Below are 288,358 nucleotides of genomic sequence, written 5' to 3' on the forward strand. Positions count from 1 at the left end.
TATCTTTTTGGGGTACACTAACATTTAGAGAGTTTATGAATGGTTCAAAACATTGATACAAATAGGCATTTTGAAATGGCAACTCAAAGTCAAATGGTAGCCATTCTATGCTAGGGAAAGAGCAATGTGGGGTGGAAGAAGTGGATCCCAGCCTCCTATCTGCAAGAATTTCCCTTCATTAGAAGAAGCTGCTGTTGGCTGGGAGCAGTAGCTCATGCCTGTAATTCCAGCACTTTGGGAGGCCAAGGCAGGTGGATCGCTGGAGCTCAGGAGTTCGAGACCAGCCTGGGCAACATGGCAAAACCTCATCTCTACAAAAAATACAAATTAGCTGAAAATAGTGGTGCATGTCTCTGGTCCCAGCTACTTGGGAGGCTGAGGTTGGAGGATTGCTTGGGAGCAGCAGCCGAGGTTACAGTGAGCTGTGATGGCAGCACTGAACTCCAGTCTGGGTGACAGAATGAGACCCAATCTCAAAGAAAGAAAGAAAAAGAAAGAAAGAAAAGAAAAGAAAAGGAAAGAAAAGAAAAGAAAAGAAAAGAAAAGAAAAGAAAAAGAAAAAAGCTGCTGCTGCTTTTTTCTAGTACCTTAGCTCTGGCTTCTAGTCTTCTCTAATAATTTACCTCTTTCATTGAATGGAATCAATGTAATAGGTGAGATAATTATAGGCTCAATGTAAGCATAAGAAAAATCAGAATTTAGAGAGTCATCTGCAAAAGATGGATTAGAAAGGATAATTAATACTCCTGATGTTTTCAAGAGGCATTAAAATGCGCATGAATCACTAGATTAAATCCAGGAGTGGGGCAGGAATTGCATCCTCTTCCTCCTGGTCTCTGTGCGCCCAGTTGCTTATTCGGTTGTAAACTACTCCATCTTGTGGCTAAACTAGGGTACTAATAGAGATCGAGGTGCTCTTATTTTCACATCAAAAATCACTGTATTTTCCCCTCTTAAAACTTATGCATAGGCTTTAAGAAATCCAAGCCATTTAAGAATTATGAACAAGCTTTAAAAAATTCCAAGCATACATAAATGAAGAAAGTAAACATTATCCATAATCTCGTTATCTAGACATCTACACAGACATATATTTTTAGGCAAATACAGGCACATAACATGCATACTGCTTTATATGAGAACTAGTTACAATTTGTCTTTTTTCACTTCAAATGGATCACTATGTTAACACAATTCAGGAATGAGGGCTGGTCAGTATTTGATAAAATTAACAGGTTGAACTTTCTAGTTGCTATTGTAAACGGAACAATCAGGAAATCTGTAACTTTGGACAGGAGAGCTTTATTTCTTATAAAGGGTTACAGACTATAAGGTGGGCATTCCGATATGCTGGGAGGTGTAGCCTCCAGCCAAAGCCATAAAGGCAGGCACTTGGAGGGAGGGAAGGAGAAGACAGGAACTTCAGCTGAATTGGTATACATATTCAACAGGATGTGGGAGGAGCCATGAATATTCATGAAGGGGGTCTTGCCCATGTGTGATAAGCAAACATGCACGTTGTATACATCCCAGGTTCTCCTTGGGGTGGAGACGTAACATTTAAATGCATGATAATTAGGCCCTATATGTCAAAAGGTGAAGCAGGGCGTCAACACACCCAAGTGGGCAGCCTCTGTAAACCAGTCATGTAAAACAGTCCATGGCCTGTGATCTCTTATCAGGAGAAAGTTACAGAAGTCAGTCTCTTGTCCAATCAAAGCTGTAGTTATGGCTGGTGGAAAGGGGGTGAGTTAGTCAGTGTCTGGTGGTGGATGAGCTGCAACTATCAACACTGCTTATGTCAAGGCCAATACTGGTTTAGCTGCTAGAGAGAACAACCTCTGGCAGTTAGAACCTAGTTTATTCTTTAAATGTTGGGTGCATGACTTAACCCTTCCCTGCCATGGCCTTAGGTCTTGTTTATAATTTGGTACCTTATTGCCATAATGAGTTTGTTCTGTCAGTCTTATGGTCTCTATTATAACACTAATGCCGGTCAGTTTTGTCTAAACTGCAAAAGGGAGAAGGTATTATATAATGAGACTGACCTCCCGTCCTGTTATGGCCCAGAATTTTCTTTAAGGTTTCTCTGGGGTCCCCTTGGCCAAGAGGAAGTCCACTGAGCTTGCTGGGGGCTTAGGGTTTTATTTTTAGTCCTCATTCTACATATTTTCACAGCAGTTAGGGCAACCACAGTCTCCTTGGACCTGGGCCTCCTGATCTGTTAAAGTGGATGAGGGGCGGGTGTCAGAGATTGCACACAAGTGGACCCCAAATCCCCCCCGCAGACCTTCTGACCTCCAAGGTGCCCAGGGTCTTACAATGCTCCCTGCATTTGTTGCCTGCCTGGGGAAGCATGTGGCTTCCCCGCCACTTGAGACATTGAGTTGATGCTGTTCCTGTACTGAGAACATTTAATAAACTAGAGAAGTGGTTCTCAAAGTGGGGTCCCTGGACCAGCAGGATCAGCATCAACTGTGAAGTAGTGAGAAATGCAGATTCTCAGGTCTTCTCTCAGGTGTCCTGAATGACTTGGGGGTGGGACCAGCCACACGTCTTGGGCCCTCCAGGTGATTGTGGTGCACACATAACTTCCAGAACCACTGATGCAGAACATCAATGAGATCAGCCCTTTCTTATTCATATATCTTTCACTCTCTCACTACTAATTTTCTCAATCTTATCTCTACACAGATTAGGCTACTGCAATTCAACTAATCACAATACAATAAATCCAGAGTCAGGCTCCTTTCCTCCATCTCCACTGCTAGCACCGTGGGCCAAGCCACTGCCATCTGTCACCTAACTTGCAGCAGCCACCACCCTGGGCTCCCCGTTTCCATTCCCACCCCCTGCAGTCAGCTCTGCTCAGAAGGCTCCCATGGCTTCCCTCTCACCCCAGGAAACACCGCTGCCTTAAATAACATCAGAGCTTTATAGGCTGCCCTTTGGCCTCTCTGACCTCATCTCGTACTATTCCCCTGTTCTCTCTGCTTGAGAGGCATTTGCCTCTTCCTCATCCCACCACAGGGCCTTTGCATTAGCCAAGCTCCCGGCCGAGAGCCCTCGGGTCTCATATGTGCGTGTTGCTTGCCCTCTCGCTGCCTTCACACCTCTGCTCAAACACCACTGCGGTGTCGAGGCCACCCTGATCACTCTAAGTTGCAACCTCTTCTATCTTGAGAACTCTTAATAAACTAGAGAAGTGGTTCTCAAAGTGGGGTCCCTGGACTAGCACCCCTCCACATTCCTCCTTTCCCTCCTTCCTGTTGCTTCCTACAAGGGGGAACATCAGGTACTTGGCTCAGTTTAAGGTTTATTTCTCCAGCTAGAATGTGAGCCCCATGAGGGCTGGGCTTTTGATCTGCTCCAGGGACATCCTCAGCACCTAGCACAGGGCTGCGTGGGGCAGTGATCAATAAGCATTTGCTAGATGAATGAAAGAAACAGATGCTTATTAGGGGCATGTGCACCCTGACGTGGGGGGCCCGTGACTGAGGGCAACCCCACTCCCACGCTTTGGCCAGCTTGCATCATGCTTCACCACCTGTGGGTGCTTGGACTGCCCAGGAGGGCATGGGAGACGCTCTCACAGCCCCTGCCCCGCCGAGGTTACCTCGAGTCCCGCAGGGCTCTTTCCCGTCCAGTGAAACTCAGATTCTGAGTCCTCCCAGCACAGGGCTCCAGGCTGTCACACCCGGTTAACCCATCCATGGGCAAGGCCCAAGACTTGGCCAGCAAGAGGCTTCGTCATACGTAGAGGAAGAGAAACTTAAATTATTTGGTTTGTATCTGGAACATCTCCCAGGCACCTCGACTTGTCGCACCAGCCTGATATCATCATTCTTTTCATCTGTTCTGAAACATAAAACCACCAGTCTCCATTCTCTCTGGTATAAAAGTAACAACTCGTACTCTATAAACACCTGTAGCAGCTTGTATGGCTGCTGTGATGGATTACCACAGGCTTAGTGGCTGAAACCAGCAGGATGTCTGATCTGATGACACCTTAGGTGCAGCCTCACTGGGCTAACAGCAGGTGTGGGCAGGCTATGCTCCCTTCTGGAGGCTCCCAACACCTTCACAGGGAGGCTAGGAATCTATTTGGAGGTTAGATTAAAAATATAGAATATGAAGGAGACTCAGATCTAACAGTTACTGTGTGCTTATTGAGCTCAGAAGTTAATCAAGTAGCTTAAGATTATTCTAAAAGACTTTAGAGCTACTAATACAATGAAATTGGTCACAGCCACATACTAGGTGTGTTAGAAATGAGAAATACCAGGCTGGGCACAATGGGTCATGCCTGTAATACCAGCACTTTGGGAGGCCGAGGTGGGCAGATCACTCGAGGTCAGGAGTTTGAGACCAGCCTGGCCAACATGGTGAAACCCAGTCTCAACTAAAAATACAAAAATTAGCCAGGCGTGGTGGCAGGCACCTGTAATCCCAGCTACTCAGGAGGGTGAGGCAGGAGGATTGCTTGAATCCAAGAGGCGGTGGTTTCAGTGAGCCAAGATCGTGCCACTGTACTCCAGTCTGGGCAACAGAGTGAGTGAGACACCGTCTCAAAAAAAAAAAAAAAAAAAGAAAGAAAGAAAGAAAAGAAATGAGAAATACCCAACACTTCCTTCAGAGCCACTTTTGTCTTGTTATCCTTCCAGCCTCACAAGCATCGAGGCACACTCCCTGGACAACAGGACATTGTGGCCCTCCTTCTAAGTGACCCAGGAGTGGTTCCATTCTGTCAGGGGAGCTGAGTTTGCAAGTTCAAGATCTGATTGGAGTTCGGGTGGCTTATTAGAGGTCACCAAATTCTCCTGCTGCTTTCTCAACCCAAGAAACCCACAAAGGTTTCTACCGATAAGCAGGGCAGCCTCAGCAGTGGCGAGTGGTGATTGGCTGCACCCTGCCCAGCACAGCCCCCTTCTTCCCTGCAGATCCCACATGCGAAGCAGGAGGGCTGGGAGCAGAGGGGAGGGAGGGAACGAGAGTCAGTCTGGGCAGGGGGAGTCCCCACATGGGGAGGCCCCACAGGCAGTTAGAAACACCCATCGCACACTGTAAGATACCTGGGGCTATGTTTAGGGAAATTATGTACAAAATTAATCAAAATTAATCCACGATGCTTTTCAAACAAGTATTTTAAAGGCAGGAGCAAGAAAATCAGAAACTAAATAAATGGTGATAAAATTTGACTACAAAATTTTGAAGGCTGGGCACAGCGGCTCATGTCTGTCATCCCAATTACAATTGAGAGGCCAAGGTAGGAGGATCACTTGAGGCCAGGAATCTGAGACCAGCCTGGGCAACATAGAGAGACCCCATCGTTATAAAACATTTAAAAAATTAGCTGGGCATGGTGGCACACACGTATAGTCCCAGCTACTCAGGAGGCTGAGGTGGGGGCATCACTTGAGCCCAGGAGTTTGATGCTGCAGTGAGCTAGGATTGCATCATTGCACTCCAGCCTGGGCAACAGAGTGAGACCACATCTCAAAATAAATAAAAATTTTGAATGCGTCCCATCATAGTAATGAACTGAACAGGAATTCTGAAGCTGGTGGTATGTGGACCCCAGCCCACGGTGTGTGTCAGGGGCACTGTGAGTCCCTCGCTGCCGTACAGCATTGCTTGTCCATGCTGCTGGCCGGGGTGAGAGTCCTTTGCTTTCATCTGACTCCATTACCCCAACATGGCTTAATGGAATTCTGGGGTCATTTAAATTCACCTTATTCTGAAAGAAGGCCAAAGTGCTGACTGTGTGCACAATGGCCTCTAGCTTTGATGTTCTTTGTTTGCAAAGATGTCTATCGAGAAAGGCCTCCTAACCTTTGAGTCAGGCTGCAGCCGCTCACCCTGTGACTACTGTGCTGGAGCAGGCAAGGTGCAGGGAGACAGGTGAGGACCAAGCAGGGACCCCAGAAGAAAGAACATCACCACGAACTCCAAACCAGCCAATGCAAGCCAAACCAACTCACAGATGGAGAAATAACCATGGCCTGGGACTCGCAGACCCAGTACAATGGCAAGTGAGTATCGTTTTCCGATTAATTCATTTCTCAGGGAGAAAAGGCCTGCCTCTCTAAACGCTACCTGTGAGTCAGGCTTCACTTTCCCCTTGGGACAGGCTTGCTTTTGCTGTTGATGCGATAACGCCTGTTTACTAGGGTCTATCCTGTGTCAGAAACTCTGCTGGTGTTGCATCTAAGTCCTCGAGTGGCCCAGAGCCCTGGAGGGTATGGTTTTGTCAACATTTTTCAGGCAGGAAAAATGGAGGCTCACAGAGACACAAAGAGAGGCTAGGCACCTGAGCACCTAAGATGTACCGGGCACCATGCCAGGCCTCTCCCAGCGAGAGCCCAAGACCCCACAAGGCTGTTACCTGCTCCCAGCCTGACCCAACAGGCGAGGTCACGCCCCCATCATGTGGGGACAAGCCCTCAGCATTGAGTCATTACCCTGACACTCACAGTCAGCACCTCACAGCCAGGACTTAATTGCCTTCTAATTGTTTTCTCTGTTTGTTGTTTTTCTGTAATTAGACTCGAAGCTCTCAGGACAAAATCTCTGACTTGACTGTATTTTGTAACCCTGACTGCTGGACCTAAAGGCGTTATTAGTAAATATGGATTGACTGACAGAAGAATCCAGACTGCACAAGGCAGATGGGTGGGCAGATGGCCACCTTCCAAATTACCTGAACACCGTTATGAGGCATTGGTCATGAGGTCCTCCAGCTACTAGGCAAATACTGATTTCTGTGCTTTCTGTGTGCCAGGCCCTGGGGACCAAGGATGGGTGGAACAGGATCCCTGTGTGTCTGGGGGGAGGAGAACACACGCACGACTGGCCCCCGCAAGCACCCTCATCAGTGCCCCAGGCAGGTGCTGCAGGGCATGAAGAGACGCAGGGTGGAGGTGGGAAGGGGCCAGGCCTCCCTCATGGGCAGAGGCGCAGGGAGGTGCTGGGGCCCGTGTGGGCTCAGCCATCTGGGATGGCGGGTGGGAGGGTACTGTAGGGAGGAGGAAACAAGCCTGAATGAAAAGATGGGGCAGGAAGACATTTTGTGAGGGGACCCCAATAACCTGTGGCAGAGAGAGGCTTCAGACTGCATTCTACAAACTGAAATGACAACTTCTACTTTAAGATGGCTCTTTTGTCTATGCGACTCACTGCCTTCTGGGAAGAGGACCTGCTGTCTTCTAGGAATTACTCCTGCTCCAACAACAAACTTCAACTGGAGCTGCCATCATTCCAACATGATCCCAGCTCCCTAGAGCCAGCTCAAGATAAGCCAGTGGGTGATTTCCTGACATCTTTTGAAAGAAGCAGTTCTGCCTAGAAGGGAAGAATGCAGACACGGTGGCGATGGGCACTTTGGGGGCATTTCAGTTGTGAGACCCAGATGCTACTGCCCTGCCTGCAGGTCGGCTGTTCAACTCTTCTCTCAAGAACACTGGACATCCCAAGAGCATCTCAATAAACTGAAAGAGCTTCCTCCTTTCAATTAAAAGATAGAACAAGTTGGACTTGTGCAGCCTGCAACCAAGAGCGTCCTAATGTCACTGAATACAACCCCTGACTGAAATACAGTCCTCAGCGTCCTTTATTTTATCTATTAAACACCACTATGAAAAAACACCTTCCCTCCACCACTTCCTCCCATCACTTCAAAGAAGCAATATTCTGAAATTACAAAAAAGAGATTCAACTTAATAGAGGGGGACACTGTGAGGGAACAGTTTACTCCGCAAAAGTAATGATGGCATCCTCGGTGGAGAAGGTTTGCCGTGAGGTTAGACACAATTATGGAGAGTTCGGGATGAATCTTTCATTCCTGACATGAAGAGAAAGACCTCTTACTGCGAGGCTGGCTCCCCCGGAGAGGTTTCAATCTGTCTTAGAAAGTACAATCAAGTCCTGGGAAAATGAAAAAGGAATAAATTTGAAGTTCTCCCGAACAGTTTTCATAGAAGATCCAACAGTGGCTGTAACTTTTGTTAACGCTTCCATAGCGGTGATTTAATGAAAAGTGGTATGAACGCACCACTCTAATAAAGGGGTCTTCCTTCTTCCTTTTCAAAAAATTTTCTAGAAGGAACTTTGGCTGGGTGATGTTTATCATCTTAGTAGATAAATATTTGATGAGTGAATGAAAATCAAACACAAAAAGACACACGCACAGGAAAGTTACACTCTGATCTCTCTGTTTTACTCCTGTAGTAACAGTGCCCGACACAGAGGCCTTGTTTAAAAAGATGGGTTTTATTATCATTCGTATGGGGAGGTCAACAGATCAGGAGACGACTGCCACTGCAAAGACAGTTTATTATTCATAGACTCCAGGAGGGGGCCGCCACGCTGTGCAGGACCACGTGGGGAGGCAGAAGGAGCGAGGGCACGCATGGGCAAGAGCCTTGACTGTGGCTTTTCCTGGAAGAAGAGGCAGGGTAGGCAGCTGAGTGGACTTAGGATTGGCTACTTTGAATCATTTCATTTGGTTTATGATTAGCTACTTTGAGTAATTCCAATGGAATTACTGGATTAGCTACTTTGAATAATTTCAGTAGGTTTCGGATTGGCTACTTTGAATCATTTCAGTGGTTTTAGGATTAGCTACTTTGCATAATTTCAGTGGGTTTAGGATTGGCTACTTTGAGTAACTCCAGTGGGTTTAGGATTGGCTACTTTGAATCATTTCAGTGGGTTTAGGATTAGCTACTTTGCATAATTTCAGTGGGTTTAGGATTGGCTACTTTGAATAATTTCTGTGCCTTTAGGATTGGCTACTATGCATCATTTCAGCAGGTTTAGGATTAACTATTTTGCATAATTTCAGTGGGTTTAGAATTGGCTACTTTGCATTAAATTCAGTGGGTTTAGGATTGGCTACTTTGAATAATTTCAGTGGTTTTAGGATTGACTGCTTGCATTAATTTCAGCAGGCTCTGGCATGTGGGGGTTGTCCTTAATTCTCCGATGCCCTGGGGTGATCAGGGCTGGGGAATTTCTGCCTGGGGTGTGACAGCCCATAAAGGAGGTAGCTGGGTGTGGCCCTGGATTGGCTGGTTTGTATAGGAAAGGTGCACTTGCAGGCTAGTCCTTCACTATCTCTAGAAAATTTACTATTTTTAGACATTGGCCAGCCCTGGGAGGGGCAGTTCCTCCAGGGTCAGGAAGGCCCCAAAATTTTGTCAAAGTATCAGAAAAACATGGTTAAATACAGGCCGTCGCTCCATAAAAATCATGATCTTTAATTCTCTTCTAATTCTAATATAATTCTTTATTATTATTATTATTATTATACTTTTAGGGTACATGTGCACAACGTGCAGGTTTGTTACATATTCTAATATAATTCTTAATTCTATTGTTTTCTTGGCTATGACATTAATTTTATTATTTACTTTAAAAGGCTAATGGCCTGTATTGAAGGAAAAGTAATGCAGTAACATGACTTGAATTATTTTTAAAATATATTTTAATATTTCATACCTCAGTATTAATCTGTATTTTCTGTGAAATGACAGAAAAATTCGTTGTTTAAGATTTTGCTTTTGTATTCATCTTTATTTTGAGTTGAATTTCAGTAGTTTTTATACCTTAGTGTTCAAAGATTACTTTCAATTTTTAGTAACGGGTTTATTGCATTTAAAGTGTTTTAACCGAAGACTTAGAGTAAGAAGAAAGGCTTAAGCTACACTTCTGTAGCCTACAAAGTTATTGAGCAAAGGTGGCAATAATTGTTTGCCTGATTATTATTACTCCTTGCCTCTTAATTTTGGAGAATGCATTATAGCCTTTCTATTAAACTTCAATATTTATAAAAACAATGTACTGATCCTTTCTTATAAATATTTATAAGTTCTTAGCAGGAGCTACCTAATATGGTTCTGATGGTTCTGTGAGAGGCTGAACACACTCAATGCCTGTGGGGTTTCCTGAATGGAAACTAGCTGAGGTATTTTAACTGGCATAAAAACATCTGGTCTACAACATCAAATCACTCCAACATTGATATCATCACGTTTTAATTTTTTCTGAGTAGTCAGGTCAATGAACTTAGTGCTAAAAAAAGGAGGGAAAATGTACCAAATGACTTTGTCATTCATTTTCAAGGAAACCACTTATTTATTCCATCACTCTATGGCTTCCTCTTCCACACTCTTGGGTCTCTGTGCACCCTTGTTGAACCCTATGACAGAGTTAACCTCTTTAAGAAGGGATTTTCTGAGGGGGGAAGAGAATCATAACCAATGTTTATAGACCTCTTCCTATAGACTAAGCGGCTCACGTGGATTGTTGTGAATCCTCGAAATCCTTGGACAGGTGTTGCTATTCTCTCTTCTTCACAAATGAAGCAGTAGAGGTTTAAGGTGATCAACTCATCCAAAGTCACACAGGAACTCCAGAGCCCGTGTTCTGAGCCATGTACATACTTCTTCAGGTGGTTTTTCATCTACTTTTATGATACAGTAGTGCATAATAAGCATGTGAGTCATATTTGGAAGGTATAATAAAGCAGACACTAAGGTAACCACCTCCCAGCTTCAGATAAACATCACCACCAATACCTCTGCAGTCTTAGGGGCCTGCCTTCCACTCCCACCCGGTACAGGCCTTATCTCCGGAGCCTCCTACCAACACCTGCTGCACTTCCCCCACTGGATTCTGTGCTGCACACAAAGGCTAGGCTCATTTTCCTTGAAAAAACAAAAAACAAAAACCAAATTCCTCACGCCATGGGGATGGCCCCCTTAGGGCATGATCTGAACAAGGGACCTATGCCCAGAAACAACGCACATGTCTGTGACACTCTGGAAATGATTTCAACGTTTGGCAGACTTCCTCAAACTCATGATTTATCATTCAAACCTTGGGAATACAAGGGGGAACTATCTAGTAATCACACTGGGATAGCGGGATGTTGGGGCCATCCAGGGCAAACAAGTGGCACAGTCACCTTGACTTCATCCCTGGACTCTCATAGCTCTTCCCATCACATTGCCCAGAATGCTCTCCTCCAATCATATGGCCCACTGACTGTCCTCATAATGATCCCAGCTTGATGGAGTGGTTATGACATCGCCTCCCTGAATAAGATGAGGGTTCTAGCTTGGTTGGAGAGCATAGTATAATGCTAACTAATCAACACTCATCCATTAGGATCTGGCTGACATCCACCTCTCCCATCAAATCTTCTGACTGTACCAATGCAGTCTTCTCTCCTTTCGCAGATGGTTTTAGCACAGGCTGTGTGCCTGGCTGGTGTGCCATCATAGCTGGCCTGGTATTCTTCCATAGTGGTTCAGAGCACTGGCTCTGGAGCTGGGGTTCTAGGTTCCAACCTGGCTTGGGCACTCACTAGCTCTAGGACTTTGGGCAAGTTATTGAACCTCTTTGAGCACTAATTTTCTCAATATCTACCTCATAGGGTTGGCTGAGAGGATCGAATGTGTTACTTGTATTTAGAACAGTATCTGGAACAGAATAGGAGCTATAGAAGCATTAGCTCTCACTGTCACCTTAAGCAATAATCTTGTCAAATGCCTATGAAAAAAAAAACCCCTAGAGAGCCCTTCCCAATGTATGCACACAGTGTGTGTCAAAAATACTTCCCAACAGGTGTTTCCCACAAAGGTATGGGATGTCTGAGAAGCTAAGTGCTTCTGTGGTAACAAACCTGGTGACAAAGGAGGCTGTGTCAAGCCTGAACAAAGGAACAAGAGCTCCGATATACTTTAATCCTCTTCCCCGGCGGCCTCACATCAACATTGTCCACAGTCTAGTTCCTGTTACAGCAGGAATGGAGCAGATGGCCGGTGGTTTTACACTTGTCTTACTTGATCGTCACACAAGGGCAGATGGGGCTGGTGGGGCAGAAAATGACCCCAATTTGACTCAAAGAAATTGAGGCTCAAGGGGTACAGTGGCCTGCGAGGTTACAAGCCAGTATTTCCTCCAGACGTCATGGGGAAAGGCACCTGTAACATCCGCCTCTCCTGGAGGCCGCTTCTTGGTCATCACTGATGTCCCTGACTACTGTGCCTGGCTTGCTGTCTTCCTATCACTGCCCACCACCCCCTGTGCTGGCTCTTTCCTCCTTCCTACTTTAAACTTGATGGCTGTTTCTCCAGTTGAGCCTTGGCTTTCTGCCTGCCCAATCCTCCCTGCTGATCCAGCCCACGTTTCAAATTCCCCTTCCATGCAGCAGCCTCCCAAATCTGTCAGCAGGCTGACCCATCGCCTAAGTCACAGCCCTCGTTTCCAACTGTTTGAAGCATCTCATATGAGGTGGCCCCAAATACCTGAAACTCAAGGAAACCCAAGTCGACCCCTCTGGTGTCTCCTCCTCCCACTAACTTTTCTTCCTGTCTTCCTGGCTCTTTGCATTCCCAGCAGCCTGTGGATCTCATACCGAATACCCGCCCCCACCTCTCCTGCAGCCAATCAGCTATCGCACTTGGTCCAGGCGAGAGTGGCAACGTTTCTCACACCTACTTCCTTTCTGTTCCCTGCACTGGGTCCCATCCCCTCCATGTAGAATAGCCACCTGGCAGGTCTCCTCCTTCTAGCAACTCCCTGCTCCTGCAGTCCCTCCGTTACCTTCCTGATGGGGAGATCTTCAAGACTTTTCCCAGGAGCTCGGGGTTCCTGAGGCCCAGAAGAAGGTGAGACTTAAGGCTCCGATTTTGTTGTTATAGTACGCACTATGACTCTACTTAATATATATATTTTTTAAAGGTTGCTAAAATATAGTTTAAAAACATAGTTCTAATTTCAACCCTCATCTGTTCTCTCAAAGGAGAAAAAAAGGCTGATTCCCCTTTGGCAGTGCAGGAACATCACCGTGAACTTCAGGCCCTCCACAAACCCACCTCAGCCTCCTTCCCAGCTGGTTTCCACAGGGACCTCCTCCCTCCCCAGCAATACCCTGGCCCGCCTGGCTTCACTCCCTGCACACTTCCTGAACTTTCCCTCCTCCTTTCTCACCATTTCCTCCATGTGTACTCCCACCCTCTCCTTCCATGGCCTCTTTTTTTCCCCACCACCTCCTCCTCGGAGTGCTACTGTCCTCAGGGGCCCCTTCCTCAGCTCTCCTCCTGGCACTGTAGGAGCAGCACTCCAGGTCTCCCATTAGACTTGAGGACTTTGTCTCCTCCATGATACCAAAAGTAGCTGATGCAGGGCCAGATGGCATATACTTCAGGCAGCTCTGCACTGCCCCAGGACACCAGGTATGGCAAGAGCTCAGCAAGCGGGCGATTGGTGCTGACAGGGCCACCCGCCATCCCATCTCAGCACACCTATGCCACATGGGGGAACCACTTGTCACTTCTCTCGTCAAAGTGGTAAAAAGTATACTCCAACAGATACAGGCTAAATCAACACCACCGACCAAAACCTGCCATAGACAATTTCACTAGAGAATGACCGCCACACAGAAAGAAACCCAGAAAGTATTTTCTACAGTTTCATCTGGAATGAAAAGGGCACTGGGTACCGCAGGGTACTGGGTACTCACTCTCACTTGTTCATCACCATGTTATTTTATTTTACCACATAAAGGATTTGATGTGTATACACGTCTCAGAACTTATTCAAGATTATTTAAAAATAGACACTTAATGAAGAAATCAGTGGCATACAACTCTTTATATAAAGGATAATTGAGCATTGAGGGTCTAATTCTTGAAGCAATATTTTTACTTAAAATAACTGCATTGAAATGGATTTTTTTTTTTTTTTTTTTTTTTTTTTTTTTTTTTTTGAGACAGGATCTGACTGTTTCCCAGGCTGGAGTGCAGTAGCACAATCTCGACTTACTGCAGCCTCTGCCTCCCGGGTTCCAGCGATTCTCCTACCTCAGCCTCCCGAGTAGCTGGGACTATTGGCGCATGCCACCACACCCAGCTAACTTTTGCATTTTTTGGTAGAGATGGGGTTTCACCATGTCGGCCAGGCTGGTCTCAAACTCCTGGCCTCAAGTGATCCACCTGCCTCAGCCTCCCCAAGTGCTGGGATTACAGGCGTGAGCCACACCTGGCCTAAAATGGATTTTAAAGTACCCCTGTCACCAACTGCCCCTTTCCTCCCTCAAAAACCTACTGCACAATTGCATTAGAGTTAAAATGCCAAAGCTTCTTCATTTTAAGGTACTTTAGAAATCCTAGAGCAAAACTCAATTGAACGCTTAGCTATGACTGAGGAGTCTAGCTCCTGGCCAAATACCTATGTGTGATCTTTCATGCCAAACCATGGTCAATCATAAAGACTGACTGGTGGGCCTCACAGGGGCAAGCTATACTCCCCACACCTGACTTGTGCACAGCCAGTGGGTGACAGGTTCTGGGGGCTGCAGTCAAGGACTCAGCCCACCTCCCCGCAGCCCATGCTCTTCCAGAGCTATGTGCACTCCTGGCTGGGTGCCTTCATTCAGAGGGATCTGTTCCCTTCATGCAAGTCCTCTCTCAGGCACCTCAGCTGAGACTTCCTGGGGAAGGCAAGCTTGAAGCCACTTTTCTCCGTATCTGTGCTGATCCAAAATGGAATCCACAATTGTTTCAATAAAGAAACTGTGGCATAGATAAACACAATGGAATACTATTCAACCCTGAAAAAGGAGATCCTGCCATTTGCCACAACACGGATGAACCTAGAGGATACTATGAAGCAAGCCAGGAACAGAAAGATAATGAGTGCAAGATCTCACTTAGCTGTGGGGTCTCAAAAGTCAAATGTATAGAAGCACAGAGTAGAATGTAATCACCGGGAGCAGGGGATAGAGGAAGGTGAGATGCAGGTCAAAAGGTACGAAGCTGCAGTTACATAGGATGAGTAAGTCTAGAGACCTAATGTGCAACATGAGGACGACAGTGAATCATACTGTATTGTATGCTGGAAATGAGAAGAGACCTTAGATGCTCTTTCCACACACCCACACATGGGAAACTATATGAGAGCTACGCTAATTTGCTTGACTGCAGTAATCACTTCACTCTGCAAATGTATATCAAAACATCCTGATGCATACCTTAAATATACACAATAAAAAGATTTTTAAATACCCTCAAAACAAAACTCATCCAAAACAGGGGTGCCTTCTTTGCTGCAGCCTTGCTTGTATTCCTGCAGCGAGTGAGCACAGACAGGCTCGACTGTGCCTTTCACTTGGCTGTTGTGTATACCAGCACCTCCCACACCTGGCAGCTCAGCTCCCTGGCTCTGCTGAGCTCCTGACCGACTCAAGTTACTTCATTCTTCTGAGCAAGCACTCTCACTTCTCATTTTGAAAAATACGTGGTGACAATTGCCAAGTGCGGAAGCAACAGAATCAGGGGAAATGAGTCTAGCTCTAGCATTAAAAGTACCAACAGTATGGCTCTGGTTGGTTGCTTAATTTGGGGGGCTAAGCCTTCTTGTCTGCAAAATGAGGTAACTTGACTATACTTTGCTGAATATTCCTTTCAGGTCTAATATGCCAGATTCTATGAATTATGCTTCTTAAAACTATATTCTGAAAAAGTTAAAAAAATAAAGTGGCAGAATGAGACTAACCTTCTTTATTTTCCTTTTATTTTTTAAAGGTCACCTTTACAAAGTAGCATTTAAAAATAAATTCATCTCACAGCTCAAAGAAATTTCTGACAGTACTGCCCTCATGCTGGTCAGCCATTATTTACTGTGTGTCTGCCACGTGCCGGCACATATATATAGCTCTTCCTCTTCTTTCCTGGGAGCAAACCCTTAGCGCTTCTTCCACGTAAACTTTCTGCGGGCTCCCTCTTGGCCTGGCTTCTTCCGTTCCCTCAAACGTGGATCAGTAGTAAGTAGTCCAGCTGCAGCATAAAAAGGGAAGCCTTTAAGAACCATTAATCTGCATGCTGCCAAGAAGAAAAGCAGGTTCATGAATTTATAGGTACTGTTGTCTGAGAAAAAAAACTAGAGGAAAGCAACCAGACCAGTAATAATTTACCAGTCCAGTTATCAACCTCATGATGGCAGTTTGCTTCCACTCTTTCAGGATATTTTTCCAACCTCTGAGACAAACACAAGTTACATTATTTAAACCTGCTTTCCTTATATTATAAGAATCATGGCTCCCTTTTGGTTTTTAAGCTTGCTCAACCTAAGTGATATAAAGCTGCTCTTGTGTAGGCGGTCACTATCCACTGTAAGGGAACTTAACCTGCACACTTACTATTGCAGAGGCCAGAGTTTTAATGGAGACAAGAGGCAGAGAAGAAAAACTTACTGTAAAGGTGAAGTATGAGAAAGTACTTAGATACCATCTATTAACAGTTTACATGAATATGCATATACATACAAATATGGCTTATCATTTAAAAAAGGAAACTTTCATTATTTTAATTTATGCCATAATAATATTCCCTGTTTTTTTGTTTTAGAATCTAAAAAATAAGTTTTAGAGTTGTATTCTCAGCACAGGCAGTTTCTTCTAGAAGAATAAGTCAGTTTAAATGGGAAACTTTCATTCTCCCAGTCATCAGGAGTGATTATGTTTCTAGGCAACTGCTGGGGTTACTCTTAGCTATGGCCCATAAGGAAGAGCCCCAGCAGTGGCTGGAGCTATAGTAAGTTAGTAAAGACCATAGATTCCAAGAATACCATTGATGGGAAAGCTCTTACATTGCTTTTATCAATATGTAAATGGACCATACTTTTTCCTTGTCTTTTTCACTCTTCCAACGTTAGCACTCCTCTTACTGTATACAAGGCTTGGGTATTTTATTAAGGACCAATTAATGTACATATAGCAAAGAAAAACTTTGTTTATTATGTACCCATAACATTTACACTTGCTTGTACTTAAAGGACATGCATGGAATAAAACAGCAGTATTTGACAAAATACAGAAAAGACCTAAGTTCTAGCTTTAACTGTAAGTAAGAATGCTTTATTACTTTCAGATATGCATAGTAGCTCAAACTAATCAAATTGTTAAGGTTCTAGCAAATTACTTCAGTGACCAAATATGAATCCCATATGATGACAAATTGCTTATAAGCAAATGGATTTTTAAGAGCCTTAAGCAATTAAGTAGCCTAAGCCATAGGTAGTGTTTTTTTATTTTTATTTTTATTTTTATTTTATTTATTTATTTATTTATTTATTTATTTTTATTATACTTTAGGTTTTTGGGTACATGTGCACAATGTGCAGGTTTGTTACATATGTATCCATGTGCCATGTTGATTTCCTGCACCCATTAACTCGTCATTTAGCATTAGGTATATCTCCTAATGCTGTCCCTCCCCCCTCCCCCAACCCCACAACAGTCCCTGGAGTGTGATGTTCCCCTTCCTGTGTCCATGAGTTCTCATTGTTCAATTCCCACCTATGAGTGAGAACATGCAGTGTTTGGTTTTTTGTCCTTGCAATAGTTTACTGAGAATGATGTTTTCCAGCTTCATCCATGTCCCTACAAAGGACATGAACTCATCATTTTTTATGGCTGCATAGTATTCCATGGTGTATATATGCCACATTTTCTTAATCCAGTCTATCGTTGTTGGACATTTGGGTTGGTTCCAACTCTTTGCTATTGTGAACAGTGCTGCAATAAACATACGTGTGCATGTGTCTTTATAGCAGCATGATTTATAGTCCTTTGGGTATATACCCAGTAATGGGATGGCTGGGTCAAATGGTACAGAGCCCTCAGAAATGATGCCGCATATCTACAACTATCTGATCTTTGACAAACCTGACAAAAACAAGAAATGGGGAAAGGATTCCCTATTTAATAAATGGTGCTGGGAAAACTGGCTAGCCATATGTAGAAAGCTGAAACTGGATCCCCTCCTTACACCTTATACAAAAATTAATTCAAGATGGATTAAAGACTTAAATGTTAGACCTAAAACCGTTAAAATCCTACAAGAAAACCTAGGCAATACCATTAAGGACATAGGCGTGGGCAAGGACTTCATGTCTAAAACACCAAAAGCAATGACAACAAAAGCCAAAATTGACAAATGGGATCTCATTAAACTAAAGAGCTTCAGCACAGCAAAAGAAACTACCATCAGAGTGAACAGGCAACCTACAGAATGGGAGAAAATTTTTGTAACATACTCATCTGACAAAGGACTAATATCCAGAATCTACAATGAACTCAAACAAATTTACAAGAAAAAAACAAACAACCCCATCACAAAGTGAGCAAAGGACATGAACAGACACTTCTCAAAAGAAAACATTTATGCAGCCAAAAAACACATGAAGAAATGCTCATCATCACTGGCCATCAGAGAAATGCAAATCAAAACCACAGTGAGATACCATCTCACACCAGTTAGAATGGCCATCATTAAAAAATCAGGAAACAACAGGTGCTGGAGAGGATGTGGAGAAATAGGAACACTTTTACACTGTTGGTGGGACTGTAAACTAGTTCAACCATTGTGGAAGTCAGTGTGGCGATTCCTCAGGGATCTAGAACTAGCCATAGGTAGTGTTTTTATTGACCCCCAGTGGCTTGTACTAGAAGGTCTGGTGCACAGAGACCAACCTACTTGCCCAGAGGAGGAGCTTATAGACTTAGGTGCTAAGTGACTTGCCCAGGACCATGCAACTGGCCGATAGCACACACGGTGCTTTCCTCTTCTCATAAACAGTGCGAAGATAGTCTTCAGCTCAAACTTCTCCAATTTATTCTAACTGCTAAAGCAGTACCCTAAGGAAAGAATCAACTGCCCGTCCTTTTTCACATTACACAGGGACTCTTGTATTCATGCCCAGGTAATAGGGTTACACAAAGTAGGGTAAAAGAAAATTCAAACACCACAATGGGAAAAAATGGAAACCTCCAATAACTTACAAAAACAAAATACCCAAAGAACTTTATCATTAACCAAACAATTATTACAAATTTCTATGACAGGCCAGGTGTGGTAGCTCATGCTACATAATGTCAGTGCTTTGGGAGGCCAAGGCAGGATTGTTTGAGGCCAGGAGTTCGAGAACAGCCTGGGCAATAGAGCGAAATGCAGTCTTTACAAAATATACAAAAATTATCCGGGTTTGGGAGTGTACGTCATAGTCCTAACTACCTGGGAGGCCGAGGCAGGAGGATTGCTCGAGCCCAGAAGTTTAAGGCTGCAGCTAGCTATGATAATACCACTGCACTCCAGCCTGGCTGACAGAGAGAGACTATTTAAAAAACAAAAACAAAAAACCCACACATTTCTATGATAAGACAAAAACAAGCAATTTGTCTCTTAAATATAACTAAGCTAAGCACTTTGTTAAGCTGGACAAAAGGTTATGCACTAAGGCCAAAATTAACTTTTCCCTGACCTTGGAACTGAACATTTTAGCAGGGTTCAAATAATCAGTGTGGGGAGTTCTCCCCTTTTTCTAATTCAAGCTCACCTTGTAGAAATCAAACCTGAGAAATATTGTTATGGTTCTGTAGCAAGAAAGAAGATACCGAAGTGAAATATTACATACATAACTATGTATTTTCTCACAAACTTCAGGCACTAGGACAAGAAGCAGATGAACATGTATAGCCAGTATACGGCCACCATGCCTGTCCCACCTAGACTCATACCTTGTCTCATCCACTCGATCTCATCCTCGGTGATAAAGCTGCACAAGGCTTTTGCCATTGCCAATCGTATTGCTCCAGCCTGCGCCGACCTCCCGCCCCCTGAGACTGTGCAGGTCACATCGTGCTTTCCCAGCCGGTCAACAAAGTGGAAAGGGAACATCAGCTGTTCTCTAAAGCACAGCACAAGTAAATGTGGTTACGTTTACTATAAAGATACATAATTATGTAAACAACTGAAATTCTGAATATTCATAAAAATAATATTCTGCATGCCACTGTTATACTTTTCATACTTCTCAATCAATCCATTTTACCAAGATATAGAAACATTTCTGACAAACATTTCTGACATTTCGAATGATTTGCTGAGAGATGTAAGGTTTATTTCTTTTTCTTGGGTATAGCAATACACTCTTATTGTTTGATGATCCCCTTTATCTCAGAAGATCTTTGCAAAGCTTGAAAATAACCTCATAAAGACGTCTTACAGTTGGGAAACTCCATTAATCAACTGAATTTAATGTCTCTGGATTGAATGATCAGATATAAAATCAATAGGCCTTCTCAAACAATTATCACCTGTCATTTGGATTCACTAAATAAAGTCTACTATAAATGTATCTGTATAATGTATAAAGCTCATCTTGATATGGTTAGTTTTTAAAGTTTCTAAAACTATTTTCGACCTTGCACTTCCCTGACACCAAACACATATTCCCAATATTCTTATAGTTCTCTAAATCGTACGGTCCTGCTACCTTCCTGGGGCCAGGTGACGTTCTACACAACCCCTGTCAGGCCTGCTCTTTCAGGGTCAGTCAGGGCCCACAAGATCCTGGGGCAGGCACCACAGACAAAACATGGCCCTGGACTTTCTCCTGCTCAAATGAACAAGTACTTGTTGAATATCATTTTCACGCCAGGTAAGATGTTCACCATTATCTTTGTCAGGCACTTTGATTTTGCTATTTTGCCTTAATATCTTGCTACACTTTTATTCAGAAAAGCTCACTTATATTGCATTTGCTTTCTTTGACACTGTAGCTTCTACAGTGTCAGGACATTGAATGTCCTGGACAGGACATTCAAGTGCTATTCTTCGTACCACAGTAGTAAAATAATCACAAGCATATGGGCAAAAGATGACTTTCAAAAGCCACAGCAAATCGGAATTTATAACAATACGATGTAGGGATGACATAGGTCCTACAACAACAAAAAATTTATAAATCTATACTGTCTTTTTGAACAAATGCTTCCAAGAAACCAAATAAAAAGTAGCCATAAGTTATAAAAACAGTATTATAAGTAGTAGCTATTAATATACTATAATAACTAAAGAAAATTTATGCTGGGCACCTGCAGTCCAAGCTACTCAGGAGGCTGAGGTGGGAGGACTGCTTGAGCCCAGGAGCTTGAGTCCAGTCTGGGTCCAGGAGTTTGAGTCCAGCCTGGGTGACATAAAGAGACCTTGTCTCTTAAAAAAAAAAAAAATTAGTAAATATAAAAGAAAATTTAGGCTGGGCACAGTGGCTCATGCCTGTAATCACAGCACTTTGGGAGGCCGAGGCAGACGGATCACCTGAGGTCAGGAGTTTGAGACCAGCCTGACCAACACGGAGAAACGCCATCTCTACTAAAAATACAAAATTAGCTGGGCATGGTGGTGCATGCCTGTAATCCCAGCTACTCAGGAGGCTGAGGCAGGAGAATCGCTTGAACCCGGAAGGCGGAGGTTGTGGTGGGCCAAGATTGCACCACTGCACTCCAGCCTGGGGAACAAGAGCAAAACTCCATCTCAAAAGAAAAAAAGAAAAAAGAAAATGTACAGACTGAAAATCTAATTCCACTATTGCATTCACCTCGACCATCTGGCTCCATGGCTCAGTTACATGTCTAGTAATTACATTATGAAATCTATTTTTCTAGATTTTAATTGAAGTCTCTTTATTTATATAAGCATTTGTTAAAGAATGATAAAATTTTAAAAATTAAGCCAGGAAAGTGTTTAAGCTCCCAAACAAATGGCTGTCCAGAAGCCTCCCTTGTAACTTCACTTGCATGGCTAACCCACTTACCTGTGTGTTAGGTGATGACAGAACTCCGATCAAGATCCCTGATTCTGGGTTGGTTAGTCTTCCTATTAGTCAATGGTCACCTCACTGCTGATTTGTAAGTTCCTGAAGTGGCTGCCCTAAATCCTTACAACTGTTTTAAAATAGTTGCAGGTGCCCATTCCCACCAAGACTAGACTTAGGCTTCCCAACCATGTAGGAAGTTTCTTGCCAATAGGAATCGTATCTTAAATATCTCTGATATCTTCACAATGCCCAGAACAAGACCAGAGACATAGATGATCCTTAGTAAATAGCTGCTGAATTCAAATCAAAGAATAAGTTCTAAGGATGTAATTTCATTATGAGATCAAGCCATAATTGAGACTTGCTGTTAAATCATCAGGAGTTCTGTCTGAATACAAATCAACAGACAGGTTATTGGTTAAAGGACATTCCTGCTATAGTTCCCAATGCTGAAGTTATCAACCCCTGGGGTATGGGTTTCTCTCCGGCTTTTCCTAAGGGAAATAAAAGCTTCTTCCATCCCCTGCCCTGTGAGGATAATAGCAGAACTAATTCATCTTAAATGGAGTTAAGAATGCACTGCTTATTGACACAGGCACACACAAATAAAACATACATACATTTCCTAAAGTAATTATTGTGTCCAGCAGCTTACACTGTATTAGGAGGGTCCTCTTTTGCCTATATCAGCATTGGTATCAAAAGAGCTTTAGCCCTTTTGACCTTAAATACCGTAACACATGCAGGAAACAGGAGAAGGATTAGGAAAGCAGGAACAAATCATACCAAACTTCTGTTACTTGTGGATAATGACAGTAACTACTGGGAAAATAATAACCATATCAAGAAGAGGCCTTTATATAGCAAGTCAGAGAGAGTTCTGAGATGAGTATATTTAGATTAGAAGAGCTGTAGTATCTATTTATGATTAATGTCTATTTCTCCATAGGATACAAAGTTTAAAAATTAAAACTGCCATATTTAGCACCTAGAACTAAGCAAAGCTTGATGAGTTCTTATTTTAACCCATAAATGCTAGGTTTCTTTGCTTGCTCAATATATATAATCACATTCCTCTGAATAGGAAAAAATCCAAAATGATAAAGCAGAATTTTTCTAATATTTATGATCAGAAAAACATACACAAGCCACAAGAAATTACTTGCACTTTTCTCTGCCTAGTGGGTTAGGTCAGTTTTAAGTGCCAAGGCTGGTTGTTGTGGTGGTGGTTTTGTTTTGTGCACGCCCATCCCCAAACTAGAAGGTGGATATCTAAATCAAAATTTCTTACATTTTGGCACAGTCTGCACTTCAGAACAAAGCTACATGTAAGACTACTCAAACTGCAGTAGGATCTGATGAAAAGGGGAAGAAGAGTCAATTAATGAGGAATTCTAGAGATGCTTTTTAAAAAATCTGGAAGCTGCTTTAAAAAATAGCTTCAATTAGCTAGTTTGATATGTTACATTGGTAAAGAGAAATAATCATTCAGATAAACAGAATTAGAAGATCACAAGCCTTCTTAAATGATCATGATGTATTATAAAGTATGTTTCCTTTAAAAACAAAAAATCAGAACCCAAAACGAACCTGTCCTGTGTGACCGGGAAGTAAAGCTGGTAATCAATTCCATTTACTTTTATTCTTCCACTTCCATGTTTATAAACAATTGCTTCTGCTTTTGCAGTCTTTCTTTTACCTTCAAAAATATAAAATTCCTATTAGTAAATATCTTGAAGACCTGCGCTTTGAGACAGGTAAAACTACATTAAAATTTGTTTCCCTAAAATAATATACAACACTGTACATAAGCAGGTCCTATAATTATTATTTCAAGTCAAACAAAAATAAAGCAGGTAAACTACACCACAACAGATGCAATAAAGCTCACTGTGCGGTAATTTTGTTCTTCAATTCCATTTTAGAAACACTACAATGATTTTAAATTAGTTTGAACAACCAACAAAGTAATTTATATTCATTTCCCTTACGAGAATCCACAACCAATTTACATAGCATTCTTCTTTTATAAACAGTAAGAATATATCTAACAACATAAGTTTTAGAAATATATAAATAGTATGATGAAATATAACTAGTAGAAATAAAAAAATACTCAGGAAAGGTCACATTCTTTGAAAACACCACAGTAGTTAGTTAAAAATGACAACGATGTGAAATCCTTTAAGAGTTGTAAATATTTTAATAGGTCAAGTCGTAAAAGTTGGACTACATCTAATGGCTCTGAACAAGAAAAATGTGAGTTAAGGACGTGAAGTTTTCACATTACATAGTTTTGGAATTTGATATGCAGATTCACTGAGCATTTTCATTTTTTGCAAAGAAAATTTTATTATAAATATTTTACTGATTCTAGCAGCTTAAAATGTGAAAATTAAAAGATTTAATAATATAAATGTGTGAAAAGAAAAAGTGTTAATATGACTGTATAGGTATGCATCCACATTTTTTTCTTAGGATAGTATACAGTTCAGTTTTGAAAACCTTCAACAGAATCTTAAAAATTAGGAAATCCAAAGTAACAGTAGCAAAAATAAACAAATAAAAAATCTAATGGATACCAGAGAGCAATAGCAAATAAAAATAATTGTAGTTTTTCAACCTTCACTGAATTTATTTTCTCTCCACAGAATGTCATTACCTTCGCTTTTGCTAAAGGCCATTCCTTGCTCATCATACTGTACAGGTTCAATCAGCTGTTTTTTTGATTCAAGAGTTACACTTCTTCGAAACCTCTGCACAAATTCTTCCTCAGCAGCACCACACTGCAATGTCAATAACTTTTCTACCAGCCGAATGAACTGCATATACTGCAGACAATAAAAATTCATTAGAAGGTGCAAGTGTAATTGCATTTGCTAAATTTTTTCTATTTTTGCATACTTGATCTTTCCAATGTTGCTTTTCCTGATGAATTTTGACAGGATGACACTTCTGCATCTTCATGCTGCTTTTAAAACAGCATTGCAGATGTATCACTTTTCCTGCGTATCTTTGGTGCCAAATCTTTTCTTTCAAGAAACAAAGAGATTTATCATTCAAAGAAAAATCAATTTCTCTGTATTATGATTATGAAATTGAGATTTAAATTCACTTTCAAAAAGTATTTAGATGATCTTCAAGTGTAATTTCCACTCTTTTATTAGAACTGTATCAAGAGGAGCTTTATAAATAATTTCAAGTAAGTTATGTATAGTAATATGGAAAGAGTTTGATTTTGAGAAAATGTACCTCTTAAATTATATTTCATAATACATTTGGCAAATATATCTTTGGCTGTTCAAGCTGTGTTACTTTAATGTTTATGATTTCCTTTAAAACCGAACAATCAAGCTATTTAAAAATTCAAGAGATACTTGACTTAAAGGGCAACCTCTTGAAATAAATTATCCTTGCTCCTCTGTGCATTTTTTTTAATAGTTCTTGAACATGTGATTAGAAAGTAAACAACTTGGAATTAACCCCTTAAAATTAGAAGCCAGAATAATCACTCTAAAGTGTTTATGGAGAAGGAAACAACTAATGCTTGAGATTCTTAGTTAATATGGATTGTGAAACTCAGTTTTTTATAACCTTATTTATGTTTTTGTCAGCCTTAAACATCATACTCATCTATGTCACTATTGCCTTTATTGTAAAAATCTGCCATTAATAATTTGAAATTTTTAAAAATCTCACCAGTAAGATTAATATTAAAAGAACTACTTCGACTACAGCTTCCTATGATGTAATGAAAGAGAAGGCACTCTTCCAGTAACGGTGAAACACTCAGCTACCTAGGATATTGGGTGGACAGAGCTCCATGTTCCTCTCCAGTCACTGGCCTGGGCGTTCTATGCTCAGCTACTCTCTCGATTCCATCTCACAGACTCTCAGTGACTACTTCTGCACCTACAAAGGGGCACTATGGGTGGAACTCAGCCTTGCTTCTGAACTAGGTTAAGAAGTCACTGACCACCTCCACGTCCCTCATCTCGATACCAGCCATAAACATTAGGATTTCTTCTGATATCCAGTACCCCAAAGTACAAAGTATCATATATAACTTGTTTCTTTTGTTTTCATAGTTGTACACCTGTATTAAAGTCCGTGGGATATTACAAAGCAGAAAAAATACCTGAGTTATTAAAAAAAAAAATCAAAGCAGCCAGAAACAGAGGAAATAATGAAACTACTTGTTCAGTGAAGAAGCAAAGAGATTTTTCAGTTAGATTCAAGTAGAGCAGTACTTGGCAGTTAGGATATTAGAAATTAACTCTGGGTCTACCACTAACCAATTGTCCGACACTTTGTTTAAGCAAACTGCAACTTTTCCAAATCATTAATTTCTATAATACATTAAATGAGAAAAAGAACAATTCAAGTACATGACTTAAAATCTATATATGGTGGCAAAGTACTAACAATGTTAGCCACCGCCATCAAAGAAAAACTCCATCTTGGAAAAATCTGTGAAATTTATCTACACCCCAATCTTCCAGAAAGTAATAAATTTGGAACATCAAAATGTTTAAGACATCAACTGTCTTGTGAAAATGTTGATATATTAGAACATTTAACAAAATAAGAATGCAATTAAGACCTAAAGCAGGGGGTCACAAACTTTATAGGGTATAACATTCACCTGGAAAGTTTGTTAAAAAGATTCCTGGGTAACTCCCTAGAGATTCCGAGCTAGATCTAGGGTGAGGCTTAGGACACTGTAGTTTGTAACCAGCATTTCAAGGGATTCCGATAGAGGTGGTTTGCAGATCCCAAGATAAAAACCACTGACCTTACAGATATGGCACACAAGGTAAGCAGTAAATTGCATGAAGGTAACCATGTGCTGCATCCCTTTTCTACTTAACCTATCCTTACACTTATCATCAGCTTGTAAAATTAGCTACTGGCCTTACGTAAGGAGATGAAACAACATCTGCCATGCTTCCCTAAAACAACTGGCACAGGACATGAGGGCACTTACAAGAGGAGGACCTGGAGACTCGACAAGTCACCTCCCTAACCACAGATAATGTCCTCCCAAGGCAGAAATCAATGATGAATGTGTTTTGTTTTTTTGTTTTGTTTTGTTTTTAAAGAAAGAAAGAAAAGTCATCGTAGGAACACCTGCCTCTGAGGAACATTACTATTAGGATCCTAAATACAGCAATTGTCTGCATTCTTATTGCACAGGTCCCCTTAAATTAAAAAGATTAATTACTCACATCTTGATCTGACAGTTCTTCCACTAACATTTCTTCTAGCTCCTCCTTAATCAGCCATCTGCTGCCAATCAGGTCTCTGTTAAAATATCACATATATTCTTTTTAATTAGCCATGCAATTAGAGTTACATCACAAAAGATCCCACATATAGTAGCAATTTTATGATTTGAGAATAAGTTTTTATATTATATAGCAGTAATTTTACCCAACTAAGCTATTTTTGACATACATTCCGTTTCCTCAATCTACTTTAGAAAAGGTATCTACTCTAGCAAATGTTTTAAGAGTTAAATATGCCACTATGGAACTCATTTGGTATTAAAAGCCCACTAGATTTCTTAAAGATTAAAATTGTGCCTGTATAACTTATTTCAAAGAAGATGTTACAGATACGACGTTAACCTGTCAATAGACTAATGTGGTAGCAAGTCCAACTAAAGGAAAAGGAGTGCATTTAACTTAACTTAAACAAGGTGTTCTTCCTTTATGGAAGAAATCTTGAATAGACAGGCCAAAATTTAACACTGGCTGATCAGTTTGATGGATCTGATCTATCGCTGTCTGCCAAATGGAAGCAGAAACCTTGAAATACCAAAATATAAAAATAAAATGTAAAAAATTAAAGCATGCAAATGCTAAATAAATGTGCAGCTATATACATAAAAATTCTGGGGACATCATATCCAGGTATAGTAATTAAATATCCTATCATATATAAATCTGGGATAAAATAACATAAAAATAACTTCAATTCATGCTTCCTCCTAAACAAAAACTACCTATTATTTTGAACCCTAACCTTAATGCTTAATGCTGAAATACTGAACAAATTTTAGCCTTTGGGTATGTCTAAAAAAATACCAATGAGTGGCATGTTTTTAGTTCAAATTTTACTTATATTTTAATGCAAGAAAAGAGCTTACCTGGTTACAATTTTTTTTGGAAGCAGACCTTTGGCTTGCAAGTGACTTTGATGTTTTTCTAAATTGAGTAACATTCCATAGACATCCTATGGCAAATAAAATATACAGTACATGCTAAAAATAAGAGCAATGGTACATTATAACTTCTGATACATTTTGTAGTTTTCTCCTGTAAGTACTTCCTAAGGTGTCCTCCTCCTCAGAGAATCAAGCTGCAGAGTAAATAAAACTGAAAATGCTTTTAATAACACTATTTCTCATTTAAACTAAAGGATGATAGAGTAATTTCAATAAGAATTTAGTGTCATACATCACAGCATACTTAACTTCAGCTGATTTTAAAATAACTCTATAAAAATTTTACAACTCTGCTTCAGTGAGGTTGGTTAAAAAAAACCAAAAACCTTAAACTATTTTCCTTTTCCTTCAGAAAAAATCGTAATTTATATGGCAATGTGCATTTTAAACTTAGAGAATTATCCAGTAAAATATATGGTATTTATAGATACTTATGTATTATTTAATACAACTTACTACTTATTTAATATTTAAATCATATTGAAGTCCTTATCATATAGTTTTTATCTTAAAAAGAGCTTTCTATTATATTTTTTGATTTCTTTCTATTAATTTACTTCCTAAGAAAATCTGTGAATGCATGTCACTTGTTAAATTACAATGGAAGTAGAAGTTTGCCATTTTGTTAAAACTTGCAAAAAGCAATAATCCAGCAATAAGGATCATCAGTGAAATATATTTTCTAGGCAATGAGCTTACAACAAGCAAAATAGTACAGCTTTTGCCTGAGCAAACTTAACTTTTTGAGACTAAGACTCAATACATTTGTATTTATTCATTTATAATTCACGCATAATCTACCATACTAATACCCAATGAGCAGATAGGCATTTTAAAAGAATGAGCTAGAGATGACATAAATTTACTTTTTTTTTTTTTTTGCTAATCATGATACCTCCTAGTATCAGCAAATCTCAGAAGATACACCTTGTTACTGATAGAGATGTGTCAATCCATATCTCAAACAGTCTTAATAATTTCAAGTTTTCAGGGGCAACTTCTTGTGGGCTCTGATTAGACTGCCATATTACCTCATAATGTTGCTGATAAAGTTTTAACTAAGTGTAGGAGAAATGTCCCTTTGCCACTGTCATCATATTTACTAGTGCTTGCATTTTAGCACGGTCTTCACTCTGCAACCTGTTTTCAGGAATCAAAGGAAGGAAAAAAGGCAGGGAGGGAGGAAGTACAGACTGAGCCTTTGAATTTTGTAACACAGATGAGAAAAGCCGATGTAATACTCAATGGGTAGGACTCCTCAGTGAATAAGGATGTAAAAGTTCATTCCTTTTGGCTGGGGAGATTCATGTAAGTGTTTTTTGCTTTGTTTTTCATTAAGGGTAGTAGAATTGATAGTTTAGAAAAGAAAAAAGAAGCAGAGAGAAAAAGAAGAAACAGCACTAGAAGCTACAAAACTGGTGGTGAGCTAGACATTACCAGTAGACATGAATATCTCAAACTGAAAGTAAATCCATCACTCTAGCTCAGCAATTCTAAAAGTGCAGTCCCTAGATCATCATCAGCAGCAGCAGCATCCAAGCCCAGACTGGCTAGAAATGTACACTCTAAGAACTACAGAGAATCTAGTTCAACACAATAGCAAAGGGACAAATGAAGTTGATTTAATCCTAGTATTCATATTAAGTGGAACTGTCCCTACAACTACATCCCAGGTACATATCCATCACCTGCAGCAGCAGAGGAATGTATCTGACAATTAAAAAACAAACAAAAGCCAACTGTCCACCCTAAAGCAAAACCACAAACCATCCACATATAGAAAAACAGGGGTATATATCCACATATATATATATCCCTGTTACTCAACTGAAAGTAAAAGTTTACAATTGATCTCCCAAGAATTGGTAAGCCTTGTTGACTATGGTTAGGGTACTTTTAACTCACTTTTAAAGGCTAAAATACTGAGTTGGGACTTCAAATAGATAGTATATCAGAAAAATTTCAATGCATCTCTGTTTCTAGAAGCAATTCTCAAATGATCTGAACAAATAAAGAACTCCCCCCACCAAAAAAAATGAATGCTCCCCACTTATATGAAATGGACAGACACAGGCAAACAACATGCCACTGTGCACCCAGCACAGCCTGTCAGCAGGCTGGACCACAGGCAGACTGTGGCTCCATTGGGGTGCTCCGGTAAGGAAACCACATGCCAAGTACATATCCATCACCTGCAGCAGCAGAGGAATGTATCTGACAATTAAAAAACAGCTCTCAGCTGCCGGGTCCAGAGTCCTGAGATTCAGAGTGCAGGTCCATCTTTCAAACTAGCAAAGAATATACGAACTTAAAAGAATGCCAGCAATAGTAGTAAATTGCTGAGTAATTTACTACCCTCCTCTGCTTACAAGGGTTTACTTAATTTTCTGAAATAATTAAGGCAACTAAAATAACAACAATCAACCTATCTTGTACGTTAAGTTTTAAGTCAAAGTATAGGCTGTCATTTCCCAATGACTTCTGAGCAATTTTTACTCTCAGTCCTTATTTTTCTTAAAGTATTCTTCTGTGATGCCATTTCCTCCTGTTGTACTGAGATCCATGATAATTTATAAATGGTACAAGTAAAACAATCAGAAAAAAATGTGGAAGAGGAGAAAACAACCCACGAAAAGGACATGTCAGATTTCAAACACGATGAATTCGATTCATTTGTGGCGAATGCTTACAATTTGATGATTGTAACCCATCAAATCACATAATGCCCATTAAGCCACTCCATACACTTCTTTAAATAGGAAAATATATGTAAAGTACGTACTTAGCACAGTGCCTGACCTATAGTAATGGTCAAGAATGATAGCGGGGGTGAGGTATGGCTTTCAAGAGTCAAATAAACAATTTTACTGGTGCATCATTTCCATTTATTCTTTCTCTTTTGCATAATAAAACCACTCTTAAGATTCTACCTTGGTTAGTTAGAGACAACAGTTCTCTGGAAAGTAGATTCTATAGCTTCAACTCCCTGAAGAGATGTGTGCTAATTTACATCAAAAAAATCCTTAAGGTATAAAATATGCCAAGAACTGTCAACATCACAGATTACCACTGGTAGCTTCTGGTATATTGTTAAGTTTCCACTTAATTTTTAAGGGACACTAGAGAATTAGTATGACCCACCTACACTAAGTTTATATACTGTATTTAACAGTGTAATTTTCAAATATGACAGGAATAACCCAGATGTGAAATGCTGAATCATTAATCACAGCTATGATTAATATTTCATAAAATCAAAGCAAGCCTATCCACCCCTCGTGTCATCAGATTTCCATAATGTATGAGTCAAATTTAGAAGGTGCCTAATTTGAAAATACCAGATGCTCAGGTTGCAGAAAAGAAATGCTTAAACTAAACCCTTCTGAGAGTATGAGCACTATGAGTTTTAGTATCCTTCTGAATCTGTTTTGGTTCTATTAATCATGTGGAAATTCCAATTTTAGGAAGTGTAAACAAGTAACATTTCACAGGGAGGTGATAATAGAAAAAGTCTATTGTATTTTGGTGCACAACATAAATAGTAACTAATAGTAATTATCTTAAATACTAGTATGGTAACAGTAAAGTAACTGACTTAAAATTTGTGTTTGTTAAAGAAATCACAGAAAATCAATTTCTTAAATTATCTCCTCAATTTTTTGGCCACTGGCATATACAAAATCAAATCAAACAAATATAAATATAATCCAGTTATCATTAACTAAGAGGTTTACGCTATATATCTCAAGTTCCAAGTGACAAACCTCTGTTATAGACCCTTGCTATTACTTTGTGAATACAATACAATATACTATATAGATTGTACATCATGTAAATGCCATTCGACACACAAAGAAAATCATCTCAAGATGGAACATATGAAAAAGGATTCTGGGGAAGTCCACACCCAGGAGTGATGACCTGAAAGTTCTTATAACTCAGACAGCATATATTTTTACTATTCAAATTAAAGCCCCATCATATATTATAGTAATTATACCATTACAAAGAGGTAATCTAATTAAAACCAACATAGAGACAATAATATGTTGAATCCTTTTCTAAAAAATTAATTTTCTTAATTGGTACACTTGAAGCATACCAGATATACAATGGTAATTATTCATATGGGAGGAAAATATACATTAAAGATACCTCTAGAACAGCAATTTTGACTGCTGAATTAATTACTGAATTAACTCCTGCTGTCAAGGAAAGTCTTAAAACAGCATGCATATATTTTAGCACCAGTTTGTAGCTTTTTAAAAATAAGCAGTTTACATAGTTGTAGTTATTTCACGATACCTCACTGCGAGAAGGGTCACTATCTTAATTTTTAAAAGACAGCACTACATCCAAGAGTTTTAAATATTCCTTCTCTGCAAGGTCACAAAGAGGATCTAGACACATCTGAACTAAGTAAGAATTCTGTGATACTCAGTCCCCAGGACCTCTGCTAAGAGTCTGGAATCTTCACATAATGAAGCAGCACACTTCTGGGGCTGCTGTTCCAGGCTTTAAGAACCGAGTAGGTTAAAACGAACTGGAGATTCTCCACATACGCCAGGAGCTTTCTTCACAAGGCAAATGAACCCTATTTACACATATGTTATAAGGATTAGAATTACCTGGTTTTCTCTCACATTTTAAACTTTACTACTTATCCCTTCATTTTACATATATATATATTTTTTGGTATATATTTCATCTGTGGCCATGTAACTCCTTCAATTTAAACAAATACTTTGAAAATACTCAATTGTTTACTGTGAAACTGGTTCTAAAACATAAATGAAGTTTCTACACAATGCTAAATTCCTAGTGCAGTGTTTAGAGTTGCATACCTTCCTTTTCTTAAAGACTGGGATGAGGGGAGCTTTTGTAAAACTTCAATAAATGTTTAAGGTATTGGGGCTGATATCAGTCTTAAAACTGGGACTTTATTAACCTCTCTTTTGAGAAAATGTATTTATCTAAGGCGAGTAATGCCTACAATGACAATGTATAGAGTTTTCAATATTCTGTACTACAGTCCTCCCCAAGCACTGGTTTCATGGGACATTAAAAGGGGTTTGGAGTAGGAAGTGTTCTACAGCCCACTTGGTTTGAGCAGCAGAGTGTTAAAGCAACATGTTTCTTAAGGACTTCACAGAGCTTTGATCCTACTAAGTGTCTCCTTATTAGAGTTCCCCAGTACACAATATGTAACATTCCTAAACTAACACCACTTCAGAGCCTCTTTCTTGAAGAATATTTCACAGTCTACATTCTGCAGAAAGCACTTTGGGAAGAGCTGTGTTACAGACATGCCTTGACTTAATGAGCCATGCTTTACAAAAGGGTTACCACTTCAGCGTCAAATAATCCCCTCCCATTATGAGTTTTAAAGGATTCTCAACTTACTTTTAGTTAGTGAATTTTAATTTCTTTTTCAGAAACATATGTATTGGTAAATGTTTTTCTCTTAAAATTAAAGGACCTTCGCAAACTGAACCATGAACACCAAGGCTGTGGCCCACCGTTCCCTTTGCCACCAGCTTGGTCGTCCTGGACAGGCCCAAGCTGCTGCGGGAAAGGGGGTAACCCTGGTGGGGTTTACAGCCTTGGACCCAAAGGGCAGCCCACTCTCTGGCCTAGTCCTTTCTCCACTTACCGCAGTCTATACCTAGGCTAGTCACAACTCGGTTATCTTGCTGTATAGCATTTTATTTTTTACACAGACATCTGTATCCTCTTTAACATTCTTCCCTCTCCTTCACACCTTTGCTCAATTGTTTCAGGAAACTTTATTCTTTCTCTCTTTCTTGAAACCTAAAGCCCTAAATCATGTCTGAAAAGCAAACAAGTTGTACTGGTTAAATGGCTATTAAGGAAATGAGAAGCCATCCATTTTTGGTGAAAAAGCCAGCCAAGCCAGTGCCACCAGGCAGCGGATCCCTTCATGGTACTCAATGATGCTTTGAGAAACTCAAGAAGTTTCTTATTTCTTCTTACTTAAATTACTTTTTATTAAGAAATTATTTGTCACTATGGTTTTATACTTTTTTCATTATATACATATATCTTATTAGTGTAAAACAAATGAGTTTTTAATCGACTTTCCCAGGAACCTGAAGACATGTGGATCATTATATCCATAGGAAAATGGGAGCCCCAAGTGCCCTGCAAGTGAACCTGTGGAGTGTGGCACATTTCCAAAACGTGAGAACATCACGGATCAGCAAATCCCCATTCACTTTATACTTTCCTATCACGCTTCATTTCTGGGCAGGAACAATAAACTGTACCTTATATTTCATCGCCATTTTTCCTCAAAAACCTCCCCATTTCTCCACAGAAAGTGGATGGACTAAATAAAGGTCAACTGGAAACAGGATTCACTAAAGCATCATACACAGATCTTAACTGCAAGGTGCATCAGGGCCATCTTTTATTAATTGCTATAATGTAATATATATGCTTCCTATGCAAACAGTCACCAAATACTAAAAAGAAGATTTGTCATCTTTACAGAGGATAAGAAGGTTAATTGGCATCAGAAGGGTCTCCTCACACAACTGCACACAGGGGTTAGATGTGTTTTCCTGTCACAACTCCTGGCCAGTGGCATCCGCGCCTCATACAATTACAGTTGGGCAACGACTGGGAAAAACAGTTTGGCTTAGTGTCTGTTACCCTGCCACATAGGGAAAAAATTATATCAACAAAAATAAATGGTAGCAACAAGGATTCATTTCCAACTCTTTAAAGCTTGCCAGTCTTCAGGGGCGACCTCCCGTGCCACGGTGGGGACAGCCATCCTGTGATCACTCACAGTGGGAAGGGGACGGCTCCCCCCACCACCAAGACCAGGCAGAACAAAGAGAGTGCAGACAGGCGAGATGGCTCCAAGTGTTATAGCTGGACTTTCTACGCAGTGCCTGGCCACTACAAAGATACTTCTGTAGGGTGAATGATGAACATTTAGTCACTATTTCAAAGTCTCAGTATCTCCTGCAGATGATCATGATATGTGTTATCTGGGAAACTAGGCTGGTGTGACTGCGGCTGTAATTAATGACACCTGCTATACATAATGCTGAAATGTATGCATAAGGCATACATTTAGCAATTACTGCATTGAACTAAAATATAAAAGCCCAAAGGACTCTTCTATCGAAACATAACAAAACTTAAATTACTCAAAAACAAAGAATGTTTATTAATCAGATATCATTTGACATTTTAGAGAGTATGGTAACATTTCATCCACTTAGAAACTGATCAGTTTGTTGAACAATACCTTTTAAAACATAAAAACAAACTTAAAAAAAAAGTTAGGTCTCTTATAGGATGTGTAATTTCCTGATTATGATGGAATGTAACAAAATATCTTGCCCTTGGGTTGCTCAGTTTCAGCCAAAACAAATGCAAATGGCATGTCAGATGACAGCTGTTTGATAAGGCTCCTCTACAAGACCTGCATGCTTTACTTTTTTCCGTGAAACTTGGGATGAAAGGCAGAAGGCAGGAAGAGAATTAATGTAGCATACAGTCTAAAGGCAATGCTACAACCGTGATTAAGTAGAAAAGTTAAAAGGCACAGATTTTCCACAGCTTCGCTGCGTGCAACCCATCCGTGTAACAAGTTGACAGGCCTAGCGCGTCAGCTCCATCATCCCCTCCGACAGCTAAAACGCAGCACTGCATCCCTTTTCAGAGAAAATTTGCGTCTGCACCATGAAGCGTTGTACATTATTTCTTAGCACTGCAGGGGGCTCAAGTCCATATGGAACCTTCACAAATATTACCACAGATCAAACCGGCGGCGTTTGGAGGCAGATTTGACATACCTATTTAAATGAACAGCAGGGGACCCCGGGCAGCCTCAGGCTGTGCGGGAGAGAACCTCTACGGAGCTCCATTACTCAGCAAAGACACACTCTACATTTATCATTCATTTCATTTCTGCCAGGGCAAGAAGCTCATTTGCCCAAGGTCAACAAAAAGCGAAAAGAAGGTTTTCTTTTTTTTCCCCAAGAAATAAATGTACCTGACAAGTGGGAATTCTGTCCTTTGGGTTTGTGGCGCACAAATAAACAGCAGATAATTCTAAAAAGCAGAGTAAATGTGTGCACTGATTCAAGCCACTGCAATCTGACTGTAGATGGGGGAAGCCCAATAAATATTTTTGAAACTTTAAAAAATCATATAATGAGTAAAACAGAACTTGATATCATGTTCTAAAAATAAAAACAGAATATTGGCATCCAGCCTTTTGTTCCATAGCAATTCTGGGGAACTCTTCCAAATTTGCACACTATCAGATACTTACAGCTCTGAAAACAAAACAAAAATTGTTCACAGCATACTAAATGCAGTTGGAAGTCAAACTGTAATAAAATCATTTCTTAGGTTGTTTTGGGGCCCAAATTCTAGGCTCATACACTGCATTAATCTATGAAAGGCAAAAATTATATATAAATAACAAAAAAAATGAGAAATAACCATTTGATTCTTTTTCAAGGCAAATGCCTCACAGCCCCTGACAGCATCATACACTTGGCCTCCTCCTTCTTTACCCTGAAAGCACATGCACACACTATAATTGAGTTGAACATTTACCTTGGAACATGATTTCAATTTCTAAGTAAAAGCATTTTAAAGACAAACCATTCTGATATAAATTCTATAAAGTTTACCTTTAGCAAAAATGAATTAATATAAATCATTTCATCAACACACTGTCTTACCTCTAGAAGTCTTATTTTTATCAATTATAAAATACTAGGTAAATTCTGAAGCTGAGAACAGTATCAGTACAATTAGTTTTGTAGCTTACAGCTCATATTATTTATCATAAATGCAATATACGTACATGCATTAATGAATAGTATGACTGTTTGCCAGTATAGAAGAGATAGTGAAATGGACGGCCATCTTCTCCCCACTGGATTGCTGATAAAAAAAGCCAGATGAAAGCAAATAAAAATATACACAGAGACAGACCAAATAGGTGCATTTAACCATAGTTATGAGACACATTTATAATTGAATAATAAAAAACACAAAAAATCACCAACATTTAGAATTTTAATATTTAGTTTAGCATATTTATATGCAAATATTTAGGATATTAAATATTTCATACCATTAACATAAAACAATGTTTACATTTAATTTAAAAATTACTAAATATTTCACTATGAGAATTTCTGTATTGTTTCAAATAAAAGCTTATAAAATAGCCCAAATCATCTTGTTAGAATAAAAAAATTTAGGTTTGGCTATAAACATGATGCCCTCCCATATTTTTAAAAGGGAAAACTGATAAAGTAAAAAAATGCAGTACATTCAGAGAATCTAAAACAGGTAAACAAAGATGAAAACTAAAGAATATATTTTTCTATGCTACATCATTTGTTTCAACCCGGTGGTCATCAACCTCTGAGAGTTTAAAACATCAACAACAGAAAAGCCTCAAAAAGGTGTTGGGGACCACCGGTTTAACCAGTATTCTCCTGATTAAGACAACTGTGGCAATTATATTATTCTTTCAACTACATGTCTGAGAGTCAGTTGAGTCTGGTGGTCATACATATGTGTGTGTGCCACAACTGCCTGGGCCTCCCTACATTCTGGCTCAACTATTTCCTGGCTGTTACGTCCTTGGTAAGTTAAACTCCATGTGCTTTTAATTCCTACATTTGTGCAGTGGGGAAAATTACAGTATCTACTTAATAAACCTGTTGTGAAGAGTGTAAGTTAACACATAGGAAGCACTTAGCACTATGCCTGGCCTACTCTGTTTCAATAAATGCTAACAATTCTTACTTGAGAGATTTTTCAAGTTAGAATAAAGTTACCCATAACAATTGCATACTTTAAACTTACCATCTGAATATTATTATTTACAATTCTTAATATTGTCCTCTTATGTTTTCTCTTTTTTCCCTGGCCAGATTTGCTAGAAGTTGATTGATTTCACTAGCTTTTTCAAAGAATGACATGGTTTTGTTTATCATACCCCTTCTTTTAAATTATTAAATCGATGGTATAATTTATAATCAACCATGATTAAGAAGTGAGGAAATACAAATGATAGAGCATATTTCTAAAAAGATTCAAAACATTTATAATAAGATTCAAACTAAAAGTTATCATTTCCAAGAGTGAACTGGAGTGAGAGAATAAATGCCTAGCTTTGAATAAAAATATGACTTAGCAGAAATACCACTGCAAAATAAATAAGTCTTCTACAGAAATATCTGCTATCTTACCAATTTCTATTTAATTCTAAACACACTGATAAAGCGGCCCGCATATTGAGCACCCGTGGCCACCAAGCTATTCTCAAGTAGATCCACACATTTTTGCTGCTGAGTTTCATGCTTACTAATAGTTGTGTTTACTCCCAAGCCTATTTTATTACAGTTGTACTTATTTCTATAAATACATGAATTAAGTATTAAATAAATAAATTAAATATGAGTGCAAACATTAAAGTTGCTACTTCTAAGAAAACTAGGTTGAATGCTCTAGAAAGGCAAGTTGCTAAAAAAAAAAAAAAGGTGTCAACTTCAGTGAGGTTGATGGGAAGAATTTATAGAAATACAAAAATATTCTGCACTCAGATTTCTTAGGAAGTGTAAGTTCACTGCTCCACTGCAAGAAAATCAAAACTGAAAGACTGCGATGTTGCATCAGCAGCATGGTTATATAAAAGCAACGGGGAGGAGCAGACACACTCAAAACCACCAAACCTCTAGGGTCACAGCAAAAGCTTGATGGGTAAGTACAGGTTACATTTTGAGTGTTTTTTAAAGAAATGATTTCTAGCTTTAATACTTTTTAAGTTAACAGAGAACTACTGGTCCTCACTGGATAAGAGGCTTCTAATGTATAGTAAATATATTATTCAACTTCTTGATAACCTTAAAGCTTGCTGTGTATTTTCTTCAATATTTTTTTACACATTTAAAAGATGAAGAGAACATCTTAACAGAAGCCAGAGAAAACAGGAGACACAATTAGAATGATGGCTAACTGCTCATTAGAAACTATGTAAGACAAGACAATGGAATTACATCATTAAAGTATTGAAAGAACAGAAAAGAAAATCTATAGTCAGTGAAAATGTGCTTCCAAAATCAAGAAAAGTTTTAAATTTTCATATAAACAGAAGTTGAATTAGTTGCCAGCAGATCTGTACCAAACTCTCCCTCAAAAGGACATATTAGAATGCAAATAATTAGTATGACATTGGTATAGTCCTAAGCTCTAAACACATCCAATTTTAGTATTTAATTTAAAAGATATGGCTTGCAAACTTCACTCATTCATTGTTACAAAATTTTTTGACCTACTTCACAACTACTGTGACACAGGAAGGCCACCCTACAATATGTGAGCAACCGCTGATACATAACCTAACACCGGAATACGGTAAAGAAAAAACTGTTTATCTCATTCTTGAACAAGCTTACCTCTTTGTCTTGGAAAAATCTGTTCAGGATGCTGTAAAATAAATTAATAATGTATTAGATAATTATCATAACATATAAAAGTGAAATTTTTAAAATAGTAATTAAGATAACTACCTTCATTATTGGCCTGGCTCGTTTCTCAAACAAACCACTTGGGAAAAGGTAAGCAATAGCTCTCTGAAAATATACACAAAGGTTAGTTAACAACTGCTATATAAACAAGGTTAGAACTAATAGTTATAGAGTGCTTTCTATATGCTGGACATTGAACTAGAGTTTCAAAGCATTATCTTATTTCATAAATGTTTCAATGGGATGATAAAATTACTACACACACATCCAAAAAGAAAAAAATTTCACTATTAAACTGGTTATTGGCAATTTTCAAGTGTCAGCTTTAAACATGTCATTCCTTAAATATGAAAGCACAAATAATCTCTCTTTTAAGGGATCACTTAGAGATGCTCCTGTCCGGCTTCTGTGGAAATGTGCTTAAGAGCAATTGTTCCAGCTCCCAGCTGGTCGTGCACATATCAAAGAGCAGGCTCTAAGTCTCACCCATCATAACACCCGATGTTTTTAGATGTTCTTTCAACTTTTTCCAGAGTTTTTAAACTACTCTCTTTCCAAACAAGTTCTTCCATGTCTGTTTTTCAATAGGGATGCTACTGGCATTGTGGGTGTGACAGCTCCATCATAGGCACCCTTCCCCCATACTGCAGGTCATTTAATATTCCTGGCTTTTTTCCAGTAGGCACCAGTAATACCCAGTGCTCGTGACAAACCTCACCCCCACACCTTTCCAAATGCCCCTACGTTCTAGGGAGCAGCACTGCCTCCCAGCTGGGAACAATAGCTTAAGCCTTTATAGTGTCTTCTCCAATGCCCCGCCTCACAACAACAAAATGTACACTTTCTTTCTTGTTGAACAGTGCCAGATGAAGAGTCTATGGCCTGGGATCCGGTAGTGAATTTAAATACACTTCTGCTCACTTAGAGAGCCTGTTCTGAGTGGGCCTTCTCTGCCCACCCACGTAGTAAATGTGTTGGATCAGACTCTGCCACCAAAAGGAGAGGTCTATAATTTGGGGGTATAAATTCAGTCATATTAGGGAGCCTAATTGTGTCTCTGGGTCAAGCTTCTTTCTATTATTCAACTTTTTTCAGAACAAAATTACATTTAAAACAAAACAAAAAACCTAGGTCAGGCACAGTGGCTCATGCTGGTAATCCCAGTACTGTGGGAGGCTGATGTGGGAGGATGAGGCCAGGTGTTATAAACCAGGCTGAGCAATATGCTTTGTCACGCAGGCTGGAATGCAAAATAAACAAACAAATAAAAACTTAGATCAAACGTCAGTGTGCCCCTTTAGCAAACTCTTTTTTGTTTTAACCAGGTCCCTCCCCACCCACCCCCTTCCTTTGCTGCAGGGAAAAAAGGTAGACCTTTTCTTTTATTAGATCAGAACCTCACTCTGTCGCTGAGGCTGGAATGCAGTGGCACAATCATGCTCACTGCAGCCTTGACCTCCCAGGCTCAAGCAATCCTCCCACCTCAGCCTCAGGAGTAGCTGGGGCTATAGGCTTGCACCACCACACCCAGCTAATTTTTTTTTTTTTTGTACAGACGAGGGTCTCACTATGTTGCTCAGGCTGGTCTTGAACTCCTGAGCTCAAATGATCTTCTTGCCTTGGACTACCTGTATTGGGATTACACACATGAGCCTTAATAAGTGATACTGCAACTGATTGCCATTTGGAAAAAGATACAACTGAAATCCAAACCTCACATCATATACAGCAGAGTAAACTCCAAATGAGTGAGAGGGCTAAACATACAAAATAAAAACAAAGAAATACTCACATACGCCATGAGTCAATTCCTTTATAACTAAGCAATGGAAAAGTCTTTCATAATTATGACTCAAAATTTATAAGTAATTTTTTAAAAAAGATTGACAGGCTGGGCCTGGTGGCTCACGCCTGTAATCCCAGCACTTTGAGAGGCTGAGGAGGGTGGATCACAAAGTCAGGAGTTTGAGACCAGACTGGCCAACGTGGTGAAACCTCGTATCTACTAAAAATACAAAAATTAGCTGGGCATGGTGGCGGGCACCTGTAATCCCAGCTACTTGGGAGGCTGAGGCAGGAGAATCATTTGAACCTCGAAGGCGGAGGTTGCAGTGAGCTGAGATCGCGCCATTGCACGCCAGCCTGGGTGACAGGATGAGACTCTGTCTCAAAAAAAAAAAAAAAAGATTGACCAGTTAAACTATATTTGTAAAAGAAGTATATGGCTCATAATAAGATAAGTGCAATTAAAACTACTGAGAGAACACATTTTATCTAATAGGACTAGCAAAAGTTCAAAAGTCTGACAGCACACTGTTGGCGAGGCTATAAAAAAACACCCTGCCACCTTGCTGGTGGGAATGCCAAGTGCTATAATCTCTTCAGCGGGAAGGTGGGAGCTTTCTAACAAAATTACATATATATTTCCCTAGCAATCTGACTCTATGAATTTACCCAGAAGATACACCCCTATGAATACAAAAGAACATAAGCACGTGCTATTCACTGATTTATGAGAACAAAATACTGAAAACAACCAAATCCCCATACATAAGAGGTTGGCTGAATAAATGAGGGCACATCTGTGCAATCAAGTACTATAGAGCTGTAAAACAGAGAGAAAAGCCAAGATACAAAAGGAATGTACCTAGAATGCTGCTTTGGTGTAAGAAACAGAAAAAGAAAAGGCGTATAAGTACAGGCAGAAAATACACATAAGCTTCTTTTTTGCAAACATAAACACAAAAAAGTTACGTAGAAACCAATAAAAATCATTTCTCAAGGGTTGGGTGAGAGTAGAGGGAGGGGCATAGGCATGAGGGCAAACTCCTCTGGGCCTCCCTTGTATAGTTAAGCCCTGAAGCATGTAAATGTTTTATGTATTAAAGAATAATATTTACAAAGAAACTCTAAAAATATAACCAGAAACAAATAACAACAACAAAATAATTGCAAAGAAATCGTCATCTTTACTTAGTAGGCTTATAGTCAGTCATAACACTGATACTATAATTCTGAAATATTTTATGTATATTGCAGCATAAAGCAAATAAGTAAATATATTAATTTTATGGAGACTGATATTTTATTATAGAAGAGATACAAATGTAAAAGGGAAAACCCTATAATGTTAAGTAATATAAACTCTTATCTTAAAAACTATTTCCTGTAATATTCAAAAAATATTATTTCCTAGTTCTGTTTCCTGAAAAAGCATAAAGCAATGGAACTTTAGGAGCAATGGGAGGGCCAACTGGTTTCTATATACATTCCAGTGTAAGGAACCAAGTACCTTGGAGAAATGGCTGATTCTAGGCATAAGACAGACAAAGCACAAAATGAGTCTGAGACATTCTCACTATCTCTTTTTAGAGATACTGAGATCCCATCTCTACAAAAAAAATTTTTAAGAAGTGTGGTGGCACATGACTGTAGTCCCAGCTACTCAGGAAGCTGAAGTGAGAGGATTCCTTGAGCCCAGGAGTTCAAGTCTGCAGTGAGCTATGACAGCGTCACTACACTATAGCCTGGTTGATGGAGCAAGACCCTGTCTCTGAAAATAAAAGAATAATGATAATGCTTCACAACACACTCAATATGTGACATGCACTTTCATGTGCACCCACGCACACGTGTACACATACACATACACACACACACTCGGGAGGAGGGGCAAGAAGAAAAAGAAAGCTACTTTACAGAACAATATGTTATAAAAGTAAAAGGAGTGACAGAAGTAGAAAATCACCATTTTACAACTTCCAAATTAACCATCAATTTCAGGCAAGGATCACCAACAAATGCTAAAGCCACTGGCTGAAAGGTTACTAAAGAATGGAAAATTCACATGAACTCAAAATATTACCCTATAGATTGGGAAAAGGCTACTTTTACAATGAAGAGGTCTAGTGGTCACCACTGTAACCAAGGGATCAGTCATATCATCATCAACAGCAGGACAAACTGACTATGTACCTCTTAGACTTCGTGGATGCAACGAGAAGTATATATCACCTTAGCAGTATCCTTTATACATTCTAAATCTGATCATGAGAAAGCAAGCAGAAAGCCAGGATGTGACACAATTGTACAAGACAAGTGGCCTGGATTCTACAAAACAACTAGTCAGCTATAAAGACATTATGGGAAAAACTGAGGAAATTTTCACCAAGATTATATATATGGCATATAGAATTATTATAATTGTATCAGATGTGATAATGATATTGTGGGAGATAATGGTATGAAGAATGTATGCATTTAGGGGTTAAGTACATACTGATGTATTTGGGGGCTAAGTTTATAATGTGCAGTTTTCAATGGATCAGTAAGAAATGTTTTACATATGCAAAGAGACAAAATGTGGCAAAATGTTAACATCTGGCAAATCTAGGTGATGGGGGTATGTGTTTATATTTATTCAATGAATATTCAACTTTTCTGGAAATTTGAAAAGTTTCAAAATAAAAAGGTGAGAAAAATGTTTAAAATTTAAAAATAAGTAAGATTTTCCCAAACGCAACCTGTCTCAGCAAAGCCAACACTAGCCTATAGCACTCGTGGGCCACCTAGACGTCAGGCCTCATTCTCAGTCATACAGGGCAGCCCAAGGCTGGTTGGCATCTTAGCAAAGGGACAACTGAAGCCAAGGCCTGGATCAGAACACTAGACGGCATGGAAGACTAAGCACAATTCTTCAACGTAGAGTGAACACACTGTAACCACAAAGGAGACAATTCAACCGAGTTTCAAGCTGTCATCGGCATCATTTCCAAATATGAAAATTACTGTTAACTTAGGTGACCAATGAATAGAAGCCTAGAGGGAAACGAAAATTGAAGAATTCCAACCTACAGTTGAATTTGTCATGAAGACTAAGACAGAAAAGTCATGAGGAAGCTCATTGGTGGAAACTGAAAAGAAAGCATTGATTGCAAAGGATGTCTAGGGCTTACAGGCAATCTCTCTTTTAAAAAGACAAAAATAAGCCAACAAAGAATTTGCTAGAAGTCTTCTGAAAGTATCAGAAAATGTGTCTTTGCCTTAAAAAATTTTTCTCAGCTAAAAGTAAATTAATACACACTTATTCATTTGTAATCCCTCACTATGTTAGGTATTGTACCAAATACTGTGGAAAAGGTCCACAGAGCAAAAGATATCATGTCAGATAAAAAGCAATATTGCAAATTCAGTGAAAACAATGAAAAACAAAAGATGAAAGAAAAACGAACAAAAGAGGGAATAGGAAATAAAATAAGCCAGTTGTTTTAAAACCAAATAACAAAACATACAAAACAGAAAAGGCACATTCCTGGCACGCTGTCTGCCATCTGTTTAGTATGCAGGGAATAGTACTAACACGACCTAACCTATTACTTCCATTTATCTCCTATGGGCATTCTATGCAGATTTTTTTCTTTTTCTTTATTTTTCTTTTCTTTTACAAATTCTGAAGCAAACAAAGGACTACTTGGCTATGAAAAACAACTGTGTTCCTTTCTGTGTCTGCTTAACTTTCAGTTACCACACAGTTGTTAAAACACAAGTAGATGAATATCCTTTTGAGATAAACAACAAATACATATAACAAGAGAATCTTGAGTGCTAGTACTGAGTTGAACAGCCTACAGATACGTTTCGGGCAGAGCATTATGTGCTATAAAACAGGAAAATCTTCACTTTCACTAAACATTGGAGAGTTCAAAAGAAAGGAAGCAGTGAACACGAAAACATGATGAAAGTGTAAATAATAACATAATCCTCACTGTGTCTTATTATAACCATAAGAAGACTTTTCAAATACTACCACTCCCAGTGATTCTGATGTGCAAGGATATCAACTTTATCTAGTTGTTGTGAGAATTTGAAAAGGTATTTATAAAAATACAACATAATAGCCATTCAATAAATATTAATTAACTATACAAAAATGTTCAGTTTATGTAAAGCACATTATTTCCCATATTATTTTATGACATAAGATAGCACGCATTCATGAGCTCTATTTTACAGACCAAGAAGCAGCAGTTAAGTAGTTTACACTGAAATAAGTGGCAAAGCCAGAACCTCAACCTTCTGAAATTTAATTTCATAATGTACTCTCCTTTGTCCATACCAGGGAACTGATCTTCTCTCAGATAACAGATTCACTTCTTCACTGACATCAAGGACATCCAGCTATTTAGTAGTAAAATTAGGAGAAAAAGCCAAATGTGCTTAAAGAGAAAGAAATAGATTATTTACCTAAATAAATTTTACTCAACAAATATTTATCCCACCTGAGTTCTAGGCACTCTGCTAGTTTAGAACGATAAAAATTAAGATATGGCTCCTGATCTCATTCTATCAGTGGAGACAGATAGTCTCAAATACAGGGGCTGCTGTAATAGTACACATAAAACGGCATGATACAATAATATACACAGGACCTATGACAGAAATACTTACAGGTTACACAGAGGGTACAAAGGAGAGTGGTCATCTACTCTTTTCAGTGATACTTTGCATCTGTCTCTTTTTACCAGTCATTTCTTCCTTTCTAAACAAATGCCTTTGCAAATTGTTTTGTCTGCCTGGAATACTGTTGTTCTACTTCTCCACTTAACACATTGCTGTTTGTCTTTCAAGATCTTTCAAGATCGTAGATCAAATGCAGCCTTGTCTGGAAGTCCTCCCTATTCCACTAGGCTCTCCATTACTTCTCTTAGTGCCACCTCAGTCAAACACAGAATGAGCCTCTTTCAATGTACACACCATTTGGCCATTCCATTCCCTCCCCATCCTTGTCACTGCCTTCAGCTTCCACATCACTCACAGCACTCACAAAGGGGTGAGGCCCACCTTTCTCCTTTCCGTACCAATGACACCACATTTGTGAGCAACCTCAAGGATCATGTGAAGCACCCATCTAAACAAGACTGTGCTCCTGGTGGCATCTGGGCCCATAAACAACTCAATTCTCACTCACATTCCTGTCCTGAGAAGCATCCACCCACTCCCTGAAGTACCCATTGCTTTTTTCCCCAGATTTCAATCTGGCCTAACCATAATTCTAGTCCTGCAATTACTTTGTCGGGGGTCACTGAGGCCTTTTTTCAAATCCTGTGACCTACTTTCAGGTCTCATCTGTATGAGGCTGCTGTCTCCCTTCCTTCTTGCAGCCACATTCCCCTCCTACCTTTCTGCAAGTTTCCTCTTGATCTCTCCTAAACACACCTCTGCTCATCCCTTAAGTGCTGTTTCCTCAGAGTTCCATCTTTGATTCTCTTCTTTTCAAGCAAATTTATGTAGGGAGAGACCAAATCTATTTCCGTAGTTCTAAACTATTTGTCAACTGCCTTAGGGATTTTTCCATTTATGTATCCAAACAGCACATCCAAAACTGTTCCTCAAATAACTTATTTTGCTTTCTACCAGTTCTTCTTTCTCCTATGTGCTGTTGCCAAATCTTTGATTTTACCTTGGTCGTGTCTGCAGGTGTGTTTTTGAAGGCAAAGGACCATGTCTTAGTCAATAATTTCTCACTCCAGAATTAGAACATAGCAGATACTCAAAGAATAAATCAACAAATGGATTGCAGGGCCCTTGAGAGAACCAACTATAAAAACTCTTTTATAGACAACTAGGGAAATGTAAATACAAACTCATAGATAAAATTTTCCACCTCCTGCTATAGACTATATTCAGATTAATTTTCTTAGATGTGATAGTGATATTGTGGTTATATAGGCAGAAGTCCTAATTTTTTGAAGATGTATTTAGGAGTGAAGCATCATGATGTTTGTAATTGTATTTTACTTTAAAATAAAACAGTGCAGCCAAAAAACACACAGTTGAAGCAAATACAGCAAAATGTTAAGAAGTTAACCCAGGTGACAGACATTCTCTTTTTCTGTATGAATGAAATTTTTCACAAGAAAAAGTACACAAATTAGTATTTACTGCTGTTGCTATTAGAGTGTTTTGATGTTTCTCAATTCTGGTTCCAACATCCATGCAATATACATATTAATACATATATACATATAAAAGTCATATAAACCTTTTGTTCTTCCATAATTTGTGATTGTTTTAATAAATTTTTGTTTGTTTTTTAGAGATTGGGTCTTACTATGTTGCCCAGGGGAGCAGCGGCTATTCACAGATGTGATCATGGCGCACTACATCCTTGACTCCTGGGCTCAAGAAATCCTCCTGCCTCAGACTCCCAAGGAGCTGAGACTACAGCATGTGCCATGGCACCTTGCTCACTGCTGTTTTATTCAGATAAAAGAAGCAACCATGTTCTATACTTCTAAATTTCTATTTTATCTTTTGTAGTATTTTTGAACTGTTTTCAAAGCCACTTCTTCAGGTGTTTTTAATTGTTTCAAAGAAAGACAAAATAGAAACGGCAAACAAATATTACTTATACTTCCAAGTATTCTCTTTCTTGTAAGTAACACAAAGCAAAAATTATAAATTCTTACTTGGGAGGAAATGAAGGAGCAATCCTAACATGTCCAGTAGAACTTCCTCTGATAATGGAAATACTCTATATAATGTGTGCTGTTCAAAATGACAGCCAGTAGCCTATGTGACTACTATGCTCACTGACATGTGCTTGGTGCAACTGAGGAAGTAAATTTTCATTTTATTTACTATCAATTTCATTTATTTACTGCCAATTAATTTTAATCATGCAACTCAGCACTGTACTAATGCTACTGAGGTGTATTTCAGCAAGGTTTTTTAAACTTCGTTAAATGGTTACAAGGTTAAAGTCTGTAATGTAATGTTATTGGTCTAAATTAACAAACACATATCTATTGTTACAAGACAGAATATTAACAACCAAGTAGTCTCCGAATAGAGGATTACTACAACAAAGCTGGTAATAACGGCCATTCCTAACTTTCTCTCCCGTGAAGTGAAAAGACTGGAAGCAGTGTTTTAGTACTTAGATCTATGACTCGATTCCTTGAGGGCTTGGATGGGTAACTCAGTATCATGACAACCATCTGTAAGGCTGCATTTCCTGACATCTCTTAACACTACAGAAGCCCTCTGGTACTAAGCATGACAGCCTAACTTTACTGTCTTAAAGAGTAAAGGTAAGAGAACTGGGTTTAAATACCCTATTTCATTCAGCCTGGACTTCAAAGTTGGGTATATGGGTGGAAATATTTACATACAGGAAGCAGTAGGAAAATGTAAGAGAGAAAGACAGAGAGAGAGAGAGAGAGAGAGAGTGTGTGTGTGTGTGTGTGTGTGTAACAGAAGTGTGTATATGGAGTAAAAATGAGAGTAATATTACAAAAGCCTTCGCTTTCCCAATCAGTCTTCTTGTAGTCTGTATTCATTCAGAGGTCCTTACTGGATCAGCTCCAGTTTTCTCCCTACCCTTTGTTGTTCATTTGAATCATAGTTAATTTTAACTTGCTACTAGAAAGAAAATATATAAATATCAAGTTGTGACAAATACTGAAAACCTTCTCTGCTTGTTTTTGCAGTTTCTTTCTCCTAGAACAAAGCATAAGCAAGAAAAACCAACAAAGCAAAATGACAAGCACAGACCTCCACCTTACGTTCTAGGAGGGACAACCTGAAGGAATAATGTCCTCTCTAAGCACCCACATGGACAGTATCTTACTTGCAACGTGCCCTCCAGGGAATACTGTCCCCAATGCTCCTCCTCCCAGGCAGTGCAACTTTCAGTCCAGTTCTAGAATAACTCTTCCCCATCACCATTCTAAAAGCAGGGATGGTGGGGAGGAACAGGGCACTATCACCTTTCTCTCTAAACCTGCTGCGGGTAGTGATGCACTATTGGAAATGCTGTGTGTCAGAAAAACATCAAAATGCATCCGCTGCAGTCTGCATTTCAGCACCAGGCACAATCTTACTATCACTGTCTTGCTGAAGTTACTGCTGTCTCTTGTCACTGGAGGCTCTACCTCAGGTATGAGGAAGCTCACCCCATACTCAGGGAGTATGGCACACTCAGCAAGGCACACTCAGGGAGCATAACAGCTTTCCAGCTTTCTTCCTCTCAGATTGCCCTCCCACCCCACAAGGCCCAATGTTAAGATTCCAACTTCTTTGACCACGATTATGCAGACCTAATTCAAAGCCAGGCTAGGCAAAACCAGCTCAGTGTCACACATCCGACTGTTTTAGTTTTGACTGCCTGTAAGCTGGTCTATTAGGGCATTGTAACTTGAGGTTTATTTCAGTAGAAAGGCATTTGCTCAAGCCCTTCCAATACAATATTTAACTTTTTTTTTTTTTTTTGAGACAGAGTCTTGCTCTCTCGCCCAGGCTGGAGTGCAGTGGTGCGATCTCGGCTCAACTGCAAGTTCCGCCTCCCGGGTTCACGCCATTCTCCTGCCTCAAGTCCTGAGTAGCTGGGACTACAGGCACCCACTACCATGCCTGGCTAATTTTTTGAATTTTTAGTAGAGACAGAGTTTCACGGTGTTAGCCAGGATGGTCTCGATCTCCTGACCTCGTGATCTGCCCGCCTCGGCCTCCCAAAGTGCTGGGATTACAGGCGTGAGCCACCGCACCCAGCACGATATTTAACTTTTCATCTCTACTCTTACCCCCAGTAATTTGCTCTTTGGCTTCCTCTATCAGTTTCTCTCAAATGCCAATGCCTCAAGAGACTTTCCCAAGTTCTCCCTGCAAATGGTAGACAACTTTGTTCTTACTCCTCAAACTCAAAAGCCTTTGCCTCATATTAAGAAAACACTTCACTGAAGATAAAGTCTTCCATGAGCTGATCTCCTGAGTCCTTGGGGCTTTCCAAAACACACAATAGCGGCCAGGTGCGGTGGCTCACGCCTATAATCCCAGCACTTCGGGAGGCCAAGGTGGGCAGATCACTTGAGGTCATGTGTTCGAGACCAGCGTGACCAACATGTTAAAACCCCGTCTCTACTAAAGACATAAAAATTAGTTGGGCGCGGTGGCGCCACCTGTAATCCCAGATACTTGGGAGGCTGAGGCAGGAGAACCACTGGAACCCAGCAGGCAGAGGCTGCAGTGAGCTGAGATTGCACCACTACGCTCCAGCCTGGGCAACAGAGCAAGACTCTGTCTCAAAAAAATAAAAACAAAAACACACAATTGTAATTTCCCAATCCAACATAAAGCATTAAGCTTAATATAAAATTAACACTAAGGAGGGTATTTCAAATAAGATAATTACAAAGAATAAGTAACAAAAATGGTTGGGGTAATAGGGCTACCTCACAAAAAATTTTAGATTAGGGCAAAGATGTGGTTGGGAAAGGCTCAGAAATATAAGAAAAGAAAATGAGAACCATGAAGGCAAATAAAATGTTAGAATACTTCAGGGTCTTTTTTTTTTTTTTTAAGTAGTTTTCCTGTTATGTGATTGAGAAACATCTATATTAGCATGAAAAATAATGCAAAATTTAAATATTATGAAAGGTAAAATTAGGTCAACCAGAAAATCACTAGGGGAAGGTGGTGAGGAAAAGACTCTCTGTTACTGTTAACCTATCTGTTCACTGTCAGTGTTCATTGGCCCCAGAACGTGTGTGACACTAGGCACTAGAAAAAAGGTGCCAGCAAGTGATTTGGGCCCCCAAGTATCTTACAATTAAAGGAAAATTGGCATTTCACATCCAAACTGTGGTCTGGCCCACTTGGACAAGTTTACTAACCATGACAGAATTAACAGAAATTTCATAATTATCTGAAATAAACACCTTTTCACTTCTAAACCAACCTTCATGAAAAATTATTATTTAAACTAAGAAATACCCAACCCTTCCACACACAAAAAACAAAAAATGAAAACATGTGTATCAATTGGGACTCAGTTAATGGTTTTTCCATAAGCTTCAAAACAATCCTGCTAGCCAGGTATTTGGGTTTGTATTTGGTTTAGCATTAGTATTTCAAGATACCTTTTTCCCAGTCTAAGAACCAGATTTTGGTGGTGCCTCTAGTAAACACACTAGTATTCAAACATCCTCACCATCCACGTCCATACAGCTCGACTACATACAAAAATCATCGCCTTACTTTTTAAGGATGCTGATGTCCTAATCTTTCAGTTTAAATTCACTCAGAAGAAAATCTGCCACAGGAATAGAAAACAAAAGGCATTTTCCCAAAATAAGTGGTAGCTTAAAATTTCCCATATTCAATTCTAAAATTGGTATGAAATTTAACTTGGCAAAGTTGTTAGGTGTTTTAAACTAATGTTACACTTTAAGAAACTGTTACACATACAGTTTAGGTTCATTGGTTGATTGGTCACCAAAAAAAAAAAAAAAAAAAACCCACAGAACAAAAGCAAAAAACCATGCTTTTTCCAAAAGAAAAAAGGGAGCATATATTTAGTAAGTACAGAACTCTTTAGAAACTCATTAAACTGTCAGGCGTGGTGGCTCACACCTGTAATCCCAGCACTTTGGGAGGCCGAGGCAGGTGGGGTGGATCACAAGGTCAGGGGTTCGAGACCAGCCTGACCAACATGGTGAAACCCCGTCTCTACTAAAAATACAAAAATCAGCTGAGCATGGTGGCGGGCACCTGTAATCCCAGCTACTCAGGAGGCTGAGGCAGGAGAATTGCTTGAACCTGGAAGGCAGAGGTTGCAGTGAGGCAAGATCACGCCACTGCACTCCAGCCTGGGCAACAGAGCGAGACTCTGTCTCAAAAAAAAAAAAAAAAAAAGAAACTCATTAAACTACAGCATGTCATCTACACTTAATGTGAATTCAAAACAAAAAGTGCTGCGAGAAAAGAAAGAAAAAGAATGTAAATTTTAAAAATTTAATCCAAATAAGAAATGGAGTAAGGTAATCCTCATTAGTAAACATGTTTCTTCCATTTTTAGGTTTTAACTAGAATACTGATAATCAACAGTTCCCTAAAATGACGGCAAAGTATTTGAGCATATTCTTAGACTTAAGTCAAAGTATGAAAGGATTGCAGACTCAACCCAGAAGCACTGGGTCAGGAATGCAATCTCTATTAATTAGGCATCCCAGCTGGGCAGTGGGTTTGCAGCTGTTAACTTGATCAATGACTTACCTAAATGTCATCTCTACTGATTCGCTTATAAATTACCAGCAAGTGAGACTAATGTATAGGTGCTAATTTATTTAAACTGTTCTCTACAGTTCTACATAGCTTTATAAACTGCATCTGGCACCTAATGTTAGCTGTCAGTTGTACTTAGACATGCCTGTCCTAACGACTCTCTTCATTAGAAGTGAGCACAAATTATGAAATATTGTGAAAAATGATACATCAAATGGAATGGGCACAGCAAATCAATTAGAGAAACTTCATACAGCACATTCACACTTAGGAGAATAAAACATTCTGGTTTCAGAATGAGGTCTATAATACCAATTAAAAAGTAATTGGTAGACTTCAGCAGTGCTATATATCAATTTGCTGGCTTTTTTCCTGAAATTCTATAGTAATGTAGAACTTAACTTTTAATTCCCAAATAAAGACATCAGTAAACGCAAGTGCAAGTCTGTATTCATAATATTTAATATAACTGAAAGGTCTCCCAACTAAACTTTATAACAACTACATGCTTCATTGGAAAAGGAAAATGCAAATATCAGTGGTCCTCAACTTTTTGGTGTTTACAGTATGATTCTGAGTAAAGAATTTTTGATGGTACACATGACAGGATTAAGAAACTTCACGAAACACGTTAGCAATCATTGTTACCCCACGTCTGCTCTAGCACAAGGAGATGTTACAAGGTCTACAAAGTTCCATTGGCACTTGGTGCACTTCTCACCTAGCTGTTCTTTAGTCTTGGGGTCAATAAGGAAAACTGTTTCTGCTGCCTCTGTTACACACTCATGGGCTTAATTCTTCAGTTTCCATACACACCAAATTTTCTTTGCACTAAAAAACAAGACTCACTCAGCTCAAGGTTCCAGCTGACAGATTCCTCCTAATAGTTATGCATACTGTTAACAGCCAAAAAAAAAAAATTTTACACACTGATCAACATTTGGCAGTAACCTGTGAGAGACTGATGAAACAGGAGTTGAGGATAACAGCATTAAGGTCTATTTGCTAAATATTTAGCCTGCATTTAAAGTACTTTCAGCAGAACACCATATACACTACTAATTTTGTTAGAGGCTACCCGTTTTTCCTCCTGTTAGATCTTCTGAAGGTTATCAGTAGCACCATCATGGTTCAGTGGGTAAGAACAATAGGTAGTTTATTTTGTTTCAATATAATTTAAGAAATTGGGCAAAAATTAAACTACTTTGAAATGAAGAAATTCTATACCTGCCAATGACTAATTCCTTTTTAGTTATAATACTTTACTTTTTCACCAATAAGATAATATTTTTCTTGTAAATTTAATAAAAAGATCGAGCACCAATTTGAGCTAATTCTGGAAAAAAAATTCCAAAATATATAGAATCCTATAGCCTTAATAATGATAATCTTCTAAGTGATAAAACTTTAAAATAAGTACCACCAGTGACAAGCAGAATTATTTTTATTCAAAAATTTTATCCGTCTTATTCCTTTTTACCAACTCACACTGTACTCTTTAATAAATCTTATTAAGGAAGCACTAGTATATTAGATTAGCTAGGTGTAATTTTCACACATAAATTATATATGCTGTATTCAGCGAGGCCAGATTTCTATTCAAACTTAACCATCTGAAGTAAAGTTGTAAAACTAGAAATCAATGAAAAAGACCTATAAAGAACTGCAATAGCTGACATAAATTCATGAATTTTACTTACTAGGAGGGGCACGTAGGTCCTCATTCAGAGTCCAGTGGCTTTTAGTTTTAATTCACACACTTAACAAGTTTAGTTATGCCAGAAGGTTGGAAGACAGGTGAGGGTGGCTACAGGCAGACACACAGACATAAGACATCTTGACAGCAAGGGAGATGACAAGAATCAGTAATACAGCATAGCTGAGCCATTCATCACAGGGACAATTGTGCTCTACGAGCCACAGTCAGGGGCTAACAATCATACTAAAAAGGAAAATCCTAAAGCACTGTAAGGTTAAATTATACTCACTATATCCTACTAAATAAGGTTGGGGAGACTGTAATTTATTTTAAAAAGTTACCTAAAAAATTAATCTGAAAGTGTAGAAAGAACAGTCTTTGGATACAGAAAGACCTCGTACAGCCTTAGCATTGTTAAAAAAAAAAAAAAAAGAAAAAAAAAGATACCTATCCCATAAGGTTTTTACAAAGATAAAATGTGGCAATGTACATCAGGCTCCAAGATGGCACTTCACACATAACATAGAAGGTTTTTAGTACGTGGTAGTAGTTTTCATTACAAATAACACTTAAAAGTAGGTTTCCCTTATCTGGAAAATTCACTTTTGTGGAATATCTAACTTCCTGATCAAACTAAATAATTAGAGAAAAGCTACTGCACCTAGTCTTAATTAATATATTAAAAGCCAAACATTTAAAAAGCATTATAACTTCTAAATATGTAACAGCAATTGCAAAGGAAGCTTAAAATATTTTCTTGATTTTGGGTAAATTATTTTTGTTTTCAGAAATAACCCATTGTTGCAGCATGGAAATGCTGACTCATCAGCCATAGTGTCTCTTTCAGTTGATATACACTGCTGAGCCACTTATAAAAACAATAGTTTAAAAAACATAAATGAAAACAGAAAACCATATGAGTATATAATTTTAATTCTTTGGTAACGGTTGTCACTGTCCTCTTTTGCTTTTACATCTACTCAGGTACCACAAAGGTGGAGGGGGTCCACTAAATTTAATAAAATGCAATACCAAAAGGGGTCCACTATATTTAATAAAATGCCACAAGAGTCAGTGAAGCCGATCAATCACTTGCAGCAAAGTCTAGCACAGCAGAATTATGTCACTGGTGTCAAGGAAAACGGTTAACACTCACTTCCATATGGGCTTTTTAGATATCAAGCTAGGTGAGACAATATTAACCTACAGGAGATAAAGCAACCTCCCCTTTAGTCAATCAGTGATAAATCAATGTACCCAACAGTGTTTCAGATGATTCTCCCCAGTGAAACATCTGAGAATGTTTCACTCATTCTCAGGTGGCATGGAAGACTTGTGTGACAAAGCAGAGAACTGGGGAATGACTCCAGTTATGGCGGATGGTATTTATTACTGTTAATAGTAACAGGAATAATAACACACTGCATTAATAATCTCATGCCTTTTAGATATATTCTGAGGTAGGCAAGTCAGTATTATTATTTTAGAGATAAGAAAATCAAGTGACAGAGAGCCCTGACTTGCTCAACGACACTAGTTAGTGACATCGCAAGGAATCTCTTAATCCCAGGTCCTGTATTTTTCTACAAGATCATTTCAACTACAATGAATTTTTAATAAAAAGACAGAAAAAATCAATCTAATAAAGCTTTCTGTATGTTCTGCATTTATATTCCACACAATAAATTCAACCTCATTTTAGAAGAGTCTATATTTTAAAGAAGCAATTGGATGTTTTTTCCTATTAATTCATGATTTGATTACTTAATTGGCTAAATCTAAAGGTAGATTTTTATAATATTCTGTTAACACAATCACACAAGATGACATCAAGTTGTTTTTACCATATATACATACACACAGTTTTAAAAGTACAGAATAGCTGCCACCACTTATCTTTACATAGTGATGTTAAATATCTCTTCTCTGGAAAATAATTCTATATTTTGAGAACCAGAACTAAATACATTGTTTAAAATTGGTTTCTACCTGATTGAATGATAATGTATTCACTAAGCTACAGGATCCTTTCAGATTTCTCTGACTATTAAAAATGTACTCTAGATGGAATCAGCAGTTTGTATCTGTTGTAAATACTTTAACAACATTTTTAAAAGATATTTTAATATATGAAAGAGTTGTTTTAAATCTTAAATGTTTTGCTCAAATGCAATTCATAAATGATCTTCACGATCATTATTTTAGTAATTGGATAACTAGTATGAAAAAACTAGTTTCTAAAATATATAAAATAACTAATAGCTTAATCTGAATACAATGGTGCCTAGTTTGTCGATGTGAAAATTATAGTGAGCCTAGACTTTTAACTATGTAATCGAATTAAATTATAGACCATAGCTACTCTATATACATTAAGTCCTCATGAAAATAATATTAACATCCCAAACTAATATTCTGGGTAAACATCCAAGTAATGAACAAACTACTCCAAACAACAAAATTCATGTTTAATACTTACACTGTGAAAATACTTATACCTTCAGATAAAATTATAAAATTGTTGAATGATTCTGCTTTTTTCAATAAGCTACATATGCCCAATGTACATCCAAGAAGGTAGTTAAGTGGGGCTGGGCATGGTGGCTCATGCCTTTAATCTCCCAGCACTTTGGGAGGCCAAGGTCAGAGGACGGCTTGATGCCAAGAGTTCCAGACCAGCCTGTCAACAAAATAGCCAGACCTTGTCTTTATCAATCAAACAAACAGACAAACCAAAAAGGTAGTAAAGAGTTGCTCAAAAACATCTTAGTAGTAAACTCAATTGGGTAATGAAATCCTCCTGCTGAGAACAGTTACTCAGGGACACACAGACCACAAGGAGAGAGGTAGGACCATTTTAAAAAGTAAGCAGTTAAAAAAACCCAACAACAACTCACAAAGAAAAGCCCAGGCCCAGGTGGCTTCGCTGGTGAATTCAACCAAATTCTTAAAGAGGAATTAATACAAATTCTTGACAAACTCTTCTGAAAACAGAAGAGAACACTTCCTAACTCATTCGATGAGGCCAGTATTACCAATATCAAAACCAGACAAACATTGTAAGAAAACTATAGACCAATATCAATTAGACATAAAAATCCTCAAGAAAATGCTAGCAAACCAAATCCAGAAACATATAAACAAAGAGTATATACACCGAAGAAGTGGGATTTATTTCATGAGCACAAGGTTGGTTTAACATACAAAAATCAATTTGTGTGATACATCATACCAACAGAACAAAAGACAAAAACCAAATCATCATCAAAATGGAAGAGCATCTGACAATATCCAATACCATTTCGTGACAAAAACACTAACCACAACAACAAAAAAGTTCAACAACTAGGTATGGCAAAAAACTTACTGAATCTGATAGAGCATCCACGAAAAACTCACAGCTAACATCATATTTAATGGTGAATGACTGAATGCTTTCCCCCAAGATCAGGAACAAAATTAGGACATCCACTCTTGCCATTTCTACTCAACATTGTTAGAGGTTCTAGCCAAGGCAATTAGGTAAGAAAAAGAAATAGAGGTATCCAAATTAGGAAAAACGAAGTAAAACTATTTCCATTTGCAGGTGAAATAGTCTACTAATTCTCGTACTTTTTAGTAGATTCTTTGGGATTCGTAAATATATGGGATATCCTGCTATACTCTTCTATATATGGGCTATCTTGCTATATCCTGTATTTAGAAAATCCCAAGGAATCCACTAAGAACTATGAGAATTAGTAAGTTCAGCAAAGATGTAGATTCAAAATAAAAAATATATAAAAATCAACTATTCACCTGCAATAAGAAACCCAAAAATATTATAAAATAAAACAACTCTATTTACAATAGAAGTTTTAAAGACATTAATACTTAGAAATAAACTTAACAAAAAAGTACCAAATTTAGACTCTGAAAACTACAAAACATCACTGAGAGAAATTAAAGAGGATCTGTATCTACAGAGGGACACCCCATGTTCAGAGATCAGAAGACTTAATTAACATTAAGATGGGAGTACTCTCAAAATCTATCTAGAGATTCAGCACAATCCCTATCAAAATCTTAGGTGGCTCCTTGCAGGAACTGACAAGCTGATCCTAAAATTTCATATGAAAATTCGAGGAGCAAAGAACAACCAAAATAGTCTTTAAAAGCAAGAAGGAAAGAAGAGTACTTACACTTCCCAATTTCAAAACTTACTATAAAGCTACAGTAATCAAGACAAAGTGGTACTGGCATAAGGATAAATGTATAGATCAATGGAATAAAATAAGGTCCAGAAATAAACCCTCATAGTTACACTGATATTCAATGTAAGTGACAAAATAATTCAATGGGAAAAAAATAGTCTTTCCAACAAATGATGCCGGAACAACGCAATGTCCACATGTAAAAGAACAAAGCTAGACCCCTGCCTCACATCACACACAAAAATTACATTAAAATGGATCAAAGACATAAATGTAAGAGCTAAAACTACAAAACTAGTAGAAGAAAATACAGGGGTGAATTTTCATGACCTTGGATTAGCAATGGTTTCTAAGGTATATACATAAGAGAAATAAAAACTTACGTCTGCACAAGAACTTTATAGCATGCACATTCATAGCAGCATTATTCATTATAACCAAAAATGGAAACCCAAATGCCCATCAACTGATGACTGAATTCTTAAAATGTGGTATATCCATACAATCGAAAACTATTCAGTAATAAAAAGGAAGTACTGACACATGCCACAGTGTAAATAAACATGAAAACATTGTGCTAAGTGAAAGAAGCCAGTCACGAAAGACAAAATACTATATAATTCTACTTATATGAAAGTCTGGGGTAGGCAAACCTAGAGTCTAGAGAGTCTATGTTCTAGGTGATTTGAAAATTAGGACCTGAATTCCATTCCTGTTGCACTCTTCAATTATTACATTCCTGACCAAAGCAATAATGGTCAATAATTTTTTTTTGCTAAATGCCCCAGGATAGCTAGCAACGGAACTTAAATTTGACAACTTTGAATCTTGTTCTAATTTTTAAAAAGTAGTATCTAACATCTCATGATATTTTATACTTAACTGAAGAATAACATCTCTTTATAGACAATATCCCCCAATACTCTCCAGATTACCATAAAATTCAAAAAGAGGACAGCAGCTACAAAGTCCCTAACTACAAATCACCTAACCAAGAAGAGCAATAAGAAATCCTTCTGGACCGGGCCCGGTGGCTAACGCCTGTAATCCCAGCAATTTGGGAGGCTGAGGTGGGTGGACCACCAGAGGTCAGGAGTTCAAGACCAGCCTGACCAACATGGTGAAACCCCATCTGTACTAAAAATACAAAAATTATCTGGGTATGGTGGTGCATGCCTGTAAGCCCAGCTACTCAGGAGGCTGAGGCAGGAGAACTGCTTGAACCCGGGAGGCAGAGGCTGCAGTGAGCCAAGATCGTGCCACTGCACTCTAGCCTGGGCAACAGAGCAAGATGCTGTCTCAAAAAATAAATAAATAAATAAATAAATCCTTCTGGTTGAATAAAAAATGTTGGCCTGGGGCCTGAAAGTGATACTACAGTACCATTTATAAATAGGAAAGGTATACAAAAAGATTGAAATTAAACTAAAGTGCATAAAATGACTAAAAATAATATTAAAATCATATAAGAATGTTATTATCTATATAAAGATGTTGTTCTTCGGTTAAATATAAAACATCATGGGATACTAGATGTTACTTTTCAAAAATAAAGACAAGATTCAAAGTTGTTAAATTCAACTTCCTTTGCTAGCTACTCTAGGATGTCTAGCAGAAATATTATTGACAATTATTGCTTTAATCAGGAATATAATAATTCAAGAGTGAATAGAATTCTGATCCTAATTTTCAAATCACTTAGACTATGCCCCCATTTTGAAAACTCAGATATATATTTAAGTTGACAAAAACACTGGGCCAAGGTTTACTTATGGGATTTGATATAAATTTGACTCTATTTTCATTACCATCTGTTTTATCATTTTGTAAGAAAGCTGAGTCTAAGACTACACAACAGGTTGAACATTTCCCAATAGTGTATGAGCATTTATAGACTCATTTCTAGGTAACACCTAAAACTCACCATACTAAGTAAATCCTGCACATTTGTCTTTGAAACCATGGCTCCAACTTACAATGTATAGCAGCATTTTTCCTTATTCTGACAGCTTGATTGAAACAAAGAGCTAAGGGGCTCATGAAGAAAAGTGCTTTTAATATCTAAAACTCTACAGCAATTACTTTTTCAACAGAGTAACTGTACTTACATCAATATCTTCTTGAGTGAAAGTTTCTGGATCTTCTCCCATCATGTTGGCTAAATGTCTCTTTCCTATGTTGAACTCTTCAATCTGCTTTTTAATAAAATCCTCTGTGTAAGTTTGACGTTTTGAGGTAGGAATATTTTTCTTTGGTACTACAAATGCAGTATGTCTCAGCCTTAATATCTAACAAAAAATATAGATGGAAAGAAAAGAAAATAAATTAAACTGTGATCTTCTAGGCCATTGTCCTTTAATAAAATAGTATATGCAAGTAGTTGTCTTTTTTTTTATTATGGTATTCAAGTGACAGGAGTCCAAAAAAAAAGTTTAAAGGGCCTGCTAAGAAAGTTGTTAGAATGTGTCCCCTCCTCAAAGCCTTGCTTACAATGTAGTTTAAGCTACTAGCATTTCAATACATTAAAACCAAAAATACCTCTAAGTGGTATGCTACCTCCTGATCTATTTTAAACATCCACTTTTGATAATGATTGGTCAATGTCAGTGAGTTCGGATATTTGGCACATGGGATAAAGAGTAAAAGGCTACTCCCTTAAGGAGGCAAATACACATGCACCAGAAACCAGCAAGCAGAAAACATGACAGCAAATGGCATGGCCTGAGGAAGAGCACCTTACACTGTGGGTATTCACCTTATTTGTGGGTAAAAATACATCCTATCTTTAACCATCTTTTGGCTTAGCTTAAGACTTTATTCCATGGTCCTTATATTAAAGTGATAAAAAGAAAAAATTGCTTAACTAAACATTGAGAAGATTTATTATTATTAATTTTGTTCAACATGCTAACTGCAGAAATAAGGGCTCGCATATCTTTTAAAGGCATCAGTAATTATATCACACTTGCTGCTGCTGGTCCTTTTATGCTGTGGCACTAGGAATTTCCCTCCAAAGCATTAAGATTTCACCTTCAATCAAAGATGCTAAAGAACGAGAAAAATGTTTTCAAATGACATTCAGCTGCATGCCGTAGCTGGAAATAACTAGAACAGATCTTTCTGGTCCTGGCTTTTCTTAAGATCTCAAACCTGTAGTTCTCAACCTTCATCCTGGCCCCAACAATTCTAAACACTCTTAAAGCAATATTCAGGCCTTAAAACCACAATCTTAGGAATCCACTCACTTCCTTTTTCATAAACATAAATCTCTCTCAGACAGACATCATTCACCGGCACCATCCCTCCTACCTCCATCCCCTTCCCTTCCGAGAGTCCTAAATTCAGATGCCTCTACAGTAATTTGTCACTAAAGTTACACCAGAAAATATAAAATACAGGAGAAATGTAACAATACCCAATTAATGAAAAAAATATATGTTTTTAAACTCTTCCGAATTAAGACAGTAAAAACAGAGTTTCTTACTTTTTAATGAGTAAGAAAAGGGCAATTTAAAATTCTCTGAAACTTCAGTTTATTTTTACTTAGGAGATCACATCCTTCTAAAATATATTACTAACCAATCATTATCATTTCTTACAATGCTTTGTGAAGATACAGTATTGCTGTCAATGAGTAAAAGCATGACCACAACTGGCTAATGCATGGTCCACTCTTTTATAGACACAGCCTGTCTGTACACCCCTGCTCCCCTTGCCACAGCCCAGCGCCACCAGCACCAACTCCCTACCATAGTGGTTCCCATCTTAACGTTTTTATTGTTTTCCAGGGGATTTTAAAATTTGTTCTTTATGAGTCTACGTCTTCTTTGGGCAATGGAGAATGTTGCTTCACATATTCAAAGCGAAGAGAAATTATCTTTCTACCCCAAGAATCATAGCAAAGGTGTGATTTGGGGGCCGAAAAGTAGCAGTCATATAGTAGATAATTCTCCCAAATGTTCCATTGCCAAAAGGATGATTACACTGCTGGTTTTTATAAATAACATGACAAAATGTTTTTGTTCACAGCTAAAACAGCCCTAATACAGGTGAACCCACAAAGACTTTCTTTTAGGTCACTACAACCACACTCCCTGCCAATCACCAACCACAGCTCTCAGGAAATATGCCTCCTGGAGCATATGGCTCCTTCCACTGAAGGGATTCCAGAGGAGGAGCAAGACCAGGGAGGAAAGTGATGCGTTCAAATTTGAGAATGTGTGTGAGATGTTGATGGACATCCCAGGAAGACAGATGTCCAAGAGGCAGGTGGCTTTGCGGGTGTGAGCATGGACAGACCTAAGCTTCAGATACAGGTCTGTTAATAATCCACTTGAGACATGAGGTTGACACTTAAAGAGAAGTAGAAAAAATGGCAAGCATTAGCGTTAGGACAAAAAACATGTCTTCTACTAGTAATGAAACAAATTGTTTGTAGGTGAGGAAAGGTAGGCAGAAAGACAAGGTTACTTATGTCTTACACCCACTATTTCTTTATGAAATAGAAGATGGTCTGCAGAGAGCAAAAGGCGGTAGGTTTAACAGACTGAATACCTCATATTCAAAGAACTGTGAAGCAGTGGTTGTAAAGTATAGACAGAAAAACTGTCAGAAAGAAATTAGAGATGGCTGGGTGCAGTGGCTCATGCCTGTAATTCTAGCACTTTGGGAGGCCAAGATGGGTGGATCACTTGAGGTCAGGAGTTTGAGAACAGCCTGGCCAACATTGTGAGACCCCATCTCTACTAAAAAATTACAAATATTAGCAGGGTGTGGTGGTGTGCGCCCGTAATACCAGTTATTCAGGAGGCTGAGGCAGGAGAATCGCTTGAACCAGGGAGCTGGAGGTTGCAGTGAGCCAAGATCGCACCACTGCACTCCAGCCTGGGCAACACAGGGAGACTCTATCTCCAAAAGAAATTGGAGAAAAAAATTTTAAGTATTCATGAGGTAATTCTCATTACTAGTGAGCCAGGAGAATAATTCCAGACAGGAATCTATATCCATACAATGTCTGTAATCTTTTGTCGATTTTATTTCCCTATGGTTGGTTTCTTTTGTATGTTTCATAAGTATATTCAACGTGCTATTTAGTTCCAGAGAGTTATATCTTAGGGTAGATTGTACCGTTCAGCATTACGAAGTTTTCTACTCCTATGTAATATTTTTTTCTTCAATTCTGTTGGGTCATAATATTGCAACCCTTTCAATCTCCTATTTACATTTCCCTGGAATATCACTGCCCATCTTTTTCATTTAAGTTTTAGACTATTTTAGGTTTTGTTTTTTTAACCCAATCTGAGATTTTAGTAGATGAGAATACCCAAGTTACATGGGGTTTAACAGCTATTCTGTCTTGTCATTCATCTTATTTAATCTTTACATTTTTTAATGCTTCCTTCCTATTTTTTCTTTTGCTATATGAAAAAAAGAATTGGGTTTTCTTTTTTTTGGCTTTTGAGCTGGCAATTTGGACCGTATACAGCTTGCTCTCATTTTACCGGTGACAATACATGTGTCTCTGAATAAAATGTTTAAATGTACTCCTATCAACTTCAAAAATAGATATCCAATGAATTCTTACTGACTTATTCAGCTCTCTTTTTCAGCCACAGCAATTATCTGTTGTCTGTTCCCCATAGTTTAGATCAGCTTCTCTTAGTCTTATTTCTTATCCCTTGTTTCTGCATTCTGTATGATTTTGAAATCTTTACTCCATGTTTTTTTCCCTCTTTCTGCAGTGTCAATTCTGCTTACTGCAGCCGCTATGAATTTTTAGCTTTTTATATCATTGGTCTATCCTCAAAATTCTTGCCTCAACAGTTTCCTTTAATCATATCTTCTTGTCTTATTCCATCTCATAGAGCTCCTCCTCACTCAACTGATTTTTAAATGTCCTTGACAGTGTTAAGTAGCTGTGGTAAAATAATTCTTCCATTTTGTTAGGTAAATATCCCTTTGTATTCTCTTCAGCTGTCTCTTCCACACTGTTCCTCTTGCTCCTACAACATTTTAGCATCTTCTCAAGCAAAAGAGTTGATTATTGAAGACTTGGTTTTTCACTTGATTTAAAATTGTGTCTGCCTATAGTCTCCAGAGTTTGTGACATAAGGTGGCGGCTTTCCTACTTTTAACACAATTGAGGTTTAAACATATTTATAAACATTTTCATTGCTGTCCATTTAGAAAGGGCTTTTAAAAAATGCCCTAATTTGCTATTTTTCATAAAAAGTCCTTAGGATCTTTTTCAAAGACATTTCTACACATTGCTTAAGAGTATGACATTCTGGAAATTTATAACATTAAATTTACAAAGTTATCACAGCATCAGTAGCAGGATATTGAATATGTTTATTAAATGTCCAGAATTATTCCAGCAATGAATTCACACAAAAATATTTACATTCAAAGGAGTCCATTATTCATTGGTACAATCCATTAAATAAGGTGAGGCTAAGAGTGTGAAAAAAAACAGATCTTTAGCTAAAAACGCCAAGAATTCTTGAAGGGAATTTGCTTTGCCACTGTTAAGAACAATTTGCAGCCAGGCGCAGTGGCTCATACCTGTAATCCTAGCACTTTGGGAGGCTGAAGTGGGTGGATCAACTGTCAGGAGTTCGACACTAGCCTGGCCAACATGGTGAAACCCCGTCTCTACTACAAATACAAAAATTAGCTGGGCATGGTGGCAGGCACCTGTAATCCCAGCTACTTGGGAGGCTGAGGCAGGAGACTCACTTGAATCCAGAAGGCGGAGGTTGCAGTGAGCCGAAATCACACCACTGCACTCCAGCCTGGGCAACAGAGCAAGACTCTGTCTTAGAAAAATAAATTAAAAAAAAAATTGCGGCGGGGCATGGTGACTTACGCCTGTAATCCCAGCACTTTCGGAGGCCAAGGCAGGCAGATCACGAGCTCAGGAGTTTGAGACCAGCCTGGCCAACAAAGTGAAACCTTGTCGCTACAAAAAATACAAAAATCAGCTGGGTGTGGTGGCGGGCACCTGTAATCCCAGCTACTTGGGAGGCTGAGGCAGGAGAATTGCATGAACCCGGGAGGTGGATGTTGCAGTGAGCTGAGATTGCACCACTGCACACTCCAGCCTGGGTGACAGAGCGAGACTCTGTCTCAAAAAATAAAAAAAAATAAAAATTTAAAAAAAAAAAAAGGAAAGAAAAAAGAAAGGAAAGCAGGCAGGGTCCAAGGGATCTCTATCAGCTAAAAGTTATCCATGCAGGTTCAATCAGAATGTGTCTATTAAGACAAAATGGTATTCCAACTGTCCTGCCTCTATGCTCAGGATCTCAGGAGGAGGAACATCTGATAGGATTACTTTGAGTCAAGTGCCCCAGATTATTCGGGACTATAGCTAGGTCTTCTCAACTATAACCAGTGAAAAAGGACTAATTCCTCCTGGGGAAACTGGGATACTACTATGAAGGGGAAACGGATACTATGTTAAACAAATAAGAAAATTTACCATTTACATTAATTCTACAACCTGTTATAAATTAAGACACTTAACGTACTTACCAATCAAATAAAACGCATAAACCCTGTTTAACTCCCAATTAAAATAAGCCAACTATAAAAAGCTACTGTTGGGACATGCAGGGAAATTTGAACATGAAATAGGTAATAGATGATAAGAAATTACTGTTCATTCTGTTAGATATGGTGGTGGCAAGGAACCTATTTTTTTAAAAAAACCTTTATGTTAGAGACGCATATTCAAGTACCTATAAGTAAAATAACAGAATGTCTGGGGTTTACATTAAATGACTCTGGGGGGTGGGAGGGGAGAAATAAAAACAAGACTGGGAAATTATTAATAATTGTTGAAGCTGGTTGACGGATCTGCGGAGTTCATTATATTATTCTATTTTTATATGCTTGGTTTTGCAGAATAAAATTCTAAAAATAAACTACTTTACAAGTTCATTTAACAAATCTGAGCAATTATTATAGACCAGGCTCTGTATTAAATGTTAACAGAAATAATTGTAAAGAAGAAATGAGTGATGTTAAAGTGAGAATGTTGCCATAATGAGATAAGAAAACAAAACATAGTAAAGATGCAGTTTTCTTTAAGCTAATAATCCTATCTGACAAAAAGAATGATACAGCAGGTGTTCAGATGTACCCACATGTGCACACACATAGGTACCCATATATGCCCACACATAAGAACCATAGAGGAAAGACCTAAATACATGAGAGAGACACTTAGATAACAAGAAAATAAGTATATGTGGGTTTTCCACTGTTGTAGGTAGCTTCCAAGATGGCTCCCAGTGAATCTGCGGCCTGCTGTTCTTCTCTGTTGCTTTCCTTTTCTTCATCAGCCTGAGGGAAGCCAGATGTGCTGAGTTGCCCTAGAGGCCCATGTAGCAGGAGCTGAGGAAGGGCTCTGGCCAACAGCCAGCAAGGACCTGGGGCCTTCAGCCCCACAGCCTGCAAGAATCTAAATCCTGCTAACTACAACACTGAGTGAGCCTAGAACCAGACTCTCCCCATCCACAGTGGAGCCTTGAGATGATTGCAGCCCCGGCCAATACCTGGACTCTTGCCTTACCAGAGACCCTGAGCAAGAGGACCCAGCAAAGTGTGCCTGGAGAACCCTGACCCACAGAAACTGTAGATAACAAATGTCTGTTGTTCAAGCTGCTAAGTTTTAGGATAATTTGTTATGTAGCAATAAATAACTGATACATTCATCATCCTAATTACAACAATGGAGCATAGTACAAGAAAGTTTACTTACCTTGTTTTACAAGCGAGAGGTGGGAATGATAGTAGCATTTATTATCAAGCTCTTATTATATAAGAAACGTATAAATTGCCAAATAAAGTGTAAATTTTAATGTAGAGGTATTTTTCGTAATTACAGCAATGAGGAACACACTCAATTCTATCCTTACAAGGACAGGATTAGATCTCAAAGGGAATAGTTTATCCTACCAAAGGGCTTTTCTTTTCTGTTGCTAATAAACTGGGATTAAAAATAAATATATTCAAAAATTATCAGGGGTAGGGGCATAACTAATTTACAGAGCTGTACAGACCATCTGATACAAATTCAAGTCAATTATACAATTTGTTTTTCAAAGCGTTTTTTAGCCATTTGTCAAAAAAAAATGTATTAAGATCCTACTAAAGCAGATCAATAGAATGCTGTGATAAATATAGGATATTGTAACCTCCAGAAGCATGGGAGATTAAAAAAAAAAAAAAAAAAAAAAAACCCCCCAACTTTTTTTTTTTTTTTTTTTTGAGACGGAGTCTGGCTCTGTCACCCAGGCTGGAGTGCAGTGGTGCAATCTCGGCTCACTGCAAGCTCTGCCTCCCAGGTTCACGCCATTCTCCTGCCTCAGCCTCCCCAGTAGCTGGGGCTACAGGCACCCACCACTACGCCCGGCTAATTTTTTTGTATTTTTAGTACAGACGGGGTTTCACCATGTTAGCCAGGATGGTCTCGATCTCCTGACCTCGTGATCCGCCTGCCTTGGCCTCCCAAAGTGCTGGGATTACAGGCGTGAGCCACCGCGCCCGGCCAAAACAGATACTTTAGACAGAGACAGGAATGTGTTTACAGTGGAAACCAAATATAAAGGGCCAAGCCATTTAATGTCATTGATCACTTCTCTGGCAGACGGTCTAAATCAACAAAGGCATCTTGGCTTGGCAAAAACTGAATATTTAAGCACTAGGAAAGTGTTCAGTAGTAGAGAATAATTAAGAAGACACCCTATTAGTGTTTTGTAGAAATATTTTTCAAAATACAATTGGTCTTTTGTTTTTCCTTATTATAAAAATCACAAATATTATAGAAAGCCAAATTAGCATTCCTATATTAGCTATATTGATAGAGGATTTATGAATTCGTGGGTAACCTTTGTAGTACAGCATGGAAGGAAACTGTCAACTGCTCATAATAATGCTAACACTATTTTCATTTGTGACAGGTAAAAAATTCAGCTACCTTAGCATAGCAAAACAGATCATACTGATTCCTGCCAAACTTTCCAGACCTGTCTCTGCACCACTCTCTCACCAAAACCCTATGCTATAACCAATTGTTGCTGACAAAGCCCACTATTACTCAGTACCTCTCTATACCCTTATGCACCTATTATATCTTCCCTGACAAAGCCCACTATTACTCAGTACATCTCTATACCCTTATGCACCTATTATATCTTCCTTGAATAGAATAGCTTTCTGTTTTCATATAACTCCTATTTGCTGCTAAAGATGCTATTTTCCCTTGCCTCCTCTGGGAAGCTGCCCATGACAATCCTCTACCTGGTCAACAACTCTAGTCTGACTCAGGCATATCACTTCTGTGCTCTTCTGTATTTACCTCTATAAATATCACAGTACATCATAGATCCCTGATATTCGTGGATATACAATCTGAAAAGTTTGGCCATTCATGAGTAAGACTGCCTCTCTGCCCCAAATTTGGGACACTCAGACATTTGCAATTGTATTGAGGCATTAATACAAAACATGCATACCACAAGATTGGTATGCAAGAGGTAGTCTGCTAGTGAAGGTCTCAACTGAGAACCCAGGAATAGCTTAACAAAACTCGCTTCTTTTTCCTTATTGTAACAGTGTTTCTCAAACTTTTTAAACTGTGACCCATTGTAATATCTACTGTTTATATCACCACCTAGTATACATTTACATATATAAACAAAATGCAAAAATACTCTGCATGAAATGCACTTTATTATTATTCTATTCTCCCACATCCTTCGTTTTCTGTAACCTCTGAAGAGATTTTGTAATTAAGGAAATTAAAATTTGAACAAACAAAAGACCAGGTATAGTGTTTTGTCACTCATTAAGTGATTAAAATTTTTATTATTTTATAAAACATGGGCTACCAAGAGAAATCTATCTATTAATGTTGGAGGCAGAAGTGAAAAAACGTTAATGTTTAAAACAGATAAGTTCTGCACCAGGATAAAAAAAAAGCTTTATCAATGTCTTCAGGTATATGTATGCAATCATAAGAATCTAAAGGGGGGTCAGCTAAGTGTTTCAGTTACATCTGAGCTGTACTTCATGTGGTAAAATATATGCTGTAGTAGTATTCAGGAATCTACGGATTCAGCCATTTCAGGACCATTCCTTAAGAGTGCTAAGGGTGGATACTGTCTTGTAATTGTTTGACTTTAAATTGTTTACTTCACAGTGCCTAGCTCAGGTAAAGTGCTCAGTAAACATTTGCCATATGGGGGAAAGAGGTTGTTTCAAGAGTGATCAAGGAGATGAAAATTAAAGTAACAAGGAGAAATCATTCTTCATCCATTTTACTAAACCAGTACTTAAGAACTAGATCAGATGTTTACTGAAACTTTATTAGTGCAAAGAAAGTAGAAACAAAGCAAATGTCCATCAATTGTTACATTAACTTTGATATAGTCTTATCATGGAATAGTATGCAGCAGTTAAAAATGCCTTTAAAAACATAATAGGGGACCCTGAAGGATTTCTACTTTACAATATACCGCATATGTACAAGAGAAAAGCAAAAAGTAAAATGCAATCAAATATGGTCCCATTTTTTGTAAAGTACACCTGTGCATGTATGTTTATACATGATTATAAGAACACGGAAAAAACATAGAATAGATACCAGGAGGGACAGAAAGTTAGCCATCCCCCAATACACACATTAAATGTCAACAATAAAAATACTCTGTATGATACAGTCCCTCTCATAATCATGTGTATATAGCAAAGATATACTGAAAAAGATGCATGAAAAAATAAAAATTTCTAGCACATTTTCCAGTAAGAAAAAAAATAAAAACAAATGTCCACATGAATAGATAGAATGGACTGGTTGATCTAGGTTAAAATATAAAAGAAAGAACATATAAAAAGATGGTTTTTTTTTTTCAATATAGTTTTTAAAGTATGGTATTTGACTTCCCTGTAATAATTGGTACTGGTTATCACTCTCCCTCCTTGAAACATTCACCTGTTTCCCATGACACCACACTGGCTGGTTTCTCTCCTGCTTCTTTGGTCCCTCATTCTCAATCTCTTGGGGCCTCTTATTTCTTATTTGTCCTTCAGGGCCCTGTCCCTCTGCCTACTCCTCAGTACACTCTCCCTAGGTAATTTAATTTGTTTACAAGGCCTCAGTTACCATCTACATGTAACAGGGCATTTCGAAATCAGTTCTCCTCCTGAGCTATAATAGACTTGCCTATCTGTAGACCTACTGGAAATCCCAGATGCCTAAAACATAATCCCAAACTAAACTCGTTTCTTCTCTCTCAAATCTTTTTCTTGCTTTGAGATCGCATGTCAGTAAACTGGCATCATCAGCCAACCAGCTCTTGACTCTCCACTTCTCTCTGGATTAAACGAAATGTACAAGTTCTGGCCTGCATCTTTCCACAGAGGGAGATTCGGGAAAATTAAGAAGCCAGAAATTGCGCAGACTGAAGGCACTTTTAAAAAGTCACTGTCCTCTACACAACGTGACCGTCTCCATTGTCTTCCAAGCACCTGCAGGAATCCAATTCCCATCATTCTTCTCTGGCGCGGCCCTCCTCCTCCCTAGACAGCAAGGCAGGGTAGGACTGGACCCAACACAGACCTAGGCACCGACCCTTAGCTCAGCAGCCAAATGAAGGAAGAAGAGGTCGCTCCACTTCTACCTGCAGGTAAGTTCCCCTGGCTGCACCCCGCAAAAAAACAAGTAACAACCTCCAGAGCGGCTACTGCACGCCAATACCCACCTCCTCACTCCCAACCTCAGACCTCCACTAAATACCTAAGACCCTAGGGTCCCTGCCTGAAGGCACGCGAGACGCTGGGGGAAGGTGTCCGCGCTGGCTCCACATCCTCGCGCGGCAGAGATAAGCCGCTTCCAGTCTTCCCAGGCCTTACCTGGGATCTGACATTTGTTTGCAACTCAGGGGCCGCGGTTTTCCAGAGGCCTTGCTTCCGGGAGAGGCTACCCCTACCCCAGAGAAGAAGCCGGTAGGAAACTGCTCCGCCGTAGGACACAGAGGGCGCCGCCATGTTAGCTGTGGGAGATCCAGGACCGGAGGGGTGAGGGGGCGGGGCCTAGAGACGGCGCAGGCGCTAATGGGCGCGGGGTTCCAGAGGCTGTCCGGTGCAAGAGCTTCTCGGGCTTTTGGATCAGGGGGCGTGTCCCGCGATCCGCGACAGCTCGTCGCTGATTGGGTGTATGGTGTCCGCGGGGCGTATCCGACTCCACCCCTGCTCGGTGTAGACCTCAAGAAGGACCGCTGGTAGGTCGTTTATCTCGGCCTTTTTCTCTTCAATTCCTGAATTCAGTCTCTTTGGGACTCACTTCCACGCTCTCCTAGTCTCTTTGGCACTCATTTCCACGTGGCGCTTTAGCCAGCCCTTCCTTCCCAGCCCCCTTGCTGCACCTCGAGCCGGCTCTTCCTCCACCTTGACAGGGCGGCCGGGGCCCCAGATGGACTCCAAGCCTTGATTCCTGTCTGCCTTGTCCTAGTAGGGGTTTTCTCCTCCTCTAACTTTCCACGTTCTTCGGATTCCAAGTCAAGACTCTCCTGCAGCAACTGTCAAACCCTTCTCGGTTCCCTGGCACTCTCCTGCGTTGTTTCTTCAAACACTACCTTTCTCGTTTTTACACGCCCCTCCCTAAGCGTTGGTACTAAACCTTACTTGAAACCCCATCAGAACTGATTAATTATTGAATAGAGATGAGTATGTCTTGCTTTCTGAAACTTGCGTGCTCCTGGCAATTAACTCCCAGGTTGCTTTCTACGAAACACATATTAAGTGGTGTAGTAACGCACTTGAAAAGGGTTTACAAACAGATTTGAAGGGTCAGTAAAAGTAAAACATACACAGAAAATCTGAGATCATACAAAGTTGTCAAGCAAACAAATGCCATCTACTATCACCATCATTTCACGAAACAGAACTTTTTAACATTAAAAAGGTAGAATGACAGAATTTCACAATAAAGAAAACTCTTTTAAATGGAATGTATTTACTTGTATAAAATGCTCATCGTGTTGTTCTTTTTGTTATTAGCTTTTAGACTAGCAAAAAATATCATGAGAAATTGGCAGAGGTCGGAGGACTAAACTCTGATTTTTTTATCTTGTCCAAAATTCCTATCTACAGGATTTGGGGAGTCATGCCCTACAAATCATAAATTCTTATTAGATGGGTTTTACGTAACCCTATGTATGGTGACTTACTTTCCAACCTGACTCTGGCATAACATTACGAGACAAGGAAGAAAATCAAAATAGTTTACCTCAAAACATGTTTCTTTGCCATATCTTGAAATGGCCCTGCAAAGCTGTCCTTGGAGGGGTGGGATATGCATCTATAAAGAATCTCTATTAACATTGCTAGATCTTTTTCTTCCAGACCCTCCCAATCCTAAAGAGATTAACTAAGATCTGAACAGGAAACATTTGTCATCCATTGTCTCTAAGGGCAGCCACTATAAGACTTCCAAAGAACTTTGGTCTCCACAATCTTTATCTTAAACTGAACATTCCCTTTCTATCAGTCCCAGGTCTTTCTGGACCAAACCAATGCATTTCTTAAATGTATTTGATTGATGTCTCATGCCTCCCTAAAATGTATAAAACCAAGTTGCACCCTGACCACCTTGGGCACATGTTCTCAGGACCTCCTGAGGGCTGTGTCGTGGGCCATGATCACTCATATTTGGCTCAGAATAAATCTCTTCAAAATATTTTACAGAGTTGGACTCTTTTTGTCAACAGATGGATAAACTAGCATTTGGGAATCAAGACTTTATTTATTTATTTATTTAATTTTGAGATGGAGTTTCGCTCTTGTTGCCCAGGCTGCAGTGCAGTGGTGTGGTCTCGGCTCACTGCACCTTCTGCCTCCTGGGTTCAAGCGATTCTCCTGCCTCAGCCTCCTGGGTAGCTGGGATTACAGGTGCCCACCACCACGCCCAGCTAATTTTTGTATTTTTAGTAGAGACAAGATTTCTCCATGTTGGCCAGGCTGGTCTCGAACTCCTGACCTCAGGTGATCTGCCCATCTTGGCCTCCCAAAGTGCTGGGATTATACACATGAGCCACCATGCCCAGCTGAGAACCAAGACTTTATAGCTCATTAAAATAGATGTCTTTAAACAGCAGTTCCTACACATTGTGAGATTGTTTAAAAATTTTTTTAAATCTTAATTGTGGAAATTTAACCAAGTAGAAAACAGTAAGTATGTGGAAGCACGATTTGTACTATTAAAAAATTATTGATATTGGACCATATAAGAACTAAGCACTAAAATTAAGGTTAGGAGTGGTGGAGATTTTTCCTTTTTTTGAAATTCATGTCACAGTCCTTTACTAGAATGTAGTCATGCACTGCATTACACAGTTTCGGTCAACAATGATCTTCACATAAGACAGTGGTCCCATAAAATTATAATAGAGCTAAAAAGTTACTATCTCCTAATGACCTTATAGCCATCAAGACATCATAGTAAGGGAGGAGACCACCCCTCATATTGTCTTATGCCCAATTTCTCCCTCCAAGGAAAGAAGAAGTACAAACTAAAAGGCAGAAATGGAATCCACAGGGAGATAGCCCAGCACTGCGCTCTGGGCCTGGTAGTTAAAAATCAACCCCTGACCTAACTGCTTGTGTTATCTATAGTTTTCAAACATTGTATGGAAAAGCATCGTGAAAATCCCTGTCCTGTTCTGTTCCATTCTGATTACCAGTGCATGCAGCCCCCACTCACATACCCGCTGCTTGCTCAATCGATCATGACCCTCTGATGTGGATCCCCTTAAAGTTGTAAGCCCTTAAAAGGGACAGGAATTGCTCGCTCGGGGAGCTCAGTTTTTGGAGACGTGAGTCTGCCAATGCTCCCAGCTGAATAAAGCCCTTTCCTTCTACAACTCGGTGTCTGAGGGGTTCTTGTCTGCGGCTGGTCCTGCTACAATAGTACAACGCATTGCTTACCCATTTGCGGTGATGATAGTGTAAACAAATCTATGCACTGCCAGTCCTATTGAAGGACATACAATTATGTATAATACATAATACATGATAATGAACTATGTTACTGGTTTATTTATTTACCAGGCTATACCTTATAGTTTTTATTATTAATTTGGAGTCTACTGCTTCTACTTATAAAAAGAAAAAGCTAACTGTAAAACAAACTCAGGTCGATCCTTCAGGAGATAATTCCAGAAGGGATTATTATCATAGGAGCTCCATACGTCTTATTGCTCTGGAAGACCTTCCGATGGGACACACTGTGGAGGTAGAAGACAGTGACGTTGGTGATCCTGACCCTGTATAGGATAATGTGTGTGTTTGTGTCTTTGTTTTTAACAGACAAGTTTAACAAGCTAAAAAAAATTAAAGAACGAAAAAAGCTTGTAGAATAAGGAATAAGAAAAAGAATATAAAGAAAGAAAATGCTTTTGTACACCTGTACAGTGTGCTTATGTTTTAAGTTTGTATTAATGCAAAAGAGTCAAAAACTTTAAAAATATTAAAAAGTTTATAAAGTTAAAAAGTAACAGTAAGCTAAGGTGAATTCTTATTGAAGAAAGGTAATTTTTTAATAAACTTATTGTAGCCTAAGTGTATTGTGTTTGTAAAGTCTACAGTAGTAAACAGCAATGTTCTAGGCCTTCACATTCACTTACCACTCACTCACTGACTCACCTAAAGCAACTTACAGCCCTGCAAGCTCTGTCCATGGTAAGTGTCCTGTGCAAATGTACCATTTTTACCTTTTATACAGTATTTTTACTGTACCTTTTCTATGTTTAGATACACATTTACTTACCATTGAGTTACAGCTGCCTATAGTATTCCAGTAACATGCTGTGCAGATTTGTAGCCCGGGAACAATAGGCTATACCATACAGCCAAGATGTATAGAAGGCTACACCACTGAGATTTGTGTAACTACACTCAATGATATTTGTGCACTGACAAAATCACCTAATGACACATTTCTCAGAATGCATGATTGTACAGTAAAGCAAATGTAGTATATTTTCCACCTCTGGGGGCAATACTTGTACTCCTGCATTAAATTTCCTGTGTAACTTTTGAATTTGGGAACAAATGCACTGCTATATGTTCACATTAGGTTCATAATTTGGAGACATAGGAAAGATTGAAATGTGCTGATTAATCTTTAAAATATGAAAAAAGGGGGCCAGGTGCGGTGGCTCACGCCTGTAATCCCAGCACTTTGGGAGGCTGAGGCGGGTGGATCACCTAAGGTCAGGAGTTCAAGACCAGCCTGGGTAACATGGTGAAACCCTGTCTCTACTACAAATACAAAAATTAGCTGGGAGCTGTGGCACGTGCTTGTAATCTCAGCTTCTCAGGAGACTGAGGCAGGAGAATCACTTGAACCCAGGAGGTGGAGGTTGCAGAGAGCCGAGATCACGCCACTGCACTCCAGCCTGGGCGACAGAGCGAGACTCTGTCTCAAAAAAAAAAAAAAAAAAAAAAAAAAAAAAAAAAGAAAGAAAGAAAAGAAAAAGAAAAAAAATGTACTTTACCAAATGGCTACAGCTTAGATTCTTTTTGTTTTGTTCTCACTTATTGAGCACCTATTGTAGGCATCAGGAATCCTAGGTCCTAAATATCCAATATAGTGGGGTCATGTCTAATGTGAGGGTTTTGTTCTAAAGTCAGCTTGTTAAATGAACATCAGGAAAATCAAAATGTTGTACTAATACCAAGTGTTGTTGAGATGTAGGGTAGCAGGAACTATTAGATGCTGTGATAGGAGTGTAAATTGGTACAACTCTCATGAGATCAACCACATAATTAGTAACCTACTCAACTTAAGATGAGCACACCCAACAATTCATCAGTTACCTTCCTAGATATATACCCTGCAGAAGGTCTTGCACAGTGCATCAGGGGACATGTATTAGGATGTTCATAGCAACATTTTTTTTGGTAACAACAAAAATAACCTGTCTGTTGATAGGAGGATGGATAAAAGAGCACCATACAGCAATGACAATGAATGAACCTTAACTATACATATGAATATGGTTGAGGTAGAGCAAAAAATAGGAAGTCACATACGCATAGCCACAGTAGGATTCCATTTATAAAAAATAGGCAAAACTAAGCAAGATATTGTTTAAGGGTTTATCCCTACATAGTAAAACTGTAAAGAAAAGCAAGACAATGATAAACACAAAATTCAGGGTAGTAAATACCTCTGGGAGGAGAGAGAAGAATGCCTTCAGAAGGCTACAGGAGGTGCCAATGTTTTTTATCTTTAGATGACTGGTGGATGCATAGGTTTGCAACTTACCATTATTCTTGAAATGCTACATACTTGTTTTATGTACTTCTGACAAGAAGAGTTGATTTTCACCTTCCATCTCTCTCTGACTCACACCGAAAAGTATGGCAGGCTGTGGCACTAGTGTAAATTGGCACAATTGTAATTTCTTTCTCCTGTATTCCTCATACCTCATTCCCTTATTCCCGTCTCCTTTATCACCTCTTCCCCATCCTCCTCCCCTCTTCCTACCTAGTAAGCATAGCTAAATGATGTAGTCCTCAAAAATTTGATGTGCCCCTGCTCTGCCCTGCATTACAGGATTCCTGAAAAGCGTCTCTGGGGCTGCAGAACTCTGTAGATCAATACGAAATCTGAGCTTAGAAAAAAACACAAAGACTTACTGGTTTCCACAGACAAGTGAGATCTTCAGAGAACATTGGATCAAAGATTACCAAACACTGAGTGGTTTATGAAAAGTGCCTTAAATATGAACCAAGAAATCAGGGTTCTCATCTGACCCTGCCACAGAATCATTCTGACATTTGCATGTCATTTAGCTTAGAGGAACCCTACATTTCTCACCAGTGTAACCAGAGAGTTAGATTAGACCAGTGGTTCTCAAAGGGTGGTTCCCAGAGCAGAAGCATCAGCATTACCTGGTTAAACTGTGTCCAACAAAAAGATGGTAGAGTCCCACCCTCTATACCTCCTAATGTGACTTTACTTGGACATAGGGTCTTTACAGAAATAATTATGTTATATAGAGTGATTAGGATGAGCCCTAACTCAATAGGACACTAGTTCTTACAAAAAAAGAAATTTGGGCAAAAGTCAAACACATAGAGAGGGAAAACAATGTGAAGACACAGGAAAAAGATGGCCATCCTCAAGCCAAGAATCACTCAAGGCTACCATAAGCTGGGAAAGAGACCTGGAACAGATTCTCTCTCACAGGCCTCAAGGGAAATCTATCCTGCTGATATCTCAACCTTGGCTCTCTAGCCTCTAGAAATGTAAGACAATAAATCTCTGTTGTTTAAACCACTTAGTGTATGGTACTTTGTTACAGCAGACTCAGGAATACATCTAGTGTATAGGCTTCAAAAGTCCACTGACAGAGCAGGAGCATTGCCATCTTGGACAAGCATGGCCATTTTAAAGTTCCACTTGATCAAAAACCTCCTAAATCCAACCCGAAGGGCATCAGCGTAATGGCTAATGTCAGCATGACCATAAACCACAAATGACATCTCCAACCAGAAACATTCCAACCCTAAAATAAACCCCTCCCCGACCAGAGACATGCCAGCCCTGAAATAACCTCCCCTCCAGCCAGAGAGATGTCAGCTCCAAGATAACCTCCCCTCTGACCAGAGACATTCCAACTCCACAGTAAACTTCTCCTCCACACAGAAACATTCCAACCTGTGATAAGCTCTCTGCCTGAACCTTTAAATACATTTAGTCTGTAAGAGTGAGTATTCCTGACCAAAACTGGCCAGAAGCCCCTCTCAGGTTTATTCTGGAGAATAAACCTGTCTTTGACTGTTGAGCCACTTTTCCTCTGTCTTTAACTCTTACATCCACCAATTTCTTTGATACTTCTCTCTTCAAAAGGTAGAAACTTTTTTCCTGAGCATGAGCTGAATTTAACAACCTGTCTCTGAAAAACAGAAGAAAGTGGAAGTCTTGGTGTATAACTTTGGATACTAGTCAGAAAAAGTACTGTGGCTTCCTGCTTGCTCTCTTTCTCTGCTGAAGGAACTACTCTGGGAGAACTCGGATGTCATGCCTGAGACAGCCCTACAAGAGGCCTACCTAGTGAGGATTCGAGCCTTTTGCTGACAGCCATGTCGATAAGCCATCTTGGAAGTGGGTCCCCCAGCCACAGATTTCTGTCACTGCAGCCTCTGTCAACATCTTGCTTGCCACCTTGTGAGAGATCCTGAACCAGAACCACTGATTTCAGGCAGTTGGACCACAGAAACTGTGAGATAATTAACATTGTTTTAAGCCACTGTATTAGGCTGTTCTTGCATTGCTATAAGGAAATACCTGAGACTGAGTAATTTATAAAGAAAAGAGGCTTAATTGGCTCATGGTTCCTCAGGTTGTACAGGAAGCATGATGCTGGCATCTGCTTGGCTTCTGGGGAGGCCTCAGAAAACTGAGAATCATGGCAGAAGGTGAAGGCAGAACAGACACCCAGAGCAGGAAGAAGACAGAGAGGAGGAAGATGCCACACACTTTTAAACCACCAGATCTCCTGAGGACTCACTCACTATTGTGAGAACAGTACCAAGTTCATGGTCCTAAACCATTTGTGAGAAATCTGCTCTCATGATCCAGTCGCCTTTTACCAGGCCCACTTCCAACATTGGAGATTACAATGCAGCATGAGATTTGGGCAGGGACACAGATCTGAACCATGTCAGCCTCTAAAATGTGGGACAATTTGTTATGCAGCAATAGATAACTTGTATACCTGGGAACTTGTTAGAAATGCAAATTTTTGGGTCACTATAAAAACATATTGTTTCTGAGTGTGAGACCCAGCACAAAGCCCTTCGAATAATTCAGGATTCTTATTTTGGTTTGTTTGTTTTAGTTTACAATGTTTAATTTATTAATAGGTCAGATTTCATTATATTTAATTCACTGGCAATGTTCTTTTCCATCTTGTTCATCTGGCAGATTCCTATACACTTTTTATTATTATTACTGTGATAAAAATATATAACATAATATTTACCATTTTAACCATTTTTAAATACACAATTCACTGGCATTAAGTACCTTCACATTGTTGTAGAAGCATTGCCACCATCTATTTCCAGAATGTTTCCATTCTCCCAAACTGCAGCTCTGTACCTATTAAACACTAACTCCCGGCTGGGCATGGTGGCTCATGCCTGTAATCCCAGCACTTTGGGAGGCCGAGGTGGGCAGATAACCTGAGGTCAGGAGTTCAAGACCAGCCTGGCCAACATGGTGAAACCCTATCTCTACTAAAAATACAAAAATTAGCTGGGCATGGTGGCATGTGCCTGTAGTCCCAGCTTCTTGGGAGGCTGAGGCAGGAGAATTGCTTGAACCCAGGAGGTGGAGGTTGCAGTGAGCCGAAATCGTACCACTGCGCTCCAGCCTGAGCAACAGAGCAAGACTCCATATCAAAAAAAAAAAAATAACAATAATAAAATAATAAATAAACACTAACTCCCCAAACTCCTTTCTCCAGCCCCTGACACCCAACATTCTACTTTCTGTCTCTATGAGTTTGACTGTTTTATGTACCTTATATAAGTGGAATCATATACGGTATTTATCCTTTTGTATCTGACTTGTTTCACTACGCATAATTTTTTTTCATTTTGCCATTTTTTTCCAACTTTTATTTAGAACTGGGGGTACATGTGCAGGTTTGTTACATGGATACACTATGTGATGCTGAAGCCTGAGGTATGAATAATCCCATCACCCAGGCACTGAGCATAGTTCCTAATAGGTAACTTTTCAGTCCTTACCCCCTTCCCTCTTTCCTCCCTTTAGTAGTCCCCAGTGTCTGTTGTTCCCAACTTTATGTCCATGTGTACCCAACGTTTAGCTTCTACTTATAGGTGAGAACATGAAGTATTTGGTATTCTGTTTCTGTGTTAGTTCACTCAGGATAATGGCCTCCAGCTGCATCCATGGTGCCGCAAAGGACATGATTTTGTTCCTCTTTTATGGCTGCATAGTATTCCATGGTGTATATGTACCACATTTTCTTTATCCTTCCACTGTTGGCAGGCATCCAGATTGATTCCATGTCTTTGCTATTGTAAAAAGTACTGCAATTAACATACTGTCTTTTTGGTAGAATGATTTCTTTTCCTTTTGACATATACCCTGTAGTGGGAGTGCTGGGTCAGATTATTGTTCTATTTTTAGTTCTTTGCGAAATCTCTAAACTACTTTCCACAATGGCTAAACAAATTTACATTCCCACCAACAGGTTATAAGCATTCCCTTTTCTCTGTGGCCTCACCAACATCTGTTATTTTTTGAGTTTTTAATAATAGCCATTCTGACTGGCATGAGATGGTATCTCATTGTCATTTTGATTTGCATTTCTCTGATGATTAGTGATGTTGAGCATTTTTTCATGTATTTGTTGACCAGTTGTATGTCTTCTTCTGGGAAGCGCCTGTTATGCTTTTGCCCACTTTTTAATGTGGTTATTTGTTTTTTGCTTGCTGAATTATGTGTCTTATAAATTTTGGATATTAGTCCTTTGTCAAGTGCAGTTTGTGAAAATTTTGCCCATTCTGTAAGTTGTCTGTTTACTCTGTTGATAGTTTATTTTGCTGTACAGAAGCTCTTCAGTTTAATTAGGTCCTACTTGTCAATTTTTCTTTGGTGCAATTGCTTTTGAGGACTTAGAGATAAATTCTTAGCTAAGGCCAATGTCCAAAATGGTATTTCCTAGATTTTCTTCTAGGATTTTTATAGTTTGAGGTCTTACACTTAAATCTTTAATCCATCTTGAGTTAATTTTTGTATATGGCGAAAGGTAGGAGTCCAATTTTATTCTTCTGCATATGGCTAGCCAGTTATCCCAGCACCATTTCTTGAATTCCTTTCTCCGTTGCTTATTTTTGTCAGCTTTGTTGAAGATCAGATAATTGCAGGTGTGTGGTTTCATTTCTGGGTTTTCTATTCTGTTCCATTGGTCTATGTGTCTGTTTTTGTACCAGTACCGTGTTCTTTTGGTTACTGTAGCCTTACAGTGTAGTTTGAAGTCAGGTAATGTGATGCCTCCAGCTTTGTTCTTTTTAGCACAATGTTTTCGAGGTTCATCCATGTTGTAGCATTTGTCAGAATTTTCTTCCTTTTGAAGCCTGAGTAATATTCCATTGTATAGATACACACATTTGTCTACTCTTTCATCCATTGATAGTCACTGGGGTTGTTTCCACCTTTTGGCTATTACAAATTATGCTGCTATGAACATAGATGTACAAATATCTATTCAAACCCCTGCTTTCTGTTCTTTGGGGTATATACCTAGAAATGGAATTGTGGAATTCTTGTTTTTAAAATGGCCAGATTTTTAAACTCAATCCTCACAGCAAGATACCCACAAAAGATAGCTTAAGTGGTATTTAAATCTACAACTTGAAAAGTCTCTAATTATCTAGGCCGGGGGTCACACAGAAGGGTGTCAGTGGCAGATGAGCCAGCGTTACTGCCTGAGCTTTGCCTCCTATCGTATCAGTGGTGGCATTAGATTCTCATGGGAGTGAGAACCTTATTGTGAACTGCATATGCAAGGGACCTGGGTTGTGTGCTCCTTATGAGAATCTAACTAATGCCTGATGATCTGAAGTGGAACAGTTTCATCCTGAAACCATCCCCCAAACCCCATTGGTGGAAAAATTGTCTTCCATGAAACCGGTTCCTAGTGCCAAAAAGGTTGGGAACCACTGATCTAGACCACTCCCAGATAAATAAATATATATGGGGTAAGAAAATGAGTAATGTAAATTTCACTGAAATTTAAAAGTATTTATTAGAGGTAATTTTAGTATATAATTGCTATATATTAAGCTTCTATACTATTCAAAATGGAACCTGTCCTAGCCTACAAGTAAATCTATCCCAAGATGCATATATTTTACCATGTTAATGGAATCTTAATAAATAACAAATAGAGCAAGTATCTTCTTTGATTTTTTTTCACTGTGCTCAGCGTGGACCAAATCCATACACATATGCAGCTCTTTAGCTATGAGCAGTCAATTATGTTTGCTATAAAAGATACAACACTTAGGGATCTGTCAGTCAGTGCTGTTGTGATGCTTGAAGCATCATTTCTCCAAGTTTAGCTGTCAAAAATAAAACAAATTTACATGAAACCTAAAGGTAGATTGATCACACCACTTGCTGTGCATTGAAAATGACTTCAAACATACACAAGTTCAGAGACAATATGCTTAAGGTCAGTGTTTCTTTGGCCATGTTTGTAATTACCTTACATAGACTTTGTTATTATTATTATTTTTTAAAGTGCAGGCCAGGCACAGTAGTGTGCATTTGTAGTTCCAGCTACTTAAGAAGGCTTGAGGAGAATGACATGAACCCAGGAGGCGGAGCTTGCAGTGAGCGAGATCGCGCCACTGCACTCCAGCCTGGGTGACAGAGCAAGACTTCGTCTCAAAAAAAAAAAAAGAAGGCTTGACCCCAGCAGTTTGAAAGCAGCCTGGGCAACATAGTGGGATCCCATCTCAAAAAGCAAACAAACAAAAAGCCCCCTAAAAGTGCATGTAGACAATGAAAGTAGTCGTTGTGAAATGGTGATGGGATTGTGAGTGCTTCCTCTATTTGAAATAATAGTGTGTAGACAATTTCTATGGTGTTATGGACATTTATTTCACTTATGGATTTGGAGTCAATGCAGGACTCCCCTGTGATGAACAGAGTAGAGGTAAAGAAGATCTAGCAAAAGAGAACTAAATGCCCACGATTATAGACTGGATTTATTCAGGATACCAGGACTTTCTGAATGAAAGAAATGAATGTGAATAAGGAATATAACTAAAATCAATAAAATCATGAAGGGCATGGTGAACATAAATAAGACTTAATCAAATTTCAAAAACTAGAACTGAAGTGAGGCTGCTTCAAGCATAAAAGAGAGGAAGTACCACATTACACAGCAGGCAGGCAACTTAAAAATCACATTGTCCCTAAGAAGTGGATGCGGCCTGAAAATATAAGTCAGTAGAAGATGGTGATTCAGATCCCAAAAATGAGAAACATTCTGAAGTGGGTAATTTTCATTCTTTTTTTTTTTTTTGAGATGGGAGTCTCACTTTCGTTGCCCAGGCTGGAGTGCAATGGCATGATCTCGGCTCATTGTAACCTCTACCTTCCGGGTTTTAGCAATTCTCTTGCCTCAGCCTCCCAAGTAGCTGGGGTTATAGGCGCCCACCACTTAGCCCACCTAATTTTTGTATTTGTAGTAGAGATTGGGTTTCACCATGTTGGCCAGGCTGGTCTGGAACTCCTGACCTCAGGTGATCCGCCCACCTCGGCCTCCCAAAGTGCTGGGATCACAGGCGTGAGCCACCGCACCCAGCCAATTCAATTTTCATTCTTAATCTTTTTTTAAAATTTATTTATTTGTTTTTATTTTTAGATGGAGCCTTGCTCTGTCGCCCAGGCTGGAGTGCAGTGGTGCGAACTCGGCTTGCTGCAACCTCCAACTCCAGGGTTCAAGCAATTCTCCTGCTTCAGCCTCCCGAGTAGCTGGGATTATAGGCACAGGCCACCATGCCCATCTAATCTTTTTTTTTTGTATTTTTAGTAGAGATGGGGTTTCGCCATGTTGGCCAGGCTGGTCTCAAACTCCTGACCTTAGGTGATCCACCTGCCTTGGTCTCCCCAAGTGTTGGGATTACAGGCGTGAGCCACCGCGCCTGGCCTCATTCCTGATCTTTTGAGGAAGCAAAGGTAAGAGCGACATATCTCTTGTGTCTCCATCAGAGAAAGAGTATTGATTGAGAGACACCATGGGATGCAATTCTAAGAAATACAACAGAGAATAACAAAAATTATACATATATGTGCATATAAACAACACACATAATAGATGTAACATTAAAAATTTTCAAGAACATTATATAACTTTCAGTGTCCAGGCGTGGTGGCTCACGTCTGTAATCCCAGCAATTTGGGAGGCTGAGGTGGGTGGATCACCTGAGGTCAGGAGTTCAAGACCAGCCTGGCCAACAAAGTGAAACACCGTCTCTTCTAAAAATACAAAATTAGCTGGTGCGGTGGTGCATTCCTGTAATCCCAGCTACTTAGCAGGTTGAGGCAGGAAAATCACTTCAACCCGGGAGGCAGAGGTTGCAGTGAGCCGAGATTGTGACATTGAACTCCAGCCTGGTCAACAAGAGTGCAACTCAGTCTAAAAAAATAAAAATAAAAATAAATTCAATGACATTAATTGAGCACTGTACTGAGTACCTTAAAGGTTTTATCTCTTGTTAGTCATAACACTGTCCCTGTGAGGAAGGTACTGTTAGTATCCTTGCATTAGACGTAAGGAAGCTGAAGCTCCTCCTAGTCCTAGCCCCTCATCCTCGCCTTCATCCATGCCCTCTGCTCTCTGTAACCCTTCTCTTCAGGGACCCAGCTCACTTGTCCTCCTACTTCAGCACCCAAGCCCCACTGGTTAACTCTGCCCGCTGTTCTCACAGTTATCACCTCCGTCTTCTCCTGTGTAAGGACATGAGATTATATTTGTCTAGGTTGCTTTTTAGAAGTGAAAATCTGGCAACCCTTCAGCTATGTTCAGGTTTCTATGACCTGAACAGTGTTTTGGGGGTGTGTGTGAAATTTAAACCTGGATGCTATGATTGATCACACAATGTCCCTTTACCATGTCCCCAGCACCCGTGGTGTTCGCACGTTCACGTGACAGCCTTGCTTTCTACAGTGCCTATCATGAGTTCAACACATGCACACTTGACAGATGCAAACATGAACCCCAGAATTGTTGAGGCTTTGCCTACTCAATGAGGGATCGGAGTGCTGGGGCTCTAAGACCCCCAGGATTCTTCCAGGAAGGCCAACTGGGGGACTGGATATTTCACAATTTGGAGACATGGACAATCCTGCCCAGCATTCCTGCTGACTTTGGTGCCCTGCTGGAAAGTAGAAATTTGGTACTTTAGGAATTAAAGTAAGAATTTAATCTACACAAGGATGATTTTATCTTTATCAACCAATATTTAGTGACACATGCTTTGCAAGGCTCTGTTGTCAAGAACCACCTAGGTGTTAAGATGATACCTGCCTTTGAGAGGCTTATTAGCTTATAGAAAAAGAAAAGATATTTACATGAATATGATAATTCTAGGAAGACCATGATAGAGTCATGAAAAAATTTACAAAGTAAGTTGGGAGTTCAAGAAGGAAAACATTACTTCCTGCCAAATAGTTCAAGATGGTTTTATTTCCTAAATGTTTTATAGAGTTGCAAATCAAAATAAAGAAACTGTCTAATTCATTTTTTTACTCTCATGCAGAACCACTTCTAAATGCTCTCTGAAAGCAATTAACCCATCCCATTTTATAGTACCTACAAAGTAGAATCTTCTGTCTCAATTTATCAAATCATGTGATTAACAATTATTCTTCAGTAACCTTAAAAGATTCTTAAGCATTTGCATGCCACCTTTCTTACTTCCACAGGAGAAACATTCTTGGCCCATTTTCCAAGTGTTTTCCAAAATCAAGTATCATATCTGATATTTAAAATTGTGTCCAATTTCAATGAGCATATCACAGCCTAGTGTGTGATTAAACTATCTCATCTCTTTATGAACAGAGTTTGCTGTGATTAAATTGTAAACACCTGCATGATGTTATTTTGACTTTAGACTCAAAGGAACATTTTATCCTGGGAAATACAGACTTCCTGAAATAAGCATATCAGTTTTCCAACCAAGCTATTAGCATTACCTTCTTAATGACCTTGAAGCTTAGAAATATTTTTGTTTATATGGCAAATCCATGTTTTCCTGTCATCTAAATTATGTGTCCAGCACTATTTAGATATAGATTGCTGACCTCAGGGCATGCACTTGTCAAATATTCATATTCTCTGTCACTTCTTATCCAGTCGGGCAAAATGTTTCTTTATGTTGTGAAAATTAGAGTTCAATGTAGAAATTCAACAAGTTCATGCAGTTTATAGCAGGGAAGTTAAAACTGATAGGACAAATTAGCATAACTTCTAGATTAAAAAAAAATATATATATACACATTTGGCTCATTATTGGAAAGAGAGAATGTTTAAAAAGCAATGGAATTGTAGCTTTTGCCATCTTTTGTTTCTTGTGCATTTTGTAATCACACAAAAAATCATCAGTATTTTAGATGCAGACCATCCTAGCAGGAGAAAGAGATTTCTGCTAAACAGTAGGCACAAGCATTTGGACAGAAACAGCATATCCATTGTGGTCAGTTGCAGGCAACAGAAAGAGCTCTAACTGGTTTCAGTGAAAAGAGTTTATACCAGGTAACTACCATATAAAATTATTGTAACGGAAGCTGAGTCAAGCCTTAGCTGAACTTTGGGAACACCTCTAGCCCCTGAAATGACATGGCCTCTGCCATGAACTGCACCAGCCAAGGGATGCCTCATTCTCTGCCCATCTATTCCTACTTAATTCAGTTCCAAATCCAAGTCTCATGTGAGTGTCTCTGATCAGTAGAAATTAAATCAAGTCTAGAACTCTAGTTCGCAAGAGAGTCTTTAACTTTTCATCATTAACTGTATAGTAGGAAAGTTATTTTTTTAAACTGTTTTACTCATTGCTGTAATTCCTAACAATTTTCCAAACAGTGCCCAGTGCCTAGAACCTGGAACATAAATGTTTTTGAAGGAATGAATTGGAATGGGTGTTGAGCAAGCTAACCCACAGTTTTTGTAACAACCGCTTAATGCGGATATTGCAGAGGGGTCTTCAATGTCTACTAGATGGTTTTGATGAGAGGAATTTGAGGTCATTTTCAAATGCTTTGAGGGCAGGATCCATGTCTGTTTTGTTTTATATTGTATCCCCAACCCAAAGCATGCCTGTCACATACAAGGCAATCAATAAACACTTGGTAGAATGAGTGACTGTGTACACATAAGTTGCCTTTTTCTCCAATCTCCACCATCTTTCAGTGGTAAACATTCATATTCTTTCATTTTTGTCGTATCATATAGGTATTTATGACAAAATATATTTATATTATATTTTGTCATTACTTTCAATGGCAAAAACCGCAATAACTTTTGCACAAACCAAATATTATCTTTTATAATTTTATCATTTAGTTTCCTTTTTCTAACTTGAGGAAGTGTACAATACAAATTGAGAATTTATATGTTTTTGTGCACTTTCTCTATACTGAAAGCTAACTTTATTTTGGTGCTTAGTTAACTTGGGGAAGGACTGGCTGTTACAGTGACTGTGTGTGGTTGTCTAATGGGTTCATCTCTATTTTTACTGCACAGAAAATTATCATTGAATATTTTTACCCTCACAGAAGATGCCTTCCTTTTAACCTTAGAAAATGGTACCTTAGCTCTCAAAGGAAGGCAAACACAGCATGATTAATCGGATTATAATGGTCATAATGACAGTTTCGAGCAGCAAGTCTTGATTCAGTTTTGTTTCTAAGATATCAGGTGAAGGCTAAGCAAGGAGAAGTGCCAGTTGTTTGGCAAATGGTCCCTTATGACCACATTCACAATAGGGTTTTTTTCCTACAACTTTTTACTTATAAAGGACAACCGATTTTTTTCCTTTCCTAAAAAAAAATTAATTGGTGCTTTATTTTCTGTTCAGGTATGTGTGGAAACTTCCATTTTATTTTGCATGCAGACCCAGGATCTGTGTATTTCTACAAATGAAGAATTGTAATGATTATTTAATTGAAGTACCCAAAGTTCAGCACCTTTAAGAATTAAAGTGAATTTCTTGCACATTATACACAGCTCCATGTTTTATTTTACAGACTTCTACTGTGTAAGATTTTTTGTCAAAATTAGATTTGTAACTAAGAACTAAATTCATACTTTTATTATTCAATAATTTATGTTTTTCATATTTTACCTTGAGTCTCACAATGACCTGATTAGATTTAAAACAAACCAGAAACTGTTAAGTTTGGATACACTGGCTTGCATGTTTTAAACACTGAAAACACATGTTGACAATGGAAAGGTGTTAACATCAAAAAAGAGAAAAAGTGCTACCTATTTATATCATGAAGATTAAATACTTCAAAAGAAAACAAAAATGTTATCAAGCTAGATTGGTTGAGAAAACAGAATAACCTCTTAAATTTCTTAGATGTTCTTAATGTCTTCACACATACACATACACACACACACACACACACACACACACACACACACAGAGGAGAGAGAGGGAGAGAGAGAGAGAGAGACAAAATCTAAAGCACTCTAAATAACATGAAAAAGTCCTTTAAAAGTTTTTGAAATAATTTCATCACCACAAACACTAATTTGCTCTAAGGATTGCTATCCACATTTCATGGAATGTTCCTTTGGCCAGATGGATCAAGTTTATTCTTCAAATTCAGAATAAGAGTGAGTAAATGAGAATTTAGAAAAAAAAAAATTTGCTGAGATATTCCATCATTTCCTTGCCATTTTCCCTGATTGGCTTATTATCCTCTCCACATAAACCATTTCTCTCTCAGCTTGATAGTGATGTCTCTTTAATTTTATCTTTTTAAAAAATTGTAGTAAAATATACAAAACATAAAATTTACCATTTTACCCATCTCAAAGTGCACATTTAGTACTATTAAGTGCTTTCATATTGTTGTGCAACTGTTATCACCTTCCAAGAGTTCCTCCTGGAACTCTTTATTTTACAAAACTGAAACTCTGAGCCCATTAAACAATAATTCACCATTCCCCCTTTCCCCTCAGTCCCTGGCAACTATCATTCTACTTTGTGTCTCTTTCAATTTGACAACTCAAGGAACTTTATACAAGTGAAGTCATACAGTAGTTGTATTTTTGTGACTGGCTTAGTTTGCTTAGCATGATGTCCTCAAGGTTCATCCATGTTGTAGCATGTTTCAGAATTTCCTTCCTTTTTAGGGCTGAATAATATTCCATTGTATGGATATGCCACATATTTTTTATCCATTCATCTATTGAGGGACACTTGGGTTTCTTCCACATTTGGGCTATTGTGAATAATGCTGCTATGTGGTTACTATCTGCATCAAAAATCTTTTTCCAGCCTTTCACTTTCAACCTATTTGTGTCTCTAGAGTTAAAGTGAGTCTCTTGTAAACAGCATATAGTTGGATTTTTTTTTTTTCTGTATTCTGCTAATCTCTATCTTTTGATTGGAGAGTTTAATCCATTTACATTCAAAGTAGTTACTGATAAGGCGAGACTTCTGTCATTTTTGTTTTCTTTTTGTCTTTGTTTTTCTTTTGAGACAAAGTCTCACTCTGTCACTTAGGCCAGAGTGCAGTGGTGTGATCTCAGCTCACTGAAACCTCTGCCTCCCAGGTTCAAGCAATTCTCCTGCCTCAGCCTGCTGAGTAGCTGGGATTACAGGTGCCCACCACCACACCTGGCTAATTTTTGTATTTTTTAGTAGAGACAGGGTTTCACCATGTTGGCCAGGCTGGTCTTGAACTCCTGACCTCAAGTGATCCACCTGCCTCGGCCTTCTAAAGTGCTGGAATTACAGGCATGAGCCACCACACCCAACCTGTTTTCTATATGTCTTATAGATTCTTTTGTTCCTCATTTCCCAGATTGCTGTCTTTTTTGTTTTTAATTGATTTTTTGTGGTGAAACATTTTAATTGTCCTCTCGTTTTCTTTTCTGTATATTCTATAGATATTTTCCTTATGGTTACCATGTAGATTACATTTAACGTCCTAAAGTTATAATACACTAGTTTGAATTTATACCAGGTTAACTTCAATAACAAATAGAACTCTGCTCCTTTAACCGCTCAATCCCCACCCTTTTACAGTTATTGATATAACAAATTACATCTTTATACACTATGTGTTCAAAAACACAAACTGATCATTGTGTTGCTCTGCATTAGTCTCTTAAATTATTTAGAAAACAAAGTGTGGCGTTACAAATCAAAGTTACAATTATACTAACTTTTATACTAATAATTTTAAAATATGTATTAGTTCCTTAAATCATGTACAAAAACAAAAAGTGGAGTTACAAACTGGTGTTACAACAACACTAGCTTTTATAATTGCCCACATATTTACCTTCACTGACATCTTTATTTCTTCATACAGCTTTGAGTTCCTGTCTAGTGTCCTTTATTTCAACCTGCAGTAGTCCTTTTAGCAGTTCTTGAAGGGCAGGTCTAGTGATTACAAACTCCTCACTTTTGTTTATCTGGAAATCCCTTAATTTCTCCCACATTTTTGAAGGACATTTTTGTTAAAGATAGGATTCTGTTGGCAGTCTTTCTTTCAGCACTTTGACTATATCAGCCCACTGACTTCCGGCCTCTAAAGTTTCCAGTGAGAATTCTGCTGACCATCTTATTGAGGATACTTATATGTGACAAATTGATTCTCTTTTGCTGCTTTCAAGATTCTCTTTGCCTTTGGCTTTCTATAGTTTGATTATAATTTGCCTTGGTGTGGGTCTCTGTTCATCTATTTGGAGTTTGCCAAGTTTCTTGAATATTTATATTCATGTCTAAATATAATATTTATATTCGTGTCAACTTTAGGAAGAGTTCATCCGTTATTTCTTTGAATAATTTTTCTGCTGCATTCTCTTCTTCTTTTAGACTCCCACAATACATATATTGGTCTGCTAGATGTCCCACAGGGCCCTTAGAATCTGTTCAGTATTTGTAGGGTCCGATAATTCAAGTTGTGTAATGGTGCAATTCAGTCATACCTTCATTTGTCAATCTGCCTCTGGATCCCCAGTGATTTTTTTTTATGCCGCCTTGGCCTCCCAAAGTACTGGGATTGCAGGCATGAGCCACTGAGCCCAGCGCCTAGTAAATTTTTGTTTCTTTTTTCTTTTTCTTTTTTTACTTATTTATTTTTTTGAGACACAGTCTCACTCTGTCACCCAGGCTGGAGTGCAGTGGTGTGATCTTGGCTTACCGCAACCTCCTGTTTCATATTTCGAAGCAATAAAATATTCTCTATGTAAATCTCTGCAAAATTCTTAATAGCTTGTCCCTGCACCAGTTAAATAATTTTTCAATAAATACCAAGTAATACATTAATGGGGAAAAAAGGATGACTTTTTTTGCCAAAAGCAAGACATTTTTCTATTAACATGTTATTGTATTGAGGGGCAGAATGTTTTATTTTCCAGATTATAAACAAAAGCCATCTTAAGAAAGAAACTACATCTTTTTGCAAGTGCTATCAATATTGAGACTGTTGTCTATGCCAAGGTTTCTTAACATTGGATACATGTACAGGCTGAAAAGACACATGTTGAAAAGAGACATGTGTGGTCCCAGGCCCAGAGATTCTTGTTAAATGATCTGGGGTGTGACTTGGGTTTTGGGATTTCTAAATGTTTCCCAAGTAATTCTAATGGACAGAGGAATCTCTGCTCTATGCCTTTTTTTCTCTGATGGCAACAAGCATGCTACTCAACATATGATGCTCAGATTTTTTTATATTTTTCTTTTATGACAGAGCTCATGATTTCTGCATGCACATTTATCCTTACATTATAATTCCAGGCATATTGTCACATGCCATACATTTTATGTGAGCAGACAATACATTTTATTCTCCCATTCTCACAAGGAAAATATTGGGTTACTTTTAAGTAGGTCATGGTGGTTCAAGAATCACTTTGGGATCACTTGCAGATGGAATGACATAGTGGGTTCAATGTAATTTCTGATCCATGAGGATCCAGAAAGCATTGCCCTAACAGTTGCTCATTTTTCCACTTAAGGCTGCAACCTTAACCAAGAAGCAAATACTAGATCAAGAATAAAAGTAACCTAAGCCCTCTTTTAAGTAGTCTCTCTAGTGCGAAATTGAGGCCAATAGCCGCATAAAGGCGGTTCTTTCCTGAATACACTAATTCTGAAGCTGAATAAAAGGCTTCATTTTCCAGAGCTGTCAGTCTGGTGCCTTTCTCGACAATTAGATTTACTAAAGAATTTTATAGAGAAAAAAGAGAGAGAGAGAAATTAAGCAAAATGTCCAGATGTCATCTGTTAAAAATGCTTTATTGAGACAATAAACAAATAACATCAACAAGTACTAAAATTTTAATTAAAATATGATTTACAATGTTGCTATACACTACTAGAAGCATTCTTATTGATGGAAAATAAGATTGCTTTGTTTGTATCCTTAGGACACTCAAACACCCCATTTGACTTTGTGGGTCTCCCATCCAAGTCTTATAATGTCTTTTCCATGCCCATGAGCATGAACATTTTCTTCAACACTTTAAAACACAATGGCAGTATCAATCGTTCCCTTTCATTGCTGGCTACATCACTAAAGATATGTATATTATGTTCTCTTGCCTTCTGCTCAGAAAAATCTAAGTATTGCATTTCTGTCAATTCATTGATTGAAGAGCTTCCCCTCAGAATGTTGACAGCTGTTTCAGACATTTATAAAATAACTTGGATAACAGCTGCAGACGGATTGGCTAAAGAATATTTCGAACCATGTAATTAGCATTCATCAAATGCACACATTTCCATTGAAAAACCTCTTCAACCCAAAAGTTGACTATCAGGAAGCTGATAATTCTTGCTAAGTCTCCAAACAGGACTTGCTAATGCTTAACTCTCCATTAGCTGATTTTAGATGGAGAATATTAATGTAGTTACTACTAAATAATTTAATATTAAATGCTGTCTGTAACTAACACTGCTTTAATTTTTGTCCTTTATCCATCTAGACACTCATCCATGTGAGACTGATATCAGGTAAAAAATTAAAATAAATACATACATCACACACAAAAATAAAAAAAGATGATAGCTCATTGTGGTGTGTGATGATCTCTTAATGATATAATGCACTGATAAATCCTGTGTATGTGAGCATATGTAATTCCCCAGATATAAAGTGGAAATAAACCTAGTCACCTAATTAATTACCCTATGTACATAAAAAATAATGTTAGTAGGACACAAAAATGTTTATGTATTTTAATCACTACTATATTAAGAAGTGCATTAAAATCCTAGAGGTAAACACCCAAATATTAGTGATTGTTGCTTAGTGTGGCATGAATATAAAAGACTTTTTCTTCTTCCTATATATTATAAATATATCATTTGAACATGTAATTCTTATATAATTGTAAAAGTAAACTTTATATTAGAGTTCTTTGAGTACCTGAGGGAAGCTACAAGTGTACCTTCAGAGCCAAGGAAACCACTGGTCTACTTAACTCTCTTGAATGCATCTTCAGTTTAAAGGAACTTCCCGAGGGACTAGGTTCCTACAGATAGATAAACAGATCACACACTGTTTCTTGCATAAACATTTCAGTACCTATAAAAAGACTAGTGTCCTCCAAAGAATAAAGATACTCAAACATACACTCACATTTAAAAATACATGGTTATACTTGATATTAGAAATATGACTGCAAATCTGAATATCCATGGAGCAAAACTTAAGAGACCTGGAAGAAGGGATACTGCTTTTCAAGACCACCTATAAATATTTCAAAATCTGGGCCAGGTGCGGTGGCTCACGCTTGTAATCCCAGCACTGTGGGAGGCCGAGGCGGGCAGATCACGAGGTCAGGAGATCGAGACCACGGTGAAACCCCGTCTCTACTAAAAATACAAAAAAATTAGCCGGGCGTGGTGGCGGGCGCCTGTAGTCCCAGCTACTCGGAGAGGCTGAGGCAGGAGAATGGCATGAACCCGGGAGGCGGAGCTTGCAGTGAGCCGAGATTGCGTGACAGAGCGAGACTCCGTCTCAAAAAAAAAAAAAAAAAAAAAAAAAAAAATTTCCAAATCTGTGCATTTGTTGAACCAGCTCAGTCTACCAGAAATTCCCTTCAATGGTGAACTTTTGCTCCAGAACTACTGCAGAAATAAACCAGGAAAGCTGAGAGAACTCACAGACCCTCTGAAGGAAGCAGATTGCTCCTGCAGGACCCAGGAGACACCCCAAATACTGTGCTGGTATCCATGGCTGAGAGATCTGCAGATGGTTCACATCACAAGACTATGCAGACAACCCCCAGTACCAGCCCAGAGTCTGGTAGGCCTGCTGGGTGGCTAGATCCAGAAGAGAGATAACAATCACTACCGCTCAGCTCTCAGGAACACATCTCTAGGAAAACGGGGAGAGTATTACATCAAGGGAACAACCTGTGGGACAAAAGAATCTGAACAGCAGCCTTGAGCCCTAGACCTTCCCTCTGACAGAGCCTACCCAAATGAGAAGGAACCAGAAAAACGATTCTGGTAATATGACAAAACAAGGTTCTTTAACACCCCCAAAAGAATCACACCAGCTCACCAGCAATGGATCCAAACCAAGATGAAATCTCCGATTTACCTGAAAAAGAATTCAGAAGGTCAGTTATTAAGCTAAGCAAGGAGACACCTTGCTTGGAGGTACCTTGCTTGCAGGTGAAGTCCAATTTAAGGAAATAAAAAAAAAAAATGATACAAGAAATGAGGGAGAAATCTTCAATGAAATAGATAACATAAATAAAATACAATCAAAACTTCAGAAAATAATGGATGCACTTAGAGAAATGCAAAATGCTCTGGAAAGTCTCAGCAATAAAATTGAACAAGAAGAAGAAAGAAGTTCAGAGCTTGAAGACAAGGTTTTTGAATTAACCCAATCCAACAAAGACAAAGAAAAAAGAATAAGAGAAAATGAGCAAAGCCTCCAAGAAGTCTGGGATTATGTTAAACAACTAAACCTAAGAATAACTGGAAAACATATTTTGGTGAATAATTGAGGAAAACTTCCCTGGCCTTGCTAGAGACCTAGACATCCAAATACAAGAAGCTCAAAGAACACCTGGGAAATTCATTGCAAAAGTCATCGCCTAGGCACATTGTCATCAGGTTATCTAAAGTTAAGACGAAGGAAAGAATCTTAAGAGATGTGAGTCAAAAGTACCAGAAAACCTATCCGTTTATCTCAGCAGAAACCCCACAAGCTACAAGGAATTGGGCCCTATCTTCAGCCTCCTTAAACAAAACAATTATCAGCCAAGATTTTCATATCCAGCAAAACTAAGCTTCATAAGTCTTTTTCAGATAAACAAATGCTGAGAGAACTCACCACTACCAAGCCAGCACTACAAGAACTGCTAAAAGGAGCTCTAAATCTTGAAACAAATCCTGGAAACAGAACCTTTTTAAAGCATAAATCTCACAGGACCTATAAAACAAAAATACAATAAAAAACCCACAAGGTACACAGGTAACAAATAGCACAATTAATGGAATAGTACCTCACATCTCAATACTGACTTTGAATGTAAATGGCCTAAAAGCTCCACTTAAAAGATACAAAATTGAAGAATGGAAAAGAATTCACCAACCAAGTATCTGCTGCCTTCAGGAGACTCATCTAATACATAAGGACTCACATAAACTTAAGATAAAGGGGTAGAAAAAGACATTCCATGCAAATGGACACCAAAAGTGAGCAGGAGTAGCTATTCTTATATCAGATAAAACAAACTTTAAAGCAACAACAGTTAAAAAAGACAAAGAGGGACACTGTATAACGATAAAGGGCCTTGTCCAATGGGAAAATATCATAATGCTAAATATATATATGCACCTAACACTGGAGCTCCCAAATTTATAAAACAATTACTACTAGACCTAAGAAATGAGATAGCAACACAATAATAGTGGGGGACTTCAATACTCCACTGACAGCATTAGGCAGGTCATCAAGACAGAAAGTCAACAAAGAAACAATGAATTTAAACTATACCCTGGAACAAATGGACTTAACAGGTATTTACAGAACATTCTACCCAACAACCACAGAATATACATTCTGTTCATCAGCGCATGGAACTTTCTCCAAGATAGACCATATGATAGGCCACAAAATAAGTCTCAATAAATTTAAGAAAATTGAAATTATATCTAGTACTCTTTCAGACCATAGTGCAATAAAACTGGAAATCAACTCCAAAAGGAACCTTCTAAACCATGCGAATACGTGGAAATTACATAACCTGCTCCTGCCTGGGCATGGTGGTTCATGCCTGTCATCCCAGCACTTTGGGAGGCCAAGGTGGTTGGATCACCTGAGGTCAGGAGTTTGAGACCAGCCTGGCCAACATGATGAAACCCCATCTCTACTAAAAATACAAAAATTAGCCAGATGTGGTGGCCCATGCTTGTAAACCCAGGTACTTGGCAGGCTGAGGCAGGAGAATTGCTTGAACCCGGAAGGCGGAGCTTGCAGTGAGCTGAGATCATACCACTGCACTCCAGCCCGGGTGACAGAGCAAGACTCCGTCTCAAAAAATTAAAAAAAAAAAAAAAAAATAAATAAATAAATAAATAAATAAATAAATAACGTGCTCCTGGCTGATCATTGGGTCTGCAATGAAATCAAGACGGAAATTAAAAAATTATTTGAACTCAATGATGATATTGACACAACCTAGCAAAACCTCTGGGATATGGCAAAGGCAGTGCTAAGAGGAAATTTCATAGCCCTAAATGCCTACATCAAAAAGTATGAAAGAGAACAAGTAGACAATCAAAGGTCACACCTAAAGGAAATAGAGAAACAAGAACAAACAAAACTCAAACCCAGCAGAAGAAAGGAAATAACCAAGATCAGAGCTGAACTAAATGAAATTGGAAGAAGAAAAATACACAAGATAAGTAAGACAAAAAGCTGATTATTTGAAAAGATAAATAAAGTTGATACACCATTAGCAAGATTAACCAAGAAAAGAAGAAAGAAAATCCAAATAAGCTCCATTAGAAATGAAATGGGAAATATTACAACTGACACCACAGAAATACAAAAGGTTATTCAAGGCTACTATGAGCAGCTTTATGCACATAAACTAGAAAATCTAGAGGAGATGGATAAATTCCTGGAAAGATACAAACCTCCTATATTAAATCAGGAAGAATTAGGTACCCTGGACAGATCAATAACAAGCAGCAAGATTGAAATGGTAATAAAAAAAAATACCAAGAAAAAAATCCAGGACCAGATGGATTCACAGCTGAATTCTACCAGACATTCAAAGAAGAATTGGTACCAATCCTATTGACACTATTCCACAAGATAGAGAAAGCAGGAATCCTTGCTAAATCATTTTATAAGGCCCAATATCACCCTAATGCCAAAACCAGGAAAGGACATAACCATAAAAGAAAACTATAGGCCAATATCTCTGATAAATGTAAATGCAAAAACCCTTAACAAAATACTAGCTAACCAAATCCAACAACATATAAAAAAGATAATCCACCATGATCAAGTGGGTTTCATACCAGGAAAGCAGAAATGCAGGGATGGTTTAACATATGCAAGTCAATAAATGTGATACACCACATAAACAGAGTTAAAAACAAAAATCACATTATCATGTCGATAGATGCGGAAAATGCATTAGACAAAATCCAGCATCCCTTTATGATTAAAACTCTCAGCAAAATTGGCATACAAGGGACATACCTCCCTGTAATTAAAGCCATTTATGACAAACCACAGCCAACATAATACTGAATGAGGAAAAGTGGAAAGCATTCCCTCTGAGAACCGGAACAAGACAAGAATGCCCACTCTCACCACTTCTATTTGACATAGTACTGGAAGTACTAGCCAGAGTAATCAGACAAGAGAAAGAAATAAAGGGCATCCAAATTGGTAAAGAGGAAGTTAAACTGTTGCTCTTTGCTGATAATATGAGTGTATAGCTAGAAAACACTAAAAACTCCTCCAAAAAGCTCCTAGGACTGATAAAAGAATTTAGCAAAGTTTCAGGATACAAAATTAACATGCACACACACACACACACACACACACACACACAAAAGAAACAAAATTAACGTATACAAATCAGTAACTCTCCTATACACCAACAGTGACCACGCTGAGAATCAAATCAAGAACTCAATTCCTTTTACAATAGCTGCAAAAAAATTAAAATACTTAGGAATATACCTAACCAAGGAGGTGAAAGACCTCTACAGGGAAAACTACAAAACACTGCTGAAAGAAATCACAGATGACACAAATGGAAACACATCTCATGCTCATGGATGGGTAGAATCAATATTGTGAAAATGACCATACTGCCAAAAGCAATCTACAAATTCAATGCAATTCCCATTAAAATTCCACTCTCATTCTTTACAGAACTGGAAAAATAACTCTAAAATTGATATGGAACCAAAAGAGAGCCCACAGAGCCACAGCAAAACTAGCCAAAAGGAAAAAATCTGGAGGCATCACATTACCTGATTTCAAACTATACCATAAGGCCATAGTCACCAAAACATCATGGTACTGGTATAAAAATAGGCACACAGACCAATGGAACAGAATAGAGAACCCAGAAATAAACCCAAATACTTACAGCCAACTGATCTTTGACAAAGCAAGCAAAAACATAAAGTGGGGAAAGGACACCCTATTCAACAAATGGTGCTGAGATAATTGGCAAACCACATATAGAAGAATGAAAATGGATCCTCATCTCTCACCTTACACAAAAATCAACTCAAGATGGATTAAGGACTTAAATCTAAGACCAGAAACTATAAAAATTCTAGAAGATAACATCAAAAAAACCCTTCTAGACATTGACTTAGGCAAGGATTTCATGACCAAGAACCCAAAAGCAAATGAAATAAAAACAAAGTTGAATAGATGGGCTTAATAAACTAAAGAGCTTTTGCACAGCAAAAGGAACAGTCAGCAGAGTAAACAGACAACCCACAGAGTGGGAGAAAATCTTCACAAATTATACATCTTACAAAGGACTAATATCCAGAATCTACAATGAACTCAAACAAATTAGCAAGAAAAAAAACAAACAATCACATCAAAATGCATGCTAAGGACATGAATAGATAATTCTCAAAAGAAGATACACAAATGGCAAACAAACATGAAAAGATGCTCAACATCACTAATGATCAGAGAAATGCAAATCAAAACCACAATGCAATACCACCTTACCCCTGCAAGAATAGCCGTAATCAAAAAATCAAAAAATAATAGATATTGGCGTGGATCCAGTGAAAAGGGAACATGTTGACACTGCTGGTGGGAATATAAACTAGTACAACCACTGTGGAAAACAGTATGGAGATTCCTTAAAGAACTAAAAGCAGAACTACCATTTGATCCAGCAATCCCACTACTGGGTGTCTATCCAGAGGAAAAGAAGTCATTATACGAAAAAGATACTTGCTCACTCATGTATACAGCAGCACAATTTACAATTGTAAAAATGTGGAACCTACCCAAATGCCCATCAATCAACAAGTAGATAAAGAAACTGTGGCATATACATACGATGGAATACTACTCAGCCATAAAAAGGTATGAATTATGCCATTCACAGCAACCTGGATGAGATTGGAGACTATTATTCTGAGTGAAATAACTCAGGAATGGAAAACCAAACATCGTATGTTCTCACTCATAAGTGAGAGCTAAGCTTTGAGGATGCAAAGACCTAAGAATGATACAATGGACTCTGGGGATAAAAGACTACAAATTGGGTTCAGTGTATACTGCTCAGGAGATGGGTGGGCCAAAATCTCACAAATCACCACTAAAGAACTTACTGATATAACCAAATACCACCTGTTCCCCAAAACCCTATGAAAATTAAAAAGAAAAATTAAAAATCTTGCTTCTTCCCCAAGGTCTTCCCTAATTCTCAGAGGAGGTGTCCCTTCTCCTTCTTGAACTGACCTCTTTTTTTTCGAATTTCTCTAATACACTCATTGGGCTCTGGCTTCCTCCAGTCTTCCAGACCACTAGTAGCTCTCTCACAGAGTTCCTGTCCTGCAGGGCGTGAAATTTTCACAGGTAGAATTAGTCTCCTTCATTATCCATGACAATGAGCTATAATATTTTTAATTTTTGTGTGTGACCCAAGTATTTATTTTCATTTTTACCTGACGTTAGTGACTAATTCATAGTTCTTCTTTATAAGTTAATTGAGGTATAGTTGACATACATAAACTACAGATGTTTAAAGTGTACGATTTGATAAATGTTGACATATGAAATACACCTGTGAAACACTCACCACAATTATGATAATGAATATGTCCATTATGCCCCCAAATTTCCTCATACCCCTTTGTAATCCCTCCATCCAGCCCTGATCCCAGGCAACCACTGAGCTGCTTTCTCTCACTGTGGATTAGTTTGCCTTTTCTAAAATTTTATGTAAATGAAATTATGTGGTACATACTCATTTTTGGTGGTTGCAGGGAGGGTGTCTGGTTGCTTTAGCTCAGACAATTATTTCAAAATTAATTCATATACTTTTGTATGAATAGTTTATTTGTTTTTATTACTGAGTAGTATTACTTGGCATGGATTAACCACATTTGGTTTATCCATTTAATAGTTAATGGGCATTTGGGTTGTTCCCAGCTTGGGGTTATTATCAATAAAGCTACTAAGAACATTTGTGTACAAGTTTTTGTGTAGACATGAGCTTTCATTACTCCTAATTAGATAAGTACCTAAGAGTGGAATGGCTGGGTCATATGGCAAATGTCTGTTTAACTTTTTAAGAAACTGTTGAACTGTTTTCCAAAGTAGTTGTGACATTTTACATTCCTAACAGCAGTGTGTGAGAGTTGCCCTAGATCCTTGCTAACACTTGATGTAGTCAATCGTTTCACTTTTAGCCATTCTAGTGGGTGTGTAGGGGTGTCTTATTGTTTTAATTAGTAAATTCCCTAATAACTAACGATGTTGAGCATCCTTTCATGTGCTTATTTACCATCTGTATACCTTATTTGGCTAAGTATCTGTTTAAATCTTTTGCCCATTAAAAAAATGGTTTGTCTTCTTATTTTTGAGTCATAAGCTTTTTATGTATTCCATATAGAAATTCTTTGTAAGACTTTTTTTCAAATAATTTCTTCTAGTATGTGGCTTGCCTTTTAATTTTCTTAACATTGTCTTTTGCAGGGCAAAAGTTTTAAATTTTGATGAAATCCACTTGTTCTCATTTTTCTATTTATAGTTTATACATTTTGTGTCATATTTACAAATTCTAGCTGCATATGGTGACATGTGCCTGTAGTCTGCAGCTACTTGGGAGGCCAAGTGGGGAGGATCACTTGAGGCCAGGAGTTGAAGTCTAGCCTAGGCAACACAGCAAGACCCCATATCTAAAAAAAGAAAGAAAGGAAACACAGCAACAAAGATACCTCTGCTGAATCCAAGGTTACTATGGTTTTGTTTTGTATTCTATTCTGGATATTTTTAAGTTTTTGTTCTTATATTTACATATATGATCCATTTCAAGTTAAATTTTTTCCTCCCTTGACTGCTCAGCAGAATCAAACTAATTTTTTATATGGTGGGAATGTGAAGTAAAGGTTATGGTTACTTTTTGTGTATGGCTATCCAATTGTTCTAACAACTATTTGGTGAATAGATTATCCTTTTCCTGCTGAATTAACTTCGCACTATCGTTGAAAATAAATTTACCATACATATGTTAGTCTATTTTCTAGAATCTATCCCATTGATCAGTTTGTCCAGTTTTACTCCAATACCACACTGTTTTTACTATTGTAGCTTTATTGTAAAGCTTACACACAGATACTTGAGTTATTCATTTTTGTTATTCTTTTTCAGCATCATTTTGATGCTTCTAGGTCCCATGCACCTCCATATAAAGTTTAAAATGAGCTTTTTCAATTTTTATAAAAAAAGGCAGTTGAATTTTGGCTGGAATTTCATTGATTTTGTATACCAGTTTGAAGACTCTATATTTTAACTATATTAACTCTTATCTATGAGCGAGATATATTTTTTCATTTGTTTAGGTATTCTTTTATTTTTATCAGCAATGCTTTGTAGTATTAAGTATACTGGCCTTGGAAATATTTTGTCAAATTATTCCCAAGTATTTTATATATATATGTATATAAAATACATATATATATATATTTTTTCTTTTTTTTGTGAGATGGAGTCTCGCTCTGTTGCCCAGGCTGGAGTGCAGTGGCGCAATCTTGGCTCACTGCAAGCTCCACCTCCTGGGTTCACACCATTCTCCTGCCTCAGCCCTCCCAGTAGCTGGGACTACAGGCATCCACCACCACACCTGGCTAAGTTTTTTTATTTTTAGTAAAGATGGGGTTTCACCATGTTAGACAGGATGGTCTTGGTCTCCTGACTTCATGATCTGCCCACCTCGGCCTCCCGTATTTTATATTTTTTATTCCATTGTAAGTGGTATTTCTTTTTTTAATTTCAATTTATGATTGTTCATTGCTATTATGTAGAAATACAACTGATTTTTGTTTATTGATCTTGTATGGTGCAATCTTGCTAAACTTACATATTAATTCTAGAAGCTATTTTGTAGATTCCACATGCTTAGCTATATATCTGATCATGCCATCTGAGAATAAAAAGTTTTAATTCTTCCTTTGAAATATGGATGTCTTTTTTTTCTTTACTTATTGCATCAGTTAGAACCTCCAGTATTTTGTTAAACAGAAGACAGTGAACAGTCTTGCCTTGCTTATGATATTATAGTGAAAGCATTCAATCTTTCATAATGTTAGCTAGAGACTTTTCAAAGACTTACTGTATCAGCCTGAGAACATTTCTTTCTATTTTTAGTTTGTAATTTATCTGAAATAGATGTTGGATGCTTTAATTACTTTTCCTGAATCTGTGGAGATGTTAATATAGTTTTCCTTTCTAGATGAATAATTTGGTGAATTATTGGTTGATTTTAATGTTCAACCAACCTTGCTTTCTTGGAATGAACTCTAGTTGAGAGAGAGAGAGAGAGAGTTGTATTTGATTTTCTAAAAATGTATAAAGAATTTTAAATCTGTTATCATAAAGCATATATTGGTCTTTAGGGTTTTTTTTTTTTCAACGTCTTTGTCTGGTTTGGTATTTGGGTGATTCTGGCCTCATAGAATGAATTGAGAAATATTCCTTTTTCTTCAATTTTTTGGAAGAATTTGTTTAGAGTTAGTGACTGTTGTCCTTAAATATTTGGGATATTACCATTGAAGCCCTGTGGGTCTGGATTTTTAACTACAAATGTAATTTATTTAATAGATAAAGAGATATTCAGGTTATCTCTTTTTTTTGCAGGGATGTCCAAAGGACAGAATATAGTCATGGATTCTTAGTTTCTATTTCTGGTTGGGCCAGTGAAGCCCCTTCCTCATCCTTGTTTTCCACTTATTACTAGAGACAGAAACTAAAAACCATGGCTTCAGGCTGATAAAAGCCTAAAACAAAACAAAACAGAAAGACAACAACTACAAAAATAAGGTGGGTTGGACAAGCTTGTAAATCTAGAGTGAGTTTTTGTAGTTTATGTCTTTCAAAAATCAGTCTGTTTTCTATAAGTTAGCGAATTTATTGGCTCAAAGTTTAAATTGAAGGTAATGGCAAAAACCGCAATTACTTTTGCACCAACCTAATATTATTCCCTACCTTCAGGGCCTGTATTAATTGTCACCTTTCTCCTTCCTGATACTGATTTTTTGTCTTCTCTTTTTTGTCCTGATCAGTCTAGCTAGTGATTTATCAATCTTATTGATTCCCTGAAAGAAATAACTTTGCTCTCAGGGTTGTATATTGGTTCTACTTTGCATGGCAACTGATGAATCTGTTTCCGAAGTTAGAGGGTTAGAGAAGTTAGCAGGCTCTCTTCTCTCTCAGAGGTACCAGTAAGGTTTTGCATCTCAGTTTCTGATGGTATCCCTCTCATTATTTTGTGTGCCTTCTTTTGAAGAACTTGGAACAAATTCTTTTTGAGCTGGGTCTAAAAGAAATATAAGTGGTATTGCACACAAAAAAACTTAGTTCACACAAGACCTCCCTCACTTCTGACATCAATTGCAAATTTAAAAGGGTCCCTAATAGCACTCTCAGGTTCAATAATTTCTTAGAGAGATTCACAAAACTCACTAAAAGGCTGTTATACTCATGGTTACAGTTTATTACAGGGAAAGAGTATAGATAAAAATCAGTCAGGAAGAAGCACATCAGGCAGAGTCCAGGAGGAAGTGGAATGTGGAGCTTCTGTTGTCTTCTCTGTGTGTAGTCAGGATGCATTCATCCTCCACCATCAATGTGTGATAACGTTCGTAGAGGATTGCCAACCATGAACACTCCCCCAAGCTTCAGTGTCCAGAGTTTTTATTGGGTCTTCATCACATAGACATTATGGATTGACTGAGTGCTTAACCTCAGTCTTAAGGCCAACTGACACTGTGTGACTACAATCCAGAGGGACAGAGGTAAAGATTTGACAAAAGGGGTGGATTAGAGGGATGCTGGTTAAGTGGTGGAACTCTGGATACTTCCTGGGATATAGAGACTGATTAGAGCCTACAGTGGCAGGTACAAAAAGGCTTTTAACAATAAGAACAGCTAACAGCAATTTTTAAAGTTTTTTTTCGTGGTATGCATGGCAACTCTTTCCTATAACCATGGTCTTTATAAAAGTTTAAATTCTCACTGTTATGGGCTGAATTGCATTCTCCTCAAATTTGTCCTGAACAGACATCCTAGCTCCTGGTACCTCAGAATGTGATTGTATTTGGAGACGGTCTTTACAGAGGTAGTTGATTAAAATAGGGTCATGAGGGTGGGCTATAGTCCAATATGACTGATGTCCTTATAAGAAGAGGAGATGAGGGCACGGACATGCACAGCAGGGCATGCTCATGAAGATACAGGGAGAATTTGGCTGTCTGCAAGCCAAGGAGAGAGGCCTCCAGAGAAACCCACCCTGCTGACACCTTGATAGTAGACTTCCATTCTTCAGAATTGTGAGGAAATAATTTTCTGCTGCTTAAACCACCCAGTCTGTAGTGCTTTGTTAGGGTAGCCCATGCCAACTAAGACACTCACCAAAATGTAGTAAAGGGGTTTAGGAAGTGTGTAAATCAGTGCACAGCTTACGTGCATAAAGCAGAGTAGACCAAGTATGGACCAGAGGCAGCCCAGGCCAGAGCAGAAGTCTAGAGCTAAAATCCACTTTAAGAAATCTCAAAATCTTTAAAAAGTTTGAGAGATTTGGACACACAGGAATGTTAGGTCAACGTTACCCAGATCCAGCTGCCCACAGGCCTTAGCTGTACTTAATCACCTAGGGGAGTCAGATTCATCTTGGCAAGTGCTTATTTAGATTAGGCGTTGGCAAACTAAGGCCTGTGTGCTTCATCCTGCTCACTGCCTTTTGTAAATAAAATGTTGCTGGCACACAGCCCTGCCCATTTGTTTACATATCATCTATGCTGCTTTCTTGCCGTAATGGCAGAGCTGAATAGTTGCAACAGAGGCCGTATGGCTTGCGAAATCTAAAACAGTTACTAAACATAACAGAAAAAGTTTGAAAAGTTTGAAATGAAGTGAATATTACAATAAAATGCTCCTTCCTTTCAAGCACACGATGAGTTTGCCGATGTTCAGGCACCTCAAGTTCAGGGTAGTGTTGTACACTTACAATGAAACTGTAAGAGTAGTGGGGGTGATCCCATGGGTCAGTGGCCTGGGGAAATCAGAAGAGATGTACTTGGGAAGCTTATGTTGGATTTGACAATGAAAAAGCGTCAAGGCATGCTAATGGAGGTGAAAGGCTGAGTACAAGGCAGCGGAGGGGGAAGTCTGAGAACCCAGAAGAAAGGGAGGCATATTTGTCAGAGGGTTCATACATGAAGAACCCAAGGCTCAGTAGGCATCCTGGAGAGAATGGTTTTGTTCTGGAGGTGGAAGTACTTTGTAACCCAGGTGTTAGCTGGAATGAAGTTTTCCAGGTCCTGGCTATCCAGATGGGCTTGGCTCAAAACTCTGTGGAAGTCTAACCTTCTCTCCCTCCCAAGATTTCTACAAATGCTGGGCTTTCATCCTTTCCATTGTCTCTGCCTCCAGGTTCCTCATTATGGTGAGACTGCCTCTAGTCCAGACACATCAACCTAGATGTTACACTCAACCCCTTCCATGAATTTTATGCACACACAAACACACACACACTCTTACACATACTCATAGAAAGCATTCAGGAGCATGAAATATTTTACTATCAATTTCTGAGGTTTGTGGGAGCATGAGCAAGTAGTTTATGCTGTAGCAATATAAATCACCTTAAATTAAGTTCTGAATTCTTTTTATCCTTCAATCTCCTTTGGCTACTTCGCCACTGGGAAGTGTCTTGTGGCTGTATCTCACCACATAAAGCCTCCAGCGTCAGACCTTCTCACTCTCCAACATTACCTTCTCTCCCCATTTCTTTCATCTGTTTGATCTATCTATATTTCAGAAGCAAGAAGAAATTCCTCCTCATGTTTTATGCAGACCATTTAGCCAGCCTCTTTGGGTCTCTTTAAAGTTTCACTGCTGGGCCTGGTGCAGTGGCTCATGTCTAATTGTAGCACTTTGGGAGGCGGGGGCATGAGGATCACCTGAGCCCAGGAGTTCAAGACCAGTCTGGGCAACATAGTGAGACCCCTGCCTCTACAAAAACTTAAAAAAATTAACTGAGTGTAATGGCACTCACTTGTAAACCCAGCTACTCAAGGGGGCTGGGATGGGAGGGTTGGTTGAGGCTGGGAGGTGGTGGCTGTAGTGAGCCATGAACGCACCACTGTACTCCAGCCTGGGCAATTCAGCCAGATCTTGCTTAAAACAAAAACCAAAGCAACCAACCAAACAAAAAAACAGTCTCGTTGATGTCTTCTTGGTGCCAATAATACTGTTGAGAAGCCTGATGTCTTTTAGTCTGTTGCATGTAATTTGCCTTTTCTCTCTGAAAGTTTTAGGAATTTTAAGTCATTATGAATTTTTTCCAAGTGCTTTCTCCCCTCTGTTTGTTTTCCCCTCTCCTTTTGGCACTCCTGTTACCTGGATGTCGACTTATTACTCCCATGCTTTCTGGGAAGATTTGTTGACCTGCTCTTCTGCTCATGAAATCTTCCTTCTGTGGAATCCATTCTGATGTACATACCATCCACCCAAGTTCTTTATTTCAGTAATTACAGTTTGTAATCAGTATTTCTACTTGGTTTCTTTCCTTCTTTTTTTTAGAGACTGGGTCTCTCTCTGTTGCCCAGGCTGGAGTGTGGTGGTGAGTTCATAGCTCACTGCAGCCTCAAATTCCTGGACTCAAGCAATCCTCCTTCCTCAACCTCCTGAGTAGCTGCGACTACAGGCACTGCCACTGTGACTGGTTAACTTTTTAAATCTTTTGCAGAGATGAGGTCTTCCTATGTTACCCAGGCTTGTCTCAAACTCTTGGCCTCAAGCAAGCCTCCCACTTCAGCATCCCAAAATGCTGGGATTACAGATGTGAGCCACCCTGCCCAGCTGGTTTTTATATATATATATATATATATATATATATATATACTTGCATAGTATTAAGTAGAACACAGTAAACTATTTCTAAGAATGAAGGAAACATGAAAGACTTCAGAGAGAAGAGTTCAAAGACCTCAGGTTGAAAGAGTCCACAGGATAGATAATAAAATCTTACATTTAAATACAGTATAGTAAAATTGAAGAACCTCAAAGACAAAGGTAAAATTTACCAGTTCTGCTCTATTTCTTTTAAATTTTCACGATCTATACATTCATTTGGTAGAGTTGTTTAGTGTATTTTCTTTGCTTTACTCTCAAAACAGTGTAAATAATCTGCAGATAGCAGCCATCGTAGACCTATTCTTTATTTAGTGGTAATCTCTTGGGTGGTTTGTGAAAGTGGTAATCTCTGGATGGTTTGTGATGTTGGCATTGTTTTGAGTTAGATATTCTTTATCATGTCCAGGAGGTAGAACCCTGTTTTTGGATTTATAAGACTTCTTATTTTTCATTATAATTAGATTTTAATTTTAATCACATACTTTCCAAAGCAAAGAAAGCCTGCATATTGTAAATTAATAATACTGTTTGAAAGTACTATTGGTACTGATTGCTAACAACGAAAAACTTTTAACCCATACCCTCCAATTTATTAGTAAACATATGTCTTAAATTTTCTTATAATTAAAGACCAAGCCTCTTAGTCTGTCATTTCCCTTTAAGCCTAATTGAAATTTGATAGTTCTCATGTTTATTTGTTAAAAGTAATGAAAATAAAAAGCCCCAGTAGCCTCAGTCTAATCCAATGTTTTAAACAACCCATTTAGGCTTTCTGACTGTCTGGTGTGGATAAAAGCCCTTATTCTTCCTGACTCTGTGTTTTTTTCTTGCTGTTTTCTAGCAATGCTGCAGGCTTACTTGCCTACCTTTCTACCTTCAGCCTTTGCTATGCTATGGCCTATCTTTTGTTGGATGGCAATGGGCTCAAAGCTGGAGTTCTCTCAATTGCTTGTAGCCTCCCCAATTTTGTGTCCAGGAAAGGGCCTCTGTGACTTTGGATGTCTGTTTGTTGGGTACAGAGTTCAATGTGCACACATTAATTCAATTCTATTAATTATATTATTTAGGTGTTTTATAAAATTCCTTACATAGATTGTGGACTATAGAATATATATTTAGTCTCTGCTTCATATCTTTTAACCCCTGTTTAATGTTTTCTCTTCTTTATGCCTCTGTACTTCGTTCTATACCATTTATAAAAATACATACAAATATATAAGTATTCATATACCTCACTTTTCTAACCATTGTTGTTGCTGTCTCTCACTTATGGTGCTTGTTTTTGTTGTTTTGTTTTCACTGAGAATTGCTAATTTTCCTTGAATTTTTGAGGGGAGAGAAGGGAGGAGAATTTGCTTGGGATCTGTGATAAAGGTGCATTTCTTAACAGAGGATTTGTGTTTGCTTTTGCCAGATTTCTGGTTACAGTACCAACCCAGGACCATTCTAGTTCAGTCATTGTGTTTTTTCATTTCAGAATTTCTGTTTGTTTCTTTTTTATGGTTTCCACCTCTTTGTTGAACTTCTAATTTTGTTCATGTATTGTTTTCCTGATTTTGTTTAATTGTCTACCTGTAAGATGACCATTTGGAATTCTTTGTCAGGCAGTTTATAAATCTCTATTTCTTTAGGTTTGGTTACTTGTGCTTTATTTTTTTCCTTTGGTGGTGTCATGTTTCCCTGATTGTTTGTGTCCTTGTGGCCATGCATTGGTATCTGCACATTTGAAGAAGTAGACTCTTATTCCAGTCTTCACAGACTGGCTTAGGCAGGGAAAGCCCTTCATCAGAGATTCACACAGGCTGCTTACTGTGATCCTTCAGCAGGCTTGCCACTGGAGTCCTTGGGCAGGCTGGCCCAGTGTCAGAGTCAGCAGGTGTGTGGACAGGACATGGCATCTGGGTGTGCAGGGTTGAGCCTGGAGCCTGGGTCCACTGGGGTGGGCTTTGAACTTGGGTCTGATGGGATGTGCCTGGACAAGAGGGCTATATGGGTGGGTGTGGGACCTAAAACTATCAGGACAGGCCTGGAGCCTATATCTGCAGGGAATAACCTGATTTTTGGGTCCAAGGGCCAGACTAGTGCTGGGGGTGGGCCTTAGTCCTTGGTTTGTGGAGGCCAGCCTACAGCCTGGATCTACAAGTATGTTCTTGGAGCTTTGGTCCATGAGGACTGGCCTGGTGCTGGGGTCTATTGGAATGGGCTTGGACCCTGGACCCAGGACCCACTGGAGCCTTGGATTAGCCTGGTGTTGGGGCAAGTATGAAGTCTGGGTCTGCAAGGGCTGGTTTGGATTTGGGTCCACAGGTATTAGACTGGTGCCTAGAGTTAAGGGGGCTGGCCTGGAGCCTGGGGCAATTAACAACAATAATTATTGTTCCAGATTAACAGATAATTGACAACAATCATTATTGTTCCAGATGAAGTTTAAAATCAATTAGATTCCTTCAAAATTCCTTTGATATTCTCATTGAAAAAACACCATGTTTATCTATTGCTTTTGGAAGCTAGACTTCTTTATGCTATTTGAGCCTTCCTATCTAGGAGGATACTATTTTCCTCATTCACTTGGGGCCTCATTTTATGCTTGTTTGTACATTTGCTTAATTTTCTTTATACCTTTACATACCTTTTTCTGGTGGATTTTTTTTTGAGATGGAGTCTTGCTCTGTTGCCCAGGCTGGAGTGCAATGGCATGATCTCCACTTACTGCAACCCCCGCCTCCTGGGTTCAAGTGATTCTCCTCCCTCAGCCTCCTGAGTAGCTGGGATTACAGGCATGCACCACCATGCCCAGCTAATTTTTTTTATTTTTAGTAGAGACAGGGTTTCACCATGTTGGCCAGGCTGGTCTCGAACTCTTGACCTCAGGTGATCTGCCTGCCTCAGCCTCCTGAAGTGTTGGGGTGTTGGGATTACAGGCGTGAGCCACCATGCCCGGCAGTTGAATTTTTTTAGTTGCCATTTTTGTGAATGAGGTTTTATTTTCTATTGCATTTCTAACTAGTTATGAGTAGTTGGAAAGAAAAAATACTAATTTGTAAATATTTATGGAGTTTTAAAAGTGATAGCTCTTAAATTTTTGCAGTTTCAATCATATCTTAGGTAAATGTTGTCGTTTCTTCAATTTTTTCCTCATTTATTTGTTATATTTACTCTATTCTATAGACTGTACAAAATAGTACTTAGTAATACAGACAGTAAGCATACTTATCTTGTTCCTGGCTTTAGTCAGAATGCTTTTAAATTTTGTGAATTTAACACAAAGTTTACTACTAATTTCTAATACATAGTGTTTAAAATATTTAAGAAATATTCTTTTATTTTTATTTTACCAAACATTTTTATAATGGATACAGAATTCTATTAAATATTTTGTATCTATTGAAAAAACTCAATCACCACCAGCCATTTGGCTTTTATTTTTGATTTATTGATGTGACATACAATGTTTCCAGTTTTTGAATGCTGAAGCACCTTATTAATGCAAGAAGGCATCCAATTTAGTTATTTTACAACATTTTAAAGTATGCTCCTTGATTGTATATGCTAATTTTTAAAGAACTTTGGCTACTTATTATTATTCTTTGGTTATTTATTCTTAGAAATGTGGTCATTTTGTATCACAGGACATAAACAAGTAACTAAAACAAGGCTCCAGAAAAGATGAAAATATATTATCCTGCATAAACAAGGAGTCCCAAAGTACAACTATTCCAGAGAATCTGTGAAGAAGTTGAAACTAAGTTCTTTTGCTTAAAGGTGACTGGTCCTTTTTGCCAGAAAATTCAAAAAATATTTTTTATTTCTTTTTAGGTCCAGTGACTCCACTAGGATGCCTCTTTGTTGATAATCTTTTAGTTTATTGAGGGATATTGTATAACTTTTAAACCTGTAGATTTCATTGACTTTTTAAAAAGTGTTTAAAGTTTTCTTGAATTATATCTTTGATTTCTTTTTTTGTTTGTTTGTTTTTGAGATGGAGCCTCAGTTTGTTGCTCAGTCTGGAGTGCAGTGGCATGATCTTGGCTCACTGCAACCTCCATCTCTTGGGTTCAAGTGATTCTCCTACGTCAGCCTCCTGAGTAGCTGGGACTACAGGCATGCACTACCACACTTGGCTAATTTTTGTATTTTTAATAGAGATGGGGTTTCACCATGTTGGCCAGGCTGGTCTTGAACTCCTGACTTCAAGTGATCCACCCACCTTAACCTCCCAAAGTGCTGGGATTACAGGTGTGAGCCATGATGTCTAGCCTTTCCCCCATTTTTTTTAGTAATATGAAATCTATCATTTTTATCTGATTCATTTATCTCCTTGTTAATTTCCATCTCATTTTGCTCCCCTTCTATAGTCTTATTTTCTGTTCTCTGTATTTGAAGCAGTGTCTAATCTCTTTAGTGCTGCTTTCAATTTTGTTTTCATTTATTTTCCCTCCATTTAATTTCTGACAACTGCCAGCTCATATTGTCCCTTCTTGAACTTATATTACTTTCCTTTGCCTTTTCATATTATTATAAAATACAATTTTTATTATATAATCACTACTTTAAAATGTTTAGTTACAGTTTTCATCTGATCTGCAGCAACATTTTTCTGCTTCAGGGTTCTTCATCTCCTGCTTATTTTTCCTGTTCCATTCCATGTTTATTTTCTAATTTCAGATAGATTCCTATATTATTCTTTCCTCATCTAGGACATAGCATGTACCTCCATATAATTTATATCACATTCCCTTTGGACTTTTGTTCTCCTTTAAATAAGATGAGCTCTTCCTGGACCAGTTATCTATAGGCGGTACACAGCAGGGAGCAGGCAGGGTCATGCTCCAGGTTGGCAAGAATTCCTGCAACAGAGAGGCTTGTGCAGACAGCGATATAATGGGCTCTAGAGAGTTAGAAGGAGGAGGCGACAGGGGAGTCAGGGATAGAAAACTACACATTAGGTACAGTGTGCACTACTCAGGTGATGGGTGCACTAAAATCTCAGAACTTACCACTAAATAATTCATTTATGTAACCAAAAACCCACCTGTATGCCAAAAGCTATTGAAATAAAAATGAAAATAAAAAACAAAAAGCGCCAACAAAAAACAGAGAGCTTTGTGTGGTGTTCTCTTACATGTGACCTCTCCCTGGACAACAAACGCGGCTGGTTCATAGGGCTGAGCCTCCTTCCTTCCCTCCCACTTCATCAGGGCACATCCTGCTGCACTTGTTGTCTGCCTATGTGATGGTTTATCCAGCATCACCCTTCCTGCTTCTAGAAGCTTCCCATCAATCCAAGTCCAGGGAAATTCCATCAACCAGCCCTCAGACATTATTAATTTTGCCCTTCAGGGTGTGTTTCTTCCTTCTGAGAATGGTGAGTTTCATATTAGAGTCCACTTGGGAAAACAGAACTCCTCCAGTTATTTTAGCACAGCAAATTTAATATAATAAATTGATTAAACAGATTTTGGGGCAAAGAAAAAAAAAGTGATCACCAAGTTAACCCAGAGATAGTAACTTCAGGAGGTAGCTAACACTTAATAGTACTGAAGCAACAAAGGGGAAAGCTTGGGGTTATTAGAACCTGCATTCTCTTGTTCAAAGCAGGTCATGAGGCATCCCAGATTTAAATGGTGGGGAAATGAGAAGAGCTACAAATAATGTGTGCCTACTTCTAGTAACCGACCATAATGCTTTGAAACCTAAATACCTTCTTCTCAACACCCCAAAGAGCATAAGCCAGGAACAGGAAATAGGGGATTGGCAATCACCATGTCAGTCTGTAAGAGACAGCATTAACATCACTTCTTTGACCACCTACACCCATGCAGAGTAAGAATGTTCAGAGAATGAGACACTGCTAATTTGGAGCAGACGAGTGAGACTAGAAAGATTAATGCCATTTATATCTTTTCTTTCTGGTCAATAATATGAAATAAATAGGTCTTTTAAATTTCCTTTTGTAAGTACCATATTCTAGGACTGTTTAACTTGGCTTCAGGGGAACTGAAAGAGGCTTTCTGTAAATAACCCAACCTGTTTACTGAGGCCATTTTGCAGTAGTGAACACGATGAAGTTCAAGTTCAACTGCAGATACCGTGTACAGATGCTGCATACAGATGCTGCATAATACTCCATGATTATCTGACACTCAGTGTGGGTAGGGGAGGTGTGTGTGTATGATTATCATCTCCCATCCAGGTTCTTTAAAAGTCCTTTATTGCCATGAATTCATTGCACTTAAGAGTTTAAGAAGATATTTGAGATGTTCTTGACTTTGCAGCAAGCAACTCTTTGAAAAGACAAGTTCAAGATGTACTGAAATAAACTTAAGCTAATTTTCATGTGTACAAGTGAAGGTTCAATGCAAAACAATAAGTATGACAAAGATTATGGGGCAAAATTTAAATTAGCCTAACTATTTATGACTGTTTATGTTGAAATGTTTTCAAAGTTTCAGTGCATAAACATGTCAGCTGAAAAGGATACATTTCTACCCATATCTATCCACCCACTCAGATGGAAGAGAAAGTATATTTTTATAACTTAAAAAATCAGTTATTTTTCTCAGGCAAATGCATGGGTGGAATTTTCAAGGCATTTTCCAGTGTTAACACCTGCATACTGGAGAATGTAATGAGCCTCTTTGTGTTTCAGGAAGGGGGAAAGCACCAATCACTGAATACCTCTTGGCTTTTGCACAATTATACTATTTAGTATGATACATATTTAAATTATACATGCAAGCCAGCATTTAGGCATGTAGCTAATATATATTCCTAACATTACTGCTGAAATAGCAATAAAATGTGATATAAGTTGGTGATGGATACTTGACCCATCCAGTTTAGATTTCATAATTTGCTGAGTATTGTCTGTGTCTGTATCTCTGAGTATAGAACAGAATTGTGCAAATTGTTGAGAAGTATATAACAAGGACACTTGCTGTTTTGGCCACAATGTAGTAACATTTCATAGTGATGTCAGAAGGGACCTGTTCAAATATCCACAATCTTACCAGCTGAGTTGAGAAAGTATTTGAACATCTCCTCTTGCTGGCCACTATTCCTAGGGCTTCTTTTGAGCTTTCTCAATATTCTGCATAAAGAACAAAATGCATTGAATGCTACAGACTTCTGAATTGCCTTTATCTATTTTCTTTTAAGTATCATTATGTTCTTGAGATGCACAATACTCATTTTTCCCAGGAATATTTTTGTGTGTAGTAAACATAAAGCTACTTATTTGTGGGGGTTTTTTGTAAGGTATCAAGGTGCAAAGGAAAAAAACGTGGGCACTGCTGTCAGATGACAACAATTTGGTAACGGCCATAGTTTAGTTCCAAACCTCCGTGAACCTGTCTCTGTGTGCATAGGACAATAGCCCCAACTATGCAAGTGGTTGGTAATAATTAGTGATAAGGTATGTACATTTCTTAGCAGATAGTAGGTGTGTTATAAATCATAGATATTGTTATAACTGTACTTTGCACAGTTAGAACATGGCTATATTTATAGTTCATCTTTTAGTTATGTACTTTACATTTTTCTTTTACTATTAAAACATTTAGTTTATACATTCTACTAGTTTCCATGTTCCATAATGCACACTCGTATTCCTGATCATGGCTTCACCAGCAGCCCTTACCTCAATTGGAGACATATGTGGGCTCATTGGGGACTGAGCTCTGAGCTGTCTGCTCTCCATATGGGAAAGCATTGCCTTCAGAGGCTGGAGGCTGCTACTTTGCTTTGTGAAATTATCAACTCCAGTTGATAATTTTTACCCTGAGTAGCCCATGTAGTTATATTTGATGAAATATGACCATTTTTAAAATGTTATTATTTTTAAAACTATCTTAAATTATTTTAATACTTTATAACTTATTTTAAATTATTCTGTTTCTACGAGTTTGACTGTATATATTTTTAAAATTATGATAAGTATTGGTGAGAATGTGGAGAAATTGGAATCTTTGTGCACTGTTGTGAATGTAAAACAATGCCACTGATATGGTTTGGCTGTGTCCCACCCAAATCTCAACTTGAATTGTATCTCCCAGAATTCCCACGTGTTGTGGGAAGGACCCAGGGGGAGGTAATTGAATCATGAAGAATGGTCTTTCTCATGCTATTCTCATGATAGTGAATTAAGTCTCATGATATCTGATGGGTTTATCAGGGATTTCCGCTTTTGCTTCTTGCTCATTTTCTTTTGCTGCTGCCATGTAAGAAGTGCCTTTCACCTACCACCATGATTCTGAGGCCTCCCCAGCCATGTGGAACTATAAGTCCAATTAAACCTCTTTTTTTTCCCAGTCTCAGGTATGTATTCTTCCCAGTCCCAGGTATATATCAGCAGCGTGAAAATAGATTAATATAGCCACTACTGTGGAAACGTTACTGTTTTAGATATCTCATTCAAGTGGAATCATACTGTATCCTTCTGTGGCTAGCTTATTTCACTTAGGATAATGTCCTCAAGATTCATCCATGTTGTAGCATATGGTATGATTTTTTTCGTTTTTCTAAAGGCTGAATAGCATTACATTGTTATGGACTGAATTTTTATGTTAACCCCCTGCAAAATTCGTATGTTGAACCCTAATCCCTAATGTGATGGTATTAGAAGGTAGGGCCTTTGGGAGGTGGTTAGGTCATGAGGGTGGAGCACTCAGAAATTGGGATTAGTACCCTTATAAGAAGAGGCCAGAGGACTTCCTCTCCCTCTCTCTCCTCTCCACTGTGTGAGGCTGCAACAAGAATACGGCCATCTACAACCAGAAAGTGGGACCTCAATAAACACTAGACCTGCCAGCGCCTTGGTCTTGGACTTCCCAGCCTCCATAACAATGAGAAATAAATGTTTGTTATTTAAGCCACTCAGTCCATGTTAATTTCTTACAGCAGCTTGAACTAAGACATCCATTACATATATATGGATCTATTACATCCATTACACACACACACACACACACACACTCACAAGCATACCTCAAAGATGTTGTCAGTTTAGTTCCAGACCACCACACTAAAGCAAATATCACAATAAAGCAAGTCACACAAATGTTTTGGTTTCTCAGTGCATATAGTGCATATAAAAGTTGTTTACCCTACACTGTCATCTTTCAAGTATGCAATAGAGTTATGTCTACGAAAAGTACATACCTTAATTTAAAAATATTTTATTGATAAAAGATTCTAAAGGTCTTCTGAGTCTTCAGTGACTTGTAATCTTTATGCTAATGGAGAGCCATGCCTTCATGTTGATGGCTGCTGACTGATCGGGATGATGGCCACTGAAGGTTGGGTTGGCTGTGAAAATTTCTTAAAATAACACAACAATGAAGTTTGCCACATTGATTGACTCTTCCTTTCACAAAGAGTTTTCTGTAGCATGTGATGATTTTTGATAGCATTTACCCACAATAGAATTTGTTTCAAAATTGGAGTCAGTTTTCTCAAACTCTGTCACTGCTTTCTCAACTAAGCTAATGTGATATTCTAAATCCTTTGTTGTCATTTCAACAATGTTCATAGCCTCCTCACCAGGAGTAGATTCCATTTAAATAAATCACTTTCTTTACTCATCCATAAGAAGCAACTCCCCATCCATTCAAGTTTTACCATGAGATTGCAGTAATTCAGTCACAGCTTCAGGCTCTACTTCCACTTCTAGTTCTCTTGCTATTTTAAGTACATCTGCAATTACTTCTTCCACTGAAATCTTCATCCCTAAAAGATATTCAAGACGGTTGGAATCAGCTTTTCCCAAACTCCTGTTAATGTTGCTATTTTGACCTTCTCTCATGAATCACAAATGTTCTCTTTAAAAAAAAACTTTTAAATTCAGGGGTACTGTGCAGGTTTGTTATATAGGTAAACTTGTGTCATGGGTATATGTTGTACAGATTATTTCATCAGCCAAGTACTAAGCCTAGTACAATTAGTTATTTTTCCTGATCCTGTCCCTCCTTATACCCTAATGACATTTGAATGATGAATTCTTTCCAGAGGTTTTAAATTTACTTTGCCCAGATCCATCAGAGGAATCACTCTCTGTGGCTGGTATAGTCTTATGAAATGTATTTCTTAAAAAGTCACAATTATTCCTTGATCCATGGGCTGCAGAATAGATGCTGTGTTAGCAGGCATGGAAACAACATTAATTCCTTGTACATCTCCATTAGAACTCTTGGGGGACCAGGTACATTGTCAATGAGGTGCACTGTCTGTATTTTGAAAATAATCTTTTTTTTTTTTTCTGAGCAGTAGGTCTCAACAGTGAGCTCAAAATATTCAGTAAACCATGCTGTAAAGAGATGTGCTGTCATCCAGGTTTTGTTGTTCCACTTACAGAGCATAGGCAGAGTAGATTTAGCATAATTCTTAAGAGCCCTAAGATTTTTAGAATGGTAAATGAGATTGGCTTCAACTTAAAGGCAATTAGCCCCTAAAAAAAGAGTCAGTCTGTCCTTTGAAGCTTTGAAGCCAGGCATTGACCTCTTCTCTCTGTCTATGAAAGTCGTAGATGGCATCTTCTTCCAATATAAGGCTGTTTTGTGTAACCACCTTCATCAGTTATCTTAGCTAGATCTTCTGGATAACCTGCTGCAGCTTCTACATCAGTGCTTGCTGCTTTACCTTGCATTTTTGTGGAGGTGGCTTCTTTCCTTAACCCTCATGAACAAACAGCTACTAACTTTAAAGTGCCCCTATGCAGCTTCTTCACCTCTCTCAGACTTCATAGAGTTGAAAAGACTTAGGCTTTGGCTTAAGGAAATAGTTTGTCTGATTTGATCTATCCAGATCACTAAGACTTTCTTCAGATCAGCAATAAGTCTGTTTTGCTTTCTTATTCCTGGGATCACTGGAGTAGCACTTTTAACTTTCTTCAAGAACTTTTCCTTTGCATTCACAACTTCGCGAGCTATTTGGCACAAAATGCCAAGCTCTTGGCCTATATTGACTTTCAGCATGCCTTCCTCACTAAGCTTAATCATTTGTAGCTTTTGATTTAAAGTGAGAGATGTGTGACTCTTCCTTTCACTTAAACACTTAGAGGTCATTGTAGGGTTATGAACTGACCTAATTTCAATCTTGTGTCTCAGAGAATAGGGAGGCCCAAGGAGAGAGAGAGAGATGAGGGAATGGCCTGTTCTTGGAACAGTCAGAAAATATACAACATTTATCAGTTGAGTGCCATCTTATATGGTTGAGACTTGTGGCACTCCAAAACAATTGCAATAGTAACACTGATCACTGATCACAGATCACTATAACTGATATAATAATAATAAAAAAGTTTGAAATATTATAAGAAATACCTACATGTGACACAGATTCAAGAAATGAGCATATGCCTTTGGAATATGACGCCCATAGACTTGCTAGATTCGGGGTTGCCACAGACTTTCAATTTGCAAAAAAAAACAAAAAAAAGCAATGTCTGTGAAGTACAATAAAGTGAAGCACAATAAAACATGGTATTTTCTTTATCCATTAATCCAATGATGAGCAATTAAATTGTTTCCATATCTTGGCTATTGTGAATAATTCTGCAATGAACATGAGAGTGCAGATATCTCTTCAACATACTAATTTTACTTTATTTTTCATATGCCCAGAAATAGGGTTGCTGGATCATCTGGTAGTTTTCTTTTTAACTTTTTAGAAACCCCCATACTGTTCTCCATAGCAGTGGCATTGTTTTACATTCCCAACAGTGCACAAGGATTCCAATTTCTCCACATTCTCACCAATACTTACTATAATTTTTTTTAAAATTATAGTAAAATTCATAGAAACAGAGAATGGAATGGTGGTTGCAGAGGCTGGTGGAGGAGGATGTGGAAAGTTGTTCACCAAGTATAAGTTTGCAAGATGAATAATAATAATTCCTAAAGATCTACTGTTCAACATAGTACCTATTCCTTGTTTGTTTGTTTGTTTGTTTTTGAGACAGAGTCTTGCTGTTGCCCAGGCTGGAGTGCAGTGGCACGATCTCGGCTCGCAGCAACCTCTGCCCCCTGGGTTCAAGCAATTCTTCGGCCTCAGCTTCCCTAGTAGCTGGGATTACAGGTGCCCGCCACCATGCCTGGCTAATTTTTATATTTTTAGTAGAGACAGGGTTTTTCCACGTTGGCAGGCTGGTCTCGAACTCCTGACCTCACGTGATCTGCCTGCCTCAGCCTCCCAAAGTGCTGGGATTACAGGTGTGCACCACCACACCCAGCCAGTACTTATTCTTAACAATATTGTATTGTGCACCTACAAATTTGAGAGCAGATCTCATGTTAAGTGTTTTTACCATCATAAAAAGTTATTACATTAATTAATTTTAAACTACTTAAAAATGCTATTAGAACATTTGTCAAAAACCCATGGAATGTACAACACCAAGAGTGAAACTTAATGTAAATTATGAACTTTGGGTGTTAATGATATGTCAATGTAGTCCTAGGACTACCAGGTCCCAGGCTCTGGGCACTCCTCCACTTCTTTATCTTTGAGTGCTCACAGCATAGTTGTGGAACCTCTCATTTCAAACTGCACTCACCCCCTTGATAATTTCATGCACTGTTATGGCTTCAAATTCCAAATTTAAATCTTCAGTCCTGATTACCCCTCTGAACTACAGACTAGGAAATCTTATTACCTGCACGTCCCCCATCCCCACTTGGGTACCTAGTAGACACATCTGACTTATGCAAAGTGGACTGATGATCTGTGGCCCCCTCTCCCAGCCCTGCTGAACCCTCATTCTTCCTCCTATCAGTAATGGCAACTCTGCCCTTCCAGTGCACAGACCAAAACATGGAGTCATCTTTGACTCCCTCTGCCTTGTCTCACACCCCACATCCAGCCCATTAAGAATTCCTGTTGAGTCTGTCTTAAAAGTAGATCTGGAATCCACTCCTTTCTCATCACCTCCACTGCTCACCAATCTGGTTCAAGCCACCCTTGTCTCTCCTCTGGAGGGTTGCCATCACCTCCTAAGTGACTGCTGTGCTTCTGCTTTAAGTGACTGCTGTGCTTCTGCTCTTGCTGTCCTAAGATGTTGGTCAGAACATATCATTCTTCTACTCAAAACCTACCTCACACAGAGTGAAAGAAAAGTCTTTACAATCATCTACAAAGGCCCTACGAGATCAACCTACTCATTTCCCCAAAACTGCACTTACCCTCCAACCTCATCTCCTACCAGGACCGCCTTACTCACTCTGTTCCAGTCATGCTCAATTTTTTGTTGTTGTTATTGTTCTGTTTCTGAAATATGTCAGACATGCTTCAGTGCAAGGCTTTTGCTCTGTCCTCTCCCTCTTTCTGAGCTCCCCTTGCCCCAGATATTCACATCTGGCTTCAGATATTCATGCGGTCAAGTAATTCCCTCAAGAATGTGTTCAAGGCCAGACAAGGTGGCTCATGTCTGTAATCCCAGCACTTTGGGAGGCTGAGGGGGGCAGATCACGAGGTCAAGAGTTTGAGACCAGCCTGGCCAACATGGTGAAACCCCGTCTCTACTAAAAATACAAAAATTAGCTGGGCATGGTGGCGCATGCTTGTAGTCCCAGCTACTTGAGAGGCTGAGACAGCAGGATCGCTTGAACCTGGGAGGCGGAGGTTGCAGTGAGCTGAGATCCTGCCACTACACTCCAGCCTGGGCAACAGAGGGAGACTCCATCTCAAAAAATAATAATAAAAAAAAAGAAAAAATAAAAAAATTAAAAAAAAAAAAGAATGTGTTCAAGTGTTCCCTTCTCAATGAGGCTTTCCTGGGTCACATTATTTATTTAATTGTCAGCCCCCAAGGTTTATCTTCCTTCATCATTTCATTTTTCTTCAAAGTATTGATGCCTTCTTAGAATATAGTTATTCGTTGTGTTTGTTGTCTCTCTCCCCCAGCTAGAAGGCAAGGCGTGAAACTTGTGAGTGTACGTGATTTTCACCCCTGCAGCTGTATCCCCCGGTGCCTAGAACACATGGTAGGCACTCCACCGATACATGAATGGATGGATTAGTGAATGAAAGCATATATTCCCTCTGAAGCGATAGTTCTTCCTCATGCAAATGAGGAATAAGTATTTAACTGCTCTTGAAGACCTTTCCAATGCTAAAAAAAAAAAAAAATTAAGCCAGAATCTCTAAAAGGATTATTGCTGTAAATATAGCCAACGTATTATGCTGCAGCTTGAAATGTAAAATAAATACTATTTTAATCAGAAAGAAAGCGACTTATTTGCACTAAACTCTCGCTTACCTAGATGCTGAAGGATAACTGAAAGGGCACCTGCCCTCTGTAGAACCTGAAAGGCAAGAGAAGTCTTATTTTTGAGTCAATGTCTTGATTATGTCAATTTGTCATCCTTCTACTTTTATTACTCACTGAATGAAAAATGAGCTGAAATATTTAGCTTTATAATTCCTTGCGCTGAGGAAGTTTTAAAATTTAGTAAGAAATGTGTCTTGATTTTTTAAAGCTCTCCATATGTATAGAGTTGAATTCAGATTGGAAGGAATTTCAATGATGCTATTAAGAACTGGTAAGCAATGTGATCTGGTGGAAAGGAATTTTTGTTTGCTTTTTTTCGGGTTTTTCCCCTTCTGCCTTTGCCAATAATTTGCGATGACATTTCAAGGGACACTCATTACTTTTCTGCTTTCGGGTTGAAAAATATGAAGAAGAAAAATTACTACTCTTTTATAACAATATTGTCATGTTTTATAAACTAATGTCAGTTAAGGTAAAAATACTTTAAAATCTGAGGAAGCATTCACAATGTATTTATTTTTATTTTTTAGAAACAGGGTCTCATTCGGTCACCTAGCTCACAGCAGCCTTGAACTCCTGGGCTCAAGGAATCCTCCTGCCTTATCTTCCCAAGTAGCTAGGACTATAGGCACGCGCAACCACACCCAACTAATTTTTTTTACTTTTTGTAGAGACTGGATCTCGCTATGTTGCCCAGGCTGGTCTTGAACTCCTAGCCTCAGGAAATCCTTCTGCCTTAGCCACCCAAAGAGCTGGAATTACAGGCATGAGCCACCGTGCTTGGCCAAATTCATAGTTTAAGTTTAAAGTGCTATTATATATTCACCAGGTGAATGGAAAGGTACTTTTGGGGTCTAATAATATGAACACAATGATCAAAGACTTCCGCAGGGAACATCTCCACCATGTGCCATCCTTGTCCACAGGGAGGCCTGAATCCATCTCCAAATTTGTATAGTTTACAAAATTTTGTTATACAAATGCAAAATATTGTATTATTTTTTTTTCTTATAGTAACACAAGTTTAATTAAAAGTTTTGAAAATACACAAAGCCTCAATTTGCTGTTTTCACATACTTCTTATAATGTCTGAACTGTTCACCTACTATAGCAACAATTCTTTTGACTAAATGCACTTTCTCTTTTTTTAAAAAAATTTTTTACTTTAAGTTCTGGGATACATGTGCTGAACATGCAGGTTTGTTACATAGATATACATGTGCCATGGTGGTTTGTTGCACCTATCAACCCATCATCTAGGTTTTAAATCCTGCATGCATTAGGTATTTGTCCTAATGCTCTCCCTCCCCTTTTCCCCCACCCCCGTCCCTGTGTCCATGTGTTCTCATTGTTCAACTTCTACTTCCCAGTGAGAACATGCAGTGTTTGGTTTTCTGCTCCTGTGTTAGTTTGCTGAGGATGATGGTTTCCAGCTTCATCCATGTCCCTGCGTGAACTCATTCTTTTTTATGGCTGCATAGTATTCCATGGTGTATATGTGTCACATTTTCTTTATCCAGTCTATCATTGATGGGCATTTCAGTTGGTTTCAAATCTTTGCTATTGTAAATAGTGCTGCAATAAACATACGTGTACATATGTCTTTATAATAGAATAATATTATATTATTATAATATTACATTATTAAAGTAAATTATTCATTTCTACTTTAGAAGAACTCCTTGATAGACAATGGACCTCAACATTTACACAACACTTTATGTTATATTAATATCTTTCATGCTTGAGAGAATCAAGAGCAATAATGAATCTGTTGGCCTAAATTTTGGGGAAGCATTTTTAACTGTAAGTAATTTGCATAGATGTAAAATCCTATCATAATGCAATTCTGTGAAGCAGGCGTGACATATTCCCATATCTTACACAAGGATTTTGAGGGTTCACAAGGTTGAGATGTGTGGGAGGTCACATAGCTGGCAAGTGGAATAGTGGAGATTCAAAATCAGGCCCCTTGACTCCTCCCCCATTCTCTTCCCATTACTCTTGAAAGGTGGTTCAGGTGTCAGGAGTGGGGCATATTTACAGTACTATTTTTTTATTTTTATTTTTTGAGATAGAGTCTCACTTTGTCACCCAGACTGGAGTGCAGTGGCACGATCTTGGCTCACTGCAACCTCTGCCTCCGGGGTTCAAGCAATTCTCCTGCCTCGGCCTCCCGAGTAGCTGGGATTACAGGCCTGTGCCACCATGCCCGGCTAATTTTTGTGTTTTTAGTAGAGATGGGGTTTTGCCACGTTGGCCAGGCTGGTCTCAAACTGCTGACCTCAGGTAATCTGCCCACCTCGGCCTCCCAAAGTGCTGGGATTACAGGTGTGAGCCGCCATGCTCGGCCTTACAGTTCTATTTATATTGATAAAATATTATCCTGTTTTTTTCTATCAGAAATTTAAATATTTCAAAAAGAAAATCTGAAAAAAATTAACATTTGGTGTTCTTGCAAAACCACCTTTTCATGCCCTTCCAGAGAAATGAACATAAATCTTATACAGATGCACAAATTCCAACGGAAATGTTTTAAAATACCTTGTGATTGTAAGTGTTATTAGAAAGTACAATTATACTCTAAGATTTCTGAAACCACGTATCTTCAAATCCCCCACTATCTGGTAAATAATAGGCACTCAATAAATGTTTTTGAATGTACAAATGAATAAGTGCAAGTATTTCTGTATTCATTATTTACATAAATGTATCTTTTCCATGTGCTAACCTATATTGTTAGTTATCTTTGCTTGAGTGCCTATCTGACCTTCCTAACTAGATTTTCATTTTTGAGGCCAAGAACACTGTCCTGTTCTTGGTATTTCCATCCTTGGGGAGCATTGTGCACACAGCATGTTTATAGTGAACATTGACTTGAAATGGAAAGAGAGATGAGTATCTGTTTCTGACCCCTCGTAGGCACTTCCTCGGATGCTCTCAGCCTCCTCACTACCTTTAGGACTCTTTGCAGCTTGTTTTCTCTCACAGCAGCCATGTCCACCAGCTCAGCTGGGGCTCCACCAGCAGCTCCAACATTGCAGGCTTCCCAGGGATGGACCTCGTGCTACCTCCCCAGTGTTTATCCCCTCCTGCCTCCAAGGCCTGGGAGGTGGAAGGACCCACGTGGTACCAAAGTCCAGTGCAGGCGGTTAACATTCTTGGGCCAAACGTTGATAGACAGGAGCTAGGAGCTATGGATGCATTCTTCTCCTTCTCTCCCCTTCGCAGTTGGAGCCTGTAGTTCATGGGGTTTTCAGAAGATGCTTCTGTGAGATGAAGCAGTCCGTTCTGACAGCATCCTCTCAGATCAGCTCTCCACCTTCCTTTCTTCGTGCTCTCTTTCCATCCTCTTACTTCCCTAGGGCTGTACTTCCTAATAAAGTGGCTGCTCAAATGTTTTGATCTCAGCCTCTGCTTTCTAGGGAACCCTGGCCAGGACACTATTTTCAGCAGTGCTGACAGTGGCTTCCTTTGCTTTTGTGGGGTAAGGGTGTGGGAGGCAGCTTGTGATGGATTTCTGGGGTGCTGACTCCTGGTAGCCTTGTCTCCTCCTTCCCCTGGAAACTGGTCCCCTCTCACAAGCCCATCTCAGGGGCTTTTGCTTTCTTCTATGGTCCTACGTCTCAGGCCCCTGCAAAATGGGTCATGCACCTAATTTGAGCTGTTGACTCTTAGTCCTGCTCCCACCCCCATGGCACTTGATTGGTCTAGGGTTGGCCCAAGCCAAGTCCTTCCTGTTATTTTGTTTTGTTTGTTTTATTTAGTGCTGAGGAGAGCAGTCCCTTTCTCCTGTGGCAGAAGCATGAGATGTAAAATCAGGGAGCTTGTTTCATGAGGTAGAGGAAGCTGGTCAGTAGTGAGAGCGAAGGAAGGCAACACACAGAGGAAAAGGAAATGAGAGGTGGAGGAAACATGAAAGGTGCTGACCAGTACAAACCCCAGTTGTCCTTTGTGATGATGAAGGCATAGTCCCTAGGCCAAACATTGGTAATTGTCCCACTTCCTATTTTCTTTGCTACTGGAATCCATATTTTGTTCAGGGCAGAAATGAGCCATTATGACAATCCTGCTTTCCTTTGTCAGGCACACAGTTTTCCAGAGTCATATGACCCCATTCTATCCAATAAAAAATGTCCTGGAAAGCTCTCCTTTCATGATAAGATTGGCATAAGAGGAGAGTTACCTGGTGCTGCTTCTTTCCCTGTCTAAAACATGGATGAGATGGCTGGAGCTACAGCAGCCACCCTGCAACAGAAGGCCACCAGCATGAAGGTGTGTCTTAGCAAGCCTGGGCTACGATAACAAGGTGCCAGAGCCTGGGTGGCTTATAAAATACAGAAATTTATTTCTCACAGTTCTGGAAGCTGGAAGCCTGAGATCAGAGTGCCAGAATGGCTGGGTTCTGGTGAGGGCCCACTTCTGGGTTCCACACTGCTGACTTCTCATTTTATTCTCACATGGCAGAGGCAGGGTGACGGAACTCTCGGGGGTATCTTTTACAAGACCACCAATCTCATTCACAAGGGCTCCACCCTCATGACCTAATTACCTCCCAAAGGTCCCACCTCCTATACCATTACCTTGGGGGTTAGTATTTCAACACAGGAATTTTGGGGGTACAGAAACATTCAGCCCATAATAAAGTGAAAAGCCAGTATTCTAAGGATGTTGAACTAGAAAGAGGAAATAACCATGATCTTTCATGATGTGGTTGAGCTATGGAACCAACTCTGAGATAACTTAATATTCAAACTTCTAATTAAGTAGGCAACATGTAGTTTTAATTAGGTGTTCTTTCTTCCTGGCAGTTGAATCTATCTTAACAGAATGTAATAGAGTAGAAATAACCTGGAATTTGTCTTCTGGCTGCTAGAGATGTAGAAGTTGTTCTGGGATCCACAGACACAGTGAAGAGAGTTGGGAGAAAGGTCCAGAAACATCATGGTAGGCTGGGATCTGGTGGTGGTGTTGGTGGTGACAGTGATGATAGTGAGGGTGGTAGTGATGATGGTGAGGTGGGTGGTGATGGTGATCCTGCTGGTAGTGGTGACGGTGGTGGTGCTAGGGCTCACAGTGGTGATATGTTTATTATGACCCAATGGGTTCACCAAAGTGATCTGGCTCCATCTTGAAGTGCTGGCTTTAAATGAATGACTGAACGTAAGAGCCCAAACCCTGGATCTCAATATTTTTACAGGTTTTAGAAATGGATAGAAAATTAAATCATCAGCAAAGGAATCGTAATAACAAAAGTACTTTTTTTTTTTCTGAGACGGAGTTTCACTCTTCTTGCACAGGATGGAGTACGGCAGTGGTGCTATCTTGGCTCACTACAACCTCCACCTCCCTGGTTCAAGCAATTCTCCGGCCTCAGCCTCCCGAGTAGCTGGGATTACAGGCACGCACCACCATGCCCGGCTAATTTTGTATTTTTAGTAGAGATGGGGTTTCATCATGTTGGCCAGGCTGGTCTCAAACTCCTGACCTCAAGTAATTCGCGCACCTTGGCCTCCCAAAGTGCTGAGATTACAGGCATGAGCCACCGTGCCCAGGCACAAGAGTAGTTTTAAATGACTTTCTTTTAATTCAGGAAATTGGGTGAATTAACTGGAGGTCCCAGAATAACGAAGATCTGTTTTGTGTCGGACACCAGTGGGCTGGTTTTCTTACACTCCCATTCTTTGTTATTCTTTCTCTCTCTTGCCTCCTTTTATTTACTCACTCTCCTTTTCTTTCTCTTTATCAAGTAATGAGAAATAAACTGATGTCAATAAAATGTGCCCCCATCTCACCTCCTTGATCAATATGTGTTCCATCCCAGTCAGAGAGTCTTGTGGGTTTTAGCTGAGAAGGCCCCCACCTCAGTCTGTTCTCACAAGTTCCATTCTCCTGTGCTTCAGCTGAGATATTAATATTATTTGAGCTTACACAGGCTGAGAAGTAGCTATTATCTGAATATGACAGTAAAACAGTTGATTACTTCCTGAAGTACCTCTTTAAATCAAGAATCCCCCTAATAAAACCTTTTAAAAATTCTTTTAAATTATAGAATCTGAACAAACCAGTCTCTGTACTCCGTGGAGCACTCTCTTAGGCTTAATCCTGAAAAGCCCTCTTTCTCCCTGAATGGCAGGAGATCGGAGAATGCAGATGCAGTGATAGTGGCCAAGGTGTCTGTGAGAAGCCAAGGGCCTGCCTCAAACTCGGCCATCAGCCACATGACCCGGGATGGATTGCTGGTTGTCTCTCTGTGCCTGCTTCCTACCTAGAGCTCAGTGTAGCAAAAATGCCTTTATTACATCAAATAGCAAAAAGCTATGAAGGGAAGGTGCTTATGGAAGTTCCATGTCTGATTGTTCTATTTTGATTATATTTTGTTTTAATCATTTAAACTAAAAAACTAAGCCAAACTGCTTATAGTTGGCCAGAGTGAAAACTCACAGGCTTTTCCATCATTGTTGTGTCAAACATTTCAATCTGATAGTTCTTTAATAATGCATATTCTGGCCGGGCACAGTGGCTCAAACCTGTAATCCCAGCACTTTGGGAGGCCAAGGCGGGCGGGTCGCGAGGTCAGGAGTTCGAGACCAGCCTGGCCAACAGGGTGAAATCCTGTCTCTACTAAAAAACAAAAATTAGCTGGGCGTGGTAGTGGGCGCCTGTAGTTCCAGCTACTCGGGAGGCTGAGGCAGGAGAATTGCTTGAACCCGGGAGGCGGAGGTTGTAGTGAGCCGAGATCATGCCATGCACTCCAGCCTGGGTGACAAGAGCAATACTTCATCTCAAAAAAAAAAAAAAAAGCATATTTTTTTTGAGTGCTACATTTAGAATCTGGCTCCCACACCCACAGATTTCCCATGGAGGGGCCTGCTCATGTCACTGTGGAGGGGTGTCTTCAATTTGAGACGATTTCATCTGATTGTGGTTGGCAGAAAAAAGCAGAATTTGATTCTTGCTGAAGGGATTTTTACTAGTTCACACTGAAATGTTAATTCTGCCTAAACCATTAATTTATAAAACCTTTCAGTGTACTTTAAACTCTTCTTTTGGAGGTAAAGTCATCCTGCCACCTCCTTTCAGTTTTTCAGAGCCAGGTGAACTGTTATCATTGGCAAGATAATGTAGGCTCCCTTGAGTGTATTTGGTATTTTTTCTTCATGGGTGCTACGGTCTGAATTTTTGTGTCTCCCTCCTAAAATGTATATGTTAAAATCCTAACCCCCATCCTAAATTTATATGTTGAAAACCTAACTCCCAAGGTGATGGTATTAGGAGATGGGGCCTTTGGAGGATGATTAAGTCACGGGGGTGGAGCCCTCGTGAACAGGATTAGTGCCCTTACAAACGAGAGCCTGTCTACCATTTTCACTATGTGGGGACACAGAGGGAAGCTGCCATCTATGAACCAGGAAGGAGGCCCTCACCAGACACTGACTGCCAATCCCTTGATCCCAGACTTCCCCACCTCCAGGACTGTGAGAAATAAATTCCTGTTGTTTATAAGCCACCTAGTTTATGTTATTTTGCTCTAGTAGCCTGAATGGACTAAGACAGTGAGGATGATGCATGCAAATGTAATCCTTCCTTATCTAGTGTAAAATATTCTCTACAGCATCTACGTTAACTATAATATTTGAAAATGAGAAATGAAATGTTCATAATATAAAGCCTACAGCCCTGAATTTTAAAATATTTGGGCATATTTTGGGAACTTAACCAATGAGATGAACTTGCTGATAATCCGCATTTCAGTGTTTATTGAGTCCGTGGGAAGGGAAGCCCCTCCCCTTATTCCATCGTCCACTGGAACGCATGCTCCACACAGCCAGGACAAGGCGTGTCTGGTTAGCCAAAATTGTGTCAGGCACTTGGATGACTCCCCCTTAAAGTGGCTGAACTTTTCTCAATTCTGGGACAAAATCCCTGTCCTATGACCACACTACACATAGACCACATATGTGATGGGAAGTAAAATTTTAATGGCTCTAAGAAGTCGCTCAGGAGGTTGGAAAAGGAAAAGAACTTTAAACAAACAATATTCTCTTTACTTACAGAAACTAGTGTTGGAGGAACTTGGGCCCAAACATAGGTCCTCCCATGGTGTTAAAGGTAGAGACTAGATGAATGAGTCCTTAGTCTGACAGATCACTTCAGTGAATTTCAGAGTGTGGAAAGGCAGGCCTGGTGCTTAGTTCAGGGTCCTCTGCGGTGCAAAGCTTATCTGAGGCAGAGGATGAACTAGTGACTTTGGATGTCAGCAGCCAGCAGGTAGTGAGAGAGAAAACAGAACCTGAGGGGAAAGTGGCTTGAAAGATGGCAACAAATTGGGCCCAAAGGGACAAAACTGGCTAACAAAAATGTCAGGGGATGGCAATGGCTTTTGAAGACAGTTATGTCTAACAACATTGTATTGCACTGCTAATTCATTCAGCAGATCTTAATTGAGTACATATTATTTGTCAGGCCCTGTGTTAGGCACAAGGAATACAATAGCTAGTTACAAAAAGAAAAATCCAATATTCCTACTTTCCTGGGACTTACTTTCTAGAGGGGAGCAGGATATTAACTAAATAAGCACACTTGGATTACAGGTTATGACTAGGATCTGAAAAGAAATGAACAATGCGAGGACCTTCTCTAGGCTGGGGAAAAGGGAAGGTGGGAGCAAGGCGGGGATCTTCTGAGGAAGTGACTCCTGAGCCCAGGGATGAAGAATGAGCAGGAGTTGTATATGCAAGACATGGGGAAGAGAACATTTCAGAGGGAGGCAACAAGGAAGAGCAGCAGGCACCAGCGAGAGCAGAGTGAACAAGGACGATGGCGCCAACTGAACCTATTGGGCTACCCAGAGATGAAATCACAGAGGGCCTTGTAATTTTTGCTAAACAATTTTTTATTTTACTGTAAGTGAAATGGAAACTTCTGAAAGCTTTTCGATAAGGAAAGGGCATGGTCCCAGTTGAGTTCCTAAAGACTCACTCTGCCTGCTTTATGGAGAATAGATTGAAAGGGGATAGGAATAGGATTGGAAAGACCAGCATGATGGTTAATTTTATGTGTCCACTTAACTGGGCTAAGGAATGGCCAGATAGCTGGTACTATAACATTTAGGGGTGCACCAGTGAGGGTGTTTCCAGAAGAGATTAGCATTTGAATCCACAGATGGAGCAACAAAGATTTGTTCTCACCAGTGTGGATGGACATCATCAAACCCATTGAGAGCCTGGACAAAACAAACAGACATTCCAATTCACTCTTTTTTGGAGGTGAGACATCCAGCTTCTCCTGTCCTTGGACACTAGAGATCCTGGTTTGGGGGCCTTCAGATTCAGACTGGGTCTTACACCACTGACTCTCCTGCTTCTCAAGACTTGGGCTTAAATTGGAACTGTACCACCAGCTTTCCTGGTTCTCCAATTTGCAGATGGCAGATCGTGGGACTTCTCAACCCCCATAATAGCATGAGCCAATCTTTTACAATAAATCTCTCTCTCTCTCTCTCTCTCTCTCTATATATATATATATATATATGTATACATATATATCCCATTGATTATACTCTTATTGACTTTATATATGTAGATATCCTCTCTGTATATATATATATATATAGAGAGAGAGAGAGAGAGAGAGATATCTCTTCTTTGTCTCTCTCTATATATATCCTATTGATTATACTCCTATTGATTTTATTTATATATATATATCCTCTATGTCTATATATGTAGAAATAGATAAACATCTCCTCTCTCTCTCCATATATATATATACACACAAACACACACACACATACACATACAGAGATAGATAGATAGATAGATAGATAGATAGATAGATAGATAGATAGATAGATAGATGATAGATATAGCGAGAGACATATATACATCTTCTGTTGATTCTGTTTCTCTGAAAGACCCTAACTAATACAACCAGGTGAAGGATGACTGCAGAAGTCCAGGCAAGAATCATGACAGCATGGATGGAGGTGTTGCCGTAGAAATGGAGAGAAGGCTCAGGGCTACACATATGTTTAGGCACGACCAACTAGAAGTGAGTCAGAATAGCTGTCTCACACCTTCATAAGTTCCTGCAGCATCTCCTCTACAGAATTTGGCTGAGGAGGTATGCAGTACGTTAACTGCTATCATGCTAATTAGAGGAGAGACACTAGGCATCAGTCTGGTCATCCAAATAGTGAGTAAGGAAATAAGCTCCTTCCTTTTGGATGAGCCATTGTTCATGGGAACCATTGTCCTTATGATTATTTCTTTTCAGAACAGGTGCACACAGACAATGCCTTTTATTTTGTTGGTAGATCCTTTTCTCTTGGCACTGTTTCCAACTGCTCTGTTGGCCTGGCTTACCTTTTGTCTTACACCTTTTCATGAGCCACCCATCTTTGAGTGCTGTTTTCCATGCCAGCATATGTATGCCTCTTTTCCCAGCAGCCCCCAGTGTGGCCCCCTTCCTCCTCACCATGTGTCAGGGTTCCCTTGCTGTATCTATTCTGAGAAGTCTGAAAAATTCTACGGTTAGAGTTTGGAGTTAAAAGGAGGGAGAAGATAGAGCGAGGCTGTGAAAATACCCTGCTAATAGTAGCAGAAATGTAAATGAAAAACACTTACCGAGAGATGCCTTTTATAGCATCTACATTATTATACTAACAGAAGTAAATTGTATTTTGATTGTGGCCGGTTGAAAACCACATCCTCCATGTATGAAGTATATAATCAGCTTAATCAGTTGCTGATCCCAGGACAATTTCATCCCAGTGCATTGGGAGAGTGCAAATCACATAGAGTTTATTCCATTCTTCTTAGTAATTTAAATGTTATTTTGCTAAATGAACTTGAAGACAGATTTGCATTACTTGAATTCAGGGTTTCCAATAATAATGTAACACTTTTCCTCCTCCCAGTACCAAAGCAATGGCTTAATATAAAAAGCAAGTGGTTCAATTCAAAACATTTTCCCACATGAATGTCTTTTACTGCTATAATTTTTTTGTTTATGGTGTCAAATTTATTTTTAAAATCTTGCTAAAGATGCCAGTTATTAGGCGATTGTCTGTCAACTTCAAACCCACTTCAATGTAGTTTTGTGTTGCTGGGGCTGGGACTCTGCAAACCATACTTTACCTTGCCAGCGGCTTCTCTGATCAACTCTGCCAATAGGCGGTGCTAGAGGGAGGTTGTGCTTCAGAGGTGGAAAGGGGGACATGACTCCTTCCTGTTTCCTTCCAGTTCGCTTCATGTCACTGCAGTGTCATTCCAGCCTCATCTCTTCATGCAGGCAGCAGCAGTTCATTGCAGTAGTAACAGCCAGACTTAGTTTGCAGTTTTTCCAGTACTCAGAACCAGCTTCATCTCACCCTGTGAGAGATGCCTGCACCAGCCAGCTGGTGCCCCTCCTCAGAAGTCTGCATCCCAGCACTGTGGGGCTTCTTCTTCAAGCTTCTAAGCTTTAATAACCTCCACTTCTAGTCATAGGGGAGGGAGCTGCTTCCTGCTGTTGCTACCTCTGTGATATCTTAGTGTTCCCTTTTTGCCTTTTCACTTCCTCAATTTCTAGTTAACAGGTCTTTATGCTAAAAGGTCTCTGTTAAAATAGCTGGTGTGGCTTCAGTCTCCTGGCTGGACACTAAATGATATACAAGGTACCATGAAGCCACTATGAATGACTGACACTTGTGTGACTTTCCAGCTTCTCTGAGAATTCTGAGCTGCATTAAACAAGACTTAGTAGTGTTGCTGGGCTGTAAATGCCCCAGTTTCACGGTGATGAAGACCCACTGTAGCCTAGTGCAATTGATACTGCTGAAAATCTCTGGTCCTGACAAACTTTGTTTTATGCAAAAGCCCATGCAATAGAGACATTTGGAGAAACAAGAGAAATCGAAGCCATAAAAGTAGCATTTGCCAGTTTTTCCAGCTGACGTCCACTGAGAATTCTTTATAGATTAGAAGGATTTCTTTCCCTAAAGAGAGCTGATAAAATAAAGGAATTTTAAGTTCTGAGCTTGCATGCCTGTAGCTCAAAGCTGTCATTAGACTTCTTGTGGCCAGGGTGACAGTATGGTAGTCAGGGAACTACCCTCAGCTGTAAAGTCCTTTTATTCTTCATTTGCAAACACTCTGACAACAAAATGCTGAAAAGGAGCTTATAACAAAACCATGTAGGAGATAGCATGGATGTGGAGTCAGGAGCCAGCATTTCTGTTCCTGTAAGGGGTGTGATCTTGGGGAGTTATGTTCCAGCTTCCTTATCTTGAAAAACACAATGGTGATTCCTGCCCTGGATGGCTCTTTTGAGAATTAAACAATAATATTTGTAATGAAGTGAGCCAGGGCTTGGTATCCAACAGGTGTATGATGATGTGGGCAGCCTTTCCACTCCCACCAATGTCTGCTCTCTTAAGTCCCAGTTGGGCTAAGTACTCCTAAGTACCCCTAAGTCCCAGTTGGGCTAAGTACTCCTAAGTATCCCTAAGTCCCAGTTGGGCTAAGTACTCCTAACTACCCCTAAGTCCCAGTTGGGCTAAGTACTCCTAACTACCCCTAAGTCCCAGTTGGGCTAAGTACTCCTAAGTACCCCTAAGTCCCAGCTGGGCTGACTCCTCCTCAAAAGCAAAACCTGCCAGGTTGGTGTGAAAATGAAGTGCAGACTCCTGTCATGGGGTAGGAGTCACAATTGCTTCTTGCTTTTAGTTTCTGGTTTAGTGCCACCTCCACCGACCTTGCACCTTCCTTCATTACCATGTCCACACTGTCATGCAACAAATAGAGCCAAGACATACGGTGTACAACTTATGTAGCTGGTTTCACGTTCTATCGACCCTGTTTTGTTTTGTTTTTGTTGTTGTTGTTGTTGTTTTTGAGACGGAATCTTGGTCTGTCTTCCAGGCTGGAGTGCAGTGGCACGATCTCTGCTCACTGCAAGCTCCACCTCCCGGGTTCACGCCATTCTCCTGCCCCAGCCTCACAAGTAGCTGGGACTACAGGCCCACGCCACCATGGGTGGCTAATTTTTTGTATTTTTTTAGTAGAGACGAGGTTTCACCGTGTTTGCCAGGATGGTCGCGATCTCCTGACCTCGTGATCCGCCCACCTTGGCCTCCCAGAGTGCTGGGATTTCAGGTGTGAGCCACAGTGCCCGGCCCCGACCCTGTTTTTAATAGTTTGCCATTTCTTTGCTTCCTCTGGGACATTAGGGAGTTATGTTGGAGTGTGGCTGAGAGAATTTAAATCACGTGAAGCTTCTCTCTTGATGTGGCACTTGCTGCTCTACTTATATGGATGGAGACTCACTGCTTTGGGACCACAGGGATGTGGGCTCTGTACCCCCTCTAGGCATTTGAGAGGTCTCCAGCAGAGGTCTCCAAGCCTCCCCAGGTATCTTTGGTGTTGCCCAGAAAGGAAATGGGTCATTCCTTCCCAATCTAGTTCATTTAGTCCCAGAATGATTGAAACAAAACTGAAATCAAATCCCTCTCCTGCTTAAAAGCCTCAATGACTCCTCATTATCTACAGGATAATAGCTTAGCTGCCACCTAGTCTTCCAAGATGCCCCTTTCATTGCGCCATGTCTCCTGGTAGCCATGCCCTTGTATAGTGCCCTCAGCATTGAATCTGGGCTGGCAGAGAGGCTTTCAAGTCTAGGGCATGGGACTTTGCAGCTTCTGTCCTGTTCTTTGCAACTCCCACGTTGGAGAAGCCAGCTATCATGAAAAAAGCCCAATTACCCTGATACCACCATGCTGTGAGGAAGGCAGGGGCAGCCACATGGAAGGCACAGAGACTGCATGGAGGCGGAGAGAAGCCAGCCGCCCCTCTGTTCCAGTCCAGCCTTCACATGACTCCAGCCCAGCCATCCACTGCATTTGTACGAGCCACCCCAGTGAGACCAGCAGAAGAACTCCTTGGTGGGACCCAGTCAGACAGTGGTTGAAGCTGGAACAGTGAGGAGCTGGAGCAGGTGGAGACTGGCCACATCCCTGTCTTCACAGTGTCTCAGCTTCACCGTGTGTTCACCCCAGGTGGGCCACTTTGGGCTTCCACCAAGCATGTGGTGGCTTCCAAGAGCAAGTGACCTAAGAAGAAGGAATTGGAAGTTGACAGTTCCTTGGGCCTTCCCAGGCTTAGAAACCAACATGGCATCACTTCTGTCATATTCTATCCGTCAATCAGTCACAAGATCCAGGCTCAAGGACCGGGACTCAGACATGCTCTCTCGATGGGAGAAGTCTCAAGGAATTCAGAGACCACGTTACGAAGTGTTTCAGTCCAATCTCTGGTCAAAAATTACTTATAATTCTCTCATGTGCAAAACACACTCACCCTTTTTCTTCCTTGCACACATTCCTACCATTGCAGGCACCATACTGTTTTAATTAATCATTTACATATTTGTCTGCATTTTGAACTTCCTTAGAAACAGATAGGGTGTCAAATTCGTCCTTATTTCCCTTGTGCCTGGTATGCTTATTACATAGCATATAATATTACCCAGCGAAGGATGAACCACTAGGCCAGGTATGGTGGCTCCTGCCTGTAATCCTAGCATTCTGGGAGGCCGAGGCAGGTGGATCACCTGAGGTCAGGAGTTCAGGACCAGCCTGGCCGACATAGCGAAACCCCGTCTCTACTTAAAAAAGTACAAAAAATTAGCCAGGCTTGGTGGCAGGCACCTGTAATCCCAGCTACTCAGGAGGCTGAGGCAGGAGAATTGCTTGAACCCAGGGATTGGAGGTTGCAGTGAGCCGAGATCACGCCACTTCACTCCAGCCTGGGCTAAAGAGCAAGACTCTGTCTCAAAAAAAAGGATGAACCACCATAAACTAAACTGTGCACACATACAGTCAATAGATTGTGATGAACATGAATTGAGAAAGTAGAATATCAACTAATGGTTGGACTGAACATGGTGTTGAATGACACATTACCTAAACAGCTATCTCCCTCTTCTCAAGTCTATTCAAATCATTTTGAAAATTAAAAATAATTTTTAAAAATTTGGAAGTAGAAATGGAACCAGCAGAAGGCTACTCACAGTGTTGCTAGGGGAGCAAATAATATTAACATTTGTTATCCTGTCCTATCTGCCTACTCATGTTTTATCTTTATTTTTGCCTTCCTTTTCTACTGAGCTGGGTCAGGTGAGAGCAGGAGTCAGGCTGTGGCCTTCCTCAGTTGGCAGGTAACTCACCAGTTCGTTCATCCTTATTTTTCTCTTATTGAAAGCACTTTGATCCAACCTGTCAGAAATATAAGCCGGGGCAGTAGGTCAGTACTTCCCTGAGCCATCATGAACCCTTGTCCATAGGAAAGAGGGGATTTGGAGAGCAGAAAAATGGAGAAAAGTTTCAATTTAGATTCAAAAAAATCTAGGAGACATTCCCATGGTCACTGGATCTTTTCTAAATTTGCAGCAAACGGAGGAGTTTTGAGCTCCAAATGTTGTGATGTTTGTCCCACATCTGAATCTCCAAAGGAACCAGTTTGTGCCTCAGTCAGTTTGTGTGGAACCTGGTGCAGGATTGAAGTTACAGGAGGATGCTCCTGGAAGGGGGTAAAGATTCAGTGATGAGGATCTAGGGCTAGCCAAGAGAGGGAAAACCATCATTTTATTCATCTTCTCACCAACACCTAGTTATGTACAACCTGCCCTGTGCCAGGCACTGATCCAGTCCCTAGGAATACGATGGAGCACTAGACAGTTAGGGTTCCCACCCTTGGGGAGCTAACATTTCAGTGAGGGGAACACATATGTTTTAAGCTAAAAATCCATGTGATACTTATAAGTTCTAGAAAGGAATCAACAAGGAGATATCATGGACAGTCAGTGGACAGGGCAGTATTTTAGGCAACGTGGTCAAACCTTTCTGAGGATGAAACATTACAGTTAAAACATGAGGGGTGAGGAGGAAGCAGCCAGATAGAGCTCTGGAGGAGGAGATGCAGCACCCGGTAGGTCCTAGGTACCTGACAGAGGTGGACAGAGTGAGATCCTGCAGCCCTCACGAGCCAGCTTGAGGGGTATTTTAAGGACAATAGGAAGTTATTAAAGGGTTTTAAGATAGAGAGTAAAATAATTATGCTTTAAAACCTTCAGCCTACATACTGTATGGAGAACAAAATAGAACTGGCGAGATCAGTCTTCATACTCTTCCAGTAGTCCAGACAAGATAGGAATATGGCTTAGACATGAGGAGTGCCAGTGAAAGTGGGGAAAATGAGTGGATTTGAGGCATATTTTGGCAGTATTGCCAATGGGACCCACTGGTAAATTGAGGGAAGAACAAAAGAAGACTCAGATTTCTTCAGAACTGTGTGGCCCGTTATTGACAGGATCATCTTAAGATGCTAGAGATATCCAAGTGGAAATGCCAGCTCAACAGTTGCATATACGAGCCTGGAACACAGAGGAGCATTCTGGAGGTGGCCGCACAGAGATTTAATGCACAAGATCAGATGTGTTCACTAATGAGAACACGTGATGCAAGACAGACAGGAACCCAGGACCAAGGCCCAAGGGCCCGAGTGTTTGGAGGCTGTTAGGGAAGCAAAGGACTAGGGGTGGGTTGGTGAAGCATATTTTTACACCTTCAGTCATGCTATTCCTGTTGTCTTTAGTGTTCTTGTTCCCTTTCTTTGGTAAGATCCCAATCATCTTTCATAACCCAATTCAAATGGCGTCACTCCAATGTTGACACACTGTCTCAACCAGGCTCCATGTGAGCCTTTGCTGACCCCACCAGCCCCATCCCCAACCCAGCAGAATCAGTTGCTTCCTCCTCTGTCAGCCCTTTGTTCAAATGCTCCCTGGGTTCCAGGCAATTACTGACTTGTCCTTTTCCCAAACATGATTGGAGCTCTTCCAGTCAGGAATCAGTGGCTTTATTTCTTCTTATAACTGGATACAGACCCAGTACTTAGCAAACTATACATATTCGTTGAATGAATGAATCAGTGAATGGACAGATGGAAGAATGGTCTACACAGTATAAAGTAACCTGACAGTCAGCTAGTAGATGTGGGTTATCTGAAAAGATTGGATAATTTAGGTTGGGAAGTTTAGGTTAGGAAGAGTGGACAGGAATCCTCAGCAGATCTTTGAGAACCAAGCTGCCTGTAGAATGATCCATACATAAGATGTTGCTTATAACTAAACTCGAGGAATATTCACTGATGAATGTTCACCACCGAGTCATTGATCTCCTTTTACAGCAATGAGGTTTCTTGTGGAAGTCACTGAAGAGAAGCAAGGGAGTCTTGCTAAATATCAGGGAGTCAGGGTGTGCCGAGCTTCAGCAGAAATCCAGATTCTAGAATGTAAAGATGAAGAGGTTGTGAGAAGACAGAGTCCACTACTGGCCTCTGGTTCTTTTTCACTGAGTTAATTTCCTGAATGCATGTAGTTGCTGGCAGCAAAAAATCCATCTCTCCCAGTAACAGAGGAGTTTTGCCAAAGAGTAGCTCTGACAGGTTGTGTAAAAGCAGCAACAAAACACGTCTCTGTTCATTAGCAAGTTGCTGCTGCTTTCTGCACTCCCAGCAGTGCTGGGGCTCCAGTGTTCCGGCTACAGCAGTGCCACTGACACAGGCGTTGGAGGCAGGAGTGGGCCTGCCTGGCAGAGAGATGGCAGTCTCCCAAGCCTGTGCCGTGTCTCTAGGCTGCTTTTTCTTTTCTTTTTCTTTTTCTTTTACTTTCTGAGACAGAGCCTTATTTGTTGCCCAGGCTGGAGTGCAGTGGTGTGACCTCGGCTCACTGCAACCTCCGCCTCCCAGGTTCAAGCGATTCTCCTGCCTCAGCCTCCTGAATAGCTGGGATTGCAGGCGCCCGCCACCATGCCCAGCTAACTTTTGTATCTTTGGTAGAGATGGGGTTTCACCATGTTGGCCAGGCTGGTCTCGAACTCCCAACCTCAGATGATCTGCCCGCCTTGGCCTCCCAAAGTGCTGGGATTACAGGCATGAGCCACCACACCTGGCCTAGGCTGCTTTTTCTTGTTATCACCATGGCAGGATGTGGAAGCAGAGGGCCCTGGTTTTCCACTCCACCTTCAACCCCTGCTGCTCACTGACTCCCACAAGGAGGTCATCTTGCCCTTTCTTTTTCATCACAAGCTAGGAAACCACTACACCAATTCCTCTTAAAAATCTGCCTGCAAGTAAAGAAATACAACAGCAACTTTACTGCCAGTGGTGAGTTTAGTCGGTGTATCAGTCGGAATCCTGTCTCATGGCCCATTCAGAGCTGGGTAACTGAACAGAGCTTAATAAAGGAATTCTTTACAAAGGTGAGAACAGAGTTTAGGAAGAACCATCAGGTATGGTGCAGTACCTGTGGCTCTTAACAGCAGGAGCTTGACCACACCTGAACTTGAATGAGAGCAAGGGGAGGGAGTGATGACCAGGTGTGTGTTGAGGGGGTGTGGGCTGGGGAGCACACAGGAAGTACAAGTGTGAGTTGGCTGAATGAGTTGTCTGATGTGGGTTGTAGCCTTCTGTAGAGGCAGTGACTCAGCAGGGAAGATGCTGAGGGATTAAATACCCTTCCTTCACTCTTTACCCTCCTGCTGGCTTCCTTTAATGGCTGAACCAACCAGAAGCCAGAGGACAATGGATGCCATTTATACCAGCCACCCTCCCCGATCACCCAGCAGGTCCGAGGCTGGTGAGGAGTGGACCTTGAGGCCCAAATGAAGGATTCCCCTGCCCAGTCCTAGCCGGATACTTTGACACATTTGCCAGAGTTTTCAAAGGCCAATCCCATGTATGTTCTTTGCATAATGATTTAGGGGTCAAAAATGCTATCTGCTCTTCTCAACACCCAGGACTCTAGGGCTGACAGGAAGGTACCCGTGGCGTGGTACACCTCCAGAGGAGGTCCTCTGGCAGGTAGACATCCATCCATAACCGTTACCTGTTCTGACAGAGAAGTAACACTGGCCCTTGCTCTCTTGTTAGTGCTTAATGACCTTGACTTAAGATTTTTCCCTGGACCTTTACTTAAGATTACTCTTACAAGGATTTGACTTCTAGTTGGTTATTTGAGTTCTTGACCCTACCTGCATTCCTTCTGCCATTAAACATTGGTTTGATATCTTGCTCTCCTTGAACCTGACTCCAGCACTCCCATTTCTGTGCGCTAACTGGCTTGATTCCATCTTAAATAGAAAGACAGCACCTTTCTGTCTGCAGACTTTATGCTTTGGGAGTCTTGATTCATCCCAGGATTCACCCATTCCTACACTCATTACCCTCTCTAAGTCACCCCAGTGCCAGGGTTTTGGAAAGTAAGGCCATTTCCTTAAGTGTCCCAGGATCACCATATTGGTTTAAAGTAAAATCCATACCAATCATAGAGCCACTTCCTCATCCTAGCTGGGTTTCCCCGACCCTCTCTATGTCACCCTGTTAACCCTGTTTGCCTCTATCTCCCTGCATCAAACATAAGGCTTTTCTTCTCTCTTGATGTATCTTGGGTACTGTGCCCTGCATTTAGTCTTTGGTTTGGTTTTTTTTCTAGAGACTCCAAGTGTCTATTTTAATGTTTCACCTGTTTCTCAACCCTGCAGGTTGACATTCTCTGGAGCCAAGACTTGGTTCCCACTCCCACCTTTCTTTTCCATTTTCTACATTTATATCTACTGCTCTTTTCTGATTTATCTCTTTCTCTTGATTTGAGCTATGTCTGTACTGTTCCCCTCCCCAGACAAGGAGATGAATTTTAATATTTTCTGCTAGGTGGTAATTTCTAGCACTCCCCATATCCAGCCTGGCTCTTAACAGTGAGACCTCTCAGTAGCATTTTAGAAGTTTAAGAATTATCTTAAAGACTTTCTGATTCATTCTCTTACATTTTTCAAAATATGCAATTTTCTATTCAAATCTAAGATGAGGAGCTGTTTCATCAAATACGTAAGATTGCATGCGTACAGGATATTGCTGGGATTTAAATGTAATTTTTAGGATGTGTCACATTATTTTGTGCGTCAAAAAATATTCCTCAAATAAGGAAGACACTGTACATCTTAAAAATGCTTTTGACAGTGTCTTACAATCCATGTATGGGGACTTACAATTTTGGGAAGTCATGTGAACTTTCCTGAGTTGCGAGTGAATTCAGTGCTTCCTCCACTCATAAATGTTATTACCCTACAAAGAAATTTCAAGATTGTCCCACATAAAAGAGAAAACCAAACTTGGGAAAGACCATAAAGTTATGAGCTGGTACGTTTTCCCAGCACAGAAATCAGAACTGATGGCTTTAAATTAGAAGTGATATATAGCTCATTCTTAGAGAGCTCTCTGTGAAAAATTTCATCATTTTGTTCAATGCTTTATAAAGAGTACATGCACAAGAAGGATTGACTGACAGTAAATGTTTACCAGTTCAAATTTTACTGAACACCTCTAATATCAGTATCTATCCTGGGAGTTTTTAAAATAATGCTATATTCATCACCATTACCACCATTATCATTCTTGATTTTTTGTACTGATTAGAATGTTTTCCATTGCAACAAACCCCAACTCAAACTAGCTAGCAACAATGAATATTTTCTCTCTCATAACAGGAGATTCCTTAAAATGAGGGGCTTTAGAGTTAGTTGATTCATCAGATTACTAGAGTCGTTGAATATCTCCTTGGTGTAGTAGCAAGGTTGGTAGTAACATTTCCAGATATGGCATTATTCAGAGAAAAGAAAAGTTATTTGTCTCTTCCTATGGCTTTATCTAGCAAGAAAAGACCTTTTCCCAGGAGCTTCTCAGGAGCATCCCCTCATGACTCAGCCATGAGGGTAGGGTCACAAGCCCATTCTCAGATCAGTTACTAGCATGATTGATTTCTGTGCACCCTCTGAAGTGAGATGCATCTTGGGGGATCAACTATGATGTCTACCATACATTTATATAGTGATTTCAGCTTACCAAATGCTTTGTGCATCCATCCAAGGTATAAGGTAAGGTAAGGCAGGTGTTATCCATCTCCATTTTATAGGAAATGATGGGAGCTTATAGAATATTAACTTGTTCTCATGAAATGTGCTTCCACAAGGAATGGTAGAGTAGCATGTTGCCATTTAAAAATCCCAAATAAAACAATCAATGGAGCCAGTGATTATTAATGTCTGCTAAACTATCAGACGAGTAGCCGATGGGAAACATTATAATGAACAGATCTGTCTGACAATGCCTAGACCTATTAATCAAACTTAACATCACAAAAAAGAGGGGTAGTCAGATAGTTCAATCTCCTGATGTGATATAATAGGTAGTACATAAACCTGAATCTCATCAAGCCTCTTAATCTAACAGTTTATGGAAAATACAGGGGACAGAGGAACACATTAAAATACATCGTAGGAGTGCAATAAAAATCCAGAATGTGAGAAATTTTACATAATAATTTATTTGATTTCTTCAGTAGATACATTATAAGAAAAAAAGAGAGGCAGGAGGAACCAAAAGATCAAAAGAGTCTTAAAGGACATATCATCTAAATGCAATTAAGACCTTGTTTAGAGTGTGATTTGAACAAACTAAGTTTTAATAAACAATCATGTAGAAAAGGTGGAAAATTTTCATGGTAGTTGGAAATTTGATAGTATAGGGAATTTTTGTTAATTATGTTGCATATACCAATAATAATTTTCTTTTAGGGATATATTCTGAAATGTTTATGGATGAAATTATACACTGTCTGGGATTTGCTTCCAAATAACTCAGGTCAAAAGAGTGGCACCAACAATACGGCAGAATGTGAAGTCCCAGGTCTTCCTTCCTCTAGAGACACTGACACAACAACACACACACCAGCTGCCTTTGTGAAATATCCAGAAACAAGTTAAGAGGCTCCTGAACTCCAGGAAAACGTGAAGCCAGCTGAATCAAAGCCAGGCCGGAAAATCTGTGGCACTCACTCACTAAAGTCCCTCCTCTCCACACAGCACTGTATGATTTGGAGAAAACTTCCAAATCCCAACTTCTCCACAGGGAGAGAAAGACAAGAGCAGAATATGTGTCCAACAAGTCTGACTTTTGGAGGGGACTGCCTGAGAGACTGGTTTTTGTCTTGTCTGGATCTAAGTGGTGACAGGAACAGGGCACTGGGTTAGAGACCACTGAGAACAAAGACAATAAATGTGGCTTGGTCCAGCATGAGAGTCTGCACTGCCACAGATAGGCAATAGGAGGAGGTCCCAGGTAGAAACTGGCAAACCTCTTCCATTAGGAGATGTCACACATGCACAAGCCCAGAAAGAACATATCTCAGAAAAGCCTTGCAAGATCTCTACAACCTCTAACCGGGACAAATGGTGGAAGATTTCCCTGTACAAATCAGACCACATAGACTAGGAGAGGTGGCTGATTTTTCAGATGCCAAGGTCTCAACAGAAGATAACAAGGCATACAAAGATCAGGGTAACACAGCTCGTTCAAAGGAGCAAATTAAACCTCCAGAAACTGACCCTAAAGAAACAGAGCTAAACCAAACATAGTGGCACATGCTTATAGTCCCTGCTACTTGGGAGGCTAAGGCAGGAGAATCAGTTGAGCCCAGGAATTTGAGACCAGCCTGGGTGGCAACATAGTAAGCCCTGTATCTAAAACAAACAAACAAACAAACAAACAACAACAACAAAAGAAAAACTTAATAAGAAATAGAGATATATGAATAATTTAAAATAATTGTCATGAAAATGCTCAATAAATTAAAAGGGAGTGCAGACGGATAACTAAACAAAATCAAGAAAATAATGCATGAACAAAATGAGAAATTAATAAAGTGATGGAAACTATGAAGAAAAAACAAAAAGAAATTCTGAGCCTATGCAACATAGGAAGACCCCATTTCTACAAAAAATTTAAAAACAAATTACCCAGACATGGTGGCATGCACCTATAGTCCTAGCTACTCAAGAGGCTGAGGTGGAGTATTGCTTAAGCCTGGGAGGTTGGGACTGCAGTGAACCGTGATTGTGCCACTGCGTTCCAGTCTGGGTGGCAGAGTGAGACCATGTCTCAATAAATAAATAAATGAATAAATAAATAAATAAAATTCTGGCAGTGAAGAATTTGATAACTGAATTGAAAAATTCACTAGAGGGAGTGAACAGCAGAGTTGATCAAGCAGAAGTAAGAATCAGCAAACTCGAAGGCAAGCCATTTGAAATTATTGAGTCAGAAGATCAAAACACAAAATGAAAGTGAAGAAAGCAAAAGGGACTCATGGCACACCATCAAGGTGACAAATATGTGAATAATGGGTGTTTCAGAAGGAGCAGTGAGAGAGAAGTAGACAATGCTTATTTTAAAATATAGTGGCTGAAAACTTCCCAAATCTGAAGGAAAAAAAATGGACATTAAAATTGAAGAAGCTCAAAGGACTCTAAATAAGATGAACAAAAGAGGCCTATGCTGAGACACATTATGATCAAACTGTCAAAAATCAGAAGGAGAATTTTGCAAGCAGGAAGAGAAAAGTGAGTTGTTACATATGAGGGAGCTCCCATAAGATAATCAGTGGATTTCCCAGCAGAGACTTTAGAGGCCAGAAGGGAATAGGATGATATAGTACAAGTGCTGAAGGAATAAAACTGTCAACCAAGAATACTATTTACTGTAAAAATATCCTTCAAAAATGAAGGAGAAATAGATTTTCTCAGATAAACAGAAGCCAAGAGAGTTCATCACCACTAGATCTGCCTTATAAGAAAGGCTAAAGGGCATACTTCAGGTTGAAATGAAAGGACATAAGATGGCAACATGAAAGCATACAAAAATATAAAACTTGCTAGTAAAGAAATATAGAGACAAATACAGAATACTGTAACACTCTAATGGTGGTACATAAATCACTTTAAATTCTGGTATAGACTTTAAAATATGAAAGCATAAAAAATAACTACAACTATAAACTATGTTAAGAAACACAAAATATAAAAATACAGTCATCCCTCAGTAGCCACAGGAAATTGGGTCCAGGAACCCCTGCAGATATCAAAATCCATAAATGCTCACATCCCTTATTTAAACTGGTGTAGTGCTGCAAATACCACATGCACATCCTCCAATGTAATTTATGTTATCTCTAGATTGCCTATGCATTAATAGATTACTTATTACTTAAATCTACTACATGTAAATGCTATGCAAACTGTTGCTATACTTTATTGTTTTAATAGCTGTATTATTTTTATTGTTGTATTGTTATTTTTATTGTTGTGGAGGTATTTTTGACCCACAGTAGGTTGAATGCATGGATGTGGAACCCACAAATGCAGACGGATGACGGTACTAATTTGTGTCATCAACAACATAAAGTTGGGAGGGATGAAAAAGATCTGAGATTTTGTATGCAACTGGAATTGTTATCAGCTTAAAATAGATTGTGATAACTGTAACAAAAGAAAATGAGAAAATAATCAAAGCATAAAAAAGAAATCAACAAAACACAAACGAAGCAGCGAGAGGAAAAAAGAGACAAAATAACTACAAAACAGACAAAAGACAATTGCCAAAATGGAAATAGTAAGTCATTCCGATCAATAATTACTTTAAATGTAAATGGACTGGCCGGGTGCGGTAGCTCACACCTGTAATCCCAGCATTTTGGGAGGCTGAGGCAGGTGGATCACGAGGTCAGGAGATCGAGACCATCCTGGCTAATATGGTGAAACCTCATCTCTACTAAAAATACAAGAAATCAGCTGGGCGTGGTGGCACTTGCCTGTAGTCTCAATTACTTGGGAGGCTAAGGCAGGAGAATTGCTTGAACATGGGAGGTGGAGGTTGCAGTGAGCCAAGATGGTGCCACTGCACTCCAGCCTGGGTGACAGAGTGAGACTCTATCTCCAAAAGAAAAAAAAATGTAAATGAATTACAGTCTCCAATAAAAAAACATAGAGTGGCTGAATGGATTAAAAAAAAAGATGCCACTATGTATTTTCCACAGAAATTCACTTTACATTTAAGAATACACATTGGCTGAAGTGAAAAGATGGAAAAAATATTTCCATGCAAATAGTAACCAAAATAGAGCAAGTGTGAACATATTTATATTAGACAAAATAGACTTTATGTCAAAATTTGTCACAAGAGGCAAAGAAGAATATTATATAATGATAAAAGGGTCAATTCTCCACGAAGATATAGCAATCACAAATATGTATGCAACTAACTTCAGAGCAACCAAATATATGAAGCAAACATTGACAGACTTGAGAAAATAGACAGTAACACAATAATTATACATTTGAATACCACATTTTCAATATTGGATAGATCAACCAGACAGAAGATCAGTAAGGAAGCAGAGGACTTGTACAATATTGTAGATCGATTGGACCTAACAAACATATACAGACATTCCATCCACCAGAACCAGAATACACTTTCTTCTCAAACACACATAGGACATTCTGCCAGATAGATCACATGTTTGGTCACAAAGCAAGCCTTAAGAAATATAAGAATACTGAAATCATATCAAGTATCTTTTCTAACCACAATGGAATGAAACTAAAAATCAATAGCAAAGGGAAAACTGGAAAACTCACAAATATGTGAAAATTAAACAACACACTTTTGAACAACCAATGAGTCAAATAAGAAATCACAAGAGAGATTAGAAGTATCTTGAAACAAATAAAAATAAAAACACAATGGGCTGGGCGCAGTGGCTCACACCTGTAATGCCAGCACTTTGGGAGGCCGAGGCGGGCAGATCACGAGGTCAGGAGATCCAGACCATTCTGGCTAACACGGTGAAACCCTGCCTCTACTAAAAATACAAAAAATTAGCCAGGCCTGGTGGCAGGTGCCTGTAGTCCCAGCTAAACAGGAGGCTGAGGCAGGAGAATGGCATGAACCCAGGAGGCAGAGCTTGCAGTAAGCAGAGATCATGCCACTGCACTCCTGCTCTGGGTAACAGAGTGAGACTCCATCTCAAAAAGAAAAAAAAAGAAAAAAAAAACAAAAAAACACAACATACTAAAACTTGTGGGATGCAGCAATAGCAGTACTAACAGGAAAGTTTACAGTGGTAAACACCTACATTAAGAAAGAACAAAGCTTGCAAATAAACAAACTAACTTTACATCTCAAGAAACTAGAAGTAGACAAACAAATTAAATCCAAAATTAGAAGAAAAAATGAAATAATAAAGATTAGAGCAGAAAGAAATAAAATAGAGAATAGAATAACAATAGGAAAATAAAAAAAAAGTTTGTTTTTCAAGAAGATCAACAAAATTGACAAGCTCATAGCTGGAGTAAGAAAAAAGAGAGAAGACTCAACCAATTTAAATCAGAAATGAAAGAGACATTACAACTGATACCACAGAAATAAAATGATAAGAGACTACTATGAACAATTAAATGACAACAAAATTTGATAACCTAGAAGAAATGAATAAATTCCTAGAAAAATATAACAGACCAAGACTGAAGCATGATGTAATAGTAAATCTGAACAGATCTATAACTAGTACAAAGATTGACTTATTGATCAAATATCTCCCTACAAAGTAAAGCACAGGACCATATGGTTTCACTGGAGAATCCTACACACACTTGAAGAAGAATTCATACCAATCCTTCTCAAATTTTTCCAAAAACATTGAAGAGAATAGAACACTACTAAACTCATTTTATGAGGCCAGCATTACCTGACACCAAAGCTAGGCAGAAATAGTATAAGAAAAGAAAGCTGCAGACCAGTATTGTTGATGAATATAGATGCCAAGATCCTCAACAAAATATTTACAAGCCAAATTTAACAGCACATTAAAAGGATTATACATCAAAACCACGTGGGATTTATCCCTGGTGTGCAAGGATGGTTCACCATACACAAATCAAACAATGTAATATACCACATTAACAGAATGAACAATAAAAATCACATGATGATCTCAATTGATGTAGAAAATGCATTTGGCAAAATTCAACACTGTTTTATGACAAAACACATATATGAATAGAAGGAAATATATAAATATAATAAAAACTACATATGAAAAGACTAAAGCTGACATCATACTCAATGGTGAAACATAGAAAACTTTCCTTTAAGGTTAGGAACAAGGCAAAGATACCTACTCTCACCACTTCTATTCAACATAATACTAGAAGTCTTAGCTAGCGCAATTAGGCAAGAAAAAGAAATAAAAGGCATCCAAATTGTAAAAAAAGAAGCAAAATTACCTCTGTTCACAGATGATGTGATCGAATTTTTAGAAACTCTAAAGATTACACACATACACACATATGAAAATTGTTAGAACAGATCAACAAATTTAGAAAAGCTGCAAAATACAAAATCAACACACAAAAATTAGTTGTATTTCTATACACTAACAATGAACTATCCAAAAAGGAAAATGAGAAAACAATTACATTTGTAATTTCATTTAAAAGAGCAAAACATACAGGAATAAACATAAGCAAAAAAAATCCCCACCTAAATCCCAATGGCACTTTTTGCAGAAACAGAAAAAACAATCCTGAAATTTGAATGGAATTGCAAAACACCCTGAATAGCCATAATAATCCTGAGAAAGAAGAGCAAAGCTGGAGGCCTCATACATACTGTTTGCAAAACATATTACAAAGCTACACCAATCAAAAAAGTATGGTACTGGCATAAAGACAGACATATAGACCAATATAACAGAATAGAGAGCCCAGAAATGCTCCTTTCACATCTATGGTCAAATGATCCTTGACAAAGATACCAAGACTACACAATAGGGAATGGATAATTTCTCTAACAAATTTGGTTACGAAAATTATATATTTATATGTAAAAGGAAAAAATTAGACCCTTTTCTTATACCATACACAAAAATTAACTTGAAATTGATTAAAAACCTAGAGATAAGACCTGAAACTATAAAACTCTTAGAAGAAAACATAGGAGGAAACCTTCATGACACTGGATTTGGCAATGATTTCGTGAATATGACATCAAAAGCACAGGCAACAGAAGCAAAAATAAATGGGGCTACATCAAACTTTAAAATTTCTGCTCAACAAAGGAAAAAATCAGCAGCATGAAAAGGTATCTTGCAGAATGGGAGGAAATATTTGCCAACCACATATCTGAAAAGGGGATAATAATTGGAATATATTTTAAAAGCTCTGACAACCCAATAACAACCAAAAAGCTTGATTTAAAAATGGGCAAACAAACTAAATGGGCATTTCTCCAAAGAAGATATACAAATGGCCAAGAAGCATATGGAAGACATGTTCAACATCACTAATTAAAAGGGAAAAGAAAATCAAAACCACAATGATATATCACTTTATGTCTGTTAGGATGGATACTATTAAAACAAACAAACAAAAAAACAGAAAATAACACATGTTGGAGAGGATATGGAGAAGTTGGAATCCTCATGCACTGTTGGTGGGAATGTAAAATGGTGCAGTCACTGTGGAAAACAACATTGAGTTTCATCAAAAGTTAAAAATAGAGGATTCCATTCCAAGATGGCCAAATAGGAACAGCTCTGGTCTGCAGCTCCCAGCATGATCGACACAGAAGACAGGTGATTTCTGCATTTCCGACCGAGGTACCTGCTTCATCTCATTAGGACTAGTTGGATAGTGGGTGCAGCCCATGGAGGGCGAGCCAAAGCAGGGCGGGGCATCGCCTCACCCAGGAAGCACAAGGGGTCTGGGGATTTCCCTTTCCTAGCAAAGGGAAGCTGTGACAGAAGGTACCTGGAAAAATGGGACACTCCTGCCCAAATACTGTGCTTTTCCAATGGTCTTAGCAAATGGCACACCAGGAAATTATATCCCACATCTGGTTCGGTGGATCCCACGCCCATGGAGCCTTGCTTACTGCTAGTGCAGCAGTCTGAAATCAACCTGCAAGGCAGCAGCCTGGCAGGGGGAGGGGCATCCACCATTGCTGAGGCTTGAGTTGGTAAATAAAGTGGCTGGGGAAGCTCTAACTGGGTGGAACCCACCGCAGTTCAGCAAGGCCAGCTGCCTCTGTAGTCTCCACCTCGGGGGTCAGGGCATAGCTGAACAAAAGGCAGCAGAAACTTCTGCAGACTTAAAAGTCCCTGTCTGACAGCTCTGAAGAGAGCAGTGGTTCTCCCAGCACAGTGTTTGAGCTTGGAGAATGGACAGACAGCCTCCTGAAGTGGGTCCTTGACCCCCATGTAGCCTAACTGGGAGACACCTCCCAGTAGGGGCCAACTGACACCTCACACAGGCAGGTACCCCTCTGGGACAAAGCTTCCAGAGGAAGGATCAGGCAGCAATATTTGCTGTTCTGCAGCCTCTGCTGGTGATACCCAAGCAAACAGAGTCTGGAGTGGATCTCTAGCAAACTCCAACAGACCTGCAGTTGAGGGACCTGACTGTTAGAAGGAAAACTAACAAACAGAAAGGAATAGCATCAACATCAACAAAAGGGACATCCACACCAATACCCCATCTGTAGGTCACCAACATCAAAGACTAAACGTAGATAAAACCACGAAGATAGGGAGAAACCAGAGCAGAAAAGCTGAAAATTCTAAAAACCAGAGTGCCTCTTCTCCTCCAAAGGATCACAGCTCCTCACCAGCAACAGAACAAAGCTGGATGGAGAATGACTTTGACAAGCTGACAGAAGTAGGCTTCAGAAGGTTGGTAATAACAAACTTCTACAAGCTAAAGGAGGATGTTCAAACCCATTGCAAGGAAGCTAAAAACCTTGAAAAAAGATTAGACGAATGGCTAACTAGAATGAACAGTGTAGAGAAGACATTAAATGACTGATGGAGCTGAAAACCATGGCACGAGAACTATGTGATGCATGCATAAGCTTCAATAGCCGATTTGATCAAGTGGAAGAAAGGGTATCAGTGATCGAAGATCAAATTAATGAAATAAAGCAAGAAGACAAGTTTGGAGAAAAAAGAGTAAAAAGAAATGAACAAAACCTCCAAGAAATATGGGACTATGTGAAAAGACCAAATCCATGTTTGATTGGTGTACCTGAAAGTGACAGGGAGAATGGAACCAAGCTGGAAAACACTCTTCAGGATATTATCCAGGAGAACTTACCCAACCTAGCAAGGCAGGCCAGCATTCAAATTCAGGAAATACAGAGAACCTCACAAAGATACTCCTCGAGAAGAGCAACCCCAAGGCACATAATTGTCAGATTCACCAAGGTTGAAATGAAGGAAAAAATGATAAGGGCCGCCAGAGAGAAAGGTCAGGTTACCACAAAGGGAAGCCCATCAGAGCAACAGCGGATCCCTTGGCAGAAACTCTACAAGCCAGAAGAGAGTGGGGGCTAATATTCAGCCATTCTTAAAAAAAAGAATTTTCAACCCAGAATTTCATATCCAACCAAACTAAGCTTCATAAGTGAAGGTGAAATAAAATCCTTTACAGACAAGCAAATGCTGAGAGATTTTGTCACCACCAGGCCTGCCTTACAAGAGCTCCTGAAGGAAGCACTAAACATGGAAAGGAACAACCGGTACCAGCCACTGCAAAAACATATCAAATTGTAAAGATCATCGATGCGAGAAAGAAACTGCATCAACTAATGGGCAAAATAACCAGCTAATATCATAATGACAGGATCAAATTCACACATAACAATATTAACCTTAAATGTAAATAGGCTAAATGCCCCAATTAAAAGATGCAGACTGGCAAATTGGATAAAGAGTCAAGATCTATCGGTGTGCTGTATTCAGGAGACCCCTCTCATGTGCAGAGACACACATAGGCTCAAAATAAAGGGATGGAGGAAGATCTACCAAGCAAATGGAAAGCAAAAAAAGGCAGGGGTTGCAATCCTAGTTTCTGATAAAACAGACTTTAAACCAACAAAGATCAAAAAAGACAAAGAAGGCCATTACATAATGGTAAAGGGATCAATTCAACAAGAAGAGCTAACTGTCCTAAATATACATGCACCCAATACAGGAGCACCCAGATTCATAAAGCAAGTTCTTAGAGACCTACAAAGATGCTTAGACTCCCACACAATAATAATGGGAGACTTTAACACCCCACTGTCAATTAGACAGACCAGTGAGACAGAAGGTTAACAAGGATATCCAGGACTTGAAATCAGCTCTACACTAAGCAGACCTAATAGACATCTACAGAACTCTCCACCCCAAATCAACAGAATATACATTCTTCTCAGCACCACATTACATTTATTCCAAAATTGACCACATAGTTGGAAGTAAAGCACTCCTCAGCAAATGTGAAAGAACAGAAATCACAACAAACTGTCTCTCAGACCACAGTGCAATCAAATTAAAACTCAGGATTAAGAAACTCACTCAAAACTGCACAACTACATGGAAACTGAACAAACTTCTCCTGAATGACTGCTGGGTAAATAACGAAATGAAGGCAGAAATAAAGATGTTCTTTGAAACCAATGAGAATAGTAAAGACACAACATACCAGAATTTCTGGGACACATTTAAAGCGTGTGTAGAGGGAAACTGATAGCACTAAATGCCCACAAGAGAAAGCAGGAAAGATCTAAAATCGACACTCTAACATCACAATTAAAATAATTAGAGAAGCAAGAGCAAACACATTCAAAAGCTAGCAGAAGGCAAGAAATAACTAAGATCAGAGCAGAACAAAAGAGATACAGACACAAAAAAACCCTTCAAAAAATTGATGAATCCAGGAGTTGGTTTTTTGAAAAGATAACAAAATTGATAGACCACTAGCAAGACTAATAAAGAAGAAAAGAGAGAAGAATCAATTAGAGGCAATAAAAAATGATACAGGGGATATCACCACCAATCCCATAGAAATACAAACTACCATCAGAGAATACTATAAACACCTCTATGCAAATAAACTAGAAAACCTAGAAGAAATGGATAAATTCCTGAACACATACACCCTCCCAAGACTAAATCAGGAAGAAGTTGAATCCCTGAATAGACCAATAACAGGCTCTGAAATTGAGGCAATAATTAATAGCTTATCAACCAAAAAAAAGTCCAGGACCAGACGGATTCACAGCCAAATTCTACCAGAGGCACAAAGAGGAGCTGGTACCATTCCTTCTGAAACTATTCCAATCAATAGAAAAAGAGGGAATCCTCCCTAACTCATTTTATGAGGCCAGCATCATCCTGATACCAAAGCCTGGCTGAGACACAACAAAAAAAGAGAATTTTAGACCAATATCCCTGATGAACATCAATGCGAAAATCCTCAATAAAATACTGGCAAACTGAATCCAGCAGCACATCAAAAAACTTATCCACCACAATCAAGTCTGCTTCATCCCTGGGATGCAAGGCTGGTTCAACATATGCAAATCAATAAACATAATCCATCACATAAACAGAACCAATGACAAAAATCACGTGATTATCTCAATAGATACAGAAAAGGCCTTCGACAAAATTCAACAGCCCTTCATGCTAAAAACTCTCAATAAACTAGGTATCAATGGAGCGTATCTCAAAATAATAAGAGCTATTTATGACAAACCCACAGGCAGTGTCATACTGAATGGACAAAAACTGGAAGCATTCCCTTTGAAAACTGGCACAAGACTAGGGATGCCCTCTCTCACCACTCCTATTCAACATAGTGTTGGAAGTTCTGGCCAGGGCAATTAGGCAGGAGAAGGAAATAAAGGGTATTCAATTCGGAAAAGAGGAAGTCAAACTGTCCTTGTTTGCAGATGACATGATTGTATATCTAGAAAACCCCATCGTCTCAGCCCCAAATCCCCTTAAGCTGATAAGCAACTTCAGCAAAGTCTCAGGATACAAAATCAATGTACAAAAATGACAAGCATTCCTATACACCAAAAACAGACAGAGAGCCAAATCATGAGTAAACTCCCATTCACAATTGCTACAAAGAGAATAAAATACCTAGGAATCCAACTTACAAGGGATGTGAAGGACCTCTTCAAGGAGAACTACAAACCACTGCTCAATGAAATAAAAGAAGATACAAACAAATGGGAGAACATTCCATGCTCATGGATAGGAAGAATCAATATCGTGAAAATGGCCATACTGCCCAAGGTAATTTATAGATTCAATGCCATCCCCATCAAGCTACCAATGACTTTCTTCACAGAATTGGAAAAAACTACTTTAAAGTACATATGGAACAAAAAAAGAGCCCGCATTGCCAAGACAATCCTAAGCAAAAAGAACAAAGCTGGAGGCATCATGCTACCTGACATCAAGCTATACTTACAAGGCTGCAGTAACCAAAACAGCATGGTACTGGTACCAAAACAGATATATAGACTAATGGAACAGAACAGAGGCCTCAAAAATAACATCACACATCTACAACCATTTGATCTTTGACTAACCTGACAAAAACAAGAAATGGTGAAAGGATCCCCTATTTAATAAATGGTGCTGGGAAAACTGGCTAGCCATATGTAGAAAGCTGAAACTGGATCCCTTCCTTACACCTTATACAAAAATTAATTCAAGATGGATTAAAGACTTAAATGTTAGACCTGAAATCATTAAAACCCTAGAAGAAAACCTAGGCAATACCATTTAGGACATAGGCATGGGAAAGGACATCATGACTAAAACACCAAAAGCAATGGCAACAAAAGCCAAAATAGACAAATGGGATCTAATTAAACTAAAGAGCTTCTGCACAGCAAAAGAAACTACCATCAGAGTGAACAAGCAACCTACAGAATGGGAGAAAATTTTTGCAATCTACCCATCTGACAAAGGGCCAATATCCAGAGTCTACAAAAAACTTAAACAAATTTACAAGAAAAAAATAAACAACCCCATCAAAAAGTGGGCAAAGGATATGAACTGACACTTCTCAAAAGAAGACATTTATGCAGCCAAAAGACACATGAAAAAACGCTCATCATCACTGGTCATCAGAGAAATGCAAATCAAAACGACAATGAGATATCATCTCACACCAGTTAGAATGGCAATAATTAAAAAGTCAGGAAACAGATGCTGGAGAGGATGTGGAGAAATAGGAACGCTTTTACACTGTTGATGGGATTGTAAACTAGTTCAACCACTGTGGAAGATAGTGTGGCAATTCCTCAGGGATCTAGAACTAGAAATACCATTTGACCCAGCATTCCCATTACTGGGTGTATACCCAAAGGATTGTAAATCATGCTACTACAAAGACACATGCACATGTATGTTTATTGTGCCACTATTCACAATAGCAAAGACTTGGAACCAACCCAGATGTCCATGAGTAAAAGAGTGGATTAAGAAAATGTGGCAATATACACTGTGGAATACTATGCAGCCATAAAAAAGGATGAGTTCATGTCCTTTGCAGGGACATGGATGCAGCTGGAAACCATCATTCTGAGCAAACTATTACAAGGACAGAAAACCAAACACCACATGTTCTCACCCATAGGTGGGAATTGAACAATGAGAACATTTGGACACAGGGCAGGGCACATCACACACTGGGGCCCGTCGTGGGGTGAGGGCAGGGGGAGGGATAGCATTAGGAGGAATACCTAATGTAAATTACGAGTTAATGGGTGCAGCAAACCAACATAGCACATGTATACCTATGTAACAAACCTGCACGTTGTGCACATGTAACCTAGAACTTAAAGTATAATTTAAAAAAAGAACAACACTATAAATTTCTAGAAAAAACACAAGAAAATATATCACCAAAGTGTGATCCATAATAGAAAAAAATTGTATTGATAGACCACATTTTGTTTATCTATTCCCCAGCTGATAGACATTTGGATTATTTCTAGTTTTTACAATTATAAATAATGTTGCTGTGAACATTTGAATAGAAATTTTTGTGTGCACATACATTTTCACTTCTCTTTAGGTAGATGCCTAGGAGTAAAATTAATGGGTTGTATTGTAAGTGTACATTTAATCTTTTAGATATTGTCAAATAGTTTTCCAAAGTGGCTGTATCATATTACATTTCTACCATCCATGTAAGAGGGTTCCAGTTTCTTCACATCCCTGACAACACTTGCTATTGTCAGTCTTTTTAATATTAGCTATTCTAGTGAGTGTTACAGGTAGCTCATTGTGGTTTTACTTTGCATTTCCTTTATAACTAATGATGTGATCATCTTTTTATGTACTTATTTTCCATTTGTATATCTTCTTCGGCAAATGTCTATCCAAATCTTCCACCACCCCTCTCTTTTTGTTCTATTATTGATTTGAAAGAGCACTTATATTTGAATTGTAAGGGTTCGTTATATATTCTGGATACAAATCATTGGTCAGACATATGTTTTGCAAATATTTTCTCCTGACCAACGGCTAACCTTTTCATTTTCTTTTGTCTTTTGAAAAGGAACATTTTTAATTTTGATGAAATACAATTTATCAATTTTTTCTATTATGGATCATGCTTCAGTGATATATTTCCTTGTGTTTTTCTTCTAGAAAGTTATAGTTTATGTTCTTTTGCTTTTGGTTTTGTTTTTGTTTTTTCTTTTTTCTTTTTGTTCTTTTTTTTTGAGACAGAGTCTCACCCTGTTGCTCCCAGGCTGGAGTACAGTGGCGAAATCTCGGCTCACTGCAACCTCCACCTCCTGGGTTCAAGTGATTCCCCCGCCTCAGTTTCTCGACTACCTGGGATTACAGGCATGCGCCACACATCAGGCTAAGTTTTGTATTTTTAGTAGAGATAGGGTTTCACCATATTGGCCAGGCTGGTCTCAAACTGAGGTGATCTGCCTGCCTCAGGCTCCCAAAGTGCTGGGATTACAGGTGGAAACCACTGTGCTCAGCCATTTTTGTTCTTATATTTAGGTCTATGTTCCATCTAATGTTTATTTTTATGCATGATGTGAGGTAAGGATCAAGGTTTATTGGAGGTTTTTTTTTTTTTGCATGCAGATATTCTATCATTTCTGCCATTGAATTACACTGACATTTTCATTGAAAATTAGTTGATCACATTTGTATGAGTTTATTTCTGGACTCTTCATTTTGTTCCACTGACCTATATGTCCATCATTACACCAGTGTCACAGTCTTGATTATTGCATATTTATAACAAATATGGAAATCAGTTAGTGTAAGTCACCCAATTTTGTTCTTCTTCAAAATTGTTTTGTCTATTTTAAGTTAGGAGTTGCTGCCTGTTTTTGTAAATAAAATTTTATTGACACATTAAAAAAATTAAAAATAGAATTACCATATGATCCAGAAATCTCACTTCTGAGTATGTGCCTAAAAGAATGGAAGGCAGGAGGAACACAAAGACATATGTGCACATCTATGTTTATTGCAGCATTATTCGTAATGGCTGAAAGGTGGAAGCACCCTAAATGTCCATACACAGATGAATGGATAAAGAAATGATTGTGTGTGTGTGTGTGGGGGGGGGTATGTGTGGGGGCGGCATGTGAACAATATTCCATGCAATGGGATATTACTGAGCCTTTGAAAAGAAGGAAATTCTGTCACATGCTACATGGATGAACCTTGAAGACACTGGCTAAGTGAAATAAGCCAGACACAAAAAGGCAAATACTTCAAGATTCTACTTATATGAGTGTTTCTCAAAGATTCAAATTCATAAACAGAGAGTGGAATGCAGCTGCAGGGCTAAGGGGAGGAGGCGGGGTGGGAGGGGTGTTGTTCATGGGTGTAGACACAAGATGGAGGGTTCCGCGATCTGTTATCTGTTGCACAGCAGTGTGCATGTGGTTGACAATATTGTCCTGTACACTTGAAAATCACTGCTAGGGTACATTTTATGTTACATGTGGTTTTGCCACAATTAAAAGATAATAATCCAGTGCAGGTTGCGGGGCTGATGAGTGAGTGGAGTGCAGATGTCTGGCCTTACATGGATAATCAATCACTGAATCTAAGAGATGGGTACATGGGGACTCATCCTATACCTCTTTCTACTTTTGTATATATTTTATATTTCCATAATAAAAGTAGTTTTTTGAAAAAGAAAAGAAATATTATTCTTTCTTGTGATTTTTAAATTTTTAATAGCATTTATAGGTCTGCGTTTATGAGTTGACTGATTTGCGAAGGGTGCAGCCCTTGCTGCTATTAATAGTTCTTTCTGCTAACAGGCAAGGGCTGTGTTCTCTTAAAAATGGTTTAGCCCCAAACCTAAAGTATTGGAGGAGTAAGGAGGTCATAGAAAAGTCCAGGGTAGTGCTGGGAAGTTCAGATCCTATCTGTCTCCTGACACAGCCCATGACTTGTCTTCCTACCCACAGCCCAACCTCAGCTCCAATACCAGATGGAAATTGACCATCAGACCTGAGCTTCGCAAAGTCACCTATCTATTGAGAATTAGTCAGTGCATAATATAAAAATTTCCTCTTACAGTTTGTTCTGAAACATGTTTTTCAATTCACTTCCTCTCCCCAGAAGTTGAAGATAAACTCCTATAAGATAAATTGTACCTTTTGCCAACAATTGTATCACATGCTAATATGCCAGATAGTTTTTAACAATTTGATCACAGTAAGACCTGGAAAATCAACTATTCATTTGTATCTTTGGAAACATGAAAGCAGAACTGAGATAAGAACCCAGGCTTCTCTGTGGATTAAATGAAAAACAAACAAACAAACAAACAAAATCAAAATGCCAAACTGTAATCTTGCTTATTATTATAGCATTATATCTATCACAAAGGATAATGTAATCTTTCACATCCAGAGTCCCACATATGTTCCAGCCTTAGTCCCACCAGACTAAGTGGGTTATAGTTTTTCTTTCTGGAATAGAGACTATGGTATGATTTTTTCCCTGAGTACGGCAGTTTTGCTCTGTTCTCTTTTCCACCTCACCTGGCCGCCTGTCTTCCCCACATGGAGTGATCTGTCAGAAAGTTTTGGTAGAAAACCTTTGTAAATTTAGAGGGCAAGGATGTTCAGATACAGGAAGCACAGTAGTGAAGGGAGTCAAAAGTGATGAAATCGAAGAGAGTGCATCAGCAGCGAGGGATTAAACGTCCAGTTTGTGTCTCTCCTGTTCCACTTTCTTCCCTTCTTTCTTCCCCGGTGTCCAAAGGTCCCTCTTTGCGGGTCTTCCCCCAATCTAGAATTTGAAATACCACAGTGTTCAGTGGATTTAAAGATAAAATAACTCTTGGAATATTTTTTCCCTTAAACAATTTGTGAGCCCTCCAATAGTTATCTAGTGAGTGTGTCTGGGGAAGTTTTGGGTCGCACGGATGTGCTAATGACGAGACACGCCCCACCGCTGGGTGGTTTTCACCAGTGTGCGGGTTTAACTTACTTTTCTTCTTAGTTACATATTGTGAAGTTTAAACTTATATTTGTCCATTTGGCTAGAGACAGAAGCACAAAGGACACTGCTGTAAAGCAGTTAATAAGGAGCATAAAAATGGTAACGTCAGCAGATTCCTCTTAAAGCTATCTGCATTGATCTACACACAGCCATGTCACCAGTATTTCCAAATTCAATGTGAAAAAGATTAAGTGTATCCAATGTGGCTTATTACTTATTGGGAATTTAAAATGTAAAACTATACTCTCAATGTGTTAGTTGCAAAGTTTTAACAAATATCAGTATGAACTTTCTCCCATATTTTGTCATTGAGAAACAAAAAAAGCAAAAATTATAAAAATAAAGCTGCCGATGTTTTAAGGGCAACATGCAAGATTTCTCTACATCAAGGAATAAAAAGGTATTTTAGTATATTTGACATAGTAATGTGTAATTGTTGTATTGTGTTTTAACATACATTCAGTCTCCAATGATGAGACAATATATCATTTTAAAGCAAATTGGTCTACAAAATATTCTTTTTTCTAAATTATTACTTTAATGGGAATAAAATGTCCTATGTCATGTATTTCTTGATACAAATAAGGCATATTTTATAGACAATCATATTTACAATTATTAAACATGAATTCTAAGACAACATTTTAGTAACATTGACATAAAATTTTTAAACAAAATTTTACCAAAAAGAGTGGAATTACTTGAAACAATTACTAAGAAGATCTAGGGGATTATATTATTACTATTAAAAGAGTTTAGAATAAAAAAGAAAAAGGCAAGGACCATTGCTTGGTAAGATCCTCACCAAATGCCCGCTCTGTGATGTCCTGGTGCCACCCTTGGAGGTCTTTCTTTCGGTATGGAGATCTCTGAGGACAGCTAGCACTCCACAGCCAGAAGCTGCTGATTGCCAGCAATTTACAGCTGCTCCCTGGAGCTGGCTTTCGGGACTTCTCAATGCTCCAGGAAGGGCTATGCAGAAAGCCTGTTCTCCCCAGAGATTCCAGCAAGGATGTGAAGTGCACACGGGGGCTCTGAGTCTCCGCTTGGCTGTGTGGGGAGCGTGTTTTGCAACCTGATGAGCGCAGAGGTCGAGCAAGGCCAGCAGGTTGCAAAATGAAATCAATAATGATGTTTTCTGTTGGTTAAAGATAATTACCAAAATGAGTAGGGTGACATCTCTCAAAATGAATACAGTGACAATGAAAAAACTGGGGAGATCTGAATGAAGTCTGCAGTTTAGTTAATAGTACTGAATTGATTTTAATTTATACATTTTGACAAATGTACCATAGTAGTATAAGACGTTCACATTATTGGAAGGTGGGTGGGGAGTATATGGGGATTCTCTATATTACCCTTCTGCAAGTCTAAAAGTATTTTAAAATAAAAAGTACATATATATTTACTATATATGTGCAAATATTTCTTTACAAGGAGTGCTAGAGGAGTTAGGCCAAGACATTTTGATGCCACATGGAGGGAGTCTGCTTGCTGATCTCAAATACAGCACTTGGCCTGATAAATATTTTGTGAGAAGGACCTCGAAGAATGCATCTCCTGTGCCGAGCGCACGCAGTTCATTCTTTTGGAGCGCTGTCCTGCCCTGCGGATCACTGCGAGTGCCCCGTGGTAGTCTGTTTGCACCTGGAGTTGCGGGGGCAGCACCCTGCCCCATCTCTTTTATGTCCTAATAATGCTGCCTTTCCGACCATCCATTGAATCGGGTCCCTACTGCATTTCACACTTGGATTAACTCAATCGTGCAAATTGTGTCAAGCCTAAAAGAAATCAGGCTGTGGGCAAATAAGAAACACTAATAAAAATTGAAAACACAGCTCACAGCCGAGATGCTCCTTTAGGAAGCTGCAGCTCTCACTGTCCTCAGGTTCCCGGGCTCTGGCAGAGTGGGAGTGGGGTGGGGGGGCGGGCGGTAAGCAGACTTGAGTTACAACATAAATAAAACCCACAGGGTCAGTTATATTCCCAGATGTGGATTCACCTCTTCACATGGAATGAAATGGTTCCGACAAGATTAGCAGGACACGATAAACAAAGCATTCCTTGAAATATATTTGTTTGTCCTTACCAAGCAAAGATTTCCAGCGGACTTTTAGTAGGTTTCCTAATATTCCTTCTTGCATTAACACACAGAGTTGTGGTGCCAAGCCTCTGCTCTGCTGGTTCCTCCACTTGGAAGCCCTCTGGTAGACATTTCTACCACACGTCCGGCTCTTTACTGTCTTCCAAGGTCCAGTTAAAACACAATCCTTTAATTCAGATAGATTTCCTGACTGGTCTCAAGAGAAGCACTCTCTCCTGCTCTGAACCCTGTCCTGTTTTGCTGCTTTTTCACGTCGTCACCTACATTTCCTGCCTTACATCAGGCTCATTTGTGTACACTCAGCTCCTTGCTGCCTGGAATGTAGGCTCCCTGATGAAGAAGCCATGCTCTCTGGGTATCTCCCACAAGTTCTGGTGTCATGATTTATACACATCATTGTGGGTGCTCAGAAGTTATTTCTAGAAGGATTTCCTTGGAGTTTAGGTCGTGGATGAAGAAAAGACCATAATGGGAGAGGCTATTAGAGCTTCTAACTTCTATCTCAGACTGGCTCCATGCTCAGACGATTTGGTCTCTGTTCTTCATTGGTAGGGAACATTAGGCCATTAAGCAAAGGAAGGGACCTGCTATATGTGTTTCTTTTTTCTTTTCTTTCTTTCTTTTTTTTTTTTTTTTGAGACAGTCTTGCTCTGTCACCAAGCTGGAGTGCAGTGGCGCGATCTCGGCTCACTGCAACCTCCTCCTCCTGGTTTGAAGCGTTTCTCCTGCCTCAGCCTCCCGAGTAGCTGGGACTACAGGCATGCGCCACCATGCCCGGCTAATTTTTGTATTTTTGATAGAGATAGCGTTTCACCATGTTGGCCAGGATGGTCTTGATCAAGAGATCAACCTCGGCCTCCCAAAGTGCTGGGATTACAGGTGTGAGCTACTGCCCCCGGCCGACCGTGTGCGTTTCTACACAAAAAACCAAATTTGAAAAGAACTAGGAATATGCAAGGAGGGCCTGGACCCTGTTGGAAGTCCTCAGAGGCATGACTCCAACTAATCCTTAGCTTCCAGGGGTGAACCTAAATGTGTAGCAGGTGCTTGGTTTGATTCCCCGCTTACTCCTGAATTCTCAATCCACTCAGCACAGGTCTCCCTTTACGGGTTTCACGTACTTTACTTGAAAGCTATTGACCTAAGATTGCCTGTGCAGATAATTTCCTGTACCCACTAACATGGATTAAAGTTTATTGAGAGTGCAGAAACGACATTTAAAACTTCACTGTATCATTCACAGCACCTAACCCAGAATGGAGTTCAAAAGTATTAATTCAATCATTGCCCCAACCAGTGGGATAAGCTGAGCCGGCAGGACCCTTCTCCAACCTCTCTTTGTCCCTCCCACATACTCCTGACAAGCGGATTGAGGATATTGTGTGGAGGATCACAACGTAGAGCAAACAATGCTGTCTCTGATGATGGAGATGATGATATTACTAACAGCAACCCCAAGAACAACATTTACAAGTGCTTCCACCTATGGGCCACGTACTGTGTTTAAGTGACTTACGTGCATTACCTCATTTAATCCTTAAGAAATCCTCTGAGGTATGTGCTAAATGAGTGTCATGATGCACCTTTTACATACAAGAAACCTGAGGCTTTGGGAGATTCAGAAATGTGGATCTCAGAGCCCAAGCCCTGAGTCAGCAGGAAAATCCGCATTTCTCCTGGTCCTGTAGTCGTGATCAGCTGTGGTGGTGCAGCCAGCACAGAGTGGAGACTTTGAAACATACATCGTCTCACAAAGGACCATTGTTTCCAACAGAGGGATCGGAATAGCGCTGCTCCTGTCTTCTGGGTTGATGTAAACAGTCTGGGTGGACCAGGGTCTTATCTCCATCTCCGGCTGAGGAGGCCGGAGACAATTTGATAGAAGCTGCACTTCAATGACCACAGGCACACACAAAGAGTCTTCACAGGTTCACCCAAAGATCTATCTCCAAAGGCTGAGCTTTTCCTAAAACAGCTGTAATATCTGGCTTTATTCCACACTTGTCTTTACCTTACTTCTTCTCCTGAAGAAAGCCCTATGACAAAAATTGGCAATAAAATTATTAACCATAATCATTTTTGTCTTAAACCAACTCACTTATGTTTAATGACCACTAAAGTAGGTGAGTTAAAAATAACCTTGTATTCTATTTCTCCTTCTAGGTGATTGGCATCTCTTTCCGTTCAAAATTAGAGAAAATACCAAAGCTCAGCAGTGATCTTCCTTCTAGAGGCTTGTTGGAACTCCAAACACATACCCCTGACAGATACAACAGGGATTAATGAGCCATGACCAGAAGTTTGATTTTTCTGTCAAGTGCTCCCATCCGTCTTTAATAAACAGAAGAACAACATAAACTCCATTGCCTGCTTTCCACTGCTGAAACTGAGCTGGCTGTTCCTGGTACCGTGTGTGTTGAGCTGAGTTATGATTCTAAATGACTTGACAAACGCTTTTACAAGCCCCTTTGGTCTGCTACTCTGGTGACTGGCTTTGCTCCCCAAGTTCCATTTCTTTGCTTCTGTTCAATGTGGGCAGCTCAGTGTTTTGCCAGTGGAAACTGTCAAATGTAATATCGCATTTACAACTAAATGACTTCAATTTAGTGTCACTGGTGCACTATCTGTGGTGTAAAACTGCCAAAATACCCACTGTTTTCCCTTTAAGCCATGCTGTGTGCTTTTTTGCAGAAGGCTGTCTCCTGCGAGGACCAGAAGTTGAGCCAAGGCACATGGAACTTACAATAGCAGATGGTAAGAACCAGGTATGATCATGGAGCAATGCCTGATGTCATGCTTCCTCTATTCTGATGAAGCTATATTTTGTTTCAGGAAAATATCTGTCCTTAACAAAAATAATTGCTCCATCCACGTTCACTGAAAAACTGTGTTGCTCAAAAAAAAGAGAAGTTTACATTGCAAAAATTATTAAGAACGAGAGTGTATTTCTTTTCTCTTTCCTTTTCTTTTATCTTCTTGTTCTTGCAAAATAAACTAGGATTTATGTGGGACATTTATTTCTTTATTCTCTGAGATTGTTGCTGAAAAGACTGGCTGCCTTAAACGAAGCTGGCCACAGGATGTCCCCAGCGTTCCATGAAAATTCCACTGAAAGGGCATTTACCTGGTAATGCAAAACTTGGTTCTTAAAGAAGAAAGGTCAGAGCACATAGATGTGGTCACATCTACAATTTCAAACAAAATCTGGTTTTGCAGAGGCAGCCTTAGTGTCATCAGAAAAAAATCAAAGCAGATCTGAATGGAGGTTGTCCTTGAATGTAGGTTGCCACCTACAAGTAAAGCCACTAAACTTAACAGTCCAGAGCTGCTATTTAATTGCCCCTGAAGAGAAGTCACCCTGAGGTGGAGTTAATAACCAATACTAGACCTTTTTTTCCTTTCACTTTAATTTTCTTTGAAAGCTTCATGCTCAAGTGACGTGGTGATCAATATCTAATGAAAATATGCTGCTCAAATACCTTCCTTGGGCTGAGATATTTAGCAAATCCCAAAATGAGAGTCTGAAGAAGCCCAAAAGAGAAAATATTTGAAAGGATCATGAATATGCATCTAAACTTATTGAGTTAACACATTTTAAAATAGAAATTAGTTAAATATTTAACTCAATCTGCTCTGGCACAAGGGCAGGGGTGACATAGCCATGGTGCAAAAAAGCAGCTATGGACTAGGTATTTAACAGAAGCTTCCCAGGGAAGGCAGTGGGAAAGGGCAAATCTATCTGTCACTGAGCTCATGGAGGCACGGTGTGGAACTGCGTGTGTGAAACATTTCCTTCTGTCTTTTCATGGATTGATAGGTCCCAGAGTTCAGTGCTAAGTCAAGTCACCCAAGGACCAAGGCAACTCATCAGCCTCCTCTCTGGCCTGGATGATCCCAGGTTCAAGCAGATTTCTGTCGGTTTATGTTATCCAAGCTTCGTGAGTTGAGTCAACAAATATATTACACTGATCAATTCCACTGGTGTTATAATAGCCCTCACTTCTGCTTGATTTTAACTTGTCTACAGACTGTGAGTGTCTATTCTGTACTGGGGAACAGTCACAGAGCATGCAGCTTCATCTCAATGAAAGTATTCAAGGGTCTGGATAGAGCCTGTTTCCCCATTTTTTTCTTTTTAAATTAATTACTTTTTATGTATAATTGACATAATAAGTGAAGATATTTATGGGATAGAGTGTGATGTTTCAATGCATGTATACATTGTATAAATGATTAAGTCAGAGTAATTACCATATTCATCACTTTAAACATTTATCTTTTCTTTTGTAGCGATAACATCCAAAATGTTCTCTTCTAGCCATCTTGAAATATACAGAACATTGCTATTTGCTATAGTCACCATACTATGTAATAGAACACCAGAATTTATTCTTCCTTCGTAACTACAACTCTGTATCTATTGATCAAGCTCTTTTGTTTCCCCTTACCCCTCCCCTCTCCAGGCTCTGATAACCACTATCCTACTCTCTATTTCTATTAAGGCAACTTTTTAAGATTCCACTTATGGGAGAGATCATACAATATTTGTCTTTCTGTGCCTGGCTTATTTCACTTAATAATGTCCTCCAGGTTGATCCCTTTCATTTATATACCCATGTATACAAATCTGAACTTCTGTTATTTTAAAAGTCTTGATAGAGGCCGTGCTTCTACTGATATGGAGGCTGTTATAAGCTGAATTCTATTTCACCAAATTCCCATGTTGAAGTCCTAACCCCCAGCACTTCAGAATGTGATGGTATTTGGGGATACGGTCTTTAACAAGCTAAGGTTAAAGCTTGTCATTGGGGTGGGCCCTAATCCAATGTGACTGGTGTCCTTATAAAAAGAGGAGATTAGGGCACAGACATGCACAGAGGGAAGACCATGTGAGGACATAGGGAGAAGGTGGCATCTACAAGCCAAGGAGAGGGGCCTCAGAGGAAATCAACCCTGCCCATGCCTTGATCTCTGACTCGGAGGCTCCAGAATTGTAAGGAAATAAATCACTGTTGTTAAAGCCACTCAGCCTGTGACACTTTGTCATGGCAGCCCTAGCAAATGCATATAGAGGCAAAAAATTTCAGTATGGTAATACTAGCTATGTATTATTAGTCACTAGCTCTTTGGTTAAACATAGCTCTCCTAGGCCAGGCGCGGTGGCTCACACCTGTAATCCCAACACGTTGGGAGGCCGAGGTGGGAGGATTACCTCAGGTCAGGAGTTCAAGACCATCTCTACTAAAAATACAAAAATTAGCCAGGTGTGGTGGTGCATGCCTGTAATCCCAGCTACTCAGGAGGCTGGGGCAGGAGAATTGCTTGAGCCTAGGAGACAGAGATTGCAGTGAGCCAAGATCATGCCACTGCATTACAGCCTGGCCAACAGAGTGAGACTCTGTCTCAAAAAACAAAAACAAAAACAAAAACAAAAACAAAAACAAAACAAAACAAAAAACATAGCTCTCCTAACTCAATAATAATGGCTGATATCAACTTAGAACTTGGTAAATTCCGTGTATTCTACCAACAGATTTACATGTATTAATTCAGATAATCATCAAGGCAACCTTCTGAGGTTGAAATCCCCATTTTTTAGATGAGAAGACTGAGGTGAGGACCCCTGTGCCATCAGTCTATAGGGCCCACACTTGATGACTAGCACAAAATATTTCAAACCATGGGGAGGGAGGATCACAAAAAGGTAGAAAAAAAAGTTGTGCCATTTTCTTCATATTCCTGTTTTATCTGCTAACTTCTGACACAGTATTTTTGCCTCTTGTGGGTAAATCTTGAATAGAATATACTTGCCCTACACATATGCTGATTACCCAAGGGTTAAGCTTGATTTCCACTCTTTAGTCATTGGGCCACACCTTTTCCCTTTTTTAGGGCACATCTATATCCATGGGTATATTCCAAATTATTTTATCTAATCTTCCAAGTTACCTACTACCTACTGCCGCCAATTCCCGGTGGATTGTATGAAAAAGGCCAGGCTGGACAGGAGTGAGCAGGACACGGTGAGCATTGAGTGAGTGAGGCCAGTGACTGGGCATAACCCAGTTGGTGAATCCATGATTCACATGGAATCAGAGATCTGTGGAGCTGGGCAGGCCTTATAAATCTTCTGGTTCATTTAATTCATGGTTCTATTTCAACACTTATCATCATCTGGACTGATTTAGAGTGGGCTGTGTGTGTGTGAGTCTTCCCTTCCCACCCCTGAAAAGGGGTTCCCTGCAGAAACAGTGCAGGGAGAGAAGCATCGAGAACTCCTCCTTTAGCACGGGTACCCACTGACACCCAGGGGTGTGTTCTTGGGTTTGTAACTTGCCAGCGTGTACAGCTAGTGCTGGACCAGCCCAGAGGTTGGCTTGGTTCATAGTCCAACACTGTTGCCGTGACAATGCACTGCCTGCTAGAAATATCCAAATTTATTTTTTTAAAAAGATACACTGGTAGATAATTATTCTCATCACAAAGGAATATGTTACTGTGAGGAAGGATTCACTGTCTAGGACTATGAACTTTGTAAGAAAACAGGGGCATGAGCTTGAAACCAAACTTGAAAAATAAAAAGCAGCAGCTAGACATTCACTACCTCAAAAGTAGAGAAAAACATATTGACCTTCTGGTTTTGAAATTGTTTAATAACTGGAAACTAGTTTCAAACTTGAGTTTGGCATAGTTTTAAGAACTCAGTCAAGAGGAATACAAAATCCTATTTTTAAAATACAGCTGCTACAATTTTAAGGCAACACCATCAATCTGCAGTGGAGGGAAACACACAAAGGAAATGTACTTTAAATGTTTTATAACTAATGTATGTATAAAGTAAAATATAAAGAAAATTCATATAGTTTTAACAATCGCAGAGTATTAAAAACATCCATTTTTAAGGATTACGGAAAATATTCAGGTCATTATTTGTTCAACTCGACCTGTTAATTATGTGAATGTCTATTTCAAAATACCCAACTGGAATCTCAGGGGATACGTGTGAGTGTTCTATCCCATGACTCTTTATAAGAATAAAAATAAGCAAAAAGTAAATACAATTTGGGTCTAAATAGCTTTCCTCTTTGGCCACTTGGGCCTTCGTTTTGTTTAATTATCTGTTCATTTCTGGTGAGACCATCTCTTGGCAATGCTTTGGGATACTTAGGTTTCCTGGAGTACAGAAGAATAGTCCGTGTGGTTTCATACTGAATTATGCGGTTGGAGGTGGGTCTGCTGCAGTCGTTCTGGACACATTCCCCCTCCTATCTTGTGTGTGATACGAGATTTGATAAGCTTTTAAGCAGCTTCTGCCTGTTTTCAGCATCTACAGTGCATCACCTTCCTGGCTGGACTCACCAGCTTAGAGAAAGCAAACGACTTAGAAAAACCACAAAGCATAGTGCAGGTGCCCCACTGGATGGGGGAACACATTTTTGCAGTTATCTGCTGCTATGTTGGGTGTTAACTTCTGTAACTGAATATTTAAGCCTGAGAACTTGCTTGTTTTTCGCCCTCACGTCGGGCATTCTCCGGCCCTTCCCCTGGAGGGTGAATTGTGCTGGTGGGGTGGGGTGGAGGGAGAGGAGCGCGAAGGCAAGGATGACTGCCCACCTTGGATGCCTTTTCCAGCACGATGCTCTGACTAATGAGCAGAGGCCACTGCTGAAGAGCAAGGCTGGGTCTCCTTTTCCAGAGACTGAGCCCATTACCCTCTCGGCCCCACTAGCCTGCAGGCACCCAGCCTGCCTCCCAAATGGATGACTTCCGGCTAGCCATGCCGCTCCCAGTCCTGGTGCCAGTGGCCGTGAATAACCTTGCTTTTGTGTGTATTTATTTTATTTTGAATTTCTCCACCCTGGATCTTTCCACCTCCAAACCCCACCCCCTGCTTGCCGGCCCCATGTGGTGATGTTTCTTGAAACGTTAGATTCTTTCTTCCTCTATCCCCCCCTCTAGTTCTGGAAGCATTTTGTTTCTGTACTGCTTTGTGAAGCTGGTGCTGAGTCCAGATCCTTGGGGCTTTAAAGTTGAATTAATTATTAAACAGGAAGGGAGCAGTACTTTCAGCAGGCGCCAAGTAACTATACTTAAACTGCAACCTGGCACTGTTTTTCCCACCCTTGTGCTGTGGTTTGCTGAAGGCAACTGGAGATTTTTATTCTAGTTTTAATCAAGCATTTCTGTAAGTTTTCAGGCAGTTAAGATTTGGCAGCAAAGGGCTGGGAAGTCAGTCTTCATCACCTCCTGACCAGTTTGGCCAAAGAAAAAATTAAAACAAAATCAGAAGTACTTTCCCAGTTCATAAATCAATCTGAAATTGCCCACTCTCTACGGGTTGCTTTTCCTGAGGACAGGGTGGGCTTTTCTCTCAAATATATGTATATATTTTATTGATTAGCTTCCATTTGTAGAGAATGGTGCTTTTCAAATAAAACCATCAGAACACTGGCTTTAGTTGCTGTGTGATTGTTATAATCATTGCTTTAATTTAGGGGCTATGTTGAAGATATGAAACCCTGTATTTAAAAATATACTCAGGAAGAATGGGTGCAGTGGCTCATGCCTGTAGCCCCAGCACTTTGGGAGGCCAAGGCAGGAAGATCGCTTGGGACCAGGCATTGGAGTCCAGCCTAGCCAACGTAATGAGATCCCCATCTCTAAAATAATGAAAAATTAGCCGGGCATGGTGGTACACCTGTAGTCCTAGCTACTCAGGAGGCTGAGGCGGGAGAATCACTTGAGCCCAGGAGTTTGAGGCTGCACTGAGCTAGGATATTGCCACAGGACTCCAGCTTGGGCAACAGAACAAGGCACTGTCTCTAAAAATAATAACAGTAATAATAAAGTAAAAATAAAAATACATGTGAAGACACACAGCAGAATTTCTTACTTTTCTGAGGCTAGGCATTGATGCTAGAAATTCGCAACTCAATGGAGTTGGTGGGTCAGCTTAGCCCAGATACTGAATATAGGCATTCTCACAGAGCTATATGAATGAGACAGTGGCCAAAACCCAAAGCCTTCCTAAAGGTATCAAACTAATACCTTAAATGACAGCAAAACGCTTTCTGGAGGCTGTCCCTGCAGCGGGCTGGCCCTCTGATTTTCACCTGGCTCCTGGTGTTTGGTGGTGGGCCTTTCCCAGTCTTGGCTGACTGCTCTGCAGGAAGCTCGCTAGGAAATGCTCTGCTCAGCTCCATTAAGTCTCGCCCTGTAGCTGAGCAGCGGTGCAGGCTGTCAGGGTGGGGAGGGAGGAAGAGCTATCTGGGTGCAGCTGGGTGCGTAGGCAGGAGTGTGAAGCAGCCTCAAGAGGAAAGAGAACAAAGATTTGGTTAAAAATTTAGATTCATGCGTATAAATTTGGAACAGGGCAAAAAAAAGTAAGCACAACGCACACAACCCTCCCGCACCCCTCCCAGTTGGCTTGTGATGAAGTGTGCATGTGAGAACAGCTCAGAACCGAAACACCGTACAGTTATGTCGCCCCTAAGAATGTGCTGGGAAACCTTGCAACAGATATATCCTTAGAACTTTTAAAAATGAGAGAGGTTCTGTGAGCCTTCAGTCCAAATACTATTTTTTGGACTTATTTTCCATTCAGGAATTTAAAAAAATGTATTCTTGCTGACAATTCTTAATTTTAAAAAATATTAAACATTTTAGTCATACATATAATATATGTCTTCACTGTGTAATTTCCATCAGTCAATAGATTTAATTATAATAAACAAATAAATGTACTTACAATAAGCAAAAAACTGTGGTCCACTGGCTTCTGGGAAAAGACATGTAGAAGAAACCAGATAAATTCACACTTCTAGGAATTTAAGCTCAAAATTTCAAGCACGTCTATTTTTTTCTGAATGGTCACCTTTTCCAGGGACTGATCCTTTCTCAATAAATCATCCTCTGACCTTGGTGTTGAGATTGTCATGGGGCTTCTACTCTCAGGATGTCAAGTTTGGTCATATTATTTAGGATTCTATCATGGCCACATTGCACTTCTAACCACAGTAAATAATTTAAAACCCAAATTGAAAATGATATATTCCTCATCAACCAATATTTGGAAAATATATTTATTAAATGCACAACTTTTGTACAATTTCTATCTGTTCTTTATGTCCCATTTTCTTTCCAGAAAACATTCTGCACTGGTTTTAAAATCACATGATAAGATTTCTAATCTCTGAGCAAAAGTCCTCATCCTTTATATTTGGAAATGGGTTGATACTCTTATCCCTCACCCATGGAAAGTTTGCAACATAAAATTTTTAAAAATACTTTATTTAAAATAACCTTCCAGCAGCTGGCCTAGTCTTCTATGTTTAGATATTAGAAAACACTTGAAAAGCACTTTCACTTAGTTAAAAAGGAAAACTAGTCAACAGTAATAATAACAACCCTTTAAACAAAAAAAGGATACGGAGAATACCAAACAGGCATGCATTGCGTTGTAAAAGCCTTTTTTTTCCCCCTAGTTAAAGATAACTCTAAAGATACTGTGTATACCCACCTATAGTTTCCTGAGGACTTTCCTCCCTGCCTGCTAAAAAGCAAAAGTTAGGAAATTATGTCTGATTTGTGTCAAATATGTTCCAAAGAATCGTGAGGCTTTCCTTTCATTATGAGGAATATTCATGTAGGAAGTCGTCCTCTGAGCAGTTGCCACCTTTTCTTACATGGTATTCCCAACTGCAGTGCCAGGCAGTGGGGGCTTTGCCACCGTGGGAGTGGCTCCAGTTCCTGGGTGATCCCAGGGCCTGCCCAGACATCGGCCATCTCTGCAGGTGTATGGGCTGCGGCCCTAGGCAAGACTGTCTCTGCCTTCCCCAAAGGTCTCTGAGCCCTTCTGCGGCCCAGATGGTTCCAATTTGAGGCCTACATTCAGTGCTGGAGCTGTATTGAGTTTCTTCCCTGAAACCAACAAAACCTGCTTCAGCATTTTGCTTGGATTAAAATATTTGTCCCTTTTTTTCACAGGGCAGAAGGAGAACTCCTGAAGCCTCCGAAGGAAGGAAATCATTACAGGGCCCTACAGAAGTAGGTCATGTGCTACAGCTGCTCATAGTTTAAGAGGAAGAAACATGGGACCTCAAACCTGGAACACGACTCTTTCAAAATGCTTGTGAGCAACCCAAGAAAAACATCCTCCCGAGGCTTATCTAATAACCATGATCTCTAATCGTCTCAATGTGTGCTCATGTTTCCTTAGGAGTTTGCACCCACTTCTCAGAGCTAACGAGATGCCGAAACAGAACACAGAAAAAGTAATGAAGGAGATTTAATAGTTTGTGTTAAAGCTAATATGGTCCATTAGGAGCTGTCATTTTTATAAACAATAAGGATACGTTACCCTCTTCTTTGGTGTAAAGTCATTCCATGCAGGACCTATAAACATTCAGTAATGATCTGTAGAACATGCATGAACGACAATTAAAGCGCCACTTGAAAAGTCTGTTTTCCTCACATACTTAGTTTCTTGCTAAATAAACTTGTAAAGTTCATACATGTGTACGCATATGCTTACATTATAAAAAAAAAAGTGTGCATTTCATTAAGAAAATCTACAAACAGATATAAGTGTTTTTGGTTCCCATTAGCTTGAGAAATATCAGAAGTGATTAGTTAAATGAGGAGCATAGGTTCTGTTTTTTAGTGCATACTATAATAATAAAACAACCACTCTTTTATGGTAGCTTAGCAAGACAAAATTATAGTTCACAGTGTCATGAAAGGCATGATTACAACCTTTGAAAGTTATAAGTAAAAAAGCTTCTATAAAACCTGTTGCCAAAAAAGTACGTTCTACAGTGATTCAGATATATTTCTGAAATTTATTTTTTAATTGTGGCTGATATCAAGCAGAGGCAAGACTTGAGAACTTGCATTCTTTTTGAGACTCACTGAATGTACTTGAGAAAATAAAATCAGATTGACTCCTTCTGACTTTGTAAATAGAGTTGGCTCCCTTGCTTTCTCTCTCTCTCTTTTAAAGGACAAATGATTCCTTTTTATAGGTTTTAGGTTTGGCAGAATTTGATCAAAAAAAATTCTTACAACCGCCTAACATTTTCTGCTGCAAACAGGAGTGGGTAGGGAGTAGGGGATAAAGAAAGGTCCAGATTAAAATGATTCTAGTTATTCACATAGACTCGAAAGCTCCAGTGACGAGTTTTGAGAAGTAGCCTTAGGCAGAACTTGCTATCAAAGAAGGCCAGGAACAAAAAACATTTAAAAGCAGATTACGAGTCTCTCCTAACAAAGCAAAATCAAATCACTGATCGATAAGTGCAGCTGGGTTAAAACTGTTTCCTTAAAAAGGCTTTAAAAACTTTTTTGAGTGATAAGCTGGAGGCTGACCCTTTTATGCTTTTGAGCAAACTCCTCCTGGAAAAGTCTTTCCCATCTCTTCCAGGGCTGCCTCTTTTGGGATGAGTCTCTCTCTTCTCACTTAACACAAGCAGGCCCTTGGCAGGAAAAGGCTGGCAATGTGGTTTCCAGGAAAAGGAAAGATGCTCTTTGATCTAAGTCAAGCCCTCTAAGAGAGTTTAGCTACTAGTCCCGACAGCATAGCTGGATTCCCCATGGTCATCTACGAACTATTTGTGCAATGCCCAAGCTGGAATGACCATTATTGGTGTAAAATCAACTGGAAACCTAAAGAAAATCTTCAACAAAGAAAAGCCCCAGACTCCAAGTCACTTAAGCCACAAAAATGTGCTGGGTAGATTGTGGCTCGCTGTCTAGATCAAGGCCATGTGGACGACGTTGATGCGTACCTCCCAGCGTCAGACGTAACTCAGATGCCGGCTCTTTCAGTGACTGATTTCAAACAGGGCTTTTAAAAACAAGGGAAGAGGGAAAAAATAGAAAACCAATGAGCAAGTGGTGTTCAATTTATTCACATATGTTCCAAATGGCACAGAGATAAGCAAAAAGGTTCTGGTACGTTTTTTAATGATTTCATTATCACCAGACAAGAATGGAAAGATCGTCCAGATGCTATTGAAAAGATAGAAAAGTAAGATTTAAAAAAATAAGAATAATATCTTGAATGGTTCCCTGCCCGGATACGTAAACAGTGAAGGCTGACCAATGAGATCTTTGAAGTTAGGTCTATTTGCAAGTCCGTTTATTTAAAAAGGAAGGTTGAGATGATGTAGAAAAAAAAAGAAAACTTTTAGAAAAATTTGATCTTGGCCTGGCTGTCTTCTCTGCGTGAGCATCGTTTGCCTGGGGTGGATTGTCATTTGAGCCAGTGATTAAGCAAGGAGGGAGAGTGAAGCAAAGCTACAGTCCCCTTCGGTGGAGCAGGGGCTTGGCCAGTGCCTTGCCCAGGAAGCCTGTGTCACACACAGCACACGTGGAGGATGAGGATTATTCCCATTGCAAGGGCTGCCGCTTGGGTCACAGATCTGCCCCTTTCCTTCTCTTAGCTGCTCCTTGTCCATCCGTAATAGCCATCTTGGTGTGTTGAATTCTGCACTATTGCAAAGCGCCCTGGCCACTGGGTCTGAAGAAAGCTCTCTCCCTTTTTGGAGGCTCTCTGAAAAGTGAGCACTCTCCATGGCTTATATGGAAGTGCTTGGCCACCTAGAAAGTGAGTTTATGGTCTCTTTTCAGTTTTATAAAATTATTATTTATTGTTAGCTTTTTTAGAGACAGGGTCTCACTCTGTAGCCCAGGCTGGATGCAGGGTGCGGCAGCCTCAAACACCTGGGTTCAAGCTGTCCCCCTGCCTCAGCCTCCCAAGTAGCTGGGACTGCAGCCGCACGCCATGCGTTGCTAAGGTTTATGATCTCTTTATGGGTGTATGTGTGTGTTATGTTTCTAAGTAGATTGTAAGCTTCCTGAAGGTGGGGGCCACAGTCTTCCTGATCAGGTCTATGACCTCCTAATTGTTCAGTAGAAATTGGTCTGTTGCTGGGTGCATGATAATGAAACAGAATAGACCATGCCCAGGAAAGTGCATAGAGGTGCAATTCTTAATCAAGGACGCAAAGCGTGTTTGGCGTGACTCAAAGTAACGCCGAAAGTATTGCTCAAAGCAGCGTCTACCTATGGAATAATGAAAACAACGTCTCTTCAGAAAGACAGCATGCCTTTTACAGCACCACAATTCCCCTTGAATTTTCTTCCCAAAATCCACTGAGAGTGTGGGGACTTGGATTCCTCCACCTCCCGATTCTCCTGATTCACTGCCACACTGTCCCTGGACTTTATTAGGGTAAAACTTTCTGGTATCTGGAAAAGTAGTAAAACCCTCATTTCTCCGAAAGCACTGGAGTTGTATATGCTGGATGGATCATTTTCATTTATGTTTGGTATGACCGTTATTTCAGCTGCTTCATGTCTGTCAGGCCTTACACATGCTGTTTGTTTCATGGCTAAAATAGTATGTGACCTATCTTGAAACCCCAAGAAAATTTCTCTAGCAACAGCATTGTTTTCTGACATTGTAAATCATCTCTCCTTCCACACAATTTCGCATGGCCACAACAAAAATAAATGTGGATATCTGAATTTTATAGTTGAAGACGTTAAGTGGGTACTTCTAAATTAGATTCTCCAAGTCCCAACAACATCTATTTATTGTTTTGCTTATCATTCTTTAAGTTTTACCAAAGGGACCTCCTATTGTTTACAACAAAATAGCAACAAACACAATATCTAGAAGTGTGTTTAGTCCAGCTAAGGACTGATCTGGGGCTGCCCGTGCAATCAAAACCTCTGCCTTAGCTCTCCGTGTGTCTTGAAAGGTAAAGCTCTCACCCACTAACTCTGTCAGTTCACGGATATGTCGCTGGAGTTTTGTGTTTTTTTTTTCCATATAGTACAAATCATATTGGAAAGAGGCAAATTAATCTCTTTAATTCAAAATCATTTACCTAGTACCCATTATGTGCAACACCAGTGACAGAAAAGCTACACATAAAAGCACATCAGTTGGGAATATGGTCGTGTTCAGCTTCTTGTTCACGTAAATAATTGGAAACAGAGTCAGTGCGTCCCACTCCCACAACTGAGGTGCTGTTTCCCTTAATGGTTCCCTAGGTGTTCAAAGGCAGGATCATCTCTGGATTACTGCAGTTTTAGACGACACACTAACATTCACTAATAGGGGAATGGAAATTAAAAATGCAAATAAGTGCTCGGGTTCCCCACCCCCAAATAGGTCAGATAACTGCTTATTTTCCTCTAAATTAATGTGCTTTGAGGTTCTGTAGGCAGAGGCTAAACACCTATTATGAATATTATCATATGTCTCGTTTTTACTAATCTTTGTTTTGAATGACTAGATTTAAGTGATGTAAGCAAGAAGATATGGAAAGTGAGAGTAATCACAAAGTGAAAATGCCAGTGAGATACCTAGCGCCCTATGGCCTGTTGGAACAATTCTGCCTGCTTTTACAAGTTTCTGCCTCCTCCATCCTTTCTCCTCCTGGAACTTCCTGCCTTGTTTTTCACTAGTTCAGACAGACACTGTGTCTTCTCACCAGTCTCAGCTTCCTTTCGCTCTAGATTTGTTCATTCTGGCCTGGGAACTTTACTTGTCATTCAGTCACCCTGGAGTCTCTTCCACCTCATTCCCAAACAACTTTCTAAGGTTTTCATTTAAGTAAAAACTCTAGTAAAGCACTGGTAAGCATTGGTTAAATAACCTTTGTGAAATACAAAATATTTAATCAAACTTGGGACTTCTTTATCTGATGAGAATCTGTGTTATTCATTTTGTGATGTTTCTAGAAACTCTCCAAATTAATCTCAATGTAAATCTGGTCCTTCCACTTTCAGAGGGCCTTTGGCTTGTAAAAATCTTAGTTTTTCAGTTTTATTATATTCGTGTACTTATCCAGAACAAATGCTCCATGTGCTTGTGCATGTGCTGTTGTGTGTGCGTGTGTTATTGTGTGGATTGTTCATTCCTTCAGGAGGACAGGAACATATCCTTTATCGTCATCGTCTTCTTTTTCTTATTTTTTTGTCTTTTCATCATGAGTCCTATACTCACTGAATATCTATAATCGCAGAAGTCCCTCAATACAAAAATTACTGGCAGTTTTGCAGTTAGGCAAAATTCCCATGAAGCCCATAACAAACTGCCTGAAAAAGAAAGGTAGGATAGAGTAGAGAAAGCAGTATAATTCTGAGCTAGTTGAAATCTGTATTATACCCATTTAACAAGGAAGCTTATTAAAAAAATAATTAAAGAAAATGAATAGTTTTAAATGTAAATTTTATTCAAAATTTCTAATTTTAAATAGGTTTTGAAATGCATAAGGCATATTTTGTCATGATATAATTTATTTTCCCTTATCTGACCTACCTTGCAACTCCAAGAAAATTTCTCTGGCAACGGCATTCTTTTCTAACATTGCAAATAATCTCTTCCTCCACAAAATTTTACATTTGTGTAGTTTAAAACTTTTGTGGGTGTGTGTGTTTAATGAGAGTTATTCAACCAAATAAGTGATTACCAAAGATATCATTTTATTGTTTTGTTTTTTATAAGTATGGATAGAATTTTTAATTCAATTTTTTTAATTTAAAACTCTGTGGCATAGCAATTAGACCATCACACCAAAAAGCAAGTTAGAAAGGGAAAAAAGGGCATTTGCCATTTGTTTTGCATTCAAGGAAACATATTTCTTAGGAAATAAAGAATATCTGCCTGCATAAGAGATCAGAAACAAAATAGTGGTGTCATCCACAAAGACAAGGTGGAGCTAATGTATTCCCATCAGATGTCCTGGGAAGGCTTTTGAGTTTTGTTTTGAAATTTACTCAGATAGACAAAGCCCGGGCAGAGAGTAAACAGTGTGCTGGAGTTGAGTAATCCAGGTGACATTTCTAGTGTCTAACTTGGGAGAGAAGAAATGTACAAATTCTGAATGAGGTAAAGAATAGGCTCCTATTACTTCACTAGGAGATTTCTGCAGGGGAATTTCTGCAAACTCCAGCTCATTATGATGCAGTAACAAATGCAGTTCTATAGAGACACCTACTAAAATTCCTGATTAACTAGGGACAAACCTGGCTCCTTTTACATCTAATGCCGCTGTATTTACCTAGAAGTCAGCAAAACCTACAATAATGTACCATTATTTTCCTAGGTAAAAGTAAGTGAATGTAAATCTAAATCATCCAACCCTATTGTGCCTTAAAAAGGCATACGTTCATAGGAAGTAACAGTGGGAACTGCGGAGTTTGTTGTCTGAATTAAATACAAATTTACACACACAAATGACTAAAATAATGAAAGTGATAGATTAGGGTATTGATGCATAATCACTATCTAGAATGCAGAACTTACGAGCAGCCTGATTTTGAGAACAATTACTTGTAATTAAAGCTGTGCTGGTTACCAAAAAATAAATAAATAAATAGGGAAGTCCTTTGTGTATAACACCAATTAATTACTTTTTTTTTTTTTCAGCGAGAATAGCTCTTAAATGTCTGTGCTGCTATTTATATCTGACCACCTTCAGGAGTGGTATGAAATATGTATTGCTTAGCAGCTTTCTCAGGATGCTATTTGCAACTCATGCTTTTCAGTCAGTTTTCCTTAAATCCATTTAAAAAACAGTAACATCCGTAAGACTCTAATGTAAGAGTGATATTAAGATTCCTGTTTTCTTCATAATTAATAAAAACAAATACCTAGACCCAACTAGACAGTTTGTAAATCAATTTCTCTAGCTGCCACCCCCACTTGAATAGTGATTCAATTATAAACACAGTGATGTTCAGGTATAGCAAGTATTTTTTTCTTGGTAAGGACTCAAAATATGACTGTATTGTATTTAGCCGCACAGCAGCCCTGTGGTTCTTAGTTAACCCAAAACAGGAGATGGTGGTGGTTGGTGATTGTGTCACTGAGCACTCTTTGTTTTTTGGGAGCAGGGCAGGGTCAGCTGGCTGTCAGGGGCTGAAAAAGGCTTGGCCACTGGCATCCAGCTGCTATCCCAGCTCCCAAAGGTCTGATTACTGGCTGGCTCATCCACTGTCCCCATTTTGAGGTCCCTGCTGGAATTGGCCCTAGGGAGAGAGGCATGAGCAAATATACCACTCAGTCCCCTCCTTCACTTAGTGACAGAGCAAGTTCTGGATTTTTCAGAATAGTCCTTTTTTCAGGTGAGTTTATTATTTGCTGTGTAACCAACAGTGGCTGAATTCCTTACCTATTGTGAATCCATTCATAAACCAGGCAACTACATCAGTTACAGGGTTCTATGTCTAGATCTGGAGTTCTGAAAAGAAAATCACTGTAGGAAACAGATCAGAGTGAATGTGAAAATGAATTTTATTTGGGTGAATAATCTGAGTGTCATTTTTCTTCTTTTCTCTGTTTTTCCACGGTGAATGTAACATCTCTGCAATGAATGATGATCTGTGCTGTGGTCAGAAATGCAGGATTAGAGATCGTGTTGCCCGGGTTCAATTCCTGGATTAATCCTGTATTGCTGTAAGACTTTAAGAGACTTATTTTCAGCTGGGCATGGTGGCTCACACTGGTCGTCCCAGCACTTGGGAGGCCAAGGTGGGTGGCTCACTGGAGATCAGGAGTTCAAGACCAGCCTGGCCAACATGGAGAAACCCCGTCTCTACTAAAAATACAAAAATTAGCCAGGCATGGTGGTGCCCGCCTCTAGTCTCAGCTACTTGAGAGGCTGAGACAGGAGAATCGCTTGAGCCTGGGAGGCGGAGGAAGCAGTGAGCTGAGATGCTGAGATCATGCCACTGCACTCCAGCCTGGGCGACAGAGTGAGACTCTATCTGAAGAAAAAAAAAAAAAAAAAAAAAAAAAAGGCTTGTCTTCACCAAGGACTTCATGGGTCCTCTCTGTAAAACCGTAATGGCAAGGCTGTTGTGAAGATTATGTAAGATATATATAAAGAAGTTTTTAGGCTGGGCGCGGTGGCTCACACCTGTAATCCCAGCACTTTGGGAGGCCAAGGTGGGCGGATCACAAAGTCAGGAGATCGAGACCATCCTGGCTAACACGGTGAAACCCCATCTCTACTAAAAATACAAAAAATTAGCCGGACATGGTGGTGGGTGCCTGTAGTCCCAGCTACTCAGGAGGCTGAGGCAGGAGAATGGCGTGAACCCAGGAGGCAGAGCTTGCAGTGAGCCAAGATCGTGCCACTGCACTCCAGCCTGGGCGACAGAGCAAGACTCTGTCTCAAAAAAAAAAAAAAAGATATATATATATAAAGAAGTTTTTACATTGCCCAATCCAAAAGAATCATCATTAATTAGTTGCATTAAAAAATAATAAAAACACAAAAATAAATTATTTTCTCATTAGTATTATGCCTCAAATTCTCATTATATCGATCACTTCTTTGATTTAAGATGTTAAGGCATAAGGTTTTCCTGAAACACATTTAAAAAATAATAACATCAGAAAGATTCTAATGTAAGAGGGGCATTAAGATTCCTGTTTCCTTCGTAATTAATAAAGACAAGTTCCTCTACCCAGCTAGACGTACTGAACATGGACCTGGTTATACACTTAGGATATTTTCCAAGAAGGACACACACAAAACTCTGAATAGCGATTTCCTCTGTGGAAAGGGAGGGTTGGGAGAAGGAAGGAAAATTTTTATCTTTTATATTTTTCTGTAGCATTTGAATTTTTACTTTACATGGATATATCTTTTACATCACCTACTACAATACTCATTAACCCCTAAGTGGAAATCCACGTTTAAATCAGCTAGTGGAGTACAGGATTCTGAAAGACCGCATGTGAAAGTGAGGGAGCAGTGCAGGAAGTACAGAGGGAGCCCACAGCCCACCTTAAGGTATCACTGGGACATCCTGGGCCACTGAGCAATTCTGGGCCCCAGAGGCCACTGCTGACCCCTGCATGCCCTAATGCAGGCATGGCAGCACATAGGATTCGGGCTCAGTCAGTCCTGATGTTGAACAATGGTCTGTCATCAGTGATCTGTGTGCCCTTAGGGAAGTTCCTTAATTTCTCTGTGCAGCAATTTCCTCACCGGGTATCTTTTTAAAAGGAGGATCATAATGTCTACTTTCATTTCTCCACTTCTAAGTGTGTTGTGAATACTATATAAGCTCTGGCCTAGGGTAGGGTGGGGGAAAGTTAGCAAATCTTGGCTCTTCTTTCCCTCCCCTAACTCCTTGCCCTGTCAACTCGACATTTTTTTTTTTTTTTGAGACAAGGTCTCATTCTGTCACTCAGGCTGGAGTAGAGTGGCACAACTATAACTCACTGCAGGCTTAAACTTTTGGGCTTGAACAATCCCCCTGCCCCAGCTTTCAGACTTACAGGTGCACGCCGCAGCACCTGACTAATTTAAAAAAATTTTTCTAGAGATAGATGCCTCACTGTGTTGCCCAGTGTGATCTCGAACTCTTTGGCTCAAGCAATTCTAATGCCTTGGCCTCTCAAAGTGCTGGGATTAGAGGCATGAGCCACTGCACCTGACCTATTTTTTAAAAATCGTAAACATGTTAGTATTTATTAGAGAGTTAAATCCCCATCCTTTTCTCTCTCTCTACCCCCTCTCTACTCCCTCTCCCTTTTCTTTCTCCCTGCCTTCTCATCTTTGTTTGTGTGTGTCTTTAAAAACCACCAAAAGGAAGCATCCTGACCTCGTTGTTATGAATTGCATGTCTGTGTGCCCCAAAAGCCATGTGTTGAAATTCTAATGCCCAAAATGATGGTATGAAGCGGTGGTTAGGGTTTGAAGGCAGAGCCCTCATGAGTGGGATTAGTGCCCTTATAAAAGAGACCCCAGAGAGATCCCTTGCCTTTCCCACCATGTTAGGGCACAGTGAGGGCAATCTTTATATCTACATACTTCGAGTTCTGGGATAATGTGCTGAATGTGCAGGTTCGTTACATAGGTATATACATGCCATGGTGGTTTGTTGCACCCATCCACCCATCATCTACATTAGGTGTTTCTTCTAATGCTATCCCTCCCCTAGGCCCTCAACCCCTGACAGGCCCCGGTGTGTGACATTCCCCTCCCTACATCCCTATGTCCATGTGTTCTCATTGTTCAACTCCCACTTATAAGTGAGAACATGCAGTGTTTGGTTTTCTGTTCTTGTGTTAGTTTGCTGAGAATGATGGTTTCCAGCTTCATCCATGTCCCTGCAAAGGACATGAACTCATCCTTTTTTATGGCTGCATAGTATTCCATGGTATATATGTGCCACATTTTCTTTATCCAGCCTATCATTGATGGGCATTTGGGTTGGTTCCAAGTCTTTGCTACTGTGAGCAGTGCTGCAATAAACATACGTTTGCATGTGTCTTTATAGTAGAATGATTTATAATCCTTTGGGTATAATGGGATTGCCAGGTCAAATGGTATTTCTGGTTCTAGATCTTTGAGGAATTGCCATACTGTCTTCCACAATGGTTGAACTAATTTACACTCCCACCAACAGTGGAAAAGTGTTCCTGTTTATCCACATCCTCTCAAGCATCTGTTGTTTCTTGACTTTTTAATGATCACCATTCTAACTGGCGTGACATGGTATCTCATTGTGGTTTTGATTTGCATTTCTCTAATGATCAGTGGTGATGAGCTTTTTTTCATATGTTTGTTGGCCACATAAATGTCTTCTTTTAGGAAGTGTCTGTTCATATCCTTCACCCACTTTTTGATGGGTTTGTTTGTTTTTTTCTTGTAAATTTGTTTGAGTTCTTTGTAGATTCTGGATATTAGCTGTTTGTCAGATGGATAGATTGCAAAAATTTTCTCCCATTCTGTAGGTTGCCTGTTTACTCCAATGACAGTTTCTTTTGCTGTGCAGAAGCTCTTTAGTTTAATTAGATACCATTTGTCAATTTTGGCTTTTGTTGCAATTGCTTTTGGTGTTTTTGTCATGAAGTCTTTGCCCACGCCTGTGGTGAGGACAATCTTCTATGAACCAAGACAAGAACCAAATCTGGCAGCACCTTGATTTTCAACTTCCAAGTCTCCAGAACTGTAAGAAATAAACATTTGCTGTTAACACAACCCAGTTTATGGTATTTTGTTATAGCAACATGAACTGACTAAGACACTCGTCCAAAATGGTTTCTTAAACAAACACACAAAATAACTCCCCAGTGGGAAATTCTGCCTCAGAGTCTAAGCACTTTATGGGTGGGCTAATTTTCTCTGATTCTGTCAAAGTGGAAGTTCAGCCAGAAGCTATTCTTCTATCTAACTCTGAGGAAAATTAATAGATTTTTCTCCTTAGACTTTATTCTAGGCTAAATAATCACTAATATTTTAGCTTTCATTAGTGGTCTTACTTTTTACAGTTTTAAATTCACTTTTTGCATTTGAGGATGTTTCTCTTACACCTTCTCTAGGTTCTGCATGGCTCACAGTTGTAGCACCCAGTTCTGCATAATCCAGAGAGATTCTGTTTGGTTGGACCAGTGGCCTCCTCCCCACCCTCTTTTGCTTCTATTTGAGGTTTAATTTAAGGGACATGAGTCAGGAGAGTAAGAGGAACGCTTGGGAATTTCTTACCCGCTCGTTTTCTTTCTTCCCTTATTTCCAATCTCACAAGCACATCCTTCCAAACCTAGAATCAATTTTGTGTTCATTCCCATTTAATATCCTTCTCATCTTATTCTCATGTAATGATCTGAAATACAAATCAACAAAAGCGTTCTCTAATAAAGACATAGAGGGCTACCTTTCCCAGGCACAAATGAGAGCCAACAATGCCCACCAAAGTGAAGACTGGATTTGCTGGTTAAGAAGTTGGTTTCCCAGTTCCTCTAATCACTTGTAAGCATGGGTACAAAACCCAGAGAAGAAAACCCTAGATTGTTCCAAGGTAGGCTAGGAGTGAATATTCACTTTTCCAAGGATTGCCTTCTCATTAAAGGGCTTCATGATAGAACCTAAGTTGCAAATTCTTTAAATTGCACTGAAAGTTCCTGGATTAAGATATCTTTGCAGTATAAAAATTGCCATGTCTATAATGCTCCCTACTTTATTTTTGAAATCTGATGCAATTAATAGATACACAGGGCTATTTTCATAATACCCTAGATTCACAAAGAAAAAAGTGAAACTAATCACCTTTTACAAACTGGCAAAATTTTGGGACTGATTAATGGAACTAGTGAATAGTGTAGCCAGCAGAGGTTGCATTTCATCAAACAGTTATATGAAGCTCAAAAGTGAGATGCAAGATTTCAGACAAAGAATAAAATCAATTCAGAAAAAGAGAGGATGAATAGATCAAAAGATGAAGAGATGAGGTTATGAAGAGTTGAAAGTGGAAAATGAATTTGAAAACCATTTTGGTTAGAGATTATAAAGGAGAAGGATCGATAATTATTTCATAGTGTTGAAAATCCTGTTAATATGAGTCCAAAGTTGTGAAATGTGATACTTCTTGGAGACAAATCTTACAGTTAATCCGAAGTAATGAGAACAAAAGCATCAGAGTAGGCCGAGGGAGGGCGCTTGGGGGCAAATGGGTCTTTCCATAACCTTAAATAACCAATTGTCTTTGCAGACAGAAGACTGGGGTTTGAGCTTACTCCCCTCCCCATCGATTCTGCATAGCAGTCAAAATGCTTTTCTAAACAACTCAAATATCATCATGTCCTTCCTTAGTTAGAATTGGTCAGTAGCTTCTCATCTTTCTAAAAATCCAAAATCTGTAACGTCATCTTTCCATAGGTGGTCTGTGTCCAGGCTTGCCTGGGACTGTCTGGTTTGTGCCTCTTATTCTGGAGTGATTTTTTAAATAACATGTTTTTAAAAATCATGGTAAAATACACGTAACACAAAATTTACCACCTTTTCCATTTTTAGGTGCACAGTGGTATTAAGTACATTTATGTTGTGCAATCATCACTGTCGTCCATCTCTAAAACTCTTACCCTGCAAAACTGAAACTCTGTATCCGTTAAACACTAACTCCCCCTCATCCTCTCTCCCCAACCACTGGCAAGCACCATTCTACTTTGTCTCTCAGAATTTGACTACTCTATGCACCTCATATAAATGGAACCATACAGCATTTGTCTTTTTGTGACTACTTTGTTTATAACCACTGCTGCTCTCTTCTGGTTACTATTTTTTTGAATATTTTCTCGTCCTTTCACTTTCAACCTCTTTGGTCCCTGGAGCTAAAGTGAGTCTCTTGTGCATAGTTGCATCACGTATTTTTTAAAAAATCAATTCTCCCAATCTTTGTCTTTTGATTGGATATTTTAAAGTATTTACACTTAAAGTAATTATTGATGAGGAGAAACTTACTTGTGTCATTTTGCTATGTGTTTTCTATATGCCTTATAGCTTTTTTGTACTTCATTTCTTGCATTACTATTTTGTGTTAATTGATTTTTTGTAGTAAAATGTTTAAATTCCCTTCTCATTTCCTTTTGTGTATACTATACAGTTATATGTCTTTTGCAACTACCATGAAGATTACCCTTAACATCCCAAAGTTATAACACTCTGATTTGAATTAATAGCAGCTTAATTTCAATTAAAAAACAACTCTGCTCCTACACAGTCCCTTCCCTACCCCCTTTCAGGTATTGATGTTGCAGAATTACATGTTTAAATATTGCATGGCCAAAACCAAACAAATAATTTTTAAAATGCATGAATGTCTTACATTATGTAGAAAACAAAATTGGAGTTACAAACCAAAGTTACAACAATACCGTCTTTTATAATTTCCCATGTATTTACCTTTACTGAGTTCTTTATTTCATCATAGAGCTTCATGATACTCTCTAGTGTCCTTTCATTTCAACTTTAAGGACTCCTTTCAGCAGTTCTTTCAGGGTAGGCCTAGTGGTAATGAATTCCTTAAGCTCTTGTTTATCTGAGAATGTCTTAATTTATTCTTCACTTTGAAAGAACAGTTTTGCTGGATATAGGATTCTTACTTGACAGTTTTTTTTCCTTTTAGCACTTTGAATATATCAGCACACTGCCTTCTGGCCTCCAGACTTTCTGATGAGAAACCTGTTGATAATTTTATTGAAGATCCCTTACTTCTCTCTTGTAGCTTTCAAGATTCTCTCTGTCTTTGGCCTTTGACAAGCTGATTATAGTATGTCTTGATATGGGTCTCATTGAGTTCATCCTACTTGGAGTTCATCGAGCTCCTTGGATGTTTATGTCTTCCACAAAATTTGGGAAGTTTTTGGTCATTATTTCTTCCAAAAATTTCTTTGCCGCAGTCTCTCTCTTTTCTCCTTTTGGAACTCCCACAATGTCCACAATGTATGTTGGCCCACTTGGTAGTGTCCCATGGGTCTCTGAGGCTCTGTTTACTTTTCTCTGTGTTTTTAAGGCTCAATAATTTCAACTGTCTTAACTTCAAGTTAACTGATATTTTTCTTCCACCTGCTCAAATCTACCTTCAAATTCCTCTAGTAAATTTTTCATTTTAGTTATTGTATTTTCAGCTCCAGAGTGCCTTTTTGGTTTCTTCTATTGATATTTTCATCATGTTCATACATCATTTTCTTGACTTTTTACATGACTTCCTTTAGTTTTTTTGGTTTTTTTGTTTTGTTTTGTTTTTTAGCATCTCCAAGAAAATTGTTTTAAAGTTTTTGTCTAGCAAGTCTGTCATCTGGTCTTTCTCCAGGATGGCTTCTGTTGGTTTATTTTTTGTTTTTGAATGAACCATACTTTCCTGTTTCTTTGCATGCCTTATGATTTTTTATTAAATTGAAAACAAGACATTTGAATAGAATAATGTAGTAACTCGGGTAGTCAGATTCTCCCCCTTCCTCAGAGTTTGTTGATTTCTATTTTTGTTTTTGTCCTGTGATTGTTGTAAGCTGTCTCTGTGCCAGGGATTAGCATGAGGTATAAACTTAAAGTCTTTTCAGGTCTTTTTAAAGGCCTGCATCTATCCTTGAGCACACACTGAGACTTTCTAAAGTCCTGAATATGTGGTCATTTTTTTTTCTTTGAGATGGAGTCTCGTTCTTTTGCCCAGGCTGGAGTGCAGCGGTGCAATCTCAGCTCACTGCAACCTCCGCCTCCTGGGTTCCAGTGATTCTCCTGCCTCAGCCTCCCGAGTAGCTGGGACTACAGACATGTGCCACCATGCCTGGCTAATTTTTGTATTTTTTAGTAGAGACAGGGTTTCACCATATTGGCCAGGTTGGTCTCAAACTCCTGACCTTGTGATCTACCTGCCTCAGCTTCCCAAAATGCTGGAATTACAGGCATGAGCCACCACGCCCGGCTATGTGGTCACTTCTGAATGTCCTAGAGTTAAAATGTTTGGCTCCCAAAATAGGAAAGATGAGAAAAATGAAGAGATAGGAGGGCACTGGCCTGTTAAATCCCCTGGAAGTTGCTTCAGTCAGAGGAGAAGGGTCCTTTTTGCCCACCCTGGATCTTGGAAGCTGCTGGCAAGTTGCTCCAGGAACCCATGTATTGCTGCCTGACTTGGGACTGGGATCTGAGTAGCTGTTATGAGCAGAAATTGATCAAAACTAGCCATAATTTACTGTCCAAGCTTTCCCCCAGGAAATTGCAAGACTTCAAATGTACTCCAGAGTTTCAAAAGAGTTACATCAGGCAGATTCTGTCACTGCAATTATTGTCTAGGTGGGAAGACAGATTCCTGGGGCTTCCTACTCTGCCATCTTCCCAGAATTCTGTTTAATCCTGGTGTGATTTTTGACAGCACCCCCTTCATGCACATAAGCATCCAGTTTGGACACTGGTTATGAAGCCTGCACCACCAGCCTCATATCATGGCCTCCTCGCCTCTGTCACTGCTGGCAAGATACACAGCTGGTTGCTCAAATTGTGTAGTCCTCTTCTTTCTCTTAGTACTAGACCTCTCAATTATTAGCTGAGCCCCTGTCTCATAAAGATATTTCTCATCCTCCCTAGCAACCAGGTGTGGCTCTGGACTAAGTATTAGAAGATGTATGCAAAAAAGATGGATGTAAGTTTGAATAAAGTCCTTAAAGGGAGGAGGTGTGGGTCAGGATCTTCCTGATCCTGCTGCTTGGAACATGAATGTGGGGGGAGACTTCTTGGGTCCTAGGGCTGAGAGTAACACCTTAGAGATTGTAAGACAACTGCAAACGACTTAATGGTGCAGAGCTATATAGCAGCTCCAGATCACCTACTTTTGGACAGTTATATAAGTGAGAATGAATGCCTATTTACTTTATGTCACATTTATTTTAGAACACTTCTACATGTAGCTACATGTATAGCATACCCAAATAAAATAGAATCTGACACTAGAAGTGCCTAAAATTGACTTTAAGGTGGAAGCCAGTTTCAAAGACTCAGAAATTGCAGGCTGGAAGGCAATTGCCACTTTTTATGGTATGGTAAAATGCTTGGTAAAACCATCTTCTGCAATAACCTGGGAGCCAGATCACATACTGACCACATCTTAGCTCTAGGGAAAATTGGTCGGGTCAATTTAAAATTCTGTTGGATGTTTTCTGCTTCTTGCTGCTTTTTGCAAAAGGCCTAAAAGGGAGAGATAAATTCACATTGGAGATAGTCAGTTGGTAAGCAGGGATGGAAGGGGATTTTGTGCTGTAAAGGGCAGAACTCAATGTCTGTAGCATAAAATCTAGGTTGACTGAGAGACTGCTTTAAAAAGTCAGCTGTGGCTGGGCACGGTGGCTCACGCCTGTAATCCCAGTACTTTTGGAGGCTGAGGCAGGTGGATCACCTGAGGTCAGGAGTTCAAGACCAGTCTGGCCAACATGGTGAGACCCCGTCTCTACTAAAAATACAAAAGTTAGCTGGGCATGGTGTCATGCGCCTGTAATTCCAGCTGCTCGGGAGACTGAGGCAGGAGAATCCCTTGAACCCAGGAGGTAGAGGTTGCAGTGGGCTGAGATTGCGCCACTGCACTCCAGCCTGAGCAACAGAGCAAGACTCCATCTCAAATAATTAATAAATAAATAAATAAATAAATAAATAAATAAATAAATAAATAGTCAGCTGTTCCTCTGCCCCAAAATAAAGCCATTGTAAATAAAGCTACATGCTTAGGAAGATAAAAGTTTGTGATCCAAAGTCCTTCTCGGCCACCTCTGTGTGTGTGTGATTTTTCCTTTTTGCCAGACAATGAAAGAGAGAAAGAGAGAGAGAGAGAGGAGGAGGAGGAAGAGGAAGAGGAGAAGAGGAGGGGAGAGGAAGGAAGGGAAGGAGACAAGGGAGGAGAAGAGGCGAGGGGAAAGGGAAGGAGAGGAGAGGGTAAATGGCAGTCCAGTGTCAAATACATTGTGTGGCTTCCTTTCTCAAGCCTATCGTTTCAGGAGTCTCCAAATGCTATCATTCAGTTGAGAGAAAGAGAAGTAAATACAACACAGGGCCAGTAAATTAAAAAACCAAAGCTGCAGGCTTAAAAACTTTGTTAACTGGCTGAAGTTACTCGTACATGGGATTGATAAGCCAGGAGGTGACTGAGTTTTTGAGGCAATTACATTGCCAAATAAGTCGGATGTTTGGCCTGCCCAAGCCTGTGAACATTCAACCCCTAAAGCCACTCCTGGACCTCTGAAGTGGCACTGGCAGGAATGGGCTCTGAAAGCTGGACAGCTGCCAAGAAGGACAAAACCACCAGTGCTCATCTCAGATGCTGCCACAGAGGGGAATGGATTAAGTCCAGAGGGCAAAGTCCAGGAACGCTGAAGACAATGTGCGGGGAAGTTCCTCCCAGAGAGCAGGATGTGGAGCTACCAGATGATCTAATGTGCACACACGCAGCACACACTGTTCACCACAGGCAGGAAGCTAGCATAAAATGTTTTCATGGACCGGGCATGGTAGCTCACGCCTGTAATCCCAGCACTTTGGGAGGCCGAGGCGGGTGGATCACCTGAGGTCAGGAGTTCGAGACCAGCCTGACCAACACAGAGAAACCCCGTCTCTACTAAAAATACAAAATTAGCTGGGCATGGTGGCGCATGCCTGTAATCCCAGCTACTCGGGAGGCTGAGGCAGGAGAATTGCTTGAACCTCAGAGGCGGAGGTTGCGGTGAGCTGAGATCATGCCATTGCACTCCAGCCTGGGCTCAAAACTCCATCTCGAAAAAAAAAAAAGTTTTCATGAATGAGCGGTGACTGGAAATTTTTCATCTTTCTCTTTACAGATTGGGGCAGGAGATTGTTACAAATACTCTATGTATTAGCCTACTAGGCCTACCCTAATGAAGTGCCACAAACTATGTGGCTTAGTGTCCTCTCCCAGTTCTGGAGGCTGGAAGCCTGAGATCCAGGTGTTGGCAAGATTGGCTCCTTCAGAGACTGCAAGGGAGAATCTGCTCCAGGCCTCTCTCCTGGCTTCTGGTGGTTTGCTAGTGACCTTGGGTGTTCCCTGGTTTGTAGTGGCATCACACCATGTCTGTCGTCCTTGTTCACATGATGTTCTCCCTGTGTGTACCTGTATTCAGGTATCCTCATGTTATAAGGACACCAGTCACCTTGCATTAGGGCCCACCCTCCACCAGTATGGTCTCGTCTTAACTAATTACAGCTGCAATGACTCTATTTCCAAATAAGGTCACGTTCTGAGTGACTGAAGGTTAGAACTTGAACATATGAATTTTGGGGAGACCCAGTTCAACCCATAACACTTGATTCCTTCTCTTCCATTGTATTATAAGTATGTCAAAGATAAATAATCTGTCTCTTAGTTCATGGGTCACCAGAATAGAATTCTACATCCGGGCCTGCTGGAGGGAATTCCAAATTGAAAGAATTTTACCGGCAAGAAATCCTGAGACTTTTACCAGATGCAGTATCCAGATGTAGGCTTAGGATTTTACTACTTGGGAAGTCAGTGAGTGTGTTCCAAAGGGAGATATGCACAGCTCTTTGCAGGGACAAAGGAACAAGCCATAGCAGAAGTTATTCTTATGCTCTAATCAGAACAGAATATTCAGTTTTTATCTAGATAAATGGATACCCAGAATAAAGACCATATTTCCAGGTTGTCTTGCAGCTAGGTCTGGTTATGTAACTAAACTCAGGCTAGGATGCACCTTCTAGGTCATATATTGAAAGGAAGAGGGTAATGTATCTTTCTTCCTTCTCTTGCCCCATTCCCCAACTCTGCTGCTTAGAACATAGATATGGTGCAGCTGATGTAAACTCTGAGGACAAGGGCAAACCCCCAGCAAGGGAGGGATAAGAGAGAAGAATCCTGGATTCTGGTGATGGAGCTGAATCACCACCCTAGTACTTGGGCTACTTATTCATGTAGTGTTCCTGGAGAGAAAATGACTTCTATGCTACCTGAAACCAAGTGGATAGTTTCATGAAGACACTGACCTTCCCTCACTTCCTTACAAAGCCAAGTTTCTTTGCACTTTGGAGCCTTTGCACAGACTGTGCCCACTTCCTCTTCCCTGCTGCCCCCTTCTCAAACTCCCATCCCCCCAAATTTCATTCAAACATCACTTCTTCAGAAGAACCTGTTACCTTCAGACTTGCTCAGGCCCCTCTCTTATATACCCTTGTAGCATCCTATGCCTTGCCTCTATAGCATATCAATCAATTCTAAGTCAACATAGTGGAATTATTTGATTAACAATTGTCTCTATAGTCATAGTTGTTGTCTCTATGACAATAGTCATCTCAAGCTCTTGGGAGCAGGGCAGTTGTATTAGTCAGGGTTCTCCAAAGAAACGGAACCCACAGGATAAATAGAGCCATACCTATGCATAGATTATAGAGGAGATTTAGATTGCACACTGGCTTATGCAATTATGAAGGCTGAAAAGTCCCACAAGCTGCTATCTGCAAGCTGGCCCAGGAAAGCTGGTGGTGTGGGCCTCATCTCAACCAGGGAAGCCAGTGGTGTGAGTTCTGGTTTGAGCCTGAAGGCCTGACAACCAGGAGCACCGATGACTGAGGGCAGAAGAAGATGGATGTCTCAGCTCAAGAAGAGAGGGAGTGAAATCATCTTTCTGCTGTCATTTTATTCTTTCTGGGCCTTCAGCAGATTGGATGGTGCCCACCCACATTGGTGACAGCTGATCTTGTTTACTCAGTCTACTGATCCAAATACTAATCTCTTTTGGATCACACTCAGACACACTCAGAAATGGTGTTTTACCAACTATCTGGGCATCCCTTAGTGCAGTCAAGTTGATCCATAAGATTAACATTCGCAGCAGTGTAGGATTTGCTCTCTCTGTTAGGCAGCCTCTAAGATGGCCCCAGATCATCCTTGCTACCTGGGACTCCCATCCCCTTCCCTTGAGTGTGGACCCACCTTATTGTCTTGCTGTGCTAGAATATGGGAGAGATAATCAGAGGTTATTTGTGAGACTAAGGAAAAGGCTGTGGCTTCTATCTTGGGTATACCTCTTGGATACCTCCTGCTGGGGGACGTCAAACACCACGTCATAAGGCGGCCCTGTGGAAAGAGGCCCACAGGGGTGAGCTTGAGAGCAGATTCTCCAGCCCTTGTTGTGTTTTGAGACAAATGGAGCCTCAGCTGACAGCTTGACTGTAACCTCATGAGAGATTTTGAATCAGAGGCACCCAGGTAAGCCACACCCAGACTCCTGAACCACAGGAACCATGAGATAATAATCTGCTAAGCATTGGGTTCATTTCTTACCCAGCAAGAAGTGACAAATACACTACATCACTTCATCTAAGCACCTATCTTAATGTTTGGCACAGAGTAGGCTGTCGACAAATCTAGTTAAATAGATAACATATAAATTAATAGATTATCTAATCATAATCTCTCAGGCTCTGTAAATCTTGAGCTCTTTATTATTAAAATGAGTTATATTTATCTCTAAATGAGAATTAGACAGTCTTCTGTGTTAGAGTATCTTATAAACTATAAGAGATGGCACAAATATTAAAATTGTTTCATCATGTATGTTTGCTGTGTGTTCTAGAAATGATCTGAGGGCACCAATGGTTTTATTTTCTATGAAGGGCCACCCTTGCTGGAGGTGCATACAGCATGTCATATTGTTTACTTTAAATACTTCTCAATCAACCATGGATGTGAGGTGTGTGTTCACCTCTGCTTTAAAGGACATTCTGGGAATGGCAATTAGCATCTAAAAGACCCTAAGCAGAACCCATACCTCAGGGGTGATGAGTTATAAGGTGAAAGATTTTCACCAGGAACCCACATTCCAAAGGAAGTGCTTCAAGTATCATTCTTGAAATGTGCCCTAGAGAGTCCAACCATTTGCATCCGAGATGTTAGAAACAACCTCTCATTGGTGAAAGAAATGGCATTGAAGATCAGTGGTTGGCTTGAGGGATTTGGGGGATCCCTACCACCCTTATGTCTGTAAGGAGCTGGAGTAGTTTTGGCCCAGTCTCCACTGGAGGAGGCCTGCCAGGCTGCCACAGACACCACTGTGTGGGCCACAGAGCCAGCCTTTCATTCAGAGTGCAAGACAGAGTGGGACTTCCCTAAACTTCTCAGAATGGTTCCCCATGATTCTTTTTCTATTCCTTGTGCTAATAAATGTCTGTGTGGCGTAATTTTGCCAGAGACTTGCTCTATGTATAACAAAGGGTTGTGGGGCAGGAGACAAATAGCATTCATCTACCTTCAATCCATGGCCACTGCTCAAATTCAGCCGAACCACCTGACGTGGTTGAACCTCTCAGCTGTCTCAGGCTAGCTCACAAAAGCAAGTATCTGTAGGCATTTCCTGAACTTCAGGACTTACTGTGGCCACATTGTCTGCTACCTGAAACAGGGCACTCTGTCAAAACTCAGAAAGACTAATACAATTGCTATTTAATTAATCCAATTTGCCCTAGGTCTCCCCAGATAGAGAATTCTGATGGGAATCAATTTGCTAGAAATAACTCAGGTCTCCAGGCTCTTGCCATGCCTTTGTGCAGGTCTCCAGCTTGTCACAAGCGTGACCTTCCGAGTGACCCTGCACTACCTCAGATCCCCAGCTGTGTCTGCTGCTGCTTATGAATATAGGTCCTGCAGGCACCTGTGAGGCCTTCAGGGCTCCACAGAGAGGTCAGCAGACTGTCCTTGCTCCCCGCAACTCTTTGTCACCCTCTGTCACTCTAGCCCTGAAATGTCCCTGCTTTTACCATGGTCTCAGGGAGTCTCTTCTGCTTTGCAGCTTGTGCCAATGGCAAACCTACTGTCAGGATCAGATCTCCTTGTGGGGAGAAGAGACAGGAGATAAACACTGTCTCTTTCCCTTTTCTCTCTACATCCCCTTCTGCAAGGAACATCATGCTATAACCCTCTCCCTCCTCCTTCAGCTAAAGCAAAAGTCCCTAAGCCGTCTGGTTCTGAGTCAGCCAGTCTTCCAATCACCAGACACACCAGATATACCCACACCCTTACCACGGACACTGACAGGCTCCAGCTGGGATCTTGGCTACTTAATTAATGTAATTTCATAGCAATACTTTAAAGACATCAGGTCCAAGAGGGTTCTGGTTGGGCAAATATAGGGAATTTTCTCCCCACTCTGTCCTCATAAAAAAGAAGTCTTACTCCTCAGTTTCTTCCTGCAGCTCTCACAGTCTAGTCTTCTGCAGCTTAGGAAGAAATGATCAGCTCCTATCCTAAATCAACCCAGCAGAGGAGCTGGAAGGTGGAGGGGATGTTTTCCTGGTAAACGTAAGAACATGCAGAAAGTGGCACTAAGATTTTACATCAACAATTAGTCCTCTGTTAACAAGTGGATTAACACCATTTATAAGTATGAACCCAAGAATGTGCTGGAAAACAGCCTCTCCAAGATGTATTGGGATGGAGCCGTGATAACAGATTAACAAATTCTGGCCAACAGACCGGATATTCTGTTGTTTGACAAACTTAATAAAACAGAGATGCTCACTGATATTGCTTTCTTACTAAATAGAAATATCCCGAGAACATATGCAGAGAGTATAAATAAGTGTGTGGCTTTGACAGAGAGTTGGAAGGAAAGCAGAATGTGAGAGACAATAGAAAAGCTAGCTGCCTTTTCTGTATCTTCCAGGGGTTTCCCGCATCCAAAAACTGGACATTCACTGTGAATGAGCCTCCGCTAAAAGGCAAAAGCTATGTACACTTCTAGGTATTTTTTTTTTTCATTTTAACCACAGATAATCAAATGTACTTAGCTTTTGTTTATTTTCAAAATATATACAGGGCTATTCATCCCAATAACAAGAATGTGAAAATAACGATGTGAAGATGTATCAGGCTCTACATTCAGGGTGCACAGGTACAGGTACGTTTTCTGTATGTGTGTTATACTTCAATGAAAAGGTTTTAAAAATGTCAGTGCTGAAGATCGTAGCTCTTGTCTGGGCCTTGGTGAGCCAACCTTATTCACATACATTTTACTGAGTGCTCTGTCAGGTGTTAAATCCCACAGCAGAGCCTTTGATTGTGTGATTCGTGGACTGAGTGGTGACTTCAGCACTGGCCACCTGAGTCTTCTGATAGTACTTGCATTTTGAACTCTGATAGACACAGAGGGTGATGTCAGGAACATTAAGACAGTTATCCCAGGGCCTTAGTCAGCACCCAAGCCTCTGCCTTTCACCTGAGAAAGAATTTCCAAACTGCCTGATGAGGGAGAAAACCATGTCCATGGCCCCAATGGGGTCCAGAGGATCCCCTGAGAATCTGGATGTGAATCCAGAAGATATGCCGGAAAAGACCCACAGATGGTACCCTGGGATACAAAAGGAAGACTCCTTCAACACCAGCCAAGGGATGTGTGTGTTACCGCAAGAAGCCAGCTGGGGATTCTATTCTTTAAAAAAAAAAAAAAAAGCCAACAGGTCCACGTCTGCATGACCTGTCACAGTCACAAGCGTTGCCTCTGGCTGCAGGCTGGAGAACAAGGCCCAACAAAGCTGCGTTTCAATTGCCCCGCATCCAAGTGGTTTGCAATCCCGTGGCCATTTACCCAGTAAAGCCCACTACATGTTTTTCTTTTCAATCTAGGTAAATGAAATAAAAACACGCATCTTGAGAGTAATAATTCAAGTAGTATGAAAATTTATTGGGTTGAAAAAGTCTGGAGATGAGTAATGCTTGAACACATTCCAGGATCTTCTGTCTGAAGCAAATCCAGACTGATCTGCAAGGTGACGGTGGCATTGGCACCATGGATGTCACACACCTCAGAGTCAGAAGGGACGCTGACATCATGGCATCCTCATCCTGTGTGGTCTCACGGGGCTGCTCACTGCCGTGTGTGCTCACCCTGGCAGGCAAGAGGCATCCCCAGCAAACCCAGTAGCCACACATGGATGCTCAGCCTGTCGTGTTGTGCATATGATCTGGGTCGTGCTCAATGTTCAGGCTTGGAGCACATTTACATCGAAATAAAATAAGAGAAAATAAGAAAATAAATAAAGTACACATCTTGAGTCTTCTCTTCAAAGCCTAAAGATAAGGGAGAAAAAATGGCTCTTTGGAAGTGTGAAAGAGAAAATAGTCAAGCTACTCAGGTATTGAATCTGAGCAGATTATCCTTATCCATCTGTTAGCAACTCCTGCGGGGGCCCCCCACACCACATAGTGAGTTTTTAAGCATGCTTTTAAATGGTGCTCAACAGCTTTGGCGTGGGAATGCAAAGAGCAGTCAAGAGTAGAACCAGAGCTGGCTTTCGTGAGGGCGGAGTGGCCAATGATGCTGGTGAGTGATCTCAGCTATGATGGAGGCTTCCCCAGCCCCAAACTCCCTCCTCCCCCCTTCCTTTGTTTATTCAAGAAACACTTGTCAAGCACCTACAATCCGCTAGGTTATGTGCTTGATGCTTGCCCGACCAGCATGAACAAACTCGGCACTGTTCTGTGTAGTGACAGCAATCAAACACACTGCTCCAAATCCCTGGAGAGGATGGCTCCTATGATGGCGCCCTGGGTGCTGGAGGCGGAGAGGGCCTGTGGGGCTCCAGGCTTGGGCCTGTGAGTGGCATGAACACCCAAAAAGCTATCAACAGGTGCGCTGCAGTCAGAGGTACACTTTTATTGATAGGCTTGATTTCAGGATAAAGACTTTTTGAAAATTGGCTCTTAAATTTTTAATATAGTAATGTTATATATCAGCTTGTATTTGCATATTTATTTACACAATATACTTTTTTGTGTCACTTACAGCTTCTCCCCCTCTCTCCCATCTCTCTCTCTCTCTCAAGACCACTTGTTTGGGTCTGGGGTAGGTGGAGTTTCCTGAATCAGCTTTTCATGCTTCCCAGTCTCGGATGGTTCCTCTCTTTGTAGTTGCCCTTTCTCTTCCACGTCTTTTCTTCCAGTCTCCTCCTTACCTTTGTTTTTTAACTTGACTTGAAACACTCATGGATAAATTCATGTTTTTTATTTTCTCCGTGTCGGGGGTATGTAGGCCTTTTCAAGTCCTCAAAGCCAGCCATGAACCTGCTGGGAGATGCTCTTCTCCCAGGCTTTCAGGACATGGTTCCCACCACACTTTTATGTTCCATTCTGTCTGCTGCCTGGGTCATCACAGGCAGCATCTCCCTTTCAGCACATCCCCTGCAATGTCTTATGACTCTGTGTGGCCGTGTAGCACTTTTTTTTTTTTTTGAGATGGAGTCTCACTCTGTCGCCCAGGCTGGAGTGCAGTGGCGTGATCTCAGCTCACTGCAACCTCCACCTTCCAGGTTCAAGCAATTCTGTCTGCCTCGGCCTCCCTAGTTGCTGGGATTACAGATGCCTGCCACCACACATGGCTATTTTTTTTTTTTTTTTGTACTTTTTAGTAGAGATGGGATTTGCCATGTTGGCCAGGCTGGTCTTGAACTCCTGATCTCACATGACACCTCGGCCTCCCAAAGTGCTGGGATTACAGGTGTGAGCCATCATGCCCGGCCCATGTAGCACATTTTGACCATACGGTTGTCCCTCAGTATCCATGGGTATTTAGGTCCAGGACTCCTTGGGCTATCAAAATCCATGAATGCTCAAGTCCCTGATATAAAATGGCCAGGTATGTGTATGACCTACTCACATCCTCGCATATACTTTAAATCATCTCTAGATTACTTGTAATACCTAATACAATGTAAATACTATGTAAGTAGCTGTTATACTGTATTTTTAAATTTATATTTTTTATTGTTTTTATTGTTATATTTATCTTTTTATTGTTCTTTTTTTCTTTCTTTTTGTCCTGAGTATTTTACATCCATAGTTGGTTTAATCCATGGATGTGGAACCCATGAATACACAGGGCCAACTGTATACAGTTATCCTCTTTCTTAACGTCAACTTAATCTCATTTTGCAAAAACTGTCAGTAAATTCGAAACCATTCTTCCATTTGGAGAGCTTCATGATCTCCTTCAGGTACAATAGTAGAATTAGCAAACGTTTTTGGAGTACTTACTATGTCTTTAGCAGCCTACTAGCACTTCACTGTCACAATAGTTGATATATCATCTCTCAATTAACTCTCACATTAGTCCTGTGAGGTAGGTATTGTTATTTTACAGATGAGTGAAATAAGACCTGGAGAGTTTACACGATCTGCCTGTAGTTGCATGGCTATCGGTGGAATAAGGAGAATGCAAGGATCCACTGAGTGGAGGAAAAGAGAATTCAGCATTTCTTTCCTTTCCACTTAATTTGTAGAGTAGAGAAGAAGCCGCTTGTAGATATTTTGCACTTCTATGTCTTAGGGGAGCCAAAGGGAGCTGTAACAATCACTGTTGCCCAAACTTGACCTTCATTTGACCCCAGGGAAAATTGAGCAGCCCAAAGAAGACATGGGCTGAAGAGCTTGAACCCCATAAAGAACCCCCAAGTCCCTCTATTATAGCCCATTTTTAGTGAATGAGTCTGTCATAAGGGCTACCATATTTTCCTCAGATACTTAATTATCACCAAAGCCAAGTTGCTAGTTGATCATAACGTGATTTTTAGACCATCTATATAATAACAAAAATGATGAAATGGTGAAAAATTCAGTCAAGTGCTTGGTTGGACCTTTTTTTCCCTTGTTTATGCAATGTCCAATAAAGCCAAATCTAATTTTTTACAGAATGAGTTGGGCCCACATTTTTCTATAAAAATAGATTTTCAGGGAAAATGGGAAATTGACAATTTCCCTAAGAATTATATATGAAGAAGTACTCTCTTGTATTTGAATAATGACAAGAGATTAGGCATTCCTGCATGCTTTTTCCCTCTTATTAATGAATTAGAATCCACAATTGATTTAAAATTAAATAAAATTCGCATAAGCATCAGTCACGTCTTCATTACCAGTCACTTGCGCTTTGTAAAACTGGATTTCCATTTAAATGGCTTCATGTCAAAATGGGAGTTGACTGTGGCTGTGGGGAGCCCAGCTGGGGAGCAGCCTGACCTGGCCCAGCCCGCGGCCAGTGCCCTGGCACAGGCAGCTGTGAGGGGCACAGCCAGGCATGGGCAGAGGCTGATTGGCAGGCACAGACACAGAGGGCCATGACCAGCCGGAACAGGGGCAGCGGCAAGCACCAGGTGAGACTAACGGATCACGGGCAAGTTAGAGCTTCAGCTGATGACACTGGCTTCTTACAGTAACACACATCCCTTGGCTGGCTTCGAAGGAGTCTTCCTTTTGTATCCCAGGGTATCATCTGTGGGTCTTTTCTGGCATATCTTCTGGATTCCCATCCAGATTCTCAGGGGATCCTCTGGACCCCGTTGGGACCATGGACATGGTTTTCTCCCTCACCAGGCAGTTTGGAAATTCTTTCTCAGGTGAAAGGCAGAGGCTTGGGTGCCAACTAAGGCCCTGGAGTAATTGTCTTAAGGAATTTTGGCCTCATGATTCACTAGTTGAATTGAAAATGTGAGAAAACAATGTTACACGATTAATTTTATTTCTTAATTCTGGTGCTGTTTTCAAGAAGTGACAGATTTCAGAATAACTGAATAATTTCTAGTGTCACTTTTTTCTCCCAATATTAGTATCACGTGCAAAACCTGGTATTTTGAGACTTTTCATCACCCGTCTGGTTCTCTAGGAATCTTTAAAAAGTGCAAGTACTTAAAAAAAGAAAAGAGTAAGAAAGAAAGAAAGAAAAAGAATTGTTTTAAAATATACACGTATGTCCATCTTGCCTAAGTATTTTCTAGTATTATCAGCAGGACACAATTTACTATGCATCATTATCTACTCTTATGAAATAATTTAAATATTTTAGCATAATGGATGTCTCCATGCATTGCCTAGCTTAAGGATTGATTCTTACATTCTTTGCTGTCGACCATTGGAAAATCATTACTGAAACCATATTTAAACTGGATTTAAAGAAACCTGAGTGGTTACTCAGCTAGGAGACAGGGAAATCTTCCTCACTCTTGCTCAAATAGAGTTAATCTCAGCTTCTCCTACTCTGCTTATGTAACATTAGATCATAGAAGATCATGGGGTCACAGCAGACTCCTTGATCAGTGAGGACAGTGGGAGATTCCTCAGCTGCTCCTTTCTCCTTGGACAAGGTGGTCACGTGCTCTTGAAAATTCACTCGTCTTTCTTCTACAATTCTTTACTTCTTACTCTTAAAGAATGATTGTACTCTCTCATGTTCTCATCCAGAGCTATTTCTACAAAATTATCACTGTTTTACCATGTTATAAACCTGTGTGAAGATATGAGTTCTGAATCTTGGTTTCTTTTCTCTTTTCTTTTTTAACCTAGCTTCTAGAGATGTACTCATCCCAAAGCATTTTCATCAATGACAGCCCCGGAAAGTGAAGCATCTGTGTCTGGGAGTACTCATGCATGTTGCTGTAAAGATCCTGAATAAAATATTAGTAAATAGAAATGGCAGGGCACTCTTTAAAAAGACCAAATGGACTTCATCTCATAAGGAAATACTAGTTTAATATTAAGAAATCTATTCATGCAATTCGCCATGTTAATAAATTAATCATTTGTTAACCTGAACAAGTACTGAAATGTGTCTTAATAAAGACAATATCCAATCCTGACTTTTAGAAACCTTCCTATAATAGGTCTAGGTGCATACATTCTTAACATGATAAAATCACACACATGCACACACACACACACACACACACTCTCACACATTCATTCCAGTATCTGTATCATAGTATCATGCTTTATAGAAAAACCCTACAAGAGAAGTGTTTCTACTAAAGTCAATAGCAAGTCAAGGGGCCCTGTTATCACCAATATTATTTAAAATTGTTCTAGAAGTATTAGTCAAAGTAATTAAAGTAACAAAATAAGAAATATAAATAGTGGAAAGAAGGAGGCAAAATTTTTATTACTTTCAGATAATGTAATAGGATTGTATACCTGGAAAATCCCATGAGAATTAAACCAAGCCTTAGTCAAAAGCAAAACGAATAGATAGCTACTTCAAATAATAATAATAATAATAATAGCTTCTTATTCTGCAAATATAAGGCAGGAGAAAAAAGCAGAGGCAACATCCACTTATTTGCTCAATGCTTTTTCACTTGAGAGGCTCCTTTGTGCCAAGCCCTAGGGACATAGCTAAAATAGGAGAGTAGTTGTTCTCCAATCGCTTGCTTTGTAATTAAAGGAAATAAGCAAAATACACTAAAAAGCAAATACACAAGTAGATACACAAGGCTTTTTAGGCAGTGGCAAGTGCTATGAAGGAATTCAGGAGAATAAGGGGATGGGATGTTGGAATTAGAGAAGTCAGGGACAGATGGCTGAGGAAAGTCCTGCATTCTGTAGGGTGGCCCAGGAAGGCCTCTCCTAGAAGATGGAATAGGAGCTGAGATGTGATGGATGAGAAGTATCCACTCATGCAAAGAGCCAGAGGAAGGCAGAGAAGAAAGCACAAACGGAACAGGGAAAGAGCTGCGGAAAAGGAGCTTGGCATGTTAGAGAGATGCGGGAAGGACATAGGATGATGATGAGGGGCTGGGGCAGAATCCCACAGGATGCCTGCTGGGTCTTTTTTTGCATGCAATATGTCACTGAAGGGCAGGAAGGTAGGGGTGTTGGTATGATTTTGTGGACTGCTGAGAAAGCCAACCCCGGCAGACATGCAGAAATAGATTGTCAAAAGTATTGGTGGAAAGCTGTGGCCCAGGCAAGAGAGAGATGGCGGTGAGGTGGCGACAGGGAAACACGCATAGACGTATACTTCAGATGCGGAAAGAACTACCAGGACTTGCTCTCAGGCTGATATGGAGAATGAGTAGGAGGAGAAATGGGGCGTAATTCAGAGATTCCATTCACAATAGAAAAACAAACAAAAACATGACATGCCTAAGAATAAATTACACAGGCAATGTCCAAAATCTATATAATGAAAACTATAAAAATCTGCTGAAGGACTTAAAAAAATCGCATAATGGAGAAACAACTTTGCTGGGACAGGGCAGATATCGACAAGTTGAAGAAGTCAGTCCTTCCCAGCACAATCCCAATAGAAGTTCCTGTTTTAACACGACAGAAAGGACACCAAGGTTTATCTGGAAGAATAAACATTTATTTGGGATTAACCAGGACAATTCTAGAAGGAGAAAAGAAGAGTAACAACAGAAAACATTCTCTACCAGACACTAAAATGCAACATAAAGCTGCACTAATAAAAACTGGGAGACATTGTACTAGGACAGGAATTAACAAGCAGATTAATAGATCCAATGGACAGTCTAGAAATAAACCCAGCTACTGATCCATTGTCTATATTATAAAAAGGGCATTCCATGCAGAATAGCTGGGGTATTACATGCAGATTGTGAACTAGTCAACTAGCGCTTTGAAAAAATAAAGCTGGATCTCTGTTTTACTTCTCATCAGAATAAATTCAAATGGGTCAAAGATGCAACAGGATAAAATGAATATGCTGTATTTCTATAATCTTAAAGTGAGGAAGACCTTTCTATGCATCAAACAAAAATTAGAAGCTGTGTGAGGAATGATTGCCAACTGGAACTACATGAATATAGAAAATTGTTTGTATGCCAATGAAGCAAGCAAGCAAGCCAACCAAAAACGCTCCCGTCTATTTGTTCATGACTTTCAAAGGCTATCACCAGCAAAATATGTTCCCATTGCGGTGGGTTGAATTGTGTCCCCTCAAAAGGTATGTTCAAGTTCAAACCCCCAAAACCTGAGAATGTGACCATATTTGGAAACAGGATATTTGCAGATGCAATCAAGTTAAGATGGTCATACTGAATTAGAGTGGGCCCTAATCCAAGAACCAGCGTTTTTATAAGAGAATATTTTGGACACAGACACACACACAGAGAAGATGGCGTCCTGCAGAGGAAAGCAGAAATTGGAGCAATGAAGCTATAAGCTAAGGAGGCTGAGGATCGCTGGAAGCCATTAGAAACTAGAAAAGAGGGCCGGAACACATTCCCTCTTAAAACCTAAGAGGCATGGCCCTGCCGACACCTTGATTTTGAACTTCTGGCTTGCAGAATATATTTCTGTGGTTTTAAACCACCCAGTTTGTGGTAATTTGTTACAGCAGTCCCAGAAAACTAATACACACATTAACGTCTAATAGGACACTGAACTTAACTTTGTTAAAACAAAACTCTTCTTCAGTTACATATTAATACATATGTAAGTAAAATCTGACATACCATTCAGCAGATAGTTATAGTAGTTAACCCTGGAGGGTAAGAATAAAGGGACTTTCACTATATGCATAAAGTGGAAGTATGCAATTTGTAAAATAGTCTATATACTAAACACTATGGTCTATTTAAAAAATTGCATGTATTACTCTTATAATAGAATGAAATTTTAAAAGAAAGAAAATAGGTAGTAAAAGTCTGTCATGATGCTATGAGTGGAATCCAACAAAATCAATCGTGTGAGATGAAAGGTCGTGTTATTGAGCTAACAGACCAGGATGCACATGAGCAGCCAGCCAGCTAGGAGTTCCAGGTGTCCAGATGCTCATTTCCAAATCCATCCTCATCCCAGTTGGACCTTGTCACTGCGATGGCAGTTGTCTGTGCTGGTTAAATACCCATGGGGTTGATACCAGGTCTTAGGGCTGGCTAGGATCTCTGGAATAATGGCTCTATTTCCTACCTGTTTCATGAGCTCACTGGGAAGTCTGGCCTGAGGAATTCAGCGGACCCAGAGACTCATTCTCTGCCTTTCTCTTCCCAAACTGCATTATTCATCTGCCTGGTTCTCATCCCCTCTATGCTCCTCTCTTGCACCCCAGGTACCACAGCCTTAAGAGCTTCAGTCTTGGAGGGCTTGGAATGTGTAAAGGACAGGAACTGATATACATCGTCCTATACAACAGACGTGTAAAGGACAGGAACTGATGTACCTCAGTATACATTTGACTTTGCCTTTCTATAAGGGTGTCAAAGAAGTGTGTGTGCCATACCATATATTATACCACGATTTAGATAAGGAACACTATAAATGATGTTATTGTATCTTACATGACTCAAAGCTCCAGTCTCACCATCCTAATGTTTTCATATTCTGGTTTGAGATTCACATTTCACAGATTATTGGTTATTAACTGGATTCGTTCCACTGGATTGCCCTTTGCAGTATATACTTATTAACACTTTATTTCAGGATTTTTTGGTTGATTTTTTATATAAATACAAACTCACATTTCCAGGACTTTTTGCCATACCCATTTCACTCCTACTTTATGTACACTTTACAGTGGCCCTGTTGGTGACATATGATAGACTATACTGTAATAGGTTCAGATGAACTAAAGGTACATCATTCGATCACCTAAGAGCGTTTTAATGGTTCACTCTCTGATAATTAGCTCTAAGTAGTTGACCCTCACACCGTTCCCCACAGCTACAGAGGAGAGGGTGCCACTTTAATGTGCTACTTTGGGCTACCTAAAATATTGCAAATCCAATTGCTGGCAACTTGCTCTTCTTCTGATGGAAATTCTGGCTTTGTAGTGCTTTGCAAATGTTTCATCCCCACAATACCTACCATGAAAGTCCTCTTTCATACTCTAGGCCCTCTGGAACCTTCCCCATCTCAAAAAGCTTAAAGCCATTCAGCTAAGAATCTGAATCTTACCTACGACTTCCGATCATTCCAACGCACCTTGGCCTTTCCTTGAGCAAGGAAAGGAACTTGCTGGTCATTCAGCAGACCAACTTGAGTAAGTATCAAAGCAAAATCAGAACCGAATCTTAATGTAGCTGATGTACGTACAAGCCAAAGAATGAAGAGCCCATCTTCCTGCGAGAACTGGAAGAGCCTCTTAACCCCCACAGACAAACGTTTTTCTAACAGAAAGGTTATAGGGAGGAGAGGCTGAATTTATTAACCGTCTCCTTGTCCTGCCACTGCCTGACTTCCTTTGGGCTCACCAGACAATGTTTAGGCGCCAGACACATATGCCTGGTGCCGTTTGCGTGTCTGTGTTAAAGTTGACTTAATTAGGAGAGTTTACCTCAAATAAATGCTTAAATGAATTCTCTTAGTGGTGTAACATTTTGTCTACTGCCTATTACTGTGCCTTGTGGCTGAAACAGAACAGCACATATAAAGCGTGCAGCAGCTCTGAAGTCATGTTTACACGCATTGATGTGCAGTAGGAAAAGAAAATGGGACTGGGGTCAGGTGAACTCCTGTAGGATAAATAGAGATAAATAATTCAGATTCTCATTATAATAGAGGCATATAGCACCGGTGCATGGGAGCACCCTGCCTTTGTATGAATTGGTATGCAGTGGCTGTTCAGAAGCCATAGCATGTAATCTAGCATTAATATTAACATAAATCAGAGGCAAGAATTAGCAATATTTCTAAAGTCTTATAGGATAACTGAATTCACACTATATTGTTTAGTCCTCCTGGGCATTTTAGTAATTGTGTGATAGAAATGTTGAGGTAGTTGAGATATTCTTTATATTACACTATGAAAGGATCTTTAACACAATGTCTTTAGCAGACAGTTTTGATAGAACGCGTTGAACAAAAAGAAATATGCCTATTTTGGTAATATGGGTATGTTTCATTAGCTCAGCCTGCAGCGATATGACATTACATTCTAAAAGGAATACAATTAATAACAATGAGAGATTTTTAGCTCTCAGAGTGTCGCTGGAGGAACTAAGCGCGATGTCAGGGCAATTAAGCGGAGGCCCTGCATTACCTTTGTCTGCACACCCTTAACATCACCCTGTCTCAGTGTGGTGAATAGTTATTTCTTTAGTGGAGAATTTGTAATTTATTTTGATGTTTCTTATAATTCAGACCACCACTATAAAAATTATTTTTTTCTCCCTTTTTTTAGGTAAGAAAAAAAATCATTAAACATAACTAGCTAGTAGAAATTAACATTTCTTCAGATTGCCATAGCTGCCATTTTTTTGCTATAAGGGAATGAATGACTGCGAGGGAGATGCACACAGTCACTGCTGGCGATTTGACTGACTGCTACTCTCCTATCGGTACAGCAGGCAAAGCGTGTACAGTCCACATGTTCTGTAACAGCAACCCAGGGGAAAAAGTTGTACTTTGAGACTATTAAAATAATCAGCCAGGGTATTTTTTTAATTCAGTGTTAACCTTTATGTTTTATGTTAAATGACAGTGAAGGTTCTGGAACACGGTGATTCCCCAGAGTCTCGGGAGCTGAGACTTCTTTGATCTCTAAAGAGGCTTCATTCCACTCTGCAATGCCGAAATTCTCTTGGCTCCCTCTTCACTGGTCAGTTTTAATAGGTGCAACAAAAGATAAAATGTTTTAAAACATGAAAACTCTGGTTTTTAAAAACAGATGATGAAGAGACTGGATTAAAATCCCCCTTCTGAGTGTCCTATTTGCTTCACACTTTTGGGGTTGTGGTTCTGTTGGGCAGGGAGAAGGTTGCAGGTAATAGGGAGTGATGAGAGGGGGCGAGAGAGGGAAGAGAGGGAGAGATAGGGAGAGGGGGGCAGGAGGAGAGAAAGAGGGAGGGAGCCTCGCCAATCATTCCTGACTCCCCAAATTTCCCCTGATGGACTTCTCCTGGTGAACATCTACAGTCTGTAAGCAGGTGTCTAGAAATGTTGCTGCTAAGTCTAAGCCTTGGGGCATTAATACGCAACTCCATTTCCACTCATGAGTAATGTATTAAAATTTTGTAGCTAATAAATTCTTAATCTGAGAAGCTCCAGGTTATTTCTTACTTACACAGCGACTTGGTTAATGGAACACCAACCTGGCCATGGCTCTGGCTGCCTGTTATTTTCTGTACGGTTTTCCCAAGGCTTTCAAATGCAGTCAGCTCCACTGCTAACTCCCTCTGCCCGTGACCACTGCTTAGTTCCTGCATATATGCAGAAGCACACACCTCTTCAGACAATTAAATCACACCAAACTGCTCGGGGACTGGAGACCTGCGAGTGTTTTGTGAGCAGTCCCCCTCCCCTGCTAAGTATTATTGACAAATCCATCAAGGGCAGTGATGCATTGGTTTCCACCTTACCTAGAAGGACACTAGGGCAACGGTGACATGCTGTCACCGTGGTAACTGCGGCTGAAGTGAACAGCCTGTTAGGATAGGTGACCTCTGTTGGCAGTGCGCCTAGAGATGTAGCACTCACCCGGCTGCCGTGTCATGGGGACCCCAAGGAGCAGCTCAGTGCCCTCAAATTGATTCATTAGGCCCTAAACATATCGATCGCTCCAATTTGCAGGAATTTATTATATTGATATTGGACTGATTAACATTTTGTGCCAGACTGGTTCGATATGTGCTTGTAACAGCTTTTAATGATTAATTGACTTTTATGATTCCATCTCAGGGCTGTCAGTGAGCTGTGAACTGTGGGCAGGCTTGCTCCTGGGCTGTCTCTCCAGTGGCACAGGGCAGTGATTGAATACCTAGGAAATTAGTGTCCTTGCTGTCTCATTTTATGAAAGATAAATGCTATGACATTTAATACAGACCTTAATTTAGAACAGAACTAAGCAGATCATTTTGCAATTTAATCATAAACAGGTAAATATCAAAACTTGTTTAGCATTTTACAAGTTAAGCACACAGAAAACAGAGGTAAAGTGGAGCAGGCAACTGAGGGGGAGACAGCAAGAGGTAAAATAAAATAATAAGGGCAGGAACTGCGCAGCATTTTAATAATCATGTAATTTATTAGGGCCAACATCCGAGCCCATTTTTCAGTCCAGAATATACTGCTCTCATTCACTCGGTAGTGAGCCGAGGGTGTGCCACTTGGCGCAGGCTGAAAAGTTAGCATTTACCTTCCCTGCCACAGGCAGCCCTGCAATATTGCCTGGTGAGTCAAGGAAAATACATTGATTTGCCACAAAAGTAAATAGCAGAATAAGGGACAGGCTCTAGTTTAATATGTGCCCCTGACATGTAATAAGGGGAATATCACATTCAGCATGGTTTATGTGTTACCTAAAACAACCATAAACATTATGAAAAGACGACAGGAGAAGATGAGATTTTATTGTGCTCGCTAACAACAGAGAGAGAAGAGTAGGAAGGCTGGGGACTGTCAACTCACACCTTCTCGCATTCATATTTAAAGTGTATTTTCTTCCTTTCATTTTAATTAAAAGACTTAAGTTAGGGGGAAACTGTCTAAACATCATGTCAAATTATTCATGTTTGTACATATAAGGAATAAAATGGAATGGTTCTCCTGCTCACGGTTCTTCTTTCTTCTTTACCTTTCCATATTTTTCTATGTAGCGGTGCAGCATAAGGACACCTTCACTTGATGTGCAAGTGTCAGTTGTTAAAGTGTCACCTAACCATGGGCAGTGTACATAGTTTATGGCCCTTGTCTGAGATACACTCAAACCATAGCATTTTTATTTTATCCGGCCCTCCATTGGTGAAAAGAATTGGAGGTCACTCAGTCTCCCATCATAGAGTCACTAGAAACTCTATCTTGCTGCTCTGCCCATTTTCAACAAAGGCCTAGGCCACCTCCCTCCCTCAGTGTGTAGACAAGCTACCTGACATCATCTCCATTTCAGTTTGGAACTATGGCATCTTGTGATTCTTGAGATCCTGGAGAGCAGGATTTAAGCGGGCTCCCTGCTATGTGCTTCTCCACTTGGACACACACCTACAGGGGCAGTCTTCGAATGTGTGTATTTCACCTGTGTGGTCGGGAATGCCCTCACCTCGAGTCTGTCTTATGCCGCGAGCCTTGCTTGGAATCCATTGCTGTTGGCCACACATGGCATCACGGTCCCCTCCCTGTTCAGCGCCCAAAGTGTAGATAGGACAAGAGATTGGAAAACCTCAAAGTGCCTCTCTCCTGTGTGGAAATTGAGAAAACACAGACATAATTGCTTCTGTTGGATCACAGGCCCGAACAGCAAAAGACATTTTAAACATCTGCCCTTCCTTTGATTGGTTCTACTCTACATCCTCTCTCTTTTTGGCTACTGTTCATTATTCTGCATTATATTCATTACTGAGAAATCTTCTCCAGGCCAATATTTTCATTTGGATTCATTTGGAAAGATGACTTGGATTCAGGGTATTAATCTGATCCAGTCCCACACAAACCCGTAATAGACTATGACATACCACATATAGATAAATTCTATAGAGAGAGTTGTGTTTCAGGCTTAAGGATCTGATCCTCTCTATTGTGCCAGAAATGCCATATCCTCAGGCACAGAGGGGAAAAATGGGTCTCTTTCTGGTTTCTCTGCTTTACCGGAAAGGGGAAAGGAGAGAATCAGGGCTGTCCCAAAGCTCTACTCTGGGCTCACACTGCACTCGTGCTGCAGCTCCGGAGTTCCTCTGTGGGTGTGGAAACACACAACCCAGGCACACCAGGCACACACAACCCATACTGCCGATCCGTCGCTTATGTGCTGGTTCTGTGAATTTTCCTGTGTCAGGGAGAAGTCATCCTTTTGAGAATCTCCGTGGCACTTCATGCTCACCATGCTCCTTGGATTAGAATTCAGATTTCTTCCTTTTGTCGAAGTTTATTGGTTTCATCTCACTGGTATTCACTCTATAGGGAGAACTTCAGGAGTCACTGAATACTCTCTGGCCTCCTTGCTTCCAATCACTGATTGAACAACTTTCTGTATCTATTTTATCTTCTGGTTCTGCTGTCAGATACCTGTCATACTATTAGCAGGAATTCCATGAAAAATTTAACAGGAAAAAAAATGTTGATTCCCCAAAGTGGATTACTGGAATACATTCTTTCCTTATCCTGTGGGTAATCGCCTTCAAAATGCTTACCTTTTAGTGAACATTTTAACTCAGGCAGAAAAAGGTATGAAAAGATTGGGAAATGATCTCATTCTAAAGCTAGCATCTAAGGAAAATATTCAAAAATTCAAGCAGAAAAATTCAAAGTGTCTTATTTTTTAAAAACACTTTTTATCTGTACATTTTGTTAGTAAGGCTTACCAAAGGACCACTATGGTATGCTTTACTTCATAGTCATAAAATATGACTGTCTTTAATTAATTCTTTATATGTAATAGAAGCTCTAGTACCAAATATTTTACATTTTTGACATTAGAATTTCTATTCTACATGGGAATTTTACTTAATAATTATTGCCATTAAACTTGATAGCATAATTGATCACACTGGTTTGAAGACTTATTTTATTTTATTCTATAATCATATTTTTGTGCCTCTAATCTAAACAATAATATCCCCAGGAAAAGGTATCTTCATTTAAGCATCTTAGTTCAGGCCGCTATGACAAAGCATTATAGACTGGGTGACGTACGAACAGAAATTTATTTCTCACAGTTCTGGAAGCTAGAAGTCTCAAATCAGAGGATCAGCATGGCTGGGACCTGGTGAGGTGCTCCTTCCAGGCTGCAGACTGCCTACCTCTCCATGTGTCCTCAATGGGTGGAGCGAGATTGAGCTGGCTCTCCGGCCTCTTCTTAAGTGGGCACTAATCCCATTCACGACACTCACGAGGGCTCCACCCTTGTGACTAATCACCTCCCAAAGGCCCCACTTCCAAATTTCATTACCTTGGGGATTTGACTTCAACATAAGAACTCTGGGGGGACAAGAACATTCAGTCCCTCTTATCACTTAGGAAAACAATTTTTTCTCAGGTATTTCAGTAGCCACATGAGTTGTGGTTTTCAACCTAGCCAAGCTTATCTCTTAATCTATCTCAATAAGGCCTTAGAAAGAAAGCCTTTCTTGGCTTCCATGTGTTGGTCTTTGAAGGGATACTGAAATGCCATATCCACCCAGAATTTCCAAATATCTAAACCTTGGTTGAAATGCATATAAACATCTGGTTTGAGGTGATGTCTTGATGTCTCACTTTTTATCTAAACATTTCAGCAGTGTGCAGACAAAAAGATCGACTTCTGAGTCATCACTGACTGATTCTCCATTCCTTTCCAGCACTGATGATTCCTTTGCCTGAGAGCAGGGATATCTGTGTTCCCCGCTTGGGTGGGGTTGGGGTTCGTCCTGGGCCTTGGAGTGGGTGTTTGTGCCACTCACCACTAAGTGGACTTGTGTGCTGGCTGGCAGTGCTCCTGGGGATTGGCTGAGTGGGCTGTAGGGGGAGGGGCGTTTTTTCCCCTTCCTTCTTCTCCCTATTCCAGGTGAGAAGGTAAAAATGGGTGAGCAAAGGGATGCTCTGTTTTCCTTTCTCCCAGGTGTGGTTCTACCAAAATGAACAATTCCTAAAGTCCTGCCAGGGTTGGGGAGAAGAGACTCAGGTCCCCAGCTCTGGATGGAGGAGCCCCAGGCAGCTTCTGTAGGAATAAAGACTCAGTACAATTGAGGGTCTGGTTCTTCATTCTGACTCTTAGTAGCTGTGTGGTCTTAGCCAGCTTACTTTATGCTGCTGGCTTCTCCTTCTTTAGCTCTAAAGTCAGGTCCTTTCAACTCTAAAATGCAATGCCAACCTTGGCATCTCACCCCTGATCTGGAGTTAACTCCCCTTCCCAATTCCTCTACTTCTGGACTATCAGGTATTCCTGACACGGGTGTGCTGGGATTTTAACCATAAGCTTTTAAGGAGAGAGGAGGAAACTGGACTATTTAGGGCAGGGACTCAAAGGTGCAATGCCAGTGTAGGACTGCCCCTGAAAAAGGGCATCCAACAGCCAGAGTCCCTGGATTTGAAGCTCCGAGGACCAATCTGTGTTGCACCCATGTCAGGGGGCCTGACCTGGTGACCCAAGCAGGCATCCACATCCCACAGATGAAGGGAACACCACAGCAGGATATGAGACCATCGTGATCCCACATCAGTCCATCTTCACTCAAACAGGCTTCTCCAGGAGATGCTGGGCACAGGGGTCAGCACTCAGGCTTCACCAAGGTTCGACGAGAGAATGAGGAGGAGAAAGGGACCAGGAAGTGGAGTGTCATGAGGAAACTGAGCAGAGGGGATGGTCTGGCTGCAAGCCAGGCTCTCAGCCACATGATTCAGCCGCACAACCTCAGCCTTTCCTGAGGATGCCTCATGTGCTACTTGTGGAAGAAGTTGTGAGGGGATTTTAAAAACCTACTTAAAATAGAGTTATTACAAAAGTATGGGGGAACAATGCAGGCGTTAGATAGAACTGGACTGAACTTTGAAAGATGCCGTGTTATCTCGTAGAACCTCCCTCACAAGCTTCTGGAGTTTCAGGAATTTTTGGCTTAGGATCCTGCAGGGCTCTTTAGTCCATCTGGAATTAGATCCCAGTCTGGCCTCAAGTCCACATCCTTTGGATTGCACCATGTGGCCTAGGGGTGCAGGTGGCTGGGGCCATCATTCCCCCAAGACAGACGGCTGAGGGCAGAAGGTCCATGCAGGGACCCCTACCCAGCCAGGTTTGGGTCTAACAGGTATGGGGATGAGAGGAACAAGCAACACACAGCTAGAGACTCTGGAGTCCTTCTGGCTTCCTTGGACCTGGGAGGAAGCTTCCAGCACCACATCCCATTACTCAATCCTGCCTTATTCTTGGATCCTAAACCCTGGTCTCCACGTTCGAGTTCTTGCTCCCTGCCGCTCAGGCTTCCCGGTGCTGACTGCCCAGCTACTGAGCCCGTGTGTACTGAAACAGACTCCCTGCTCATCTGCCCCAGCTGCCCACCTGCAAGGAAGTGCTGGCCCTTCTTGGAGATGACTCTAGAAGCTTCTTGGAGAGAACTCATACTCCCCAGGGCTAGCTGGCCTTCAGCTCGTGGCCTTCCAGGTCAGATGCTTCTTTGCTCAATTATGCCCATTTCTGAACCAGCAAACAAATCCTAAGTAGTTACAGAAATGCTCAAAAACCCCAGATGAACAAAGTTTCTCCTCAATATTTTTATCCAGTAGACCCAATGATTACCTCTGAGGTTAAATAGAAAAATTGGGCCGGGCGCGGTGGCTCACGCCTGTAATCCCAGCACTTTGGGAGGCTGAGGCGGGCGGATCACGAGGTCAGGAGATCGAGACCACGGTGAAACTCCGTCTCTACTAAAAATACAAAAAATTAGCTGGGCGCAGTGGTGGGCGCCTGTAGTCCCAGCACTTTGGGAGGCTGAGGCGGGCGGATCACAAGGTCAGGAGATCGAGACCACGGTGAAACCCCGTCTCTACATGTAGTCCCAGCACTTTGGGAGGCTGAGGCGGGCGGATCACAAGGTCAGGAGATCGAGACCACGGTGAAACCCCGTCTCTACTAAAAATACAAAAAATTAGCTGGGCGCAGTGGCGGGCGCCTGTAGTCCCAGCTACTCGGGAGGCTGAGGCAGGAGAATGGGGTGAACCCGGGAGGCGGAGCTTGCAGTGAGCCGAGATCGCGCCACTGCACTCCAGCCTGGGCGACAGCGAGACTCCGTCTCAAAAAAAAAAAAAAAAAAAAAAGAAAAAAGAAAAAGAAAAATTGGGGCATAGGAAGTGGAAAGTAACGTAAGCAGCAGCAGGAATAGGGTGCAGAATTATTTCTCATTTGCATTTGTTTGTCTCTTGTGGCTCTTCTGTTTTTCACTGTGTTTGGATCTCTGGGAATAAATTTTTCAAATTGCATGTTAATTACTGCATTTGTGGCTTCCGTAGTATCAGACACTTTCAGGAAATATTACAGTTATAATTTCTAGATTAATAAAACTGGAGACAAAGTTGACCCAGTAGACATAATTTAGTGTACTTTTCAGAAAGCTTCTGATAAGGCCCCTCCTAAAAGGCTATTAAGGAAAATAAACAACCATAAGGTAGAAAGCAAAGTCCTGTAAATTACAGCATCCGAAGGAACTGAACCAAGTGAAGAGAGTCACAGCGCCTGCTTGTATTTTGTTGTTTACCTAAAATATGTGGGCAATTGGTAGTGAAGATTTAAAAAAAAAAAATACCCTTCGAGTTTTCATCAAGTTTGATTGGCTTTGAAATTGTCGGGCCCTCTAGAGAAATAAACATAGCAAAGGCTTTGAGGACCACTCAGCACAAAAAAGTGCAGCTGTATGTGAATTGTGGAAGACGCTTGAGGGATAGGGCCAGTGAGAAAACACACACACACACACACACACACACACACATGCACCTGCGCACACACATGGTGAAGATGCCCCAGTCTGGGCTCGGAGGTCGGATTTATTTGGATTTTTTGTAAAGCTCTAAATAAAATCCCTCAGGAAAATAGTACAGTTAAGGAAAAGATGAGCACATGCACAGAAAAAAGAGAGAACACCAGGCCCAGAAATAGATAAGGCAGCCCTAGGGGAGACCTGGGAGCTCCTGCTTGTTCTGACCCCTGTGGGTGCAGGGAGCAGGGCTGAGGCTGAGTCTCGAGAACAACACAGGAGGAAGACCAGCTCCCCTTAGCATGTCTACATTGTAGGGTCATTTATAATGATCTCTATGCAGATTTTTTGGACAGTCTGCTTTTCACTGAAATAGCGATGATCTTGGTAAAGGAACTCTTACTGTCTATCTGTGTTTTTTGAATTCTGTCCTGAAAGGCACAGCCTGGCCACCAGTTGACTCCATGAGGCGCCTGGGTCAGGAGGTGACCACACCGTTCAGTTGGACTAATCCCCTTTCCTCACCCCATGGTGGATGCAGACCCAGCACCCGTGCAGGCTACAGGAGAGGAAGCGGAAGCCTGGGCTGAACGGTTAGGTGCAGACCCATCACCCGTGGGGCTGTGACCGGGAACCCTCCAGAACTCACCATCTTGTTTTTTTCACCTATAAATGGGAGTTCTTGTCAACGTATATCTCACAGGAATCATAGGAAAAAGCTTAACTAATCCTTTCATATAATGATGTGGAAGCAGTTTTTAAAGTCAGATCATTAGATTAAAGTGATATGTCAGTGTGGCCAATGCAGAAAAAGGCCATTCTACATAAAATTCTTAATTTCATAGTGATAATGCCTAACATGTGCTGTGCACCAGGTACAACTCGTGTGTGATGCGTATCTGATCCTGTTTAGTCCTCACAGAGACTTTCACAAAACCCCACTGGACACACAAGGATACTGAGGCACGGAGAGGCTGAGGAATGGGCCAAGCCCATGGAGCTGACTAGCAGAGCAAGGATCTTAACCGCAACAGCCAGATTCTGGAGCCCACGGCTCATCCTCCATCCTCCTATATTTATGTAATTTCATACAATATGGTGTGTACATGGCTGTGCCACAGGAGCTAACATGATTGAAGCACCTGCTTGTACTTAGTACCAATCCCTTGGTGTGCACTACATTTTTTTTTTTTTTTTTTGAGACAGAGTTTTTCTCTTGTTGCCCAGGCTGGAGTGCAGTGGTGGGATCTCGGCTCACTGCAACCTCCGCCTCCAGGGTTCAAGCAATTCTCCTGCCTCAGCCTCCTGAGTAGCTGGGATTACAGGCGCCCGCCACTACGCCCAGCTCATCTTTTGTATTTTTAGTAGAGACGGGGTTTCGCCATGTTGGGCAGGCTGGTCTCAAACTCCTGACCTCAGGTGATCTGCCTGCCTCAGCCTCCCAAAGTGCTGAGATTACAGGCATGTGCCACTGAGCCCAGCTGCATCTTTTAATCATCATCCAACTCAGTGAAATCAGTGCAATCATCATCCTCATTGAAAACAATGCAGCGTCCATATATATAGTTCTGGTCCAAGACGTTTCTTTTCCTTAGGTAGGTCAACAATACCAGAGACATACCCAGAGACTGATTCCTTTCCCTTGTGTGGCCACAGAACCCAGTGGTGGGTTTTGCCTTCTCTGAAGTCCAAAGAACTGATCCAAGTAGCTCACTGCTCAGGACACTGGCCCAGGCTTTTTCAAGGTGACATCCAGACCCAGGGTGAGCACAAGAGGAAGCTGGCCCAATGACGAGGGACCCATCACACTGGGGACCGTCCTCACCATTGGAGAGTTTCTAACTCATCTTTGTCAACCTGTTTATTTTGTTTTCAGAAGAGTGTTAGCTGGGGCCCTGAGCACACCATTGAGTGACTGAGTGACTTGGAGGGTTCTGAAATTCTAACTTTATGTTTGTGCACATGAAAGTTGTATATATATACATATATATATATATACACACACATATATATATACACATATATACATATATATACACATATATATGTTGCTAATCATCCTTAAAATTTAATTTTGCAGAGCCACCCTCTCCTTACACATTTGGGGTTTTCTGTGAATAAACCCGCCATTCGAATCTAGTGAAATAACATGAATGCCCTTAGCCAATCCCTGCGTCGACTTAGCCAATCCCTGCGTCGAATTATACAGGCCTTGGTACAGGTAAACCTCTCAAAGAGAGCTGTCCTCTTCAATCTTCTCACTCGTCTTCCATCCTCTCAATCTAGAGCATGAATCGGCCAGCCCCAGTGGCTCACATCTGTAATCCCAGCACTGTGGGAGGCTAAGGCCAGAAGATCACTGAAGCCCAGAAGTTTCAAACCAGGCAGTTCAAAGGGGAACAAATTGAGACTCCGTCTCTCTTTCTCTCTCTCTCTCTGGTTCTCTCTCTCTCTCCATATGCGTATATATATACATATATATATACACACACATATGTGTATATATATATACACATATGTACATATATATATATCAGCCAGGCGTGGTTGCATGCACTTGTAGTCCCAGTTACTTGGGAGGCTGAGGCAGGAGGATTGCTTGAGTCTGGGAGGTTGAGGCTGCAGTGAGCTGTGATCACACCACTGCACTCCAGCCTGGGTGACAGAGTGAGACTCTGTCTCAAAATAAATAAATAAATACAGAAGTACATAAATAAATAAGCATGAATATCTCACATGGCCACATGTTCATGACTGAGATTATTAAATACCATAGTGACTCGGGTGCTGGAAAGCTACAGATTCTCACTAATTCTGCCACTAATGAAGTGAATAAGCCTGAGGGCATCATCCTGGGGCAATGCAGTTGGCTGTCCTTGTCCCACATGCAGGCCAACAGGTATTCCCAAGCTCTTGCTCTCTCCATGATGGGCCATCTTCACCACAGGACAAAATCAAGGAGTTAGAAAGTATGCCTCACTCTGTCCCATCCTGTCACTTGCTAGGTGAAGGGTGCCTGGCCCAGCAGTGTGCAGAAGGCTCAGGGCATCCCGCTCAGGCCTGCAGGTCTTCAGATCTCCGTCTCAGGCACTGTGTCCAGCTCACATCATCGGGGGTTTGATCGGAGCCCAGGTGTGCACTTGTGTTGCCTGACGGAAAAATTTTGCTATGAATATCTCCCTGTTTATACCTCAAGAATGTTGCTTCTTCAGTGAGCTATAAGCGTAATGCTCTTTAGGCTGTGTCTAAATAATGTATTTCTCCAACCAAAAAGCAAAAACTCAGATGGTTTGTGCCATATTTTTGTATATTTAGAAACAGCTGGTTGATTGACTGGATTTTTAATTTTTCACAGGAATGTTTGATGTCGGGGAGACTGCGCCTTTAAAATCCTCTGAGGAAAGAAGATTTCTATAAAAGTTTTCTCCCATAAATATTTTATGTTTCACTGAATTACTATGAACAGAAATTCGGTGATGGAAGGGAAGCGCCTTCTCTGCCCCCACACCAACCAAAGGCCCATTTCCAAACTGATGGCCACACTCTGCCACCTGGGAACCTGCCCACTGAAGCCCCTCTTCAGGATTCAGTTGCCTTTGAACCCTTCTATCACATTTTAGAATTACTCTTCCGATTGATTTGTGCTATCTGGCTGCTGTAATTGTGAATAAACAAGCCCGAATATTTGGTCAAAATGCTTAAGTCACCTGAGTTGCAAAAAATATAGCCAGACTGATTTCATGACTTGTGCATAAGATACCCAGTATATATTCATTAGGTATATATTCTATCAATATTAAATATTTATTAATTTTAATATACTAAAATATTACCATATAATTACTATATGTTATATAGTAATAAAATATTGATATAAATGAATGTATAATTAAGAATGTAAAATATATTGAATTGAATGATATCCCTCAAGGCTAATATATATGGGTAAGTAAAATGATCTGATTCAAAGAGCTACAAGACCCTGGATGGAAAGAGGAGCTAATATTTACTGAATATGAAGTAGGTGCTAGGTGTGGGGCTGGTTGCTTCCTAAATGATCTCGTTTAATCTTCACAGAAACCCAGGGGGTAGAGCCCACTTTCTCCAGCTTACAGATAGGAAGCCTCAATATTCAGATAAGTGAGGGAACTCGCTCAGGGCTGCACAGCTAGTAGCCAGAGCAGCTTGAAAGTTAATCTATGCCAGTCTGGTTCCATAGGCCGTGGCTTCACCCCTTTTTGCTCCCTCGAACCTGCTCCCTTACAGGGTTCCAGTAGTCATCCCGACTCTGCCTGGAAAATTCTACCACTGTGTGCACTTGGCAAGATTAGAAAGCAGAACTCCAAAAGTCCGTGATGAACATGCACCCATGTGGCCCGTGGTGGAACAGGTGGGGTAGGAATCTTTCTGCCTCTTTTACCCAAGTGTGGAGGAACATATCAGATGGGCTGACTATGCCCTTGCATGCCTGCTAAGGCACAGCAGGTTTGACATGATAGGACCCTCACCTCCCACCCTAATTGAAAAGCACTGACTCAGGGGCCAGGAGACCCAGGATAGCCAGAGAGAAGGAGGAGTGAACAACCCAGGTGTTTTTCACCAAAGTTATATACTTGGAAACATTCACGGGGTGGCATTTTTTCTTGTGCACAGGAATGCTTGATGCCACTTCCCCTCTCTTATTAGACGCAGGCTGCTCCTCGCACAGGGAGTTGAGCTAATGAGGTCGCTCTCCTCTGAGATGTTATTGTGGCCATGAAGAGGAAAGAGAATAAAGGAAGGACAAACCTTGTGTTGCAGAAAAAGTCAGGTTCTTGTCACACAACCAAGAAAGATCAGGCTCGCGGACACCTAGAAAGGTGAGGAGTAGAATTTATTGGGCAAAAAGGAAAAAGGAAAAACAATTCAGCAGAGTGAGATGGAGTCCTGCTAACAGGCTCTGCACCTCACAGACTGAATCCCAGGTCCCCAGCCAGGAACAGGAGAGGCCAGGCTCCTCCCCACTGCAAACGGTGCAAACTTCTCATGGCTCCACCCTGTCCTTCTGGTGCGCACACTGGTCAGAGATTCTCCGGGGAGCCCTTTTTACTTGGCTATCTCACTTGAGACCTGAGAGTCCCGTGACAGTCAGCCACAGTAAGACACCAAGGGTTAAACCTTGAGGTTGCCAGCTGCAGGGTGAGGGAGGAAAAGCACTGCCATGCGCTGCCTTCCTGTCATCCAGGCAGGACACCCAGGTTCAATTTATTCCTTGCCCTTTGGGTTCTGATAAGCCAATGAGTAAAAACAAAAACTTACAAGAAAGATTATTTAAAAATAGATTTGCTATATATCAGAAACAGCTGTTAATTAGGCATGTTGAACTTCTTCCTCATGCCAGACTTCATAATGTTTATGAAAGTTGTAAACCCATTCACGTTAACAAGCGTTTGCCTGGCACTTGCCATGTGCCTTCTTAAACGATGCCAGGTAGGAACATGAAGAACAGTTACCTGACAATTTAACTACGATAGTGCCCCTTCTACTGTGGGTCTCAGGGTTGGACATTCTGTGTCATCTTAAAGAGGTGGCCTTATCAGAGGGGAAGAGTAGGCTCTGGAGGTGCTGGACAGCTCCGGGACCTCGGCTGAGTTAGTTCCTCTGACCTTTGGTGTTCCCATTTGTAAAGTATATAAATACTACTGAGACAACCAGGTAGGAAGGGCTTCGTGGCAGAACCTGCAACCAACCTGCACACTGGGAGGAATGCACACTGGGGTGGAGCATGGGGAAGTTCCCCGTTTGCAGCTGGGAGGAGCCTGGCCCCTTCTCTTCTTGGGTGGAACCTGGCATTCAATCTGCGAGGCGGGAAGCCTCACTAGCAGGACCTTGGCAATTGCAGAGAGTCCCTGTTTCCCTTTTTTCTTTTCTGCTCTGTAAATTTCATTATTCTCACCCTTCAAAGTGTCTGTGAGCCTAATATTTCACGGCCATGTGGCAAGGACCCAGCTCTTAGCTGAACTAAGGAGAAAATCCTACAATACTGTCTCTTTTTTGCGAGTACATTTGAAGATTAAATCGCATCATGGAAAACATTCAGTAGCGCAGCCTCTGGCTCCTAGTAGGCTCTCATTGTTATTACAGCTAAGGAGGTGGGCCTTCTACATGGAGTTCCACTCATGCGTGGCAGAGCAAGGCCTCAACACATTTGTGAGAGGCTAGGTTCAGCTTATTTTAAAAAGCATCATCAAGATTCGATGAAAAGTTACAAGCAGGACAGCTGAAAACAAACATTTTAGGTCTTTGCAGTATGGATGCAAAAAGGGTTTCCCCTCTTTTCAGTGGTATGATTTGGGAAGCACTGACTAAAGTGTTTGGATCGATGAGAGGGAGGTTGGTGGTGAAGGAGAAAAGAGGGAGGCCTGTTAGCCAAGATTTGCAGGTGTTAAATACAAACCCCAAATTGGTTACTGTGACTCTCCTGAGAGTGGGGAAGGAAGTGGGTGGGTGGATGGGTGGGGTAGGAGTGGCAAAATCAGGCCCGAAACCAAGGACTCCATATGATGCATCTTAACAGATACTCCCTCAAGTTTCCTTCCTTCTCATGGGGGTGGGATTTACATAAGCATTTTCTTGAGTCCAGATAACAAAACCATGCCTTGAAAGACATTTCACTTTTTCTGCCCATAATCAAGGCTGGTACCTTCCAAGATTCAGAGATCCTCGATCAACAACAACAGAAAATGTCCTCACCATGTTCTGAAAGCCTTCCAAAGCATGGCAGAATGAAGAACGAGGAGATGGCAAACCCTACCACCAGCCTGGGGTCCCAGCTGCCCTTTTATCCAGAAATGTTGTCATCTCACCACACGGAGCTTCACATGCACCCTTTTCAAAACCCACACTAGCTTCTCTATTTCTTGCACAACAGAAACTAATCTGTTAGACCTTTGTAATAAACGTTAACCCTTTAAAGAGTATCTAATGTTTGCCCCGCAAGAACCTGTAAAAATATGTCCATTTCACACACAGAGCAAGGCAGCCTACAGAAAGAGCGAGGTGTGTGTTTTTCAGATGAAAGATGTCTTTTTAAAGTGCAGCATTGTTACTACAGGCGCATTATATCTGAAATGGATGCACTCTTGAAAGATACTGAATGATAGCACTTCCTTATTGTTGGTACCCACCCATCACTCTTCTTAAAAGCACGTGCTGTATAGCATTTGCAGTGTTCCTACAAAAGAAAAATTTTAGATGATTTAAATACCTAACTGCTCCTAATTGTTATTCAGAATAAAAGGTGCACTTCTTAAGTGTTCTCCGCTTTTAACACTGTTTTTAGTACCTCCATTTAAAGCCTGAAAATAAAATGCTTTTGCATGTGAATGGGTTGCTGTAAGTTCATGGACCATGGACGCATCCATCCTTGTGGCTGGGCATGGGCTCTAGAGCACAGCTTGCACTACTCTCCTTGGAATGCACCTGGGACTAGGCAAGGCCTTATGAGCTAGCATGCTTCACGGCTCTCTAGAGGTCACAAATGAATGAGATTTTCTGCCCAAACTTTAGAAATTTAAAGTCTTTTTGGCAGGTAGATCCATTCCATCCGTGTGTCCCCTGCTCTGGGCTGGGGACAACGAGCAATTCCACATCTAAAATCATCCTACACTGGTAGACACCAGGGTAAGTTTAAAGTCCTCTTGGAAGAAAGTTTCCAGAGATCCTGCACTATTCCATGATTCTTCCTTTAAGTCTTATCTACGCAACTAAAGTCATGTCTTGATCAAATGATGGAGATGCATTCTAAGACATGTGTCATTATGTCAGAGGCATGTAAACCAGAACAACTCCATCTTGAGTAAGGGCTGGGTAAAATTAGGCTGAAACCTACTGGGCTGCATTCCCAGACAGTTAAGGTGTTTTAAGTCACAGGATGAGATAGAAGGTTGGCACAAGATATAGGTCATAAAGACCTTGCTGATAAAACAAGTTGCAGTAAAGAAGCCAGCTAAAACCCACCAAAACCAAGATGGTGATGAGAGTGACCTCTGTCCGCCCTCGCTGCTACACTCCCACCAGTGCCATGACAATTTACAAATGCCATGGCAATGTCAGGAATTTACCCTATATGGTCTAAAAAGGGAAAGCACAGATAATCCATGCCTCGTTTAGCATATCATCAAGAAACAACCATGCAAATGGGAAACCAGCAGCCCTTGGGGCTGCTCTGTCTATAGAGTAGCCATTTTTTTCCTTTGCTTTCTTTTTTTTAAAATTTTTAAAATTTTTTCTTTTTTTATTTTTTGGGACGGAGTTGCACTCTTGTCAACCAGTCTGGAGTGCAATAGGGTGATCTCAGCTCACCGCAACCTCTGCCTCCCAGGTTCAAGTGATTCTCCTGCCTCAGCCTCCAGAGTACCTGGGATTACAGGCATGCACCACCACATCCAGCTAATTTTGTATTTTTTAGTCAAAATGGGGTTTCACCGTGCTGGCCAGGCTGATCTCAAACTCCTGACTTCAGGTGATCCACCTACCTCAGCCTCCAAAAGTGCTGGGATTACAGGTGTGAGCCACTGTGCCCGGCCTGTTTCTTAACTTTTTTCATAAACTTGCTTTCACTTTACAAACTTGCCCTGAATTCTTTCTTGCGTGAGACCCAAGAACTCTCTCTTGGGGTCTGGATGGGGACCCCTTTCCTGTAACAGTTATGCGATTTTCTTTTTGTGCAAACATCACAGAGTGGACTTACACAAACCTAGATGGTATAGCCTGTTACACACCTAGGCTCTATGGAATGGCCTATTGCTCCTAGGCTGCAGACCTGTATGGCATGTCACTGTGCTGAATACTGTAGGCAATAGTAACAAAAGGGTTTATCTACATATATCCAAACGCAGAAAAAGTACCATAAAAATATACTATAATCTTATACAATCACTATTGTATTTGTGGCCTGACATTGACCAAAATGTTGTTACGCAGCACATGACTGTGTTACCGGAAAGCGGTCCCGATCCAGACCCCAAGAGAGGATTCTTGGACATCGTGCAAGAAAGAATTCAGGGTGAGTCCTTAAAGTGAAAGCAAGTTTATTAAGAAAGTAAAGGAACAGGCTGGGCACAGTGGCTCATGCCTGTAATCCCAACACTTTGGGAAGCCGAGGTGGGTGGATCAACTGAGGTCTGGAGTTCGAGACCAGCCTGGCCAACATGGTGAAACCCCGTCTCAATTAAAAATACAAAAATTAGCCAGGCATGGTGGCAGGAGCCTGTAATCCCAACTACCTGGGGAGCCAAGGCAGGAGAATCGCTTGAACCCGGGAGGCGGAGGTTGCAGTGATCAGAGATTGCAACATTGCACTCCAGCCTGGGGTACAACAGCGAGACTTCGCCCCCACCCCACCAAAAAAAAAGGAGGAAAGAATGGCCAATTCATAGGCAGAGCAGTCCTGAGGGCTGCTGGTTGGCCATTTTTGTGGTTATTTCTTGATTATATGCTAAACAAGGGGTGGATCATTCATGAGTTTTCCAGGAGAGGGGTGAGCCCAGAACTGAGGGTTCCTTCTCTTTTTACACCATATAGGTAACTTCCTTGGATTTCCACGGCATTTGTAAACCATCATGGTGCTGGTGGGAGTGCCTTTTAGCATGTGAATGCATTATAATTAGTGTATAGCGGGTAGTGAGGAGGACCAGAGGTCAGTTTCATCGCCATATTGGTTTTGGCAGGTTTGGGCTGGCTTCCTTATTGCATCATTTATCAGCAAGGTCTTTGTGACTTGTACCTTGTGCTGATCTCCTATCTCATCTTGTGACCTAGAATGTCTAACCTTCTGGGAATGCAGCAGTGTAGGTCTCAGCCTTACTTCACCCAGCCTCTATTCAAGATGGAGTCACTCTGGTTCAAACACCTCTGACAACTCTTTATACCATTAGTAGCAGGAAGGAAAGTCGGCAGACAATTTTCAGTCACAAAAAATGTGGTATTCACAAAAAAATGCTTGAATTGATTGCACAGCTGAGAGTATTCTACTGCTGAGATCATTGGACAGACATTTTTTCAGTAACACAGAGTTTAACCTAAAATCCATACACTTAATGTTTAAGTCAATTTCCCCCTTCCTACCCTGGTTAAGGAATGGACGATCACATTTTTTTGTCACAGACTGGGATGTGCGTCCTACATTTTGTGTAAACATGCTGCCCTCCTGCCCCTTGCCCATCCCACCAAACAGGTCTCAGTGCACACTAAGTTTGTGAGGAGCTATATCAGACACCTTGAGTGGCTCTGTTTTCAATGGCCCCACACTTCCACATTCCCTATGAAATAACCTCTCCTTCTCACCTTATTTGTCCCTTGGAACACCTAGGTTTTCCAAAACAGAAGTCCCTCCCCAATAAGAGGATCACTAAGACATCCAACCTGCAAGCCCAACTCATCCCACAATGGGGCTTGGTGTTTCTGCCACAATACAAGACTACATGGCTGACTGCTGTTGGCCCTTCTGAGTTAGAGAAGAGTCCCTATAAGTTTACAACACGACACCCTTTGTGGGTTTTTACAGGGCTACAGGGTTTTGCCTAATTCAGCTGAGACATGGGTGCCCTGCAATTATCCCCGTTAGCTGCAGTGCCAGATGTGTTGAAGTGGAGTGGTGCGTTCTGGCTTCCTCAGAAAACCAGCTTCCAGGTTTCTTCTTGAGTTGGCTTGAGACTCACTGAGAAGCTTTTCTTAATTGATATACAGCCGTTAGTTGGATGCCTGGGGAGATCACAGTGGTCCCCTGCAGTGTCGATGTGAGCCCAGCCTTCTTAGAGAATCAGTGCAGGGCTGAGGGAAGGGCTCCTCTGCCAATAGCTCCAGTTCCACAAATTCTCATCCTACACTGGACCAGACATCTTCTTCTGCTGGGTGCATCTAACCTCTGATATTACCCTGTGTTTGTTCTGAAAGACTTCTTTTGATACCAAATGTGTTTGAATTTCACCACTACTCCAAAGTAATTCTGAATTCTAATCACATTCTATCTGGTAGAGTCACACTCTTCCCTGTCACCCCTTCCATAGTCCACTCTACAGATCATGCCAGATTAGTGTCATCTCTAACTTAATGAGCGTGGTCTCTATTCTCATCAGTCCCCACAGGTAAGAGCAATTCTACCTCATCTGCAACAATTTGAAAGGGACCACTGGAACTCACCTAGGGAAGTGAGAGTTACAGAAACGTTCTTTTTTCCATCTTCCTCCCATTTCCTGCCCTTTCCCAGTTCTGTCCATAAGCTACTGGCAAGCTCAGCCATTCTGAGAAGGGATCTCTCTAGGAACCAGCCTCCCCACTATCCCAAGCACATGCTGACTTCCTACCAGTGAAGGAGCCTTTTACAAACATCCCCTCTCTCCTATCCTCTATAGCCTCCCAGCATTCAGAACCGTAATAATATTTATTCTGGATGTTTGCAACTTTAGAACACAACATGCTGATTTTCTGACATTAAACACACCAACAGCTATGGGAGAGTCCTAGAAATATGTTTCCCCCTCTGTACTGGGAGTAGGAAATTGCACTTGTTAGAGTCTCCCAGGTGCTAAAAGAAGAGAAATGGGCTGAGAATGGTGAGCTGGACAGAGTCCAAAGCTGCTGTGTAATCTCTCCGACTCTTCCTTGGCCAGCTCCTCCATGTATGATAGCACATTGTGCACAGAGCTCCTACAGAGGAAAGACCTGCTGGTTTCAGCCCTGTCTAATGAGAGACCAACGTGTGTGCATGGCCAATTTGAAGAAGAAGGGGGGAAAAAAACAAAACAAAACCAAAACTGTAATTGTGCGGCTTCTATTGCCCAAAGCGAATCCAGAGTCTTAAGCTGTTTCATGAAGCCCCAAGGTCAAGGCTGCGATGTGCCTGGGGGAGGGGTGCAGCTCACACATGATGCTGTGCTGCTGTGTTACCCACCAGCATGACTCTGCCCTGCTAATGGCCCTGGGCACTTGTAGTGGGCTTCTCCCTGAACACAGATCAGAAATGCAGGCTCCTTTTCTGCAGTACTTCTCCTTAATCCCAGCAACTCTCCATAGCAAAGACTAGTTTTCCACAAGAAAACCAAGCTGGTCATCTCTCTCTGCCGGGAGAGTTTGCCTTGCAAACTGCTGGGGAATGACTTTCCCCCTAGGACCTATCTAGGTGCAGAATTACATTTAGATGGCTATTACTTTCTCATATTCAATATTTCCCTTACTACCACCTGTCATTTTCACCTGTTGTTCTGGTATTGAATTCTAATCCTAATACTCTTTGCAAAGCTTCCACTTTGTTCTGTGATATTTCTTGGTTCTTTTTAGATGAAGAAAGTTAAATTAAAATTTAAAGAGGAAAGAAAATAATCATGTGGGAAGGTGTACATAACTCTCAAAACACTTGAGTGTGAATTTGTTTCTGAATTCAGATTTCAAGTGTTTTAGTCACAGTGTCAGATACGAAGATGATAGAATTCACGGATTACTCTGACCATCAATGTTTGAGAACTTAAAAGTCAGGACAGCGTTTAATTCCAATATTCCCTCTGTGGATATTTATTTAATTCCAACATCCACTCTCTGGAGAGCCTAGGTGAGGCTGAAGGAAGAAAAGCACAGTTAAAAATATCCAGGGCGCGGGGGCTCACACCTGTAATCCCAGCACTTTTGGAGGCTGAGGCCGGTGGATCACCTGAGCTCAGGTGTTCGAGACCAGCCTGACCCACAAGGTGAAAGCCCGTCTCTACTAAAATTACAAAAATTAGCTGGGCATGGTGGTAGGCGCCTATAGTCTCAGCTACTCAGGAGGCTGAGACAGGAGAAATTGCTTGAACCCAGGAGGTGAAGGTCGCAGTGAGCCGAGATCATGCCACTGCACTCCAGCCTGGGCAACAGAGTGAGACTCCATCTCAAAAAAAAAAAAAAAAAAAAAAAAAAAATCCAGGTTTTCTTTCCAACCAGAAAGATTTTTCCAATCAGAAAGCTGATTTTGTCAGGCCAATACCTGAAATTTTAAACTCAGATAAGACTTGAAAAACATATAAACAACCTTTCACTTTGAAACACTCTGTATATATTTTTAGAAACCTATTCCTTAACAGATTTTATCTGCTGTAATAATCTTTTAGTGAGTCAATAACTCTACCAACTAGGCAATAAGCAAAATAACAACTTGCTCCATTATTTTCTTTAAAGTCCAGGTTTTACTCATCCTTCTTTCTCCATTTTCAAAGACAGAAGAAAAGAAGAGCAACCAAGAGATGCGGTGGAATGGGAACAATGATAATCATCTATTGACAGACATCCAGATAGAAGAGTTGGATCGCCCATGTCTGAGGCCGAGGGACAGTTCTCAGCCCGCTACATGTTCATGGGTTCCCATGAGCCACACGGAACCCTCCATCAGAACCCTCCCAACAAATCACCATCGTTTAAAACTTTAATCAAGATTATTTTCCTGAATTTAGGTAAATGTATTAGTTTTTGTAGATACACCTATGTCTATGTCTAATGAAAATCAAGAAAAGCCATTGAAAAGCCAATTTGAAAGAATACCTATGTGTGTGTATGTGTGTAGAGAGAGAAGGAGAGAAACGGAGACAGAGAGACAGCAAGAGAGAGAAAGAGAGAGGACAGAAAGAGAGAGGATGCATTGAACGTCTGTGTAACCATTGCATATGAAAAAGATTAGGATGAGTGTGGGGGCTCATGCCTGGAATCCCGACACATTGGGAGGCTGAGGCAAGAGGACTGCTTGAGGCCAGGAGTTCAAGAACAGCCCAGGCAACTCAGTGATACCCCCATCTCTACAAAAAATAAAATCTTTTTTTAGTTAGGTGAGTGTGGTGGTGTACACCTGAGGTCCCAGTCACTCAGGGGGTGGAGGTAGGAGGATTGATTGAGCACAGGAGTTCAAAGCTGCAGTGAGCCATGATTGTACCACTCCCTCCAGCCTGGGCAACAGAGAGTGACCTTATCTCTCAAAAAAGAAAGAAAGAAAAGAAAGAAAGAAAGTAAGAAAGAAAGAAAGAAAGAAAGAAAGAAAGAAAGAAAGAAAGAGAAAAGAAAAGGAAGGAAGGAAGGAAGGAAAGAAGAAAGAAGAAAGAAAGAAAGAAAGAAAGAAAGAAAGAAAGAAAGATATATGAATAGAAGAAGGTTATATGTGAGATAAACTGTATGTTATTCATCCCTCTAAGGGTCTAAAGTCTATAAGAAATAATATGTTCACTTTATGAATGTAATAAGTTATTTTTGATACACTGTCTTATGGACTCTTTAGAGCATTTAGGTGATAAGTTGAGTCTAATTCCACAATCTCTGCCTAGGGGTACAGGGCAGCCTTCAATGGGTTTATCTAGTGGAATAGCCCACCATTCCTAACCCATTCCTGCCCAGGATAAAGAAAACCTGTCCCAAGCTCTTGGCCCACAGAAGACGTGACGTGGTGCTCTCGGGCATTGCTGAGAGAACACAGGGACAGCATAGAACCCCCAGAGGACTGGGCCAACAAACACACCCTGACCTTTAGGACAAAAGAGGAAAATGGAGTGAAGAGGTGTTTCTCTTTTCTGTGCTCTGGTACCTATCCGTTGGCATGGAAAGACAAACAAATCAGAATGGACTTGAGAAAATAAGAGTGGACTGACATGGACACTTGCAGGGAGGCAGTCACCAGCAACACTTGCAGATGCGGCCAAGGATCTCCACTGCAGCATGGTTGGGCACAGGGCAGGTCTGGGATCAGGTAGGATTTGTGAGCATGTTGGGGTCCCCTAGGCTGCTCCCCTAGAAGAACAGGTCTCACTGTCTCCACTCCAACTGGCCCCAGCTGAGCTCATCTTTGTACAGACTGCACTCTGTCCAAGCACAGAGCTGGAAGTGGAGCCAAGGGAGGGTTTTATCCTCCACTAACGTTGGAGAGGGCATTGTTGTAGACTACGTGAATGAAGGAGAATCTGGCACGAGGAATCTTTCCATCCTCCTGGCTGTGGAGTGAACAGGTGGCCCCAAATCTGTCTATGTGGTTGGGGGCGGAGGCGGGTAGGGAGAGGATGAATCTGAAAATATAATGTCCTGAAACTTAAATTTGAACCACATAAAGGAGAAAGAATAAGCTCTAAGGTATCACTCCCAAAAATTTCCACCGAAATATCTGAAGAAACTGCTTATGCTTGAATAAGAAGGAGCAGATATTGGCCCAAAGCCACCCTCTATAGTCACAAAATGCATTTGAAGTCTTAGCTTTTGTTTTTAAATGGTATGATGATTTTGTATTCTATTGTATAGTAGATCTGTGATTGTTTTAATATAAATGTATAGTTTGAAGTTCTCAGTTAAGTTACTTAGCTTGTTCCCCAAAGAACCACGTGGTAAAGAGATGCTCCAGGAAGACAGGAAGACACCCCACACTTGTTCTGTGACTTGGTTTCTGCAACCTGGATACATCCCCTGCACCTCTTGGTAGGTATGAATTTCACAAGCACAGCTAGGGAACAGGAGATCTGCTCCTGAAACAAAGAGAGAGGCCACAGGGGCAGAAGGAGGTCACACAGCAAGGAAAGAGGGGAGATAAATGCAGCCAGCACCCTGCCCCTCAGGGCACCCCACTTCAGGGCCACCCCGTTCTGCTCACCAGAGGACTCAATCACCAGCCACCTTTACACACCCCAGCCCAAATGTGGAAACAACTTACTTCTGGTGGTTTCTCTTAACCTAGCTGAGACAGGTAATTTTTTTTCTCAAAGAAATTGGGAAAAAAATAAGGAGAAATAGGAAAATAAGTACAAAGAAAATAAAAAACCAGCTTTCTTCCCTTTCCATGTACCCTCCCCTGTGACAGCCACACATTACCTCAGATGACTGGAAGGCTGTGCAGCTGTTTTACCCAGCACCAGCTCACGTACCCCTGCCAGGGCTGGTCTCCCGGACACCCCGAGAAGGAACTGTGGTCAGAGCTCAATCACGGATTAAGACACAGGCTCGTCTCTCGGTTTCTTCTCTCTCTCTCTCTCTCCATCTATATGTATGTGGTGTGTGTACTGCATACATTGTATGCATGTGTTGTGTGCCATGTGTGTATTGTGTGAGTGTGTACTGAAGATTATGAGTATTTTGAGTGTGTTGTGTGCTCTGTGTGGTGTGTGTGTATAGTGTGTGCTGGGTGTGCTGTGTGTTGTATGTGGGTTGTATGTATATGTTGTGTCTGCTGTATATGTTTTGTGTTGTGTATGTTGTGTGTTGTGTGTGCCGTGTTGTGTGAGTGTGCTATGTGTTGTATTTGTGTGCTGCATTTGTGTGCTTGTGCATGTTGTGTGTTGTGTGCTGTGTGTGTGTTGCATTTGTGTGCTGGGTTGTGTGCTGTGTATTGTGTGAGACACACATACACAAATCTGGACATAGTGCAGTGACTCTCAGGACCAAACCTATCTTTGCCACCCACCCAGGAACACCACCCTCAGTAATTCCACCGGAGAAGTTTATTCTTCACCAGGAGGTGGTAAGGATGGGGTGACTGGAAGATTAAATAATCCCAACCCTCAGGCAAGATGCCAACTTCTATATACAGGATTTGCCTCAGCCTTGTAGTCTACCAAGTGTTAAATAACACTAAATTCATACAATAAATATAACAGTCACACAGTAATTCTAACTAGAATAGTAAGAGTGCAGCCTTTACACAAAAGCATAATGTGGAATAAAAGCACCAAGCTTCTATTGAGAATACGCAGAGGTTAAAAGTAGTTCAATTTAATTATTTCATTACAGCCTATACTGTAGTCCGTGCAGGTAGACAATATTTACACAACAATATCAATGCTATATCTTAGGCTTTCTCTATAGCATAGTAGAGAAACTGGCAGGGAGGATAAAAGGATCCACTCCATTGGAAATAATTCATTCTTATTTCCAGACCAAACTCTACAATTGAATTCAGCCTCTAAAATTTGGGTAAATTGCGTGATTTTGTTTCCACTCTGACCTTTGGAATCTGGCTGATTAAGGCTGGGTCTGCTAGCACAGCGGATCTGTCCTTCCACCAAGCTGACCTACTAGAAACCAGCCAGTTCAGCCAGGCAACCAGCTACTAATCAGCCAGTTTCTGGTTAATCTGTACTGCTTACAAGTTCCCAGATTACTTAACTGCCAGCATCCAGGGGGGTGAAGGAACCTGTCCTTCCCATGAGGACAGGAAGGACAGTATTCTGTGGGAAGAAGGGTCACTGTACAACTTAGAAAAGAATCAGTGGCCGGGCGCGGTGGCTCATGCCTGTAATCCCAACACTTTGGGAGGCCGAGGCGGATGGATCATGAGATCAGGAGATTGAGACCATCCTGGACAACATGGTGAAACCCCGTCTCTACTAAAAATAAAAAAATTAGCTGGGCATGGTGGTGTGTGCCTGTAATCCCAGCTACTCAGGAGGCTGATGCAGAAGAATCCCTGGAATCAGGGAGTCAGAGGTTGCAGTGAGCTGGGATTGTGCCACTGCACTCCAGCCTGGCGACAGAGTGAGACTCCGTCTCAGAAAAAAGGATTCACCATGTTGTAAAAGAAAAGAAAAAAAAGAAAAAAGAAAAAGAAAATAAAAGAATCAGTGATGGCAATTGAGCCCAGAGACTGTGGCCTCCCAGCCAGGCCACACACACTGCGCACATCACTCTCTTGGCTGTGTCTCAGCTAGGTCCCACTCTCTCTGCACTGTGACTAGAATGGAGCTGTGTAAATATGGGTGGCATTAGTGCACACTCCACCATCAGTGGAGATCCTCCACTGATATAAAAACAAGACGCCAAAATGAACTGCAGAGTCCTGCCTGTGATCTCTGGGTTTACGGAAAGGGCATTTTGCAGGGTAACTGTGTGTTAAGGATACACTTTGGCTATCTCCCCTGGCAGGGTCAGTTGGAGGGAGAGCTAATCGCTCAGTAAACAGAGAGAAGAGAGATGCTTATACTTAATAAGCCATTGCAAATGGAAAAAGCAAGCTCCTACCCACGGTGATTCACTCTAGAAACAAATGGCTTGGATCCAAGCACTACAAAGCCCTTTCAGAAAGCTGAGAGGGTCTCCGGGTCCCAGCGCCCCCAAATGTAACCCTTTTGTGTGGTTCTCTTTCTTGTGGAAGTAGCTTTAACAAGGGAAGAGGCAATGACTCTGTGTGTGTGTGTGTGTGTGTGTGTGTGTGTGTGTATACCACAGTCATGATTTTTCCTTTTGTCTTAAGTTATGGCATTCCTGATGTGCAGTTCGCCCTTCTCCCTTGGGGGCAGTCGCAGCAATTACAGGGGAGGGCCAGACTGAGGTGCTGGGTGTTCCCAATCCCCTTCCTTCAAGCCCCCTGAACCCAGAAAAGCGAAAGCAGCATAGAGCTCTAGCGGTTCAGCAAGTGGCAAAGCTGGCCTGGTGGCAGAAGGGAGGTCGAGGTCTCTGCCAAGGCTTGCTGCTCTGGTTTCTCTCATCTCTGGTCTGTGCCAACCATCCTGTCAGATGAAAGAAACAGTGTGGTTCGATGCGCCAAGTCAAAGCTCAGGCTGGGAGCCGCAGCCACGACCCTGTCTCCACAGTCGTTTACATTTGTTATTTTGTGCCCACTCTGGATACTTTCACTTAAAATGTGGGAAATAAAAACACAAACCTGTCTCCCCAGGCTATAAAAAGGAATGACTAATATAAAAAAGGGGAAAAAAGGATCATAGAGCATTTTGTAGATACACTACACATAAATCCTAAGTAAGCCTGGCATGGGGTAATGGCAAATACAGCCATGTGAGGAGATAGAGGGGCACTTTGTCCCTGAGAGAGCTCCAAAACCAGGGAATTCCAGGCGTGGAGTGACAGCCTTCCTGCTTGCACAGTGGCTATTACTTGGCCCTTTTCTAGGAAAAAGGACTTCAAAGATTTCCACCAATCACCCACATGGCCAATGTCTAAGGCACTAGTATTTCTTTCCATTTCAATTTGAATACAGCAAAGAATCCAGGAAGAAGACAAGGAACTTTTTTTTTCTGTCTTCTACACTTAAGAGAGGGTGAATCTCTGGTTACTTTCTAGAAATAACGAAAGGAAGAGCACTCACTAATAATATAGCCCTTTGAGCTTCCAGCTTCTGATTAGAACCAGGGGCCTAAACATAATCACCCGATAGTGTTCATTCTGTGTACCTCTCCATTTTTGTCATTTCTCTTCTTCCTGTTTCTAAAGCTAGATTCAAAAGTTAAAAGAGGCTGGGCATGGTGGCTCATGCCTGTAATCCCAGCACTTTAGGAGGCTGAGGTGGGTGGATCACCTGAGGTCAGGAGTTCCAGACCAGCCTGGCCAACATAGTGAAACCCCATCTCTACTAAAAACACAAAAAATTAGCTGGGCATGGTGGTGCACACCTGTACTCCCTGCTACTTGGGAGGCTGAGGCAGGAGAATCACTTGAACCTGGGAGACAGAGGTTGCAATGAGCCGAGATTGCACCAATGCACTCCAGCCTGGGCGACAGAGCGAAATTCCATCTCAAAAACAAAACAAAACAAAAAAAAAAACAAAACAAAAACACAACAAAATGAAAGTTAAAAGAGATTTAAAATAAGTATTGGGATATTTCCATTCTTGCTAAAACTTGTAGCTAATTTGCCAAGTCTTATTTCATTGTATTTGAACATTTGCTCTTTAAAAAATAATGTTTCAAAACCACAACGAGATATCACTTCACACCAACTGGGATGGCTGTTACTAAAGAAACAAAAAATAACATGTGTTGGTGAAAATGTGGAGAAATTAAAACTTCTGTGCATAGCTGATGGTAATGAAAAATGGTGCTGCTTCTGGGGGAAACTATGGAAGTTCCTCAAAAAACAAAAAAGAAAATTACCTTATGATTCAGCAATTCTACTTCTGGGTATATGCTGAAAAGAATGGAAAGCAAGAACTTCAAGAGATATTTGCACTCCCATATTCACAGCGGCATCATTCACAATGGCCAAAAGGTGGAAGTAACTCAAGTGTCCGTGGACAGATGAATGGGTAAACCAAATGTAGTAAATACACACAATGGGGTCTTATTCAGCCTTGAAAGGGAAGGAAATTCTGCTACATGCTACAACATAGATGAACCTGGAAGATGTTAAGTGAAAGAAGCCAGTCACAAAAAGATGAGTATTGTGTGATTCCACTAATATGGGGTCCCTAGAGTAGTCAGATTCATAGAGACAGAAAGTAGAATGGTGGTTGCCAAGGGCTGGGGGCAGGGGAAAATGGGAATTATAATTATTACTTAATGAGTAGTGAGTTTCAGATCTATAAGATAAAAAAAGTTCTGGAGACGGATGATGGTGATGGTTGCACAACAGTGTAAATGTACTTGATGCCCCTGAACTATGCACGTGAAAGGGTAAAAATGGTAAACTATATGTCATACATATTTTACTACTATAAAAAAGTGTTTTGAACATCTGACATCGTGTTCTACCTCCGTAACATTTGTGACAGAGGAAGAATAGGTATTCTAATCTGCGTATAAACACAGGAAGACAGATGGAAGGCCTCAGTCCTCTAACAGCTTTGAGCCTGGACTGGTGAGATCTATCATCTTCCCCTGGAATCAGCCACCTGCCCAGCTACCTCCGGATGCCTCACCCTTTGCTTGAAGGCATAAAGATAGGTCCCTCACACTGTTCAACTCCAGGGCCAATGGTAGCTGTGGGTTCTGAGGAGAAGAGGTTTGGGCCTTACTGGCACCTCTCTTCCCTTCTCCTGCTTTCACATCTGGCCAGGGGCACTCCCATTCTGCTAGCTTCTCAGACTCCACCCAGTTCTCCTGACCCAACAGGAGTGCATGTTCCTGATTATCTCCCATGACCACTGGCCCTCACGGTGGTGTGGCTGGGAACCCTGGCGGGGAGGCCTGCGCCTCCTCAGGCTCCAGCCCCTCTGGATGGGGGAGTCCCTCCGGTGCCTCTGTCCTGTGTCCAGCTTCCTTTGTCCTCTCCAGAGGTCCCTCCTGGTCTTCACCACTGGTCATGCTCTTCCAAACAGCAGCTCCCAATCCCCAGGACAGCTCTTCAGGACACCACCCCTTCCTCCCAGGAGACCCGCAGGTTTCAGCTCTCCTGGGGCCACTGCTAGACCAAGTCCTCAATTGCTTCCTTGCCATTGTCCTCTTTGAACTCCCTCTCTCTCCTCTAAAAGCCCCTCTGGCTGCAGACTCCTTAATTGCGTGGCTGTTCCTTTCCAAAAGCAGGTGCGCCTGCCTCGGGCTTTTTCGGACTTTCCAGCACAGGCCAAAGGAAAACCAGCGAGAGCTTGCAGGACACCAGGGCTGTATTAAGACAGGCGCAAAACGATCCTTCCTTCTTCTGTGCGCCTTAGGGAACGCCCGAAGGCAGGCAAGGCTGGGGCTCAGGGGAGGGTCCCTGAGCAGGCAATCAGGGCTGCCCTCAGGCCCTGGGCAAGGAGGTTTCCGGAGGCTCCGCAGTTCTCGAGTGTGTGTGTATGTTTTTGGTGCTGGTAATTGGGAGGCAGGGGGTCAAGACCCAGGAGTGCAGAGAGTGGGAGAGAGGACGTCCTCCGCCCATCCTGGGCTCCTGTCGGTCCTAACCTCCACCCAGCGTCAACTTTTTGCTGCTCCCGTTAGATGGCGCCCAAGACTTTCTAACCACTTATGAAAGTGCTCCTGGCCCGGAACAAAAAGAACCGTGGGGTGTGAGTATGTGTGTGTGTGAGTGCGAGTACGCGCGCGGGGCTGGCCACAGGGCACGGGAGTCGCCTGGCACTACGCGTGGCCCCGTCGCGGGTCGGGCCGGCCCAGGGCTGGGGCGCGCTCACGGGAGGAGCTGCGCGCGGCCGGCGGAGAACTTTCTTCTTTTCCCTTCGCTCTCCGTCTTGAGCTCGCGCCTAGGCCCTGGCCACTCTCCCGGAGAGAAGCCGGGCGACCCGGCCGCGGGCCCAAGCAGCCAGCGCCGGCTGCAAGTGACCGCGGTGCGCGGGCGGAAAGGGGTCCCGGACATGCGGGTAGGAGAGCTGGAACGCACACGACAGCCCCTTTCTCTGCCCTTACTTACCGCCCCAGCGCTCACAGCCGCTGCTCTGTTTTTAAGAGAATAGGGCAGGTGCAAGTTTGGTTGTTGCGGTTTTAGCCGCTCCAAGGAAATTGTTCAATGTAAGGTTTCCTAAGCGTACTGAGTGGGCGTGTTTCCAGAAACAAAGGGCAAACTTTCTCGCTCCCAAAGCCAGTGAAGTTAAACAGACTCCCCTATGAAAAGGCCCTTGGGGACCCTAGGGCGTCAGATGCGATAGCTAATTTTAAAATAACCATTTAACAGGTGATTAGGGAGCGCGCTTTCTCTCCACCACCAAGTTCGCCTCTTCTCCCACCCCCTCTAAAATAAGTCACTTGACGATAGGTGATCCCATCCCCTAGTCCTCTCCTTAATGCTAGCCTAGAGGCGCACTGTCAAGAAGGGATGCGTCTCCTCGCCCTCGAGAACCAGCGCGGAGACCTTTTGTGCCTCTCCTTGGCTGTGAACTTTCCCGCGCGGTAGGTTCTCCTTTAAGAAAGTAGCATCCCTATGAATATTTAATGCGGTGCGCGGACCGGCGGGGCGGAGGGGAGACCACGGCCGGGGTTTCCGCGCGCGCCGAGACCCGGGTGCAGAGAGAGTGCGTCCCCACCAGCCTGGCAGCCGCGGGAACTCGGGGACCGGGAGGGCGGGGGTTAGCGGGAGGAAAGGGTAAGCCGAAGAGGGGCTGGGAACGGGAGGGGGGCTCGGGGCGAACGGGCCGTCGCGTTCATTTCCATAAGAAAGCTGAAATCGCAGTTGGAAGCAGGATTTCTCGCCCCTGCAGCCCTTCCCCCATACCCGGTCTTCTGCAAGAAGCGGGCTCCGGAGCTCAGAGCCCGAAGTGTGTGCCCTGGTCTTTGATGATGTTGATAAAATGTGGTTTCAAATGTTGTCCCGAAGAGGCCGTTTTCCTGTCTGTATGTGGAATGGAAGCACCGTGCCGGGTGAGTCCAGAGCGCCGGGGAGCGGACAGGAGGCGCAGGGCTGAGGAGAGAGAGGGCGCAGCCGGCGGGCGCAGGGCATCCATGCAGGGGAAGTTCTCCGGGGGGTTTTGAAAGGGGAAGCCAGGTTGAAACCAAGTTTCCTTAGCAAGGAAGATTTTGTGTGTGTGTGTGTGTGTGTGTGTGTTTGTGTGTGTGTGTGTGTGTGTGTTCGGGGGTGGGGAGTGCGATGAGGGAAGACGTCACGAAAGCCCCAGAACCCAGGCGGCCCGCGCGTGGGAAGGTCTGGCAAGTCTCGTCACCTCCCTCTTCAAAGAGCGGGGGAAACTTTGGCTGGCCGCCGCTGACCCTCTTCCTGCGAAGGAATAAAGTGAACTTGCCCAGATACTGGATTCCACTGGCGGTTCAGTTGTTCAGTTCTTTCTGCGTTCGCATTGAGCATTGAGTTTCTTTTTGACTTGCAGTGTGAACAGCAGCCATGTGACCTCAATTCTATATCATATCTATATACACACACACTTCCTAGGTACTTTATGATCCCATCTGGAGAAATTAAAACCCAGATCTGTAATGTTTATTCTTAGATAGTTTACCAAAAGCAGGGGGGAAATGTGTGAGACACATGTCTGCAAATATAACAAAAGTACTTTCCCTTATGCTTGAAAAGTTGCCTGCAAATGGCTGGCTTCCGTTTACTGACTGCACCACCTGTACCTCTCCATGAAACTAAATGGAATCAGGAATAAAACACCAATCAGATCAAGCAATTAAATACCAATTATGACTATTAATGACTTTATTACTAATGACTGGAGTTGAGAACTCCAAACCCGATTGAGGTAATCAATCTGTTTTAAAATTCTGCTACCTAACATTTTTACCGCACTCCTTCCCCAAAATAGGAGGTTAAAAAAAACAGAGGTTATGTTTTCAAAGAGTTCTCCAGTAGGTATTCATGGTCAGTGTTGAACTTACTTTTCTCAGTAAAGTTTATTGCTACTGCTGGTAAATAATGGAGTCTTCCTTTCTGGCTCTGCCAAGTTACGCAAAGTGTAATTGATGATGGTGGTTACACAATACATGGTACTTAGTTTGGATGCAGAATTGGGGTGGAGCAGGGGTGCTTTCTCTCTTCAATTACTCTGATAATCCGGCAGACCCTAGAAGATTTTAAGGAACAAGTGTTTCAATTCTTCAGATGGGGTAATGGCTATTGGGATGTTTGGAAGGTGAGGAAATGAAGAATGGGGAACTCAGATAGCAAAGAGAAAGAAGGAATTAGGCCTATGTTTTGAATTTTGTTTTTGCTCATGGGTTGAAATGCCTTTAGCTTGTCATAAGCTAAGTGACTGAAAAGAAAAGGTTACTGAGAACAGTATATTGGTGTAAAGGCTACTGTGTAGCTGGGTTTATTTATTACTGAAGATGATTTGCCAACCCTCCTTGCCTCTTGATTGACACCCCTTCTTATCCCAAATGGAAGTCCCTGTTCATTCTGGGATAGGAGGAGGAGGCCTGGAGGGAGGAAGGGAATAAATTTCTGCTGGAGTCCATGAGAAGAAAGGAGGGGGCAGTTAGTAGGGATTCTTTAGTCACCATGAAGCAGGCAGGCTAGGCAGCTGGGCACTTGGAGGAGCCAGCAGTTCATCTTGGTGTAGGTCATCTCTGCTCATTGTCCCGTAGTTTAGCTCTTCAGGACACAAGCAGGGTTTGGAACAATGAACCTCAAGTCCCTGGCTTGGGGTATTTCCCCTTCACCTCCCTCCTAGGTGGAAGCCTACAGCAGCAGCAGCAGCAGCATCTGGTTCTGATGTGTTTACCAGGCTGGTATGGAAATGCCCAGGGTGCATGGCAGAAACCTGAGCTGCTAGTGACAAGCACACTCCTCTGCTAAGCAGCGAAAAGTTTCGATACTGTTTGAGCACTGGGTGGCCTCTTCTGTTGATGTGAAGCACATGATCCCCCCTCCCCATTTCTATTTGTCAGAGTTAATTGCCCTGCAGTGGGGCAGCTCACACCTCAGGCAGTGCCAAGAAATACAGCAGGGAAGGAATCCTGCACAGGTAACAGGATGGCGTGGTATTACCTTAGACACCCAGGGGTTCAAAAACCTCAGTGGAATGAAATGGGCCTGGGGTATTCTCCCTTTGGTGCCTCCCTAGGGACAAGCCTCTTTGGCCTGGCCTAGACTGTGGGCAGCTTATATATGATGGCCCTGAGTCCTGAAGGTGAAGCTAGTCACTTTCTGTAAATGGACAGTCGACCCCAGAGGCAGTTCTAAAGAGGAGAGCCTGAGGTGTCCACAACAATTTCTTTTCTGTTCCAGGGCACCAAGAGGCACCCTGAGAACTCAGAGGACCCACAGGCTCCCCTCAAGCAAATTCCCTGCTGACCCTGGACACCCCTTGAAAGAGGGGGTAAGAGGCTGCCACAAGGCTCATCTTATAACTTCCAGCAAGGACTCCCAGCAAACAAGTTCAGCTTGGGATCTGCCCACCACTAAGCCTGGCTCGGAGTGGGTACAGGGGGGTGGGGTGGGGGGCGTGGTGGAGAGGCAGAGTCCCTGAACAGGGAAAAGACAATCAGCTGTTCCCTTTTCTGGTGTCAGAGGCAAAGAAGCCTGAAGGGCTGGCGGTGGTGCTGGCTCTGGGTTAATTGACTCTGTGATCCTGTCCAGCTGTCCTACAGGGAGTTCCAGAGCTCTCCCAAAGTGCATGGGGAACTGCACAAGTAGGACTGGGGCACAATACCAGAAGCTATTTGTCTCCTAGAACCTGGCACCCCCTCCACTTACCTTACAGGAGACCCACATCACTCAGTTCCCAGGACATCTGGTGGGAGAGTCTGGTGAGAGTTGGAGGCAGACTTCCTCTACTTACAACTTGTTTGAAAATGGACATAAAGAGGAGAACAGACACTCCATCGCCCCTTCAGGGCCTCCTTTGTGTCACAAAACCTATCCCCTCCTAGGGCACCCTTGACACTCCCCTAGGTGGGTGTACACATTGTTCAGGACCTGTCCCCTGTACCCAAATAAATATAAATGAGTTTATTTCTTTAAAAGAAATATTACAGCCATAAACTTTTCCCAGCCGGAACCTACCTAATTTCATCAAGGTCTCTTGCTAGCAGCCATAACCCAGGCCAAAGGGGCTTGTCCCTAGGGAGGCACCAAAGGGAGAATACCCCAGGCCCATTTCATTTCACTGAGCTTTTTGAACCCCTAGGTGTCTAAGGTAATACCACCACCATCCCCACCTGTTTTCAGTTCTTTCTTTGTGGCTTAAGATTGCATTTTAGGAGGGTTTATGTAATGTTGTTCACGTCAGCAAGTCTCCCTGCCCCACCCTCACCCCACTGTCCTATTTGGAATTATAGTTGGAAACCACACACACATAGAAAATCTTTGAAGATTTTTTTCTGCTATTCTTCCTGACTAGAAGAGTTGACAAGACATAGACACATTAAGTTGCATAAAATACAGTAGCGTGATCAGCCTAAATGCATCTCATTTGCACTGTTTGTAACCAGGGGTGGGGGCTTGTGTCACTCATTGCCTCCCCCTCCTCTGCCCAAGCCAGACCAGCAGGCTGGAATTTCAGAGCAGGCCCCAAGGCAGCAGCCATTTGGGAAGTGGAAGCCCTAGCCTACCCCAGGCCAGCGGGGGTGGGGGGTGGATAGAGAAGGTGTCTGGAGGTCTGGCCTGAGGGCTTGGACCAGCTTTGGCAGACCTGGGCTCTGGGAGGCTTGGCCGGTTGGTGCCCGCAGCTGGAAGTTGGAGGTCTGCAGCGATGCTTCTGAGCTTCCCCTGGGTTGAGTTCAAGAAAGGGGACACCAAGAAGTAGGGGAACAGTCACTGACTATATTTTACATCCACGCCTACCCCTTTCCCGGAGTTGTGTTCTCACCACCCACTTTGTCAGGGGAGGAGAAACACTCCTGCCTGATCGGTTCCTGCACCTGCTCCCAGCCCTGAACTCGGGCCCTGAGCTCCTCACTGCCGCCTGCTCTGCGCTGAGCCCCACTCCTGAGACCGCGAGGTGCCAGAGCAGCGCCTCTCCCAACAACTCCTAGACGCCTGTAGGAGCTGTGCCGGAGCCTTCAGAACCCCGTGGGGGTGTGGGGGTGAAGTTGGAGGTCCTCCGCGTGATTTTTTCTTACTTTTTCCCAATTGTTCTCCTGCGTTGATTTCAACTTTTCCAGTCTCCCGGTGCTGGGGCGCCAATCCTTTCCCACCAATTCCTACCCACCAGCTAGCTGGAGGTCGGGGCCTAGGGTCGCCCCAGAGTTCTATGGTGGCAGGGGGCGCCAAGTAGAGGGGCGGGAGGAGCTGGGTCCTCGGGAACCGAAGGGGACCTCAGCGGGGGCGGAGTGCGCAGCCTTGGCTGCTGGGAAATGCCCAACTAGCTGCTGTGAGTGCCCACAGCGCGTCGTGGGGGCGTCCGTTCTGCAGCTCGGGTGACTCAGACGCCCCGCCAACCCCATCAGCTCCCGGCTTCTCGAACGCTCTTCTGCTCGCCCAGCGGGGAGACTTCAGGGCCTGCCTCGTCAGGCCAGATTGCAGCCCGCGACCTTCCCGGATCAACCAAGGGCGAGGCATGTTGCCCAGCAAGGCTGCCGCCTAACTGAGCCTCCCGGGAAACAGCCATGACCAAAGCCCCGCGGGCCCAGGCGCGGGCACCTACCCCTACCCGCGCAGGCCTGCGGGAGCGCAGGGGCCGAGGCCGAGACGCTGGACTTCCAGCCCCACACCTCTGACAACCCGGGCACGTCTGCGGAGCCCGGGGGAACAATCAGCGGGCTCTGCGTCCCGGGAGCTGGGGACACGCCTGCAAGGTGTGTGATCCTTTAAAGATCCTTAGTACTAGTTTTGTAGGGAGCCTTTGTTACAGCTTTGTCAGCCTGCGCGCCTTCAGCAGCTCCCCCTCCCGGGCCCCTCGGTTCCCTCCGGGCTCGCCCCCAGCGGAGAGGGCCTGGCGCAGGGGATCTGCCCAGGATCAACTGCCCTCTTCCAGCTCCCCTTCTGCGAGATTCTTTTCCGTTGGTTACAATCTCCCCTCCGTGCCTAGGGCAGATAAACACGGGTCGCCCCACCTGCAGTATTGGGGCGATGCTGTCCTAGAAGAACGGGCTTTCTGAATGTGACCTCGGGATGCTGCAGCGGCGCAATACTGCTACTGCTGAATGAGTAGCTCTCCTGCCACCGCAGGGCGACTGCGGTGGGCACAGCAGGGCGCACAGAGGAGGGGGTAATCTGCCCGCCCAGGCTAAGGATTTGAGGGTTCTGACAAAAAGAGCTGGTTGAGGATGACACAGTAGTGAACTAACCTGGCTCCTACCACCCCACAGGGCAACCAGATCCCAGTAGTCTGGGGTACCACTGCCCCCACCATACCACTATTGTAAAGTATGGACTCCTGCTTAGCCAAGGTGCAGCTCTAGGCAGGATCTCTGAAGGATGCTCTGGCACACAGAGGGTGCAGGTATGACTTTACCTGCACACAAGCTTACATGTGCCCTGTCATATATGGCTACACGTTTCCCCATTTCCCCACAGTCTTCCTATTGGACTTGTCTTCATTCCTCCTTTCTAGGGCTTTCTGCCTGCACACAGTCATTTGGAGAAAATCAAGTGAGTGCACCTCTCCCCACAGAGGATTCTGTATGTTATGTAACACACTCACACTGGGATTCCTCAAGTTACCATTTTGCCCCAAATCAGCCAGCACTTGGTTTTCTGGCGGGGGCGTCAGGATGATGCAAATAGAGGTGGAAGCTTCATTCCCTGGGGGCTTTTATTCCTCCCCTTGAAGCCCCAGTTCAAGGCCCAGGAACAAAGGGGAAAGGTAACTGATCTCTCTTTTGGTCTTTCTCTCCCCTCACTTCCACCCCTTCACCTGCAGGCCCTCCTCTTTGATAAATAGAGGAAAGCCCGTGGGATCAGGTACATATGTAAATACTGCTGAGCTTGGCCAGCCCTCCTCACTGAAAAGCAGAAAGCCCGTTTCAGGTGGAGGCTGCTCCGTGCCTTTGAGGGTCCACCACTTCTATTCCCCCAGACTGCTTGGGACTCAAGGCCACTCACTTAACATCCTTCTCTTGTTAAAAACATTCAGGACAACTATTAAATAGTTCTTGGAAGAGTTAAAAGACCTTCTTTCAGGAGTGAAACGTTTTTAAAGCTGTGCTTGGCAGAAGTCTTTAAGGCGTACAAAGTAGAATCAGTAGACTTGCCTGAGCGATTTTGAAATTTGAAAGATTTCTCCCCATGAAATGGTAATTTAAAATAGTTCGTAGATGTTGTTTTGTTCTATGATGGCTATTTCACTATTGTCACCTAAGGATTCTGAAGACCAAGCTACTAAGACATTTCTTTTCATTTGGTTAGTTTCTGGGTGATACTATGCTTTCTGATTAGACCTATTTAATTTATTTTTTAATTCTGCAGGAGAGTTTTCAACCTTGGAAATGTAAGTGAAACACAGACTCACCCTCCTTGTGAGACCTTGATAGGGGCAGAAAGGAACAAATCTGGCTATCACCACTCACACCTGGAAGTATCCCTGTCTAAACCTGGGTACAATGAGGGTGGTGGGTTTTGACACCTTTTATTTTATTGCTGGCTCAAGGAAAATTCTTTGAAATGAACGTCTATTCTACTTCAGTGTGCAATGTTCCAGCAGACTTAATGGGCTTGCCTTATGTGGAGAGGCAGTCCTGGAGGACAGAGCTAATGTGTGGTCTCCCAGGAAGCTCATCAGAACACCTCTTGTCCCTTTTCTTTAAAATAAAAAAAAATTTAAAAAGTTTTTGCTTCCCTCTCAATGTCCATTCCATTATTTTGTAGCTACAATAATGAAACATGGACAGTAGTGATCATTCTTTTTGTCCTATGTACTCATGTCTAGTGTTAGGACCTTACAAAGCCCCAGACATACCTCAGGTGTATTCTGCACTTTTCGTATCTGTTCACTGCTCACTGGGTCACACAGATAATTCACACTTGATTCCACCTTCCTCTGGACAACTCTCCCTCAAACAACACCCCTCTATCAACTTATAGGGAAAGGAGATTCACTTAGAGAAAACTTCTTGAATTAAAGACCAGACTCAGTTTCACCAGGTAACTGATCCTGGCCATACCGGTGACTAGGAAGTCATCACCTAACACTCTACCTAGATACAAACTGTCAGGAAGGAGGCAGGCTGGTGGGCACATTTCCACAGACATTTCTAAAACTGTGGCAACTGAGTACATTTTACAGACACAATTTTGGTATATTCCCATCCATCTTAAGGCACTTAAAATGCAATTTTGTTCACACGCATGTGCGTGCACACATACACACACGCACGTGTCAACTAGGGTGATATTAACAGTCCATTTCCACTGGGCAATTCTGGGGACAGCAGCTACAACTAACAAACTTCTTTTCTGAGGAGTAAAAAAGAAAACAAAAGCCTCTCCATCTATTTTAAAAGGTTATTTTATATTGTTTAGCATTCTTTCGAAACAGGAATTGGCTGGACACTTCTCCCTTTTCAAAGAACAGGTAAACTACTCTCCTACCCAGCCCCTCCCCAAGACCAAGCCATTTTTAAAAGCAAAAATTTCTGTTTCCAAAGGAAGAAAAAGGAACAAATTCCATTAATGAATTACATACGTGGAATGTGGCTTGTCTAGGACATTTGTATTTGTAAATAAATGGCTCCCTGTTTATTATGTATGTTTTACTGGAAAAAAAACGAACTCTAATGCCTCTGAGCGTGTTATAATACAGCAAATACTTCCACTTAGGGTTTAAGTTCCACTGTTTCTTGGTAGTCACTAGAAAGAAATCGGGTTAAATGGAGTCAATTGTAGGGTTTAAGCGTCCAGGCTGACTTGGGGACGCGGCACCTCTAAAGTTCTCATGTTTGCCGAAGTGCGGGGGGAAGGGGGAATGGCTCCCTAGGAATCTTATGGGGATTAATCTGGGGTTTCGCCTTTATCCCGGGATCTTTCTAAGGCTCACCACGACCTCCGTCTGCAGCTTCAGAAGAGAAGCCGGCGCGCGATCTCCTTGGCGGGCGGACTGGACACAGTCCTTGCCTTGCCCTGCTGCCGGCGCCCGCACACCGCGGTCTCAGGATCTCCCCGTAGACCTAGGCCTGCAGTCCTCGGGCCGAGACGGGGCCTGGGGGAGCGACTGTCAGCAGGCCAGGCACAGGCAGTCTACCCTGGTGCCTGTAGGGTGCTCGAGTTTCCCACACGCGGGAAGCGGAGGCGTGGGCCAAGCGCCGGGGGCTGCCCAAAAACTCCACCGCCCAGTGCGGCGCGCAGGGCCTGGCGGCGCGAAACTTCCACAAAGCCGCCGGCCGCCTCCGGCCTTGCCTCTACCCCGCAGTCCCAGCTGCCTAGACTTCGGTGTCTTCCCACACAATGAGCCCTGCCAGTGCACTAGGCTGTTCCGCTCTGACTTCTGCCCGCACATGGGGACCCGAGCGAAAGGTTATGGGTTAGAACAAGTCAGCGCATCTCCTTCCACGCGCCGCATCCTTCGGGAAGACAAACAGAGTACGCCCCCCACGTCAATTTCAGGCCCTGGTCTGTGGGCTGGGACACAGTCCTGGAAGACCCAAGGGGTCACGGGTCCAGATCCGTCTTTACTTTGTCCTCCGCTCCAGGGCTCCAGGGCCCTGGGCAGCAGAGAGGTGGATTTCAGAGAAGGCCCGGGTCAGCCAGGCCTTGAACTCAGCCCCTCTGAACTCCACTGTCAGCAGCGGGGGCGGCAACTCAATTCTCCCGCGAGGAGGCTGCACCCCCAGAACGGAAAATCCGCAAACGTCGCGCAGAGACCCACAGGCATTTCTACCTTTCCTTCCACAAGCCCTCCAGAAAGTTATCGCCAGAACCTCTGGAACCTGAGCCGAATCCAGCCTCCAGCAACTCCCTCAACCTTCCAGGGAAACTTTCAGAAGTTTCCCTTTCCTTCGCTCCTCAATTCCTTGGACTTTCTCCAGCCCCCAGGTTTGCTCATTACTCTGCTGACTGCCCTTTAGTCTCTAGGGCTCCACAGGCCTGAGTGTTTCCAGAATAATAATAATAATAATAATAATAATAATAATAATAATTGTTATTATGAGGCTGGGGAAGAACAGGATCAGAGGGTAGAAGGGACTGAGGGAGAGAGTGGAAATGTTTATGGAAAGGTTTATTTAAACCTGTGTTTCAAAAGGGTTCAGTTGACAATTATCAGTAACCCCGATAGACAACTCCATTAAAAAAAAAAAGAAGAATTTACTATTGCTCTTGAAAGCCGTTATTTTTTACATCGCTTTTTAGGAAGATAGATGAACAAAACATCGCGTTTCAAGCCATTTTGATCTGTAATTGAAAGGCAGGATCGGTTTGTATTCTCCTACGGCTTTTACAGAAGTTGCAGTGATCCAAAGTCGGGTTGCTGTGTCAGAGTGGCATTTTTATTAATGAGAATACAAAAAGCTTGCATATTCTCAGCCCTGCTTGAATTTAGTTGCTAAGCAACCGGTGTATGGTAATTCATCCGCGAAATTTAAATCTTTGAGAAAGGTTCGTGCGTTTTGCTGAATGGTCGCCACGAGGAAAACAACTTGTGGGACCCGCAGCAGCTGCCACAGTCTGGCCGCCCGGCCGTGCCGGGCCGAGCAGGGACCCGGCCGCCCCACCGCGACCGCCACCGCCCCACCTCCGCGCCCAGCCCTGCCCTCCCTCCCGGAGAGAAGCGAGCTTTGGACGCCCGGCTGCCTCGGGTCCCCCTCCCCCTCCGCCTCTTGTGATCCGGGGTTTTCACCGGAGGCAGGCCTTACACCTGACCCAGTCGCCTGTACCCCTAGGGCTTCGGGGTCCAGACTGCGAATTTCCGCTTCCCCCTCCCCTCACGCACACCCACATGCACACGGCACGCGCGCGCACACACTAGCGCACACATCGTGCAGCCACGAGAATGACTGTTACCCTCTTCCCAGACCCCTCTAAGGTCACTTCCAGAGCCAACTCTTCCTTGAGGAAGACCGGACTCATCAAGAACGCAGCCCACAGCCCGCCAGAAGGCCAGGCGGCCGCCTCTGGCCGGCAGTGACATCATAGGCTCCTGCTCGCCAAGCTCGCGCCCACATTTTAGGATACAGGAACAAACACGGATGTGAAATCAAGAATGAAAGAGAGAGTAATCTAATTAATAGGCCATGAGCCAGGCTAACAAAATCAAAGAATCTGATTACACAAGTACCCCTCTTGCTATCTCCGCTGCCCCCACCCCCAGCTCCTCCAGGCTGCGCACTATTTCCTGTCCTAGGCTGCAAAGTTCAGGATGCAAACGCAGAGCCTTCTGCTTTCCTTATTGAAATCAACGTCAAGCCTACCGTGGGGATCCCGCACCCAGGAGGTCACATGGGTGAACTTCAGGGCCTCAGACCAGCAGCCCTGAGGAGCTGAGATGACCAACCGACCTACAGAACTTGGAGAGCCTGAGAGGTTGCCCCACACTTCTCAAATGCATCACTCTTAACAACAACAACAACAGCAGCAGCAGCAACAACAACGACAACACCTGTGCTGATTGCTTATGCTGTTAGTAGCTGGACTAGGACAAAGGGCTTCTCCACTCACAGTCATTTTATAGATCATCTAAGTTTTTTTCTTCAGTCTAGCACAACTCTTCTTTTTTCACATCACCTTGCTTCTGGGTCACTGATAACCTCAAACTCCCAACACTTATTACAACTCCCTTTCCCAACGTAGATGTCTGAGCACAGTCAGGTATTAGGTTATCACTGAAACGTAGCATCTGCTCTAATCGTTGCAGCCAGCCACGTGCATTTCATGAAAGAAGAAAATTCTTTAATTTCTGTCTTTCTGCCTTAAAAAAAAATCAGGTCCACCTTTTAAATAATTAATTTCAAGTCTGCATCCAGTGCCAATACTTGTTGCATCCATTTTAGAGTTGATTAATTACCCTGGAACTTGGGCAAACTAAACTCCATGTGGAGAGAATGTTTCTTCCTTCAATTTAGTACTGAAAGCTACAAGTTATTAATGGATTTTACTCAATTTACATACAAATTAGTGCAAATATGCCCATCTCTTAAAGTACATTTTTGTATAAATATATAAAAGTATCATTTTTGATTTAGCTTGAAGAGGTTGATCATTTATTACAAAAATAAACGAATAAATACAACAATATATTGTTGCTTTCAACAGGATAAATACTTTACAAATATATAATTTAAAAAACAAATTTAATTGTTAAAATTATTTAAAATATTACACTTATCGATAAAACTATCAATAGTATATACTGCATTTAATATTAGAACCAATTATTCTCTGAATGTTCAAAACCATTCATACAAAACAGATTATGAGCATGGTCATGAGCAAACACTGCAGGCTACAGGGCAGCAAAGGGAATCACTAAGATCAATAATGAACAGTTCTATTCGGAACAAAGAAGTAGTCCTTGGCTAAGTACTAAAAAAAAAAAAAAAAAAAAAAAAAAGGCAGAGCAACAATAGCAAAGTGACTATTTTCAATCCACCTTGAATGATTTATCGCACAGACTTGCCAGGGGAAGATGGTTGTGGGAGTGAGGTGACCGACGGAGGCCTGGACAACTGATCAAGAGCCACAGGAGACTGTAAACTGTAAGTGGGCCTAGCTTGGGATTAGCAAGGCTGATGGAACAGAACTTTGTCACTTTCCTTTGGGTTGGAAGGGGAGGGGGGGTTGGATTGGAATGGAGGAAACAAATGGGCACTTTACGAAGCACAAGACACTTGCGCTGCAAAGGAACACAATGACCAAATTCATTAAAAAGATCTGGTGATATATAACAATATTTTCATTATTTACATGTGTAACAATATAAGCCTTAGCACAAAACCTCTCAGTTATATCTGCCCTCTCTTGTTTTTCAACCATGAATTTCATTTTGTAATTACATTCAAAGGATTGATTAAAAAAATGGGGTGCAAGCATTAGCTCACTTTATAAAATGCAAATAATGAAACAACATGGGTTTGCTTTCCCAGCTTCTCCAATTAAAAGTTACTCTGCTACCCCCAAATCAGGGATTCTTCCAAAGTAATCAGCAAAGTTTGCTTTTTAATAGAAAACAGTGTGAAATCTAATGTTAGCTCTTTTGTTGTCAGCTAAATCAAGTAAGTAGATACCTCCTAAAATTTTTTTAATAGACCCATTACTTGTCTAATCAACCACCACCATTCCCATAGGAAAAACAAGATTCCATCTCACCTGCCAGTAGTATCCACCACATAAAAACAATCTGACCAGTCCTCAGCTTTCCAATTAGGACTTCTTTGCTCGCCTTTCTAGACACCCCCAAAATGGTGAACTTCTCCCCCACCCCTACTCCAGGTTGTAAATTTGCTGGGCATAGGGATTACAGCAGCAAGAGAAATGCGGAACAAGAAGGCAAAGAAAAGTAAATTGTGGTTTCTTGTCTTCATTTTTTTCTTCTCTCTGTTTAATACATGTGGCCTTTTTCAGATTTCACAAATCAAAATGATTGTGATTTTTAGTACGATTTGGCGTTTAAAATAATGCAACCCAATACATGGCCATCTGGCTGGGCTTGATTTATGAAAGTGACACAGGGCCTGTCTGGGAGAAATAACTGTTCCTTGTTGCTCTCACAGTTTTCTGGGTTTTTTAACCCCTGCATTGATATCACAGGGAGAGGGAGTGAAGATGAGAGAAGGAGGAAAAAAAGTGAGTGACAGCTAAGTGAGATTGGGGGGAATTTGTCTGTAAAATCGTTGCTCTACCACTGCTAAATACTTTTATTTTAAGAACAATATATAGGGACTCAACTAAGCCGAGCCTTTAGCGTCTTAAGTACTCACAACCTGAGGCGTTACACTTTCATTTTCCCACATTGTAAATATTGAAACATTAACTTGATCAGTGTGACCACTCTGCAGGGTTTATGTAAAAGGTTACCTAAAACCCCCAGCACCAGTAAAGAAGATATAGAATCATACTGGGGAGTGACAAAAACACAGAAATATAGAACCTTAAGTCTGAGTTGGTAATTGCACTGAGGGTATGCAGTGTGGACCATAATCAGGATTTTAGAACTATATTCTTTCATTACAGGGGGGGGAAAAAACCCCAAAGCTTAATAATTTAAATTTAATTACATATAGTTATTGATGGGAAGTAATTGATATCAAAATATTTTATAAGACTTATAAGCCAGTCTTAACAACTATAGTCTTGAGAAAAAGAGAAAGGAGACAGGAACATGTTGGGAGGGGGACAGGAGAAGAAAAAAGAAGCTGAACTTGGGGGGAGGGGCTGTATTAACCATTAATAACCAGTTGGCTCATTTTTACTGGTAATATCGTTCAATCTTCCGATAAGAAACACAGGTATCTCCAAGAAAAGGGTTAATATTTAGGCAATCTCACCTGAAAACACTAAAGACATCCACTAAAATTAAGGGAGAGAAAAATATTGTGAATTTATGGATCATCGAGGAGTGACTACTATGTTAAAATACTAGCTGTCTCAGCAATGCCTATGCTTTACTCTAGATTTCCAAAAGTACCTTAAGTGGAGCAGGCTCCACTTCCTCAACGCTATTACTTAGGGATTTTCATTAGTAAAAAAATATTTCTTAAAGAACTCTTTTCTTCCCACACAGTGTTTACGCATCAGACACAGACTATTTCATTCTAACAAATTTATTTTCTCGATCAGCTCTTACGGAATCACTACTCAAATTAAATTACAATCAAATGATCACATCAAAAGATACCCTTATTACCTAACAACTGTCCATATTTTCATTTCATTTTGATTTGTGCTCGTCTGAAAAAAACACGTAATACAAGATCTGGGGAAAAATAAATTACCGTTTTGCAGCAGTTCATAAGTATTCTGAATAAAATATTAAAAGAAGTCATTTAATGAAAATATAAAGCAAATATTTTTAGATCAACAACGGATCTAACAATTCTATATTGCCGTCTTTTGAAAAGTCTGTTTATTAAAACCTACCAAAAACACTGCTTGGAAATGGCAGTATTATATAATCACATCCACAGCACCCATTCAATCAAAGTTGGCAACGGATTGAGGAGAGAAGTCCAGAGAAGTGCAGCGGCTGGTGCTCAGTCTTTCTAAATTCCTTTATCTGAGTCAGTCCAAAAATAAAAAATAAAAAATATTAATAAAAAAAATATTAGCGGTGGAATCTTTAGGCATCGTCCACCCTGAACGGCAGCCGTCAAAGCCTGGGTACACGGCCGGGCCTGGCTCGGCGGCCTCGCTGGCTGGGCCTCCGCTCTGCTCCCAGTCCGCCCGCCGCGCGCGACCCGACTCGGCTGGGGCCTCTCGCCACTCCTTAGCGGACGTCCCCCTCTCCTTCTGCTCCTTCCCGATGCTTTTATTTCCAAGGTTACTTTGAGGATACTTTTCTTTTGGCTTTGCTATTCAGTCTGTTAGTTTCAGAAGCTGTCAATATAATTATTTTTTTTCTTGGAGACTGTTTTTCCCCCCTCCTTCCCATTTCAGAGTTGATTTGTTTGTTTCCAAATGACTTTAATATGGCCAAGAAAAACAGGGTCCCAGAGCACGGTGTCGTCCCCTGATGGAACCTGGTGCCTCTGTTTTCTCTCAGGTCGCTCCCAGGAAATAAAGTTTCCGTGGATCTCTTTAGGCAGCTGTTTTGGAGGGAGAAAGTGAAAGGAAAGGGGACTCTCTCTCTCTCTTTTTTTCAAAGAGGAGAAGACGAGGCAGGTGCTGTCCACCGCTGCCGTGTAGGTCATCTCAGGGTGGAAAAACCTCACGAGTGCAGTTTTCGTGCGTCAGGCATCTTCACCCTTCTTTAAAAACAAAAACAAAAACGAAACACCACCACAGTATAAACGAGATCTCATGATCGCCCCCTTTTTCTCTTCTGGTTTTGTTTGTTATATATTTATATAAAACAGTCTGGGTGTTTAATATGCTTTTTATTTTTTGGCCCCTCCTTCCTTGGACTGCAAAAATGCCTCCTTGGTCCGTTTCTCCCGCGTTTTCTCCTCCAAGGGCGAGCATGCCTGTCTCTGGGTGGAGGGGAGGGCGGCGGATGGGCCTGGGCTGGAGCCCGGAGCGGCCCAGGTGCAGGGTCGGCGCGGCGGCGGCGGCGGCGGCGGCGGCGGGGGCGGCGGCGGTGCTGACGGCGGCTGCGGAGGCGGCGGCGGCGGCGGCCCTCTTCGCTCTGCGCCCTGGCTTCACTGAACGCTCGTCTGCAGCCCGTGGTGCGGCGGCGGCGTGTCGGCGTTCACGGTGCCCACCTGCGAGTAGACGTCGTCGGGCGTCTGCTGTTGGATCCCGGGCGGCGTCATGCGCTTCTCCTTTTGGCGCCGATTGCAGAACCAGACCCGCACTACCTCCTTCTCGAGCTGCAGGCTGTCGGCCAGGTTGGTGATCTCCTGCGCGGAGGGCTTGGGGCACTTGAGGAAGTGGCTCTCCAGCGCGCCCTTGACACTCACCTCGATGGAGGTCCGCTTCTTGCGCTTGCGGCCCTGCGCCGCAATCTTGTCGATGCTTGTGGGGCTGCCGGTGCTTGAGTCCGCCTCCTCCAGCCACTTGTTCAGCAGCGGCTTGAGCTTGCACATGTTCTTGAAGCTCAGCTGCAGGGCCTCGAAGCGGCAGATGGTGGTCTGCGAGAACACGTTGCCGTAGAGTGTGCCCAGCGCCAGCCCCACGTCGGCCTGCGTGAAGCCCAGCTTGATGCGCCGCTGCTTGAACTGCTTGGCGAACTGCTCCAGGTCGTCCGACGTCGGCGTGTCCTCGTCCGAGTGCGGGTCGTGACTGTTGAGTCCAGGCCCCGCGCCGCCGCCGCCGCCGCCGTGGTGCGGGGGTCCCTGCGCGTGGTGCGGGTGCGGCGGGTGAGGGTGCGCGTGGTGATGGTGGTGGTGATGGTGCTCGGCCAGCTCCGGCGTGTCCCCGCGCACCAGCCCCGGGTGCACCAAGCTCTGGGCTCCACCGCCCGCGCCGCCGCCGCCGCCGCCGGGCCCCGGGGGCGCGCTCAGCATGCCGTTCACCGTGAAGCCTCCGGGCTGCGAGTAGAGCAGACTCTGCGGCGGCGGCTGCTGGCCCCCGGCCATGGACGGGAGGTGCGCGGCGGCGGCGGCGGCTGCGGCGGCGGCTGCGGCAGCGGCGGCCGCCCCCCAGCCCCCAGGGTGGCCCTGGTGTGGGGGCGGCGGCGGGGGTCCGAGGTGTGGCGGCCCGCGGTGGTGCAGCGCTGTGCCCGCGTGCAGGTCGTCGCGCCCGGCGCCGCCCTTCACGTCGGGGCCCTGCGGCGGTGGCGGCGGCGGCTGCGGTGGCTGCTGGGGGCTGCCAGCCATGCCCACGGCGCTGCCCGACCACGGCGAGCTCGCTTCCACGGCGGCGGCGGCGGCAGCGGCGGCGGCGGCGGCGGCGTGGGGCAGGGCTGTGACCCACTGGTGCGCGTGGCTCAGCATATGGCCGCCGTTGCTGGCGGCCATGGCCCCCTGCATGAAGTCGCTCTGGACCATCTTGACAGAGGACGGGTCCCCCCGGTAGGCGCCCGAGGTCACGGCGGCGCTGCCTGGCTGCAGCCTGCCCCCCCCGCCCCCCCACCCCTTGCCCCGGCCCGTCCCTCCGATCACAAAGACCGGCCCGACAGGTGCTTCAGGTTGGAACCCTGGCCATCCCCCCCCACCCCACCCCCCACCACCCCTCTTCCCACACCCGGCCCCCCCCCCCACCCCCCCCCCCCCCTCCCCCTTTTTCCCCCCCCCCCGGCCCCGGCCCCCCCCTTCCCCCTTCCTCCCCCCCTCCCCCCCGCCCCCGGCTGCAGCTGCAAGGCCGCTCGGCAGGGCGCGGGGGTCGCCGGCCGGCCTTGGTCACCAGCAGCAGCAGCAGCCGCAGGAGCAGCGCTCTGGGGAGGGGGGCTCGCTTCTCGGGGTGCGCTCCGTGGCCACCCCCTTCAGGGGGGGTCGTGGCCGCCCCCCAGCCCCGGCGCGCTGGGCTCGCTCCAGCGGGGCTCGCTGGGCGGGGCGGGGACCTGCACTCGGGGCGCTCTCCCGGGACGCACGGGCTCCCGCTCCTCCTCCTGTCCTCGGGCGAGCCCGAACTCTGCCCGGCCGCGGGGCTCCGTCCACCTGCTAAGTGAAGGTTTCACGGGAGATAACAAAGAAAGAAGCTGCTCCTTTCTTCCTTAGCCAAATCACGGATGACCAGCAACCGGCCCACTCCTCTTGTCCGCTCTCTCCTCTCCTCCTCAGGAACACATTTCACTCGTTTTCCCTTAGAGTAGTAAAACTTTTTCGTCCTTGAAGGCGTGGTGCTGCTGGCTGCTCGCGAGTGCGGAGAGGGAGGCTGGCTCCTGCTCTCCCCCTCTGGTCCTCTCGTTTCAAGTTTTGTTCTGTCCTAGGAAAACTTCTTGCGATGGTGCATTTCTCTGAAGTTGCTATTGCCGGAGCTCTTGGTTGCCTCTGAAACAAGAGTCCTTTTTCATTCTCCTCGCAACAGTCACAGTCTGATGCGACATCTTTCCTTTTGGGCAGAAATTAGGAAACAAATATAACAAGGAAAAAATTGAACAGGAAAAAAATGATGTCGAATCGCTCTGTTACCTTGTTGCTGACGGTTGGGGTTGTTTTATTTTTTTCCCAGCAGTTGTCTGGAGAAGGAGGAGGAAGAAGAGTGCATTGGTGGAGGTGGAGGTGTGTGTGTGCATATAGGGGATCGATCCTTGATACACAACAACTCCAGTGGGCACGTTGCACGGCTCGTAGAGTGCACCGACGGCGGGCGCTGGCGCTGGCCGTGCTGGAGCAGAGTTGCAGCAGGAGCTCGCTCTGCGCCCTCGTTCGCGCTCTCTTTCCCTCTCTCACTTTCCCTCTCCCTCCCTCTCTCTCTCCCTCTCTCGGGCGCCCGCTCTCGCTCGGATCTGACAGTTCGCTCTCTGTCCCTCCCTCTCAGAGCGGGGACTGTCGAATGTTTACCCTCCGCCGCGAGCGCGCACCCACCACCACACTTTCCCAAATACAAGGAAGTCGAGCACCAGGGCCCCCGCTGATTGGCTACCCGCTGGGTGATTGGCAGGCTCGGAATGACTGGCTCAGGACGCGAGGCCCCCCTTCCGGCCGTTCCGATTGGTTGCTTTTTAATTTAGGCAGAGCGTCGTAGAAGCTGGAAATCTGTCGTCCCCCAGCCTCCCTCCCCCTCACCACTTTCCCCTCCCCGCCCCTCCCCCGCCGCCCCCTCCGCCACATCTTAACTCTTAGTGTCCGGCCCAGACGTTGGCGTTCCTTCGGCGGCTCTGGGCGTTCGCAATAGGTCTGGGCGGGGGGAAGAAAGGGGAGATAAAAGGGAGGGAGGGAAGAGAGGGGGGAAGAGAATCAGAAGGAAAACGAAGAGAGAAACATGAAAAATAGCAACCTGCCCACCCCACCTAGTACGCGTCGGGTTGCTCACCCCCTTACCCCCGCCCCGCCAGAGATTTGTAAAGCGCGCGGCAGGGATGTACCATTCAAGCTAATACCTATAGACAGATGTGTCCCCAGTGGTTTCAAAGTTTCCTCTTCCCTTCACCAGCCGGCCCCCATCTCTGATCAGCGGGGGTGGGACGCGGAAACTCGCATCGCCAAGAGCTCTGGTCGTGGCCACGCTCCTTGGAAATCCGCCACCGCAACTTTCCGCAGCCGCTGCGCGCCGGCGGCAGCCCCCTTTGTTTAAGTTCTCGGATGCCATCATCTGGGAAACCTGCAGCCCAGGACCAGCGCGGTGCCCGCGCGTGCGAGACGGACCGCTCGCTGCCGCCTCTCGCTCGCTCCTCCACCCCCTCTCTCCCTCCTTCGCTCTCCCTCCCTTCCTCCCTCCTCCCTCCTCTGGGATTCGTGCAAGTAGCGTGCGTGCCCTTGTGAGTTTGGAAGGTGCCGGTCAGCGGAGCCGTGCGATGTATTTGAAAAGCAATCAGTCCGACCTTCCCCCATAGATTCATCGTAAGTGTATTCGACCCCAATGGCTTTAGGAATTCCCGTGGCAGCAGGAGCCGGGCGAAAGAACCGGAATCGGCTAGCCGCGCCCTTCTCTGCTCCACCACTTACTCGTGTGTGTGTGTGTGTGTGTGTGTGTGTGTGTGTGTGTGTGTGTGTTATTAGCGGTGGGGGGGTTTGCTCGCTGTCTATTCTTAGGCATGGTGGTGCTTTTTTTTCTTTCCTTTCTGTCTCAGATGGATTTGCGTGGTGGATGGGGCTGGCGGCGACAAATGCTTTCTCAGCTCTAACCCAGCTGAAAGAGTTAAGGGGGACGGGAGGGGGAGTGCACCCAGTAGGCGAGAGAAGCGGGGGTGGGGTGGGGTGGGGTGGGGTGGGGGGATGCGGCCAAGCGGAAACGCTGCATAGAGGAACCTCAGCGAACCAAGAAAAAAGAGAAAGTGGCAACGAAAACAAGGGCAAATTGAGCCCTCCTCGGGGATTTCCAATGAACTAACCCAACTCGGACATTCAATAAATACATGGCTTTTAATGAGCGTGCGTGTGCGTGCACCCCGCACCCCTAGCTGAGGGTGCGCCCGCCTTGCGCCCGCCGCCCCCAGCCAGCTCCTGCATCTGGCAGTCCCGAGCCCGAGCGGCAGCTCAGGACGCAGACGAGGAGCGACCGCCGGTGCGCTCCGATTAAAATGTGAACGGGCCTGCCCTTCTCTCCGGCTGTATCCTGCCTCTGCCGAGCGCAGTTAAGTGAACTCAGTGAAAGCAGGAGTTCTCCTGCCCAGCCGCAGCCAGGCAGCCCCTGCGTGATCTCAAGATTAACACTAGACGCGTAGAATTTATGTAGGCTCTAGTCCAGCTCCTGCTTGCCGGGTGAGATACCATCGTAGGTAGGTTTTAGCAAAGCCATTATTGCCAAGGTATAGATACTAAAGGCGGTGGTAACCAAACCCCAAACAGAACGGATTTTTTTCGTCTGCGGCCCCCAAAGGTTGCTTTTTATATTTACGTATGCGTATATGTATATATAAAAGATGGAACACAGATTTCATTGAATAAATCTGAGATCTCCAGGTGCAGACGTTTGAATAGTCGGTGCCAGCACCCCGTGTTTTCCTTTCCTGCCGATTTTGCTTGGATCCGGCTCAAAAACCAAGAGAGTCTCGTGGTTTTGTTTACACTGAATGGGGAGGATAGGAACAGAGCCATGGGGCCGCCTTTCATTAATATACAGTGAGGATTTTGTCTAAATTACTGCTATGAATTTCACAGTACACGCTTTCAAAAGCAGTCTCAGGTGGCCTGATGAAACGTGATAGCGCCTCTGCAAACAGATCCACTTTCTTTCTTTTCAAGAGGGTGTGTGTGTGCGCGTATGGGAAGCCCCCCAAAACGTTGTGCTCCTTGATAACAGAAATACACTTCTGTTCCGAGGTCTGTCCTCTTCTTCCTCCCCCCTTTCGTCGTACTTAATTCTCGAATCGCTCCCGGGCCTCTCTCCCCCCTCCACGCTGCCCCACCCTATCCGCCCCCTCCCTTTGCGAGTGTGATTGTTTTGTCTGGAAAAAAAAATCCAAAGTATATAACAAGGGGAGAACAGTTAGTGCTGATTTTCATTTGCATACATTTTCATATATTTTGGTGAAAATAATAGACTAGTGGAGAGCTGGGCTTCGAGGCGTCAGTGTGAAGGGAAGGCTAAGGACGCATCGGTGCTGGAGAGTTGAGAATATGCCTTCCCCTCCACCCCCAACCCAGTCACCTTATTTGAAAAAAATATTTAAAAACATCTTTTATTTAAAAACCTAACCCTGGAAGTTTGCTCGGTAAGTGTTTTTTCATTTTCTTTCTCTGCTTTCCTCTTCTTTTTCTCCTCCTTTTTGTCTTATTTATTTATGTTCTTGTAGGTTTGGGAGCTTATTTTCATTGCTTGGGACAAGAGAGGGTTCACAGAGCAACTGTTTGAAGGAAGGAAGGAAGGGAAGATGTGTTGGGGGGGGAGTTAAAAAAATCCAACCCTGCTAAAATATTACATAAAAAGATGGACTCAGTCCAAAGCCCCACACAGCAAAAGCCACTTTACTTTGGAGGGGTGGGGGGAAAATGCTATTCATTGTAATTGTTGATCGTGAAGGTGGGGTGGGAGGGGGAAGAAACCCTGGAAAAGAAGTGATTATTAAGGATGCAGTATATAAATATTTCTTGATTGGGATTTTTTTTTTTTTTTCCCAGAGAATCAGGACTAGAGGGGAAGAAACCCTATTTCTGTAGCCAGTGGTGATGTCCTGAATTGTGTGTGCCTGCCTGGATTGGGGTGGGGGGACGCATGCTGGGAGCAGGAGGATGGAGTGAGGAGGGGGACTTGGCAAAGGGAAGGCGGAGAGCTGGAGGAGGAGGAAGCGAGGCAGGAAGTCAGGGCACCCCTGGTTAATGCTGTGTCTGGGGAGCAGGCGGGGAGCTGCAGCCTCCCAGCTCGGTAGTGAAAGCCCATCAGAAAGAGGGTGATCAATCAAAACTAACCAGGACATCCCTACACTTCATTCCCAAAGGAGGCTGGAGCTTTAGCATCGCAGACTCGATTTCACTTTGTTTTCTATTTTTGACAGCCTCACTTGTCCCCTCCTTGCCACTGTTCCTGGGTTTTGTAAAAATTGAGGGTGCAGTTACTTGCTAGGTGCAGTTAATTAGATAAACATGGCCGGAGGACATAGCTAGGCCAAGTCCAGGCCCATTTCAGTGCCTTACCTTAGTGAAATAGGCCGGAGAAAATTTTAAAAGCTTCTTGGTTTTGTTCTTTTAAGGGAAGCTGCGTCTGTGATGATGAGGGGGGAGAATCCAATGGCTGGAATTTTATTGCACTTTTTTACACAGAACACCTTGAAATTTAGAATTGGTAATTTATTTGGAAACAGTTGATGCCAAATCAATGAAACGGTTTGTAACGAGAGAGGAAGAGGTTTCAGTTGGGGAGGGGGCTCAGAATCGCGTTTTCCACTCCTTGTTTACGTGCTTGGCAGCGTTGCTTTTGACTGGGGTTAACTCTGTGTGCTCCATTGGACCAGATGCCATATAGAGCTGCTCCCTGAAGATCATTTGTTTCCTTGATGGGGAACATTTCTGAGCAGAGCATATTGGTTGCCATAGAGAAAGAAATAAAAGGAAGAACACTAGTCACATTAAGCTATATGTTTGTGCACTGGGCTTTAGATAAAAGGACCTTGGTTCAGCCAAAGAGAAGAAGCCAAGCTAGAGATTTCTAGTGCCACTAAAACTAGCTTTATTTTGTTTTGGACTTTTACAGTTGAAACATATAAGCTAATTTTATTGGCTGTTGTTAATTTTATATGACACGGTTTACTGAACAAAATAAACTTTGCTCAGGAGTAGCACTATTGACTTGTCAGCAGGGGGCGCACTGACTCGTCTTAGCGAGTACTGAGTAAAATGTAGCTGTTTCAAAAGCAAATCTGCTCTTCCAAACTTGCCAAAGGAACAAATACCGCTACCTTTCTATGCATATTCACAATGAGGAGTGAATTCATTGCATAACACAGGGTTTTAAAATATGAAGACAATGACTTCCCCATCCCCCACCCGCCCATGTCTGTGAAATGGCCCAGAAAGAAATACAGTTCAAAAACTATTCCTCCATTTCAGTGAAGTGTATTCTGGGCTGGAAAACAGAAATGAGATGTGAAAGCAAGAATAGTTTTTGAAAATTATTATTAAGGGGATTTAATAGGCTACTTAAGAAGCTACCTTTCAGGGTTTGTTGTTGTTGTTGTTGTTTTAACAGTCAAGAAAATGAAATGCATCCTAGGATATGATCTGTTTAAATAATGAAAGTTCTTCAACCTGATACATGCTTTGACTTCTAAATGCATCTCTGGGTCCTAGAGATTTAGTCCGCTGGCCCAGGATCACTTTTACTCCATTCGATATTTAGTGGCTACTTTCATTCTTGTTACCACTTATGGTTTTAGAAAGATTTTGGATTTATCCTTGAAAGGCTTGGCAGAGAAAAGAAAATACAAAATAGCCACGGGTTAGAGATAACTGTGGGCTTGAAACTTTTTAGTGCATTACCTAACCCAGTTGGAGAAAAGTTTCAACAGAGCCACAAGGTTTCTGCCTCAAACATATTTACATACTGCCAATGAAGACTAAACTTTATTGTGGTAAAGGACGAAGAAGATATGTGGAAAACTTCCTAAAGCAGTGAAGGGCAGATCCTGACTGGTTCAGAATTAGTCAGTTTGTCATTAAGAATTTTCCCAAGGAGATTCAGAGAGTGTGACCAGGAAAAGGAAGCCCGGAGTGACTGGAAGTGAGAAGCTGGCTTCCACGGTTCAGTAGCCGAACACACCTGTGAATGTGTCACAGAGCCTGTTAGTAAGGGCCACATTACGTGATGGCTCTCATGTTCCTGTGCAAGAGAGGAAAAGACACCTTATTCTTTCTAACCCAGCTCCAAGTCAACCAGGTTCCAACCAGGAGAAGTTTTTCTTTGATACTAACTTTAGTAAGTCAGAGTTTGGATTTAAGTAGTGTGTTTTCTAGGAGGGTCAAGAGATTCTGGGAACAGTATAAGCAAAAGGGGCACACTCAAACACATTTTAATCTGTGATTTTCACCCCGAGCTCTCACATTTAGAGTCAGGAAAGGTACTCTCAGGTTTGCGCTAATAAAACAGGGAGAATTGAGAAAACTGTAACCTGAGCCCAAAGATTGCTTTCTCTTTGGCTTTTGGGACATTTCAGACAAAAGACTTCTGGGGCAGATCCACATGAAGTGGACAAATGTCTTAAAGCTCTAGCTTACTTTGCATGCCCAGGGCTGCTGAATGCATTTAAAAATTATTAAGGAGAAAGGAAACTTTTCAATTCAGCCTGACATTCTGCAAAAAACATTGGCGAGGCAATCATTATATATATTTAGAGCATAATTTTTGTGTGCCACTTTTCATAAGATCTGTGATTGTTACTGTCTTGCTGCTTACTTTCCTTTTTTTGAAAATGTAATTAAACAATAAACAGAAAAGATAAAATGCTTGCCCCTCATGATATCTGTAGCCCTAGGTTCCTTAATGTAAAAGAAACAGAAAATAAGAAATCTGGGTAGAGCAACAAGTTAATTTGACAAGAACTGACATATTATAGAGATGGCTTTAGCATTTTATAATGATTTGGGGGTGGAAGCGATCAAGCTGGGTATGAATTAAGATTCAAAGTGCTGGGCAAAGCTACAGACTTTTAATTGTTGGGGATGGCGAAATTGCTTTTGCCAAACGAGAGAATGAAGAACATTACCTGGGTCAAATGTACAAAATACAAAGTGGGTATTTACTCATTTGTTTCCATTTGAGAATGATAAGGTGCTCTGATATCGCTGCAGTTCAGAAGCACATTTGCCATTAGCATTTACAAATTAAAATGTTAAGCATACTCTCAACCCATACTCTGTGTTATACACAAAGGGGACGGCTCTTCCACGGTAGCTTTTGGGTGGAAAAAAGTATTTGTCGTCTTGGCAGTGGATGAGTTGTTTCTTGGTCTTGCTAAGTTTTTTGAAGTGTTTCTTCTCCTAATTCTTTGTATCATTTTGATAACTGATTTGTCTGATCTGCAGGAAAGGGGCAAGTACATAGGTTTTTAGATGGTTTCAAAGAGTAATACATTCAAAGACATTATGATTTCTCACCCGAAAGCAAGAACCTTTCTTTCTGATACTTATACGACAGGTTTAAACTACAGGGCATTTCAGATTGTGGGAAATAAGCTAAGAAAGCATAGTAAGTTGGTAATCGAGTGAATGCTTTTAAAACAACCCATTTCCAACAGTTTGCCCGTTCGAGCTGCATGCGGGCGTGCACCTGACAAGTCTGGTAATGAAAGCTACCAATTGCCAGGGAAGCTGGAGCTGACATAGTGTGATGGACTGTTCCTGCCTGCCCCTTCACCACCCTCCCTGCCTCCCCACTGAGTGCAATGCTCTTCTTCAAATTTAAATTCACAGGGCTAGGTAACATAGAGCTGGGCTGATTGACCAGAGATGATGATGATGATGACGATGATGATGATGATGATGATTCATTAACAAAATTTGGTCATTTCTTAGCTAGAAAAATATTCCAAGGTCAGCTTAGTGGGTTTTGTGTGTATTTGTACGTGTGTAAAAACAATGCCCAGAAATATTAATTCAGCTTTACCAGAAAAATGGTTTGATTCTTTGAGGTTGTGGTGGTCCTAACAGGACTGAACAGCTCTCTCTGTCTTGAGGACACTCCTTATGCCAAACATTCCTCATACATTATTATACACCATCGCCTTTCTGGGTCGGAACAGGGTAGTCTGGAGATGGATAAGAGATTCATGTGGCATACATCCCAGAAAACAATTCTTGCAGTTTGGCGCCTCTGTTTTTATTATTATTATTATTATTAGATTTTTTTGACATTTGAACTTAGCTATTGTCTGAGAAGCTGGGTGCAGATGCAGCACGTCAGGCTGCTCTTTTCGGCATTCCCCTCAAACTGTGCTTCTGTGGTCTCTTCTCTCCAGTGAATGCTGAAACACCCAGTTCACTATACCGCTCCTTCCCCCGGGCCCTAAGACACCCCAGTGCCTGCCCTGGATGGCCAGCCTCAGGGGTGTTTTCAAGAACGTGTGTTTATTGTTGTTCACTTTAAAAATACGGTGCCGAATGTATTCGTTGATATTTGATACTACAAATACCATGGTTTGCAGTGATACACTTTCAGCACAAACATATCTGGTCACCACGCTTTGGTGGTGGAGCTAAGTGACCTTGCTCACTGTAGCTTCAGGCAGCTTGGAGTTTGTTAGTCTCAAGTTAGAAGTGACTTGTCTGATGTTGCTTTGAACGCTCACCTCTCCCCAAATTTTCGGTAGGGAGCCTGGCTACTCAGTGAAGCCCAAGGGAAGGAGCTCAGGCTTACAGTGCCATTTAATACACGTCAAATGTTAATTTAGTATTAAATCCGGGTGCAAAGAGCCTCTAGAAGTCAAGGCATATATTGTTCAAATGGCTGCGTTCCCTTCATTTTTAATTCACATCACAAAAACAAACAAGTAAAACTTCACTTGGAAAAACACTGACTATTAAAGTATCCTAAATTCGAAAATACTATAATTATATTGGAGGGGTCTGGCAAGCAATTCCTTTTCAGGGTTAGAAAGTAAGATGAGAACTTTTCCCAGAAAGGTTTGCTTTGGAGTCTCCAGCGCTGAGATCCCCATTCCACAGCGGCAGGGTCCTCCTCTCACCCCCCCATTCCTGTGATTTGTGGGCACGAGAAGCGACTTCTCCCGAATCCCCGGCGATTTTGGGGGCCCCAGGGCTAAGCTCGGCTTCCTTAGATCGCATTCTAACGGCGTTTTATTTTATTTAGAGCACAGTTTGCATAATAAAATTAAAAAGATCCCATTACTCCCATTTTCTCCCTGAGCACTGCCCAGCAAGGTCTTTCAGACTGTTATTTGAACATCTAGAGCGGCCTTCAGAAGTCGAATTAGCATTGCCTTTCTATGGGAAAGAAAAAGGGAAAGAGGTAAATAGGGCAAAGTGAGAAGCGGGTAAGGTACAAGGAGTGAGGTGGATTAAAAAATGCAGGGAGCGGTGAAGGAGACTGGGGACAGAAAAGGACAAGAGAGGAGATGGGGCAGCAGGGAGGCGAAGAGATAAACGCTGAGTCACCCTAACAGGTCATTGGGTACACAGGAGAGAGATGCCGCAGCCCAGGAAAATCTGGGTGCAAATCGCACCCCATCTTCTGGGCCTCCTTCCCGCCAAGCCGTAGGAGCGCCGGCTTGGAGCTCGGCGCCGCCCGCTTGCCTTTGTCACTGATTCGGTGCGCGGCCGCGGGCTCCCGCGGCGGGCTTTGTTCCGGCGGAGCAGGGCAGGACCCCTCGCACTGCCGCGTCCCCGCCCTCCCCGAGCTGGGGACGGTGGGGGTGGGGACTGCACTACAGGGACCGGGAACAGAGGAGCAACGGCGGGCGCCTCTGAGCCTGGGATTTCGTTCCTTGGCTCCTGTTCGTAATTGAGCTGTTCTCCCTTCGGGGAGGGGGCCGGGGCTGCGCGGGAGGAGGAAGAGCTGGAAGGGGGGTACCCGCTCTCAGCCCGCAGCAAGGGCAAGGCGCAGCTCTCTGTGCCGACGTCCCGGAATTTGTATTGCATGCATGTACGCATGCAGGGATGGATGGATGCATGTATGGACGAGGAAAACCGATGAATTGGGTCCCAGGTTCTAGGTTTCCGGTCGAGCTTTTGGCAGCTGCAGGGCGCCTCAGGTCGGTGCCTGGTTAACCCCTAAGATCTGCTCTCGAGGTGTTTGGGGGCCGCGGGTGGGCGCTGTGGACGCGCCCCGGGTCGAGGGCTGCCCGCCGGCCGCGCGCAGATCCCACCGTGGAGGCCCGCGGCGGGGGACAAAGGCGGACACCCCAGCAAGAAAGGGGCAGGCGTGCACAGGCACCCACGCACCCACGCGCTCTCTCGCCCAGTCCCCTCCCGGTGAGCCCCCGCGCCTGGGAGTCAGGGCTCTGCGCTTGAAAAGTTCGCTTCATGTAGACCCTCCTCCCTCCTCTCGCCACTGCATTTAGCAAGCGGTGTGTGAACGTGTATCACCCTCTCCCCAGCCACCCCCAAAGGTGTGGGCAGATTGCAAGAGTTACTGCTCTGTTATTGTTTGTCAAATAGGGTCCTTCTCTTGGGAGAGGGTCGAGGGGCATGTGGCGGATCCCGGGCCAGGATTACATTAATCAAAGCATTATTTCCCCAGAGAAGTGGAGCACAAATGAGAGTAAATCCTAATAAAATTGGATCGCGGAGAAATGGAACGCTTTAAGTAATCTGTGCTGCCTGATAAAAATCTCACATTTACAAGATGTGGGTCTTAAAAAAAATCCGCACACCTCTGGCCTCGGCTTGGCTGGTGGGTCCGGGTCAGGGTGGGGGACAGACACTACACGAAGCTCAGTTGAACTGCTGAAGTGAGAAAGGAAGCTGGACACCCATTCGGAGTTTCACAAGCTCAGGTCTGCTCAGGAGGCATCTTCGGCCCTGGGAGCCCCTCTGGAGTATTTGCGGAACCCGTGGGTCCGACGGAGTCCCCATCAGTGCCCTGAGAGGTCTGGAACTCTGTTCCTCTGGGAACGTGGCCCTCACTTTCCCCTTTGAACTCTGCTGCAGAACGGGCAACTCCCACGGGTGGGGGCGCAAAGCCTCACTGAGTGGGAAGGCGGACGCGGCCTACCGGCTGGGCAGGGACCACACATCCCAACGCTGCGCCCGCAGCAGCTTCGCGAGTACCCCCCAACCCCGCCCGGGTCTCCACCCGAGGGCCGGCCAGGTCCGCGGGGCCGTTTCCTAGGCAGCCTGGGGTTCCTTCGGCCAGGGGAAGGGTGTGCGTTTGGGATGATTGCCGGGGAGGCCGAGGGCGCTGCTCGCCAGCGAGACTTCTAGTACATTCGGTCATCCCAGCAGGGAAGCAAGGCTCTCGATCCATCCACCTTCGTCCCTCGAGTGGTAGGAAACTTTCCGACGCCTTCCGCGGCTCTGCCAGGAGAGAATAGACAAGCTCCCCCTCCCAACCCCTTAGTAATGACTGAGTCTAGCGAAGCCAGCCCGCCGGGAGGCAAACTCCCCCTGCCGCCCCGAGGCCTCCCCCAGCCGCGGAGACTGGAAAGCGGACGTGCGACGCCACGCCGGCCGTCGTTGGTGACAAGTGTGACAACACCGTCCCGGTTCTACGGGTGAGCACCAGCCTGAGGGCCCCGCCGACCCTCCAGAGAGGCGCGCAGGGAACCTGCTCCAGTCCGGGTCCTCCCTCCGACCCTTCGTCGGTGGGCGAAGGCTGGGCGGCTGAGACCCCGCGGGGCGCGAGCGCGCCAGCGCCCCCTGCAGGCCGGCACTTGGAGGGCCCGCCAGGGCACTACCGCCGTGCCGAGGTCCTCGCGCTGGCTGCGTCCGAGGCCACCAGCGCGCACACGTACAGCTGCCCGCTTGCTCCGTGGCGCCCGCGGGCTCTCGGTGCCTTTTCCAAACGCGAGTTCCACACGCGGCGGGGAGCGGCAGGGTAGGAGGGGAAGAAGAGAGAGAGGGCCACAGAGGGAGGCGCGGAGTGGGGTGGGCAGCCGGCGTCACCCCCTCCCCACCCCTTCGCTCCCCTTCTCCAGTCCGCGCTGGGCAGTCCCCGCATGTGCCAGCGGCCGCGCGCCTCGTTCCGGGCCCGCGCGCTCCGGAGCCCGGAAGGCCGCGCTGCCTCCCCACAGGGGCAGCGACCAGCGCTGGGTACCAGGCTGGGCTGGGCCGGGCTGGGTCGCCTCACCTCCAGTGAGCGCGCCCCAGAGGAGCCGTTTCCCTTGCAGTCTAGAGGGTAGAGCGGCGGGGAGCAGTGTGCGTGTGTGCGCGTGCGAGGACCGGGTGTACGTGTGAGTGCGGTGCGCGCGCAGGGCAGGGCAGGGCAGGACAGGAGGCGCTACAGGATGCTGTGGTGGAAGCATATCCTTTTCAGCCTTGAGATCTAAATCTGCAACCTTAGAGCTGATTATTCTCCCCCAGCCCCCCTCCTCGGTTCTCTACACAGGCATCTCACTCTTTCGCCTGAGTCTTCCCAATCTGATTCCCAAAGAGATCCCCCTTGTGGTCCGGGGATTTTCATGGACACCCTTACTCACGTGAGACAGGCTGAAAGGGACAATGTTAGCGGAGGGCATGTCCATCATCCAGCCTGCTCGTTTCACGCACCAGGAAGCCACGTTTGGGGACTTGGGTATCTGCTTTTTCTCTGTCTTGGCCTTAAAAATTGCTGCGCAGAGGCTGTTTTTAGTTTTAGAGGGATAGGAGGGAGGTAGGAACCAATTGCAAATCACTTTTGGGGCTTCTCTTTATTTACCTGACCAGTTGTAGCCCTCCTATGCACATTTCCAACTTACTGGCTTCTTTCCAGTGATGGGAAATTTGGTGGGAGGGGGTTCGAGTAAAGACACTCATACCTTTTCAATTCTGAAATAATGACTCCCCTTTCCCAGTCTGTGATTTCCATAATTTCATACAAAACAAGGGCTGTCAAGGATCTCTTTATAAGAGAAAAGGCAACTAACAGAAGAAAACTTGGGCCAAATTAAATTCCTCCTTCTTAAAACATTAACCGGGGCCTCCCTCCCTCCCTGGTCCCACCAAGTTTGTTCTACTCTCAAGGGGAAACAGGACAGAAAAATTCAGAAAAAGGTTAAACATTCCTCTCCTTCACTGAGACCGTGAACCCAGTTGCCAAAATGTATTTTTGATAACCTGAGATTCAGAGGGATTCTAACAAGAAAAGAAGCACATGCTTTTAGTTGTCCCCTTGTTACCCTACTGTTTGCATCTAATGATTTTCACGAATTTGGAAATACCTGTGATATATATTTTTTCTGTCTTGGATTTATTAATATTAGATGGTTTTACTGTTAGCCATAATTCTTTATAGGGCCTGTTGTCCTAGAGAAAGGTTCTAGGTAACATTTAGACACACTCAGTAGCTTCTGCCAAAGGCCCTCCCCAGCTAGTGTCTTGACACAATTTCAATCACTGTTTTTCAAAAGATAATTTATGGCAGGTAAATTTTAACAAAGAATGTTAATGGTAAAATGTGAGTGTTTAACTCGATGAGCTTTTGTTTTTAGAATCAAGATTTAGCTTTTCTTTGAATTATTTATCAAGCTGTTTGCCCATTGGCCTTCCTAAAAGAAGGGAAAGGTGAAGAGGAAGGGATCACTTTTATTTATTTAAAGCCTATGTTGACATAAAATTTTAAAACTAGCCTTTTGGAAAACGGTGAATTACTAAACTATGACTGTAAACACCCACCTTTGGGACTGTGAAAAGCAAGAAACAAAAAACAACCTAATTACTTTCACAGGAAACAGTACTCAGTTAACTAAAATATTGTATGGCAATCCTTGGAAGCTCCTCCTCCTCCTTAAGTATAGTACAGTTTGGTAATATACTACACATATTTATACATGATGTAAATATACATATGCACAAGGGTAGATGTTTATGTACATAACATAACAAAATATATACATACCCCAACTGAATACATTTGCATATAACATGCCCATGTGTAATATAGCAAACTTCTATGATTAACAATACGTTCTATAACAGATAGTCTTAAAATAAGAAGTGAGTGAATTTTATTCATATTAAAAAAATTCAAAATTTGTTTTGAAATCTGAATTGTGCTAACTGTAGATGGCATCACAGAAATCAGTAAATAATAGGTTGATAGTATTAATATTTTATGCACACCCCCTCTAAAATATGAACTTAAATAACTCGTTTTACATAAAATAAAATGGACAGCATATTTAAAATATAAACATTCCATCTAAAGCCGAGTACCTATTTTTTGTCTTTTTTTTTCACACATTACATACTGTTGTCTTAGAACAAAAATTAAATTTTAGAGGCAATGAAAGAGATCAGTAGTTTTATTTTCTATTCTATTGTAAAGAAAACATTTTTGACTAGTTGATCTTGTGGTCCTCTATATGCATTAAAGGACATTCAGTAATCTAGTGATAATTCAAAATGTAAAAGCAAATTCGAGGTATATATTATATTTCATTTGTATAATATGGGATGCCATGTTACTTATTTGCTTCCTTGAAATGGTATTTTGAATCTTTGGATTTTCAGAGGCCTTTTCTGGTTAAAATAAGAACTACAGTTAAAATGAATACATTGGCATTCATTGGCAAGAGTCCAAATGCTCATTTGTGTTAAGAAAATGGAAAGAAATGATATACCAGAATTTTATACTTTAAGTGTTATTTGTCCTAGTTGATAAAGTAATCAAAATGATGAAATTTTGAAGTTTTATGCAAGACCATGATAAAACGAGCTGTCTCATGTAATGAGAGTTATTTGTACTGAATTATAAAATATTTTGTTTGTTTATTCACATTTATGTAAATGTGTATTTCTTTACAAAAAACATATATGATGTTTATGATGACATTTATTCCTACATTTGATTTATTGCTTGTTGATTTCAGAGACTATTTAAGACTAATGACTCATTGGTGGTGTCTAAATATTAGTGATGAACTTGTGAAAATAGAAATCAGTTTAGCCTAACTACTTTTTGAGGTTTGTTTCTTAATCTCCTAAAAAGTTTGAGGTTAAATTGATAGAAATACCGCAGGTGAAAATTAAAAAAAAAAAAACAAAAACCAACAACTATTACTTGGAAAGAGGTAAAAATATTTTACTCTAGTTGAGGTTTCAGATCAACTGCAAAAGTTAGTCTTTTGTGTTAGAAAGTTTTATATCTGATGACGTGAAGTGATTTGAGGAGGCATAGCCTATAAAATAACATAAAAATGCACAACATTGATTCAAAAATTTGGATGAAGAGTCATTTGCTACAAAATTGTAAAATAATCTTTTCTGTCAACTTAATTAATGAAGTGGATAAAGGACTATTTTAGTAGACTCAAATTACATATGTAGAAAGATTTGTAAGAATAAATACTTTGGCATTCTGTGGCCTAAAAGCAGACAGAACTATAATATAGCAAATAAAACTCCCCAGAATGTAGGCATCCAAGATTCAATTTCATTAAAAAATTTGGCAGTTAGAGAAAAGAAGGAAAAATGCTTATTAAATCAGGGCAACTATAAAATGTTGACAGATCTCAAGTTTCATATCCAACTAGGCTCTTAGAAAACTGCTGGGATATTGGTGGAGTATAAGTTATTCTGTCAAACCATTTTTCGTAGTTAATTATTTTTTTCAATACCCTCAAATTTAAACTCCAGCTTCATGACTAACCATTTTCCTTTTCTTTCTCTCTTTCTTTCTCTTTCTCTCGTTCTTTCTTTCTCTCCATGTCTCTCCCTCCCTCCTTCCCCTCTTTCTTTCCTTCCCCCCATCTCCAAGTCTGTAAGCAATTGGACAAGGCTATTTAGAAAAGCTTAGAGAGACACCCTAGGGGGATTGAAGGTCCTCAGCCTCAGTGGTTAGACATTATCAATGACACACATCGAGTGTGCTGAGGTATATTTGTGCTCTCTTAAAACACATTTATTTCCTTTCCTCATGCAACTACCAGTGTCTTTTAAAAAGAGAGGCAGACGATGTCTACTGAAGGCAAAATAGAGAATTGATTTAATCATTTGGATAATCCAGGCATTGTTGCTCTCCCTTCTAGCTGCTAAGAAAAAAAAAAAAAGTGAAATTTGAACAATTTGGACTGGCTATCTATCTGTGATTACATTTGTAAGATATCAACTAATTCTATAAGCTGTTGCTTGACTCTTCATTCTACCGATGTTAACAGAGATGGATGTTAACAGAGATGGATGCACACACCTGAATGGACCTCCAGTGGAGGTCGTTATATGGGTTAAGACATTTACCCCAAATCTAAATAAAGGGAGTTGAGGGGCATGACTTGCCAGGTTTTGCTGAGTACATTGATAGAAGTTATTAGGTAATTTTTCACCTTTCTACTTTGCCCCATGAGAGGAGACAATGCTATATTATAAAATACTTTAAATTAGTGTTAAATAGCCCAACTGGGATCACTAAAGTTTATTTACATTTAGCAGTGGATTAAAATGTTAGCATTATACATTTATTGAATTAGGATCTTATTCTCCTTGTGTGCTGTGACTTGGAAACATTTGCTGAACAAAACTCCAAGAGTGTTTTAGGGAGGACAATTTTCTCAGTGTAATTTGGTGGCTTGAAAGGTGCAGTCTCTTTACTTTCTGTGACGGGCAAAAGAGAATAAGAAAGGACAAGGTTAAAAATTGTAGGTGGTAATTAGGCCCGTTGACTATTTTAAAGTAGTTTTTGGTAGAGCAAAATAAGATTGAACATCATTTGGATTTAATCTAAAGGACAATAGTAAACAATAATTACAGGCCATTTAAAAATATACCTAGTTGCAAATATGACTTTTGAAAGAGCACCTAGACTTTATATTAATAAACTTTCTTCTTTTCTTGAAAATCTCTGGAAAATTATGTCACTTCATTTTATATTCATCTAATTAAATAAGCTGAAGTATTGTTCTAACACATAAAGCATGAGTATTCCAAGAATAAGTAAAAATGTGTGCTAGACTAAAAAAAATTGCTGATTTCATTTTTGCTATAATTTCGAGAGAGAGTAGCTAAGTGAAACCTATGGGTTAGTAATAGTTTTTATTTACTTAAAAAGTTGTTTTATTATATTAACAGAAATTGTATTTCCAGATTAACCTTAGAAAAAGTGTGCTAATTATTTGAAATTTTTAATGATTCGTATTTCTAGATGCATATAAAAATAGAAAACTACTTAATAGCTTTAATGTTTGTACAGAAATTAAACATATACAAAGATATTAGTGAATAAGTGAATAAAGAATGTTAAACAACTAGGCATTTAGGCCTAAGATTGTATTTTGCTGGTTAGAACTATTAGTCATCCTATACCATTTTTTTCATTGAGACTTAAAAAACTTATACAGTGTGAAATTGTTCCAGAATCACTAATTATTCTTCACCCCAGACCCTTTTCAATAAAGCGATGCCATCAATGGAAGATTTAAGGCAAAACAGAATAATAGACTTATTATCAGAAATTTCTCTTGGCATAAGTATTTACAAGATTTTCTAAAAAATAAATACCTATAGGGATATTTATTTTGCTTTTTTCTTTTCTCATTTTAGAGGTAGGATCTAATTCTCCATGTTGGCCGTTGATCTTGATGGCGGCTGTTGAGAGGTAGCCATGTAATTTCTTTATCTTTCACCTGCAAATTACACACATTATTTTGCAGCTCAAAATAAGCATTCCCAATGAGTTGCATTCAGTAAATGTCTTTTCATAGCATTAGTACAGAACTGAGGTACAAAAGAATATTAATCTAATACATTCCAAAATTCAAATACTTGTGATTAATAAGCATTATTATCTATAAATAAGGCCCTAATGATACTTTGGCAGTGTTGTAAACACAAGAATCAGAGGCAATTATTGTCATTATTGTTCGGCAAGTACTTCCCATGAATACCAAATGAGTATTGCTGTCCAGCTACTTGGCAAGTAAGGTTCCTCTAAAGAAACAGATGTTGGCCAATCAGGACTGGCTACTATTAACTGCCCTTAGCTCAAAACTCAGAGTCTTTAAAGGAAAAAAAAAAACAATAAAACAAGACAAAAAAACACAAGACATCCAAAACAGTTGTGATGTGATCTTAAGAAATGCCCTTTATTATAAATATAAAAGCATCTTGAAAATAATGCTCTTTTCCAATACTGACTTTGGTGAATTGGGCACATGAACAACCATGCGTTAGTCAGAAGCAAAGGTCCCACTTGTGAGGCTCTTAGACCTGGTGTGATGGGACACTTTTGTAGTAAAATCAGTGGACAAGGAGAAATAAGTTGCAGCTACATGAAAACCCCTTCAGAGAGCTTGGGTGTGACCAGGTCTCCATCTTTTTCCCCTTTCCCAGGCCCTACAGAGCTCCCTCCTCGGTTAAGCACATTAAACATAACCAGCCCACCAGGCCCAGCTCCAGCTCCTTATGTGGGAGGGGGGAAGCCGCTGTGCAAGTTAAGGAAAGTTCCTCACTCAGAGAGAGCTCCACACAGGCCCCTGGTAGCACATTTGCTTGCACTCTGGGCACAGGGCCAGTGTGCCAATGAACTGATTTTAGCTTGCTGTCTTAGGAAGGTCAATGGCATTGGGTAACAGCCAAATTGGTTTTGGTGGAGAGGAGAAAAAAAAAGTTTTGTATATATTTTCTTAAGGGATAGGTGCATTAACCATTGAAGATAAATTTGTTTTCTATTTTTAAATTTCCTGAGCCAAGCCTTATGCTTTAAGGATGTTACAGTTTTGTACAACGGGGGTTGAGAAAGCAAGGAACGGGTTTCAGGCATTGGAAAAACTTGGCGAAGACAAGGACTGAGTTGATGGGGTTAGTGGTGATATTTCAAAGAAACAACCACATTACTAACCATGGTCACTGGCCATCAGTTTCAGCATGGGTGTGTTCTTTGTGGAGAATGGGGGTGGAATGCGAAGCTATCCCCTGGAGAGGAATGAGATTGAACTGGTGGACCCCTTTCCCCACCAGAAAACTCTTTATCATCACTTTAGCAGGAACTGAAACATAAGTGATTCCACCATCTTCACAATAAACCAGGAGGGGAACCAGAGAGAGCATTTTCACAGGAGATTTTCACTCAGCTCCCTGTGAAAATGTTGTTGATACCCCCTACATCCCCCACACCCTGCCTAGATTTGTCAGCAGGGTGCCAAACCCATGGAGGGGCCCAGGTGGCTGGACTCCAAATGAGTTAGAGCTTGGGCCCTGGGCACTCTCTCCTGTTTTCCGTTTTGAACTTCCCTGAATGGGATGGAGGGGGAATTGCCCACCTGAATTCAGCAGCATGTGCTCACTCTCTGAGCGTAGGGAGAAGAGAAAAAGTGAGTTCTTCTAAGCAAATCTTTTCTCATTTCCAAGTGTGATAACTCAAAGGAGAATTTCCATGACAACAATGATGATGGCAAAAGTAATAATAATGATAAAATTGTACTAAAGACTTACCATGTACCAGGTATTGAAACACGCCCCTCAGGTTTTATATTACCCTATTTAAGCTCCTGAAAGCCCTCTGAAGGATCATTTGTATCTAGGTTGATGAGCCGGCTGAGGCCTATGGGGCTGAGTCACCTGCCCAAGGTCACATGATGGTGGTACCGGGTTTTGAATTTGAGTCTTGTCTCTTAAACTCTGGACCTGCTGCTTTCTACTTTTCTGGGAATCCCCCAAACGTTGCCCCTTTACGGCCTAGTCTGGGCTAGCTTGCAAAGCAGTTCTGTGACATTTGGTGAATGCATCCCCCCGCCGCCTCCCCAACCCTGTCTCTGGTGAATACAAAGATGGCCAAGGTCCCTAAGGCCTCTTCACATCCCACGACTGCACTCTTTGCCACATCTCCCAGCCCTTCGTGAGGATGAGAACAGAATAAGGCTGGACGTAGTAACCTGAAATGATGATTACAATTTGGTTTGGATGCTCCATTTACAATGAAGCACGGCGCGTTTTGAGAGGGGACTCAGAACGTGCATGTGTGTGTGTCTTTAAACTCTCTTGTGCTAAATATACGTATAGGAGTATGTCTGTTTCTCTGTATATGAACAACCTGGGGAAGAAAACAGCTATTAATCGGAAGCAGTGTTCTAACCACGATGTTGACTATTGACTGGGGAACTTATCCCTGTTTCCAGGCTGTGAGGGACACCCAGTCAGTGCTGAGGGAAAAGCCCAGAGGGCTGGTTTGGTTTTTTACTCGTCACTGTGTTCAGCTCACGCACACCTTAGAAGGGGACCATGTGGACGCCTCACTGAACACAGGCAGGGCCACCATCCAAACGTTCTCATTGGCGTTGGCATTGTTGGAGAAACAATGAAGCTGTTTCAGGCACACCAAGCATCAATCAGGGAGGCCGGACTCTGAGCCAGGCCCTGCCCCTTGAGGGAGATCTGGGACTCTGGTGACTGCTGCTCTGCACATTGACCAGAAAGCAAGCAGAACATGTGAACGCTGGTTCTTGGCAAGAGAAAAAATTTGTGCTTTTGCTTTGGGCCTAGGAGGACATATAATCAGCTAGGGAACTCTGAGACACGGGTACTCGACTCATGGCAACAGTGACATAAAGTTTGAAAAAACTTCAACAATGATTTTATTTTAAATGAAATCTTCATTGCTGCCGCCGGACCGGAAAGGGCAAAGTGTTATTCGTAAAGGTTGAAGTGAAAAAGTTACTTGGCTTTTAGAAAATGACTTTCACCTAATTAATTAATTAATTAATATTCTGCCTCATTCCAAGGAAGAATGTGAGGCAGTTTATAAAAATGCATGTCGTTAAGAAATGAAGTTGGGAAAAGGGAGCCAGCGTAAACTGAGCATCCATTACTGTAGGTCCATAAGAGCCTAAGTGCTTAGAGATGTTCCAAAGCCACAGAAAATGACATGAGATCAAGTGTTGTTTACTCCAAAGAAAAAAAAAAAGAAGAAAGAAAAAATTTTAAAAAGCTTAACAATAAGCGATTAATCTATGTTAACTTCTATCTAAAAAAAGAAAAAAGACACTGTTTTCAAGGTGGACTATCAATTACATGTTACTTGAAAATATTTCCTAAACATCTTTGATATCTTTAACCCCAAAGAAAAATGTTCGTAGGGGAATTTCCTACATCTTTTGTATTCACAATAAAAAAGCCAATCTTGTAGTCTGCTGGAATTTTACATTGGAGAAAGGGCTTTATGATATTCTTTGACAACCTTTAATGCTAGCAATTGGCATTTTACTTTCTATACTTACTTTGATACTTTGCAAAATATAGGTCATGTTCTGCTTCTTTCCAGTAAATCCCAGGAAATCAATAAACGATATATGTTTTACTGCCTCCTCTATTTTTTGTTTAGGTAGTCAAGAGGCAGATAATATGAAGAGCTCAGAAAGGTTCCTTATATTTAGGGGTATAAAAATTCATGTGTCCTCTGCCACAACCAGCCTAGTGACTTGGTGGCCTCCCATAACCTTCTTGGTTTCAGTTTTCTCATCTGTAAAATAAGGGTGTGGGATTTAGTTGATCTTTAAGTTGCCTACTGGTCATAAAATTCTGTGTTTTGAATTTTCTGTCATCTAGAGAATCCATTAATGTAAGCATGATTTTTTATATCTAGTTATATTTCAATTGTTATAGAACTTGCATGTAAAGAAGAATACAGGGCATTCCATTATGCAGTGTAAATCAATAAAATGAAAATGTATCCATTGACAACATTTGTATTTTCACCTATTACAGAGCTGTGCCATCTCTTTGAATACAATACACTTTTATGCCCCATTAAAGCATGCTTGACATAGCTTTCAACTACTTGCAAATGCTGAGAAGTTGAAAAACATAACATTTACAAAAGATACATCTGGTGCATATTTATATGACTTGGAATAAGGAATCATTTAAATACTGCTGAGCCATCTCCATATTAGGAGAAAAGATTTCCATGTCCATATGTGAAATTGGTGATAAAATATATGTAGGTTTAAATTTCTCTTGCACATTTTTTTCCTTGACACATGTTAAAAATATGGAAATATTGATTAGGGATTAAATCATTTATTTAAGTTGTGGGAATTGCTTTTCCTTTGAATTTTATAGATTACTTCATTAAATCTAAGTTTATATGCTAAAGGTGGTAAGTTTTCAAAGCGATTAAAAGTAGCACTTCATATTTAGAAAAGCTGCTTATTCAGGTGCAAGAGTTCTTAACCTGGAGATCAGAGACTCCTTAAACATCCAAAGATGTTTAAGGGGTTCTATGAGCCCCCTGAGTTTATATGCTAGCATTGTATGTATATGTGTATATGACTTTTTTTTTTCCTGGAAAATATCTCACTTACATCAGTATCTCAAAGTAGTTTATGGCCCTAAAACTTGGAGTTATAAGAAATACCTGGGGTTACTCCTGATGTATTGTTTCACCCTGAAGTACATAAGCCATCTACCTTCTGTAAGCCTCATCTCTAAACTTTGGTAGATTACCAGTATTAAAAACTGATCATCTCAGTGTGATTCCCAGCTTTAGTATTCTGGAGCTCTGAGTCAGAAATTTACCTTCATCTACCTAAATCCTTAAGCCACCAGTGCCCTCAGCATTTGTTCTTTGGGACTGCATTTATTTTAAAATTGTTATTGTGGAGGTCCTGGGTGGAGTACGGGAGAGGTTATGCCGAATAGTTGTAGGACGATGTATGTATCAAGTTGGGAAAAAAAGCACACCTAAAAATCATACAGCTCTTCTAGAATGCCATGTGGTACGGCATATGAAATATAACTTCTCCCCTCCAGCTCACACATACTTTAATTAATGTTATGGGCTGTGCTTTAAACTGAGAGAAGTGAGAAAATCAAGGTTAAGGACGCTCTGTTCTTTACCATGGAGAAGAAAAAAAGAGACAGCTATGTAAATTAAGGATTTTGTACCTCCTTGTCAATTTCTTATCTGTCAATTTCTTATCTGAATGATTTCTAAATCAGAAGAATGCTGAAGATCTGTTTTCCCATCAGTTCTGAGCCTGAGGAATTTGGAGCTGGAGTTCTGAGCCAGGAAACAGTCCTGTTTTGAATTCAGAGGCTCTGCTGCTGAGCACAGATGCCAGGCTTATGATACATTCCAAAAGGTTCAGCTTGATATTTCAACCCCAGAGGTTAGAGAGAATTCCTCAGAGGGGCAAATGAAGAATAGCAAAGGTGGCCAGGGAATCTCCAGTTATCCTACTGGGAGTGTCAGCACCTCAACAGGCTTTGGTAATATGGCCAGCCAGGAGGCATCCAGCTTTAACAAGTAAAATATTGTTCTGGTGGGCCCTGCAGGCCTCAGACTATCAGATACTTCTACATTGTCATATATTTGACATGATGTAGCTCCAACATCTGGAAGGCTTTCTAAGTTTTTCACCTTAGTTAGTTATTAGGGTGCCATATAGACCCAACCTCCAATGCTAATATGATCTATTGTGCATAAATTCTTAACTTGAGAGATATTAATTGAAAAGATTCTCACCCTTACAATCCTTCATGTCTGTGTGGTAGTTGTGCATGTGGACTAACTTCACATGCATGCTACAAACTCGATTCTAACTTCAGAGGCAGGCTCCCACCCCACCTTTCTGTCCTTTTCCCTTTCCCCAGATATCTAATTATTTTGCAGATTTATCAAAACTCTTTCAGTATAACAAGGGGTGGTACCGTTTTGAGTTCAAACCTCCAGAGAGACTATTTTTCAGAAAGAAAGGTCTGAAAGGGTCCCATAGGGCTAAGATGTTTGCAGTCGTGAACTTTCTATGAAGTCCAACTTAAATCACATATTTTATAATTTATACTGATGAACCTTGGGAGCCTGGGGATGCTGAGTTTTTTAAATTATTAATCTATTTATTTATTACCAATTCATATTTCTAACGCTTGACAAAACTTCATGACCAATTGAAATGATAAAAAATATGATTAAGGACTGGAATATCACAAACCAAATTTCAGTGAGGAAGGAAACAGAATAAAGAGCTAATATGAGGCTAGGTGTGGTGGTTCATGCCTGTAATTCCAGCACCTTGGGAGGCCAAGGCAAGTGGATCACCTGAGGTCAGGAGTTTGAGACCAGCCTGGCCAACATAGTGAAACCCGATCTCTACTAAAAATACAAAAATTAGCCGGGTGTGGTGGCACGCACCTGTAGTCCCAGCTACTCTGGAGGCTGAAGCAGGAGAATCACTTGAACCTGGGAGGTGGAGGTTGCAGTGAGATGAGATCGTGCCACTGTACTCCAGACTGGGTGACATAGTGAGACTGTCACAAAAAACCAAACCAAAACAAAAAAACCCAGAGCTTATATGTACCTTTTTCTTTTTCTTTCTTTCTTCTTCTTTTTTTTTTTTGTTTTTTTGAGATGGAGTCTGTCTCTGTTACCAGGCTGGAGTGCAGTGGCGCAATCTTGGCTGACTGCAACCTACGCCTCCCAGGTTCAAGGGATTCGCTTGCCTCAGCCTCCTGCGACTGCAGGAGAATGCCTGCATGTGCAGCTAATTTTTGTATTTTTAGTAGAGACGGGGTTTCACCGTGTTAGCCAGGATGGCCTCAATCTCTTGACCTTGTGATCCACCCGCCTCGGCCTCCCAAAGTGCTGGGATTACCGGCGTGAGCCACCGCGCCCAGCCAGTATGTACCTTTTTTTCCCTAAAGGACCGTATTTCTAATGATCCAAAGCCTTGTCAAAACCAGAAATACATCCTGCCCTGAATTTTTCCTTAAGCAATTCAGTTACCAATCTGCCTCTTACATTATTGACCTTGATGGAAAGATACATTGACTCAACCTGAGGAGGTGGAAGTTCAGAGTAAATTTGGCTAATGATACTATGTTTTCATCTTTGGTAGGAGAGGCAATAAAAGAATGCTGACTTTTGATGCCATTTTGTCTCCATTAGGAGAGATGTGAAATGACCTGTCCCGTGAGAGCTCTAGGTCCTGTTCCTCTTTGTTTCTCTCCAGCCACCCCAGCAGAGTTTCTCCTGTTTGGCAGTCAACATGTGTGCAGCTCATCTGTTGTTGGGTAAACTACACTCCGGCTTTCTACCTAGGGATGTTCTTTGGTTGGGAAGCTTTTTGAGCATATCATTGATAAAGCATCCACAATAAAGTGGAATGGCATGCCATCAATAATGTTAGCTGGCTCAGGTTTAACCATGACCCCGTCAGTCAACAATATATCTCTTTATCCACATGCATATATACGAGGGTGATACCATTTGACTTCAGCAGCATAAAGACTTTGGGAGAAGAAACGAAATAACTTTATGAAAAGCTCCTTAGAAAAAACTGCTTTATAAGTCAAAACTGTTGTTACTTTCACAGTGACTCAGTGTTGCTGTGCCGCAGCTGGAGATCATAAGACATCCCATGAAATGGAAGGTGATATAGAAATAAACAAGAGAAGATCTCAGACACACTCTTTTGCCATGTACCTTATTCAAATTTTCCAAGTCCATTTGCTAAGGCCCTGGTATTCCCTGCTGCACTAAATTATTTTATTTTATTTTATTTTGTTTACTTATTTATTTTTTGAGACAGAGTCTCACTCTGTTGCCCAGGCTGGAGTGCAGTGGCGCCATCTCAGCTCCCTGCAAGCTCCGCCTCCTGGGTTTATGCCATTCTCCTGCCTCAGCCTCCCGAGTAGCTGGGACTACAGGCGCCTGCCACCACGCTCAGCTAATTTTTTTTTTTTGTATTTTTAGTAGAGACGGGGTTTCACCGTGTTAGCCAGGATGGTCTTGATCTCCTGACCTCGTGATCCACCTGCCTGGGCCTCCCAAAGTGCTGGGATTACAGGCATGAGCCACCGTGCCCGGCCACGACTAAATTATTTTAATTTGGAAATACCATTTGTGTATCATTATTATTTTTTTTTGGTTGAATATTATGATTCAGAACTGGGGATGGAACTTTACCTTGGAGAGGTTATGTATTTGCATAGGTGAGAATTGAGAGCCTTAAACTCAGATTTCTACTTTGGGATATGCCCAGAGAATACTTTCTTATGTCTCATGAACTTTGAAAGTTATTTCATTAATTCGTTATTTATGTGAATTCCAGGGCAGTTTTGCTAAATATGAAGTAAATATGAAACATCCGGTCTGAATGACAAAAAAAAAATTAAATGTTCTGTCACCTTACTCCTCTCTAGCAAAATCTGAGACCAGAACTCTAAATGATTCTTCTACAGATGCTATTTAGAAAATATGACCCATAGCATTACAAAAATGAGCCAACACAGTTTCAATAAACTGTATTTTGTTTGGGGCTGGAAACTGTTATCATTTTAAATTGTAGGAACAATTCCTTTTTTTTCGCTAGTTGTGTTCTAAGAGTACTACACAAGGTCTCAAATTTCCTGTTTTCATCATATTATCAATAGGAAGATTTTGCTGATGGAAATAATTACTGACGGAGATCAGGAAATGTTCTCTTAAAGGTATAATTCTCCATAAGAAAATACATGAGCTACAAAATTATCCCTCTAACTTTGGGAATTTATGGGTTGGTGAGTGCAATAATGAATGTTCATATTGTAGATCCAGATCTGAAGAAAAGCCATTTTGCCAATAATCCACTGTGAGGAAGCAGTGCAAATTAATTAATATTGAAGAAAGCACATTATGTGTCTGTATGCTTAAATGGCTGGCCCATTTGGACTGAAATGAATGATATATTCAGCTATAAATTCCAGTTAAGTTGGTGAACCAGTTAACTCAGTAAACGAATTAAGTAGTTCTAAATTTTAAAAAATGAATTGGATCGTTTGAGTAGATAGATCAAAATCAAAGATTGCTGTAAAGGAATATGGACGTAGCCCTCGAAATGAAGAATTTCTTGTGAGGCCATTTGCAAAGATGTCACAGAACATCTTTCATAATTATTTGAGATGAATATGTAACTTTTTGGAATATAAAGTAGGAAAATAAATGGAGAAAAAGACTTCAGTAAAAATCTGGAGGCTTACAACAAAAATATGTTTTAGAAACCTACATGTGTTTTGAATAATGAAAGGCTTTCCTTTCTTTTATTTTGGTTACACATTTTAAGTAGCTAATAAATTTATCAGCATTCGTAACCGGAGTCAGATGAGCTGGTCCTTGATGGTTTTTTTGGTGCCTCTGCTGCCAATTTCAACTTGTTTTCTAAGGAGATAGTATGTATTTACTTTTTGCAGAAATAATGTTGACTCCTTCCAGTCTCTCAGTTTTGGTTTATTGCTTTTTGCTCCTTGGATTTTCTTCCCTTTTGTCCTTTTTCCCTCTTCACATTTAAAACTAATCTCCCATTTCCAGGCTTTTTCTTCTTTGCTTCACTCTTTGGTTCCATCCTTCCAGTGATACTGCTGGAATTTCTTCTCGACCTCACATCTACTTTCCTTCTCCATATTTCTTGATTTTTTTTTTTTCGAGTTGGAGTCTTGCTCTGTCGCCCAGGCTGGAGTGCAGTGGCATGATCTTGGCTCACTGAAACCTCCGCTTCCCAGGTTCAAGCAATTCTCCTGCCTTAGCCTACAGAGTAGCTGGGATTAAAGGCATGCGCCCCATGCCCAGCTAATTTTTTTAATTAATTAATTATTTTTAGTAGAGACAGGGTTTCACCATGTTGGCCAGGCTGATCTCAAACTCCTGACGGTCCCCTTCTCCCTATTTCTTAAGCTTCTACTGATTGTCCTTTGTCCATGTCGCCCTAGTGTCTCCCTGTTCTCTTTGCTTCTGTAGCTATCGTACGTTGTGCTCTTCCTATAGAGATTTCTATAGGAAGCTACTGGAAATTTCGAACCAATGTTGATGAACAACACTTTTTTTTATACAGTTTTCATTATCTTACTAGTTGGAGTTGATCCTGAATTTCTTTTCCACAGTTGCTCAGTCTTGCCTTGTCTTCCTAAGCAGAGGTCATCTGTTCTTCCTCACTTGCTTATTTTGCTCTTTCTTTGTAAGGTAGGATTTGGTCACATCTAAGAAAATCTAGCTTGAGAGTCCTGCCTCACCAACTGAACCTGGGAGCTTAGTACATTCTCAGCAACCAAATAGGTGGCACCTTCACAGCCATTCTTTTTGGAACAGACTTGTCTGAGAGCAGTAAGACTGCTTAGATGGGAGGTTGGCATCGTGTGTGTTGGCATCGTGTGTGTCTCTGGGCACTCAAACAGTGATCAAAGAGGGGCTCCCCACTTACCGCTGTTTGTGTCACCCTGGGTAAACCACTTAATTCTCTGCACCTCTCTGCATTCCTGGACTCACTAGTGCTCACCTCATAGGGTTTTGCGGAATTTTGCACTTAGAGCCAGTGACTGTTAATCCTCTATGTTCTTACCTGGGTAGAGACTCCAGAAAACCTAAAACTGTACAAGTTAGACCCAATAGACACGGTAGATGCAGCAGAAGCTAGGAATGGTAGAAATAATACCATTAACGTAACACTTAAAGCACACTCATATCATCCATTTCATTTTATCTTCACAACAACCCTGAGGATGTGTGAGGGCCACAGCCTTCTCAGTAGGGAGCTGGGGCATCTCTTTGGGCCACTGCCACCATGCAATTCATTTGGGAGGACAGAAATGCCCACTAAAAAGCCACTGGGATATTATGAAGGTAATGGCCAGTAAGAGCTCATCCTGAGTGTGGAAAATTGGAGCCATTCAGCCTTGCAGAAAAAAGGAGTTTTATGTTTCCTTCCCAAGTCCGGAGAAAAGAAAACCTTTCCTTTTCTTTCCTCTTTGTTGTTTTTGGCAAGACTCTGTAAGGCTGCAACTCACATATAAGACACACTGGGCCAAATTTTCAAAGGGCCTCTGTACTTTGCATGTGTTAGATTTTTCATGCCCAGCTACAGCTCTGGGTGGTGGTAGAGTTTGTGGGGTGGAGGGGAGGGTGGGCACAGATGGGCTTTTCACATTTGCTGCCCCACTTTGAATGTGGAAATATACTAACTTTTATGAGATTTGGTTTTCTTAAAAGTAGAGTTCTTTAAGGAGGCTTATACCTTCAGCAGTGCAGTTTTGAAATGAACAGTTCTGAAAATGATAAGGAGATCTGTGCTGTCTGCCTGGATAATGGTAAGAAGGTGGTTTATTGTCTGAACTAGAACTTGGCCAAAAGAGATCTCCAAATTATTGCAGAGCTTGTGTGGGTGAGTGACTTTCAGTTCCTTGCAGGTCATGGAATACCTTTTGTCTAGGCACTTTTTGTCCAGAATTGACCTTCACTGCAGAACGATTAAATGTCTTGGAATTTGTGATTGAGTAACAAGAAGCCTTGAGGGTTTGGTTTATTAGGGGAGATAGGTAGATTCCTTTTTCCCCAATGTGACCACAGGTGACTTCTAACTTCCTTGTTTTGGCTCTTTGCCATCTGTATCTATTAGGATACGGTAGGTTATGATGTGGTAGAAAAGAACCACCAAAATCGCAGTGGCTTAAAAAAACAGAAGTTTATTTTTTGCTCTCACTGCATGTCCGTTATGGGTTGGGAGGGGGTTTGCCTGTCATAGACACTTAGAAACCTAGGGTGATAGAGGCCCCCTCTCCACCTGCTTCCACATTCATCATAACAAGAGGAAGGAAACATGGTGAGGCTCACCCTGGCTCCTAAAGCCTCTGTCCAGCAGTGACACCTGTCCCTTCTACTCACATTTTATTGGCCAAAGAAAGTCACTTGACCATGCCTAACTGCAAAGCAGTTGGGAAACTGTCCTATGTCCCATCATCTGTTAGACATAACTGCACAGGGAAGGGGTTTCTCTGTGTTTATAATAATTAATGCTGCAAGTGTGAATTTTTCTGCCCCAGAAATTTCTACATTGGTAGAAAAAAGTGTTGTCATCTAGCTTCACAATAGTCTCCATGAACTGAAATTCCTATATCCTTGGAATTTTATAATACAGCAGCTTCAAGGACTACTGATACTTTGAAATCCTTTCTGTGACAAGGACTGTGATGAAAATAATAATAAAGGATTAAAAACTCACGCATGGAGAGAAATACATCCCTCAAGCAGTTGCTTTAACTTCACTTCTTTTTCTTTCTTTCAAATGTGCTTTCAAGTTTTAATCAAAGAACAACATCATTGTAATCAGATTAATCAACATTTGAGGGATAGGAATTAAGACTCAGAGAAGACAGGTAGAGTAGATTTCTCAAGTATCTAACATACCAGTTAAAGTCTTTAATTCATATTTTGGGATTTGACTGCAATCGCCATTACCATCACCATCATTACCAACATCACCACCACCATCAACATCATCACCACCTTCACCATCACCACCATTATCCCCATCACCACCACCATCACCACTACTATTACCACCACCATCATCATCAGTGTCACCACCACCATCACCACCACCACCATCACCACTACCACCATCACCACCATCACCACCACTGTCACCATCATGACCATCACCACCATGACTGCCATTACCACCATTATCCCCACCACCACCATCATCACCACTACCGTTATCACTATCATCATCACTGTCACCACCACCATCACCACCATCACCACCATCACCCATCACCACCATCACCATCACCACCATCACCATCACCACCACCACCACCATCACCATCACCACCATCACCACCAGCAGCACCACCACCATCACCACTACCACCATCACCACCACTACCAGCATATCACCACTGTCACTGCTACCCCCACTACTGCCACCATCACCATTACCATCACCACTAATACCACCATCTATCACACACTTGTGTGAGTCATATAATGTTTCTTTTCAGACGACCATGGAGACCATAAAATTAGGTAAGATTGTTAGCAATTAAATTTGTTTTTTTCTACACATTTCATAATCCAAGAATTAAAAAGGTTTATGGCAGAAAATTGGCAATTCAGAGCTGTCTTGGGGACTGGGTTGGGACTAAACTTGTCTTTCTCCTTCTTCGTCTTTTTCATTTTTTTATTTTTTGAGATGGAGTCTTGCTCTGTTGCCCAGGCTGGAGTGCAGTGGCATGATCTCATCTCACTGCAACCTCCACCTCCCAGGTTCAAGTGATTCTTCTGCCTCAGCCTCCCGAGTAGCTGGGACTACAGGCTCATGCTACCACACCCGGCTAATTTTTTTTTTTTTTTTTTTGTATTTTTAGTAGAGACAGGGTTTCGCCATATTGGACAGGCTGCACCAGAGCTCCTGACCTCATGATCCGCCCATCTTGGCCTCCCAAAGTGCAGGGATTACAGGCGTGAGCCACCGCGCCCAGCCTCTTTTTCATTTTTCAATATCCTTCTCTCCTCCTTTAAACTTGAAAGAGAACTAAAGCTCAAAAATGCTACACTTCATAACATGCAGTCCTAGAAAGGGGCTGTGTGTTACTACAGGGCTGACTTCTAAACCCTTTCCTATCTATACCACTTGGGGGTGTCCCTTTGTAGTGCAAAGATGTGGCCAGGATTTCCAAAGGAAGAGCTCTTTTTTTTTTTTTTTTTTTTTTTTTCCTGTCAAACTCTGCCAATCAGCAAGGGGAAGCTAGAAGGACCAGTTGAAAGTAGAGTGACGCATTTACCAAATTGGCGTGATTTGGCAGAATCATCTTTGGCAGATGTCACTTCATGAACTCACCTGTCTGCTCTGATTTGGGTCTGATGCTCCAGGCCTCTGGGAACAGTGTTCAGAGTGGGCTTGGAGGTTATTTGCGTTGCCCATTGAGCTGCAGAGGTTAAGGTTGTGTTATTTCCTTTGGCTTATGTGAGGAGTGATGGCATCTTGGACCCCTGCTTATGGCCTGTGCATTTTTAACAACTCTTAGCAAGGCTCCCAGGCATTTGCATCTTTGACATCCATGCTGGCTGGGGTAGCGGTGGAGAGGTGAAGAATAGGAGATTCTGGCCCATGGCTAAAAGCCCAAGAGCTTTACCCTTCCCCCTTCAAATATTAATAAGACAAGGATGCTATTAAATTACCAATCCTGGCTCCAATTGAATATTTGCCAAGAATCCCATGCTCCTACCTCACATAATACATTTATTTTTCTTTTGGGGATATGTTTTCTGAATCAGTTTACTTCTCTGTGGTTCAATAATCACCAAATGGAATTTGCTCCATCTTTCATCCTTCATCATTAGGGGAAAATACAGTATCATTTTCTGGCAAGGAATAAATATCTCAAAATGAAAGACAATATTTAGTGACCAAAAAAGCCCCCCAAACCCTCAAGAGGACAACTTTTCTGATGAATCAGAACTGGAAGTGATTAAGGGCTCAGTGCATTAAAACAATGAGCACTCATGTCCATTTCTCCATTTCATA

General features: G+C 41.4%; 3 protein-coding genes and 1 long non-coding RNA gene across 4 annotated transcripts; 2 read left to right on the top strand and 2 right to left on the bottom strand.

Annotated features, from left to right (window-relative positions):
* Nucleotides 1–15,561: 15,561 nt before the first annotated feature.
* On the bottom strand, nucleotides 15,562–71,472 carry MRPS9 (mitochondrial ribosomal protein S9). The gene is made up of 11 exons (XM_032176910.2): nucleotides 71,302–71,472; nucleotides 60,492–60,671; nucleotides 39,472–39,534; nucleotides 39,358–39,388; nucleotides 36,750–36,829; nucleotides 27,815–27,900; nucleotides 26,892–26,967; nucleotides 24,326–24,494; nucleotides 23,254–23,362; nucleotides 19,583–19,752; nucleotides 15,562–15,842 (listed from the first exon to the last, which is right to left on the bottom strand). Exons 1-11 carry the CDS (start codon nucleotides 71,434–71,436, stop codon nucleotides 15,751–15,753), a joined length of 1,191 nt encoding a protein of 396 aa, XP_032032801.1. The 5' UTR covers nucleotides 71,437–71,472; the 3' UTR covers nucleotides 15,562–15,750.
* On the top strand, nucleotides 70,987–174,020 carry LOC116483156 (uncharacterized). Its single transcript, XR_004252187.2, has 3 exons — nucleotides 70,987–71,075; nucleotides 165,202–165,275; nucleotides 173,497–174,020. It is a non-coding gene; the product is annotated as an uncharacterized LOC116483156 (long non-coding RNA).
* Nucleotides 174,021–238,478: 64,458 nt separating this feature from the next.
* LOC116482883 (uncharacterized) lies at nucleotides 238,479–242,457 on the top strand. Its single transcript, XM_032176374.2, has 2 exons — nucleotides 238,479–238,904; nucleotides 241,228–242,457. Exons 1-2 carry the CDS (start codon nucleotides 238,479–238,481, stop codon nucleotides 241,291–241,293), a joined length of 492 nt encoding a protein of 163 aa, XP_032032265.2. The 3' UTR covers nucleotides 241,294–242,457.
* Nucleotides 242,458–254,074: 11,617 nt separating this feature from the next.
* Nucleotides 254,075–256,453, bottom strand: POU3F3 (POU class 3 homeobox 3). Its single transcript, XM_058428098.1, has 3 exons — nucleotides 256,396–256,453; nucleotides 255,765–256,064; nucleotides 254,075–255,559 (listed from the first exon to the last, which is right to left on the bottom strand). Exons 1-3 carry the CDS (start codon nucleotides 256,451–256,453, stop codon nucleotides 254,166–254,168), a joined length of 1,752 nt encoding a protein of 583 aa, XP_058284081.1. The 3' UTR covers nucleotides 254,075–254,165.
* Nucleotides 256,454–288,358: the final 31,905 nt, after the last annotated feature.

Source organism: Hylobates moloch, unplaced genomic scaffold (assembly GCF_009828535.3).
Source record: "Hylobates moloch isolate HMO894 unplaced genomic scaffold, HMol_V3 SCAFFOLD_15, whole genome shotgun sequence".
NCBI lineage: Eukaryota > Metazoa > Chordata > Mammalia > Primates > Hylobatidae > Hylobates > Hylobates moloch.

Coding starts and splice junctions, on each gene's coding strand:
- LOC116482883 (XM_032176374.2), top strand. CDS start 238,479: ATGCGGTGCGCGGACCGGCGGGGCGGAGGGGAGACCACGGCCGGGGTT. Junction 238,905..241,227: donor GAATGGAAGCACCGTGCCGG/GTGAGTCCAGAG, acceptor TTTCTGTTCCAG/GGCACCAAGAGGCACCCTGA.
- MRPS9 (XM_032176910.2), bottom strand. CDS start 71,436: ATGGCGGCGCCCTCTGTGTCCTACGGCGGAGCAGTTTCCTACCGGCTT. Junction 39,389..39,471: donor GAGCCAGGCCAATAATGAAG/GTAGTTATCTTA, acceptor TTTATTTTACAG/CATCCTGAACAGATTTTTCC. Junction 36,830..39,357: donor GATTTTTCCAAGACAAAGAG/GTAAGCTTGTTC, acceptor TTTTTTTATCAG/CAATCCAGTGGGGAGAAGAT.
- POU3F3 (XM_058428098.1), bottom strand. CDS start 256,453: ATGTCGCATCAGACTGTGACTGTTGCGAGGAGAATGAAAAAGGACTCT. Junction 256,065..256,395: donor AAAGGACTCTTGTTTCAGAG/GCAACCAAGAGC, acceptor TTCACTTAGCAG/GTGGACGGAGCCCCGCGGCC. Junction 255,560..255,764: donor GCGCCCTGCCGAGCGGCCTT/GCAGCTGCAGCC, acceptor TTGTGATCGGAG/GGACGGGCCGGGGCAAGGGG.